Source organism: Chlorocebus sabaeus, chromosome 9 (assembly GCF_047675955.1).
Source record: "Chlorocebus sabaeus isolate Y175 chromosome 9, mChlSab1.0.hap1, whole genome shotgun sequence".
Classification (NCBI taxonomy): Eukaryota; Metazoa; Chordata; class Mammalia; order Primates; family Cercopithecidae; genus Chlorocebus; species Chlorocebus sabaeus.
This window is the reverse complement of record NC_132912.1, coordinates 68,602,099-68,885,734: the sequence shown is the minus strand read 5'-3', so window position 1 is coordinate 68,885,734 and position 283,636 is coordinate 68,602,099. Positions and strand designations below refer to the sequence as shown.

Here is a 283,636-nt window from a genome sequence, read left to right as displayed (position 1 = left end):
AGTACAGGACACAGTGGTGGCCGGGCTGGCAGAGGAGCTCAGAGGAGTCCCACACTGCCGTACTCACTTTGGCTGAATCACACAGCCTCCTGACCACCTCCTCACTGGGAAAGGGGGATAATTGTGCCTGCAGTGGTGCCTCCCTCACCTTAGGGTTTTAATGGTTGAAGATAATGCACATAAAACACATAGCAAGTGCACCAATTAGTGGACATTAAACTACGCTGGGCAGTGACCTGGTCAGTCAATTACAGTAGCCAGGTTGGGTTGGGGCTCCCAGCTTCAGCTTCCTTTCAGAGTTGTAATAGTTGGCAAGATGTGTGTTCCTGGTGTGAGTGTCCCCTGAGACCCCCTAAGTTGTCTTTTTCTAGTATCGTTTTTAGTATTTCGTACAATGCTCAGTGTGCGTGTTTTTACTTCAGACCTGCAGATTTCGGAGCTGTCCATCCATTCAGTCTGCACTTCATCCTTTTATGCACCCATCAAACATTGATGAGGCTGTCCCATGTGCAGGCCCCATGCTAAGCCATGCCCTCTGCTGTCCAGGTGATCCCACAGGCTCCTGCGAGGGCAACCCCGTCAGTCTCAGCAAACCAGATCCTTGCCCTCCTTAGCTCCCGGTCTCCTGATGCTCCATTTCTTGGCATATGCTATGATTCTTCTCTCTCGGGGACAGGGATCTTGATGTCTCTTTGCCTCGCCAGTATTGCTCCTTTGTCTCCACAAGGGCACTAAGGCCCATGCCCAGGGATCTGCTAGACCCCCAATCTGGGTGGTGCAGGCTTGAACCCTGTAGCTTGGCTTATGGCTGGGCTGGGGGAGCCAGAAAAGGCAGTGCATTGAGGGTTTCAGGCCCTCCAGCCTTGCCCGGCTCCCCTGGTGCCCACAGAATCCGCCTCTGTGTCCACACACCTCTGCCCTTCCTCTGGTCTCCACACGTGAGGAGTTCTCCAGTTCCCTTGCCTTTTGCAGAGCCTCTGCCCTGCAGGCTGATTCCCCTGCACTCCCAGCCTGATCTTTCCTGGCTGCTAATTGGTTTCTGTGCCTTGATCTGGGCCCGCCATGTCCCTTTACAGTGTAGAACCCTGATTTAATGCAGCAATTCCCCGGCCGGGCCCAGGCTGAGATGCACCCTGGCCTGCTCTGCCTCCCAGGCCAGAGGACCCCAGCACCCCCCTTCCCAGCCTTGCCTCTGCTGTCCCAGGGCCCCAACCGGACCTTTCCCCATTCTCCCCAACTCCCCCTCTTTATCTGCGGCTCGCAGCATGTATGCCTCCCCCTATCAGCGTATCGGGCTAGCATGCCTCATCTAAAGTGTATATATTACCTAATAAAATCCTTCTTATTTGGGATTATTGCATCAGATTTTAATTTCCTCACTCGAGCAGCAGCATGTCGGCCTGCCCGTCAGTGAAGGGCCGATAGAAGGTGAAAAGAGCGGATAAACTGCACAAATTACTGCCAGCCGATGCCTATCAGCCCTTCGACTGGAATTGACTGGAATTAAGGACTGAGAAATAGGATTTGCTACCTCAGAATCTGCTGTGGCAGCTCTCATCGGAAGTCCCTTTCAGCCCCCACCAGCCTGCCCCCTCCAAGGACACCTCCTATTCCCGAAGCAAGCTGCACATTCACCTTTCAAGTCCTTAATCCCGTCATGGAAATGGGGGTAGGGGGTGTCCCGGCTGAGCTTGCTGAGAAGAAGGAGGACTTGGACCCCTGAGGCCACGCACAGCCCAGCTGGGCTCCTGTGTCCACGGTTTTCCTGACAAGGGCATCTTTGGAAGGGGACAAGCCACAGAGGGAAGAGACTCGCTCCCTTCTGGAGAAGTCCAGCTTCTCTCCACTGTGTCCCCACTGCCCGGGCCTCAGAGGCTGGGGCTGCCTCTCACACCTCACCCACATCTCAGCTTGGCACACCCACTGGGTGCAGAGCCCTGAGCCCTTGCCTCCTCCAGAGAGCAATGGGGTCCCCCGGGCCCACCCCACATGGCCCTCCATTCCCCAGTCATCCCCGCCCCTTTCCCCTCCCCACTGCACCTTGTGACCCTCAGCAAATCCCTGAGCACTCTGAGCTTCAGTTTGCTCACACGTACCCGCATGTGAGGAAAGAGAGAGGGGGATCCTTGCTGGGTGCCCCACACAGTGGCACATCGTGGGCACTCCACTCATGCCAGTTCTGCCCTGGAGGCTGCTAGCTGTCCTCATAATGCACAGAAAGCCCCTTGCCGCTAGGTAGAGATGATTAATGTGGGGTGTTGGGGAGTCTGAATTTGCTGAAATTCTTTGGAAAAACCCACGTGGATGTGCATTTTCTGGGAAGAGGCCCCTGAGTTGTCCTCAGATGCACACAGCGATTCTAGGCCCAAATAAATAGTAACAATCACGTTTATAGCATTTGCCATACGTCAGGTGCTGTTCTGAGTGCTTCACGTTTATCGGCTGCTGAGGGGGGGATTGTGATTTCTACCCATTTTATAGATGGGGAAAACAAGGCAGCAAGAGGTTACAGGTCACTTACTCAAAAGATTCGAGCGCATGCAGTCTGGCAGCAGAGTCAAACCCTTAACCAGCTTGTGGTGCTTGTCCGCTCCTCCCATCACAAACAGCTGGGCCCCTGCAGGCCTGCACGCTATAGCCTCTCTCTCAGGAGGCTTCCTACTCCCTGAAATGTGGATTCCTGTGAAGGGCAGATGCCCTTGGCAGGTCGCACCCTGGTACACACCGCAGCTGGACTGGCTCCCTGGAGAAGCACAGCAGGCAGCGTGCCCTTGGGAGCGGGGCCGGCTCTGGGCCGAGCACAGCCGCACTTCTCCATCCCCTGTCTTTGGAAATAAGTTTCAGTATATTGAAAATATAATCACTGAGCCTCTGAAACAAGAGCTGTGGGCTCCCAGGAGCCCCCATTCCTCCCTGTTAATTCCTTCTCATAACATTTCCAGTCTTTCTGGCTGCACTTGTATTAAAAGCTCAGGGTTTTATTAAAAGTGGATTTATTTACCCAAAAAGAGATGAAACCCCAGACTTTGCCAGGAGCCTGTCAGACCTTGCTTCGTGGAAGCTCGGGTATGACTCTTGTGGGAAGAGTCCCCATTGTCCTCCTGTCCTGGTGAACCAACTGCCCTCCACAGAGCCCTGCCCGCCCAGGAGGCCTCTGGGCAACCCCATGCAGGAGCCCAGCACGGGCTCTGAGGACTGAGGGCACTTTGGTCGCCAGGTCTCCTCTACACAGGCCTACACCAGCCCCCTCGTGCCTCCTCCTGAGGATCACTGTCCCGGGCCTGGCCTAGCCCTGCCCTGCATGTGTGCCTGGGTTGTGCAGTTGCCCCTGAGTACTGCTTAGTGACTCTCTGGGGTGGTGCTCCGGTGGGCCTCAGGCCTAGTTATCCTAGCAGGCCAGGAGAGCATGGAGCAACTGCTGTGAAGGAATACCAGTGCCTGGGGAGGGTGAGGTAGGGAGGTGCCCCTGCTGTGTCATGGCAGCAAGACTGGGTGGAGTTAGAGGAGGAGCAGCTTGTCCCACAAGAGCGCAGGGTGTGCCTGTCAGGGAACAAGCCTCTCTGCACAGGTGAGGGGGTGGGGGTGCAGCGCAGGCTTCAGCCTCCTGCTGATAGACAGTGAGTGTAGAGAAGTGGCCAAGGCCACAAGAGCCCCTCATTAGCCATGCAGATGCCAGAGTTGACATTTCCCTAGGGGGTGGGGACAGGCTTGTCTTGCTCTCTATCACCCAGGGGAACACTGTGGCCTGGAACCAGAGCCTCAGGCAAGCAAGGTGGGCAGGCATGGCTGGCACTGGCCATGGTGCGATAGGACCTGGGGAGCCAGGTAAAGGCTGCCCCGGGCAAGGGGTGACTCAGCGAGTGGTGGCGGTGACCTTAAACCCTAAGGTTTAAGGGCTCCGTGAAGGTTTAAACAAACTCTTGTTTGTTCATTTGTTTATTCAGTCAATCAACCAACCCATTAATTGATATTTGAATGTGCCAGTTGTATGCCAGGATCTCTTCCTAGAACAGCCTCCAAGCACTTGCCTGAGCTCTGCCTTCTACCCAGAGCACCTTCCTCTTCATGTTCTCTCCCTGGCAAACTGCTACTCATGCTTCATGACCCATGCTGAATGTTGCCATCTGTACAACAGTTTACCAATTCCTCCAGGTGGACTTCTCCCCTTTTTGGTACATACACATGGCTCCATCTGAGCCACATGTGTATTCACACTCCTCATATGTGTATAGCAGCTGTCTGCTCAGATATCCTTGACTTCATGCCATAGGCCGTGCTCCCCAAGAACGCATTCCCCTGGCTCCCCATCCTGTTAGTTCCAGCTCCTGGACCCTTCTCCACCAGTGCTGCAGAGAGAATGAATTGGGGTGTGGGCAGAGCCATTCCAAGCAGGAATTGCTAGGCACAGCACTGTGTGGGCCATGGTTCCTAGGGCCATGGCAGCCTCTGGAGTTGCCATGGTCATCCCCCAAGATACATGCTTTCACGATTTATGCTTTCATCCCTAAGGTAATTGATCCATCATGTTTTCCTTTATTCAGACCCCAGTGAAAACAAGGTCCCAGGCTTTTTGCTGTTATTCTTATTAAGGTGGGGGGAAAGTGAGGCCAGAGAGGTGCAGCAACCTTCCTAAGGTCACACAGCAATGTGATGGGTGGTTGAGCTAGAGAGCAGATCTCTTGTCTCTTCGCTGGATGCTCCTCATCGGTTCTTCTTCCATGGTGGTCCATCTGAACAAGGGATATGGGAAGGGGAAAGGGGAATGATAGCATCGATAAGGTTGGGCCTCCCCATGGACCACAAGGCGTTTGCCTGGGAACTGCAGTGTGTGCCCAGGGCAGCTGAGGCCTGAGCCCTTGGCACCTACTTCCTGGGTTGCCCTTGCAGCCAGGATCAGCCTGGGGAGGGAAGCTGTGGGTGCCATGACAGCTGCAAAGAAAGACAGCAGCCAGGGGACCCAAACTCAAGTCCCTCCTCTCTTCTGCCCAGGGCACGACGGTGCGCATCATCACCGCCATAGACCAGGATAAAGGACGTCCCCGGGGCATTGGCTACACCATTGTTTCAGGTAAGGCAGAGGCTGCCCCCTCTCCTCTCACCCTTCTGTCCTCCACCCAAGGAGAGCCAGTAGGTGTCTCAGGCTCTGAGGGCTAAGGAGAAGTCTGTGGGCACGTGGGACAGGGTAGGAGACTTGCCTACAGGGACAGTCCTCGCCAAAGGGCCAGGAAGGGGACCCAGTGAAGGCAGTAGGAACGGGGAGAAGAGATGCTGGGAAGCTGACAGAGGCTAAAATGTCTGGGGGCTACTTGGCTGGCACTGGGGGGCGGGAGCGTGTGCTGCTGTCCAAGGTCTGAGACACTTGGGCACTTTGGGGCTCTGGGCCTGGGACTTGGGTGACTCCCATCTAACCTCCTCCAGCCCTCTGGGTTTGTCTTTTTCTTTTCGTATTTGATGAAAAGGTGGCAGTTCTAACATCATTTTAGAACAAACGGAGCTGCAACTACAGCTGATTTCATGTTCTTTTCACATTTCCAACCCTTAGGAATTCATGTCGCATCTGGAATGCTGCAGGGGGGAATATCGGCCCCCTTGCCACCAGATGCCTGGGTTGAGCAGAATAGTGACTGATGGCAGAGATGGTTCTGGGTGACAGGATCCCTGACCCACGCCCCACCCAAAGACTGACAAATGGCAGCTCTGTTCGGCTTTCCCAGGGCTGGTTGGTTTTAGAGCAAGGATGCCTTGAGGATGCAGCGAGAGGCTGCTCGCCCACAGAATTCTGGCTCTGCCTACCCCCCATACATGCCACTCACCGCCTCCCTGCCCAGCCCCTGAGTCGGGGAAGGGTCAGCCTGGTGTGTCTGGGCAGGCCAGGCTGATGGCCGAGAGGACGTCTGGCCAGTTTCCACCCACTGCCTCTCCCTACCATACCCCCACACCCCCAGAACCGGGACTGGCATTGCTGGAGTAGCATCCTGCCCCTGAAGCTCAGAGGACAGCAAGGCATAGTGGTCAAGAACATGGAGGAGGAGGGAGTCTACTGTGTCATGTCATTTTGGGTGGGTCCCTATCCCTCAATTTGCCTGTACTTGCACAAAATGGGAGCAGTAAGAGTACCTACCTCGAGGTGACGTAAGAGTCAGATGATTTAACATATAAAGGGCTTAGTTAATGCATGTAAAGTACTTCATAAGTGTTAGCTATGGTTATTACTAGAGTTAGCAGCTAATGCTACCTTGGGAGGCTAGGGGTTAACTAGTAGGAGGGAGACGTCTCATGTCCTTGGCAATGCAGGAAACCAGGGGTGTCCCCCTGGGACCTGCAGCTGGTGACATGACTATTGTTTTGTCTCCAAGCCCAGGGTACTCCAGGACCCAGAGCCACTCCCAACCCAGCGCAGGTGGTGACCGGCAGCAGGAGCATGGATTTGGGCCTCTGCCCCACCCCCTCCCCCCATTTCATCATTCTGGTGTCCAGCACAGGACCTGGTTAGCATAAACCCTGATACGTACTTGCAAAATGAGTGAATGTCACTCTAGGGGAGTGAGTGTTCAAACTCCAGCTTGCCCAAGAATCTCCTGGGACTCCTACCCAAAATACAAAGTCCTTGGGCCCCACGGAGATTCTCCTGGAGGTCTGGGATGGGTCCAAGAATGGTCCTTTCTCACAGCACCCCAGGCAGTTCAGGTTCAGGCAGTCCTCTGACGGGGATGTGAGGAAGCCAGGCCCAGGAAGGAAACTATTCTGCAGGAAGGCAGGACCCGCTTGGGAATCAAGGCCCTTTCTAGGTGGGCAGAGGAGAAGAGGAGGCCTGTCTTGGTGCTGATCTTCTTCATGAATTTTGCAAATTGAGACACAGTGTAAGAGCCTCCCAGTGACCAGAGGCTTGTGCTGGAGAACTGAGGGAACACCGGTGAGCCCTGGGTGATGGAGTTGGGGAGCCAGGACAGAGTGGCAGCAGGAAGGGAGTGCTCAGCTGGGCGGAGGCCTGTCTCTCATGTGCTGACAGCCTCTGGGCTGGTTTCAGATATACCCCAGCCTGGATGGAGGTGGGGAGCAGAGAGCCAGGACTTGGTTCAAGGTCATGCTTAGAATGGGAACTTCTGCAGAGACTCTGAGTCCATCCTCCAGGGCGCTGGTCCATTCCAGGTTCATGCTGGGTGCCAGGCTGCCAGTCCAGACCCTTGGGTCCTCTCCAGTCTTCAAATAAACCCTGATGGCTCCAGTCAGAACCATCTCTCTACTCTCTCCCTCTGCGGAAGGAGGCTGGAGGGCTGAGCTGCTGAGCCTTTGGTGTCTGGGCTGGACTCTGGAGCTTGCAGTCCAGGCACAACTGGGGCAAAATCTCTTGGGGCAGGCTCCCAAGTACACATATCAGGGTGAGAAGGGAGACCCAAGATTTGAAACCACAGAGAAGGGATGTGTGTGGAGGTGAGGGCAGGAGGCAGAAACTTCTGGAAGGCCTGAGGCATTCAGCATAGCTTTATAGGATTCCCACTGCCAGCACAGATGTGTCGTAAGGGCTTTTAGAAAGGATGACAAATGAGTTACTGCTCACATGCCAGTTATGATTGATTGGTAATGGCTGCCTGCAGAGGATCATGGAACCAAACAGGCTCATGAGCGCAGTATTCAATTGGCAGAGTCTGCTATGGATGTGGCAAGGGAGAGGGCCACTATATGACAAATATTTGCCATCCTTGGTATGTTACCACTTGAGCAACACTTGCTGGGTGGCCTTAGATCTTCCTCTACCTATTTTGTGGATGTTTGTCACCACCTTGCGTCGCCCAAACCCCTGTTGGGTAATGAGCAGCTTGAGCAAAGGGCAGTCCTTCTCTTTCTTCCCTACCCATCCTGACTGGCTCAACGGGGCTGCCCCTACCCGCCATTCCTGCCCCCTTCTCCCTGGCCCTGGGCTGGCACAGTCTCCCTGAGAGCCATCCTCAGCATGAACCTAAAGCAGGTTGATGGGCAGGAGGGCACTGTCCCCAGGAGAGCAGGTGGACCGCGGGCTAGGATTTTGGCCTCATCTCTACTTCCTTCCACCAGGGTAGATGCGGCTGAAAAGAACATTGTCTGCCAAGGGTCTGTGTCACACACCTGCCTCTCTGGTGACATTTGGTCGCAGCCCTCTCCCGGGTGGCCTGGCCAGTGCCTGTTTATTGGGAAGCAGGCAGAAGGGATGGTTCATGTCACCCTGAGGGCATCTTCACAGCTGACTGCCCCAAGCTTGCCCTGAGTGCCCAGTAGGGGCCTGCCCCAGCCCTAGCAGCTCAGGAACCATTTTCCTTTGAAAGAAAGAACTAAGGCTTTGTAGCGGGTGGGCAGAGCCAAGTGGAGAGTCCTGAGTGTGGTGATGTGGGTGACTCGAGTCTCTGGGACACCCCCAGAAGCCTGGGCTGGTGGTGGCTCTGTCTGCAGTGGGTGAGGCCTGTCTGCCCCACGTGGCTGGAGACAGGCCTGAGCCCGCAACGGATCCATGGCCCAAAGTTAACCTGCCCAGTCCCCTGAGGCCCTGTCCCCTCCAGGCTGTTTATCAGCCCTGCAGCTGTGGGGATTTATGTCTGCACACCAGTGCTTTCCCCATTACTAATGACCCCTCTGTTTTGCCAAGAACAAAGAGGCCTTCAGCGCTAAGTTATGGCTCCACTGCCATCAATTTGTTCTTAGCTCCTCGTGGCCAAACTGAGACTGAGGAATGACAAGTTCTTTCCCATAGATGACCTGGCATGGGTCCCATCTTCTCCCTCAGCCTGTACCTACCCTGCCACCCACAAGTGGCATCATTTTCTTGGGGCCTGACCGAAACAGAGTTCTGCAGGCTCCTGTCCCCAAAGGACAGCCCAGCCTGTGGTCTCAACAGACACCCCCTCTGGCCTCATCCTTCCTCTGCCGGACAGACACAACCCTCCTTCAAGGGGCAGCTGCACTCGCCCCCCTCCCTCCAACCAACAGAGCACTGAACTTGGAGTCAGAAGTTGTGGGTTCGAGGCCCAGCTGTGCCACCTGCCAGCAATGTATCTTAGCAAGGGGTTCGACCTCTCGACCCCGTGGTCCTCGCCCACGGAACTGGGTTAATAATCCCCACATGGGTGAGAAGGTGCTGGAGAGACTCGAAAGGGCCATAAAATATTAAGGATTATTGATTGTCAAGGAACAAGCAGGACCCAGGAGTCCTTGGGACTCATTCATTCATTTCCTCCTTTATTTGTTTGAGCACAGGGCAGTGGTTGAGAGTACAGGCTCTGGAGCCATTGTCCATAGTGGTGACCTCTAGCTGTGCCAGTCAATGCATTTGCCCGTTAGCCCATGTAGCTATTGGGCACTTGAAGTGTGGCTAGTCTGAATTGAGATATGCTGTCAATAAAACACATAGGATTTTGAAGACCTAGTGTGCAAAAGAAGGTGATAAAATATCTCACTGGTAATGTTTTATATTGATGACATGTTGAAATGATAATATTTTGGATATACTGGGTGAAATACAACATATTATTAAAATTAATGTCACCTATTTCTTTTTTGTGACTACTAGAGAATTTTAAATCACCCATGTGCCCATATTCCAATTATGTTGGCATCTCTGTGTTCTAGAGTTAGGTGGCCTCGGCTTAGCTTCTGCCACTGACCAGCTGCATAACCTTCTAAGCGTCCATTTTCCAATCTGTAAAATGGAGATGATAACAGCCCCTGCCTCACAGGCCTATGGGGGTTTAGTGAGCTGAGCCGAGTCCGCACACAGAAGAGCACCTGATCTTGTAGCTAAGGCACTGAGCAGAGTGGACTCTTCATTCCCACCCACAGTTGACTGAGGGCTTTCTCTGGGCCAGGAGCTATGCTGATGTCCTGAGAGGTGGTGGAGACCAGGGCACCATCTTCGCCCTGGGAACCTGCAGTTTGGTCAGCAGACAGACCTATGCAGAGGCAGCTTTGTTCCCCGGGTGGAACTCTGGGAAGAGGAGGCACAAGATATGCTGATGTTGACATGGAGTGATGGCTCCCTGGGGGCCCGTTAGACTGTTTTATCTACTTCTGTGTGTGTTCAAAAATATCCATGATAAGAAGAGAGAGAGGATCCTTGGGAGGGGGTGCCTCAGCCACTCAGCGCAGGCTGGAGAGACTCCTTGAGGAAAGATCACAGAAGCCAGGCACTGCAGGAGGAGTAAGAATTCGCTGGAAAGAGGGGCGGACAGGCAGAAAGAACAGTGTGTACAGAGACTCTGCAGTAGGAGAGGAGCCACATTCATGCATCTGCAGTAGCTCAGCGTGACTGGGCGCAGCGCACAGGGGAGGCAGTGGCGGGGGGGTGGGGGAGTCGGGTGCTGAGGCTGCAGAGGGAGGCCAGGCTGGCCATGCAGCATGTGGGGTGCCCGGCTCAGGAGAATGCCAGCCCTGGTCCTGAGAGCAGCAGGGGGCCACCTGGGGGGTCTTGGGGGTGGGGTGCATGGTCAGGAGTGCTTTTGGGCAGCTCATTGTGGTCAAGGTGGAGCAGACAGGTTGGGGGACAGTAGGTAGGAGCAAGTAAGGAAGAGGTTGGGGTGTCCAGCTGAGAGTTGCAGCCCCGACTGCTCAGCCACAGGCCACACTGGGGGACAGAGCCAGACAGAGGCCAAGGGGGGGCGTGGAGGCCTTGGAGGAGGTGCTGACGAGACAAGTGCCATGGGTGAGGGCAGAGCTCTGTCCTCTTTTCATGCTGAAAAGGCCTCTAATCTCTTCTTGCTGCCCACATCCATTTCCCCATCTGCTGTCGTCCATAGCTCAGGACCATCCCCCAGAGTGAGGGGAGGAGAACCCTGTTTATTGGGTGCCTGCCATGTACCAGGCCCAGCCTGGACACAAGTTATCCCTCAAAACAGTCTATGAGAGAGATGTAGACAAGGAAAGCAAGGCTCAGAGAGTTTACATATATTGGCCAATAGTCACAGCTACTAAGAGGCAGAGCAGGGATTCGAACCCAAGTCCCTCAGGTTCCAGAACCTCCCAGTTTCCATGACAACCCACTAGTTCTCAAAGTGTGGTCCCCAGAGCAGCAACATCAGCATCGTCTGGGAATTATTAGAAATGCAAGGTTTTGCATCCTCACTAAACCTAAAGAATCAGAAACTCTGGGTGCGCCCAGGCAATGCTGATGCTGCTGGCCTGGGGACCACACTTTGAGAAGCTCTGGTCTAAAGGAGCGTGTGTTCTCAATGGTGGCAAAATTTTGTACTGGGGAAGATCTTACTCTTTTAATGTATAAAGCAGATTTACATTACATCCGTGGTGTTGACATTTCATGTCAGGGGAGGAAAGTAATTACGTAAAAATGTCTAAAGTGGCTCCTGGGGCAAGGGATTGAGTGGGGTGGGTGATGATGAAGAGAAGGTTGAGAAACACAGGGCTAGAATCAAGGGTAAGTGAGAAGTATCAGGCCAAAACCCCTCACTTTCAATTTGAAAGGCATGGCCTCACTTCCAGGTCACACTGGGGTACTATGTTAGTGAAGAACAGAGCTTTCCCTTGCTTGTCTCTGAATTTTATTTTAATGCTATCAAGTGAGGAGGTACATTGGGTGCTTTAAAATACATTGAAATACATGAAAACACATTGATTGCTTTGAAGGGAAGTGTGTGTGTGTGTGTGTGTGTGTATACACAGGGAGAATAATCAGATACAGTCACACTTGCACAAGCTCACACCCCCGACATATGCCAATAACTGAATTGGGCCCCTCGCCGTGGCCTGGTGGGGGACAGCTATCATAGGAGACCATCGTGCGAAACACTTCAAAGCCCTTGTGATTAAGCTGCTTGGCATTTTCTCCCCCTGAGAAGTAAAAACTCAGGAAAAGCAGAATTGCTTTAGAACTCTGAATCGCACACCACAGCTCCTGGCTTGGGGTAGCACAATGGGTGCCTGGAAGCCCCAAACATCTCGGGGCATCTTGGGGAATGGCTCACCTGGCTGGAGCCAGAGGTCACCAGGAAGGAGTCCAGGGCAGGTAAGAGAGGGGTGGCAGGGCAGTTGCTAGAAGACATAGAAAGCAAAAAGAAGTAGGTTCTTGAGTGCAGCTGGGGTGGGGGAAGTGAACACGGGGTCACTGGGAGATTCATCTCACACAGTTCTGGGTGGATTGAAGCAGGAGGCACTCGAATGAGGGTGCTCTGCTAACAGGCTGTGACTCTAATCTATCCTTGCTGAGGGGAGGTCTGGGGGTCATTGTGGAGATGTATAGGAGCCGAGTCAGCAGGCTCTGGTGATGTACTGAAAATAGATGATGCAGGAAAAGGAGGAGACAAATAAACTACTAACGTCTGAGTCTAGGTTTCTCGGGTCATGGTGGTGGCCTAGGCAGAAAGGGACATATTCATAAGAAAAGCCTGTTAACATCTGTGAATGCCACCCTAGACCCACATGTACCAAAACACCCCATTCTTCACCCATGGCAGACATCACTAATTGATCCCAGCACAAGGATGGGCCTCCAAGCCTTTCTTACCTGCCCTCTTGCAGCCACTAGCAATTGAGAAGCATTCTCTCTCAAGCTAGAACAAACCTACCGTCCAAAGTGTAGGTTTAGCCCATTTGCATCCTGTAGCTCTCTTCTTTCAAGAATATCTAGGGACAGAGCCTCTGGAGGGTTTTTAATTTAATTATACAAACACGCTGGCCTATTATTTACAGTTCTCTCCCATCATCATGCCGAAACAGCAACAATGTATCACACCAACACTCATTTTCTCCTGATGAGCCACAGGAAAGTCTGCACTTCTTCCTTCCCCCGATCTTTCTCCCTCTTCTCTCCAGGCTGCGCTTCCTGCCACCGGCCTCTCCTGGTGCTCTCATGAGCCCGCCTTTGTGATAAACCAGTCTTTACAGCCGTGCTCATGATTCCCTGTTCTTCCTCTCTCCTTTAATGAGGTCCTGTATGCTCTTTGTCAGTAACAGTGGCTTGCCCCTTGCTTCCTTCCCATAAAAAACACTGGTGGGTGGACTTTTAAGAGGTTTCACTGCCGCACAGTGAAACTCTCCCTTTCTGCGTTTCGTCTTCCCCATACCCTCCTCATGGGCAGGAGTCTGTCTCTGTCCCTTGCTCGGAACATAGAGTGCTGTGGAAACACTCTCAAGGCTTCCCCCTTCTGCTAGACCTGAGTCCACTTCCCCAGCTGGGCAAAGCATGGACTGCATGGGCCCTTTTTATTAGTCCACGCAGCTTAGGGAACCATGTCTCTGAGCCAGAGCCATGGCTGAGGCAGCTCTGCGAGGTTCGGGGGGTTCTTGCTCATGGTTGGAGGTTGTTTGAGTGGGAGATTCTGGTTCCCCCATGTCAACGGGAGCTTGTCTTTTTTTCTTTTTTGATTCTTTTCTGCTTTTTCCTCAATCTTTAAGATAACTGCTTTTTATTGACTTTCAAGAGCTTTGAGATCTTTGGAGGAATATGAAATTAGCCACCATTTAGTTTGCATTCTCTTTCTCTTTTAACTTGGTCTACCTCTGGTACACAGAATTGATTTAAATGTAATTCTTGGCTCACGATTAACACTGGTCCATGTGTAGCTCTCTTTTGTTTCATTCTTAGCCTTAATAATATTGTGGATGCCTGTGAAACTCACCAGCCCACCTAGAGCAAGACCATCACCTATGCCTTATGTCGCCTTACCCACACCTCATTCACACCTTACTCACACCTTACCCTCACCTTACCCACACCTTCCCCTCACTTTACCCTCACCTTACCCACACCTTACCCTCATCTTACCCACACCTTACCCACACCTTACCCTCACCTTACCCACACCTTACCCACACCTTACCCTCACCTTACCCACACCTTACCCTCACCTTACCCTCACCTTACCCTCACCTTACCCACACCTTACCCTCACCTTACCCTCACCTTACCCTCACCTTACCCACACCTTACCCACACCTTACCCTCACCTTACCCTCACCTTACCCACACCTTACCCACACCTTACCCACACCTTACCCTCACCTTACCCTCACCTTACCCACACCTTACCCTCACCTTACCCTCACCTTACCCTCACCTTACCCACACCTTACCCACACCTTACCCTCACCTTACCCACACCTTACCCACACCTTACCCTCACCTTAGCCTCACCTTACCCTCACCTTACCCTCACCTTACCCACTCCTTACCCTCACCTTACCCATACCTTCCCCTCACTTTACCCTCACCTTACCCACACCTTACCCTCACCTTACCCTCACCTTACCCACACCTTCCCCTCACTTTACCCTCACCTTACCCTCACCTTACCCACACCTTACCCACACCTTATCCTCACCTTAGCCTCACCTTACCCACACCTTACCCTCACCTTAGCCTTACCTTCCCCACACCTTACCACCTGTGTGTTCCTCCTCCACCCCATTCCCTGCCTCCCATCCCCCAGAACCACATATTTGAATCCTGTATTCTCTTATTCTCTTCCTTGTGGGAAATATCTTATCGCATGTGTGTGGATGACATATTGCTTGGATTTAGTTGTCTTTGAACTTTATTTTACAAGTATCATGTTATACATAGGCTCCTGGGACTCATATTTTCTCCTCAATAGTATATATCCAAGACTCATCCATGCTGTCAGGCGAGTATCATTTTTCATGTTTACTATGCATATTACTCCATCATGGGAAAATACTGCAGTTTACTTATCCATTTCCCTGTTGATGGGTTGATTACAAACTGTGCTGCTATGAGCATCCATGTATCTCTCTCTGGATGTGTTCAAGAGTTTGCCTTCAGCTACATACGTCATCTCTCACCCCCATCATAACCCCCAAATGTGGCTGGCTAGAGCTGTTTAACAGATGAGGAAGCCTAGACGCAAAGAGCTTATGAAACATGCTTAGGGCCACATGGCAAATGAGCGGCAGACCCAGGATTCAAACCAAGACCTTCCTGCTTCTAAAACTCACATTATTTTCTGCTATTGTTTGCTATTCTGCCTGAAAAGCCAAGGGATTTATGTCAGCCTGGTGGTCTGTGTGTAGGAGTGGAATATTAAGATTCATTCAATCATTCGTTTATTCATTAATGCATTTGTTCATTCATTCATTCAGCTAACCAGTGAGTACTTATTCAGTGGCTACTGTGTGCCAAGCTCCATGCTAGACCCCGGGACCATCTGTGAACCGAAAGCCCCCATCACCACCCTCATGGAGTTCACATGTTAGTGGAGGAAAGGGATCATAAATAAATCAGCAAAGACAGTGTTTCCCCGGTGTGTTAAAAACATCAGGAAGAAAACGCCAGGGTGAGGAGAGGGTACCTAGGATGAGGAGGCATCTAGGAAGGGGATTTAGGAAGGCTGGACCAGGGAAATGTCAGCTGCCTGCCTCCACCTTTCCAGGCTACGGGCATGGGAAGAGATCCTCATTGCTCCCGCCTCAGAAAAGGTCTCCAATATCTTCTGGGGGCTTTGAACCTGAGACGAGCCCCTCTAAGCAGCTCAGATTCCCAGCTCCCTTTTTCATCTGACTCCCTGGATGACTGCTCAGCTTTCAAGGCAGCCCCCAGCCAAGGCTAATCTGAAATAAAAGTTTTTATTTATCTAGCTTGATACCTGGTGCAAGGTTAAATCATACAAAAGAAAAAGCAATAAGAGAGAAAGATTAAGCATAAGGCGCTGTCTTAGGCATGCCCTTTTGCAATATGGTTACAAAGATATTAAACCTGAAGACACCCGCAAGTCCACATTGCTATTTCCTTGTCTCTCTGGGCTCAGCTTAGCCGCTGCTGGAGCAGGAAGGATGACAGAACTCGATGGGGGCCGTAGGAGGGAGACCCCCTGGGGTACCCTGCAGAGAGGGTGAGCAGCCAGATGGAGTTCTAGTTACTCAGCCCATCAGCCACCTCCCACCTCACACAGCTCTGATTCATGGCTTCCCTGGGGAACAAAAACATTGACATCTGCACCTACGTTTCTATCAGCGTGTCCGTGTCATCAGTATTTATTATGTGCCTGCCACGGGCAAGGCACCCTGGGAAGAGAGAGCAGGGAAGAAACCTTCATCACAATCCCTTCCCACAGTCAGCCTGGGCTTAAATCTCAGGTGACCTTGAGCAGGTTACATCCACCTGTGCCTCAGTTTCCTCATCTGTGAAATGGGAATATTCATAGGGTTATTTTAAGCATCAGATGAATTAATACAAGCAAAGCTGTCAAAACAGTGCCTAACACATAGTAGGCATACTTTATTGTTATTATTAGCATTGAAAAAACTATAGTTGATGACAAACGCAAACAAGAAACACCAGGCCTGGATTCCTCAGCCTGTAGGTATTAATGGGGTCTCTAAAAATCCAGATTTCACTGACTTGTGGCCTTCCTCCATGACTGTATAACCCTCAGACTTCAGCTCTCTGTAAAATCCCCACCAAATGTTGCAGGGGCACCTACAGGGTGGGGAGGAGGCAGTTTTCCTGTGCTTTCTAACTGCCCTGCCAGCTCTCCTGCCCTCATCCCTCTCGGTGTCCCCTGCACAAAGCTGCTGGAGGTGGGTAACTCACCAGGCCCCTGCTGTAGGCACCCTCTCTAGCCCCTGAAATGGCCCAGCATCCCCTGGGTGCCCCATGACCCTGGAGCCAGATGGATTGTGGGCTCCTCCCCTGCTGCAGGCTGCACTTAGGATCTGGGTCCCACAGCCCCGCTGCCTGAGCCCTGTGCACTGCATGCCCCTCTCCACTCACACGCAAACAGCTCCCCCAGCTCCAGTCTGCAGCCCTTCCCTCTGTAGGGCCAGGAAGGGCCATGAGGACACCATGCCACCCTCCTCACCCATCTTTCCTACAGAGCCCATTGTTTAAAGCAATTTTTTTCTTTTTGAGACAGAGTCTCACTCTGTCACTCAGGCTGGAGTGCAGTGGCGGCATCTCAGCCCACTTGCAACCTCCACCTCCAGGGTTCAAGCCATTCTCCTGCCTCAGCCTCCCTAGTAGCTGGGACTACAGGCGCCCACCACAACACCCAGCTAGTTTTTAGTAGAGACAGGGTTTCACCATATTGGCCAGGGTGGTCTTGAACTCCTGACCTTGTGATCCACCTGCCTCAGCCTCCCAAAGTGCTGGGATTACAAGTGTGAGCCACCACGCCCGGCCTAAAGCAATTTTTTTAAAAGAAGGGAAGGAAGGAAAGGAGGTGGACAAAAGAAAGAAATAAGAAGAAAAGAAAGCTTTATTTTAGCCAAAATATCAGCTTACTGAAAGCCCACCCACCCATTCCCCAGACATATCCAGTACGGACCCTAGGGAAAACCAACTACACAAGTAATTCATCATGGGTGCCTGAAGCCTGGCATATGTAACACACATAGGGTTTGTTCCCCCAGGAAAGGCAGTCCTTGAAGGAGGGTTTGGGGAGATGGTGAGGAAGAAGCATTGCCACCCGCAGGGTAGGTTGTGAGCACACACTCATAGGACTTTCCCCCCACCCCCGCCCTAACATTCTCCTGCAGGTTGGAACTCACATTGGGAAAGGTTTGGATGCCAGACTATGGAGTAATAATGACATCGTAATAATAGCTACCACTTATTGGATGTGTGCTAATGGATCTAAATGTTTTACCTACATCAACTCTTTTAATCCTCTCAATAACCCCATGAGACTGTCCTATTATTGTTATCCCCATTTTACAGAGGAGGAAACTGAGGCCCGGTTGCCCAAGGATTCATGTCTGGTAGGTGATAGAACCGGATACTGAACCCAGCAGCCTGGCTCTAAGCCCATTTTTCTCCACCGCTCCCTGCCCTGAGCACTGGAGCGGGCTGCTGCAGGCTGAGAATCACTGGGTCTACCTCTGTACTTGGCTAAACTTCCTGTGCTTTCTGCCACCTCTCTCTCTGCCTCTCTGTCAAAAGCTCTGAGTCAATTAACTGGCTGCCCCCATTCAAATATTTGACCAATATCCTGGAAACAGAGATTTCAGAGCAGATATTTTCAGACAATCATTGAAGTGAACAAACATTCTGGCACAGAATGAAATTATTGCTCAACATCTGATTCTGTCGGGCTGTTCTCCCATCCCAGCCTTACCCCTACCCACCACTTGAAGGCGTTTCTTTATGGGGGTGAGGTGGGTGGAATTGGGCTGCTTCTGCTTTCTAGCTCACTGCCCCTCCTACCCCCTTCCACTGCTAGTGCATGAGGATTCCCCCGCCCTCACTTGTGGGATCACATCATTGAAGCACTTTTGAATCTGTAAAGGCAGATGCTGAAGGGCACCTCACAACGATGACCGGCAGACCAAGAGTTATTTTAAAGGGGCTGGTGACTAGTTTTTCTTCATAATGACAGTGGTAGTCCCAAATGTCAGCAAAAGCAATTTAGTTGAGATTGAAAGGAGCACTTTGCAAATGAGGATTTGAGTCCCTGGGATGCTTTCAGTCCTCTGTAGAAGTCTGTAGGAGCTGGGTGTGGTGGCTTGTGCCTGTAGTCCTAGCTACTCCAGAGGCTGAGCCCAGGGGTTTGAGGCTGCAGTGAACTAAGATGGCCCCACAGCACTCTGGCCTGGGCAACAGAGTGAGACCCTGTCTCCAAAACAAAAAGTCTCTAGAGACTGGGGAATTGATCATTCATGACTCAGCGTATGGTTGGCAAGGTCTTAATGTGCCAGCTTTCACATGGGGTGGTCTTGAGGAGACAGACAAGACTGTATAATGGAAACTGAAAATGTAAAACCAAGCCACCCAGAAGCTTGAGGATTTGCTGCAGAGGTAAACATATGAGAAATCGCTCCTCCATCACAGCATTTGCTGAGTGGCTGGTGCTGTTGGTGAGTTCCTGGGGGAGATCAGAGGAGGCCGAAAGGGCTGAGAGCTGGGGCAGAGGCGAGGATAACAGCTTCAGCCGAATGCTGGTTCCCCAAATGTAAGAAGATACTCCCAAGGGATGATTTTAAGGGATGCACGGGTGAGGCGTGAAATAACATTGAATCACACAAAGAGACAGTTATTCCCTTCTTGATTCTCTTACAGAATTTCCATTTCTGTCAGTTCTATCCAGGAAAGGGTTCAGTTGGGTGCTCATGTCTTTAGCACCTCTTCAACTGGGCTCATGTCCCCACTGGACACAAGGAGAGCTGCTGGAGCCTTCAGAGGTTGAGCTGATGCAGCTAACCATGCAGGCAAACCACACAGGCTCATTTCCCCGTGTTACAGCCACCTCTACACATGGCTGATGAACTGGTTCTCCATGTGTGATACCCTTCAAGAGTTTTTTTTAGGATGATGTTTTAAAAAATTAAAGAAAACTACTAAACAAATAACAATAGAAGTTTCATACAAACATAGCAGAAATTGGGAGGCTGGTATCCACATGACTGATGATCAGGCAATGCTGATGGACGAGTCATCTTGACCTGGGCCTTTCCTTGAGTGACTTTTCTTCTGAGAGTCACCTCAATGCATGTGAAGGGCTCAGAACAGCTCCTGGCCCAGGGCAGACGCTCAGGAAATGCCAGCCCTCTGTTGGATGGAATGGCCCTTGGAAATGGGGTGCACTAGCACCCACACGGCAATGTTATTGGCGCTGCTGCTGGGACTGAGGGGTGGGTTGGTTAGGTGGCGAGGAAAGCATCCCAAGCAGGAGAGGCTGAGATGAGCAGAGGCTTAGAGGGAGGACCAAGGGACATTTAAAGGACAGTGGACAGACAAACCAGACTGCAGAAAGGGAAACATGGAAGATGATTTGAAGGGTCTTGGGCCAAGCTAAGGAGTGTGGATTGTTCCTTTCAGGGCATCTGTGTTTACAAGGACCCAAGAGCTCTCAGGAGCCCAGGAAAAGGGGCTTGCTGTGAGGCTCGGGGTTCCCATTGATATCCTGAGCTGATGCTCCTCAGCATCGGGTCTTCTGGCTCAGGAACTAGGAACAAAGCTCAGATGTTTTCTCCTTTCCTATAGCATCTGTACTCATTTCCTATAGTTGCCATAATAAAATGCCACTTACTTAGTGGCTTAAAACAACAGAAGTTTATTCTCTTACAGTTCTAGAGGCCAGAAGTCTGAAATGAGGCTTATGGGGTTAAAATCAAGGTGTCAACAGGTCCAGTTCCTTCTAGAAACTCCAGGAGATAATCCCATCCTTGCCTCTTCCACCTCTTCTCGTGGCTGCCAACATCCCTTAGCTTGTGGCTGCATCATTCTGATCCCCTCTTCCCTGTTGCCATTGCCTTCTCCTCTCCTATAGTCAAATTTCCCCCTGCCTCCCTCTAATGAGGATCCTTGTGATTATATTTAGGGTCCACCCAGACAATCCATGCTGATCTCCAATTGCAAGATCTTTAACCAAACCATATCTGCAAAGTCCCCTTTGCCATGCAAGTAACATGCAGAGGTTGCAAGGTTTTTGACCTGGGTGCCTTTGATGGCCATTCTTCAGCCCACCACAGCATCCGTGCCCTCTCTGAGCATCTGCCTCTCTCTACTGGCTCCCTCACAGTCTCACCTGGGCCACTGCCTCTTTTTTGCACTGCTCTTGAAATGCCCTTTCAGCTGCTGTCTCAGCTGCCAAGCACCTCTATACTATAGTTACCCCATTCTGAGTTTCCTAGAGGGGTCAGATTGTCCAGCTCAGCACCACAGCAGTGTCCGCAAGCCATAGGGAGCTGGCAGCCTGAAATGCTGTCCCCTGGGCAGCTGGTACAGAAGAGGGTAGTGGGGCCATGCGTGGGGCAGGCCCCAAATACATCTAGTACACTTTCAAAGATAGACAGACCTATGGGACAGAATAGAGCTTTTAGAACCAGACCCAGATATAAATATGGGAACTTGTTGTATGATAAAGGTGGCACACAAATCACCGAGGAAATGATGACTTGTTTAGTAGCTGGTGTTGGGAAAACTAGCTCACCATGTGAAAGAAAAAAAGCAAGATCCCTACCATACGCCGTATACCAAGGTAGACTCCAGATGGATTCAAGACCTAAATGTGAAAGGTAGAATATAAAGCTCGTAAAAGGAAATGTAGGGGTATATCTTCATGACCTTGTAGTAGGAAAGGACTTCTCAGCATCCCTGGAGCACATGCCATAGAAGAAAAGTTGTTCTACATCAAAGGAGTTCCAATTAAGTCAGAATATGTAGACTGTTAACAGCAAATGATATATAGGGAAATTTTTGCAACAATTAAAACCAAAGAACTAATAGCATATATAAGGAATTCCTGCAGATCAAGAGGAAAAAGTTGGAAAATCCAACAGAAAAATAAGCGAAGGATATTCATGGAGTGGGAAACCCGGATGACAGGTGGATACACGTAGAGATGCTGAAACTGACTAAAAATCAGGGAAACGCAAATGGTAACTGCAGTGACCGACCTCTTCACACCCCACATCGACACAGGAGCCACATCCTCCCTGTTTTTGTGTAGCCTGCGAGCTGAGAATGGGTTTTAAAGATAACTATCTTTAGGCCTGGTGCGGTGGCTCACACCTGTAATCCCAAAGCTCTGGGAGGCCAAAGCAGGTGGATCACGGAGGCCAGGAGTTTAGACCAGCCTGGGCTACGGAGTAAGGCCCCATCTCCATGGGTGGGGTAGTGCAGGCCTGTAGGCCTAGCTACCTGGGAGGTTGGGAGGATTGCTTGACCCCAGGAGTTTGAGGTTACAGTGAGCTCTGATCATGCCATTGCACTCCAACCTGGGCAATAGAGTGAGACTTTTTCTCTAAAAGAGATAAAAGAAAGAAAGATAAGTATTTTTGCAGTTGATCTGAGGGTAGTAAACATGATCTGTGAACTCCAGTTAAAAAAAATGTTATCCCCCACCACAAAAGTTCCACTCTTCTCATTAGCAGTACTGTAGTGTAACAAATTCTGCTCAATTATTATGTTTTGAATTCCTCAAAAATGTTTGTGGAAACTTGTTTTCTTTCTTTCTTTCTTTCTTTCTTTCTTTCTTTTTTTGGTTTTTTTGGTTTTTTTGATAGAATTTCACTCTTGTTGCCCAGGCAGGATTGCAACAGCGCGATCTCAGCTCACCACAACTTCTGCCTCCCGGGTTCATGCAATTCTCCTGCCTCAGCCTCCCGAGTAGCTGGGATTACAGGCATGTGCCACCACGCCCAGCTAATTTTTGTATTTTTTTTTTTTAGTAGAGATGGGGTTTCCCATGTTGCTCAGGCTGGCTCAAACTCCTGACCTCAGGTGATCCACCCGCCTTGGCCTCCCAAAGTGCTGGGATTATAGGTGTGAGCCACCGAGCCACGCCTGTTTTCCTTCTAGTATCAACATAGTGTCCTCAATTTGGCCTCTTGACCTGCAAAGTTCGAAATATTCACTATGACCTTTTGAAAGAAAGTTTGCTGACCCCCACACACTCTGCATCAGTTAAAAGCCACATGCTATCAGGTTGAACCACATAAAATCACCATTTTTATACATCAAAATGGTTCAATGTCAGCAATTTCTTATGGTTCAAATTCATAGATATATATACAGCAAAATAGATTAATATTTAAAACCTACCATTGAGAATTTATAAAAGAAATAGAATTTATAAAAGATATAGAAAGGTATCACATAATAGCATTTCTGTAAGATAAAATAAGAAAGCAAACATCAGTAAGAGTAGATACTGAACAAGAATACAGGCTTGACCAGGCGCGGTGGCTCACGCCTGTAATCCCAGCACTTTGGGAGGCCAAGGCGGGCGGATCACGAGGTCAGGAGATCAAGACCATCCTGGCTAACACGGTGAAAACCCGTCTCTACTAAAAGTACAAAAAATTAGCCAGGCATGGTGGCAGGCGCCTGTGGTCCCAGCTACTCAGGAGGCTGAGGCAGGGGAATGGTGCAAACCCAGGAGGTGGTGCTTGCAGTGAGCAGAGATCGCGCCACTGCACTTCAGCCTGGGCGACAGAGCCAGACTCCGTCCCCCCCCCGCCAAAAAAAAAGAGAGAAAAAAAGAATACAGACTTAAAGAATACAGGCTTATGCAGAGACATGTTGCAAAGTACTTGTTTTGGAGAAGAGAAAAGGTGGGAGAAGGGTGAAGAGGAAGCCCAACTGTAACATTTGCTAATATTTATTGAATAATTGCCTGGTCCTGCTTTAAGCAACTCACAGGTGTTAACTCATTTACTCCTCACAGCTCCCTGATGAGGAATGTGATATCATCGTGCCCACTCTACACATGAGGAGACCCAGCTCAGTGGGGTTAGGCAACTTGCCAGCCAAGGCCTCTCAGCTTGTAATTGTCAGAGCCAGGATTTGAACACAGGCAGTTTGGGCTCCAGTTTGGGGAATCAGATCTGAAGTCCAGTGATGTGGGTATAGGTCAGAGGTGTGAAGCTGCACCCAACATGTCTGAAAAAGCAAACTCCCCTTTTAACTAAATCCTGCACCCACCCCTGCCCACTCCATGCTCAGGAAATCCCTAGTGCTCCTTTTTCACTTGCTTCTCAAGGATCCAGAACATTTACCTCAGCTCTGACCACACTATGAGAGTGAGGAATATGGACCCTGGCCCTGCCTTGGCCCAGCCTGGAGTGATGGGCCATCTTACCCATAGGGCAAAATTACTGACAGAATGTGCCCTGAGAAAGGGCTCTGGCATTAATATACTGAGATACAGCCAAGGGCTTGGGATCACATAGGTCCAAGTTTAAATCCTGGCTCTGAGTCCAACTGCCTGTGGGGCCTTGACAAATCAGTTTTATAAACAGAGTTCAAAATACCTACCTCGATGAGGCATTGCACAGCACAGTGCCTGGCATATAGTAAGTGCAGGGTAAATTACTATCGATCATGAGTTCATTGACATCACCTAGGGAAAATGACTGCCTTTCATTATACCATCTGGAAAGAAGGCCACTTGGGGAAAGCAGGGAGGAGCCTCTGCCATCCTATTTCTCTAATTAGTCTGCCTGTTCCCCTCTTTTCCATCCTATCTATCTTTCTGTATCTCCCCCCTCTTAAAAACTTATCTTCACACTCACCTCCCCCAGGAAGCCTTCCCTGACCACCTGCTTGCATCATCTACTTAACTGACGGTAGCAGGTTCGTCGCCCCCTTTCTATTTCTAATGTGGAGGTTCATGCTCACTCCACCATCCCCGGACCCCATGCCCAGGACAGTGTCTTGACCTGGGGTTCACAGGCATTTGTCTCTTTGCTGTTCTTTCCCTTTCCCCCTTGGTAACCACTGAATCCCTGGGAATCTGCAGGTCCCAAACACACGGCCCCCACAACCCAGAAAGGAGCCATCCTTTCCCGAGGGGCATCCCAAGCACCTGCCTTCCCCTGTTACCCGCCGAGACAATGCTCTGCGGGAGGCATTGCCTCCTACTGTACCCTGAGAACAGGTAGGCCCAGCCTCAATGTGGCCTGCCTGGGTCTGCCCAGGTTGTGCGTGGCACTGCCAGCAATTGGCACCAAACCGCCCACATTCACATCCAAGGCCTTTCTCTCATATCCCAGCCACTTCAAGCCCAGAGGTGACCATGTGACTCCAATGTCCCTCCTATGAAATCCTCTCTTACCTTTCCAGGGAAGCTGAAGCCCACACCAACCGACTTTCCTCCATGGTCCGTGTAACTCAGAACTGCTAATTGGGGCTTGGCTCTGGTCAGCCCCCTCTGTGATTAGTACTGATTTTCCCTGGCACCAAGGGTGGTGCCTTCTGCCTGGTTCTGCTCAGGGGTGGTGGGAGGCACACACCTCAGCAGTGGGGAGAGACTGGCCTGCAGTACGAGAGAAAGCAAGCCCCTTGGACCCCACTTTTTTGCAGCCATTATTAGGATGTCGGTGGGATCCCACACAAGGATGTCATGCAAGGCCCTCTCTGGAGGTTGCATCTTACACTTACAACAAGAACTATCAATATCCCCATTTCACAGATGAGGAAACTGAGGCTCAGAAAGGTAACATAACATGTAGGGTCATGCTAGGCCAAGAAGTGGCAGAGCCAGGATTCAAACCCAGGTCTGCATGAGTCTGAAGTCCGCAGGGACCACCCTCCTCATTGGATGGTCGTGACAACCCTGTCATGTGCAGACCCTGCCTTTACTATTTCCACCATACAGATGGGTAAACTGAGGCTCAGGGAGCTCAGGAAACTCAAGGCCATATGATTGGTGAAGTGATAGATATTGGCTGGCCCCTGATCCAGCCTTTATTCAGTCCACTGTACACTGACCCTTCCCTTCCACGTCAGCACCCCTCTCCCTCCAGTGTGGCACATGAGGGGTAACCAGGAGAGGAGTTGAGGGTCGTGACGAGTTGGATGGGCGTGAGAAGCAGATGGGAATTGTCACAAAGTTGTTGGATGGGTTACAAAGGGCCAAGTTGCAGAAAGTGCTGGAAGCCAGGTGGACTTGCTGTGTTGGGCAGGAGGGAGCATGTTGGATCTTACAGGGGGAGTGAAGTGCTGAACTGGCATTCCTCAATGCCCCTTGCCCAGCCCACCCCAGGGCCTGCCTCCCAGCCCCGGTCCCCACCTCCCCGCCGCCCGGTGCTACCTTCCTCCCTCCCTCCTTCTCTCCCTCCCTCCCTCCCTCCCAGGTTGGGGACATTGGGCCGCTGAGGTCAGGCCTTTGTTTGAAGGACAGATAATTAATCCCACAAAGTAATCCCCAGCACACTCTGGCAGATTTATGGAGATCGCCTCTGTCCTGGGAACTCTGCCTCATCATCTTTCATTTGCCAGGCAAAGCGAGTGACTTGTTATATCATAGGCCCCACGCCAATAGGAATTTCATTTAGGGGAGTTCTCCAGGTGGAAGGAGATTGATAACCCAGGCCTGGGCAGGAACCGATGGCAGTCCTGGGGCCAGGAGGGTGGGAAGCAGAGCAGGCTTTGCCACCTCCTCTGTCCCCTTGCTGGTTTCCCGTCTTTCTCCCAACATGGGGCTGGTTTCATGGACTTCACCTGTCACAGGCCACAGGGACCTGGATATCATCCAGTCGAGTCTTTCCAAGCCCCAGATGAGAAAGCAGAAGCCCGGAGCATGAAAGAGGGACTGTTTCCCACCCGGCTCTTGGGGCTACTCTGCCCCAGCTGTCCTCATCGTTACTTCTCCCTCCCCACTCGCCACCTCACAGGGCTGCCACAGGTACAGGGCTGTCAAGGGCAGGGGCAGGGGCTCCTCAGAGCCTGCCATGGTGGCCCTTGGAGCCTGCCTCCCAAGGAGGCTCCTTTCGGTGCAGGAGGGCAGTAGGGGTTGGCAGGACCTGGCAGCTCATCCACCAAACAGTGAGGAAGGAGAGGCGTGGCCCTGGGGTCAGGGTAGTTGCTTCTGGTCCATTGGCTCTGCCTTTAGCTTGCTAGGCAGTTTAATGGCTACCACTGTCCACCTTTGCAATACAGGTGTTTGGGCTCATTTGATAATTCATAAATATTTATCAGGCACCTCTCGTACTCACTGCTGGAGATATAGCCATGAACAAGACAGACAAAACTGTCACCCTCAGAGCCTGTCTTCCAACACACTCTGCTGTATCCACACTCCCGCCCCACCCCCACCCTCAAAGGCGGGGTGGGCCCAGGCTATGGGCAACTGGGAAGGGAGGGGAGGGCCTGGGCACAGCTCAGAGAGCAGGGGTTGGCGTGGCAATGTGTAGGCAGGCACCAGCACCAGCTTTGCCAACTTGGCAACTCCATGTCAATAGAGACCAAGCATGGTGGGGCTGGCTCCTTCCTGAGGCTCCACCCGGCCCTCAGTAATTAAAGCCATAAGTCATCTTCCAAGGGGAGTCTGTAGGCTGGGGAGGCCACAGCTGGCCTTGCTTGGGGTTTAGTGCTGAGAGGGAGAGTGAGTACATCTGGGCAGAGGTTTGCAGAGGGAGCTGAAGATCAAAGGCTGCCCTCCATTCTGGCCTAGGCTGGGGACAGTGTTTGGGCTCTGAGGCTCTGCTTGGTGCTAGGGGCAGTGCCAGGAGTTTCCTCCACAAGCAAAGAGTTTACTTCGTCTTTTCTATGAGTGCTGAGTCTCAAGCTTGCAAATAACCCAAGTGATGCCATCTGTCTCCAGTGGTACCGTTTGTCCTGGTCCCCCTCCAGGAGGGCCTATACCCAGAGCTTGGAGTGGGGGTGCTATAGGGTGTCCACTGCTTTGGGGTGCTTCCCAGAGAGCCTGCATTCCGTCCTGCCAAGAGACTAGGGGTCTGTAGCCCAGACGAGCTGATGGGGAAGGAGGCAGGGCCAGGAACCCGTGTAACTGAGAAGGACACCAGGCCATGCGTCTGTAGGGTGGCCCAGTGGGAAAGACCCAAAAGTCGCTCCTGTGACTTCTCTTTTTCTAAAAAGCAGTCAGAGACTTTGGAAAGATTTGGGTTGTGGAGCCTCCTCCCTGGTCGAAAAGGCAAGGACGTTTCTCTTTTTCTTGTTTCTCGCTTGCTCAGCAAAAGTTTCTGCCTGTGTGAGCCAAGGGATGGGAGCGTCTTGGGACATCCCTCCCTATCTGGCTGGGCTCATTCATCAAGCATTCTCTGAACGCCTATTCGGTGTGGGGCACTTGGCCAAGGGCTTGGGACATAATGTGACATCTGGGGCTGAGCCTCTAGCTGGGAGGATGAGGGCATTCTGGAGGCAGACTGCTGGGATGAAATGGCCAACCACCCACCCCACCCCACACTCCACCCCGCATCCCAGCCCAGGACCCCTGGCCTTTGTCAGAGAAGCAGGGCCAAGTTCACTGGCAAATGCGAAATACTAAATATTTAGAAAAGTACAGAAACCAACACAGCACACCGCCATGTATTCACCACCCTGATAACATTTGTTGACATTTTGCCATAATTGCTTTGGATCTTTTTTGCTCTTCTTTTTGTTCTCGTTTAAGAAATGAAACATTGCAGCTATTGTTGAAGGCACATTTTCTTTGATTTCAATCATCTCAGAGGCCTGTTCTTAGAACACTGAGTAGAAAAGGTAAAAACCTCTGATCCTGACGTTGGCTTCAAAAATGGCGTCCCTGACTTGAATGTGAACTGTGTCTTAGGTGACATTGAGGAATCATTTATTTTGCTTAGGGTGAAAATAGCATGTTTTGTTGCATTTTTGAAAGTCCTCATGAGAGATGCATGCAGTATTTAAAGATGAACTGGAATTTGCTCTGATAACACCATGAAAAATTGGTAGTGTTGGGGGGGGCAGTGATTTTAAGATAAGATTGGCAAAATTTTGATGATTGTTGCATCTGGGTGACGGTACCGAGAGCTTCATTGTGCTCTTGTCTCTACATTTGTGTTTGTTTGAAATTTTCCATAGTAAAACTTTTATGTGTGGTCCCCAAAGCTCAAAGCAGACCAGAGAGCCACATCTGACCTGTGGCCTGGACAGGAGCCCAGACTTGAGCCAGACTTCTGGTCCACCCATCTGGTGCCAGTTCTGCTTCTAACTTGCTGTGTGTTGTTGACCAAGTTACTTCTCGTCTCTGATTGTCAATTCTCCAGGGGTTGAAGGAAAAGTTGGAACCTATTAGGCTTTAAGCATCTTTCCATTTTCCACCTCTGACACTTGACACATCTAACTTGTATGCTCAGACTCCATTGGAGGGAAACTGTGGGAACAGCCCCATTTACACCTTCAATTTCTTTTTTTTTTTTTTTTTTTTTTTGGTGAGACAAAGTTTCACTCTTGTTGCCCAGTCTGGAGTGCAATGGTGCAATCTCGGCTCACTGCAACCTCCGCCTCCCAGGTTCAAGCGAACCTACTGCCTCAGCCTCCCAAGTAGCTGAAATTACAGGTGTGTGCCACCATGCCCAGCTAATTCTGTACTTTTAGTAGAGACAGGGTTTTACCATGTTGGCCAGGCTCGTCTCAAACTCCTGACCTCAGGTGATCCACCGCCTTGGCCTCCCAAAGTGCTGGGATTACAGGCATGAACCACCGTACCCGGCCATACCTTCAATTTCTTCAGTGGGTTGGCCCACTGGCACTTCAGGAGATAAGCTTTGCAAAAAGGGCTCTGTGGTCAAATAAGTTAGAAAGACACCACATCACAATATCCTTGTGCTGGCAGGTCATAACGCCCATGAACACATTAAAGGCTCTGATAAGTCCTGCAGTGAAGATGTCTCTTGAGCATTTCCCAGATTTATTTGACGACAGAATTTTTTTTTTTTTTTTTTTTTTTTTTTTTTTTTTTTTTTTTTTGAGACAGAGTGTTGCTCTGTCACCAGGCTGGAGTGCAGTGGCATGATCTAGGCTCATTGCAACCTCTGCCTCCCAGGTTCAAGCGATTCTCCTGCCTCAGCCTCCCGAGTAGCTGGGACTACGGATGTGCGCCACCACACCTGGCTAATTTTTTGTATTTTTAGTAGAGACGGGATTTCACCGTGTTAGCCACAATAGTCTGGATCTCCTGACCTTGTGATCCACACACCTTGGCCTCCCAAAGTGCTGGGGTTACAGGTATGAGCCACCACACCCAGCAGACCACAGAACTTTTAAAAGTTGGCCTTACCTATACCCTATGGTATCAGAGTTCCTGGGGAAACCCTTTCTGTTTCAGACTGGGGGCTCTGACTCTGTAGGACAAATTTGCCATCTTTTCTCATAAACATGATGACTCTGACTCATACTCTGTACAACCCAAGATGTTTGATGTTTTCCACATTGCTGAGTGGGTTTGTGCTTAACCAAATTTGTAGTTTTTTTCCTTCAGTCATGCCCTCACCAGAAACATCTGCTTTGATGTTACACTCTGAGTCACTGACCAAATGCCGGAAAACCCTCCAACGTTAGGAAACTGGGCCTGGCACAGTCTGCAGCCTTTCTGATAGAGCCTTCTAGAAGCATTGTTTCTAGGGAGGAGTAGGAGAAAGAATATAGGCATTGGCATTAAAGGCCATGGGTTCAAATCTCGGTGTGACCACTTACAAGTCTTACGACTTTTTCACCTCTATCCTCAGTTTACTATCAATGAGATCTAACATTTGTTGAGCATTTGTGATGTGCTGGACACTGTGCTGAACTAAGTAGGCTTATTACCTGCTTTTATCCTCACATCAGTCCTATAAGATAAGAATTACTTCTCCCCTTTTTATGGTTAAAGAAATGAAAGCCCAGAGAGGGTAGATAACTTGCCCACAGTCACACAGCTAGTGAGAAGTAATGCTGAGATTTGAACCCTGGTCCTAGCCACTGCAATATCTGCCCCTTTCAAAAAGATCAGATCTCCCATGGCATCTTAAAACTGAAAACGTCCTGGGAATCTCCAAATTCCCTGAATCACCAGACTCTGAACCCCATCCCTCAGAACCCCTTGGAGGGTAAGGGGGTGCTGGGGGTGCTGGACTCCACACCCCGTCATCTGCTTCTGCCAGGGCGGCTAGCTCTGTTTTGGGCTGTTTTCTATACTGGAGCTCTGTGTGAAATTTTGTCTGATAAAAGAATCTGCTACGGAAACAAAGCCATTTGAAAAACCACTGCCATAGAAAAATTCCCTCTTTTTTAAACAGGGGAGAACTCTGAGGCCCAGAGAAGTGAAGTGACTGGCCCAGGGTCACAGCTGTCTTCTCAGCCCCAGGCAGATCTCTGTTCTCTCTTCAGGCATTGGAGCAGGGCATGGGCTGAGGGGGAGCTCTGCAGCCCCTAGGGGACCCCTCAAGGTCGGTCATCGGGGCTGGTTCTGCCAGCTGGTGACCAGTTTCTATGAAGATAACTATGTCTGAGGCTGGCTCCCTGAACCTCGTCCGACCACATCTATTTCTGGGCTGCAGAGTCCTGACGGAGCACAATTTGATTCATAAATTACCCGGCTCAAGGTGTGTGTGATGGGTTCTCCTTCCACAGATTTGAAAGTCATTCACTATGGAACTTGCAGCACTTGGGGCGGGAGGGTGGGGGCAGCCGTGGCACTGTCGGGATTAGCGTTCATGGAGGAAAGGTGGCAGGGAAGATGGAGAGGACTCGGAGAATCAGTGAGAGCCACTCTGTGCCAGCTCTGTTCTCCCAGCAGCCCCAAGAGGCAGAGTCTGTCAGTGTCCCTATTTGGCAAGTGAGGAAACTGAAGCTCAAAGGTGAAGTCACTTGCCCAAGGCCATGTAGCTAGAAATATTGGAGCTAGGATTTGAACTCAGTACCATCTGAGGCCCACACTGCTTCCACATGATCTCAGTGATGTGAGATAAAGGACTGAACAGATGGAAGTTGGAGGGGGAGGCTGGACCCTGGGCAGTAGGATTTGAAGGGAAGGTTCAGGGGCACCAAGCTTCTTTGTCCCACAAACCTCAGGGTGCACCTGTCACTGCCATTGCACTCCACCCTGCCCTGCTCTGCCGGTGTTTCCTGCTTAACGTCATCCAGTCTGTGATACTGCACAGCTCCACCTGCCCCAGGCACCCAGTTCACCATCTTTGATGCATCCTGACATGGGCTCAGCACTTTACAGTTTGTAAAGCATCTTCAGATTCCTTATCTCACTGAACCTCTAAACAGCCCTGTGAGCCGGGGAGGTATTCTCACCTCCAAAGAGGAAACTGAATCTCAGAATGTCCACAAGCCCAAAATGATGAAACCAGTCTCTTAAATTCACATCCACTCCTTTATTAGCTCCTCAGTTGGCTTCTTCATACATGTGCCTTATCCTTCCCCGAAGGTGACCAATCTTCCCCATTAGACGGTGGGCTCCCTGGGGTTATGACCCACCCCATGCCTGGTATGGACAGGCCCAGTGGTACATAGGTGGTCTCTGGTGTCCCCACTTCCCGAGAAGCTCCATCCCTGGGCCCGTCTTTCCCATGTCCTGTTGCTGGATTGGAGCCAGAGAAGGGGGTGACAACATGACCGGGATGATAGACAGCGTGTGCCCCCTCCTCCTGCCATGAGCCTTCTTCTCCTTGGGCATCTGATCACCGTCCTCTTTGTTTTCTTAAGTGTCTCCCCCACTCCTTCCCCCTTCGCCCTCCCTCCCCAGGACAAGGCCTTTCAGATCATCAAATATCAAATGCTGGTTAGGCGCAGACTGAGATGGCTTTATCGGGGTTGTAAATCTCCCAGAGCCCTGACCTCTCTTGAGTGCCAAGCCTCGGGTGAGTTATATGGGCCCTGCCCAGTGACAGGCAGAACAGACAGCCCTCTGGGAGGCACAGGCTGGGGGACCTGGGGCACCTTGGCTCCCACTCTTGGCCCAAGGAGAGACCCCAGTTGAGGGGAAGCACGGGTGTTTGGGCCCACCTACCCAGGCCCCGGAGGTAACCAGGTGCCAAGCAGTCAGCAGCAGGGGACTCCTTTTCCTGCTCTCCTTTTCCTCACCTTGCTCTCCTCCTGGCCAGACTCTGGGCCCCAGGGCTGAGGGAGCACCAGTCCCACATAGGAGACACTAGGCCCATGGCAGCCGTGAGGGCTCTGTGAGACCCTAAGCGCCCAGGTTCTAGTCCCAGCATGGTCACTCAGTAACCATGTATCCTTGGACATGTCACTTCACCTGACAGTGCCTCAGTTTCCTCATCTGATAAATAGGTAGCAGTACTGGCTTCACAGGTTATTTTGAGGGTCCAGTGAGACTGTGCATGTGAACAAACATGTAAAGCGCTTGGTCGACAGGCAGAAGCACGCATCTTCCCCATCTCTCAGGGGCAGGCAGCCATGTGGACTAAGCCTGTAGTCTCCAGAGGCAGACAGGCTGGCCTGGATTCCTGGCTCTGCCACTGACCAGTGGTGTGACTTCAGGCAAATCATTTAATCTCTCTGTGCCTCTGTTTTCTCACCTGTAAAATGGGAATAACAATAATAATGGGAGACCAGGCATGGTGGCTCATACCTGTAATCTAAGCAACATGGGAGGCTGAGGCAGGAGGATCCCTTGAGCCCAGAAGTTTGAGACTGCAATGAGCTGATTGTGCCACTGCACTCCAGGCTGGGTGACAGAGTGACACTCTGTCTCTAAAAGTACAAAAAAATAAAAATTAAAATTAAAAAAAAAGAATTGTAAAAGCTAAGAGTGGAATAATAATGATGATGCTCTTACAGAAGGAGGCCTTGAGGAGTAACTGACCAACGCACATGAAGTACTGAGCACCTCGCCTGCCATGCAGCGGGTCCACAAGAAATGTCAGCCCTTGTCATTGTCCCTTTTCTCACTACCATCACCCAGTCCATGCCCTCGTCACCAGCAGGCTTTCCTGCTTCCAGCCCACCTGCTGCAGGAACTCTTCAAAGCCAGACAAAAATCCAAACTGCTTCCTCCTCTGGGCATCAGCCTCTCCTGACGGCCTCCTGTGAACTCTCTGCTCCTCCTGCTGGCTCCCCACCTGGGAAGCCGTGGTCCCACCTCCACCCTTTTGCTTAGGCCAGTCTCCCCAGCAGGAATGCCCTCTTCCTCCATACTGACCCCAGCACTGCCCTCCAAGGCCCAGCTGAAGGAGTTCCTCCTCCTCCAGCCTCCTGCAGAATCTTCCAGGGCCTGGCAAGCCGCCTCAGCAGGACTGGGCCCCTTTTTGGCATAGGTCCTGTTTCCTCATCCAGACTAGATGCCGCTTGGAAGCAGAGACCTCACCTTTCAGTGCCTCGCAGCTTGTCTGTGAGCAGACTCCTTCCTTCATCCCGGCTCCTGTGGCTAGACCAAGGCGGGAAAGGCTGCTGCCCTCAGGGAGATTAAATCTGGTGAATTGTTGTTAGTAATGGTGTAACCCAGGGAGAGGAAGAATTGCACATTAAAATGAATCAGTTCACAAAGCAGCCTGCATCTAGCACCAAGTTGGAACACAAAGACACACACCATCAAACGCTGGGTGTTTTTTTGTTTTGTTTTGTTTTGTTTGGTGCAGTAAAATATAAATAACATAAAATTTACCGTTTTAAAGTGTGCAATTCCGCGGCATTAATTACATTCACAGTGCTGTGCAACTGTCACCGCTAGGAAGTTGTAGAACTTTGGGGATTAATTTCAAAGGAACTTGTATTGACCTTTTTTTTAAAAAAAGAAAGACAACAAATGTAATGCAGATCAATCAAAAGAGAAAGTTGAAATGACTGGAGCAATGGTTCTTCATTGGGGTGACTTTGCCTCTCAGGAGACATTTGGCAATGTCTGGAGATGCTTTTGGTTGTCACATCTCGGGGAAAGTGCTACCAGCATCTAGTGCGTAGAGGCCAGGGGTGCTGCTGAACAACTCACAATGCACAGGACTGTCTCCCACAACAAAGAATTATCCAGCCCCAAATGCCACAGTGCTGAGTCTGAAAACCTCTGTCCTAGCACTATCACTCAGACAATCTGTGTTCACATTTTGCTAACATTTCATTCCTTTTTTCTATGCACACATTTTTTAAGCCAAAAAAATTATCTTACAGAACTGTGCTGATCACTGTCCCTTTTTCAAACACGTCATAAATACATCTATTTTTTCAAGTTAAAGCATCTCTTCTGCAACGTTTTAGTGGCTTGCTGCATTTCATATCATAACTTATTTAACGAATCCCCTATTGTTGGACATGTAGGTTATCTCCAGTTTTTCTTACTAAACAGCACTATGGTGAACATCCTGGTGGCTGCATTTATGGACACATCCATGACTATTCCCTTTGAAGAAATTCTCTCCATGGTAGTGTAAAGGTTTTTCAGGAAATAGGTTCTTATTTCAACCATAGTCCCTGGTGATGTCTTTCTGGTCCCCATCAAAACATCCTCAGAGGACAAGGGGCCGCCTCTCTGAGGCTTTCCATTTTACAGGGAGCCATGCACAGAGCATTGCTGTGGGTGGAAGAGTGTGGCTTGACCCTTAGCAAACTGGCATGATAGATTTCACTATCTTTGGCCACTCGAGTTAATGCTTCATAAATTGGAGCCAGTTATTAGCAAATTATCAGGGTCCAGTGTGTAGCCTTATTAGGAGAGGTATCATTTGTTGGTTTAAGTGAGCTTGATAAAAACTGTTGTTGTGTAAAATGCCTGTAAGACAAGCAGACTGCAGTTCACACCTATTTGAGGGACTGGAAGGTTGTCTCGCCCTGACTGGACAGTAATAACTGTAATTAATTGAGACGGCTCAGCTGAAACAAACATATCACTATGGCTGCATCAGGAGGGTACTACAGCCCCAACTGGAATTGCTAATTGGCTCGTCCCTCCTCATGAGCGCTAGTGCAGCTGTGGCGTCTTTAGGATGTGTGACATCAGGAGTCACCCCAGGATTGCTCTGCTCCGTAGCCTTTTGGACCAGCCTCAGAGTGACCCTCAGACATTCCTGCTGTGGCCCATTCATCCATTCAGAAAACATTGATTGGTCACCTGCTAGGCATCTGCTGGGCACTTGGGGAAACCAGTCCTGCCCTCCTGGGGCTTACATTCCAGTAGGGAGAAACAGACAATAAGAAACACATAAACAGATGGAAGAGAGGTTCAGAAAGTAGAAGTGCTTTGAAATAAATAAAAGAGGATAATGGAGAGAGAGGGACAGGGGTGAGGGTGGGAAGGTAGGGGTAACTGGAGAGGAATCCGAGGAATGACATTTGAGTGGAGGCCTGAATGCACACAGAGCAGATCTGCAGGAAGAGGCTCCAGTCAGCTTGGGAAGCTTTGGGGAGGGGCAGTCTTCCCCCACCCCACCTGACCCAGAATCCTTATGCAGCGGCAGACTCTCAGCTGGTCCCCTTTCCTGGTTGGAAGCCGAGGTAACCCACACCGCTGGTTGCCATATGTTGATCGTGCGGCTATTGAATGCAGCCCAGCCCAGATGCCAACCAGGATGCAGGCCCCTTTTGTCATCAGGCAGCTAAGTAACAATTTTTAATTCATAAGATGTCTTGCTCAAAGCCCGTATCTCATACTGGCTCCCAGTTTTCATTATACAGTGATACAACTGTATACCAGTCAAAATGATATGGCCCCACTGGACAGCGATGGGCCTGCAGGCCAGCCTGCGTCAGGGGCCCAGGGGCTTAGGCTGCCCACATGCAACTGCTTAATGGGCTACATGTGGCAGGGGAGACAGGAAGGGCCAGGGCCTCTGAATGGGACATGAACTATTTAGCTTCCTGGAAGCTGAGTTTAATTCCTTGCTCCACCTCTCACTGCCTGGATGATCGAGTGCAGGTTATTTTTAACCTCTCTGTGCCTCAGTTTCCTCCTCTGTGAGATGGGGATAGTGTGTCTGTCCCAGGGGTTTTGTGAGACTGAATGAGACATGCATACAAAACACTTTGCACAGTGCCCCGCACAAGGTAAGAACTCAGAACTCAGTCCATGCTGGCCATTGTAGGACCTGCCCCTCACAACTGGGTGAGAGGGGCCACAGCTGGGACCAGCTTGCTCTGATTCTACTATTCCAAAAACAGGCATGGCCAGGTGTGGTGGCTCACACCTGTAATCCCAGCACTTTGGGAGGCTGAGGTCAGAGGATTGCTTGAGCCCAGGGGTTCAAGACCAGCCTGGGCAACATGGTGAAATCCTGTCTCTACAAAAAATACAAAAATTAGCTGAGCGCAGTGGTGTGCACCTGCAGTCCCAGCTACTAGGGAGGCTGAGGTGAGAGGATCGCTTGAGCTGGAGAGGTTAAGGCTGCAGTGAACTATGATCAAGCCACTACACTCCAGCCTGGGTGACAGAACAAGACTCTGTCTCAAAACAAAAGGAAAGAAAGAAAAGAAAAGAAAAGAAAAGAGAGGAAAAAGGCATGGCAGGAAAGAAGAAACCAAAGTGTCCACCTACTACGTGTCAGGCACCACAATAAGTGCCTTATGTACATGATCTCACCTGATGCTCACAAAGCCTGGTGAGGTGGGAGCTGTTATCCACACTTTACAGATGGGGAATTTGGCCCAAAGGAATGAGTGGTTTGCAGGAGGTCTCACAACTGGTAAGTGGTGGAGCTGTTGTTGGAACCTAGGTCTTTTTCACATCCTGCAAGTTCATGCTCAGTAGGCGGTCTTCACCAGGGTGTTGACGTAATAGACTCCAGGCACAGACCATGACTAGAAGAGAGACCATTGGAAGGAATGGAAGCAAATGCCAGTTCTGCTCCCTTGCCCGGGTAAGGTCCCTGACGCTGGACCTGGGCAGGACCAGGTGACCAAGACAGAGGCCACAGTGGGGATGAGGGCCGCACAGGTCAATCTCATCCAGCCTCCCACCTCCATTCAGACACTGCCATTTAAAGAGATGGCTGCTTATGCCCAGCTCCTAAGATCCCGGGCTCCTCATAAGCCATGGCTTTTTCTTCTCTTCTCTCCCCTGCAGCCCCAGGACAGGACTAGGCCCCAAGTATGCCACTGCCTCTTACATACTGGTTGACCCTTTGGAATTGCTGCAGAGGGAGGAAGAGAAACTTCAGGCCATCCAACAAATACATAATGAGCGCTGTTCTGGGGACTGCCAGACATAGCAGCATGAGACCCCGGCCCTTATCCTCAAGGCCACACTGGTCTCCAGGCATGAGAATTAAAGAGGCCCCACCGCACAAGGCAGCTGCCTCATGAGTTCTGAGCCCGGCACTCAAGGGCTCAGAGGAGCCAGAGGTGGCAGAGCCTCCAGGCGAGGCATGCGGGCGGGCTTCCTAGAGCAGGTGATACTGGACCTTCAGAAAGGGCAGTTCCCAGGCCGAGTAGGAAGCCTTGGGTTTTCCTTTAACTCTGAGTGCAGGAGAGCAGAGGCAGGACGCAGGGGCTGTTAGCCCAGCGGAGCAGACAAAGCAATTGAAAGTCATCAGCCTGTGTTCCCGCACGCACCACCGGCCACTCGCTAAACTGCTTTTCGCCCAGACCCAGCTCCGCTGTGGGTCAAGATGCTGCCGATGAGATAACAAGGGGACAAGATGTGGGAATGATGAGATTTGGCAGCAGGCAGGAGGGGCGATGCTGCAGGTGGAGCAGGGTGCGTGAAGGGGGGTAGCCTTCCAGCCTGGAAGAAGAAAGAGATAGGGGGATGAGCCTAAGCTCCACCTGCCCCACATGGCTCCCGCCCACACACACATCGGACCTTCTACCCCCTGCTGCAACCCCTCCCAGTCCACTTCCCTCTCCCTCTCCCACTCCCTTTGACCAGCTGGAAAACAGCAGAAGCCTTTTGCTTGACTCTGCGGCGCCCTCTAGCTGCCACTCAGCCTCTTGCCTTGTTTTTTACACCAAACTCTGGGCAGCAGCACCTGAGCACCTGCACTCACTGTCCTCACATCCCTGCCCCACCGTCCCTCAGTATCTTAAAGTCTGACTCTGGGGACATCTGAAGACCCAGTCAGTGGCCTTTGCCAGACCTTCCTCTTCCTGAGCTCTCTGCTGTATCTGACCCTGCTGACCGTCTCTTTCTCGGGACTGCCTCTTTCCCTGACTCTGGGCACCCGACGCTAGGCTGGTTTCCCATCTACCTCTCTGGCCATTGCCTCTCTGTCTCCTTCACTGCCTTCTAGATATTCCTGCTTATACTCGTCCAATTATACATCTGCCATAAAGGCCAGCCTCGCCTGGTGTTCTTTTCCCCAGTGTCTGACAAACGTCGCCGGCCCATTGTGCTGACAGCTCTTGTCTCTAGCCTTACCTTCCCCCACCAGTCCCCATGGTAGGCCACCTCCCCAGCTACCTGGAAGACATCACAACATGGGCATTCTGCTGCCGTGTACAACTCTACCATGGAGGAATTTATTTAGAACTTTCCAGAATGTGTAAGGACTCCCTCGTGTGTGTGTGTGTGTGTGTGTGTGTGTGTGTGTGTGTGTGTGTGAGAGAGAGAGAGAGAGAGATGGAGTCTCACTTTGTCACCCAGGCTGGAGTGAACAATGGCATGATCTTGGCTCACTGCAACCTCGGCCTCCCGGGTTAAAACAATTCTCCTGCCTCAGCCTCCCGAGTGCTTGGATTATAGGCACCTGCCACCACACCTGGCTAATTTTTGTATTTGTAGTAGAGATGGGGTTTCACTGTGTTGGCCACACTGTTCTTGAACTCCTGACCTCAAGTAATGCGTCCACTTCGGCCTCCCAATGTGCTGGGATTACAGGTATGAGCCACTGTGCCCAGCCCTAGGACTCCCTCTTGAGGAAGAAGTCACTTTGTTGACACTCCACTCTATGAAGGATGATGATCTCTTATTTGCCTCATCCTGTTTCCTTGCCCGATAGCACAGGGCCGGGCACAGAATGTGCACAAATGTGTGGAAAGCGAATGCTTGCAGGTAGAAAAAGAGAAATGTAAATCTAAGTCCAAGCTGGTCACTTGCTGGCCATGTGACCTTAGGCAAGTTATTGAACATCTCTGAGCCTGCTTCCTCACACAAAAGATGGGATATCTTCTTATAAGGTGGTTGCAACGAATAGGTGATGTGATTGTGCAAACAGCTTAGCTCAGTGCCTGGTACATGGTGTTTGATAAGTAGTGGCTACTACTTTTTAATAAATAGGAGAATGAAGGCTGCAATCCCCACCCCCACCCCCTCACCCCCGCCCAGCACCCTTTCACACATGATTCATTCCTCCCAGCCTCTCTCTTGCAAATCTGAAAAGGTCTTGATTCCTGGAGCTCCTAGAGGAGGTGGTTGCCCTCAGGAAAACCAACAGGGCCAGTAATGACCTGCTTTTTTCTTTTGTGATCACTTTGAATCACCAGTTCCCAGAATCCTTACAGTGGTAAAAGTGCAACCCCCACCCCACCTCCAAAACCCCTCCCCTACCAGATACACCCCCACCCCAGAACTCAGGACAGCACCTGTCTGCCCAGGGAAAGCAGCTGCCCTTCTGCTCAGCAGTGGGGCTGAACAGATGAAAGGCATCCCTGGTGAGTGCCCCCAGCCCCCGAGTCCCCCATGGGACTTGGATAAAGAATGTCTGGGAGACCAGAAGGTGGACACGGAGGTATTAGTTTCCAGGAGAGCAGAGAAACTTGCATGTGTGGCTGCCAAGCCCACAGCGCCTGTGGAGGGGAGGATGTGGAAGTGGGGGAAGAAGGGAGGGCAGTGAGGCAGGGAAGTGGAGTTCTCCTCTGCACCCACCATCCTGAATGAGCGGGCAGCAGAGGCCAGAGCTCTGAGTTCAGGGCCCTGTGGGCCTGAGGGTTTTGTTCTCGGCCTCAGGCCAGGGCAGCCTGTAAACACTAGCCCTCTGTGGTGAGGTTGTCCTGGTAAAAGTGTGGGGTTGGCTCAGTGTCGCTGCGGGGAAAACAGCTGTAGGCACAGGCTGCTGGGGTGGTGGGAGAGACCACAGTGGTACCATCTTGGTAAAGCACAGGCAGCCAACATTTGTTCGGAGCTTCCTATGTCCCCAGCACTGTATTAACTTATTTAATCCTTGAAGCGACAGCCTGGGGTGGGTTCTATTATTACCCCCATTTTACAGACCAAGAAACTGAGGCCCACATATAAGTCACTTGATCAAGGTCACACAGCCATTGAGTAGCAGAACCATGATATGAACCCATGCAGTCTGTTTCCAGAGGGTGTAATCTTAATCATTTCTGTTTTCCAAATTGCTTCTCTTCAGGGGCCTTAGCTCAGCAAGTACTTACACTTTCAATTGTGTGGTTATATCATGAATGTCTGTCTTCACAGACAATTCATATGAGACTGAAGGCATGAACTTTGCCTGCTTTTCTTTCCTGATTCTCCAACACCTTGCACACAGTAGGTGCTCAATATGAACTTGAAGGAATGCGTGAATAAAAAATCAATGAATCTTTGAATGAGACACGCCCTCGGCCTTTCTAGCTTAGGGTGCAGGGCTCATCTCCTGCCCCTGCTCAAGCCTAGCAGCATCCCAGCAAGCGCCAGCGTTGCTATGGTGACAGTAAGAGCATCTTACCAAGCATCTCACTGAGTCAGTCCTCACTCAGGTGGCCTTGTCGGCTCCCTAGGTGTGGCTCTTTCTGGCTGTTGATCCGGGGAGTTAGTCACCGGTGCTTGGCAGGAGGTGGGAAGGTGTACTCCATGCAAACAGATGTGTGAAAAAGAAGAGTGTGTGTGTGTGTGTGTGTGTGTGTGTGTGTCTTGAGTTTGGTTGAATGTGGACCATGTGGGGGGTACTTGCCTGCAGGTTTGTTGGAGAAGGTTGCCTAGGTTGGGGCATGGGGTGTCTTATGTTCTGGGGACAGATGCTGGGTTTGGGGTGGACAGTGTGGACATGAACGGGGCATAAAAGCTGAGTGAAGAAATGCAAGTGAGTGTTCCAGGGTTGAAACCCCTATTTTTCAAACCAAAAGCGAAAGCACATCATTCAACAAGGGGCTTCAGGTTTGTGAATGATTTATAAGAAAAATCTCACAAAGATAAAAATTGAATCACATTTAGTTAAACATTTGATAGCTTCCTTTATTGAAAAAAGGAAATTTATATGAAAATCTGGAATGCCGGGATGCTGTCTGTGGGGGCTGGGGAGGGGACCCCTGCCTGTGAGCATATTGGGGCAGGGGTGGGAGGCTGGAGGCTCTGAGGTCTTGCCTCAGGGCAGCCCTTCAGCTCGGCCTTAGGGGCTCAGAGGACCTCGGCCCCTACACGGGCCTGCACAGCCTCTGCTTCACCCAACCACAGCACTGATCACCCTGGACTGTGAGTACCTGGTTGAGCACTGTGACCCCAATTAAAATGTATCACCAGTATATATATACATATTTTTATATATATATATATATCTCATATAATATATGTTTTTTGAGACAGAGTCTTGCTCTGTCACCCACGCTAGAGTGCAGTGGCGTGATCTTGGCTCACTGCAACCTCTGCCTCCCAGCTTCAAGCGATTCTTATGCCTCAGCCTCCTGAGTAGCTGGAATTACAGACATGCGCCACCACACCCAGCTAATTTTTTGTATTTTTAGTAGAGATGTTAGCCAGGCTGGTCTTGAACTCCCAACCTCAAGTGATCTGCCCGCCTCCACCTCCCTAAGTGCTGGGATTACAGGCGTGAGCCACCGTGCCCTGCCTGTATGCTCATTAGAGAAGCACAATAACTGTTTGTTGAATGAATGAACAGATGAAAGCACACATACCGTTTCTCTAGCAGCAAAATTCTCAGCTAAAGGAACTCCCTTCTATCACACATTTGTATGCCTCCTTGCAATCCTGTCCCCACAACTCCCCACTATGCAAACACAGCCATACAAAACCCAGCAGGAAGGCACCTAGGTCTCTCTATGGCTGGGAAAGGAAGCCTTAGGCAAGGGGATAGCTGCAGTGACACCCTCTCCTGGGCTGGCCCCATGTTAGAGATTCTGAAGCCATAGACTGATAGACTGAGTTCTAAACAGGCCCCACTGTCTGCATCTTCTCCCTAGCCTTGCCAAGCCCATGCAGTGGGCTGGGAGGACAGGTGAGAGCGGCCGCTAGCCACCAACCTGAGTAGAAGTAAGCTGCCGTGCTGACTAGCACAGGCAGGTGACTCAGCATGGGTTGACTGAGAATAGCTTCTGTCCCGAAGTCTAAAGTTAGAAGAGGAAATTGCCCCGACCCTTGACTTTTTCCCTAGTTAATCCAAGAGATGCTATGAGCCTCTGGTACATGCAGATCCCTTTAGAGATGGGGAAGGGGAAGACCTGGGAGCTACAGCTGCTTCCACAGTGATTCTGGTGTTCACCTGCAGGTGTTGAAGACTTGGGTATTAATTCTTGGGTATTAATGGAATCAGTGCCCATCCGTCGTCTTCCCCAGTCCTGCTCGTTCTCCAGGAACCACCTCAAACGATAACAATGACAACACTTATTTTGTGCCAGGAATGGTCCCAAAGCAATATATCTATACTTTCACACTTATTTAATCCTCATAACCTTATGAGGCAGATGCCATTATTATCTGTATTTCACAAGTGAGGAAACCAGGGCACAGAGGGGTTAGGTAAGTTGCCCAAGGTCACACAGCCAGTCAGTGTTCCAGGGAATTAATGACATCTCCTCTATGGAGTTTTCCTTCTTTGAGATTTCCCATCTGTAAACAGCCTCTCCCTGCTGTGAACTCAGAGATGCTGATTCTGGTGAGTACCAGAGATCAGTTACTAGGCTTCAAGTGCTTTGGCGTCAGAATTCCTGGCACGCTGATATCTGCATGCCCAACAGCGCCCAGCTCAGGGCCTGCTATAGGAAAGCCTACCCCAGAGACTGCTGGGTGGGTGAATGAATGGGAGTGAGTGAGTATGTGAATGAGCCAACAAACAGGTTCATGAAGAGAGAGCCGAATGGAATTGGGATTTTCCCAGGTGAATTCACAGGCTGGTGGGAAGGGCATATGGGCAAGGCAGCAGACCATGCAGGACTAGCCCAGGTGGGGAACATGCTTGTCACTGTGTGCCCAGCATTGGCCAGGTACCTTAAGGGACAGTCATGAAAGGTCCTCATCTTCAGAGGGCCGGGAAAGGAGATCCAATTAACACCCAAGAAGCAACTGAGGAACAGTTAGTTACAAAACAGTGACTACTGCCTGTGGGGACTGGAAGGGGCCAGTTAAAGAAGTCAGGACTGCCTTTCTGGAGGAGGAGGAGAAGAGGCTGGCACTGAGCTAGGCAGAGGGTGAGGACAAGAGAGAAAGACAGACGCTACAAGATAAGGAGGCAGGAAAGAGCATAGTGATCTGGAGAAACGCGAGGATGACAGTGTGAGTTTCTGTGGAGAGGAAGCAGAAATTGAAGCTGGCAGAGGAAGAGGCGTGGGTTTACAGAGACATAGGTTTGAGGCAAGTGTGGCTCATAGATAATTTTTGCGAGGACTTTAAATACGTATCTTAAATTTTAATAAGTACTTAACATAGTACTTATTTTTAAATTATGTCTTTAATTTACATTTGTTGTAAAAGGAAACTTTACATCACTGTCATAAATTGAAAATGAATAGAATAGAATAGAATAGGACCATAAGAATAAGCACAAGAGAAACAAAACCAGGTTACTGCATCCTGGCTGGTATCCACTCCCTTTGGAAGGCTCTGAGCCTGAAGCCTGGCGACGTGGCGAGCGCCTGTAGTCCTAGCTACTCCGGAGGCTGAGGTAGGAGAATGGTGTAAGCTCGGGAGGCGGAGCTTGCAGTGAGCTGAGATCCGGCCACTGCACTCTAGCCTGGGCGACAGAGCCAGACTCTGTCTCAAAAAAAAAAAAAAGAAAAAGAAATCAAGCGAGTCTAGAGAAGTGTTAAAGCATAGTAGCACCAAACCAAGACTTTCTCCATAGCTGGGTCAGCGAGACCAGAAGGAGATGGGAAAGGCCATGCTATTCTCCTTCTGGGACCCGGTGCTGTCTGCCGGCTGCTCCATGGACTCCAGGGCTCTTTCTATTACTCTTGAACCAGCATTCATTTCAGTAACTGATGAGTCTTTAATGCCCAGAGAGGAGCCCTGGCCCCAGCTCCATGCCCCCCCCCTGCCCTGTGCCCGGTCAAACCTGAATGCTTCTCTCTCTTGCAGGGAATACCAACAGCATCTTTGCCCTGGACTACATCAGCGGAGCACTGACCTTGAATGGCCTGCTGGACCGGGAGAACCCCCTATACAGCCACGGCTTCATCCTGACTGTGAAGGTGAGAACTACATGGGCACCTCCACCCCAGCTAGAGGGGATGCCCCCGCTCAGATGCCAGCCTCCAGTGGTGTCCGAGGGCTCCTGCCCCTGGTGGTGGCTCCAGAAGCACATCGCTTCCGTACTCTCACCCTGCACTGCCTCCCAGGGCTGTGCCCAGGGCCCCATTAGGAAGGCACCCAAATTATGAAGTTGTAGGTGTGCTGGGCGTGCCACATCCATTATCAACAACCACATGGGATGGAACTTGTATGCCCTCTCAGTGGGAGGCACACAGTAGGTGCTCATCCTGTGGTCCTTCCTTACTCTTGTCCCAGGATTCCAAGTTCTCTGTTGCAGCCACCTAGAATTCTGGAACTTGCCCCGTTTCTGGGGTTCTGTCCCACTTCCAAGTGCCACGACTTCCTGGGTTAAGAAACAGCAATGCAGCAGGGAGGAAAGGAGGTGCTGGGGTCCCCACCCCAGAATGTGAGGCAGAGCTACAGTCCCACACCCCGTGCAGCCGCCTGCCACTCACAGTCGGTTTTAATTCAAATCAGTGACTTGCAGAGCCATTCCCTGAGAAACCCATTTGGGAGTATGGATCCTGTCTGAGCCACAGGGGCTCTTCCCAGCCCAGGCCATCAGCCATGGACTGAGAGAAATGGGTGGCCCAAAGACTGAGGCCAGGGGCTCTGGGAAGGAGGCCCTTCCATTGCCATGGGGAGGATGGTGCAGCCCAGCCTGGCCCTTAATTGCTGTCCTTGACCTTGAGAGGCCCTGCTGTTCAGGGTGGGTTAGCCATGGGAGGGTGTACTCACACCACTGTCCTTCCCTCCCGTCTGCTCTCCTCCCATGGAGGTGAGGTGGTCAGGTCCACCAGAGAGAGCTGCCCCCTGGTCCCAGCACCCCACTGTGGGACTTGAACTCTTTCTGTCTTTATATAAAATGTGGGGGTGTGTTCTCACAATTAGCTGTGAACCCAAATCCCCTGGGAAGCTATTGAAAGGTATCTGTTCCTGTGTCTCTTACCCAGAGAGATTCAGATTCAGGTTGAAGTCAGAACTGGGAATGGGCACTTTTGGGCCCACGGCTCTGGCCCACAGACTGGACACCAGTTATCTGAATCAGTCCATCTGTGCTGACCCTCAGTACCGAGCACAGGGTTCAGGCCATAGCAGATGCTCAGTTGTCTTGATTAACCACCAGCACAAACATTCTTGGCCTCAGTTTCACCATCTGCCAAAGAGGATGAAGACTTCCCCCTTGTCCCTCAATGAACCCCCAGATCTGTCTTGTCCTCACCCCATCTCATCCATCTGCTGTCAGTCCTAGGCTCCTACTACCTGAGCTAGAAATCTACTCTGGCTGTGAATCCTTGTACAAGTTACTTAATCTCTCTGAGCCTCAGTTTCCTTATCACTAAAATGGGGATGCTAACGATAAAATCTTCCTCCTGGAGTTGGGGTGAGGATTAGATGGGATCATTCACATTGAAGCACAGTGGCTGGTGCTGAGAAAGTCCTTGGTAAGCAAGAGCTGTTGCTGTGATTAGCTGCCTTCACCCCGGGGTGACCGGTCTCTGTCCGCAGGGCACGGAGCTGAACGATGACCGCACCCCATCTGACGCTACAGTCACCACGACCTTCAATATCCTGGTTATTGACATCAATGACAACGCCCCGGAGTTCAACAGCTCCGAGTACAGTGTGGCCATCACTGAGCTGGCACAGGTCGGCTTTGCCCTTCCACTCTTCATCCAGGTGGTGGACAAGGATGAGGTGAGTCCCTGGACACATGGCCCATGCAGACCCACCACCCATCTGGACCACCCCCCATCCGGACCACCCCCCTGCCTGGGCTGTCCAGGTCCTCAGCTATAAAATAGAAACAAACATTGCAGCACCCCACTCCTGGTAGGTTCTGAGGATAAATAAGGCTGAAAAAAAAATCACTAGTCTCTATTTTTGGATTACCCCCTACACCCTGCAGAAAACATGTGAGCACATGTTTCCATATGTGTGGTTATTATTTAGAAGTTATGTACATGATCATCATACTAATCTAGTAGAGACATTGTAAAGCATGCACAAAAATGCAATTTTAAAAGGTGGAAATAAGGCCAGGTTCAGTGGCTCACGCCTGTAATCCCAGCACTTTGGGAGGCCAGCAGATCACGAGGTGAGAAGTTCGAGACCAGCCTGGCCAACATGGCGAAACCCCGTCTCTACTAAAAATACAAAAATTAGCCCAGTGTGGTGGCAGGCACCTGTAATCCCAGCTATGTGAGAGGCTGAGGCAGGAGAATCGCTTGAACCTGGGAGGTGGAGGTTGCAGTGAGCTGAGATAGCACCGTTGTACTCTAGCCCTGGCAACAAGAACAAGACTCCATCTCAAAAAAAAAAAAAAGTAGAAATAAACCATATATGTATTTTCACACACTGATGGATCATCTGCTGCCCTCTCTGGGATGCCTGTGCTCATTTTTGCTCCTGTTCAAATAATGACCTTAGCAGAAAGTCTAATTCCTGTTTTTGGTGTAATAATGACCCCAACTTTTCCATGTGAAGAGCGAAAGGACCTAAGTGCTTTGGAGGGGATCCCACGCCATAAGAAGACCCCTGCATCACCAGGGGTCTGCCCTGGCTGGAACCAGTCTTAAAAGGAAGTAAGGGAGAGCTGCAGAGGAGGAGGGAGGAGGCTCAGGTTGGGGACAGCCCCCTGCACTGCTCCTGCCACACCCTGCATCACAGGGGCAGGGGTGGGGAGGGGCACGGCGGCCAGGCCTCTATGAGTTGGGGCCAGGTCTCCATCCCTTCAGGACCCTCTCAGCCTGCCTCCTCCCCTGCCCTCACCCCTCCTTGTGCCCCATCTCCCTGCCTGTCAGCAGCTGCCATGCTAATAGGACTTCTATTTATTACTGCTGCTCCTCCTGGCCCACTCTGCTCAGGAATTCCATTAGGTTTTCCAGCCTGAGGTGCTTCTCTTCAATTACTCCTTTCGTGGGTCTGCCGTGGTGGCCTTGCTCCAGGCTGGTCTTCCTCCACCGCCCTCGGAGGAGCCGTCTCTACTCTGGCTGCTTAGCAAGCGGCCCTCCCTGTTGACCCAGGAGCCCTTCTGCCCACGTCTCTTGCCCACTTCCATCAGCTCCTCTCAACCAGACACGGTCCCCCCAAGGACTCAGGGCACGTGGGCAGGTCAGTCCCACCATGCGCATGTGTGTGTGCTCAGGTGTGTGTGCACACGTGTGTGTGTGTGTGTACATGTGTGTCTCCACCTCCTGCTAAGGCATTCCATACCTATCTGTCTGAGGTAACTAAAGTATGTATTGATCACCTACTGTTTACAACAGGCTATATTTAGCCTCTTGGGGAGCCAAGTGTAACCCATGGTCCTTGTCCCAAGGAGTCAACAGTGTGTTGATACAAATACAGTATGTACATTTTAAAACATATTTTAAAGCCAGGCACAGTGGCTCACACCTATAGTCCCAGCACTTTGGGAGGCCCAGGCGGGTGGATCGCTTGAGGCCAGGAGTTCAAGACCAGCCTGGGCAATGTGGTGAAACCCCATCTCTACTAAAAATACAAAAATTAGCCAGGCATGATAATGTGCTCCTGTAATCCCAGCTACTCAGGAGGCTGAGGCATGAGAATTGCTTGAACCTGGAAGGCAGAGGTTGCAATGAGCAGAGATCGCGCCACTGCACTCCAACCTAGGTGACCGTCTCAAAAAAAACCCCAAAAAACATATTTTTTAATGTAGCAGTTTTAAAAGGTGGAAAAAACAGGTATTAAAACAAGTTCTAATATGTTCTCACACCCTAATGGATCACTTTGTATTCCCCTTTAGGGCAGGCACCTCCTTTTGGAGATGACTGTATGAATGAGATGCTCAGAAGAAAGTCCCATCTGTGGTTTCAGGAGAACCATAATGCCCAAGAGAAGAGAAATATGGATACCAGTGTGGGGTCCAAGTCCAGTGACCACAGGCAGGGAGGAGTCAGCTGGAGAAGGGGCAGTAGGGGCTGGGAGGATCAGGAGAGGCTCTATGGTGAGAAGGGCCTAGGGCTGCTCCCAGGGACACACAGGAAGGTCGGCTGGCCAGAGCAGGCCATAATCCAGGCAAGCAAGGATGTGTGCAGTGGGGAGGCAGGCCAGGACCCCAGCCAAGGAATTGAGGCTTGATCTTGGAGGCAACCCAGAGGGAAGGCAGCTTGTGTGGGGGCGGCACAAGCTCTGGAGTCAGATAGGGCCGGTGTTTCAGCCTGGCCTTGCCATGTACTAGCTGTGTGACCTCAGGTAAAGTAATGAGCCTCACTTTGTCCATTTGTTTAAAAAGGAATAGAAAAGAAAGAGAATGTATCCATCAGCTTATATTGCAGTAACGAGTTAGCACCACATAAAGGTTGATTTCTCATGCGGATGAGAGGCCAGCACAGGTGGGCAGGGAAAGCCCACCCCGTGTAGTCGCCGACGGGCACGATCTGCAGGTCCCTCGGTCCCTGCAGCACGGAAAAGGCAGCTGGAGGCCTAAGCACCAGCTCTTCTGTGCTTCATCCCAGAAGTGGCTCTGCGACTTCTACCCAACGACTATTGGCCAGAACTAGTTATGTGCCTCCACCTCGCCACCAGCAGACCAGGAAGCATGGGGAAGGTGCCAAGTAGTTGTCTCTGCCACAGAGGAGGAGGCATGTACAGGGCGCAGCACAGCACCTGTCTCACAAACATTAGCTGTTGTCATCATTGAGGAGCTGTAGCTCCTGACCAGGACTGGGTCCAGTGAGCAGCTGTAACACTGGAACCCCCCAGGCCTTCTCACCCCAGCTGGTTGAGGGCAATGTAACCCTGACACCTCCGGTTTTATCTCAGGCTCCCTTTGCTAGAAGCGCTTTCTGAAATGTCTGCAGGAATGCTCAGGGGTATCTGGGTCCAACCCACCTCTAGTGACTGCCCCCCACCCAGGCTCAGCCATTGGCATACCCACTGCGGTCAGGGCACCCAATGCCGCCAGGGACCATTCCCTGCTCTCCATGGCTGTTTTCCCCAGGGAGCTGGTCGGTGTCTCTGACAATGCAAGCCTGGCCTCCTCTTCTCCAGGGCACAGTGAGTTGCAGAGACAGAGCCAATGAGGAGAGGCAGCCCAGGAGCCCAGGCCACCCAACCCTGAGGTCACCTTGGCCATCTTCCAGCCTCCGGGTGGGGTGGCCCCCAAACCATCCCGCATGTGGCACCGGGCCCATTCCTCAATAAGAGGGAGGAATGAGTTGCTTTCAGCCCCTGCCCTGCTCCCGTGTGTCTCACGTCCTTCTCTGGAGGAATCCAGAGCTGGCTGGGTGAATGCTGCGGAGGACCAGTCTCCGTATAGGGAGGCCCCACCATGACGGAGGATCAGGCCCAGGCACCCCGTGGAGCATGTAGCCACATTGTCAACAGGAGCAAAAGAAGAACTGCAAAAGCAGTTGAACATTGCCTGAGTGTCCAGAATCAGAAAAATCAGGGAACCACAAAGAGAAATCAGGCAACTGTTAGAGAAAAGATTTTTAGAAAAGTGTTGTTTCTTGCCAGTCCATTTCTGAGGAAAAAGTACATCTGTTGGGATTTGTGTCTGGGTTGAAGGTGACTCTGGATTTGCTTGGTGTGGCAGGAAAACGTGTTCATTGAGCAAATTCTCTGGAGGGAAGGGAGCCGGCGGAGCAGTCACAACCCTCTGTCCCAGGCTCTGTGGAGCCAAGTGACTCTCGCACTGCCCGTGATTAGGGTGAGGATCCCATTAAATCTAACTCCTGATTGCACTAAATGGTGCACGGGGGCAGGGCATGCCTGGTTTGACTCACCAGTGTAACCCAGGCCCCCATGCTCTGCCTGGAATGTGGGGGGCACTCCAGAAATGAGCAGTGGTTGAGTTGATACACAGTTAAATGCCCAAGTATCAGGGAGATGGCCCAGGGCTTTTTCCAAACCGGGTCTGGCTGAGTTTGTGTAACAAGGATGACCTCAGAAATCCACTGCGGGGCAATGGAGGGAGCTGATGCAAAACAGAAAGGGAAGGAGGAAGCAGTGTAACTTCTCCAGAGGAACTTTGTGGCAGTCGCTCCTAATGAGGACGCTAATCGAATTCACTGTTGCCACCAGATCGAAGATTCTGCTCAGTCTCTCACTGAGTCTCAGGCTCTGCCAGACCATTCACAACAACAAAGGTGCTTGAAAGCAGTCCTTTCTGTCTCCCAAGGACTCCATTCACATTGTCAAGTCTCACTGAGTAATTTCTTCTCCTTTGCCTGGCTATAGAAAACCAGGGAAGGAAAGGACGGGGTGGGCTGAAACCAGCAACAACCCATTTGTACCTTGTGACAGTTGAGATGCAAATAGCTGGTTGTGATGCAAATCAGGGGAAAAAAAAAAAAATCCGAAAGGCAGAAGCACCAGAAGTCAGCCTTGGTGTGGGGAGCTCATCTCTGAGTTTCAAATTAGAGGTTGTGGCAGCCTCATTCCCCTGCACGAAGCAGCTGGGCGTTTTCTCATGTCTTCCTCGGTGTTCTGGGGAGCCACGGTGAATCGGCAACCCACTAACCCACCTGGAGTCCTACGATGTATATCCTTAAACCCCTGTGCCGCCCTTGCCCCCAACATATTCTTCGTATTTTCTGTACTTGGGTCAACTTTTCTTCTCCTGGCCTTGCCTGCAGCCCTCCCCAGCCTCACCTCATTAACGTGCCTGGAAGCTGAGTCAGCCACTGGCAGTACCGCTTTCCCTTCTGCACGGGGACAGTTTGTTGCGCGGGTTGGGATTTTCTGTTCAGTTGTTCCAAAAAACATTCCTCCACTTAGGCGCCAGTGGATTACCTCTGTGTGGCATCCCCCCCACCCCCAAGGGTCAGACTAGCAGAAGGGGGCAGGGGATGAGGCAGGGTGGCTCAGAGACCATCCACACCTCTGGTTGCCTTACAAATCCCAGCAAGGGGTATTGTTCTTAAACAGTTGTTTCATTATGCACGACCCCTCCCTGCTGACCCAGATAGCTAAAAACTGACAGTTCCTCTCATCCACTGTCAGGAGAAATACCATTTGCGGACATCCTGCCTTCCTTCTCCAGAGCTGGGAGCATTTGATTCGCTTTCTTCTGCCTCACTCCTTTCCCGCAGCTTCTCGGAACACATTTGCTGCTGTCCTTGAGAATATATTGTGCAGAGGAGAGGGACTGGGGTAGGGATTGGAACACCACTCTCTTCCCCACCCCAGAGAGGCCTCGGCTGCCAGATTCTGCCTGCTTCTGGGAATTGGAATATTTCAGAAAGGCCTTCAGGCCTCATTAATTTGCGGAACCCCTGACCTTCCTGAGGGACTATGCTGAAACTTATGCAGGTTGGGGGGTTAGTTATTGATTCAAGCAACAAGTGTTGTGTGCACCAACTATGTGCCTGCCACTGTGCTAGGTCCTGGGGGGATTGAGCTGAAGATGTAGCCCCTGCCCTACCAAAGCTTATATTTCTTTCCAGTGGGGAGATGGAATTGCAGTAGAAATCGATGTTCAGAACTCTATAAACAGGGTGAGTGAGTGATGGGACGGGGTAGGGCGATTTCTGACTCTGGTCCCAGAAGGCCTTCAGAAAGGTGCTGTTGGAGCTGAGGTTAAGTGGCATAGAGGGTGCAGCCATGCAGAGCTGTGGAGGCAGAACATTCTGGCAGCAGACATTCCCCTACAAGGGCAGAGATCCCCAAAAGGTAAATGGCCTGGCATTTTCAAGGAGCAGGAAAGAGGCTCTTGTGGATGTCCAGGACAGAGCTCAAGAGGATGGGGGTGTCAGGAGGCCAGGCTGCAGCCTCATCAGGGTCAGGCAGGGCCTTGTCAGGCACAGGAAGGCATTTTTCTGTTACTGGGAGCCCCGGGAAGCCAGGGAGCTCGTGTGGTCTGAGTCGCCTTTCTCAAGGAGCCCTCTGATGGCTGTGTTGAAATGTGCAGGGTGGAAGCAGTAAAATGGAGTGAAGTCTCCTACACGGGAGACACTCCCCACTCCCGTGACCATGCATTCCAGTGTCTGATGGTTTAGCAGTTTAGCCATTTTCCTCTTAAGGTGTTTGCAGAAAGCCGGAGAACCCCCAGTTCCCTGATCATAGAACCCTAAAGGTCCAATAGGAACTGCTCTTTGGAACTCTTCCCAGGATACCGAGTTGGCCCCTTCAACCTTTGTGACTGAGACTCTGTGATTTCAAATCAGCCCAGGATTCTGAACTCTGACCTCAGCCTTCCACTACCAGACCTACCCCGACTGCCGTGAGAAAGTGGCAGAGAGAGCGCCCAAGCCAGGTTCTCAGCGAGTTCTTCTTCCGCACTCAGGTGTGATTCCAGGCAAGCCTCGTCCCCACACCGTGCCTCAGTGTCTGCCTCTGGAAAACCATGAGTTGGGCCAGTCAGTCTTTAAGATTCTACTAATCCTAACGTTCTCTTCATCCAAGAGGACGTGGGTGGGAAGGGGAAGGTGCCGCCCGGGGCTTCCCCCTGTCCACCGACCCTCGCCGCCGGCCCATCCTCCTCTCCCTGAGCCAGCTCCACGGACTTGGCTCCGGCAAACCCAGCTCCCACTTCACGCAGAGGGACTTGGGCGCCTCTCTGGGCCTCCTCTCTGTCCCCAAGCCCGGCCTGCCACGTATTTGTGTATTTGATACCCCCTGCAGCATCCCTTTTCAGGGAAGGACGAGAGGCAGTTGGAGTGGTTAGAAATAAAATGAACCAGCCAGACAGCCTGGGTGCCACTCGGCTTTCCTACTTTTGATCTGTGTGACCTTAGGGGCTTATTTATCCTTTGATGCCATTTTCTTATCTGTAGAGACAATAGCCACTGTACCTCACACAGTGGCTATCAGGATTAAATGGGTTCATATCTGTATTTAGAACAGTGCCTAACCCATAAAAAGTACTCTTGAAGTGGGGTATGGTGGCACACACCTGTAGTCCCAGCTACTTGGGAGGCTGAGGCAGGAGGATTGCTTCAGCCCAGGAGGCTGAGGCTGTAATGAGCTGTGATTGCACCACTGCACTCCAGCCTGGGTGACACAGAGAGAACCTGTCTCCAAAAGAAAAGAAAAAGCATACTTTAGACATTAGCTATAATAATAATAATTAGTATTATTATCCCCTGTCCTTTCCATAGAGGAAGAAGTCAAGGCTCAGAGGACTTAAGCAGCTTGCCCAGGGTCACACAGCTAACTGGTCTCAGAACTTGGTCTTGAACTCTCAGCCTTGCGCTTCTTGCATGTGCTGCAGGGCTCCCCATTTGCAAACATGGCTTCCTGTTCTCTCTCATCTCAGTTTTCCAAACTCTGATAATTTTTACTTCCCAGTGTCCACTGAGGAGATGAGCTTAAACGACAGCATTAGACAAGAGTGGGCACATCCGACTATAGTTATCCAATATGGGGAAAACGACTCTGAGTGGGGCCTTAAAGAAGTGAGAGCCCCCCATGAACGTGGGTAGAAAGCCAGCCTCTGCTGGCATGAGACGCACCCCAGCTGGGGGTCGCTTGGGACCCGAGGGTTGAGAATTCAGTCACAGGGCTCAAATCCACTGGGCGACCTCCTGAAGGTTTGGTCTCACTGAGCGGAGGGGCCTGCACTGCAGAGAGAACGGGGACACATCTGGCAGGAACTGATTCCCGTTTCAGGCAGGAGATGACACGGTTCATTTGTTTGAGGGGCATAGAAAAAAAAACAGAAAGAATTACCCACCTCCCCATGGAGAAGACATCACCAAATAAATTTTAAAAAAAAAACAAAACACAAATGACAAGGAGAAAAGGCCACATTCCTGAATGCTGGGCAGGGGGTGTGGGGGGTGGGGGTGAGAAGGGGAGACTGTTCTGGTTCTCCTGCTCATCTCAGTCTTTATTTTTATCCGTCGCCCTCATTTTCCATTCCACATGTGTTCCAGGCCTGTCAGGCAGCAGCAGCCCACAACCTTGTATTTATTTAAATTTATTTTCACATTTGGTCCTGTTAGGCAGTTTGTCTGGGCTGCAGTGCCTCCCGGCCCTCCCCACGCAGCTCTGCAAAGGTTGCGTTCCTGGCTGCAGGCTTCTCCTGCGGGCCTCTTCGGCTTCCTTTCAGTCCAGGAGTTCTCAGCCCACCCGGGGAAGGGGGACCACAGACCACCTGAGGCATCCATGATCCTGGGTAGAGAAAAATCTGCATCTTTCTTTTCACCAGCTTCTAAGTGAATCGCAGCATTCCTTTAATTACAAATACAGAAAAAAACCACAGTGGTATTAGCTTTACCTGTGGCTTTGACCCCGAGAGACATCTCAGATATTTTCATATCACATTACATGTATCACAGAAATCTCAAAATACTGTTTACGCTCATCACTGCTCTGAAATTACAGCAGGTATGAGACTGGCTGCTAAGTCTCCTTGTTTAATGCATCCTGAAGCACATACAGGATTATAACAACCTTTGAAAATACTTTGATAACTGTATTTCAAAATAATTAGTTGACTTTGTGGTCTCTTGTATTTTAGTTTGTGGAAAATAAAAATTCGGAGAAGGGGTTCCTGGGCTTCGCCAGACTCTCAGAAGGGTCAGGCACAAAAAGATGAACACCTCACCCTTAGTCCCTGTACCGCGCTAACCCTAGCTCCCCACTCGGGCCTTTACTGCAGGGCTGGCGTCTGCTGGTTCTTAGAGCTGGCATCCTTAGCTGCACACAGTGTGGGGGTGGACAGGGTGGGAGCAGGGAGGAGACAAGACCCGTGGCTCCATGTCACGTGTTCAGCTGAGGGTCCCTTTTCCAGCTCTGGACCCTCCAGGCCACTGTTCAACTGAGCCCCAGAAATCTACACCCCAGCATCTGCTCGGTGGGAGAGACCCAGTCAATGCACATTATTGGCACCCCAGAGAGTAGGTGCAGCTGCTCTAAACTCTCCCCACCTGCTGGTGTGACCCAGGGCATAGACCTCTGTTTTTCCATCTCCTAAGCAACTTGAAGTAGAAACCAAACTCTAGAAGCAGTGAAGAGAGGTGAGGGAAAGAAGGGGGCAGGCTGCCAGCATCCCGTGGGGCAGATGCAGGGTTCGCATTCTCGGATGTACAATTGTCCTATTTTCCAGACCTTTCTTTCTCCTCCATGAAGGAGGTAACTGGGTTCTGGCTGGAAAAAGGAAGTGGATGGATTGCCTCCAACATTCTGTACTTTTCACCAGCTTGTGATTTCATCAATGAAGTAAAGCAGAGAGGGGTTAGAGGGCCCTTGTCCAGGGAGCAACCAAGGCAAGACATGCAGAGAAGTGGGGGTCTTCATTGCCTCGCCCCATGCCGGAAGCCAGGAAGCCTATCCTGGCTGCTCTTATTTTGAAAAGGTTGTCTAGTGACTTTGACTTTGTAGCAAGGGTTGAGCATTCACGCAAAGCAATGTCGGCACGGCTGGTACCTGGGATTCCTGTGGCCCCGGTGAGCACCTCTCCACATCTCTGTTCCCCCATCCTCTGCCCTGGCAGCAGGCAGAGGGGTCTGTTTGCAAGGCCTTGGTCGTCTCACAGCTTCAGCTCACATTTCTAGAGTTCCTCCCCCAAGATTTAGTCTCTCCAGGAAAATATCTGTTGACTTCAGAGCAAAGCCATTCTGGAAGAGAAGCTAGAGGGAGCGGACAGTCCAGATTGTGCCTTTTCCCATTAATTTCTCCCCAGTTGCCTTCACTGAGGATCTTATTGTGATGGTGATGATTATTAAGATTTTTCTGTCCATGGCTGCATCCTATGGCGTGCTTCCTCCCAGTGGGCTAAGCTCCAGCCTCCCTGGGGACCAGAGGGTGTCCTTTGCCGTGATTCAGACAGCTCCTAATTTAGTCTCTTCATAAATCTAATTAGCATGCTGTTTACACCAAGCCCCGTACCCCTGGCAGGGGGTGTGAAGCAAGACCTGTGTGGCAGCCGCTGTGCCAGTGCCCACCCCTCACCTCCTCCCCACGCCAGTTCCTGCAGCTCCCAGCCCAGAGTCCCCTCTAACGGCTAGAGTTCATCTTTCATGTTGGATTGGGGGAATTGGTCCCCTCTCACACGCCTCCCTGGCAGGCTCCTTCCCCACACCCACCGCCACCCACACTCCTGAGCAGGGCTGGCACCGTGGGAAATAGTGAGAATCATTTTACGCATGGAGTCACGCTCCCTCAAAGCAGTTGTGGGGCTTCCTGAAGATCCCCATGGGAATCAGAAGCAGAGCTGGCAAACTTTCTTCTCCGTGCCTCTTCCTCTCCCCAGCACCTCTTGGCTGGCTTGTGCCCTCTCTGGTGCCCCTTTGCTGTGGGTGCCAGTGAGCCCAGTTTCACCCTGGAACCTCCCATGCTCCCTCTGCCTGCCCCGCTGGCCACCCCACCTCATACCCCTAACAGTAACAGGTGTGTCCTGTTTTCCCCTGTCTTGAACAAGTCTGCGGTAAGCACAGCTCGGCTGGGAGCTGTGCCTGTGTGTCTCAACCCATCACCATCATGGGCCGTGAAATGTCCTAATCAATAAGTAACAGCAACCGCAGATTCCTGCTGGGCAGCTGTGGCAAGAGTGGGCCACCAGGAGCGCGGGAGCCTCCTCCCCAGCCCACGCTGGGCTCTGCTTGCCTACTAACTCTGTCCCCTGAAAGGGGAGAATGGTGCAGGGATGGGGCTGGGTGCAGGGCAGAGGGGGAGGCAGGGCATTTCATGGCAAGGCAAGATATCACAGCTGTGCTCTCACTCTGTCCATGCAGGCTTAGGGAAGATCCTCCCTTCTTCCTCTCCAGGCCTCAGTTTCTCCATCTGTTAAAAAGGAATTCATTACAAAGGAATTAAGAGTGAGATAATTTTTTTTTTTTTCTTTTTGAGACAGAGTGTCCCTCTGTCACCCATGCTGAAGTGCAGTGGCACAATCTCGGCTCACTCCAATCTCCACCTCCTGGTTCAAGTGACTTTCCTGCCTCAGCCTCCCGAGTAGTTGGGATTACAGGCACCCATCACCACGCCCGGCTCGTTTTTGTATGTTTAGTAGAGATGGGGTTTCACCATGTCCACCAGGCTGGTCTTGAACTCCTGACCTCAAGTGATCCGCCTGCCTCGGCCTCCCAAAGTGTTGAGATTACAGGCGTGAGCCACCGCACCCGGCCTGAGATAAAATGTTCAACATTGAAGTTGTCATAGGTTTACATCCCAGGTTGCAAGGTGCAGAGCACGTTTTCCCCTCCCTGGTTCTGACTAGCGCTAGCATCAACACATGGATGACATATTTGCTCTTTTCACATGGGCAAAACGAGGCTCAGGGAGGAAGTGTCTTAGGGAAGGTCACAGAGCATGGGAAGAGATGCCTGGTGGCTAGCGAAGCATGCAGATAGCAGGCGGCCATGGGCCTCGGGCAGGAACAAGGAAGAGATGCCCTGAGGGATGTACACGTTGAGTGGGAGGCAGGATCAGCTCATTCCTTCATTCATTCAACAAATATTTGTTGAACACCTACTGGATGTTAGATGTGTTCTGGCATCGATTCTTCAGGAATACACCAAATTCAGCCCTTGGGCAGCTAAGCTTCCAAGGATGCAAGACCAAAGAAACAAACAGATGCATATGATGTCAGGTGGTGAGAAGAGCCATGGAGAAAAAGAAAGCCGGGTAAGGGGATTAAGGGAATCCTGGGAGGGGTAGAATGGTCAGAGGAGGCCTTGACAGGCCTGGATGAAGTGAGAGGGCACAGACTCTGGATATCTGGCGGAAGAGTGTTCAGGCAGAGGGAAGGGCAGGTGCAGTGGCTCTGCAGCAGGAGGCCCAGGGGCTGAGAGACGAGGTTGGAGAGGCCCAGGGCTGTGGTCAGGCCTTTGCTCTCACAGGAATGAGATGGGAAGCCACCTGAGGGGAGCAGGCAGGCAGTGATGTGACAGGTGTGAAGTTTCGGGAGGACGCATGGTGGAAGACACCCAACTTCCGTCCATCTGCTGCCAAATGGAAAAACTGAATATGATGCCTCCATGCAGCGGCCATACAAAAGGCCACTCGGTGGATGATTTTGTGTGCAGGAAACGTCCAGAAGAGGCAAATCTAGAGACAGGAAGCAGATTAGTGGTTGCCAAGGGCCGGGGAAGAGAAATGGGATGCTTAATGGGAACAAAGCTTCATTTGTGGGGGAGATGAAAATGTTTTGGAACTAGATAGAGGGAGTAGTGGTTGTACAACCTAGTGAATGTAGTAAAAATGCTGAATTATACACTATCAAATGGCTAAAATGGTGACTTTTATGTTATATGAATTTTATCTCCATTTTTTAAACTTTTTTTTGTTTTATTTTGAGACAGACAGCGTCTCACTCTGTCACCCAGGCTGCAATGCAGTGGTGTAATTATAGCTCACTGCAGTCTCGACCTCCTAGGCTCAAGTGATCCTTCCACCTCAGCCTCCCCAGTAGCTGGGACTACGGCACATGCCACTGTACCCAGCTAATTTTTAAACTTTTTGTAGAGATGGGACCTCACTACATTGGCTAACCTCATGAGACCATCCTGCCTTGGCCACCCAAAGTGCTGGGATTACTGGCATGAGCCATTGCACTGAACCTAAAAAAATTTTTAAAAGGATGCTGTGTCCGCCAGGGGTGGGGGTAGTGAGTAGACCCTGAGGGGCAGGGACCTTTCCTAGGAGTGACTGCCATCATTCAGACGGGGCCTGTGGAGGCTGAGGAGTGGTCAGCTGCTGGATCTGTTTTGAAGGGAGAGTCAGTGAGATTTGCCAATATGGGGAGGGGAGGGAGAGAGTTAAGAGTGACTGCACAAGGTGTTTGGCCTGAGCAGTTAGAAAAGTGAAGTTCTTACTTCCTGATACGGGAAAGTAGTCGATTTGGTGAGGGGATGATAGAATCCATAGGTTAGCTTTCAGCGTGTTACGTTTGACATGCTTGTTAGACATCCAGATGGACATGCCAAGAAGGCGCCTGGGCTGTGCTGGTAGATACCTAGCGAGCAGCTCTGGGGCCTGGGTGTCGGTGAGGGGCCTCATAGCATTTAGTAATCTCTGTGGTGTCAATGCTCCTCGATGGCCAATCTCAAGCTACTGGCATGGTCTCTGTTGGCTCTCCCAGATTCTAGAAATCCAACCATTGGCTCTCAGGAGCCTCTAGATCTCCAGCTACCACCACGTGGATCCAGACTGGAGGTGGGAATGAAAGTGTTGCCAACACCCAGATTGTATTTAAAACCACCGGTGGCCAGCACGGTGGCCCACACCTGTAATCCAAGCACTTTGGGAGGCCAAGGCAGGGGGATCATGTGAGCCCAGGAGTTGGAGACCAGCCTGGGCAACATAGTGAGACCCCCATCTCTACAAAAACAAAAAAAAATTAGCTAGGCATGATGGCGCACACTTGTAATCCTAGCTGCTGGGGAGCTGAGGCAGCAAGACTGCTTGAGCCCAGGAGATTAAGGCTGCAGTGAACTGTGATCATACCACTGCACTCCAGCCTGGCCAACAGAGCAAGACCCCAACTCTACCTAAAACAAATGAATGAATAAATAAATCCACTGGTCTAGCTGGGTTCACTTGGGAAAGGGGTGTGGATAGAGCAGAGAGGAGGGTGGGTGGGGGCTAGGCAGCCCTAGGATACCCTGATGCTTCACTTTAGGGGAGATGAGGATGACTGAGGAGCTACCCCCAAGGGAAGGGGAAGAGGAGCAAGAGGGAGCACTGAGGACAGGAGGAAGATTGAGGCAAAGGAGGGAGTGGAGTGTGCAGGAACAGAGGCAGGACTCAGAAGACTTGGAGGCAGCCCTAATATCTTTCAGTAGTGGCAAATTAGCAAGCGTATCTTAGTCCATTTCTGTTTTTGGCATATTGCCTTGTTGTGATAGCCCTCATTAGGGAGTGTCCAAACCTACTAGCATTTACAGAGCAGGCCTACCAGGATTTTTCTTTTGCTCTTAATCCACTTAGCCCCCTTCTCCCTCCTGCCTCCAAAGCCCTCCTCTTGCACACCAGGTGGCCAACCTTCTTAGAGGGATGCCAGAGGTCTCCTCCCTAGCTCTGCGGATCGCTCAGATATGCTAAATCGTCCTACAGGGACAGACTGTGCTTAAATAAATAGATCACTAAAGGGAATTGAGAATCAGAGGCATCTCAAAGGCATTGTGCTAAAAGAAGCCACTCGCTAAAGCCCTGTGCTGCATAATTCCATGACATTCTCAAAAAGACAAACTTACAGGAACAGAGAACAGGTCAGAGGTGGCTAGGGGTGGGAGAGGGGTCCCTGTAAAGAGATGGGACAAGGAAGTATTGGGAGCGGTGGGACTGTTCTGTGTCCTGGTTGGAGGGGATAGGTAACAAGAATCTATGCATGTGTTAAAATTCATAGAACTATATACCAAAAAAGTCAACTTTACAACATGTTAATTAAGAAAAACTATAAATTATGGAATACCCTCCCACACCCATCCCCCAAAAAGGATGAAGTGAGAGGCAGTAGCATGAGCAGCAGCACTGGTGGGCTTCTAGACTAAGATAGCCCCATCCTTCTCTCCACTGTCATTAAATCAGCAAGTGCATAATTCGCACCCTCCTATACAGCTAGAAAGGCCAGTTAGAGGGCCTTGAATGCTGCTGTGAAATTCAATCTAATTCAGCAGGCAATTGGCAGCCATAGATAGTCCTTGAGCATAAGTGATATACTCAGAGCTGTGCTTTAGGTTGATTAATCTGGACACATGGAGAGTGGGGGTGGTACCAGTGGGCAATGACAGAGAGCACCAGTGGGGGTGGGGACCTGGCAAGCGGTCAGGCCTGCTTAGATGTGGGGTCTGTAGGAAAGGCATGGGTTGAGATGAGGCTTCGGTTTAGAGTTCCAGCAATGGGAGTGACAGAAGCTCAAAAGGGCAGGCTGAGGGAGGGGCTAGATGGATAAAAAGATGGGAGCTGCCACCATCTGCCATCACCCTGCTGTGCAGTGGCCAGGCCATCCTGGTCCCATCTTTACCTCAGTATAGCTCCTCACCTGAACACCCTCCACCACCTTTGCATGCCCTCTCTTTCCCTCTGTTTGTCTGTCTGAATCTGATCCTCTCTCCCTGTCTCTCTGTCTCTCACACTCCTTCCCACGTGTCTTAGTCCATTTTGTGTTGCTTATAACAGAATAACTGAAATTGAGTAACTTAAGAAACAAAATTTATTTCTTGCAGCTATGGAGGCTGAAAAGTCCAAGGTCAGGGGGCTGCATCTGGTGAGGGCCCTCTTGCTGGTGCAGACTCTGCGGAGTCGTGGGGTGGTGCAGGGCATCTCGCACAGTGAGATTGCTGAGCATGCTCTGCGTAGCTCAGGTCTCTCTTCCTCTTATAAAGCCACGAGCCCCCCTCCCGGGATAACCCATTCATCCATTAACTCATTAATCCACTAATCCATGAACAGATTAGTCCATTCATGGGTACAGAGCCCTCATGATCCAATCACCTCTTAAAGGCCCCACCTCTCAATACTGCCACATTGATGATTAAGTTTCAATGTGAATTTTGGGGGGAGACATTCAAACCCTAGCACCATCCTTCCTTCTCTGTGTCTGTCTCTATCTTCTGATTTTTTTTCCTCACACTCACACACCCACAGCAGATAAACAAACACATGCAACTCATTCATTCATGCCTTTATCCCTTCGTCCATTCACCCGTAGCAACAATGTGGCCAATACACATGCACGCCCCACACCCCAAAGATAGGGAGTGTGTCAAGTAGGAAGGGCCCTTTGCAGGCCTGAGCAGCCCTGCCTGAGGGCAGCTGAGTGCCACACAGGACTGTCACCAGGGATGGTCACCCCTCTACCCGGAGCCCAGCACCCTGTCCCAGCCCAGGACCTATTCCTGAAGACATTTGTGATGTCTTTGTTCACTGGGAAGAGGACCCAAGGCTGGGCAGCTCCCTTGGAAGAGGACTAGAAAGGAGAGGGAGATGAAATTACCTGCTCCTTATTGGCTCCCAGGGTTCCAGGACACCAAGTTCATGGCCTCCTGTGACGGTGGGACCCCTGATGTAGAAAGGCAGCCCAGAGAGGGCAAACAGTTTGCATGAGGTCACAAAGCAGGCCAATGCCAGGCCTCTCTCCTCCTCTCCTGTCCCCTCCACTCTTCTCAGCTCCCTCTCTGCCATCCAGACATGAAGGAAAGGTAGACTCACTGTTGGAGGAGAGGTGGTGGAATACAAAGCGGTGTGATTAGCAGCTGTGGCAGTGTACCCTCCTGATTTCCATAAGGCATTTAGATTTCTTGCCCGGCCACACATTTCTCTCTCTGTGGGAAGAGGGAAATCATTTTAGCATGGGAAATAGACAGAGCCAGGCAGCTGCTAAGTGGGAGAGCCAGTTCCCAGCCCTGCACCCTGGCCCTCCCTGCTCCCTGCCTGGAGGCCTCTAGAGGGCCTGGCCAGAAAGCAGAGGGCTGGAGACCCAGGAGGCTGGTGAGGCCAGCAAGTACTCCCTCTCTGCAGCCCTGCCCCTCAGGCCCTGTGATTCTTCCCAGAAGGGGCCCCAGAAGGAGAGGCAGGACAGTCCTGGGCTTGGGACAGACCTGGGTGCACACGTCCCTTTCCCCTGCATTTTGGACTCTTCTTCATGCATCTCTGAGAACACTTGCACCCCGCTTTAGCCTCCTGCCCCAACCCCAGCCAAAACTCGGGTGCAGAGTTTGCCAGTGGAGTGTGGAAAGGGGTTGAGGCCAGGGAGAGCAGTGAGGTTCACATTGGCAGATTCTGATCAGAATGGCAGACCTTGAAGTTGGAAACATGGCCACCGGGGCTGGGAGGCTTGCCCAGGGTTGCAAGACAGGGCCACAAGGAAGGGATTGCTGAGTTTTCCAAGTGGGGCAGGTGCCTTCCAAACAGAGCCCATGCTGGAGCGGGGGAGAAGAGGACATGGCCTGGCTCCCCTGGGATCGTGGGAGGCTGTGGGGTAGAGCATGGTGTCCTTGAGTTAAGAACTCAGGCCACATAAATCCTCTGTGGTTCCCTCTGTCCTTTGCACATGAATTGCCAGTCCAGGTGGCTGTAGCAGCAGCAGCTGCTCCATCTGCAGAACTGGAAAGGACTGTGTGTCCCCCGATTTCCACATAAAGCTTGCCCTTTGGCCATACCCATGGGCACTATTGAGGGGAGCCTCGCTCTCCTGCCTAGCCCCTCTAAGGCCACTTTATTTCAGGGAGTACCCTCTGGGCTGACTGCTCTAGTCCCTAGAGGCCCAGGGCCTGGAATGCAGAAGAGAAAGAGACAGCAAGGCTGAGCTATGAACCATGTGACATGGGCTTGGCTGGGTCCCGGGAGTTGAAAGTCTGTGCCCAGGAACAGGAGTGGGTACAGACAGGTGGTAAAGTGTAGCTAGGCTTTGGAACTATAAGATTCCCATAGTGCACTGGGTCAGCGGGCTGCAAATTAGGAAAATATAAATCAAAAGCACCTGCCCCTCATTTGCCTTAATGCAAGTACCCAACGCACATTATAATTCTTTTCCCAGGAGAATGGAAGCTGGCTTCAGGGCCGATCAGAGGGAGTGGGGGGATGTCTGCACGTGTAGGTGAGGAGGACCTGCCTGCCTCATGCCTTCATCTATAGACAGATAATACACACATCTGTGGTGAAAATGATGGCGCTGTGGTATTCTTCCCCCAAAGTGCCAGCTGCCAATCGGATTGAATTAGATTTCACAAGGGTTTTTGCAATACATGGAATTCACCAGCAAATTACCCTTAAAGAGGGAAAATCAATCATTTGGAGCAGAGATAAGCTGAAGGCAAGGCAGCCTCGGATTGATCCCGTCTGTGCAGGCGTGTGTGGAATTCAGCAGATAACCTGCAGAGAGGAGGGAGGGGAGGCTGTCTGAGAGGGATGGGAAAGGGAGAGAGGCACGGCAAGACGGAGACGGAGGCAGTTGGAGAGGGAGAGATTGGAAAGAGGAAGGTGAGAGGTCAAGAAGGAGGAGGAAAGAGAAAGGAGAAGAGGGATAGAAGAAGGAAAGGAAGAGGAGAGAGAGAAGAGAGGCTGTCTTAGTCTGCACAGGCTGCTGTAACAAACCACCGTTGACGGGTGGCTTGTAAACAACAAACTTATTTGTCTCGGTTCTGGAGGCTGGGAAGTGCAAGATCAAGGGCCCAGTAGATGTGGTGTCTGGTGAGGACCTGCTTCCTAGTTCACAGATGGCCATCTTCCCACTGTGTCCCCACATGGCTGGGGGACAAGAGTTGCTCTGGGGTCCCTTTTATAAGGGCACTAATCTCTTTCATAAGGACTCTGCCCTCATGACCTAATCACCTCCCAAAGGCCCTGTCCTCCTTGGGGGTTAGTATTTCAACATGAATTTTGGGGAGGGGGACACAAGCATTCCATCTCCAGCAGATGAGAAGAAATGAGGGTGAGATAAAGAGAGAAACAAGCAAAGCAGTCACAAGAGAAGGCAAGGAGAGAGGGGAGGAGAGAGAATCAGGGGAGCGGGAGAGACAGCTCAGGCTGGAGGCATGGAAAGCAGTTGGAAGAGCACAGTGGGCTGGGTGCAGTAGCTCACACCTGTAATCCCAGCACTTTGGGAAACTGAGGCGGGAGGATGGCTTGAGCCCAGGAGTTCAAGACTATCCTGGGCAACTTAGGGAGACCCCGTCTCTACAAAAATAAAAAACATCCACTGGGCATAGTGGTACACACATGTGGTCCCAGCTACTTGGGAGGGTTGCTTGAGCCCAGCAGGTTGAGGCTGCAGTGAACAGTTTGTATCAACTGCACTCCAGCCTGGGTGATGGATTGAGACTCTGTCTCAAAGAAAAAAAAACATCACCACATTAATGGGCATTAATGGGCCTTAGAGGATCACCCCATCCAAGCTTCCCATGTAGGAGATCAGAGGCCCATGGTGCTCAAGGGCCAAGCCACAGAGGAGCTTGGGGAGGGGACATAGGCGGGAGGATGAAAGCCTGAAATGAGGGCGACATCCTTCACCTTGATGCAGGCCCAAGAGGTACTCCACTCCCACAGTGGAGAAACGGAGGTCTGGAGCCATGGGTGGCGGGGCAGGCCTGGAGGGCAGAGGGGAAAGAGGCAGCAGGGCAGAGCCGGTGGAGCCACCCACCATGTGACATGGGCTTGTTGGGTGCAGGGGGTTGAGGTGGAGTCAGAAATGGAAACAGTGTCCTCTGCCAGGCTTCCTCCACTGCTCTCTGTATCCTGGCATCTTAGTGGGCAGAGAAACTTGGCATCCCCCTTAGTGTAGGGTTTGGAGGGAGAAGCAGCTGGCTTTGAGTTGAAGGCAGAAGGAGAGGGCTGCCTCCTGCTGAGGTCCACTTTGCCATATCTGATTGGGGTGAATTAAGTGAAAGGATGGACAAAGAAGGATAAAGAATACATATTCTATGGACTTTTATTTTCTGCTGCTCAATGGTATGGATCAGACCAACAGAAGGTACAGCCGAGGAAGGAGGGAGACCTGCAGCCCCACGCCCAGGGTGGGACTGGTGGGTCCCGTCACCCCTGCACACACCCAAACCTTTGCCCTTCTCTGCCTCCTCCTCTCATTTCTGGCCATGGTTTAGAAATCAGCTCCTCCCCGGGGATGCCTCCTCTCCTACCCTCACTACTCCTAGAACAATAATAGTTCTCCCCTATTGAACACTTATTCCATCCCAGATGCTTAACCAAAATTTGGCAGCTCACCCACAGTAACCCTATCAAGTAGGCTGCATTCTTCCCATTTTACAGGTGAGGAAATAGAGGCTCAAGGGTATAAAATCGTGTATGCAAAAATCACGCAGCTGTAAAAGGCAGTGCCTGAGCCTAGGCTCACCTCCAGATGTTGTGGCTTCCAAGGTTCTACACCCTGGAAGCTCAGGTCATGGGGCTCTTCCCTGGCAGACCTGAGTTCGGGACAGGGTTGGTTTCGGTGAGGGAGGCACTGACTCTGGGGGCCCCACTCTGCACTCCAGATTCCCAACCCCAATCCAGCTTAGGCTGAGGGTGTCACACCAGACCACCAACCAGAACTCCCCGGGTGCCTTGTGAGAGCCCTGGCCCTTTATCTTGCCCCAGCATCCCCCTAACCCCCGACCCCAAACATAAAGGTGGCCTTGGTCCTTGCTGTGGCTCCTGAGTCCACCCTGCCTTCACATGACCCTGGTCCTTCCTCTTCCATGAAAAGGAATTAAGGTCTCCTCCAAGGGCACATTGTAGTTTACGGGGTTGGGTGACGGTCCCCTAGCATTTGAGGTACAAAGAAAAGAACATACAAGGTCCCTGCCATAGGGAATTTCCTGACTAGTCAGGAAAACACAATTCACATGCTTATAAAACATGGGGGAGCAGAGGAATGATACTGTTTTCATTCAATTCTGTGAGGTGTGCTTACCCTCCCCACTTCACAGATGAGGACATTGAGGCTTCAGGAGAGGAAGTGAGTTGTCTAAAGTCACACAGCTAGGAAGTGACCCAGCCTGTTCCTCAACATTGAACTGTGCTGTCTTAACACTGCATCATGCCACTGGGTCACTAACCCAGGGGCCACCCTGACTGATGGCAGAGAGAGACAAGCATCCTGGAGAGGCAAGCTGGTGTGAGCAATAGCAGGGCAGTGCCTCAGGATGGGGAGGGCCAGGCAAGAGCCAGAGAAACAAAGGAGGCATCTGCAGGCCTCATGTGCAGGAGGGAGCCTGGAGGCCGGCTCAGGCCTTCCTCTCTTTGGGGGCCCAGGCCACCTGCAGAGGGATGTGCCAGTGCTGTGAGCCCTCAGGCGATGACCAAGGAAAGCCATGCTCAGAAGTCAGGGCACCCAGCCCGACGGCAGGGGCCAGCCTGAAATCTGCCCCTCCGAGCCAGGGAAAGGCCTGCGTGCAGGTGGTTAAGTAGCGGAAATATCATCCCTGACCCTCCCTCCCAGGGGAGTATTTGACGAGCTGATGTCTGTTGAGGGCGCAACATGTAAACTCAACAAACAGCTGGACAACCACGCTGGCTCAGCACACGGAGCTGGGTCCCCTGGGACAGACTCAGGTCGGCCGGCTCTGGGAGCCATAGAGAGACCTGGAGGGTGCAGTGGCTCCTCTGACCCTTCTCGAAGCTATCCCCCACCTCCAAGAGTGGGAGGCAGGGAGGGCAAGGCCTAGGGAAGTTGGGGGGCAGCGCTCCTGGCAGCCGCTGATAAGGCGCTGCCCTCGTTGGGGTAGGAAGGCTGCAGCCTCAGGAACAAAGTGCAGGAGCCACATGGAGAGGAACCGGCAGGGAGCCAGGAGAGATTTCATGTGTCCTTCCCCTCCCAAGAAATAAATAAAGCTAAGCTGTCGCCTCGGCCTCCCCGCGGGCAGCTGCCAGCTCCCCAGCCTGTGGTGGCTCGGCTCCCGGACCCGCAGTGGGCGCTATCAGCCTTCTCATCACCTCTCTCAGCTGGAGGATAATTTAATCCACAGGCTCCTCTCCACACACACTAGGGCTCCTTTTGATGTTTTTCTTTATCTCCCTTCCAACAAAATCGCCCCTTTGCAGCTCCAAGAGCCCCTCCAGCGTCCTCCACACCTCCACCCCATGAAGGCAGTACCCTAGCCCCCTGTGGGACAAGGGCATGGAGAAGGCCTAGCAGGAGCAGGGAGGTGGGTATGCCCTCCTCTAGTCTCAGCTTCGTGCCCTGACCTGAGCTGAGGTGCTTGGGGTCGTCCTTCTGCCACGTGTGGCACAGGGAGGGGTTCACTATGCCAGCTCCTGGCATCGCACTTGGAGCAGTGTTCTGTAGTGGGAGGGCCAGGAGAGCTGGGTGGTTAAGAACTCTGACTGTGGGGAGGGTGGGGGCACACTTGAGTTCCAAGCCTTCCTTGGCTGCTGTGTGGCTTGAACGCTTACCTTTTCTGGCCCCAGTTTCTTTCTCCAAGAAAAGGAGTGGACTGACGCTGTCTATGAGCCATTGTGTGGATTCTGGTTAAGGTGTGTGGCGCCTATATGGTAGCTGGGCTTTGCAAATGGAAGCTGCTGTCATAAACGGCTCAGAAGCACAGGACTGCGATCAGTAGGGGTTTTGCATCAACTTAGCAAACTGGAATATCTCTCTCTCACACACACCCATCCTGAGGGCTCACAGTCACAAATCCAGACCAAGCAGGCATTGGCCAGCTGGTAAAGTTCTGGAAGGAACAGGCTGAGCATTTTAGAGGACTTGGTCAGTAGGTGATCCTGAGGGTCTCAGGACATGTGTCCTGACCACTGCAGTGTCTGGCCTGAGTGAGATTTTCCAGCCCCTGGCAGCAGATCAAGGAGAAGGGAGCAAGTCTCATTCATTGAGACCCCAAGAATTCTCTTAAAGGGGTCAGGAAGCTGTCCCGAGGGCTTGTCCCCTCTGGGTGCTCCTGCCTCACCAGGTAGTTAACCAGAAGCTACACTGAGCTCACACCATCTTCCAGGCATCTTTAAGCTCAGACATCACTGAGCTCACACCATCTTTTCAGTCCCTCACTTTTGACCTCAGCCTGCACACGATTGGTGCCGCCTCAGCCGACACATGGTTCTTCCTAAGCCTTCTCTGCTCATCCACCGTACCTTACAGGCCAGTTCTCTTCAGTTCGGTCTTGCTTCTTCCCAGCATCACTCTATCACAATGGTTCTCAGACATTAGTGAGCATCAGAATGCCTGAGGGGCTTGTTAAAACAGTGCTGGGTCCGGTCTGGGTGCAGTGGCTCCTGCCTGTAATCCCAGCACTTTGGGAGGCTGAGGCAGGCAGATCATGAGGTCAGGAATTCAACACCAGCCTGACCAACATGGTGAAACCCTGTCTCTACTAAAAATACAAAAATTACCCGGGCGTGGTGGCACGCGCCTGTAATCCCAGCTACTCAGTAGACTGAGGCAGGAGAATCGCTTGGACTGAGACCCAGGAGGCGGAGGTTGCAGTGAGCCGAGATCACGCCACTGCACTCCAGCCTGGGCAACCGAGCAAGACTCTGCCTGAAAGAAAAAAAAAAAGAAAGAAAAAAAGAGAGAGAGACAGAAGGAAGGAAGGAAGGAGAGAGGGAGGGAGGGAGGGAGGGAAGGGAAGGAAGGAAGGAAGGAAGGAAGGGAGGGAGGGAGGGAGGGAGGGAGGGAGGGAGGAAGGAAGGAAGGAAAAAGAAACAAAAGAAAAGAAAAGAAAACGGTGCTGGGCCCAATCCCCAGAGTTTCTGACTTAGAAGATCTGGGCATGGCCCCCAATTTTGCATTTCTAACAAGCTCCAGGTGATGCTGATGCTGTGGTCCCAGGACCACACTTGGAGAACCACTGTTTTACCCTTGTAGTTCTCATCCTTGGATACACTTTGGAATGAATAATTGGAGAGCTTTACAGAATGCAGAAGCCTGTGCTTCCACCCCCTCCCCCAATCTGGTCTCCATGGTCTAGGGTGCAGCATAGGCAGGGGGTATTTTAAAGCTCCCCAGATAATTTTGATATGTGGCCGGTGGAGGACTACCCCTCTATGCCTCTCCAACTGCTCACCTCTTTCTCAACTCCTATAGGTGCCTCAGAGCTACTCTCCCTGCCCAGTGATGTCTTCCCAACCCTCGCTGCGCAATGTGGTTCCCTGGGGAGCGTCGGAAAAATGTAGCTTTTCCCAGTCTCCAGAGATGATGACACACTGGCTCTGGGCATCTGCATTTCTTTTCAGAACTCCACTGGTGATTCTGATATGCATCTAGGGTGAGGAGGGCAGCACCAGTATGACCTGCATGTGGCTGCAAGGTCACCTCCCTCTCACCTGCTGCAGAGCTTAGAGTGGCTCCTTCTTGCTCATGGAAATCATGCCATCCTCGGGCGGGCATCTGCCTGGGACTCCAAGCTTCTTGACATAGACTCTCTGCAAATAATAAGTCACTGATGATTCTTCTCCACACTCCATGCCTTTACTTAGGACAGTGCTCCTCAAAGGGTGGCTTCAGATCAGCATCAGCATTGCCTGGAACCTGGTTAGAAATGCAAAGTCACAGGCCCCAACCCAGGCCTACAGAATCAGGAATTCCCGGGGGAGGAAGGAGAATGGGAGAGCAATCTGCAGGTGATTCTGAGACTTGTAAAGATCAAGAACTCTGTGTTTAAAGCTACTTTCTCCACCCGGAATCCCTTTTCTGCCAGTCCAAAAGAGTCCAAAAATAATACCTTCCCACCAGACACAGTGCCTCATGCCTGTAATCCCAGCACTTTGGGAGGCCAAGGTGGGTGGATCATTTGAGGTCAGGAGTTTGAGACCAGCCTGGCCAACAGGTGAAACCCCGTCTCTACCAAAGAAACACTATATATGTATATACACGCACAAAAATTAGCCAGGCATTGTGGCATGCACCTGTAGTCTCAGCTACTCAGGAGGTTGACGTGTGAGAATCGCTTGAACCTGGGAAGTGGAGGTTGCAGTGAACCGAGATCGCACCACTGCACTCCGGCCTGGGCAACAGAGCAAGATTCCATCTAAATAATAATAGTAATAATAATACCTTCCTTCGTTCCTAACAACAGCTCAGAACTCCCCTTCTTGGGGCAACCTCCCCTGCTTGTCCTCCCCTTAGACTGGGCCCTGGAGTGCTCAGATGGTACATCTCAGTTTGCTCTGGTAACTAACATTGCTGACTGCATGGCCAGTACATTTCACACTGTAGACTCAGCCGCCACTGGGGAATGCCCGCATCAGACCTGAGCTCTACTTCCTTGGCTGGGGCAGCAGCGTGGGGTCGTGGGAAGGTCCACTGGCCCAGGAGCTGGCCCAGCCTCTTTGCCTCTTTTTCTCTTTTTCTTTTTTCTTTTCTTTTTCTTTTTTTTTTTTTTTTTTTTGAGATGAAGTCTCACTCTGTCGCCCAGGCTGGAGTGCAATGGCATGATCTCAGCTCACTCCAACCTCCGCCTCCTGGGTTCAAGCGATTCTCCTGTCTCAGCCTCCCGAGTAACTGGGATTACAGGCGTGTGCCACCATGCCCGGCTAATTTTTTTGTATTTTTGTAGAGATGGGGTTTCACCATGTTGGCCAGGCTGGTCTTGAACTCCTGACCTCAAGTCATCCACCCACCTCCACTTCCCGACATGCTGGGATTACAGGTGTGGGCCACCACGCCTGGCCTGGGCCCAGCTTCTTATCCCCCACTCTGCCACCAGCTCCCTATGCAACCATGGGCTGCTCAGTCAACCTCTGTGAACTCAATTCCACTGGAGGGGCCCGTGGGAGGAGCAGCAGTAACACACAAGGAAGAGCTGCTGGAGCCCAGTCACTTCCTGAGCACCCACTGTGTGTTGTGGTCTGCTGGGGAATCTTCACCGCCTGAGGCATGGTCTACAGCCTCAAGGGGCTGCCGACATTCCAGAATAATCACAGAGGGAACTGTAACCCAGTGATGCAAGTGCTCTGCAGCCATTAAGGAAAACAAAGCAAATATTTGGTACTTACGGAAGTGTTTAGAATAGTACCTGACCAAGAGTAGGTGCTATGTTATTAGTGTCCTCATTCGCATCATCATCTATATGCACAGTTATGGACCAATCACCAAGATGTAGTTCTAAGTGAAAATACTGAACACAGAGCAGTGTGCATAGCATGCTGTTAGTGTCACAGCAGGGTGGCATGTACCCCTAATGCTCATATAGGCATGGATTTCCTGGGGAAAGAGACCCAGGAATGGGGTGTGGTGGCTGCCCTGGGAGGTTCATCGGTACCTGGGCTGGGGGGGAGTGGGAGAGGCGTGTGTGCCTCTTACACTTTTAACATCTGGAAAATTTGCCATGCCTCTGCTCATCATGTCTCTGACATTTTTTATGTTAGGAAAATCAAAGCATGGCAGTGTTTGGGGCTGTTTCCTGCAGGGATTTTATCCAGGCTCCGGGGATGTAGGATATAGGGATGGCCCCTCCCATCCCAGCCTACACTGAGGCCTTCTGGATGAGAGTGGGCAGAGATCAGGGAGACAGGAGCCCTTGCCCCCTCCTCTCACCTCATCACCCTTCGTGTCCTTGAGCCTCTTCCTTCTGGGTCCCACGCTTGTCCCTCTTCTCTACTCCCCAGCACACGCGTGTGCACACTCACGCAATACGCCTCCTCCAGACCCCAGAAGCTATAGCCCATCAGAGGCTGGGGACAGTCGCTCCTCTAGGGTGTGGTCCCGGGGTCCCTCCCCTCCCATGACCCAGGGTCTCACCGCCTTTTCTCTCTGGTTTCTTCCTCCTCTCCATACCTCTCCGGCTCCCTCTGTCTGTCTCCATATCCTTTGACTGACCGACTCCCACTGACAGAATTTGGTAAGTGAGCCTCGGAAGGGCAGGGGTTGGGCTTGGGGAGGGCTCATGGTGGGCACAGTGGGGAGGGGGCTTTGAAAAGGGCACAGCTCCGCCCTCCCCCACCCTCTCAGGCCCCCAGCTCTTGTGGTTGAGGGATCGAAGGTTCAGGGGAAGGAGAGGAGTTGGTGTCACCTGTTCAAAGCTGTCACACCCTGCTGGCTTCAGCTATTAGTGCCCCTTCGGGCATTTAATTGGTCCCTTCCATCTGACGGGACGCATTCCACAACAGGGAGTGCTGCAACCTCCACAGCTCGACAGGCCCAGAGGAGTCTTGCCCCCACATCCCCTGGGGAGCCGCTTTGGGCTGAGGTCCTGGAGCCCCGCGGCTTGCCTGGACCCCAGAATTGGCAAGAGAGGGTTCAGGGAGCTCAGCTTCCACCTCTCCATCCAAACCTCTGTGCCAGGAACAGGGCACAGGCCTGTCTCCAGCCTCTTAGAAAAGTCTAAATGCAGCAAGGGTATTTGCCGGTTTGCTAAAATGGGAAAAACCCAGGAGACTGATGGGTAAACATTAGCATGCATTCACTCCACAAGTGCATTTGAGCATCTCGGGGGCAGCCCCAGGGGCCCATGAATCTTGTGAACTCTCAGGCTTCACTGGGCGTATCATTTTCTGATCATTCCCCCTCTGCCCTGAGCGGGATGGGAACCAGCCTTTCAGGGAATATCCCCTTGGACCATGGAGAGTCTTTGGGGCCAGGGTGACCTGGCAGCCCCCTCTCACCAGGAACAGGTTTCCGAGAGGAGTCCCACAACATCCCCTAAGCAACCAAGAAGTGAGGGTAGGCTTCCCTTGCCAGCCACTGGTTCAAGAGAAAAGGGCCCATTGCAGAGGTGCTGAGTTGGCCACTGGGCTAGGGGTGGGCTATGCACCATAAGCCAGAGCTTCTGCCTCTGGACTGACAGCCAAGGTCAATGACCTACTAGGCACCTACAAGAGGGATCAGGAGGAGGCTCTTACACATCACAGGCTACCTGCCCAGTTGGAGGGGAGTTTGGGGATGCAGGTGATCCCCTTGCCCCAGTGCAGGCAGGAAGAGGAAGTAGAATCACTTTCTGAGCAGGCCAGACCTCAGGGGAGTCAGTAAGCTGAATCTCCCACCTTCAGCCATGTGTCCTCCTGCTGACCTGGAGACTTCAGTCACGTCTCATGCTTTGAGTGAGGAGAGTCAGGTGGCATCTGAGGGGCTCTGTGAGCCACAGCCCTGGTTAGAATAATCAGAAACACCTGAACTTGAGTGAGGCACCCACCTCCCTGAAACGACGGGCTTGGACCTCCAGGACACGGGAGAACATGTGATAGGGGTAGCCACCCTGTGCTCAGCCTGGGATCCAGGGCCCCCCTGCAACTGGCCACAGTGTGGGGTCCCTGGCAGTTCACGTTGCCACTCAGTCTCTGGGTTATTCCCATTTCACATGTCAGCAAACCAGTGTTCTCCCTGATGGACACGTTCCAGAGGAGGAGGGGAAGAACAGCATCTGCGTCCCTTGTGTCCTCTCCTGCCCTAGCCTGTTGTGGCCGCTTAACCCCTTCTCTTCCCTCCACTCCCCTCGCATCCTCTCTCCCCCTCCTCCTTCTTTCTCGCTGCTGGGTTGTGCAGCTGGCCGGTCCCTCTGCAGCTGGGGTCACTGGGGCAGAGAAAGGGAGCAGGAGATGGAAAGTGAACCAAACCACCTGGAGGGGACACTGTGGGCATCTGACAGCACAAGGAAGGGGAAGAGAGCCAGAGGAGATTTCCAGAGGGCCTAGACATGGGCAGGTCATGGAGTCTCGGAGCTGCACTGGGAAAGCCCTGCTGTGTCCCAGCACCTCATCCACTGCCCCAACCACAGCAGCTCCGGGCTCATTCTCCAGGGGCCTCTGCTTCTCCATCTGGGTCTGGGCTTCGGCCACTGTGCCCTTCCTGATGGCTTCTTCTGCACTCTTGACGCAGGGCCTGAACAGCATGTTTGAGGTGTATCTGGTGGGGAACAACTCCCACCACTTCATCATCTCCCCAACCTCCGTCCAAGGGAAGGCAGACATTCGTATTCGGGTGGCCATCCCACTGGACTACGAGACCGTGGACCGCTACGACTTTGATGTAAGGCCACACTCACTGGCATTTTGGAGTAGGGTGGGGGTGGATTTCAGGGGAGGCAAGGGTAAGGTAGAAGATTGCCTTAGATCCCACCTTCCACTGCTGCCCATCTTCCCTTGTGGATCTGACTCAGACAAGCCCTCCAAGAGATGGCAGGGGCCGGGCTGAGCCTCCCTTTTCCAAGAAGGACAAGGATATGTCCAGGAATTAAGTGGAATTTTACCAGACTCCCATCAGGAGCTTCTGCAGCCCATATCCTGCCAGATCAGCCCCTGCTAGCTCCTCCTGCCCTAGCAGAATCAGCGGCCATCCCTAGAGCAATGACAGATGGGCTCACAGTAGCACACAGCTGGGATGGGCAGAGACTCTTAACAGGTGATCTGGGCTGGGGCCGGCAAAGGCATGGATAGGACTTATGGGGACAAGGACTCTGGGAGGGGACATGTGGGAGCTTATCTGGGCCCCTGTTCTGCACACCCAGCTCTTTGCCAATGAGAGTGTGCCTGACCATGTGGGCTATGCCAAGGTGAAGATCACTCTCATCAATGAAAATGACAACCGGCCCATCTTCAGCCAGCCACTGTACAACATCAGCCTGTACGAGAACGTCACCGTGGGGACCTCTGTGCTGACAGTCTTGGTGAGTCCCGGCTCTCCCACAGGGCTACTGAGCTCTCCGGGGCCGACTGCGGTAAGGCATCCAGAGGGATTTTGTCCAAGGGACCTGGGCAATCAGGGAAAGAGGCGCCCCCAAATCCCTAAGCTGTGTTTGTTGGTGTATTAAATAAAGTTTCTGGACTCTTCAGGGTGGGGCTCCCTTGGTCTAGGCAGCGATATGGAAAATGAGCCAACCTGGGGGGAGACGAGACTGGACTGAGGACACTGATTTTCTATCTTTCCCCAAGAGAGACTCAGTGAGGGTGGGCCAGGAGACCTGGAAGCCCCCTCCAGTGGGTGGGAAGGTGCCGGCCATCTCTGAGAAGGGCGACCCTCTCCATATGAGCATAGGCACCAGAGAGGGACGGGCTCCTGGGGGATGCCTGGGCATCCCTAGCTGCCCATGGCTGGACTTGTCCTTTGACAAGGGGCCCTCCCAGTGTCATCTGTATCTGTCAGTACTCTTGTTTGCAAGGGACAGAAACCCTTAAGTAGTTCAAGCAAAAAAGGATCGGCTCACGTAACTCAAAAGTACAAGTGATTTCAGGCCAGGCGCGGTGGCTCACGCCTGTAATCCCAACACTTTGGGAAGCCAAGATGGGAGGATTACTTGAGGTCAGGAGTTTGAGACCAGCCTGGCCAACACGACAAAACCCCGTCTCTACTAAAAATACAAAAATTAGCCAGGTGTGGTAGCACATGCCTGTAGTCCCAGCTACTAGGGAGGCTGAGGCAGGAGAATCGCTTGAACCCAGGAGGTGGAGGTTGCAGTGAGTCGAGATTGCATCACTGCACTCCAGACTGGGCGACATAGCAAGACTCTGTCTCAAAAAAAAAAATAAAAAATAAAATAAAAAGTGTAAGTGGGGGCCGGGCGCGGTGGCTCAAGCCTGTAATCCCAGCACTTTGGGAGGCCGAGACGGGCGGATCACGAGGTCAGGAGATCGAGACCATCCTGGCTAACACGGTGAAACCCCATCTCTACTAAAAATACAAAAAACTAGCCGGGCGAGGTGGCGGGCGCCTGTAGTCCCAGCTACTCCGGAGGCTGAGGCAGGAGAATGGCGTAAACCCGGGAGGCGGAGCTTGCAGTGAGCTGAGATCCGGCCACTGCAGTCCAGCCCGGGCTACAGAGCAAGACTCCGTCTCAAAAAAAAAAAAAAAAAAAAAAAAAAAAAAAAAAGTGTAAGTGATTTCAGGCGTGGCTGCATCCAGGCACTCAGTTGAGCAGGGCTCGGTCTTCAACACTAGGTTCTGCTTTTTTGTATTGGCAAAGAGGGGCACCAGCACATCTAGGCTGACTTCTTACCAATTTATCAACCCTAGTGGGAAAAATTCTTTTGCAGTAATTCCAGCAGATTCTCATCGGCCCAGTTGGTTGGGCCATCCTGGAACCAATCGTGATTCTGGTATGCCGGGGAGGGATCACACTCCCCCTAGTGGACCCAGGGGTTGGGGTCAGCCCCACCCGAATCACACTGGCTGAGAATGGGGGAGGGGCTTCTATTCTAAGACAAGGGATTGAATGCTAAGCAGATCCGAGTGGTAGATGTGTGCCACACAGGCTCAGAGTCTTGCCCATAGTCGGTGCTCAATAGATGTCATGGAGTTTAACTCACTGCTTTCTCCTCCTTGCACACCTGGGGCCCCCAGAGTCCTTGCTTCCATTTCTTGCTCCTTCCCCACTCCAAGCAGAGACCCTGCCTGTGATACCAAGACCCCGCTCTGAAGTGTGTTTACTCTACAGACAGATGGTGTGAAACTGCACTGAGCCCCCAGGCCCTTCCCATCTGACAGTTATTAATATTTCAAACAGATGTTTAGCTAGTCAGGTTGTCAGACGAAAACAATAATTCTGCGGCAGCTGTTTCCTCCAACCCCCGCGTCTCTAGCTCATGATTCCTCCAGCTTTCACGAAGGTGCTCCCTGCAATAAATCACTAGGTGCTTGAGGCCCCCTGGACCCTCCTCCAGCCTCTCAGTGCCCAGCCAGAGAGCAAGTGCCAGAGGCTCTGGCCTTCTGGACCCAAAGTGTGTGTCTTTACCTACCACCCACCTTCGAAGGACTGGGTAAAGGGCAGCCAACAGCCTGTGCCTTGGAGGCCTCAGGGAGTGGAGGGGAGGCTCTGTGCCCTGCAGCTCTGGGACCATGCGGCAAAGAATTCCAGTGTCAGATCCAGGCTCAGTGGGTGTTAGGGGATTCCTCCCTGGCGTTCTTGCTTGGGACAGAGTTTCCTCACTGTGTAGTCCCAAGTTCCCATGGTCCTTGGAAAGGGATGGGGAAAACCTATGGAGCAGGGAGGAGATATGAAATGTGAGAAGGGGCATCCCTCGGTCGGTGGTACCAAGGACAGCTGTGTCAGGCCTAGTTCAGTTTGGGGCTGGCACTGGGGAGCAGGCTTTGGTGAATGTGAGCCGAGCCCCTCATGCCAGGTTTTTATCCAGAACTGGGGCAGCTGCTGGGCCTGAGCCCAGCCTTCTCTGTGAGTTGCTTGGAACCAGCAGATCCGGCCAGCCTCCCTGGGTTCCTGGCTTCCTTCATCCAAGCCTCACCCACCACCTTCTCAAGCTCCCAGCCCCAGGGTTTATGAAACCATAAAGGGTGAGGGCCCATCTCATCAGGTAACAGCTCTCACAGCGTGACTGTATGCCTAAAGGAGTTCAGGCCCTGCAGGAGGACAGTGGGGACCCCACGTGCTGGCCTATCCATGCCACTCTTAGCGCCTTCATTTTCTCATCTGCAAAATGGGCCCCAGAGCTAGTAGTGACTAAACTGGAATTCTGTTCCTGTAAAGGGGATATAAAAACATCCTGGGTGACCCACCCAACCCCCTTCCTCTCCCAGTCTCCCCGAGGTATTTCCTGGCCACAACCTCCACACTGCCCTGCCCTGCTCTTGGCCTCCCTCACCTGGCAGCTCTCTGTTCAGACCCGGGTCAGCCCAATCTCTCTACTCCTCTGCCATAAGAGGGGCTGAAGTTATGGTTGCCTGCTCAGGGACTGTGAAATTCCTTCCCCCTGACCTTTTCTGGGATGTTATTAAAATGTTTCATGGGCAGTTGTGTCAGGAAAAAAATTATGAAGAAAAGGAAATGTTTTAATTTGCACTGAAGGCAGGAGTAGAGCGTCCCCAGCCCCCATCCTGGCGTGGCCCTGCTTCAGTGACTAGTCACCTGTCCAGGGGGAAGGTGGTCATTTAACATGACTTGAGGAAGCTGGAATAGGAAGGGCTGTCACCACCAGCCCAGGTGTCCTGGCAGGGGTAGAAGGGCCAGACTTTCTCACCTCCCAGCTCCCTGGACCTTATGGCCCCCAGTTACAGCAAAATGAGCTTCCACTGGTTGCAGGAAAAGAGTGGGGACACCCCCACGCACACAGTCTGTGCTGGCAGAACCCACATGTACAAAAAGCCCACCTTCTGTATGTATACAGGTATTTTGCATATCTGGAATACTGTATTTGCCATCCGAATTTGGTTGAAAAAAATGTTGCATGTAAATGAACCCACACGGTTCAAACACGTGCTGTTCAAGGGCCAACTGTATCTCTAACCTGTTAAGTAGGTGCTGTTATTCTCACTTTACAGATGAGGAAACAGATGAGGCTCGGGGAGTTAAGTAACTTGCTCAGGGCCCCAGGGCTAGTAAGTGACTAAACCAGATTCACACAGTGACTCCATTTCCCAAGCCACAGGCTCTTAACCACGAGGCCGCCCATCCAGAAGGTTCTATGTGGGACCACTGAGCCTAGCCCTTTCAGCAACCTTCAGAGCTGAGGGTAAAGAGAGGAGCTGGAAAGTGCTGTCTGTGGTACCCGTGGGGACAGGTCCCAGGGTCGCTCCAGGCAGTGTGTTCTTCCGTGACACTCAAGACTTTTAGGGCCTGTGGTACCAGCAGGTGAATTTTCACATCTCTGAGCCCTAAGCTGCTCCAGGGACAGAGCTGTGCGTGTTTTCATTGATGGAGAAACCGCTTCAGAGATACTCGAGCACTTTGCTCAGGGAAGCAGGAATACCAAGGCAGCCCAGAGCTGTCTCTACTAGGAAAGGCTTCCTGGAAGGAGGGAGGGTTCAGGATGAATGTGCTCTGAAGGGTGATCACACAGAGGAAGGATGTGCGGGGATGCATATGTGTATATGTGGGCAGGCATGTGAGGTATGCTTGTGGATGTGTATGGGCGTGTGTGTAGGCAGGCATGTTTTTTGTGCCTGTGTACATGTACATGTGTTTGCGGCTGTGTATACTCAGGGGTATGTGTATGTAATATACACATGTGTGTGCATGTGTGCCTTGCACATGCATGTTATAACTACATGCATTTGGGTATGTGCGCACACTATATGCATACATATGTGCACACGTGTGTGTACATGTATGTGCCTGTGCTGATGCATGGATGATGCTGGTGGCTCCCCATCCTCTAGGTTGTGTGGTTTGTTCTCTCTCATATCGCAGGCTGCTCTGTGATTCACACCTTCCAGTCCTGCCTCCTGACCTGGCAATAGAAGTCAGATGAGAAGACCAGGGAGTGTCTTATCCTGGGACCCTGCTAGGCTTGGGGCAGCCCTGCAGCCTGGCCAGTGTCTGGGGCCTGGCAGGGTTTGTGAGTACTACTGGGCAGTACAAGAGGTGCAAGAGTAATCTAATCATTTACTCATTCATTCATTCAATAAATGTTTGTGGAATACCTGCTATGTGCTAGGCACATGGCCCTGAGGACACATGGTGATGTGAGTCTTATAAAGTTCACAGTCGGCCGGGCGTGGTGGCTCACACCTGTAATCCCTGCACTTTGGGAGGCCGAGGCAGGCAGATCACGAGGTCAGGAGATCGAGACCATCCTGGCTAACATGGTGAAACTCTGTCACTACTAAAAATACAAAAAAAAAAAAAAAAATTAACTTGGTGAGGTGGCGGGTGCCTGTAGTCCCAGCTACTCGGGAGGCTGAGGCAGGAGAATGGCGTGAACCTGGGAGGCGGAGCTTGCAGTGAGCCGAGATTGCACCACTGCACTCCAGCCTGGGCGACAGAGTGAGACTCTGTCTCAAAAATAAATAAATAAACAAATATAATGAAGTTTACAGTCTTACAGGAAAGCTGGACTAAGTACGAAATGAATCTTTACATTGAGTATTACTTGCTGTGATGGAGAGATCAGGGAGCTACGAGAACCTCTAACAGGGTACCTGACCTTGCCTGGGGCCCAGGAAGGCTTCCCTAAGGAAGTGGCATTTGAGTAAGCATTAACTGGTGAAGGCAGATAGGGAATAACATTGGAGAAAAAAGGCTAGGAATAGTGGCTCATGCCTGGAATCCCAACACTTTGGGAGACCAAGGCAAGTGGATCACTTGTGCCTAGGAGTTCAAGACCAGCCTGGGCAACATGGCAAAACCCCAACTCTGCACAAAAAGAAAAAAAAAAAATTAGCCAGGTATGGTGGCATACACCTTTAGTTCCAGCTACTGTGGGGGCTTAGTTGAGAGGATCACCTGAGCCCAGGAGGTTGAGACTTCAGTGAGTCGTGATCCACTGCACTCCAGTGAGCCGTGATCCACTGCACTCCAGCCTGGACAACAGAGTGAGACCCTATCTCAAAAACAAAACAAAAAAACCCTGGAGGAGAGAACAGCATGTGCAAAGGCCCTGTGGCTGGAGTGCAGTGAGGGGCATGTGTGATGTGCAGGGAAGTGGGGTCCTGTTCCTTTGAAGCACAAGAGGCTTGGCTATTTCTCTTCTTCCCAGATTGGTACTCCCCGCAGTGTGCCCATTGGGATGCTGTTCTGATAGTGGGAAAGGCCTATATCCAACTCTCCACACCCCTTTGCCTGTTCCACCCTTGTGACGGTGGCAGGTGTTTGGGAAACAGCTGGCAGAGGTTGTACCTGGGATGTGCGAGGAGCCAGCCTGGCCTCCTGCAGCATGGGGCACATGTCCCTGTATTTATTAGCTCCATGTCCTCTGGGCAGTGGAAGAGGTGAAGTGTGCTGAGGAAGGGTGGCAGCGCCCCTGAGCTCCAAGGCCTTCTCTCCCTCCTGCAGGGGGTGGGGAATGGCAGAAATGGGCAGAAGATGGACTTCAGACAAGACAGGCTTCTTCCCCAGTCGGAGGAAGCCAAGAAAGAAGGAGAGGCCCTGAAGAGTCCTGACTGGGCAGGTGTGGGGCCCCAGGACCAGCTTGTGGTTTGTTGAGCCGGTGGCTAGAGCTCCACCTCTCAGCTCCAGACAGACAGGGCTGGCTGGAGGTGGCCAAAAGGCCTCCTCCTCTCTCATCTCTCTGCCCCCTCTTCCCAGCCCATCCTTGGGAGACTGGCAGCATCTTGGGCAGGGCCACAGCCATCCAGAGAGTCCCTGCAATCCTGTCTTACTGTGAACTGGTCACTTCTTCTCTGGGACTTGGCTTTCGTCCTATGAAACAGGAAAGTAGTACCTGCCCAGCCCGCAGTGCTGGTCTGTCGGGAGACCCAGTGCAGTGATGTGGTGTAAATAGGTAAGTCTTACAGATGGCAGGAGTGGGTATTTTCATCATTGGCCTTCAGGGTCTCACCTGGCTGCCCACCACCCCTTCGGCCTGTGGACAAGCCCAGCTCTGCCGCAGTGGACCCTGGACAGGACACTGGGCCTCAGTTTCCTCTTCTGTGAGCTGTGGGAGACAACCTGCTAGGTGCCTACCTTGGAGGATTGTTATGAGAATCAAATGAAAGGATTCATGAAGACACAGCACAGAGGCTGGCTAGGAACACACACTGGAAATGTCCACAAGTCATGCCTGGCCTCCTGGCTGAGCCTCCAGGGAACCTGGGCACTAGGCAGGGACACCACTCTCGGAGCTGTGGCCCTGCCTCAGGCAGCCAGGTGACCTTGGCTAGTCACTGAACCTCTGGGTCCCAGTAAGATGACTGGGCCAGGGGCTGGTTCAGGCCCTTCTGGGTTGGTAAGGCTTTAATTCCAATTTGCACTGTCCAAAGAGAAAGAGGAGCCATTCTTGCTGTTTAGTTTCATGCCCAGCAACATGAACGAGCCACCCACCCTGCAAGGGTCCCCACCCACCCACTGTCCTCTAGAGCCTGTCTCCTGCCCTAGCCCTCCTCTCTCAGCTCCCATCTGGAAGTCTCAGGAAGATTCCCAAAGACTTCACTTCCCCCTGCCAGAGCTAACTGGCGTTTCCTCCTGGTCCAGCCCAGCCTCCCTCCCCTGCCACATCAGCAGACAGCCCTGCTGCATCAATGTCAGCCCCATTGCTGTTTGTCCCCATCTCTCCTTCCCCTCCCACCCACAGCATTGACCCCACAAGGAAAAGGCGGGTGTGATGTCATTGCCCTGGGCTGGCCCTGGTGAAGGCAGGCTTCAATCCTGGAGGACTTCAAATGCAGCAGGCCTGTTCTACTAGCTGTAAGGCTGCAGGGCCTCTCCCCCTGCTCTGTGACTGCCAGGACACCCCCAGCCTTCAGGTTCAGAGATCACCCCTGTCCCTCCATGCTGCTGAACCCAAGAAGTCTCACATGGGCCCTACTCAAGGTGCTGGAAACCTAATGACCCAGCCAGATGATCCAGGAAGGCCAGTTCACTGCCTGTCTTAGTCTTGGTGCTCCCTGGGGCAAACCCCAGCTCCTCCCTGGTCCCTTGGTCCCCAGCAGAAGGACACGTAGCTCTGCAACATCTGTGGAAGCCTCTCAGCTGTATCTACTACTGCAGGAGGGAACCTTGCTATAGGAGCAAGGCTTTGGAACCAGGGACCCAGCTTCAAATTCTGGCTCTGCTGCCTGCTGTCTCTGTGGCCCTGGGCAGGTGCTTAGCTGTGTCCTGACCCTCAGTCTCCAGAGTGTGCTGTGGAGAGAATAACAATAATATTTATCCCACAATGAAAAGAGATGGGGCATTTAAAGCACTTTGTGTATTAGAAGGCACTGGGTAAATGGCAGATTGCTAGAAAAGTTATCGTTACTCTTATCCAGCTTGAAGGTTTGTTCTGTCTTATCTGGGAGTCAGTGGAGCTTCAGAGAGCATTGTTATTGAAGCTTAGCTCTCTCAATTCCTAGATTTTCTGCCTTTGGCTGTGACTTCCTGGACTCTGGGTCCTCTCAGTTGGTGCGTTGGTTGAGTTTTTGTCTGTGCCCAACCCTGGGAAGCCAACACACAGACTCTAGCCTCAAGGGCCAGAACACGGAGAAAGGTTAAACAAGCTTGCAGGTGAGAACCAAGGCTCTTTGAGGGAGGCAGAGAATACATGCTACCAGGTGTGCTACCTGTGCCGTGGTCTGGGGACGTGGACTCAGAAGGGCCCCAAACTTGGTTGAATGCTCTGCTGTCACCATCTTGAAATTCTGATAATTTCTGAACAGCGGGCCCTGCGTGCTCGTGTTGCTCTGGGCCCTGCAGCTTACGTGGCTTGCCCTGGCACAGGAGTTTATCATCCTCTGCCCAAATAAACTCAGTGCCTCTCCGTGGTTTTCATCCATCCCTACATTCAGTTAACAGTCAGCAAAGGCTAAAGTGCTGGGGCCTTCTGTTCCCACAGAGCTCGCTTCTGTTCTTATTGCTGCCTAAGGAACCACCCAAACTTAGTGGCGTAAAGCAACAGTCGTTTTTAATACAAATGGCTCATGGATTTGGTGGGTCAGGAATACAGAAAAGGTGCGGCAGGGAGGCTTTCTCTTTCCTTGGGATCTGAGGTGACTTGACCAGCTGGAGTCTGGAAACAGAGGGCCTGGAGGCTCCATTCTGACGGTGTTCTCACCCTGCCATGCCTGTGCTCTTGGCTCATTCGGCTGAAGGGTGAGTGCGCTGGACTGTGGCCCGAGCACCTACATGTGGCCTCCCCACATGTCCGGGCATCTCCCAGCATGGGAGTTCTGAGCAGGTGCACCCCAGGGGAGGCCTCTGGGGGAGGAGTGTCCCAAGAGAGTCAGACAGAAGCTGCGTGGCCTTTTCGACCCAGCCTCTAAGTCACACTGCATCATTTCTGCTGAATTCTGCTGGTTTTTAAGTCACCAGGGCAAGTCCAGATTCAAGGGGAGAGGACAGATCTCCCCAGCTGTCAATGGGGAGAATGTCCCAGAATTTACACAAATGTAAATGTCACAGAGTCACTCAGAGATCACTTTTCCATACCACTTCTGAGCGGTCACGCATGAGCACAGTGCTGTGATTCCACAGTTTCCCTCGCCTCCTCCTGGAGGGTGCAGAAGGAAGCAGGAGAGCAGAAGGGAAGCCTGCAAATCCCATTTCCAGCCTTGGACAAGCTCTCAGTGACTGGGAAGGGAAAAGACAGTGATCCCTGCTACCCCAGGCACTCCCTGGCCAGTGGAGTTCAAGCCATCTAGACCTGGGTTGGCAATCAAGGCCTCCGCAGCCTGGCCCTGAGCTGCTCTCCAGCCCTTGCTCCCATACCCCTCACACCCTTCTCTCCTGCCCACCCAGATCCTCCACACCCCTGCAACCCTCAGCATTTTCTTGCCACGGCGTTTTTGCTTGCTACTTGCCTGCCTCTCCCTCCTTCCTATTTGAGACCATCAAAACCCACTGACCCTAAGGTCCAATCCCCTTGGCAGCACCGCCTTAAAAAGCCCTCTCTTCCTGGTAACTGGCATGTGTCCCCTCTCTGGAATTCCTCTGCCTCTTCTCTGAGGCCCCAGCATGCTGTGTGTCTTGCTGTCTGCGGCTGTTCCCACCCCTGTACGAGGGCTCTCTGGCAGGTGTTCCTTCTTCCCCACGCCACTGAAAACCTTCCCCAGGCAGGTTCTCTCTATCTTGGGGGCCCCACCCCTGGTGTGTGCAATACAAAGTAGGCTGGACTCCTACTTTGGTGTCTGGGGTGGTCTGGGGTATCTAGGGCAGCTGCTGGAGGAAGGGATGTGGGCAGGAGAAGGTTAGCAGAGGCCTCGGGAGGATACATGAAGCACAGAGAGGAAAAACTACATACACAAAACCACCCAGGCCGTTGGCAACCGAGATGTTTGTCCAAGCCTGAAGCCTCATGATCCCACATTTCACTCTCTGTGCCATGCTCCTCCAACATCCCTTCAGGTGACAAGCATGTCACTGAGAAGACTGCCGGCCAGAGAACCCCAAGGCCTGGCTTCCAGGCCACTGACTTGCCATGTAACCCTGTCCCATTCTCTCCCCTCTCCGGACCTTAATCTCCTGCTGAGTCCAAGGAGAAGATGGGCTGGAGGCCTTCTGAATGCCCTTCATAGATCAGGCATCCCTGGGGATGTAGACCCCAGCCCAGGGACCCAGGCCAAGGGTAAGGAGGTATAATGGCCACCAGCTTCGAGGATCCCCTGGGCCTCCTAGTCCTAATCAGGGCATACAAGTCCAAGGTCAAGACTGAAATCTGCCCTGCCTTTCAGTCTGGCCCTGTAGACAGGTGGGTGGCAGCTGACCCTGCTTCCCTGGCTGCTGCTGGTCAGAGCCAGGTGCCCTGGGCCTTCCTGGCCCTCTGGGAGCCCCTGTGTCTCCTTGGATTGTCTACTCTCCTCCTTCCTCTCCCAGAGCAGAACTATGCACTCTCTGGGACAAAGGGTGCCCTCCAGATGCAAATCCAGTGACTATTTAAGCCTGGAATGACAGTGGTGAGCCAGACAAGTTCCCTCTCTGTTCCAGGGGCAGGAGGCAGATGATGAACAAGGAAAGTCGGAGCCGGTGGGGTGGGGAGGAGCGATGTGGGGAAATACGACTGGGCAGGGGCAGGGGCAGGGAGTGGCAGGGCTGGGGTTGCTACTGCATTGTTATATCAAGTGGTGCAGGAGGACAGGCTTCTCCTGGAAAGTGAGATGAAACAACCTGGAAGGAAGCCAGCAGGGATCCAGGTTGAAAATCCAGGAAAGAGTAAGCCAGGTGAGGGATGCAGGTAAAAGGCTCTGAGCAAGAGCCTGGCTGGTGGATGTGCAGAGAACAGGAGGGGCCTAGAGGCCGGGAGGTGATGAGGCCTGGAAGCCCCTCGTGGGTAGCAAGTCTAGGAGAGCCCCGAGGATGGGTCACCTCGCTGCTCCTCAGTGGAGAATAGGCCTGGGGTAGGGGATGGATGGGGACTGGGGTGGAAGCTGGAGACCCGCCCTGAGGCTACTGCAAGAAGCCAGGGAGGGATGAGGCTCTAACCTGCAGGTGGGGACAGTGGAAGTCCAGATCCCTCCTGCTGCTCCACCCTCCTCTCCCCACCCTTGCTGGAGTTGCTTCTCCTTCCCAGGCCAGCAAAGTGCATGCGTCTCCATCTCCGCCTGACTGACTGCGCCGTCCGGAATATCAAGTGGAAAAGACTGCAAGTAGGCCCAAGGCGGGGTTGGGGTCCTGCCTTAGCTTCCTACCTGCAGGTTGGCCTTGAGCCGGTAACTGAAGGGCTCTGGGTTTCCCTTTTCTCCTCCATAAAATGGGAAGGGTAATTCCTATCTCAGCAATGCTGTGAAATAATGTATGGCCAGGTCATAGGCCAGGTCATAGGCCAGAATCGACTTGATTCTACCATTGTATAAAGCTGATGACAAAAATTGCCAACATGAATTCTTAGTAAGCCTGGGAGATGATAACAGGGCCCAAGGGGCAGGCCCGGTCCGCAGGCTTTAGCAAAACCAAGAGGACAAGCCGGTCAGAGCAGGGAAGACAGCCCTTGCACCTCTGCCCGAGAATCATCAGAAGCTGGACTTCCAGAGCCTGCCCAGCCCTTCCAGCGCGTTCGCCAGCAACCCCTGCCTGGTATTCTCCCTCCCCACCCCCTCCTGACACCCCCACCATTGGCATCTTAATTGATCTCATTGTTCTCAAACCCTTGAGACCTGAGACTCCAGCTGTGTTTAAACAGAACAAAATCTCTTCCAATTTCCCCACCGTTTAAAAGAAAATTGAATTCTTTATCTGCAGCCTGGGGAGGGGAAGAGGGAGTCTAAAGAGAGAGGGACACACACACACACACACACAGAGTAAATAGTAGGTCTTTCTAGCCCTGCCCCCAAGCTGGCCTGGAAGGCCTCTGTGGACACACTCTCCCCGCATTTGGAGGTGTCTACGGATGTACTTCTGGGCCCATTTAACGGGCACTTCTGTTCCTCTCCCTCAGAGGGCCTGGGGTGGGAGCTGGAGGAGGCTGAGCTGGCTGTCGGTGATTGACGGGACTGAAGTTCCTCTGTCTGTCAGGCCTCAGGGCCCCTCGCCTGTGTTTATCTCTTTAATCTAAATATCTGTCTGTGAAACCTAAATGGCATGGAGTGAGAGGTAGGACTGGGGTAGAGAGAGAGAAAGAGGAAGAGAGAGGGAGGGAGGAGAGAGTGAGAGATGGAGAGAGAGGGAAGAGAGAAGAAGAGAGAGAGAGAGAAAGAGAGAGAGACAGAGAGAGAGAGAGCACAGCAGGCGTCGCCTTTCCTCCACTGCGGCTGGGGCGCCCCCGCCTCTGCCTGGGAAGTGAATTATCCTGGACCTTGTGTATTTGTGTGAGGTCTGATGGTTTTCCGCTGATTGGTCATTCAACAAATTGATTTTTGGCAAATTGATTTAAGGCCTCACTGCCTGTTCCACCTTTGAAGCACTCCACAGCCTCTGTCACCAGCACCTCCAGAATCTACCATCCTTGACCGAGCAGCTCTGTCTGCGGCTAACTTGCCCCTTTGCCAAAACAAGAGGATGCTGTGTTCACCCCAGGGCTGATGAAGCAGTGGTGTGAGCTTAGTGAATGCCAGACATTTTACAGGGCGTTCCCTGTCTCTTCTGTACCCATTGTGTAGAAGAAGCCGAGACCCGGAGAGGTGAGTGGCCTGTCCCAGGCCAGCCAGTTAGTAGCAGCCAAGCCAGGATTCAGACCCCAGATGGTCTGACTCCAAAGCCCCTGACTTCCCCTCCATTTGCCAGTCACCCTCAGGGCTCACCTCCCAAGCTGGGCTCCAGCCTTTTGGAGTCGGCTGTCTCCAGAGTCCAGGGAAAGTGGACTTGCAAGGTGGGAGCCGCTCACTCCCTGGGTGACCTTGAGCAGGTCCATGGCTCCAGGGGCCTCAGCGTCCTCATCTGGAAAAGGAAGGGATTCTGCTGGACCACTTTCTAAGGCCCCCTGTTCCAACAACACATGACTGTGCCTGTAGACAGTCACCTCCAGCACAGAGAGCCCGTGACGCCCTGTGCTCTGCGCCTGTCAGAAGTCACCCTTCAGTAGGTTCGCTGCTGATTGTTCCTGCTCAGACAATCGCTCAGAGAACACCAGAGCGAAGAAAATGGACCCCCTGGGCCAGGGGACAATGGGCAGCTGTACCAGTGGCCAGGGCCAGAATGAGTTTGTAAATGCTGCAGACCAAATGCCCGTTCAGAGTCCACCGGTGCCATGAGCTAGGAAGGTTATGAGCCCTGGAACTCAGGTGACAGGGGAGAGAGGGGAGAGAGTGACAGAAGCAGCCACTGGGAACTGGGCATGCGAGTTTGTCCAGGGAACATTTGGGAGAAAGCCTCGAGCAGGGGGGTGGAAGCCCCACAGAGGTTTAGGGAGAGGTTGAGCTGGGCCTGTGGGTTTGAGGTGGCTTAATCTCCCTCTGTAATCTCTGTAGTGGGGATAGTAGCTGTGGCTCCTACCAGCTTGTTTCTGGAGTGGCTCAAAGTTCCATATACCTGTCGTAAAAACAACATTTAACTTCATAACCCAGGACACATACTCACATGGACACTTACCTCCAGCAAAGCAGTACTTCCTGAATACATGTAATAATACACTCTAGTGTTTTCTGATTTAATTCTGCTAGATTTCATTTTCTAAGTGCTAACCATGAACCACTAGATTGATTTCATGACCAACTAATGGATAGATGTTCAATTAAACCAAGTTTGAACTTCTCTAGAAGGAGCCTTCTCTGCTTCACCATCTGATGAGGAGGAGGTAGTATCAACTTTGTTTCAACTTTGTTTCTCCAGTGTTCACTACAGGGAGCAAAGAGATAAAGACCCTGTCCTCCAGACTTAGACCACTCAGGTTTACTCTGACTCAGCCATTTCTTTTCTTTTCTTTCCTTTTTTTTTTTTTGAGATGGAGTCTCACTGTCTTGCCAGGCTGGAGTGCAGTGGCGTGATCATGGCTCACTGCAACTTTCAACTCCCTGGTTCAAGCGATTCTCCTGCCTCAACCTCCTGAGTAGCTGGAATTACAGGTACATGCCACCACACCCAGCTAATTTTTGTATTTTTGGTAGAGGTGGGTTTTCACCATGTTGACCAGGATGATCTCAATCTCCTGACTTCGTGATCTGCCCCCCTTGGCCTCCCAAAGTGCTGGGATTACGGGAGTGAGTCACTGCGTCTGGCCTGACTCAGCCATTTCTGAGCTATGATTTTGAATAGGTTACTTGTATCAACAATGAGCCAGTACAGCCACCAGCAACAGAGACCCCAAAAACAGTTGTGTAAATATGATCAAGGTGTATTTTTCTCCCATGTAAAAGCAGTATACAGGAGAGCAGCCTTGGGGGGCTCCTTTGGCTCTCTTCTCCACCATCCCTAGGGTGTGTCCCTCATCTTCACGGTCCCAGGTGGTTGCCAGAACTCCAGCCATCACATCTGTCTCTCAAGCTACAGGATGGAGGAAGTGAAGAAGGGAACCTCCCCTCTCTTTGGAGGATACTTCCTGGAAGTAGTTTGCAAACTTCTGCTTTCGTCTCACTTCACTGGTCAAAATTTCATTTCATGTGGCTGTGCTTAGCTGCAAAGGAGGCTGGGAAATTTAGCATTTTAGCCAGGTAGCATTGTGTCCACAGTTTCTGTTAATTTGTGAAAGTTAGGGAAGGCATGGCTGTTTAGTCTCTGCCAGATCACCTCTTGTGTGCCTCCATTTCCTCTTTTGGAAGTGGGAGTGATGGTAGTTCATTATAGAATTATGTGGGCTTGAGAGAAATCATACATGTAAAGTGCTTAGCCCAGTGCCTGACACAGACCAGGTACTAATCAAATGATGGGTACTAATATTGAGGGCCTGGTGCCAAGCTGCGCTCCTGTCACGTGTGTTATCAAAGCCTCATGACAACCTGGTGAGGTCAAAATTAGCCTCCCCATTTTATAGATGAGAGCACTGAGTTTCAGAGAAGGTAGCTCTGTGTCAGACCGCACCCCCATGGAAGGGGCAGAATGGAGGCACGAACCCCCTTGTCTCCAAGATGCCAAAATTCTTTCCCTTAACTGTGGGGCAGTGCACCCCCCCTCATGGAGACTGAACTGCTCCCTGACAGCCTGGCAAAACCGAGGGACTGAGATATGATGAGTCAGAAACTGAACTCGATTAGCCGACATCCAAGCTGAACCCAGGCCCAGCGCTCCCTCTGCCGGCCCAGCCTCCTGCAGAAGAATCCCACCCACCCACCTAAAAGGAGAACAAAGCCAGGACAAAAGAACCCTTTAGGCTTCCACTGTATCGCCACCTACAAACTGGCAGTCAGAAGATTCAGGCGTTTGACTCACTGAATGACCTCGGGCCAACCCCTTTTCTCTGAACGCCTCCATTTCTCCATCTGCAAAATGGGGAGAATGTTACTGTGCCCTCTCCACCTTCCGGGGATGTTTTTAAAACACTGAGGCCAGAGTGTTTTGGATTCCTTGGGAAGCAAATAAATGAGATAGGCGGCTCTTCTCTCCGTGGGTTTCTCCAGCCTGCGTTAGGACATTCTGACAACTGAGGCAGGGTGGGCAGAGGAGTCACGAAACCTAAATGTCAGGGGACTGGGAGTGAGGGCTGCTTCTTGGCCGTGGGTGCTCCTAGCGTACCCCTCCTACCCTGCGTGCCTCCTCCCACCCAGTGTGCCCCCTCCCACCCTGCGCGCACACACAGAACCCAGCGGCACCATCGTGGTACGGCCCCGGGCTGCATGGGCCCAGGTGAGTGAGGGGCTGGGCCCGCGGCCCTCTGCTGGTCTCGGAGATCATGGGTGATTTATACTTCCTGCGTGGGACTTTGACCTTAATTTCTTCTGGCAGCGTGGGGCTGTAAAATTCATCAGGGACCTGCGGGTGGAGTGACGGAGATGTCAGGCGGGCAATCGTGTGGGTATTTAATCTATCAGATATGTGGCTTGCCATTTAGGGAGACAACACAAGAATGTGGAATCAATATGGTTCATTAGCGAGCCGCATGTGCCGGCCCAATCAGCACCCGCCAGTGACAGGCGTAGGGGGTGTCCTGCCAGGCACCAAGTCACCTTGGAGTGAGGACATGTCCCTGGAGCATAGGCAGTGACCAGCCCCCACCCAGGTACCTCTCTCCACCTTCCCACTAGACTGGGGGCTGCCTGACACCTTCGTATCCCACAGGGCAGGGGAGAGGAAGGAGAGTGTGAGACTTACGTCTTGTGGTGGGGACATTGGGAAGATGCTGTCATGGTGGGAGGCGTCGTTACCGGCCCAGGTTTCACTGCACCCCGAGGGGGTTGACTGGACTGTCTTTGCCCCCTTCTCTCATTTCCTCAGCTCATAAGGTCCCGCTTAACTGAGCCTCAGACACGGTGTCTGTCCCCACATCTCTCAGGCCCCTCCCCTTTTCCTCTTCTATCACATCATCCCAACTTAATAACTGGCCCCAGAAAGGGCCCAAGTCCCTTCTGATTGTGAGCATCTTGCTCCCCTGCCCCTTCCCTGGGTACCGCCTGTATCTGTTACCTAGGGTGCCACCAGCTGGGTGGCTTAAAACTACAGAAATGTATTCTCCTGCAGCTGTGGAGTCAGAAATCTGAAATGGAGGGGCTGGCAGGGCTGTCCTTCCTCCTCAGGCTGAGCAGGGAATCCTGCCTGGCCTTTCCCAGCTTCTGGAGGCTCCAGGCGTTCAGGGCCTGTGGCTGAGGACTCCAGTCTCTGCATGCGTCTTCTCTGTGCCTCTCCTCTGGATGTCGTTATGAGGACACTTGTCACTGGATTTATGGCCTGCCCAAAGAACCCAGGATGGACTCGTCTCAAAATCTTCCACATAATTCTTTTTTCAAACTCCCCTTTTCCAAATAAGGTCACATTCGTGGGTCCCAGAGGTTAGGACGTGGATCTATCTTTTGGGAGGTCACCATTCAACCCATTACCCTTGAAGATGTCTTAAGTAGTGACAGGGACATGTTGATAAGGACGTGAAGGGCTGGCCATGGGGACCTGACAGTTCTTCCAATGCTGGCTTTCATATTTTCTCTCTGTGCCCCGAGCCGTCTCTGAACCACCCACCCTGGACTGCAGCCTCCTTGGGCTTCTCCCTCAGTTCCCCGCCAGGAATGCTGTCTCCCCTGCATGTCAAGGCCCTGCCTGTCTTTCTGGCTGCAGCTCCGCTCTGCCTCCTCCAGGAAGCCCTGACTGACTCATGGTCCCCGGATTCCTCTCGGCCCTTGCCTCCCTTGCCATTCCCTGTCTACACCATCCTTGAACTTTTAACCTCTGACCTTGCTGGGTCTTTTTTCTTGCACTGTGTGGGAACTGTGACTTCAGGCATGTTGATTAACCTCTCTGAGCCTCGCTTTCCTAGTCCATAAAATGAAGATAGTATTACTACTTGTCTCATAGTGAAGTTAAATGTGTCAATGTGTGTACATATCTTAGAATAATGCCTGGAACCCAGTAAGAATTAAATCAGTAAGCTATTACTACTATTTTTGCAGTTATTGTCGGCCAATTTCTTTGCCTGTAAAATGGAATGTGACCCTTGTGTTTCTGGTTGTTTTAAGGATTAGGAAATTAGCCAAGCATGGTGGTGGGCACCTGTAATCCCAGCTACTCTGGAGGCTAAGGCACGAGAGTTGCTTGAACCCAGGAGGCAGAGGTTGCAGTGAGCCAAGATCGCGCCACTGCACTCCAGCCTGGGCAACAGAGTGAGACTCTGTCTCAAAAAAAAAAAAGGATTAGGGACTGGTTGTGTGAAGTGCCTTGCACAGTGCCAGGTCCACAGACGGCACTCAGCAAGGGAATGACCTTGGTTATCCCTGTGCCTCTGAGGGGAGCCCCACACCCCTCCTCCAGGCATCTCCCCAGCAAGAGGCCCCAGGGACCACCAGGTGGTGCCAGGCACTCGGCGCAGGCAGCCACCGGCCACCCTGACAGCCTGTGACATACCGTAATTGCTTCCCCCACTACGACTCAGTTAAGCACAGAGCTGCTGGCCAGAGCAATTTGCTCCCCATCAATTTTTATTTCCAGGTTTTAAAATAAAATAAAGGGAAATAAAGAAGAAGGTGGGGGAGCCCAAGAACAACACCGCGTCTGTGATAACAAAAGCCGAGGGCCTCATACCTCAAGAGCACCCGTCAGCCTCCACCCCGGGCTGGGCCTGGCTTCCCCTAGAGCACCCCTCCTGCAGGGCTTAGTGCCACTTCCCCTCCACTTCCACGGACCCGCTGCTGGCACAGGACAAGCGGGTGGGAGGGTTGGGCTGGGAGGGTGCTCAGCAGGAGCACGTTTGCAGACAGCTGGACAAAGTGAGCTCTTAGAACTGGAAGTGGAAATAATACTAGCTCCACTTAGAAAGTGGCTCCTGTGTGCCGGGCACAGAGCTGAAGTGCCTATGTGCATGACCTTCCTTAATCCTCACAATAATTCCCTGAGGTAGGTGCTCTCATTACCTCCATTTTACAGATAGGAAAACTGAAGCTCAGAGCAGATGTTCCTGTGGTTACTCCTTCTGTTCTTCCTTTGATCTCCTCCCACTTCCTCCTTCTCCCTCCTCTCCCCTCTTCCTTCTCCTCCTCCCTTAATCGATTCCTTTCTCTCTTCCTCCCTCTCCCCTCCCCATCTTCCTTTATCTCTCCCCCAGCCTCCATCATCATCTTTCTGATGTCCTTTCCTCCCTAGAAGTCCATCTACTCAGGATTAGGATCCTTAGTTTGTCTGCTAAAAAAATATCCTCATAAGTCATCAGATACCTTATTTATTCTTTCATCTGTTTAACTGATATTTGTTGAGGGCATCCTGTGTGTCAGGAACTAGATGGGTGCTGGAGATCCCTGGGGAACAAGATAGACTCAGTTCTTGCCCTCATAAAGCTTACATTCTAGTGGGGGCGGGGGAAGCCCAGTCAATATTCACCCAGGCGCTCTTACCAAAACCATGACCTTCTCTCACCACACCTATCCACTGGCAAGAACCGTCAGCTCCAGATTCCAAACATACCTGGAGTCCAGCCATGTCCAGCTAGACTTCTCTGACCACCCTGGTCCAAGCCCCCACTGCCTCCCACTACCCCTGTGTGACTGCCTTAACTGCCTCATCTCGGAGCCTCTGTTCCTGCCCTGGAGTTGTAGTCAGAGTTTGCTTTTACAAGTGCCAGTGCTTTGCAAACATAGATCGGAGTCTGTCCACTGAGGTCCCAGGGAAGAGAAGGAGCAGAAACCCAGAGATCTAGGGAAGAGTGACCTAGCAGAGGGACCTGTGGGTGCAAAGGGTGTGAGACTGCAGCCACTTGGCCTGTTAGGAACCTAGCGACTGTCTGAGAGGCAGGAGCAGAAGGCAGTGTGTGGGCGAGGTGAGGAGGCTGCTGGAGGATGGACGCTGACGCCAGGACAGCCAGGAGCAGACCTCGTGGAGAAGGAATATACAGCATGCTGGCCAGCCCCAATGTCTTATGCAACGTCCCACGTACACATAGGGCAGAACCCAGGTCCCACCCCCTAGCTCAGTGGGATTTCCATGACTTTGCACCTGGCCACAAATCCCTTTGGAGGCTTTTTGTGCCTGGTCTTGCACTGCACCCCCCAGGGAGAAGCTCATTTCTCACCCTCAAGGAGCAGAGAGTCCAGCAGGATAGCAAAGATGCATTAACACAAGTTCCACCTGCAACTGGTTGTTGGAAAGACTGATTGAGAGATATTCTGAGGCTTCCTCTGCAGTCAATGCCGTGATCCATTAGGAATGTCTACCATTGGCACTGGTGATGGAGTGGTGGCTGTCCAGCCTAGGTCCACAATACAACAAAAGGGAGGGAAGGTCCCCTTCCCTTTCTCTGCAGGCCTCACCACCAGTCAGGTCCCCATCCTGTTCTCACTGCCCTCCTGCTTGGTCCCTCCGCCCAACCAGTGATTTGAGCCTCCAGCCAAGCCCCCCTTCACAGTAGCACCCTCTTGTTCTAAGGCCTCCCACATGCTCAGAAGGCCCAGAGCAGGCATGAGAGCCTTTTCCTATGATCACAGTCCCCCAACATCTCCCCTCCACCCCACCGCTCACTCCCCTGGTGCCATTGCCAACCCAGGACATGTACCCTCTTATGCCTCACACAAAGTGCAGTGGGAGCCGTTTTCCTTAGAGCACCCATCATTTCCTTTTCTCCCGGGTGCATGGCCACCCCCAGGAATGCCCATAAAGGCACTCAGAGAGCAGCTTCCCACCACACTTCCCTCTTGCCCATCTAACACCCACCATGCTCCCATCTGTCCAGCCCTGGCTTCCTTCTCAGATTAAATCACTTCCTTCTCAGATTAAATCACTGAGACGAGAGGGGAAAACCGAGGCACCAAGCATTTTCCTAGAAGTGTGGGGCAGACTGGATGGTATTTCCTGGCCACTGGCTTCTACCTCACACACCAGAGAGAAGCTGGAACCCTTGTCCATAGCACTATGGGAGGGGAGGAAAAAGGGCTTCGGGGGCCCCAGCAGGCATGTGGAGGTCACCCCAGCCTCTGGGCTACCGGGTTCCTGCAGCAGAGTCTTCCTGCCTCCTGCCAGCCACTCCAGCCCCCCAGAGCTTACAAGAGTGCAGTTAATCTCATACAGTTTAAGGACTTATTCAGAGGGGCTCAGTGAATGATGAATGAGGAAAGCATTACCAGCGAAGCACTGGGGCTCCGCAGAGCTGTTTAAAAATGCATTCTCCCATGTAAATTTCTGCTCCATCAATCCTTATGACATGTCAAACATTGCTATTGTTTCCTGAACAAATTGTACCGCGTGCCCTTCTCTGCATATTTGTGCATGGGAGCAGAACTGCTCGCCGGCACCGGCCGCCTGCCTCTGTTGCTGGGACCCAGGGCTGCTGCAGAGGCAGCTGGGCCCGCCTTGCTTCAGAGCAGAAGCCCCGTGCGGGGCATTCCTGTGAGGGTGCATGCATGACAGGAGTGTGGGCGCTGGTGGGGAGTGATTGAGTGCGTGCCTGCCAGCCTGTGGCCTGCAGGGACAGACACCCAGGTGTCTAGGGAGGGGTTGTGGAGGAGACCACAGGGGCTGAGACTGGGCTGGGGACAAGTAGGGGTGCTGCTTGAGGCAGAGAAAGAGAGAGAGAGAGAGAGTGTGTGTGTGTGTATGTGTGTGTGTGTGTGTGTGTGTGTGTGAGGGGTGGTGTGGAAGACCTCTGAGTAGAGTCTACCTGAGCCAGACAGAGAAAAAGAAAGTTTCTAGGAGAGTGTGCGGGGGGTGCAGGATGCAGAAAGCTGTTGGCAACTGCCTGAGACGCAGAGAAAGGAAGAGAAAGGCATTGTGTGTGGTGGTGCGTGTGTTTAAAGAAGCAGGAAGTATGGAGACACAGGAAGAGAGATGACACGAAGACACACAAGGCAGGCACCCTGTAAGGTGTGCCTGTAAGGGACCCTGTTCCAGGGCAAATCAATGGAAGAGGGTGAGAGATGATGACTGTTAATTGCAAAGACAGGCTGAGTAAGAAGGGGTTCTCAGGAAGGGGACAAAGAGACAGGAGAGCCTGAGCGCTGTTGGAATAGTGGGTCCCAGGAGAGTGGGCGTGGGATGTTGCACTGAGCACCAGAGGGCCGGGAGCTGGGCTGGACATAGAGTTCTGAATGCACAAGATGAAGGGGGACTACATGAGAGGGTGCCGTGGGAAAAGCCCCAGTTGGGTCAGGAAGGGCTCCAGCAGCTAGCCAGACTGCCCCATCCTTCCAAGGTGGCCTCAGGTTGGGCCACACAGCTCCCTCCAATCCAAGCCCTGAGTCACCTGCACAGACCAAGACCAAGCCTGGGGCAGGAGTGGGGTCCTTCTTTAAGGGTCTGTGGGAGGCACCTGCTTGGGTATCTGAGGGTCTAGGCTCAGGGGCTACCACAGCCAGAGACCCCTGGGAAACCACAGCCAGAGACCCCTGCCACCTTTGCTGATGGGCATAGCTAGAGTTGCTGGGAGCCTGCTCTTTCCAAGCAGAAGGTAGGGAGCAGAAGCCACCATGGCAAGAAGGGCAAACTGCCTGTGGGGGCACATCGGGCATCAACAAGGTGAGGAGAATGACCCTGGTAGGAGCACCCTGGATCCCATGGCCGAGGTCTCAAGCTCGGACTCAGATTTCTCAGGCTCAGACTTCGCTCCCCCAGCCCCACCAAAGGGAGCAACAAGGGAGGGGAGGTCTTAAGAGCGTACACCTTGGAGTTAACCATGTTGGTTCATGTTCTAGCGCTGTGACTGTGTCACCCTGGCCAAGTCAATTGACCTCTCTGAGTCTCCGTCCCCTCCTTCATCTGTAAAGTGGGGATGCTATGGTGCTGGTCCTATAGGGCTGTTTGGAAGGTGGAATGAAATAAAGTGCAGGAAATGCTTGGTAAATTTGGTGGCACGTAGTTAAGTGCTCAAAATGAAATGTCAGAGGGGCACTCTTGCCCCTTCCCTTTGCTACAGCCAGGAGAAAGACTGGCACTGCTGACTCAGGCCTTGCCAGACCAAGCATGTAGCCATTCCCCCACCATAGGCTCCTCCAATTACCTTGTATTAACCTTGGAATTTCCCCCCCATATGTATTTATTTTTTTCCTTTTTGTCAGCAGAAGAAAATTACACTTCTGCCGGCATTGTCCATCACAGAAATAAGCACTTGCAGATGCAATTATAAAGGCCCAAATGATGGAATTAGTTTTGCTGGTAATGCCAGCATTGGGGAGAATCAGAAGAAATGCCTTATAAATCAGGCGCTAGGCAGAAGCCAGTCTCAGCTGCACCCTCTCCCCCACATGCTGACGGCAGGGCAGGGGCTGACCGCAAGGAGGGTGCTGAGCGCTGAGTGGCCACTGATCTTCACTGCTCTTCCGCTGATGGTTCTGCTGAGGGAGGCTGTTGGGGGAGGCAGAGACTTCCTGAGCCCTCCTCCAGGCCTCGGTGCCAGCAGGTGCCCAGCTCTCTCCGGGAGCTACCTGGACTCCTTGGTGCCCAGGCAATGACTGGCCCATAGACTGACATACATCTGCCCAAAGACAGCTTCTCCAGGATGAATCTAAGCCAGCAGCCTCAGTGACGTTCAAGCCCACTTTCAGCCTTGTTTTCCTCGTAGTTCTTACCACTACCTGGAATTACATTACTTAGTTATTTCTCCCCTTGGTGCTCTGTCTCCCCATTCTGAGTTGTGTGTGTGTGTGTGTGTGAGAGACAAGTCCCACTCTGTCCTAGGCTGAAATGCAATGGTGCCATCTAGGCTCACTACCACCTCCGCCTCCCAGGTTCAAGCGATTCTCCAGCCTCAGCCTCCCGAGTAGCTGGGATTACAGGTGCGTGCCACCATGCCCGGCTAATTTTTGTATTTTTAGGAGAGGCAGGGTTTCACCATGTTGGCCAGGATGGTTTTGATCTCTTGACCTCAGGTTATCTGCCTGCCTTGGCCTCCCAAAGTGCTGGGATTACAGGCATGAGCCACCATGCCTGGCGTCCACATTCTGATTTTAAGTGGCAATCCAGGTTGTCATGCTTAGGATGTGACTTCAGTGTTGGGCACAGCAGCCAGCACATTGGAAAATTCCAAAAAAAAATATTACTGGGCCAGGCGCAGTGGCTCATGCTTGTAATCCTAGCATTTTGGGAGGCCAAGGCAGGCGGATCACAAGGTCAGGAGTTCGAGACCAGCCTGACCAACATGGTGAAACCCCGTCTCTACTAAAAATACAAAAATTAGCCGGGCGTGATGGCACACACCTGTCATCCCAGCTACTCAGGAGGCTGAGGCAGGAGAATTGCTTGAACCCGGGAGGCGGAGGTTGCAGTGAGCCGAGATCATGCCATTGCTCTCTAGCCTGGGTGACAGAGTGAGACTGCATCTCAAAAAAAAATGTACTAAATATGTGACTGAACAAGTGTCTGGTCACTATTTTCATGAAGGTGCCTTCAGCGGTGTGCCGGGCATCTTCAGCTGCCTCTGCACATCCTCTGTGCCTGTCTCCTTCTGGGCGGGGCGGGGGCAATAGGGAGCCTGAGCAGGGGCCAGGGCGTTGGAGGTGCTCTATAAACCCCACCTGGCCCCATGCAATCCGGCAACCCCTCTGTCGCTGCTTGCCGCCCCCGCAGTGTCTGATCAGGTGGTACCAGCCCCACAGAAGGAAGGTAATGCTGACCCTCCATGGCTGGCAATGGAAATCAACCTTCTACTAAACTGGGCAGAGACGTTGAGCCCTGTATCAAAACTGAGTTAGATACAAACTTCTCTCCTTCACAGGGAGGAAAGTGGGGCACACACAGACAGTTTTCAGGAACAGCAGATTCTGCCGGGTGTTCCAAGAGAGGGATGAGCAGGGGCTCCTGGGTCAAGACCAATGAATGGTTAGGGACTCTAGGAGAGGGGCATTTGGGATGGGCCTCGGGGGTGGATCAGAGTTTGGAAGGCAGTTAGAGAATGAAAGGATAGAGGAACTAGCAATGAGAGAACAGTCTGGGGTGCACCAGGGAAGAGGTAGATACAAGAACACTAAGTCCAACCAGACTGTGGACGGCCTTGACACTAGGGTCTGAAATTAATTCAGCAGATCATAGGGAGCCATTGAAGGATTTTGAGCAGAGAAGGACAATAATTTTAGCTACTGGCTTTGACTTTTTGCCCCTGGGCCTCTTATGAGAACCTTGACAAGTAGTAAAATGCACTAGTGTGTACCTCTGAGTACTAGCCAGAACCGGGGGAAGCCATTAGATGGCAATGGAGACACAGAGGCACCAGAGGGAGGAGCCTGGAGCACAGTTGAGGTGCTCACCTGGAGCCTTGGTTTGGCATCTTTTTCTTTTTTTTCTTTTTTTGACAGGGTCTCACTCTGTCACCCAGGCTGGAGTGCAGTGGTGCAATCTCGGTTCACTGCAACCTCTGCTTCCCAGGTTCAAGCGATTCTCCTGCCTCAGCCTCCTGAGTAGCTGGGACTACAGGCAACTGCCACCATGACCGGCTGATTTTTCTATTTTTAATAGAGATGGGGTTTCACCATGTTGACCAGGCTGGTCTTGAACTCCTGACCTCAAGTGACCCATCCGCCTCAGCCTCCCAAACCAAAGTGCTGGGATTACAGGCATGAGCCACCATGCCTGGCCTTTGATTTGGCATTTCTTAGGTACAATATGAAAGTGGCCAGCTGGGCCATCCCCTTCCCCGATCCCTGTCGCCATCTGGCTGGCCTGTGAGACCCTGGAAGTTACTCTGCAGGGAGACAGATGTGCTCATTCCTAGCACATCGCAGGGAAGGGGGTGTTTGTAGCAGGAAGAGGAAATTTTGTTCTCTATACTTAGGCCCTTGGCACTCCTCAAACCCTCCTTCCTAAAATGGGCCCCCAGGGTCACTGTCTGTCTGCCACTTCATTTGTCTGTTGGACTTTTAGTTGGTAAGCCACAAACAAGTCTTGCTTGGGAGGAGGTTGTTTAAAAGGTGCCATGACAAACAGTCACTTAACACCACTGCGCCTCTGTTTCCTCACTTGCAAACGTGGGTGGGAGGTAATAACAGTACTTCCTTGTGGAGATCTGGTCAAAATTAAATTCATACATTGGTATGTGTCATGAGAACGTGGATGTAGTTGTAGTTATAGGTGACAGAGACAGACTTACCTATCCTGAGCTGCCTTTATGTCCGGGCCCTGTGCTAGGCCCTGGGCACAAGTGGACCCCATGACTCCACGCTGCCCTCTGGGAGCCACATCCTAGTTGGGGGAGACACGCGTTAGCCTCAGCTTCGGTGCCTCAGTGTGATCAGGGCTGGGAATGCTGCGTGAGTGCAGAGAGGAGCCCTAACTTTGCCTTGGGGGTCAGGGAGGGCAGAAGGGTGTGAGCCAGGCAGGAGAGGGAGGGGCGCCGTCCAAGTGGAGGGGGCAGAGCTGCACGTGCTCCAGTCTGGGTCAGAGATGAGGCTAGACATTCAGGGCTAGGGGGTTTTCCTTTGAGCTCAGATCTACCGCCTCTTCCCAGGCCCAGGGCCCCTGACAGGCCCTGCTGTAGCCTGGTGCTGGCCCCACACCCGACAAGGCCCAAGGTCAGTGCTGCTGTCTTCACCCTGGCAGGGGCAAGGAGCAGCTTTTCATCTAGTTCAGCTTCCTACACTTGAAAAAATGAAAGCTCTCCCTCTCCGCCTCACCCAGGCACACATATTTCACACGGTCATTAGGCGGTGGCACTGAAGGACTCACAAATCTTCCCTGGTCAGTATCGGCAGCCTGGGCGGGCAGTGAGAGGCCCTGGGGACAAGGGTCACCGTGGGAGCCATGGCTATGCCCAGTCCAATGTGGGCAGGGGAGGGCAAGCCGTGCAAGGGTTGGGGGTGTGAAGCCAGCTTCTGCTCTAAGACAGTCCAGTCCTGTCTCCTGGGGCTCATCACCTAATTTCCCTGGGCCTCAGTTGCTCCAGGCCCCAGGGTGAAGGGGTGGGACGCAGGCACCTCATGCATCCTTCCCGTCCTGACAATCCAGAGCAATTTTGTGGCGCACCCAGATCTGAAGGGTTCATCCCCAGGGCTCAGATGTGACCTTCTCCAGGGGCAGCACGCCCCCCATGACCCAGGCCCCTCCCTTCCTGCACACCCCACTTTCTGCTTCTCAGCTGCTGTCCTCCGCCTCCTAGGCTGCTGTCTCTCCTCTACTTCCCTTTCCCTTTTCCTTCTGCCATTTGCTTCTCTTCTGTCCCCTTTCTTCTGAGTCCTGCCTTCTTTACCTTCACCCCAGTCTCTCTGCCCCTTCCCTATTTTCTCTGCACCACCCCCTTCTGATTCATTTTTCAGGCATTTAAGAAGCATCTACTGCATGCCAGGCACCGTCTGTGCTGCACAGTGAGCACCACAGGTACCTTCTCTGCCCTCGTCCTTCCCCAAACCCTTTTCCTTTGACAAAGGCAAATGATGGGGGCCAAGGAGGTATGGTTTGGTCACACAGTGACCTGGAACTGAGCTCTCCACACCACAGTGACGCCTCGCCAAGGGGCTCAATGGCATGGCAGTCAGATCTTCCCGAGACCAAGCTGCAGTTATAACAGTCCAACAAGACCATGCAGTGATGACCGTGATTGTCAGTGGAACCTGGGAGTGGGAAGGGCTCTGGGATTCCTCCCGCTCCCCTTCTCCTCCATCCCTGTAAAGTGAGGATGAATCTGGGGTTGCTTTGGGTGGTGTGGTCTCCTCTTGCCTGGAATAACCAGGCTCCCTTCCTTCTGAGAACAAGCATCCCTCTTGACTCAGAGGCAATAACTGATGAAGGGCAAGGGCATGGCTAGATGGCACAGGATTCCAATCCAGCACTGTTCTTTCTCTAGCTGTGAAGCCTTGAGTGAACGATGTACTGTCTTGATGCCTCAGTTTCCCCATCTGTAAATTGGAGGTGGTGCTGATAATAGTACCTACCTCACAGGGCTGTTGTGAGGGTGAAGGGGTTGTAGGTAGAAGGTGTGCAGGAGCCAGCAGTGGCTGCTGCCGTCGTGAGGAATGGTGCAGGCAGTGGGAGAGGCCCCGTCTGGGAGCCAGTCCTGGGTTGGAGGGTGGTGACATGGTTCAGTGCCTTCCTTTCACTTGTTCAGCACACACCCCCTGAGAACCTGTGAGGAGCTCTGAGCCTGGGTGTGGTGGTGGTGGGGACAGAGGTCTGCACAGTCTGTAGGAGCATAAGCTGTGGGGATATTGAATGGAAATTCGGCACAAGAGGCAGTCCTATACAAGCTGGCAACCTAGAGCCCCCAGAAATGGCATCTTTCTGTATAGCCAAGTGTTCTGGATAACTAAGATCTTAACCCTTTGGGTATAAACTTTTTTTCATTTCATTAATTTGGGATAGAAATATATTTTTCACTTATCTGCCTTCCTGAACTGAATATACTAAACACAAATTAGCTTTTCCTTGAAAATTCAGGCTTATCATAAAGAACATAGAATTTACTGGATTTCATAGAATCCAGGAACTTTAAAAGGAACCTCAAAAAATATTGAGCACAAAGGGATCAAAACATATTTTTAGCCGTGAGGGCTTTATCCACTTACAATCTTATAGAGATACCTTAAATACAAAACAGATGCAAGTGGACCCCAAAGTCAGTCTGACGCCTTTCCCTACGGGCATCTGGTGGCAGGCAGCAGTTTGCCCTGCTCTAGGGCAGTGGCCTGGGAAGATAGCAGAGGGCACATCTAGAACAGCACCTTGCATGGATTATGTGTTTCATAAGTAACTATTGAATGAACAAATGATGTCATTTAGCCTGCACTGTGGATTAGAACCATGTCAGGGACAATATAGAAGCCAATGTTCCCAGCCACATAAAGCCAAACCCCTACTAGAACTTCAGGTCGGGGGAGATGGAGGAGGCCTCACTGGGATGGCCACAGAGAAGGAACACCAGGTGGGGGTGGAGAAGCCAGTTTCTGTCCCACTCTGCTTCTGACCTGCTCCTAAGCCAGACTGGCAGCAGGCTTTCACCAGGCCTCAGTGAGGTCTGAGCCTCCATTGTGTGACCTGTGAGACAGATGGAAATGTCTGTCTCCCTACCACATGGACAGCTGTGAGGGAAAAACGAAGCCATAGTAAACCTGGATGTTCTTTGAAAATGTAACAGGTATGACAACCATGCAGGCTGCCACCATCATTGTCCTTGTCATCAGCATAAGGCTGGCCCCTCTCCTGTCTATCTCTTTTGACCATAAGTGATGCCAGCCTGGACCAGCCCAGTTAAAAGAGGTCTCAATTAGCCAGGCACAGCAGCTGATCCCTGTAGTCTCAGCTACTCAGGAGGCCACAGTGGGAGGATCCCTTGAGCCCAGCAGTTGGAGGCCAACCTGGGCAACATAGAGAGACCCGTTTCTAAAAAAACAAAAAAAGAGAGAGAGAGAGCGATCTCAGTGAACTCACAAATCGAATCAAGGGTGGGGAAGGGATGTCAGATCAGATTCAGGATTCTAAGACTACCAGAATTTGGCCTTCTCTTCTCCTAGCTTTCCTGAGGTCTGGGTGCATCTTCATCCTCCCCAAACATGCAGCAGCTCTCAGTTCATGTCGCCCCTGCCTAACTCTCTGGAGGAAAGCTTTTATCCCCAGCAACGCAATAGGAAGAGTCCCCAGAGGATTCTGATGGACCCAGCTGTGGTCAAGGGCCATTCCCAGGCCAGTCCCTGTGATCAGGGACAGGCAGGCAGTTCCCAGTCAGGCCTTTTGTGCAAGCAGAGGGAGGAGCCAGTGGAGACGGGTGGAGAGGGTGCAGAGTGTTTCTAAAAGTGAAGGCCACTGGGCAGGTAGGTCTGCCCTATGCATGCAGTGGATTTGCAAGAATTTCCAGGGTCAAAGAAGGGGGGACCAGAGGGCTTCCCCCAGTGGCTAGTACATCTGACTTGGAGGCTTTAAGGACTGTGGGAGAAAAACCAGAAGAACCCACCAGATGGCTGACACCCTCCTTCGTTTGTGATACTCTCACAACCACAGGCCGTGATCCCAGGCCACGGGTCCAGGGTCTCTCTCCCAAGCTCTCGGAGCATCTGCAGAGAAGAAGCTTGCCCAGCCTGGAGTGGGCATGAGCCCCCATGAGCCCAGGAGGGGTGGTTTCATTCAGTTAGAGATGCCTGGTAGACCAGTCCTGTAGAACTGCGCCTTCCAATATAAATTTAAACAGCCAGTAGTGGCCTGTGGCATCCTTACTAAACAGCATGGTTCTAGAAAATTCCACCTGGGCCAAAGGAGACATGCGAGAGGAATATGGATTTCCTGTGAACCTGAAACCTCAGCTGGGCCTGGCAGTAATGACTTCTTGTTCTCACTGTTGCAGGCAACAGACAATGATGCGGGCACCTTTGGGGAAGTCAACTATTTCTTCAGTGATGACCCAGACAGGTGAGACTCTGCCCACAGTCCCTCAGGGCCCTCTGCAGTGGTCCTTGGCCCTCCCCAGGCTCATGAGATCTGGGAACTTTTCAGTGCCCAGGGAGGGAGGTGCTGGGCCCTGTGGCTACAGCACTGGACTGGAAGTTGGAGCCCATGGGCACTGTGGCTGGTTTGACCCTGATCGTGGCACAGCCTTGGTCAAGTCTCCTCAACTCTCTGAGGCACAGCTTATCTGACCCTCAAAAGATAGCCTTTAGCTTTGGGAATGGATCCATTGTGTCTCTGAGAGGCTTTGAAGTACTAGCGACTGCATACCACCACCACCACCACCACCACCACCACCGCCGCCGCCAGCCGCAGCAATTACGTGTCAGGCTCATCATGGCCAAGGGCTTCACACGCATTGTCTCATGTCATCCTCTCAGTGAAATGACAGAGGAATTCAGTCCTAGGCACTTTTATCATCCCCACTTTACAGGTGAGGAAAGTGTAACACAGAGAAGCTAAGTCACTTGTCCAAAGTCACACAGCTATAAGTGCCATGGTCAGACTTCTGCACGTGACCTTCACCACTAGGTTACACAGCCTGCCCCAGGAGGGCTGTCAATGTGCAACAGCCCATAGGCGGGTTACTCGCCTCCCTGCCTGACACATGCCAGCCTTGCCCCATCATTCCTCATGGTAACTTGGTCTAGGCTTGGTTTTGGGCCTTGTCTTCAATTAGTCCAAGCCAAAGGGCAGCCTTCTCACTTTTTTTTTTTTTTTTGGAAACAGAGTCTCGCTCTGTTGCCCAGACTGGAGTTTTATGGCAAGATCTTGGCTCATTGCAACCTCCACCTCCTAGGTTCAAGCAATTCTCCTGCCTCAGCCTCCTGAGTAGTTGGGATTACAGGCACCCACCACCACACCCAGCTAATTTTTGTATTTTTAGTAGAGATGGGATTTCACCATGTTGGACAGGCTGGTCTCGAACTCCTGACCTCAGGTGATCCACCCACCTCGGCCTCCCAAGTGCTGGGATTACAGGCATGAGCCACTGCGCCCAGCCGCCTCTCACCTTTAACATGCTCAAAGGCCACGTGTCTGATGCACTGGGAAGCCCAGTGGAATGAGTGAGGCGGTGGGTGTCAACTTGAATGACTGACCCCGACTATCTGTGAGAAAGATCAAGAAAAGATGGGGAAAGAGCTAGATGCAGTGGCTCATACCTGTAATCCCAGCAGTTTGGGAGGCCGAGGCGGGTGGATTACCTGAGGTCAGGAGTTCAAGACCAGCCTGGCCAACATGATGAAACCCTGTCTCTACTAAAAATACAAAAATTAGCCAGGCGTGGTGGCAGGTGCCTGTAGTCCCAGCTACTTGGGAGGCTGAGGCAGGAGACTGGTTTGAACCTAGGAGGCAGAGGTTGCAATGAGCTGAGATTACGCCACTGCACTCCAGCCTGGGCGACAGAGTGAAACCCTGTCTCAAAAAAGAAGAAGAGACAAGGAGATTGTTAGGGGCATCTGGCCATTCTCTGTCACTCAGTGATGGGGGCCTCAAATGGGAGGAAGGCACCAACATGGCTGAATGCACAGGGAACCCTTTCCCCAGGGGACCCGTGTTCATGTAGCCTTATCTTGGTCATCTTGGATGGTCTCACCTCTTCCCGTCTTCTGGGCCTGAGACTTTCCTCACTCCGAGCCAGAACCTTCCAGGCTTGGTGGTTGGCAGCTGTGGTCAGAGTACACAGATGTCAACTGACGTCTCAGATGAGGCTCCTGAGAGGACATTTAGAGGATGCAGTTGGAGGGGTTGTCTTGCCATACCTTTCTACTACCCAGGAGATGTCTACCAACCTCCCGCTCAAGGCTCATCTCCTCAAAGTCAAGGGGCAGCTCCCAAAAGAGGACCAACCACCCTGCCCTTCACCAGCTGCTTTCTGCCCATTCCTAGCATGCTGGTGCATCTAAATTTCTGCAATAGGTAGGAACTCCTGTTCACAGCAGGAGGGTTGTTCTGCCTGGTTTCCTCTTTGCTTAAATCAGGCGACGACTCCTGCCCACCTCGTGTGATCCTGATCCCTGCCCCCACCCACCGCCTTTAGAAATAGCAGCTCTTCTCAGGGCAAGTGAAAGAGAAGGCAGATTTCAGACTTCATTTATTTCTGTTTGTCACTCTGGGCAAGGACAGGCTGGGAAATGCCGGCCCCATCAAGCCTGTTTTAAACCACGGTGTTCCTTCCCTCCATCCTCCCGGCCTGGCACAGGTTCTCGCTGGACAAGGACACGGGACTCATCATGCTGATTGCCAGGCTGGACTATGAGCTCATCCAGCGCTTTACCCTGACGATCATTGCCCGGGATGGGGGCGGTGAGGAGACCACAGGCCGGGTCAGGATCAATGTGTTGGATGTCAACGACAACGTGCCCACCTTCCAGAAAGATGCTTATGTGGGTGCTCTGCGGGAGAACGAGCCTTCTGTCACACAGCTGGTGCGGCTCCGGGTAAGGTGCCAGGGAGCCCTGCACTCCTGCCATTCATCTTACCCTTCCCCCTGTACTTGCTTGCTTGCTTCTTTTTTGTTTTTTGTTTTTTTGAGACAGTCTCACTCTTTCACCCAGGCTGGAGTGCAGTGGTACAATCAGAGTTCATTGCAGCCCCAAACTCGTGGGCTCAAGCAATCCTCCTGTCTCTGCCTCCTTAGCAGCTGGGACTACAGGCTTGAGCCACCGTGCCTAGCCTGTGCTTTCTTCTTGACCAACCCCTCGGGAAGCCACTGCAAGAGGGGCTGACCTCCCATCCACAAAGAATGCTGCAGATTTGAGAGTCAAATTCTTGGTCTGTGTTGGGCCTTCTCTGAGCAACACCTCATGTCCTTGGTACCAAGTGGGGCTTTATATGTCTCAGCTTAAATATTAGATCAGAATTAGCAAAAGATCCCCCTCTGCACCCATCCGCCGCCATCTCCCTTAGCAAGGGCATTGAGTGGGGAGGACTTCCTTGTGTCAGGACCCCCTTCAAACCTTTTAATGACTGACTAGAATCAGGAAGTGCTACAGCTGGAAGGAGCTACAGAAACCATGGAGTGCAACCCCATTTTACAGAAGGAGAACCCGGAGGGGAGACGCTTGCCCACGAAGACATAGTTAGTAGAGTATCAAAAATCAGAGCCAGGTCTAGTCCTGGAATGCTATTCTCCAAGTGCTTCCTGCAACAAGTCCCCACTAGGCATCAGTGACCTTTAACCAGAGACTTTTAAATGTCCCCCCTTCCCATGCTGCCTACCCAAAGGGATGGGACCCAGAACCTCCATTTGGAACTTGTTTTCTAAGCAGGCAGGGATGAAGGCAAGCCTGGAAGGGTGGGCACAGGGGATACCTAGAAGAACAGACCATGTGCCCGCCCAGCTTGTCCATGGCCCCCCATACAACCCTGTCCTGCCGTGCCCTCCCTGCTCAGCTCCAGGTATACCCCGAGTGATGGGGAGCACTGGAGGCTCTAGAGTGAGGGATGACCTGGAAAGAAGCTCATTAATTCAGTGCCCAGAGAAGACAGCCAAGGGGAAGAGGGATCCCTGGCCCTACTCCAGGTGCCTTCCTTTCTCCTTGCTTTCATGCAATATGCGTGGATTAGACACCCACTGTGGCCAAACACTGGGTTGGCCTGTAGGTATGCAGCAGCAATCAAGAAACAAGGTTCCTGCTCACATGAAACTGATAGTCTAAGCAAGGGAGGCAGAAATTAGATAAGAAATTACCACTCGGCGTAAGGGGACCAGTGGGGTAAGGGGACCCAAGGCCCCTAACCGGGTCCGGGAGTCAGGGAGGGCGTCTGCAGGTGGGGGTGTTCCAGCTGGGGTTGGGGGTGGGAGGTAATTGTGTCTCAGCCTCTGGGAAGGCCAGGCCTCCACATTCTTCCTGGGCATCCTACCTGCCCTCTAGGTTCCCCAGGCTGCCTCCACACGCAGCACATGGAGGGGAGCAGGGAGTCTGCTGGAAGCCAGAGTGCGGCCTCTAGTTGAAGCACAAGGGGTGCCTCCCAGGGTCCTGGGCCAGGACAAGACCCAGGGCTGGATCACCCAATAAAGGAGCTGTCAGCAGGGCCAGCCTTCCCCTCCCTCCCAGCTGCCCGCCCTCTTCTGGTCCTCAGCCTCCTGCAGGCTCACGGCTCTTGTCTGCCCTCTTCCTTCCAGGCAACAGATGAAGATTCCCCTCCCAACAACCAGATCACCTACAGCATTGTCAGTGCATCTGCCTTTGGCAGCTACTTCGACATCAGCCTGTACGAGGGCTATGGAGGTAGGTGTGGGGCAGAACTCGGGGCCCAGCCAGGAGGAGGGCTGGGGGGCTCTCTGTACTCATACCTCCCTTGTGCGGGTGGGGCGGGCACCCCGTGTCTCCCTGACACCCTGGGCTACTCAGGAAGCTGCCCTGAGCACCTGGGGCTGGAGCGGGATGTGGCCTGAGTCGCCGTTCCGTAGGGTCAACGTCTGTGTCTCTCATCAGCGGGATCTCTCTCTGGTTCTCAGGCCATGGCCAGCCCTGCAATCGAGCCAGAAGTGTGATGGTAACAGAATCTCTGGGGCTCTCTGTTTCTTACCAAGGCTACGGGCAGGTCCGTGGGATGGAAGCTCGTTAGCCAAGGCTCCCTACCCTTTGGGCGGCCCTGTGTGGGTCCCCATCCCTGGAGCCCTGGCAGGAAATAGCAGCAGCAACCTCAAACTCCAAGATCCCAAGAGAGACTACTTTGTTTTTCAGACAAGGCAGCTAAGACCCAGAGACGGAGCAACTTGCCTGAGCTCACCCAGCAAAGCTGCTGAGCTTGGCACAAAGTCCCTGTGTGGTCTGGCCCTTGGTTGCCTTGCGAGCCTCAACTCTCAGCAGCCCTTGCCCCACCAGAGTCCAGCCTCTTCTGACACTTTGACACTTGTCTCCCCTTACAGGTGTTCACTCCCATGTCTTTGCGAAGTGTGTTCCTTTTGCCAGGAAAGCGCTGCCTCCTTGCCCCTTGGTCCCGCCTCCCTTTGGCTTTCCAGTGTGTAGCCCCTGGCTAGCTTTAAGGGCTCATTTAACACTTCCTCCTCTGGGAAGCTTCTCTGATTCCTGGAGCCAGGGTTAGGTGCCCCCAGGGCAGAAGGGATCGATGTGCATTGAATGACTCTAGGTCCAGTGCTCACTCCTTCCACTGCCCCACAGTTTGTTCAGAGAAGTGCCATTGTAGAAATTGCAGTTCTGACCAGAGAGGTGGCTCAGGCCTGTAATCCCAGCAGTTTGGGAGGCTGAGGCCAGTAGATCAATTGAGGTCAGGAGTTCGAGACCAGACTGGCCAACATGGCAAAACCCTGTCTCTACTAAAAATACAAAACGGCCAGGCGTGGTGGTGTGCACCTGTAATCCCAGCTACTTGGGAGGCTGAGGCAGGAGAATCACTTGAACCTGGGAGGCAGAGGTTGCAGTGAGCCCAGGTCGCGCCACTGCACTCCAGTCTGGTGACAGAGCGAGACTCCGTCTCAAAAAAAAAAGAAAACAAATTGCATTCTTTATGAAATCTACATCCATCTTTCTTTCTTTCTTTCTTTCTTTCTTTCTTTCTTTCTTTCTTTCTTTCTTTTCTTTCTTTCTTTCTTTCTTTCTTTTCTTTCTTCTCTTTCTTTCTCTTTCTTTTTTTTTTTTTTTGACAGCGTTTTACGCTGTCACCCAGGCTGGAGTGCAGTGGCTCTATCTCGGCTCATTGCAACCTCCACCTCTGCCTCCTGGGCTCGTATGATTCTCCTGCCTCAGCCTCCCAAGTAGCTGGGATTATAGGCGTGCCACCACACCCAGCTAATTTTTGTATTTTTAGTAGAGATGGGATTTTGCTAATGCTGGCCAGGCTGGTCTTGAACTCCTGACCTCAAGCCATCTGGCCGCCTCGGCCTCCCAAAGTGCTGGAATTACAGGTGTGAGCCACCGTGCCCAGCCCATCCCTCTTTCAAAAACTTAAAAGTTCCATGCTTCTGCCTGCCTCCATACCTCATCCTCCTCTCAAGTAGAAGAATCCCCCTTAGATTTTATATTACTAAAGCAATAATCTTGTTTCCCTTTTCCAAATAGAAAGGTGTAATTTAATATTGTTGTAATGCCTTCTAAGACCTCCCATGCCCCCTACTCCCAAGCCAATATGCCTTCCCTCCCCAGTTGAGAATCAATGGCTTAGCATAAACAAGTACTAATGGAGAGACTTCAGGCATGTGCAGTGGTGGGGATATTTCAGGGCAGAGGCATCTATCTTAGCTCCCTGCAAATCCTGCCTCTCAGCCTGGGTCTGCCTTTGGCGTTAGGGTTCTTCACCCACGTCTAAACAGAGTTCTGTTGAAGGTAAGGTCTGCAGCACCTAACCCTGAGTACCTCCCCATGGGGTCTAAACAGTGCCCAGAGTAGGTGACTGGATGGGCATGAAGAGCCCATAGCATAAAGTGAGGAGGAAATGGAGGGAAGAGAAGAGAGAGAGACGCCAGGGGCAGTTGGCTCACGCCTGTAATCGTAATACTTGGGGAGGCCGAGGCGGGAGGATTGCTTGAAGCAGAAGTTCGAGACCAGCCTAGGCAACACAACCAGCTCTGCTTCTGCAAAGAAAACTTTTTAAATAAAAGTAAATAAAGGAGAAGGGAGGGAAGAAGATTAGAGAAATAGGGCTAGAGGAGACCGAGGAGGATCCTGCCTTCTGCACCCCACTGCCTGGTCCTCCCTGGCATCCCCAATGCTGGGCAACAACTGGGGAACTCTGTGCTTACCTGGAGAGAGGAGTAGTGACAGGGAGGGCTACAGGGCCCGAGGCATGACCCTGTCCTCCGAGCAGCTTCCAGACTGATGGGGGGAAATCCATAAAGTGCCGGATGAGTAAGTGAGACAGACAGACAGACAAGCAGGCAGGAGTGCCTACTAAGAAAGAGCCTGGGTTCTGGAGCTCATCTCCCCACTCTACTAAGTTGAGAGCTGTGTGACCTTGGGCAAGTTACTGAACATCTCTGAGCTTGGTTTCTTCATCTGTAAAAGTGGGGCTTACATTACCACCAAACCGGCTGTCACCTCATGGGCTCCGCACAGGGTCCGACACACTTCAGGCAGTCAGGAAACCTCAGTCGAGATGGCGACGCTCCAGGTGTTCAGAAAACAAGCCAGAGCTGGCCCGGGCCATGGCAGCCATACCTTCTTTGCCCAAAGGGGACCCCTGGCTGGACGGGCATCTCAAGTCTGCTTACAGAGGGATCTGGCCTGTTCCTGTCGTTTCAGTGATCAGCGTCAGTCGCCCCCTGGATTATGAACAGATATCCAATGGGCTGATTTATCTGATAGTCATGGCCAAGGATGCTGGAAACCCCCCTCTCAACAGCACCGTCCCTGTCACCATCGAGGTATTTGTAAGTACCCAGGGCCACTGGCCTTGCCCTTCCAGGAGCTAGGAGTCAGGTGAGGAGGAAACGTTGTGGGCTTCCTTCATTTATGGCTGCGTTCTGTGAAGAACGGGAGAGTTACTGGAAGGTCATCTTCTCCCTTCGCTCTCTCTCCCTATCCCGCTCTTTTTTTCTTCCTTTTCCACTCCTCTGAAGATCTAAAGGGGTCTGAAACCAAGCCAGTTTGTCTGACATGAATATCAGGCACACCTTAGTGCTTTCTGTGTCTGAAATTATCAGTTGCTGAATCCATCTCCACGCTGGTTCATTTGCCCCATGCCACACCGGGATGCAGAGTATGGTATGACAGGGGGACCAATGGGCCCCTCCGCATGGAGACCTCCCGGCACACACCTGTGCACGCACTGCCTGCCCCCCTCCCCATCTGTGGGAGATAGCGAATGCGTGTTGATGGAAGAGTTAGTGCATTATCGGCTCCGGGAGGATTAGATCAGATTGTCAGGTTCGGAGATGCGCTGTGATTTGACATAAGCTCAGGAAAATCTGCCCCTGGAGCAGGCATGCTGGAGAGCCTTCCTGTCACAGCCAGCTTTACCAGCAGCCTCTGCCACTGCCCCACACCGGGCCTTAACAAGCTCTTTCTTCTCAACCTGAGGCTAAAGCTTCAGGGCCAGCTCCCAAGTGGAAAGGCCCTTGTCTGGGCCGGGAACCCTATTTGCTTGCTGAATAGGATGGAGCTTGAATGATGGGAAAGTCAATGTGATGTCTGACGGGGGAGCCTTCCAGATGGCCATGTGGGAGCAGAATTTAGGGGCGGCCAGGAGAGTGAGGCTCTGCAGAACCAGGATAGCAAAGGGAAGGGCAGAGAGTTGGGGCCCTGCTTCTGGAGTCCTTATGCCGGGCACCTCAGGCTTCAGGGAGTGTCAGGGGAAGGAGGACAGGGACCAGGAGATCTTCAGAAGCCTTAAAACTGGCCTGGGCCAGGCACAGTGGCTCATGCCTGTAATCCCAGTACTTTGGGAGGCCAAGGTGGTCACAAGGTCAGGAGTTCGAGACTAGCCTGGTCAACATGGTGAAACTGCGTCTCTACTAAAAATACAAAAATTAGACGGGTGTGGTGGCGGGTGCCTGTCATCCCAGTTACTCAGGAGGCTGAGGCAGGAGAATCATTTGAACGCTGGAGGCAGAGGTTGCAGTGAGCCGAGATTGCACTATTGCACTCCAGCCTGGGCAACAAGAGCAAAACCCCATCTCAAGAAAGAAAAAAAAAAAACCACCTGGCTCAAACCTGTAACCTCCCACCTAGAAACACCGAGGGTAGGGAACAAGAATGCATCCCCTGGCAGTCATGACCCTGGGCTGGCACTCTTTACCCCATGGCCCGGCCCGGACCACATCACCCAAACCTGGCCTTAGTTTCCCAGACTTGACCACAGCCCCCAAGCCTCCTCTAATCCTAGCTACACTCACAACCCTGACCAACCCACCCGTCGCTTTCAACCAGCCAGGATGCTGCTCTGCACAAGGAGGCAGTGAATTCTGAATTCTGTGCTGGGCCCCCAGTAGGACAAGAAGGTGAATGTGTATCCTGCTCCACTCCCCAAGAAGACACCAAGTGGAAAGAGGGGTGTGGCTGTGGAGGCATATGGGTCTGAAACCTGGCTCTGCTACCCTCTTGCTGTGTGACCTGGGTCTCTGAAACAACATCCTCATCTGCAAAATGGGGATAATCATGGTACCTGCCTCATGATATTTTTGTGAGGATGAAATGAGATTGTGCAGGTGGCACCTGGCACCTGGAATGTTGGCTGTCATTACAGCCAATAAGACAAGCCATGCATAACAGCAGCCACACCCGTGCCCCAGCCTGTCGCTAGTGCAAATGGGAGTTCCCGTGAGTGGGCTGAGGCAGAGAGGTAGCCGTTCAGGTTTTGGGGAGTGGATGCTGGAGAGGGTAAGAGTAAGGGAGGTCTAGGGAAATAAGTTAAGTGTTCTGGCTAGCCCTGGGCTGGACAGACCTAAATAGCCAAATGGAAATTAAACTGTGCTGAGCTCCAGCAATGTGCCAGGTCCTTTCACATGACCCAGTCCCTTTCAGTCCCACTTTACAGATGGGGAGGCTGAGGCTCCAGGAGGACCCAGGGTCACCAGTGCCTTTCTTCACCTTTCTTCCTTACTGGCAGAGCTGGGACTTGAACCCTGACCTGAATGACTCCCATGTTGATATTCTTTCCACCACAGCCACAGGCCTGGAACCTTGGTCATCCCTATCCACATATGACTGAGACCAGAGCTTCTCAAAGTTCCCTGGGCCCTGGAATTCCCTGGGGATTTCATTAAAAGGCTGATTCCTATTTAGTGGGTCTGAGGCAGGGCTAGGATTCTGTGTGTCCTCCCAGCTCCCAGGTGACGTGGATGCTTCTGGCCAGGGGACCACACTTTGGGGAGCAAGGCCTTCAGAGACCCACCCGCATGAGATTTTGAAACCCGAGCTCTGCCCCAAACCCCAGACCTGTCCCAACCTGTAGCTCAGCTAAGGCAGGGACCAGAGCATCTCGTTGTGCCTCAGCCCCCCTCAAAGGGACCAGAGCACGCAGAGAGAGGAAGGCGAAGGGACTGAACTCCCTTTTTGCCCCTGCAAACAAAAGTGTGATCTGCAGCCTCCCTCCCTGAGACCACAGAGGAGGTGGGTGGGGGTAAGAATCCGCCTCACTTTGCACTTGGCAAGCCAGGGTGTGCCCTGGCATGAAACCACAGTGGCCTAGTAGAAGGGACCCCATTTTCAAATTCCCTCAAAGGCATCCCAGGGACCAGCAGGGGCCCTGCACTTCCCTTTGGAGTCCACCGTAACCCTGGGGCAGCCGGAGAGTCTGGCAACAAAGACAGGTGCCACCTTGCTGTGAGTGAACATTGTCTCTCAAGCAGGGCCTCTGGATGGCACAGTCACTTGTGTCTGAGGACCACACTTGAAAAGGTCACCGCCTTCAGGCTGATTTTGCACGTGGCTGGTTTTTAAGTAGCTGTCACTCGGCTAAGCGGCCTCCTCCCTCCACAAAAAGGATTTTCTCCCAATTGGAATTTAAAAACCCAGCAGCAATGAAGTCGTGGATGGCAGCATTTCCTGCACAGGTTGGGGTGAGGGAGAGGCAGATGGAGACCACGGGGCTCCAGGAGGAGGAGGGGCCGGAGGGGCCAGGTGATTCTTTTTCATCCACTGCTTGTTGGTTTTTAATAAAGAAGTCAAACTCGGTTTGTAGATTTCCCATTAGGGGACAATAAGCTTTTGTAGAGCGAGCCGCTGAATTAGAACTAATAGCAAATGCAGCGCCAAGATCCAGGGAAATATCACCGCTAATAAGTTTCTGCCTCATGCTCTGTCACTGACATTCTCCGCACCGTTTCGTGCAGCCAGGCAGAAGCTTAAATGTAGAAGTATATGGGGCACTCGCACCCGCACCAGGGACGGGGAAGATGCCCAGGCATGCAGCTGGGGCATTGGACATCAGGGGAATCCTGAGACTACTGGGTATCTGGGGAGAGGGGCAGGTCAGCGTGAGCCAGGGTGCCATCCAGAGCCAAGGGGCAGATTGGAGAAAGAGAGGATCACTCCTTTCTGAGCACCCATAATCTTAGCAGGGTGAGATTCTCAGATGTCCCAAGGGGTGTGCAGCCAGATTGCATGCCCCTATCTTTCATGGCTGCTCCGTCAACAGGGACTCCAGCAAAGGGGGCTTCGTACAGGATCCTTTCCCTCTAAGAGCTCTCAGTTCCACGAGAAGCCAGGCCCTGTCATGGAACTCCTATTTGCACTAGCAAACAAACAGGAACTGCCGAAGACTGTAGCATAAAGACTGCCCAGCAGTGCCGGGGCTCAGCCTGACTCCTGAGCTCTGCACTGGACTCTTGGGAAAGGGGAGAAGGTCATGAGTCAAGTGGGCTGGGGAGGCTTCCTCCAAGAAGGAAGCAGGGAGGAATTCTTGTTGGGGGATTGCAATTCTTGTCCAGTGAGGATAAGAGTATTAAAGGGCAGGAAAGCCTCTTCTCATTGAAGAGGAAGGGCCGCGGTGTGGAGGAGTTGGAGGATGCGTAGGAGGAGGCAGAAGCTGCCCACCCCACCCTGCCAGGCTCAGCCCCTCAGCCAAACACCATCCTCTGGCCACTGGCGAAGTCTGGGCTAGAAGAGCTATTGCTTTAGAACTGACAGGGCTGTGGCTCTGGGCCAGGGGTGGCCCAGGGGCTGGAAGAGCCATTGTTCTTGTGTGCAAGGAGGAGTCTAGCTGTACCTGCCAGCAGCCAGCCCAGGGCCAGAGTTTGGGCTCTGGGAACCCCCTGACCCTGACCTGCCCCCGCATACTTCGGTATCTTTGGGGAGAGTCCTAGAAGCTTTTGTCATCATCCTGGTGGACCTACACAGGGGTCCAAGTGGGCATTCTCAGCATGGGAGCTGGGGGTGTGAGTGCTGGAGTGAGCTTGGGGCTCAGCTGGAGGACCAGCGGGAAGGCTGGGGACCTGGCAGCTATTGGCAGTCCCAGCTGCTGCCGGCACACTCCCTCTCCCTGGGCCTCCCCATCCCTTCCTGAGGCCTGCATGTTTCCCCAGGGCTGGTCCTACCTCCTGGAACTGTAGCCTGCCAGAGGGTTACCTGACTGCCTGTGGCACCTCACCTGGCTCTGGTTATATGGAGAGGCCAGAGCTCTTTAGTGCCAGCCTGGCCTAGCCTAACTCCTTGGTGCCTACCTTAGACATCCGGCCAGCCACCTGCCTCCCTGGCTCCTGCAACCTGTCTGTTTTCCTTCCAGGATGAGAATGACAACCCTCCCACCTTCAGCAAGCCCGCCTACTTCGTCTCCGTGGTGGAGAACATCATGGCAGGTACAGGCTTAGGTCGGGGGGTGGGGGGCACATGAAGGTAGGCAGCCAGCAGTCACGGCACCCAGGATGTGCAGACCCCGGCTCTGCACACAAATTCTGAGAGGTCCATGGCCTTCTCTTTCCCCAGCCAAGCTCCTTGACAAATCGGGGAGCCTTTGGAGACATCTAGTTACCTGCAAGCTAACAGCTAGTTACAGAGCACCTACTATGTGCAGGTGCTGTGCTGGGCACTTGGTTCCTGCTCTCCTTTAACGATAGTCTAGTGGAGAAAGAATCATGATCCATGATTAATTAAGCAATCTTGATTAAACAGTCCCAAGTGTGCAGAGGGCTCTGAGACTACAGCACTGAGAGGCAGGTCCCAGGGGCCATGATTTCAGAGAAGTGGCCTTACAGCATGGCATGTGTTCCTATGTGAGGATGCGATTGACAGGCTAATCTCTGGGCCAGGCTCAGGTTGCAGGACTCAGCTTGCAGACCCAGCACCACCAGCTCTACACTCAGGTTCCAAGGGATCTGTTCTGCCCTCAGGGCAGGCTGGCAGCTTTGCCCTTACCCTCAGAGCAAATGATCCCAGCAAGGAAAACACCCATGTCAGGAACTGCTGCAGTGGCTGAAGGAGATGGGAAGGTTGGAGTCAAGGACAATAGAGTCAGAGATGCTGGAGTCATGGATGGTGGAGTCAGGGACACTGGAGTTAGAGACACTGGAGTCAGGGATGGTAGAACCAGGGATGGTGGAGTCAGGGATGGTGGAGCCAGGGGTGGTGGAGCCAGGGGTGGTGGAGCCAGGGGTGGTGGAGCCAGGGATGGTGGAGTCAAGAGTGGTGGTGTCATGGGTGGTGGAGTCAGGGACAGTGGAGTTAGAGACGCTGGAGTCAGGGATGGTAGAGTCAGGGGATGGTGGAGTCAGGGAATGGTGGAGTCAACGGTGGTGGAGCCAGGAGTGGTGGAGTCAGGGATGGTGGAGTCAGGGATGGTAGAGTCAGGGATGGTGGAGTCAGGGGTGGTGGAGTCAGGGGATGGTGGAGCCAGGGATGGTGGAGCCTGTGGTCGTGGAGCCAGTGATGGTGAAGTCAGGGTTGGTGGAGTCAGGGATGGTAGAGCCAGGGATGGTGGAGTCAGAACTAGTCTTCCCTGACACCATAAGCCCTTCTAAAGAAAACCTCTCTGGGTACCACTCTGGCAGCTGACAATGAGCTGGGTGGGTGCTGGGCTGTACCCAGCCTACCCTTCCTGTCCTAGTCAGGCATCACCTGGAGAATGTCACTGCTAAAGAGCCACCCCCAGCACTCCCCGCCATCCCTGGGGACTCTGTCAAGGAGAGGCCTTCACTATGGCACTTAATTGTCTTCAGAGGTATGTTAGGGCTCATGTGCCTGTCCTCCTGCTCAAGGCAGACCTGAGGGTCATATTTGAGGACCCAGGACCACAGGGCCACAATGACCTGCCTGGCCCCTTGCCTCTCGGGACTGCTGATTCATCTGCTGGATGGTCACCACCAGCCCTGCAGCCCAGTGGAACTCCCTGTGGGGCTCAGCCTGTGGCCTCCATGCTTTATCCCTCAGGATCCCAGCAGCAAACCCACAAGTTAGATGGTGTCTTTAGACCCGGTCCCAGGGGAGGAAATGATGCGCAGGCAGGTAAAGGCGCCTGCAGAGGCCCTGCGGGTTCCAGTCTGGGTGTGAAGATTCCAGGAGCCTGTGTACCAGACCTCCTTGCCACTTGGCCAGAGCTGGTAGTTGGGTGGCGGGAGGGGCTGGAGCCAGCAGCCTTGGTGGGCACAGCTGCAGGACAAGCTGCTCTCAGGGTCTGGACAGAGTGGCTGGAAAAGCTGATCCCTTGAGTCAGGATTTCACGGAACTGGAAATAAAGGTGAAGGCCTTAACTGAACCTTAAGGAGAAAATAAAAACCCTTATAAATTCCCCTGTGAATGAGATAAAACTAGAATAAAATTGAATATAGTAAGTATAGAATAATTTAATATGGAGCTTCCTGTCTTTTGACTCCAAGTAAAAGCTGGCCAATCTGAGTGTATTTAATATGGTGTCCAGCCAGGCAGGGGCTGGGGAGACAGGAAGACACCAGAGGGCCCAGTCCATCCCTAAGCATCTCATGGAGCCTCATCCCCACCCAGCCCAGCGATCTGGGCTCCAACAACGGTGACTGAGCCGCCCTCATCCCTGGGGTGTCCCAACAGGCAGGCCTCCCACCTCCCTGAGAGCTGGTCACTGGGAGGGTCCCATGTCCTCCTCTTGGGCCAGCACAAATGCTGCTCCCAGGGCTGGGGCCATGAGCTCAGGGGCCCAGGGTGAGCAGCACCCCCTGCCCCCACCTTTTTCCCCCTGAAGGAGCCACGGTGCTGTTCCTAAATGCCACAGACCTGGACCGCTCTCGGGAGTACGGCCAGGAGTCCATCATCTACTCCTTGGAAGGCTCCGCCCAGTTTCGGATCAACGCCCGCTCAGGTGAGCCCCCGACCCCAAGCACCTTGGTCCTCCACACCCTGAGGCTGACTGTCCATACCCGGCCCCAGAACCAGCCTCTGGGTCCGGGTCTCCTTCCTTTCAGTTTTGAGCAGGCCAACTTTGAGCACCAGTGTAATCCCTGAAATATTAATTTGAGTGTGATTACTGATCTTACCCAAAAAAATCACAACGTGAATTGATCCAGGGAAGGATGTCTTTCAAGGGTGAAGAGTTGTATTATGTTTTAAATGTGTTCCATCTTACAAACAGCTGGTTAACACATCCTTTTTCAGGAACACCTTTATTAAAGCCTCAGTGGCCCCCCTCCCTCAGCTCCTGACCTCATTCTTAAAGCCTGGCTCCTCTTCTTAGACAGATGTGTGCCTCAGTTTCCCCAGCTGTAAGATGAGGAAGATAAGGTTAGGGCTGCTGTGTGGATTAAATGATGTATAACAGGGAACACACTTTGAATAGTCCCTGGCATACAATAAGTGCTAAAAATATTACTATCATTATTCTCTTTTATTTATTCACCTGTGAGCCCCCTGCCCCAAGCTCCCATCCCCTGACTCCACCATCCCCTGGATGTAACTCTCTTCTTTCTTCTTCATCTCTCCATGTGCATTCCTCCGTTTTCTCTCTTCCTTGAAGCTGGGAGAAAACGTGGGCAGAAAGAAGCAGCAAGAGACCCAAGCTTTTCAGCCAGGCCTGGGAAAGAATTGGGGACCTCTGTACATTCGTTCATATGTTCATTCAGAAATTGGGGTGGGGGCTGCTCTGAGCCAGGTGCTGTGCCAGGTGCTGGGGTACAGGAAGGAATAAGACATGGCCCTGACCTCATGACGTTCCCAGTCAGCTCAGTGAGCATGCAAGGCACCCCACTTCCAATACCTATTTCTGTATGAGTTGAAGGAACTGTTGATGCTAAACAGCTACACCTTATCTCAGTGGCTTGAGACAATAGAAATTCTAATTCATATAGTCAACCCAGGCAGATGTTGAGTGACAGCCTTCCACATGATGATTCTGGGGCCCAGGCCCCTTCCATGTTGTGGCTCCAAGGTCACTGCTGAAGGGAAAAGAGAGCATGGGTTATCGGACTAGGAGGAGGTTATGGGCCAGGCCCTGCTTGGCAGTCACATCCAAGTAATAATTATCCCCTGGAAAGGAAGCAGGGATCTTTGATGGACACTGGCCATCCCTGCTGCAGGTGGTCAGTGACCCAGCAGGGCATTAGCTCTTCCTGCTATCCATCCCTCCGCGGTGGAAGTCAGCCTTCAATCCCTTTTTTGTACCCTTTTCCTGGAGGCTTGGGGAGCAGATGGCCGGTTCTGATGGGTACAAAGACTGAGGAAGGGGACCCAGGGGCACTGTGAACCTGTTTTTCTATCTCTGAGAAAGTGAAGGCCTTCCTCTCTGCTCTCAGGAGTGTCCCCCACAGTGAGCCCTCATTCCCAGGGGTCTCAGAGTAATGTCATGAATGAGTATGAACCACATGCCCAGCACTGTTCCCAGGGCTCTGAGCAGCAGCATCTCATTCTGCCCTCCTCACCTGTGAGGCAGGTACTAGCCTTCCCCATTTTCCAGATGAGGAAGCTGAGCCACTGGGGAGGTTAAGTAACCTGACTGAGGACTCACAGAGCATGAACTTTTGATCCGGAATCCAAACATTAAAGTTTCCATTATATGAGTAGCTCCCTGACCTTTCAGCCACCCCTGCCCTTGCCTCCCCATTCAGGGCTCCAGCTCCACCTGGGGCCTTTAATGACACAGGCTTTTTCTTGCTGCCTTAACAAGACTTTGGCTCCAAAGGTGTAAGCATTTTCCTCTGAGCTCCTCGGTCAAATTAGCCAGGCCTGCTCCACAGAGGTGGCCTTAATTGGATCTAATTTCCCAGACAGGAGAGGCCATCTATCATGCCGACAAGTTCATGTTTAAAACTTTTTAGATTAATTTCTTCCTCGCCCTGCCAATTAATCGACACCACCCTGGCAGAGAATGTGGCTTGTTTGGCAGACCTTTGTGAGTCTTCCATTCCTGGCCTTAGCACCTAAGCTGCCCTGTCACCCACTCCCAGCTCCCCGCTCAGCCCTGCACGGACCAGAGGGCAAGCCAGCATGCCACGGAGGGAACTGTCAGGGTAGAAGCAGTCCTAAAGGCAATCTGGCCCAGCTGCCTTGTTTCATGGTGGAAAGAACCAAGCACAGAGAAGTTAAGCGACTTGCCCCAGGTCACACAGCTCAGGCAATGGGGATAAAAAGATGGATAGCACACAGGCCCTGCCCGTGGGGAAAGCTCACAGTCCATTGGAAGGAAACAGTCATTTTCTGAGTGTTGGGAGCCTCCCCTAGAATTACTTTAACCTCACAACAGCTCTGCATGGAAGTCACACTAATCTCCATTTTATAGATGAGAAAACTGAAGCTTCAAAAATTTAAAATTTTCCAAGGCCAAGCATCTGGGAAGGTCCATAATCAGAATTCAAATCCACGTCTCACATCCTACCACGTGGGCGCTCTCCCATGGCTGATGCAAGCTGGTGAATGGCCTGGCTGCAGTGACTGCTGAAGTCTACTGGGACTGGCTCACCCTGCTCCCAGGAGCTAGTGAGGCTCTCAGCTGTGAACTCCATATTCAATACCATCAAGTTGGTAGCTTCAAATGGGCCCTGCTGGGGCTATTAACACCAAGGAAGTTGGAAAATGCCTTTTTTTTTTTTTAATTTTGGGGAGCCAGTTGTCAAACACTTACCAGCACACCACTATCAGGGTGTGCTGGTAAATTTCAGTTACACCAAAATACAAAGAAAGACCAAATACAGGTGAACAAAAAATTTTGTTTAATTGTTCAGATTTAGCATGCTAAAAAAATTTGAGGCCATGTAATTATGCTGTTCGCAATGTAATTAGGAAATTATTTTATAACTATTAATTATCAATGCACGATAAGGCTGGATAGGTTGAACTGTCCAGTAATGAGTCATAAGTTAGAACGCGTGTGAACACCTGGTGTTTTTCTTTCCTGTCATTGTATTTCTGTGACTATATAAATAAACAGCGCCTGGCACTGTTCTAAGATTTCCATGATCTTAATTAAATTAACCCCATGACAGCCCTATGAGGTAGGTCCTATTATGGTTCCCTTTGGACCCTATGAGGAAACTGAGGCACAGAGGATTGAAGTACCTAGCTCCAGGTGATAAAGCCAGTAAGATAATGTCAAAAGTCTAAACAAGAGGTGATCTGTGACTGAGCTCAAGGCCTAATGGCCCTCCTGCCCTGTTCTCCAGCCCCTACCCCGAGAATCAGCCTAGATTTTCCCACATCTGCAAATATTTCCTCCCTGTGGGGTTACATTGCCCAGCTCTGGGGAGCTGGCTCCCAAGGCACGGGAGCTCTCCTGTCTCCCACTGTGATAAGCACCATCTCAGGAACACATCCAGGCTGCCAGATCATGGTAGTCTGCTAACATTTCTCATGCACGTTCTCACTCTCTCTCCTTCCCTCGCTGTCTCCCTAGCCCACCCAAGGCCTCTCACACACCCACTTCTCTCTCTGGCAGGGGAAATCACCACCACGTCTCTGCTTGACCGAGAGACCAAGTCTGAATACATCCTGATTGTTCGCGCAGTGGATGGGGGTGTGGGCCACAACCAGAAAACTGGCATCGCCACCGTGAGTGTGCTCCCCTCCCATGCCCCAGTTCCCCTCGCCAGCCAGGCTGCTGCTCCCCGCTTGTATCTCTGGACCGCCGTGCCCTCAGCCAGTGTGAGGCTTTGTGAGAGTGAGCAAGGGGGTGAAAACGAACTCAGCAGCGGCAGAGGTCAGTCCCCGGGGTCACCACAGCTGTGGGGAAGAAAGGCATCACCACCCGGAATGTAGGGGCCCTTGGGAGGAGCAAAATGAATTACTTTCTCTCCTGCCCCTAAAAATCCAGGAGGGCAGGTGGCAGAAGGCATGAGCCCTGTAGGCCTCTCCGTGCTTGGCACCTGCCAACAGAGCAGAAGCAGGCATTCCTGTGAGGAAGAGCAGCTCAGAGCAGGAAGCAGGGCCCTGGAGGGTTCCTGGGGGCTTGTTCTTCCCCGACTGATATGCCCTGGAGAGTAGAAAGCTAGAGGAAGGAAATGTGGGGGCCTTGAATGAGCTCTCAGCTGCAGAAGTGAAGGGGGAAGTGAGAAGCGCTCTGTGAGAGAGGAAGCGGGAGGACCAGCTCACAGTCACTGCAGCCACCTCCCCGATTTGTTCCCCATTCAGTTTCTTTGGCTCACCCTCAGAACTGTGGCCCTCACCCAGCCTGCAGCAGCCACCACATCCTTACCCAGCCAGAGAGGCTGGAGATGGTATCGCGTGGCCAGGGATTTGGTGTGAAAATCCCCAATGCCCTACTCTGTCAAGGGAGGCCCCTGCTAATAGGAATCAGCCCTATAAATAATGTACCTGGGTGGCAGGTGAGCGAAGAAATTGCTTGGCTTATAGCTGAGATGGGGAAGCTCAAGGGATCCTATTAGATCCCCCACCCTGTCAGTCACCTTCAGCCAAGACTGGAGGCAGGGATGGGAGAAGTCGCAGATCACAGCAAGGATTTCAGGGGTCATCACATCCATTCCACTGCCTCCTGATGGGACAACACTGGAACTCTCTCTCCTGAAGGGGCCTGGCTCCTTCCTGTCCTCCAAAGCCCAGGCCCTGCCCAAGGCTTCCAAAGTTGGTGGAGCTGGCAGAATGAATGCCAAGATTGCCCGTGGGCATCTGAGCATGTTTCCCCTGGCAGGCCCTGCCCTGGCCCATCTCAGCTGGGTGCGTCTCCCAGCGCCCCTTGTGGTTTCACAGGTAAACATCACCCTCCTGGACATCAACGACAACCACCCCACGTGGAAGGACGCACCCTACTACATCAACCTGGTGGAGATGACCCCCCCAGACTCTGACGTGACCACGGTAGGTGGTGGCAGAGCAGCAGAACTGCTAGGCGGCCCTTCCCAGGGGTGTGTGCCCCTCCCACCGCGATCCCAGGAGGCCTGCCCATATGGGGCTGGTGGACTCTGTCCCTCTGAGCTGGCTCTTGCAATAGAGTTCTAGCGGTTCTCCTGCATGGTGAAAGGCAGTCAGAGATCAAGGGAAACCCCTCCAGTGTCAGTAGGCCTCAGGCTTTGTCACAGGGAGCTTCAGGCAGCCCAGGGACAGTGGCAGAGGGGCTCTGGCCGGTTCCACTTGCAAGTCACATGTGCCCTTAGAGCCCAGGACTCTGGCCACCTGCTCTGGAGAGCTCCCACCCCTCCACTGCACAAGCCCCAGCTCCACCCCAGCACCTCTCTTTCACTGCTGTGCCCTGCAGCTCCCCCACAGGCTGGCCCCCAGGGCTGCCCAGCAAGGATTTTGTTCACCTCAGGAATTTTCTGGCACAGGTTTGCCAGGTTTGCACAAGCTCCTGTGTGTGTTGTGCACTCATGTGCAGGAATGTGCACAACTCAGGGTGCAGAGGGGAGACACAGCCAAAGCCAGGGCATCCACGGGGGAGACCAGAATCCTGGGGACACTGAGGAAGCCCAGGTCCCAGTCCCATACCATCTTCTCTGCTGGGAGATCCACGTTTTTCAGCCTTCTCCCCCACACCCTGTACACCACACGGCCTCACTTGGGGAGGCTTGTCCCCACAGGAACAGCCCCACGGCCACCCACCCAGCCCTGTGGGGGACCTGAATCCTGACAACTCACAGTAGCGCCATTGACTGAACAGCTGGGATGTGCCCTGAGCTTCACCTGACGGCTTCTCAGGAACTCTCTCCTCCTCACCATAATCTCACATGGCACAGGGATTCCGCTGCCTCTGTACTGTGGAGGAGACAGACTTAGAGCTTGAAGGCTTGCCCAAGGTCCCAGAGCTTGTAAGGGGTGCAGTCGGGACTCGAACCCTGGTCTGTCTGACTTGGAGACAAGGGATTGGAAACCACCTGGCCCAGTCCTTATTCCTCTGGGAGGGGCATCCACACACCAGCTGGCAGCCAGTCAGTGAACATGCGGAAAGGAAGATAGGCATGACGGCCATCCTTCCCTCCCTCTCTTTGTCCTTCCTTCCAGGTTGACCTCCTCTCCCATCCAGAGCCACTGCCAGGTATGGCTCTGGCACTGGAATAGGTACAATGGAATAGAGCAGAGGTGAGGGATCTGGAATCTGTGATTTTTCAAAGTCCCGTAGAGGAATTCCTTCCAGCCCAGGGCCAGGTTTAGAAACCATCACCCTCGCCCTTTGACACAGCTCTCCAGGCTCTTTGGTGGGTGCTCTCTGCTGCCACCTCGTGGGCACTGCACTGCCCCAAGATAACCTTCTCCCCACCCCAGGCAGGGATTCCAAGAGCTGGGGCTGGATCTCACCTCTGAGCACCTTCTGGTCAACCCTCACCTTCCCTTAGGTTTCTGGGAAATTCCTCCCAAAGGGAACTGAGGGGCAGGTGAGGAAGGTTGCTCTGGGAGAAAGGGGTTGCACGGGACACCAGCCTGGATTGCCATTATCAAACAGTATACCCAGCAGACAAGGAGTGGGTGTGCCAGGTGAGGACTGCACACAGCCTTGGGCATCTGCAAGCTCTGGTCCCCACGCCCTTCACCAGGTCTCCTGCCCTCCGCAAGTCCTTCTGAGCCATGAACAGGCACGAGAATGGACCAGGGGCCTGCTGCCCAGTGCCTCCTCACTTTCCAGGAAACCCACAAGCCATCAGGGAATGCTTACTGCATGCCAGGCCCCACGCTTGTCTGGCTAAGGGTACAGGAAGCAACACCAGGCCGGGTGCAGTGGCTCATGCCTGTAATCCCAACACTTTGAGAGGCCAAGGCAGGCAGTTCGCTTGAGCCCAGGAGTTCGAGACCAACATGGGCAACATAGTTAGACCCCCACTTCCCGTTTATAAAAAAAAAATTTTAAGTAGCCAGATGTGGTCGTGCATCCCTGTGGTCCCAGATACTCAGGAGACTAAGGCAAGAGGATTTTTGAGCCTGGTAGATTGAGGCTGCAGTGAACCAAGATCATACCATTGCACTCCAGCCTGAGTGACAGAGTGAGACCCTGTCTCAAAAAAAAAAAAAAAAAATTAAGCTCCCGCCCTGCCTGCCTTTGGGGAGTGTCATGTCACTCTTCTGTTCAAACCCCAATGGTTCCCATCTCACCCTGTGCAAAAGACAGAATCCTTGCCAGACCTACAAAACCCGCAGGGTCCACCCCATTGTCACCCCTGAGGAGCCAGCCGTGTCATCCCAATCTGTAGTACAGAGCGGGTGTGGTTGTTCCACCGCTGGCGTCTGGTAGGCACAGGCTTGAGCTTTTCAGTGCCCCAGGGTAGTATTTGAGACCTGAAAAATAAATGTGATGGCTTGAAAGTTCAAAGAGAAAAGGACAAAATCAAAATTAAAACTTGTTATATGAAACATCTATCAGATGAAAGACGGCAGTTTCAGTAACTATGAAATTTAGTGTTTGTGAAAATTTCATTACATTTGAGGACAAATTGGAGGTTAGATTTTTCTAGAATTCTTGAAAATTTTCCAGAATTTTCTGGAATTCCCAGTTACGTATGATGATTGCCAGGAAATCAGAAATCAAGAAGCTTCAACGTTAGTCAAGTTTGTCATAGCCAAATATTTTGAAAAGGAAGTTATAAAAATTCTTTCAAATTGTATAGCCATAAAACGTATATATGCATTCGTATGTATATACATGGGTATGCTTCATTACCTTGGAGAGGACCCCCTGGGGCCTTCTAGGGCCTCACAGTGGCCTAGGATGAGGTAGGGTCTGTGGCCAAAGTGTGAGGTGAGGTGGCTACAGAGGGAACGGCTAACCGAGGTTCAGGTGACAGAAGGAGGAGGTGATATTTGAACAGGGGCTGGCCCACCACCTGACTCATCTCCCACCCCACCATTCCCACACATCCACGCCCACAACTACCACCCATCACCAACCCACAGGCCTTTCCTTTCCCTGCACCCACTCAACTCTCCCCAAGCTCAGAGCTTTTGCACAACAAGCCCTTTCCTCCCTGACCCCTGCTCTTTCCATAGGTAACTCATTCTCTTTCATCTGTCCCAGCTGAAAACATCAGCTGTCTTCGAGAGGCCCTCCCTGACTACTGTCGAAAGTAGCTCGGACCGCTCTCCAAATTCTGTTTCCTGCAGAGCTGGGCCCACGATCTGTGCTTATTTGTTTGGTAGGCTATTTGCTTATTAAGAGGCACATGGTTTAGTGATTAAGCAGGCAGCCTCTGGTACCAAAATGCCCAAGTTCTCACCCCAGCTACACCACTTACCAGCTGTGTGACCTTGGGCAAGTTGCTTAACCTCTCTGTGCTCCAGTTATTCTCATCTAAAAAATAGGGCTAATAAGAGTCCCCAGCTGATAGAGCTGTGATCTGCGCTTACTGAGCCGAGATATAGGAAGCACTGGCACATGGGGAGTGGTCAGTAAATGGTAGTTGTCATTATCATCACTATCATTACCATCATCTGCTTCCTTTGATGGAATCGCACCTATCTTGTTCACTGTCAAACCACACTGCCTAGCACAGTTCCAGGCACATTGTAGGTGTTCAAAATATTTCAAAATATGTGTTGTTGAGGACTGACTCAGCTGGTGAATATCTTACCTTTCCTTCCCCCAACCCCCCAGCTCAGCCAGGCGGTGGCTGGGTCTTCCTTGTCGGAGGGAGACTAGGGCGTGTGGCCCAAGACTCTCTCAAGAGCCCACTCTAGGCATGGCATGGGCCACAGCCCCTGGAGTCAGAGGCACAAGGCAACCCCAGTGATTTTCAGAGCTTGCATGCAGACAAGTGTCTTCCCACATGTGGCTTCATTTGGGTGCATTTGGAGTTGGTGCAGTGTGTGCATCTGCATGCACCGGGTGTGGCCTGGCATGCAGGCACTGAGGAGGTCCACCTGCACAGGCGTGCGCTGGCAGAGTGGCCACCTCTGTCTGCAAGGGAGATTTTGGTCCCACTCTCCTTTCTGGCTCCTGCAGCTGCCTTCAAGGACCTGGCTGATGGGCATTGATTTAGAGCCTTTCAGAGCCCTCCAGCAAAATAAAGGAGAGGGGAGAAGCAGAGAATTATTCCCCGTCAGGCCAGGAGAAAAATGACGGGCGTGAAATGGGAAATAAATGAGGGGAAAGTGGTGAGATTCTACAAAATCGCCCAGCAGGGAGCCTGCAGGAGGGCTCACAGCCCTCTGCCCTCTCCTGTACTCCCAACCCACCCTGTGACCAGAGAGTGGCCAAGAGGCCCAAAACCAGTGCCATGCCCCAACCAGGGTCACTTGGAAGCAGCTACCCCTGGCACTCTCTGGCATGGTGGGGGCAGGAAGAGGGAATAGAAGAGGAGAACCACCTCCCATGTGAAATTTGTCTCAGCCTGTTCAGCAACAGGCCTGGCCTGGAACAAGTGATTCAACTGCTCTATTCCTCAGTTTCCCCATCCAGAAAAAATAAAACAGGGAGAAAATCATCTCTCCCCCAGGCTGGGTGTGGTGTAATCCAAGCACTTTGGGAGGCTGAGGCGGGAGGATCACGTGAGGTCAAGAGTTTGAGACCAGCCTGGCCAACATGGTAAAACCATGTCTCTATTAAAAATACAAAAATTAACCAGGCGTGGTGGCTCTTGCCTGTAATCCCAGCTATTTGGGAGGCTAAGGTGGAAGGATCGCTTGAAACCAGGAAGTGGATATTGCAGTGAGCCGAGATTGCACCACTGCATTTCAGTCTGGGCGATGGAGCAAGACTCCGTCTCAAAGAAAAAAAAAAAATCTCCCTTTTCAAACTGTTGAGAGAAGCATTGTAAAAACGCAAGCAATGCTGGTCTTCTATGTCCATCTGTGAAATGACTTGGCCTGTTTTAAATTATGCCTGGAGTACCTAAGAGCCCCGTCTCCTGTTTGCAAAATGGGGGTGTTGGGGTCCCCTTTATGGAGGCTAGGGAAACTGAGGCAATATGCCCACAGCGAGATAAGGACACCTCAGGCCTGGAAGGCAGAGACCTCCCCTCCCCTACCCTTTGATGCTGCAAGGCTGGGCTGAGGAGAGGAGGGCTGAGCAGTCCAGGGTGGGAGTGGGGGCTGCCCCCGCCCCTCTGAAGGGGCAGCTGGCCTAGGGCGCCACAGCGTTCAGCCGTGCATCAGCCTCTGTCTCCCCGGCCTCCCCAGGAGCCATGGACAGGGTAGATGGGAGTACTCAGCCGGGGCAGCTCGTCTGTCTGTTCTGGTCTGGTGGCCCCAGAGACACCTCTGGCTGGGGATTAAGCAGAGGAGGGACAGATTCTGCTGCCAAAGCACAAAAGGCTCCACATCAAGTAAGATGAAGGAGCTGACAAGCCTGGCTGTCACCACCGAGTGTACTGCAGTTAAGAATAATCCTGTCCTGATGTGGCCCCAGGGACTGTGGTCACTTCCCCCGCACTGGTCTTGTCCACCCCTGGTGCCACAGTGGCCTCTGCAATGCAAGGTCAGGGATGAGCGAGGGGTAAGGGCCACCTCAGGAGCCTCCAGGCTGGGAGCTGGGTCAGCTCCATGGCTGGGGCTGTGTGACCCTGAGACTGGCCTGTGCCTCTCTGGGCTCTGCTTTCTCCTTGTGGAAAGCAGGGCGGGTGGAGGATGAGGGAGCTTCCCCACAGAGCAGGGGATCCGTGCACGCAGGGGGCCTTAGCGAAGACAGGGAGCCCTCAAAGGCTGCAGGGGGCCCTTTGCCTTTTGTTTACGACCTGGCTGTGTGGGATCTGGGACACTAAGGGACAGCAGGCTGTGGGGTTCAGCGCCCCTGGGTTAGGGCGGCACTGAGCACTGACCCCCTTCATGACATGGGGGTTATAAGTGGGGAACAAGGCTGTGGGCTGGGGAGTTGAAGGGGCCAGAGTGTCTGAGGCCCAGTCCTGAGACCCTGCCTCTTATCAGGGACTGTGTACCTCCCTTCCAGGGAGCTCCACCCTCTCCTTCCTCAACACTCCCCCAGCCCCACAACTGCCCCAGATAACTGGGTCCCGCCTTCTGAAACTGGGGCCCAGCCACGGCTTCCTCCACATGCCCTGTCATCTCTGGTGTCACAATCTAACGCTTCAAAGAAAGGAAGGAAGGAAAGGAGGGTTTGATGAGGAGGAACCCAGTCTCCAAAATCCAGGGTTTCAAATCCTTTCAAAAATCTCAGCTGGAGTACAGACTCCCCAGCCCTTCCCAGCCCCTCCCCTAGAGAACTCCTGCCTCCCATCCCTCTCAGACCCCGCTACTGGGCCCAGCAGGGAGGCTCACTTCCTGGGCTGGAGCCAGGATGCCCCCTCCCCGGGACCAACGTCTGAGCTCAGATACCCCCAACCAGCCCAGAGACACCCTCCCCAGGCACGGCTCAGCGAAGGGGTCTGCTCCCTCTCTGGCAGGTGGTGGCTGTGGACCCAGACCTGGGGGAGAATGGCACTCTGGTGTACAGCATCCAGCCACCCAACAAGTTCTACAGCCTCAACAGCACCACAGGCAAGATCCGCACCACCCATGCCATGCTGGACCGGGAGAACCCTGACCCCCATGAGGCTGAGCTGATGCGCAAAATCGTCGTCTCTGTCACTGACTGTATGGACCCCTCTCGCCCCTCACAGCCCCCACACCTTAGACTGCGGGCATCCCTGGTGACTGGGTCTCTGGGGAACCTGGGCCCACCCAGGAGGGCTATGTCTGATCACTAAGAGTAGGGTAATACCCACACCCCAGTTGTGACTCCCAGAGCACCCCGAGGGAACGGAGGGGGCGGGGGAGGCTAGCTGTGAGGCCCAGGCTGCTTCCTGGAGGGGCCACTGGGACGGAGGGCTCTGAATCTGCCACCCTCTCGCCACTTGCCTTCTTCTGTCCGTTTTCTCTTGCACTCATCTTACCCCGTCCTCAGCCCCTTCTCGCCTTGGTCTCCCCAGGTGGCAGGCCCCCTCTGAGAGCCACCAGCAGTGCCACAGTGTTTGTGAACCTCTTGGATCTCAATGACAATGACCCCACCTTTCAGAACCTGCCTTTTGTAGCTGAGGTGCTCGAAGGCACCCCTGCAGGGGTCTCCATCTACCAAGTGAGTCTCTCTCATCTCATTCCTACCAGCCCAGAAGTGGGCAGTGGGTGCCCGAGGGGCCTAGCCCAGGCTGAACACTTTGCAGAGCTGGGGCAGGGGAGGAGCTGGATCTTGAAGGACAGAGGCTCTGGAGATGTGGAGGGAAGTGTGGCAGGAAAGGATAGTGAGATGGGCAAAGGCAGAGGGAGAGAGGCAAGATGGAATTCTGGAAGTCAGGTCCAAGTTTCTCAGGGCCTGATTATGGAGGTCTGGCCCAGGAACTTCCATTTCCTAAGCCTGCAGATGGTTCTAGAATACAAAGAAGAATACAAAGAATAAAAAGAATACAAAGAAGGCCAGATGAGTGTAGCCCTGGGCATCCTCCTCTCCCATGGCTTCCCATAAGGAAGCCATGGGAGAGGAGGCTTCCTTATGGAAGCCCCTACTACAGTAGAGGGGCCTCTCCCCACTTTGCAGGGCTCTAAAGAGATTTGCCCAAGACCCTGTGGCCAAGCAAGGCACAGTCTGATCTTGGGCCTGGCTTCTTTGCCTCTTGTTCCATCATCCTCTGGTCAGGGGGATCCTGAAGGTGCTGGTTTAGGGGAGAGGACATCCAGGGTTTCAAGTCCTTTCAAAACCTCAGCCCTCCAAAGGCCGTTTGGAAACAATGGAGACCCTCCTGCTTAAGAGCATGGGCTGTGGAGTCCAAACAATAGGGGTGCGGATCCCATCTCCAGCACCAGGGTGCTGTGTGACTTGGAGCAAACTGCTTAACCTCTCTGAGTCTCAGTTTCTCATCTGTAAAATGGAGATAATAATAGTACCTGCCTGGCTGTGCTGTGGGGACTCAATCACACACATGTATGAAGCACCCTGGAACTTGGACACAGGAAACACGGTAGCTGTGGTGATCACTGTGTATCTGTCACGAGGGCTTATATCTGAGACGCAATGGCCGTATCAGGTTAGCCTGTTCCCATTAGAAGAAGACGGGGTTGTTTCTCAGGATGCCAGAGGGAGTGAGCTTGGTGGTGCCCCATAGGCCCGATGTGCCTCAGTTTCTTCATCTGTAGTAGGAGGTGGTGTTCTTTGGTGGGTCCCCAAACCCCCAGCAGGGGGCGCCACAATCCAGGGAACAGCGGCCGGTCCCCGAGGAAGCCCTCAGACTAGAGGGGAGGCGGGGTGAGAGTGAGTCAACCCCCAAACCCAGTTCTCTGGGGGCTCACGGCCGGCGAAGAAAGATGCCCACCAGTGCAACTTCTGAGTTCATAGAGGAAGGAGCGGGGAGCGTTTAATTTGGAAACTGTCCTCACGTACAGGATGAGGGCCCTCCCTTGAACTGTGGCTCCCTGGTCCCACCTAGGACCTCAGGCGATTCAGATTTCTGCGGGTTGTGCAGAAGAGCCTTCTCCAGGGGAGTAGAGCTGTGTTCAAGTAAAGTAAAAATACTGAGCCCCCTGTCCTGGAAAGCATTCAAGCTGAGTCCAGACACCTCTCGTCCAGTTTGCTGGATGTGAAATAGATCAGACGACCTTGATATTGTCTTCCAATCCTGAGAGTCTTGGCTTAATCCCAAACTCTTATTTTAGCTGTTATTACACATTTCCCCAAATGCCTTGGGTCCACTTCAGTAAAACTTTATTCAGGGAACCGGGGTCTTGAGTTGGGCAATCTGATCAGGGCTGGAGGTGCAAATGAGAACAGTGTAGGAACTGGGAGGAGGCTTGCCTGTACATGGCCGCAAACAGCTTTTTAAAAAAATAGTCATAATGAAATCCTCAAGTGACTTTTTAAAAAGAACGCTTGATGTCATTTTATTTTTGTTGTTGCTGTCTCACAAATCAAAGCAAAGCGGGGGAGGGGAAGCCTGTGGATCCAGCCTTCTATGTGGTTGAACTCCAGATAATGGTGGGGTCCTTAAGCTGGAACAGCTGCTCCAAATCTGGAAGGGCTTCCTAATGGGGAGAGCAGGAGCTGAAGGGGGGAAAGCACTGTAGAGACCTGAGCTCTTATTCTAAAAAGTCCCTCTGCCACCCCATCGCCGGCCTCACTTGGTGCATCCGGACGCCTTTCAGCTGACGTGCGACCCCCTTAGAGAGCATCTGAGAGGGTGCCCTGGGGACAGTGGCCTGGCCTAAGGCTTGGAGGGGAGCAGATGTGTTTGGCTGCAGCCAAGTGTGGCTTGGCAGGGAGGAGGGAGCACTTCTTGGGGGAGAAGCACCCGTCCCAGTGTCCCCTCCCCACCCTCATGCTGCCCCTCCTCGCCCTCAGGTGGTGGCCATCGACCTCGATGAGGGCCCGAATGGCCTGGTGTCCTACCGCATGCCGGTCGGCATGCCCCGCATGGACTTCCTCATCAACAGCAGCAGCGGCGCGGTGGTCACCACCACCGAGCTGGACCGAGAGCGCATCGCTGAGTACCAGCTGCGGGTGGTCGCCAGTGACGCAGGCACGCCCACCAAGAGCTCCACCAGCACGCTCACCATCCACGGTGAGGGGCGCGGGGGCTTCTGCTGTGTGCTGTGTGTGGGCACAGGCCTGGGTCAGGGCCAGGGGGAGAGGGAAGCCCATGTCCCCCACTGCTGTCTGCTGGACTTGTAGGCACAGGCTCCCTTGTTAATGAGGCGCCCTCCTCAGCTGGAGCCATTCAACACAGCAGAGGCTTCTCCGCACCTGGCCACTGCCTTCAGTGCCCCAGAGCTCAGGGGCAGTGGCCTGGACCTGCTGCCAAGGCCCCGTCACCCCCACCCCTCCTGGCCTCTGATCACAGCAACAGCAGAGAGGGCTTGAGTAGGGGCCGGGACCCTCAGGGTCATGAACAGGCAGGGAGGGTGCAGAGCCCTTTGTCTTCTTTGGAAGGCCAGAGTTTTTGTTTGGGAGACATAAAGGAGACCTCCGTCTCCCATGGGTGTGGAACCCCTGGGCTGGCAGTGGCAGGGCATCACCCTGGGAAGAGAGCAGCTGGGACTCCCAGACTCCCTAAGATCGTCATGCCCCTGGGACTGTCGTGCTCATTCCCAGTGTCTCTGCCCTCTATTGGTGAAGGGACGGGGTACTGTTTCCACTCTGGATGAATCATTAATTTTCAGGACAGGATGGGGACGTAAGCTGTTGCCAAGGGGCCAGGAATAACCCCAGGGAAATAAGGGCAGAGTTTAACAGGCAAGACATGGCCTGTTCCCAGGCCTGTTCAGTCCCATGCTAGCTCTGCCGGCCTCCGTGGCTTGGCAGGGGGGCGGGGGAGGGAGTAGTTAGCTCAGCACAGGCGCAGACACTGACCCTCTTCAGTGGAGACCTGAGATGGCAAGGATTTCAGAGAGCACGACATTCTCTCTCCCATCGGTCCAAGACTTGCCTGTGGGTTTCTGGTGCCAGTTTCAGGATCCCCTTCTTGGCCGATGATTGACAGGGAATATGTCCCAGCTTTAAGAGAGGACCCCTGGGGGGCCTTTCTCCAAGCCCCAGCAGAAGTCATAACATCAAACGGGCCCAGCATCTCCCCTGGTGATACCACTTAGAGGAACCCAAGTAGGGTGGGGATCACTTCGCTATGAAGGTTGTCCAAGCCCCATCTGCCGAGGTATAGGGGCCCAGCAAGCAGAGCTGAATAAACAAATCCGTAAGGGAAATTAAACCTTATTTCAGGGGGTGGGATTTTCAAAGTGAGCTCCCTTTGCTGAAACTCCATTGCACACTGAGGGTAGATCTTGAGGCTCCAGCTCTCCACTCTGCCACTGTGTGACTGGACAAGTCACTCAGCTGCTCTGAGCTTCCGCTTCCTCAGCTCCACAGTGTGTGTAATAATGCCTGCCTCCTAGGGTGCTCTGAGGGCTGCCTGTGGTTCTGTATGGGAAGCATTCAGCATGGGCTTGGCATGCTGGACAAGCTCGTAAATGGTCACTGTCATCATCGTTGTCGTGATTGTCCATGTTGTCATGGTCGTTGTTAGGCACATACTGGAGAGAGGTTCTAAGGTTTTCTCTCCTCCCTTAGCTGAGCAGCAATAAGCCCCCAGGGCACAGGGACAGCGGGAGGGTCTGGAGCACTGGTGGGCTTGGTCCTGGCCCCAGTGGGCATGGGCGGCCCTGGGCTCATGGCCAGGAGGTGTTGACACAGATGCCACTTGGAGCCCGTGACTCCCTTGGGAATTCGTTCCCTACTTGGTCTGGGGCTGGAGCTGCTGCTCCGGAGCTGGGTCATCTGCAGCAGAAGCCAGGCCTAGCCCCGGCGCCCATTCTGCCCTGCAGTGCTGGATGTGAACGACGAGATGCCCACCTTCTTCCCGGCCGTGTACAACGTGTCCGTGTCTGAGGACGTGCCGCGCGAGTTCCGAGTGGTCTGGCTGAACTGCACGGACAACGACGTGGGCCTCAATGCCGAGCTCAGCTATTTCATCACAGGTGCTGTCCCCGCCTCCGCCCACCTGTGCAGGCCTCTTGGGGCCCTGCCCCACCCCTCCCAGATGGACCAGGTGGGGGGCAGGTGAGGGTGGAAAAGAGGTCAGGGCTCTACCGTGGGGCTTTAACCCCTGTTGGTGCCTCCCGAGGATTTGCTCCTGGCTCTTCCCCAAGGGCTTTGCAGCCAGATCACTCTGGATTGGCTCCCTGGGGACCTCCTGAACCAGTTGCTTGCAGGGATGGGGAGCATCTACCAAGGTTCATTCTAGAGGGAGGTGAGGCCCCATGATTCCTAGGGAGGAGCCCTGAGCTGCACTCCCTGCCCCAAGTATGGGTGGCAGAGCAGTGACTGGAGGAATGTGGCCTCATCCTTCCTTGGGGACCCGTTACTCAGGAGAATTCCCATCTGTTTAGAGGCAGATGGTTTTGATCTCCCTAAATGAAATGGTTTTAGCTCAAAAATGTTGCCTAGCTGTTGCCTGCAGAGCTATGGCCGCAGATGATGAGGCCATGTCCTGGCTCACAGGGGAAAGTGAACCGCGATGGATTAGTGATGTCTGCCACGGTGATAGGATTGGTAGGTGGTGGCACACGTCCCATGGATTTGCCATTCCTGGATGAGAACACAGCTTCTTAGCCTCCCTGACACACGAGAGGTGCTGGGACACATGGGGGTGCGGTCTTCCCCGTTCCTCAACCCTCCTTGGCCCTTTTACCAACTCAGTCTTCTCTCTGTCCATGACCTGCCTACCAACACACATGTGCCTCTGCATATGTGTGCCTGTACACACAGCAGGGCACACACCAGCCTCCCAATGCCCCCCCGTGAAGCAAGGAAGCCCGGCCCACAGCCCATCTGTGGCTCTGCTGCGGCCAATGTGACCTCCCAGCCCTCAGCCTTCCCTTTCTTCCCTCGACTCCCTGAAGGGGCCCAGCGCCCTCAGGCCTACTTCTCACACTCTGGCCCTCAAGTCGGCCCTAGGGAGGGCTTAGTTGCCAAGACCCCTCACATGGCACCAGCTCCGTGGCTCCACTGCCCGCACTTCTTACGTCCTAGTTCTCCCCTGGGCTCCCTGGGAGCCAGTGTGTGTCCCTTGTCGATGGTACTTCAGACACTGGGGAGCACTGGAGGTCTGGGGGTCAGAATGCTTTCCCCAGGGACAAACCAGCAAGGACAGGGGAGCATCTGGCAGCCAGCATGATGACTCTTCAGCACCCCAAAGTGGTGGGCTCCTGCCGACTGCCCAGAGCCCTCCTGGATTCTCAGTGTGCTTTCTCCAAGGAGCTGAGCCCAGTCCTGCCCAAGCTTACCACAAAGCTGGTGCCATGGCGCCCTCTGCTGCCCAGAACACCACACTGCTCGCCAGCTGGCAGGGGAGGGGTCTCCACACTATTCTGGGAGTTCTTTGCTGACTCCCTTCCACCCCAAGAGGAGACCCTCACACTTCCCACCTGTCCCAGAACTCAAGGAGACTCTAATCCCTGTCTCCTGTATGCCTGCCTTGACTCCTCCCTCTGTGGAGCCTCCATGTCCCCACTCAGGGAGCTTCGATCCTCAGCCCATCTCACCTCCGAGATGAGGGGCCTGGGGGATGCCCAGCCCACCCCAGAGTTCTCAGCCGCATATCCAAGCCCCTACGCAGGTTAGCTGCTCAGACGCTTCTGCAGGACAGGCCGGGAGCAGAGGGGTGAAGGACACGCCCAGGGACCCACACACGGAGAAACCCAAGGTGGCACAGGCACACCGCCGAGCGAGGGGTTCTCCTCTGTGAAGTGGAAGCTAAATGAAGTGGTCTGCATGAAGTACCTGTAAACAGGAGGTGCTTCATGAAGGTTAGGAAACGATTCCAGGCATCTGGCGCCCCCACTGAGCCCATCCAGGCTGCACCCGCATCAGAGCACCTCAGGCAAGGCTGAATCCGCAGCACAGTCTCCCACTCCTGAACTCACCAGGGCAGGTCCCAGCTCAGGAGCAGAGCCCCCGCTTCTCCTGGCCAGGAGCTCTGTTTCCCAGCCGGAAGCTTCCTGTCCTTCACCCACAGGTGGCAACGTGGATGGGAAGTTCAGCGTGGGTTACCGCGATGCCGTTGTGAGAACTGTGGTGAGCCTGGACCGGGAGACCACAGCTGCCTACATGCTCATCCTGGAGGCCATCGGTATGCACCAGCCCCTCACCCACCAACACAGTGATCTGGGCAGAGTTCACACTGAGTGCCTCCCAGGAGCCGGCCTTTTGCTAAAGGCTGAACTCTGCCCAGGTGCCAGTGGAGAAAGGGCCACCAGACATTCACCAAACATTACTGAGCACTTGCCAGGCATGAGGCTCACTGTGTGGTGCTACATGCGAGACTTTAGGATGGTAAGGTGGGAGCTGCATGGGAGACCCACGTGTGGACAAATTATTGCAAATCCAGGCAAGCCAGCAGGAAGGGGAAAGGATGACATAAGAGTATCAGGCAGTGGTGCAGACACAGAGAGGGACAGGTCATGGGAGGCTTCCTGGAGGAATCGACATCTGGGAGTGCCTTTGAGTGAGTTAGGACCCTTTCAGCTGCAAATTTTTAAATAAAACGAACTGACTTCAGCAATATGGGCTCACAAAATCAGTCCACTGGGAGATGGAGCTTCCAGTATGACTGGATTCAGGGCTCAGGTGACACCTCAGGCTTCAGTCTCTGCATTGGCTGGTGCTGCCTCCTGTGTGTTGATGTATTAGTCTGTTTTCACGCTGCTGATAAAGACATACCCGAGACTGGGTAATTTATACAGGAAAAAGGGTTTAGTGGGACTTACGGTTCCACGTGGCTGGAGAGGCCTCACAATCATGGCAGAAGGCAAGGAGGAGCAAGTCCCATCTTACACAGATGGCAGCAGGGAAAGAGAGAATGAGGAAGATGCAAAAGCAGAAACCCCTGACAAAACCATCAGATCTCATGAGACTTATTCACTCCCACGAGTACAGTATAGGGGAAACCGCCCCCATGATTCAGTTATCTCCCACTGGCTCCCTCCCACAACACGTGGAAATTATGGGAATATCGTTTACGTTGAGATCTGGGTGGGGACACAAAGCCGAACCGTATCAGTTGGTGTTATTCTTCAGCTCACATGGTGGCAGGTCATTGCCCCAGCCTCACCTGTACACATTCTCAGGTTCAAGTGCAGCAGCAGGGAAGACAGCACTTGTCTCTTTCCCCTCCCTGGCAGAAGCCCTCAGGTCAGCTCTACATAGATCCATTCTGCCCTAGTGCCCATTCCTGAGCCCCTCACTGTGGCCAGGGAAGTGAGATGTGCTGATTACTTAGGCCTAAGTCACTTGCCCATCCTTGGAGCTGGGGGCAGTCCCATCTACCCAGCATTCCAGGCCTCAGAGCCTGGAAGGGAGGGTCCACGGGGGGACATTCAGGACATGGCCTTCCCAGGGGAGCACCGGGCAGTGCTCATGGACAAAAACAAGAGGTGCCCACTGCAGCCTTGGAGGCCACATAAGGTTTCAGTACATGAAGAAGCAGGGAGGGCATTTCAGACAGAGGCACCAGCCCATGCAAGAGCCTGGAGGTGGGAAAGCGCCCTGTGTGCATCAGCACATGTGCATACACTGCAGCTGGCCATGGAGTGGCCCACACTGGGGAAGGGGAGGCTGTGATCAGGCAGGGCCATGTGTGGAGGCCTAAACATTGGCCAAGAAGTTTAGTCTTCAGTCTCTGGGCAGCAGGGAACCCTTGAGGGCCCCAGAGGGGAAGAGTGGTGGGATGAGGCCTGTGCCGCCAGGTGCCCCTGGTCCTCCCAGGAAGTTTGCAGTAGCTGAGTAAGAAGGGAATGTATTCTCTGGGCCTCACTCTTTCCAACCATCCGTCCCTTCCCAGCCTGCCCATGCCCAGATGCCTCTGCCCTCTGCCCTGCTCTCCTCCCCTCTTGGAATGGCCACCCACCCTCTGGAGACTTGTTATCACCCCTGAGTCCAGCCTTCACGTTGGGCATTGGCTGGCAGGAGGAGAGGGCTTCCGCCAGCCTTCCAGGGAGCCTCCCCCCAACACACCAGTCCCAGCCAGAGCAATAAGCCAGCCCCCAAGGGTGGTGGGAGGCTAGTCTGGAGAGGAGCTTTGGAGGGTGAGAAGACCTACCTCCAGTGAGCGACAGCACAGTCACATATGGTCAGCTGGCCTGGGGAAGAAGCATGGAGTCACCCTAGGCCTCCAGCCTACTCCAGCTGCCTGCACTCCCCGCTGGGGTGACTACTCTTGTCTGGACATGCAACGCTGGTTACAAGCTCCTTCCTCCAGGGAGGACAACTCAAGAGCTGCCCCGGGGCTGAGTGAGTGCCCCATCCTCACCACTTCCCAGCCTTGGGAGGTTTCTGCTGGGAACTGGATGGACAGAGTCTCCGGGTACCTTAGGCTTAGATCCCAAGCAAAACCCGTGTCCCTGAATGCGGAGGGGATGTTTGTTTGACCTATCCAATATTTTATAAAGAATGACCATTAGTTGTGAACATTTAAAGATCAGGAGATTTTATTTAAAAGCTCAGATGTTCAATTTCTCATGAGAAATCAGAAGATCTGGTGTCCCTGGGCCCACACTCTGCCTGTCAGCTGTGGACTGGGGTGGAGGACAGCTGCCCCTCGAGCAGGGGCCCATCCAGGTGTTTGGCCCGGGTGCTGTACCCGCCAGTCCCTGAGAGCAGTTGGTTTTTTGCTCTTAGTGCCTGTATCTGCATCCTAAATTTGCCACGACAAACTACCACAAACTTAAAACAGCAGAAGTGTATTCTCTCCTGGTTGTCGAGGCCAGAAGTTAGAAATTCAGGTGTTGGCAGGGTCATGCGTCCTCCAAAGGCTCTAGGGAGAATCAGTCCTAGACTCTCCCAGTTTCTGGAGTTGCTAGGCATTCGGTGGCTTGTGGTAGCGTCACTCCAACCTCTGCCTCCATCTGCATGTGGCCTCCTCCTCTCTGTCTCAAACCTCCCTCTGCCTTTCTCTTACAAGGACACTTGCCATTGGGTTTATGGGCCACCCAGATCGCCCAGGATGATCGCTTCTCAAGACCCTTAACATAATTACATTTTCAAAGGCCTTTTTTCCCAAATAAATTAACCTTCACAGGTTCCCAGAGATTTAACATGGGTCTGTTTTTTGGGAGCCATTCAATCCACTCGAGTGCCTCGGTTACCGCCTCCGTAAAGTGGGGATGACAGTAAAGTGCCTGCTTCGTGGGTTGCCATGAGGACTAAATGGGTTAGAAGAATGGCTGGCACATGGTGTTATCTAAGTATTCGATACTGTTAGTGTTATTCCTAAGCTAAAAAGAAGTCACCCCTTGCAAAGGCTAGGGCAGATGGGGTGGAACAGGGCACCTCTCTGGCTGGTGCCCAGGAGTGTGCAAAGGCGCAGGCAGCTGCTAACACCTGTCTTCCTTCAACTCCCACAGACAACGGCCCTGTAGGGAAGCGGCACACAGGCACAGCCACCGTGTTCGTCACTGTCCTGGACGTGAATGACAACCGGCCCATCTTTCTGCAGAGCAGCTATGAGGCCAGCGTCCCCGAGGACATCCCCGAAGGCCACAGCATTGTGCAGGCAGGTGGCCTGTGGCTTCTGGGGCAGGTGGTGGGCTGGGGGAGGTGGGGCCACACACAGCCCTGAGGGCACATGCTCAGTGGCACCAGAGGCAGAAGCAAGTAGGGGCCCAGGGTGGATCTGCTGCTCTGGAAGGTGCTGTGGGGAAAGGGGAACCCAAGCCCCCTCCCATCCCAGGGAGTGTGGGCTCCCAGGTTGCAGAGCTGAGGATAGGGCTCTGGCTCCCCACAAACAGAAGGAAGCCTTGGCCTCCCCCTCCATATCTCCTGCCCCACCCAGAAGGGCCTTTCAGTGTAGGGGGGAGAAGGAGATGTCACAATTTCCCGGAAAGGAGTTGAGGAGAGAGCCAGGGCCCAGCAAGGCCCAGAACAGAGCCGCTTTCACAGAGCCCTTGGCCGAGGCTCCCCTCTTGGGAAGTAAACAGGCACAAGAAGAAAGGGCTCCTTTGCCCAGGGAGCAGGCACAACAGCTCCAAGACTCAGAGGGAGAGAGGGGAGGACCCTGAAAACGATTTGGGTGCCCCCCCAACCTCTGCCCAGAGGCCTCAGTTGCTGGGTGGGGAGGGAGGCCCGGAATGAATGAGTCTCTTTACCAGCTATGGGATTTCCGACCCGGAGGCTGAGCCAAACAGCGAATCTGGGCCTGCCCACTGGGGCAGGCTCCTGGGCTTGGGAGGGACAGAAGCGTGGGAGGCTGGCAATGCTCCCCTCCCTGCATCGGGACCAGGAGGAGGGCAGGAAAGGGCTGGGGAGCAGGGAGCTGACTCCCAGAAACACAGAGAGCCCAGAAAGCCCTGGGGATTTGCGAGAGTGTGGTGGCTAGCTCCAGAAGGAGGAAGGAGAGGGTTCTCTCGATCAGAGCCTCAGCTTGTAAGGACTTGGAGCATAACCGCCTGGCCTGGTACCTGAAACCCAATTGAGAGCCCCTCCCCGTCCTGGGCTTTTCCTTCTTCAGGCCTCAGGGCAGCCTCACCCCCTACCCCAACTTCCAGGAAGAGAGTGCCGAGTGGCCAGCAGGGCCTGCTGGTGGGGTGGATGGCTACAAGCTGAATCCAGCCTGGGATGTGCAGGGAGGCCCCAGGGGAAGCAAACCAGGAAGAGGTTACTGAGCCGGAAGGGAGAAAGGAGCAAAACCCTTAGGGAGGAGGCCTGCCCCACTTTCTAAACCCAAAGACTTGATTTCTATTTACACAATACTACTACTACTGAAATCCTAGAGCCAGCGAGTTAATACAGGGCAGCGCTGATTTCTCCCATTTCTCAGGGAGAAATGCAGGGTCTCAGGATGACTTCTCCAAGGTCCTCTAAGTAAGTTTCTTGTGAAGCTGGACTCACTTTTTGAGATCAGATTGACTTGGAAGGGACAGTGGGCTTCTCCAATAGGGCCTGCTTGGAGAGAAATCTTTCTAGGGGCATCTGAGGGAAGATGAGGCTCCGTGTTGTGCCGGCTTCCACCAGGACGCCTGCCTCAGAGGGTGGGGACACCCCCAGGCTGGGCCACTCTTCACTCTGTACACAGAAACCTCATACTTCTGTGCACAGAACTGGGGAGTCAAAGTGAGGGGCTGGACAAGGTCTGGCTCTCTGCAAGCTCCCAAGCTGGTAGGAAAGAGAAGACATAGACAAGAAGGACCCATGCTGCCAAGAGAATGTTCCTTGTCCTCCCCAAGAGAGGTAGGAGACAGTAGGGGCGGCTCCAGACAGGAGGGCTTCACGGAGTGTGTGTGTGTGAAGCATAAGCCACAGTTAGTGGGTGACAAGTTGTTCAGTTTCCTTGGAGTTTTGGATCAAGATGAGGCTAGAAAGGTTCACTGGAGCCAGCTCCCAGGGGGCACTGCACGCTGGGCTGAGGAGCTTTGGCTATGTCCATTTGGCACTAGGGAGCCAGTAAAGGTTTTGGAGCTGGGGAGTGGCAAGCCAGAGTTCACTCCTTGGGAAGACTTGGCTGGCTGCGCTGTGGGTCACAGCAGGATCGGGGTGGGGCAGCTTTGTGATGGGATCCTGGCCAGCTGACTGGGACAGGAGCTGGGCAGCCCAGGTCCTCCCTCTGCCCACCCTTCAAATTTGGGACCTGACCAAAGTGTTTAACCCTGGCGTTGGGGTGAGAGGTCAAGGGTTTGGGATTCTGAGAAGCCTATCCTGGGGTGGGACTGCTTTGACAGGTAGTCAGCAAAGCACTCACCAAAACCATAGATAGCATCCCTAGTGTGGGCCGGACCCGAGACCCCACAGCTGTCCTGGAGAGATCTGGACCATCCCACCCTCAAGGAGGCCACTGCTTTCCCTGGGTGAGGTGTGGAGCTGCTGTGAGCTGTCATCCTCCAAGCCCAGGTGGCATCACCTCCAGCTGCTGGAAGTGCCCTGCCTCTTGCCACTCTGTCACAGCACCTGCTCTGGCCTCTGAAGGGAGCCTCCTTGTTTATCCTCAGTCCCTTCTTGATCAATCCCAACGTGGGTGCCTGAAGAGGGGCCACCAAGATGGCTGCCAAGACCGTGCTTGGAGAGCCCCGCTTGCTCCTCCTCCCAGCCGGCACCCAGGCATCTGATCCACCAGGACGGAGGCAGCTGCTCCCACAGGCAGCGCCAGGCAGATGCTGGCAGCATCCAGGAAACCCAAGGAAGGCAGCCCCGAGGTTTTGCTCCAGCACTGGGCCAGCACAGATGGCAGGACAGTGCCTTGGCCCCGGTGTAGGCTGAGCATTTCACTTGGCTAAAGAAAACCTTTGCCACTTGGCAACTTCTCCAAGCTGGGCTTTGGCACGTGGAGGGCAAGGCTTCTGTGACGAGCGAGGCTGCTGCTTCTAGGAGGTGGTTACAAGCCCCAGATTGTGCCCTGTGGAGCCTCAGGCCAAAGGCCCAGATGACCACGAGCGCTCATCTCTTGACCAGAAGTCTTTCATCAAGCAGCAGCTAGGGGGTCTGCAGAGAGGAAGGTGCTCTTCTGAGGATCATCTTTAGGGAAGGGCACTGGCCTGGGCATGCAAGGAGCTTCAGGGGTGAGTGTGTGGCCCGGGCTGCTTGGGCCACTGTCTTCCTGCAGCCTGCAGCACCGGTCTCTGAAGCAGGAGGATCTACAGGTAGACCTGGGGAGTGTGGGGGCATGTGTGTGGACACCCCGTCACATCTTGGTAGACTCTGTGCAGTCACAGTGGCCGCGGTGGTCTTCGGGGCCCGGCAGGGGCCGTCGAGGGGCAGTGGGCCGGCCACGGCGGAAGCTGTTCAGGGAGAGGCGCAGGGAGCCCAGGCGCTTCCAGAGCCGGAGCTGGGGCTCACTGGGGCTCCCGGGGTGGTGGGGCATGCACTCGCGAGCCCTGCGGCGGCTCGGGTCCAGCGCGGCCGGCTTGCAGAGCATCATGAACAGCAGACAGGTGGCCAGCAGGAGGAAGATGCAGGCCAGGGCAATGAGCATGGGGAGTGGGTCAGTTGCCTCTGCAAGGGTCCCGGGAGTGACGGGGACTGAGAGAAAGGCGAGGGGGCTGATGGCTGGGGAGCTGGCGAGGCTGGGGTCCTCTGTGCTCATGGCTCCTGCAACAGCAACAGGACAGAAGCTAAAAGCCAGATCAGCTGGACCCAGGGCAGCGGGTGCAGGGGAGACTTACCTGGAGAACATGGATAGGGTGAGGCACTGTTAAACTGGACGGCATCATAGCCACATCACAGGTTAGGCCAGTGAGGTCCAGAGACATGACAAGTCTAAGTGCATACACAGCTGACCAGTGATGGAGCTGGGCCCAAGCTCAAGCTCTCGTCCTGCTCCACCCCTGCCCATCTGACATGGAGACAAGAGGGCAGTGCCTGTCCGCATTCTCAAATCAATCCTCGTGAATCATCACAGGGTCTTAGGCCTGGAAACTTGGGACCAACTCCGTCAATAACTTGCTCTGTGGCCAGCAGCGAGTTATGGATGGTAACAGACTGTAGCTGCCAGGGTCCCTAGCAGTTATCTAATGCCCAGGCTGCAAACTGGGGGCCCACAGGTGTGTTTAGTTGGGTCCTTGCCGTGTTTTTATCAATTTAATTGTGAGTATTTTCAAAATAATAACAGATTTCACAAAAATATCTGGGTGCCTGAACTCCCTTGAAATGTCAGAATTTCACCACTGGCACTGGCCCATGTTCCTGCCTCATCCCTGTGTCTGGGGTTGAGCAGCCATTGCCCCCTGTAGACAGGGCACTGACCTCCCACTCCCCACACTCCCCCACAGGCCCACCACACACCTTATTTCACCTGCCTGGCCCCGTAGGGATTCCTGTGGCTGCTTCCCAATGCAGTCCAACTTGCTCCCATGACAGGTGGAAAACTGAGGTCCAAAGAGGGGATTTGGCATTAGGGAGCCAGTGAAGGTTTTAGAGGTGGGGAGTGACAAGCCAGAGCTCACTCCTTGGGAAGGCTTGGCTGGCTGCATTGTGGGTCACAGCAGGGTGGGGTGGGGCAGCTTGGTGGTGGGAAGGCCAAGGTCCTATTGTGAGCCAGTGGCCGAGTAAAGGCCAGAAGCAGGTCTCCTGACTCCTGGCCCCACGGCCTTGCCACCCCTCTGGCCCCTAACCCTTTCTGAGCTCAGTGAACTGCTCTGGGAACAGGTGGGAAATACACCCACAAGGAGTTGACAAGGGGGGCTGGAAACCCCCCAGGGACATTGTACACCTGACAGGGCATTTCCGTTCCCACCGAAGATCATCCCATTAGATGCAGTGCAGCAGATGGTCCTTGTTGATGGAAAACTAGGCTGAGCTTTTGGCTCAATATGTCTAGGGTGATAAAAATGCTCACAGAGCCTGGCCGGCAGATAACGCATGGCCAGAGGGTACAGATGAGCAGCGCCACCTGGAGAACACTGACTGGGCCCTCTCGAGGAAGTGGACGAGCCTCAGCCCAGACCCACGGTGCCAGTGCCGGAGTGCAGGCCCAGTGTGGGCAGCTCTGTCAATTTCCCAAGAGAAGCCAGAAATCTGGATTTTTTTAAGGCAAACATTCTAGACGTTTAAATGTTGGCAGCTAATTCAAACTTGTTGAAGGCAAGAAAGAAGAGAGGTGGGATGGGGGAGAACACAGCAAAAGCCAAATAAACTTGATTTCAAAATAATGTGAAATGAATTTTCAAATATTTGAAACACTCCATAGGCCAAACCAAACACATAAGCAGAGGACGTCCAGCCTGCAGGTCAGCATATGTGATCTTTAAATTCTACTGACGTGGACAAGCAATCCCAGGGGTTCTGATAAAAAGTCATGATTTCCCTTTGACTTTGGGGTCTTTCCTTTTCATGAGGGTGGAGGATAGCAGATTTTCCTCCTTCCCAACTTGCAGCTTAGATAGCAGTTGAGTTTCTAGCACGGAAGCTCAGGAGGAGGAAAGGCGTCAGGTCACGCTCAGAGAAGCCCTGCCACAGGTAGCGGGGAGGGGAGTGGGCCACCTAGTCCCCCACCCGAGGGACTCCTGTCCCTACCCCGGGCACTCACCAGCAGTTGCAGGACCTCACTCCTGGCTCCCCGTGCCCAGTCGACTGAGGGCATGCAGAGCACCCCACCTCCCACCCACTCCCCACCACAACCCCTCCCAGCACTTCCAGGCAGAAAACGACCCCTCCCAGCGCCCGGCTGGAAAGTGTGATGCCCGTCTAGCTGCCCAGGGCCTCCGCCTTTGCAGCTTCAGGCCTAGAGAGCACTCTGGCTGTGCAGCTGTGCATGGGTTGGTCTTTCCTTGAGTCTGAGCAGGGAGGAGGGACAGGGTGTGCTCACTGCCCACTCTCATGGGGAGAAAATCAGCCATCCCTCTCTTCTACCCTGGACGATGCTTGGCCGGGAATAAGAAAACAGCAGCCTGAAATGGGGAATGCCTCAATCCTACTAGTTCTAATGTTATTTCAAGGCCTTCAAAGGAATCTGGAGACCCTATTGGGTTAGCAAAGAGGATCCAAGCTTCAGGCCTTGGGACCTGCTTTAATAAAAAAATAAGTGAGGCCAGGCGTGTTGGCTCACGCCTGTAATCCCAGCACTTTGGGAGGCCGAGGCAGGAGGTTCACTTGAGCCCAGGAGTTTGAGAACAGCCTGGGCAACATAGTGAGACCTCATTTCTAAAAATAAAAAAATTTTTTTAAATTAGCCAGGTGTTGTGGTATGTGCCTGTGGCCCCAGCTACTCAGGAGGCTAAGGCAGAAGGATCATTTGAACCCAAAAGTTTGAGGCTACAGTGAGCTAGATTCATGCCACTGCGCTATAGCCTGAGCGACAGAGCAACACTCTGTCTCAAAAAAAAAAAAAAAAAAAAAGTTAAGTGGAGTTGTAATTAGCATCTGAGTAGTTTCTGTGGCAATGATCCTAACTGCTTGAAAACAACACGACACCCTTCCTGGAGCACGAGGCAAATCCAGATGCCAGGCCCCTTGACACCCTCTACTGACCAACCAGCAAAGGCCAGCTAGTGCTGGGAGCGGACGCTGTGCCCGGATCAAGGCCAGGAATCATCTGGAGGGCAGTTGAGGCCACTCCCTTCCCACTGGGGCCAGGGTACACCAGCAGGCCCTGCTCTGGACATATCTCTGCAAGTTCAGTGTAGAAGCCTCCTCTTCCCTTGGAGTTCCACAGAGCAGGACCTGCTGTGGGCAGAGAAGACTGCTGTGTGGCCTCGGGCTGGTCCCTACCACTTGCTGGGCCTTGTTTCCACTCTCTACAGAACCAGAGGACTGCCTAGGTCTCAACACACCCTCACATTCTCCCAGGAGTCCCTCAGCAAGGGTCTCCACCATACTTCCCTCTCCAAGCCTTCTCCTGCAGTCCCCCAAGCACTGACCTCAGAGCCAGACCTCAGCTGTCCCAAGCTCCGTGGAGACGTCTTCTCAGCTGTGGAAGGGAGGCCCAAAGAGCCCTGGGCAGTGCCTGTGACCCCAGCCCTGCCCAGGCTCTGCTGTGCCCTGTAGCCCTCGGTCAGCCTGGCCAGCAGAGTGGCCTCCCCGTCACTCCCCAGCTGGACCTGGCTTTGTCTGGAAGAGTTTGGGCTCTGCTTTGGGGGAGGGGATAGCTAAGGGAGAAGAGATGGCAACTTGGTTGGGAAGAGGGAGAAGGGAGCTGTCCAGAGACTCTAGGATGCCCCCCTCCCTCGCCTTCCCACCGCCTCGCTCCAGCCTGTCTCCTTGGAGCCTTCTCAGCGCTGGGGGACTCTGGGAAGACACAGAGGGAGGGCTTTACTGCCTCTGTGGCCCCGTGGCGCTCACCTTCCCCTGTTGGAAGTGTGAATGGTATGGTCGGCGGCAGCCAGCGGGTCGCTATTCAGTAGCTGCCAGCCACCAGGTTACCCGGGAGAGAGGTTACCAGCCGTGGCGGGAGGGGAGCAGGCAGAGTGTTGGGCCCTGGCAGCCCCTGAGGCCCCTCTTGCAGCGTCCCTGGGTCTCGCTCCTTCCAGGCTTTTCCCTCGGCTTCTAGAAAAGCACCTTTCCTTTGAAGGTGTCTGGCTACAGAAGCGAGGGGTGAGGGGCATCTTCAAAGGTCAGGGGTATCCCAGGGAAGAAAGCACAAGAGTGAGGGACTGCGAAGGCCATGCTCCCCACAGTGCGAGTGAGCCACAGGAGACCTCCACCGGAGGCTCTTTCCAAACCACACACACACAAACACACACACACAAACACAGACACACACTTCCCTCCCCCAGCCTTCTTTCTCCCCAGAAGCCAGAGCTTCCCTGGCAACCAGCTGCCTGCTTAGGAGCCCAAGTCTTCCGCAGCTTCCCCACCAGGGACCTCCAAGCTCCCAGAAGTGCAACTCAAGACGGGAGTCATGGCTCTGTCCAAGACCTGAGCCTCGGACCCATTCCCTTTTTTGGAGCCCCGGTTTATGGTTTTTAGCTCTTCCCTCCTGCCCTTGCCCACAAAAAGAGGCACTGTCTGCCAACCCCAAGATGGACAGGAGCTTTCCTATGGGCTGTTAGGGCTGGAGAGGTCCTCAAGGGTCATCTAACTCCTCTTCTGAGAGAAGAGCCCCCCTCTTCTCTCAGAGGACCAAACTGAGGCCCAGAGAGGTGTGACCTGCCCAGAGGCACCCAGCAAGGGAGTGGTGGGGGACTTGGTGTGTCCCCTGTGCCGGGTGGGCAGGGGCAGGCAGTAGGCATCCAGTGTAGGCAAAGCATCCAGCCCAAAGGTGTTCCCAATGCCCAGAGCCCCCATTGGGATTCCTGCCCCTCCCATCACAGCCTTCACTGCCCTCATTTTCCTTAACTTCCTCTTCTAAAACCAACTGAACACTTCATCTGTGGCCCCCATTACTCCTGAGATGGCAGAAGGCAAAGCTTCCAGGGTGGTGCAGGCTGCTGGAGCAGGGAGGCATCAAGGAAATCTCACCATGGATAGACACGCAAGGGCGTGCTCTGGGCAACATGGCTGTCTTCCTAGTCCTGAGCCCTTCCAGATCTGGACAATTGAAGCACCCTGTTATATCCCTCCACCTGCCAGCTCCTAAGACTTCTCAGGGAATGGGGAGAGAAAGAACTGCAAGGCAAGGGGCAACCCAGCCATCCCCAGCTCTGGCATAAATCAAGAGGGCTCCCTGGAGAAGGTGGCATCACTCATGTCAACCTTTACCACACATCCCCATGCTAGGCACCAGCCAAGATGCTTTGCAGGATGACTTCTGATCTTCCTCTCAACCCTGCAAGGTTGGTCATCATTGTGCCCAGTCTAAAGATGAGGAAACTGAGGCTCAAGGGGGCCTTATCCATGGTGCCATAGAAAGTAAGTGACAAATCCTAAATTCATGCTTGGGTGTGCCTGACCCAGAGCCCTTGTTCTTTTTGCTCCAGTGTGCCGGTCCTCTTCCCCACCGTCAACATGCTCATCAGAATCCTCAGACATGCTTACAGCAGTGTCCAGGTGTGCATCGAGCCCAACCAGGCCAGTGCCTGCTGCAGGCTCCTTGCTCTCCCTGCATACCACCATGTCTGTGTTCGCCGTCCTGTGGAGGCTCCAGGGCCTCAGTGCTGCTGATTGAGGCTGTCATTCCACTCTTCCAACCACAGCCCTCTGCTGTCCCTGCATGAGCCCTTCACTCCAGACTGGGGTCCCAGTTCCTTCCTCAGCCTCCCCAGCTGCCTCTAGTTCGGCTCACACTGTTTCCCAGCACAAATGTTCCTCCCACCTCTCTCTGCTAAGCCAGGTTTCCACCATCCTTCCAAACCCAGCTCCCTCCTTTGGAAGCCTTCAGCCAATCCCACCCTCACTGTTTTCTTGATCTTTGCTAGCAGGAACCCATCCCCATCTTCTCTGCAGGTTTGTCCAGTGAGCAGAGATAGGAAACCCTGCATTAGGGCTTTGGGTGGCAAGAAAGAAAATCCATTCTGTATCATCTTAAGCAGGGCCAGACATGGTGGCTCACACCTGTAATCCCAGCACTTTGGGAAGCCAAGGCGGGAGGATTGCTTGAGCTCAGGAGTTCAAGACCAGCCTCGGCAATATAGCAAGACCCTGTCTCTACAAAAAATTAATAATAATCTAGGCAGAAGGAGAAGTATACTGGAGCAATACTGGGATACCCCACAGGATCAAAGGAAAAATCAAACAGGGAGTGAGGCACAGAGGGGCTCCTGGAATAGCTGGGCCCAGGGATGCAAACCAGGGCTGAGTGTTGTATGTGTCCTTCATTCGTGCTCACTGAGTGTCAGCCTAGTTCCTCTCCCTGGAGCTCTGCTTCTAAGTCATTCACATGTTTGACCGTACTGTGTGCCAGGATTGTTGTTCCAGAGACCAAGGATATCGCAGTGCACAAATCCCTTCCTTCCTGTGGGGATATAGGCAATAAACAAAGATAGCGTGTATCAGAGGATGACCAGGGGTAGGGAAGGCCAGGACATTGGAGTGGGGGCTATAATTTCACATGCAGTGCTCAGGGAGGGTCTTAGGAGAAGATATTTGAATAAAGACCTGAAGGAGATGAGGGCATGAACATGCAAATATCTGGAGGGAGAGCTTGCCAAGAAACAGCCAGGGCAGAAGCCATGAGGCCAACACACGCTTGGTGTTCAAGAAACAGCCAGGAGACCAGTGTGCTAGGGCAGTTAAGAGGAGAGAGTGGTGGGAGGTGGGGCCCAGGGTGTGCAAGAGAGGGGCTGTTGATATTCCCACATTTTACTGCTAGAAAGACTGACTCAATCTCTCTGGGCCCAAGGTCAACAATCCCAGAGAAGGATGCGATTGGCTGAGCTTTGATCAGGCACCTGGTCCTGGACCAATCCCCTCTGACCATCTTGGCAGGGTCAGGAAGAAAATGGCAGCTCCCGTGCATACCACAGGGCTGAAGTGAGAGGTGGTGAGACAAAGAGGGGCAGACCCAGAAGAAGTGGGAGAGCCCAGGGTCTTACAAAGCAATTCACCACAGATCCGACAGGACGACATGTCATGGGAGGTTCCAGCCTCTTCCTGCACTGCCCTGGGGGAGTGGGGGGTTGTTCTCCACTTGTTTTGGGTGGACAGTGGGTAAAGTAGGTATTCAGTTGTTGGCTTGACAGGACTCATGTTGGGGTCAGCTATGGTTCTGCCAGGAGCCTTGAGGCTGGACTTGTTGTAAAAAGGGCTAAGCACTAGGCAGTGTCTCAGAGTGACAACAATATCCCCTACACACACAAGCCCACCAGAGGCAACACATAAACTCATAAGCCTGAGGTGCAGCCATGCCAGCCGGGCCGATCTGAAGCTAGACTGGAGTGATGGTGCGTGTGAATGAACATGGAGCACTCACGTGGGAGGAGGGCTCCTGGGCTTCTACGAAGTGACCGTTACAGTGTACAGTGCTGGCTGGGACCCAGTGTGGCCAGAATAGCTTCGGGCCAAGGAAATGCGGGCAAGAAGCAACCCTGTTGTCCAGCCACCCTGGGAGAGGTTCCTGGGCTCTGAAAGGCGCCGGGTAGGGATGTGGAGGGATGGGATAACCTGAGAGAGTCTCGACCCAGCGAGCTGCAGTGCCATCTTTCACCTTCTCCCCCATCCTCCCTGTGAACCTGAAGGAGGATCGGGGCAGAGCTGGCCCTGGACAGGGCCACAGGGGCCTTCAGTGGTTGGACATCCTCATGGGGATCAGAAAGACACACCCCCAGCCTCTGTGGGAGACCGCTGGTTTTGGCAGGATGCGGTAGGATGCGTGAAGGGAAGGAAAGGGGGTCTAAAAATCTCTTATCTCCCTGCTGGGTGGCATTCAAGAAGTAATTCGTGTCTCATTCTCCCTCAGCTGAAAGCCACAGACGCGGACGAGGGCGAGTTTGGGCGTGTGTGGTACCGCATCCTCCATGGTAAGTGAGGCTGCCCTAGGATGGGGGCCCACCCTCCTGCCTGGGTGAGGGCAGAGCTTCTCTAGGCTTCCACAGGTCTGGGGGATGAAGCCAAGAAAACCCCCAGGGCTGTACACATGGGGCAAGGCCAGAGGGAGGAGACAGGGACATTCTCCTTATTCACACAAGGTCGATGAGGGGGCAGCTTTTTTGATTATTTGTTTTTAAGACGGAGTCTCCCTCTGTCGCCCAGGCTGGAGTGCAGTGGCGTGATTTCTGCTCACTGCAACCTCCGCCTCCCGGGTTCCAGCAATTCTTGTGCCTCAGCTTCCCAAATAGCTGGGACTACAGGCGCGTGCCTGTAATTTTTTGTATTTTTAGTAGAGACGGGGTTTCACCGTGTTAGCCAGGATGGCCTCAATCTCCTGACCTCGTGATCCACCTGCCTTGGCCTCCCAAAGTGCTGGGATTATAGGCGTGAACCACCACACCCCCGGGTGGCTTTTAATTGCCGTATTCCTGAAGTCTCTGGTGTCCTGCAGAGCTTCCCAAAGCTATGGCCCTGACAGATAGGGCCCAGAGCCCAGGGCAGCCCCCAGCAGCACACTCCCCAGGAACTGGGTCTCAATGGTCCAACCAGAATCTGGTGCCCATCCCTGAACCAATCACTATGGCCAGGGAATAAAACGTGTTAATCCTCCCACTTCTCAAATCAGGGGTAAAGTCACTGCCCACAAATGTTATGGACTGAGAGTAGAGAAGAGTAGATCCCCAAAGGAAAATCAGGGTGCTGTGCCCAAAAGATAGGGGAATGAGTGCTGGACCAGCGCTGAGATGTCCACTAAATCCTGGATTCAACCACCCATGGAGAATTTGGTTTCGGTCCCTGTTTTTGGAGTGCCCCAGCTTCTTCTGAAATGTTAAAAAGGCCTCACACTACCCACATCTGTGGGTGTAGGAGCAGGGCGAGGGGGACCAGCAGGAGCCCCACCTGCTGGGGACCATCAACACCAAGATGAAGGCTTTCAGGAGAGAGCTGCAGGCCTTCCTGGAGCAGGAGAACCACTCTGGGGATGGCCTATCTGCCTTGTGCCACCTCACAGAGTCCTCCAGCTTCCTCTCCACTGTGACTTCCGTGTCCTGGAAGACCCCCATTCTCCTCACAAGGAGGGAGCATGGGAACTTCTGCCCCCAACCATGGCAGGCCGGCACAGCAGGAGACTTCTGGGCAGGGCCGGTATTCCAGGGGGTCTGTCCCTCCACGCAGGTAACCATGGCAGCAACTTCCGAATCCATGTCAGCAATGGGCTCCTGATGCGAGGGCCCCGGCCCCTGGACCGAGAGCGGAACTCATCCCACGTGCTGATAGTGGAGGCCTACAACAACGACCTGGGCCCCATGCGGAGCTCCGTCAGGGTGAGTCTCGGGGCAGGCTGGGGTGCTGACCTCAGGACGGGGCCAAGCCCACCGCTAGAACAGAGAAGGCCATTAGTTGGTGCCTGGTGTGGGCAGGGCCACCACCAGGTTTAGGAGCTGAATGACATCTGGGGCTAAGGGTTCAGTGACAGGTGCCCAGCCTGGGACTTGGACTTGTCATTTTGCTCTGAGTCTGTTCCTCCAGCTGTGGAAAGGAGTCAGTGATAATGACGTCTGTCCTAAGGGATGAAAGAGGTATCCTTACTGTACTAACCCCTGTATCCACAGAGCTCTCTAAGGTAAGTCAAGGAAATCTCACATGGGTGATCTTGGAGGTACAGATGCCAACCTCATTTTACAGATGAGAAAACTGAGGCACAGAGAAGTTGCTAGTGATAGAATCAGGACTGGAGCCCCCATCTTCTGAATCCAAGTTCAGTGCCCTTTCCAATGAAAGTGACCCTAACATATTCCAGTCACCTCTCCCAGCTGCCTCATCAAATGTATTCTTTTCTGCCCAGCCTCACCTGTGCAGCCAAAATCAAATCAGCCTTAGTCCTCCCGAATGGCTAAAAACCTACACACAGATGCTCCCACTGGTTGTGTTATGTGCACTACCGCCAGCAGGGGGATGACTGAGATGACCTCTCAAGGCCACCTCACCCCTACCCCTGCACACTCAGCGGCCCCCAGCCCCTTCCCCTAAACCAGTGAGTCAGACCCCGGACATTAGGAGTAGGAGGGAGATGGGAAGAGTCAGGCGGAGCAAGCAGGGACTTTCACCCAGAACTGAGCGCCCCGCTCCTCTTCTCAGCCCCATCTCCACCCCCTGCTTCCCCCAGGCTGGAAACAATGAGCAGTGGTCACCGGTACTCACGATCACAAACACGATGGGTCTGACTGCGCAGGGACTGTGCTGGGGCGGGTGACTCAGCCCTGACCCAGCTCCTGCTGACACCCCCAAGGCTTTGCCCCAGGAAGTGCTGGGAAGAAACCTGGGTCTTTGCAACTGCCCTGAGTGAGACCTGCCCTGTGGAAATGGCTGAGGGGGTCAGATCCCCTGGTTCTTACAGGGTCCTGATGATGGAGACTCAGACACAGTGACCTGGACATGCACACAGCCATGCTGGCCTGCATAACTGTGAGTCTCATTCGTGGGCTGGTCAGTACGCCCTCATCCGAGCCTGCCTTGTGTGGGGCCCACTTCAGGCCACAGAGTGACGGATGTCAGTGAAGCTGGGGTTGGGTCTTTAAACTTCAGGCTTCCTAACACAGCCCTCCATGTGGCCCTCGCTCCCCACTCCCTCCCCGAGGCAGGGTGGGCGCCTGCCTCCAGGATCTGCTCCCATCAATGCCTCAGCATCGTGGCTGCAAACCTTTTTTAGCCACAAACCTTCTGTTTAAACAAAATGATATGCAGCATCCCAGGGTACGGTGTAAAACAGATCGAAGCCAGGCTGTGACGATCAGTGCAGGGGTGGGGCTCCCAGAGCCACACCCGCTCAGCTACTTACCTCCTGCCCCTGTCCCCGTGAACCCTGAGGAATAATAAACCCTCATATGTGCCAGATATTTTTCTAAATGCCTCGTGTACTTTAACCTCTGTAATCCTCATAATAGCCCTATGAAGTTGGCACTGTTAATACCTCCATTTTACAGATAACATGATTGAGGCAAAGAGGAATTCGCCGACTTGTTCACGGTCACACAGCGGTAAGGGTGGAGCCAGGCTTCATGCCGCGGCAGCCAGCTCAAGCCTGTCCCCTTAACCGCTACACCCCACTGCCTCACACAAGCCTCTTCAGAGCCCAGTCAGAAACCACTGCCTCATCCCCTCAGGGTAATTTTAAGGTGAGAATTTGGGGGCTGGCCCCTGGGTCAGGGACTTGGTGGCACTGTAGCACACAGCCTCCACACCTGTGAGACCCGGGAGAGCTGGGGATGTTCCTGCAGGCAATGTGGGGACTCTGGCTTTCCGCTGGATTCACTTTCCCAGCAGCAGGGGACAGACAGCTTGCAGGAACCATCCACATCCTCCAGTTCCTGCCTCAGAGACCGGGGACAGCCCCAGTGAGGGGCCAGGGAGTGCAGAGTGAGACAGTCCCCACAAAGACTGGGTGTCTCAGGGTGTACACGGCACATACGCACTCAAACACACACACATGCCCACGCACACCTCCTCTTCCTGTCCTCCTAACCACTAACACCCCATTTTACAAATGAGGAAACTGAGGCACAGCACTGCACTGGCACAGCACTGGACAGGCACAGCACTGGACAGAAAGCAGGTCTGGTTCTCCAGGAAGCCCAGTAGCTCCCACTTGCTCAGCAAGAACCTGACAGACCTCTGCTTCCTGTACATCTGTGCCTCTGAAGTTCGCAAACTATCTTGCCTCCTCCTGTCTCTGCTGCTAAAAACAAGGCTGAAACCAACCAGAGGATGGTGGCATGTAGCCAGACTCATGGAGGACAGGCCACACCCCAGCTCCGTGCCACCTCTCTCATCTTGTCATTGTACTGTCAGCCCGGCCCTGTTTTTTCCTCACAACTCTTGGAGTCAAGGTCATTTGGACAAGTAGATTCAGGAAGGGTAAGGCTCACAGTTTTGAAAGAGGAGTGGTTAGTTTCTGTTTACAGAAAGAGTTCCCGAAATTCATCCATGCAAATTCCCCCCGCACCCACCCTACCCAGGATCTTCCCCAGCCAAGTTCTGGGTGAAGCCAAATTTAGAAGTTTCCAGCTTGTGAACAGCTGCGCTCTGGAGTGGACGCGTTAGTTTGCATAGTGGGTTCTGGGTGTCTGTCTGGACATGAAAATTCTAATGACACAGCAGAGCTGTGAGAACCCTAGGAGCAGCGATGCAGAGAAACTTTTACCCGCCTATGCCTCTTCGCCCCCAGCCCTGCCACCCTCCCCACCCTGGAGTCCTCCACTGGTCAGGCTGCTGTTTTTGGCTTCTACCAGCCAGAGGCTGTGTCACTTCTCTCCAGCTGATTCCCAGCTAATCCCCAAAGAGAAAGCAGGGCTGATCCCAGAGGCAGTGACCAGGTGCCAGACACACACGCCTCTGCTGCACATGCCGCCGGCCCCTCCCTTAGTGCTGGTCACCACATGCAAAGTCTGTATGGAGAGTCACAGCCCCTTCCCTATTTGCTCCTCTCTCCACTTTGTTGGCAAGTTCCTACCAGCCCTGGCTCTGTTTGGCTGGGAAGAGGGTGCCTCTCCTGTTCTGGGGCCAGCTCACCACAGCACAGAGCAAAGAGCTAAAAGCTAAGAACTCCTGGGCTCCAGCAATCCTCCTGCCTTAGCCTCCCTAGTAGCTGGGATTACAGATGCATGTCACCACCCCCGGCTAATTTTTTTTTAAAGACAGAGTCTCACTATGTTGCCCAGGCTGGTCTCAAACTCCTGGGCTCAAGCGATCCTCCTGCCTCCACCTCCCTAGTAGTTGGGACTCCAGGTGCGTGCTATCACCCCTAGCTAATATTTTTTGTATTTTTTGCAAAGACAGAGTGTTACTATGTTGCCCAGGCTGGTCTCAAATTCCTGGGCTCAAGAGATCCCCCCACCTCAGCCTCCCACATTTATGGGATTATAGGCAAGAGCCACCATGGGTGACCTCCATAAACACCTTTTAAACTGTATTATGTCCATGATGTACAATGCATACATTCATAAAGAGGACTTAGAAAGTGCTGTTAAGCGGTGAGGAAAATGATGTGTAATTGCACAATTCAGAAACAGCCACTGCCTTGGGTGGGGGCCTCAGAAGCAAACCCTGAGACAAGGATTGGTGTGAAAGTAATGTGTAAGAAGCGCCCACAGGAAAAGGTGGAACAGGGTGCGACCAGAAAGGAAAAACAGCCAGCAAAGTGGCATGGAGGGAGCTAGGCCTCCATCCCCCAGGGAGCCCTAAAGCATCCCCTCACTGCCCCAAACAGGGCCAAGGAAGGTGGAGTCTTTGCTCTCCACGCCCATCAATCATTGGCTCAGGGCTGCCCTAGGGGACGGAAGTTCCCAGGCATTTCTGCTCACTGGGCTGGTTTCCAGCAGCCCGGGTGTGGGTGCAGTGAGGTGGGGTTGGTCCTCCCCAAAGAGCCTGAGGGGCTGGGAGCTGGCTGTGAGAAGGTGCACAAGAATCGTAAAGAGTGCTGAGCACTGACATTCTCTACTGCAACTGCCATTGTATTTTAACCTGTATTCTCCAAGATATATTTTGATATTTGATTATGATCACTTTGAATTTTTTTGAGAACTTTTGCAGGCCCTGGCTCATTTGTCTTCATAACAACCTTAGGAGTGGCATGGAGCGTGAATTATTACCTTAATATTACCACTTCATAGCTGGGAAACTGGTGGCCCCAAAGAGTCACTAATTAGTCAGACGTTCCCACAGCGTTAGTCAAAGAGCCAAGAGCAAGATGAAGTTCATTCCAAAACAAGTAATGTTTGAGCATCTGCCACGCACCAGGTGCTGTGCAAGGTGGTAGGACACAGTGACACACCAGATAGGCCCGGGGTCCCAGAAGGAGCTCATAGCAGGCCCGGGAGAGCAGTGACCACATTAGCTGGCCACAGCGGGCCAAGCCCTGGACTTCCCAGCCTCCACCCCGCCCTGACCTTGCACCCCTGGCCCGGCTCCCGCAGGTGATTGTGTACGTGGAGGATGTCAACGATGAGGCCCCCGTGTTCACACAGCAGCAGTACAGCCGTCTGGGGCTTCGAGAGACCGCAGGCATTGGAACGTCAGTCATCGTGGTCCGAGCCACAGACCGAGACTCTGGTGAGGCTGGCAGGAGGAAGCTGGGGGTCCCATTGCTCAGAGCAAACCTCCCCGGCTCACCCAGCCCCTCCTTCGAAACGGTCATCCCTGATGCTTCAGGCTCCCCATTTAGCCATGTCTGGGCCAGAGAGGGGCTGCTGGGATAGTCTTGATCACTTCCCACCAGATGCCCTGGCCTGAGAGGGTTGGAATCAGGGAGAGTTGTCCTAACCACTGGGTGGACAGAGGAGAGGCCACAAGCTTGAGAAGTCCAGCTCCATCATCCCAGGACCCAGCGGCTCCCACTAGCCTTTGGAGAGGGGCTGAGCAGAGCTGGGAGGGGTAAAGAGGACCCATCAGAAAGCTGGCTGTGGCCTGGCCTGCTCCTCCAGCCCCTCCATGCCCTCCAGGACCAGCTCAGGGCCTAGCACACACAGCCCCCCTGACCCTGTGCAAGGGACAATGCCTTTCTGTGCTACAGGGCAGTAGCCTGAAGGCAGCCTGAACCTTGCGAAGGGCCCAAGCCCCAGAGCCACAGCCGGCAGCGCAAAATGAAGGGGAAGCATACCGGGTCTCTGTGGCCCTCTGTGCGGCCTGGGCTGTCTGAGGCATGGCCTGAGCCTGTGCCTTAGTCAGCGATATGACTGAAAAGGAGCATTTTCTGGGGACCCACCGTCCCCCAGAGAGGCTCCCTGAGCTGCTCATCCTTCATGTCAGCTACTCTGGTGGCCCCTAACCCCCCTCTCAGCATCCTCAGATTATCTGTGGCACACATGGGATGGGGAGGAGGGAGAAATGGCTGCAGATTCTCAGGCGGAGTCTCAGGCACGTTAGTAGAGTTTAGGCTACGGCCCCATGGTTTCTGGCCTTTTCTATGTCAGGGATCCCCTCCCCAGAAAAATGCACATCCAGTCAGAGTCCCCAAGTAATTCCAAGGAAGTCTTGGATTCCCAGAGTGGTTTGATGACCACTCCCTTCCCTGACCTCCCCTTGAGGTCTGTGAACTTCAGTTTTGGAATGCCAGCTCTAGCTCCTGATTGAATGGTTTGTTTCAAGGCACAGGAATTTGGGGTGTAGGGAGTGGGGACGATGGGGGAAGGTGTCCCTGACACTGAGGCCCTCTGTTGAAGGGACCAAACCAAGGCTTGGCCACCTATGAGGATGCTCTCTAGATCAAAGCCTCCACGACAAGAGATCCTTCATTTCCCCAACCCTTGTATGTCCAGATATCAAAGGGAGGTACATGAGCTTGAATTTTGAGGCTCCAGGAGCAGACCCAACTCCCTCTGTCATATCTCTAGTGCCAAGGCCAAGCCCCAGAGGAAGGCTCAACAGTGCATGCTGGATCTTGCCATCCACATTGACCTTAACCCATCCTCTGCCTCATCTCTGGGGATGATCCCTCCCACAGAGGTGGGGCAGCCCATGCTGGGTGAGCCACCCAGAGGGTATGGGTGTGGCAGCTTGAGAAGCCACAGCATAGCCCCACTCAGTTCTATCTGGGACTGCACAGTCTCTGTGTCCTCCTGCAGGGGACGGTGGCCTGGTGAACTACCGCATCCTGTCGGGCGCAGAGGGGAAGTTTGAGATTGACGAGAGCACAGGGCTTATCATCACCGTGGATTACCTGGACTACGAGACCAAGACCAGCTACATGATGAACGTGTCGGCCACTGACCAGGCCCCGCCCTTCAACCAGGGCTTCTGCAGCGTCTACATCACTCTGCTCAACGAGTTGGATGAGGCTGTGCAGTTCTCCAACGCCTCGTACGAGGTTGCCATCTTGGAGAATCTGGCACTGGGTACCGAGATTGTGCGGGTCCAAGCCTACTCCATCGACAACCTCAACCAGATCACGTACCGCTTCGACGCCTATACCAGCACCCAGGCCAAAGCCCTCTTCAAGATAGATGCCATCACGGTGAGGGGCTGGGGCAGGGAGCACCATTTCTTCCAATCTAACCAACATCGGTTGAGCTGCTTCTATGTGAACAGCACTCTCCTCTTTGTCGTAAAGTGTCCTTAAGATGGCCACGTGTGGTGTCATGTACTTGTAGTCCCAGCTGCTTGAGAGGCTGGGCAGGAAGACTGCTTGAGCCCAGGAGATTGGAGGCTGCAGTGAGCTGCGTTTGCCCCACTGCACTCCAACCTGGGCAACAGAGTGAGACCTTGTCTCTCAAAAAGAAACAAAAAAAAGTCCCTGAAATAAATATCCCTGTAACACACCCATTTTCGTATGTAGGGGTAAGATAAAGTTTATACCTATGCAGGCTGGTATCCTTCTTGTTACTAGACAAGGAAAGTCTATAGTAGGAAAAACCAACTGTTTTTCCTTCTGTTTTCACACCCATCACAGATCCCTTCGCCTCTGGTCATCGAAGTGTGTGTGGGGTTTTCCCCCATACCAGCAACCGATTATCTAACTCTCTGGACACCAGCTAGGAATCCTATAGTTTGATTTAATTCTGAATATTTCTACCTGGAGTTAGCATCAGATCCCACAGGCTCACAGCTCAGTCCCTCCCACACACCAAGCAATTACCCAGCAGACACCATAGTGTCAGATCCCACAGGTTGAGGGCTCAGTCTCACAAAACTGCCTCCACTTCAGCTGCCAATCACAACCTCTAGGTTGTTTGACCCATGCTTCTGACCAACCGGCTAAATCAGAGTTCCCACAACCCCCTCCACAAGTTCCATGAATTTGCTAGAGCAGCTTGCAGAACTCAGGGAAACACTTTAATCACTATTACCAAGGTATTGCGAAGGATATTCTAAAGGATATCAACAAACAGCCGAATGAAGAGACACACAGAGCGAGGCATGGGAGAAGGGGCTCAGAGCTTCAGTGCCCTCCCTGGGCATGCCAACCCTCCAGGCACCCCTACATGTTCAGCAGACTGCGAGCTCTCTGAACACTGTAGTTCAGGAATGTCTATGGAGGCTTCATCACATAGGTACGATCAATTATTAACTGAATCTCCAACCCCTCTCCCCTGTCTGGAAAATAAGGGGTGTGGAGGCGGGGCAGAACATTTCAAGCTGCTCATCCTGGCTTGGTCTTTCTGGTGATCAGCCCCAACCCAGGAGCCCACCAAGAGTTGCCTCATTAGAACAAAAGACTTCTATCACCTAGGAAACTCCAGGGGATTAAGAGCTGTGTGCCAGGAACCGGGGACAGAGACCAAATGCATATTTCTTACATCACAATGTCACAGAAAGCTCTACAAGTCTTATTTCCCTTTTCACCTTGGCTGTTAGGAAGCTCAGATATAAATGTTGGGCTTCATTACAATAACTATTCTTAGCTAGTTGTCTGGTGCACCAGTCTCTTATCTACTGCCAGGCTCTTACTCCTCCATCTTTGCTTCAGTGTATCTTTTATCAGAATTCCTTCTTTGAAAGTAGGCAAGGTGTGAATCACTACAACGTGACAGGCCTTGTCCTAGAGGATATTGGGAACACAAATGGACACAAAGATGAACAAGAGCCTTCTCAGCCCTCAAAGAGTTCTCAGGCTAGAAGTGGAAATGAAAATAATCCAGGATGCAAATCAGAGAGAGCACCAAAGGAAGATGTGCAGAGAACTACAACAGAGGGGTAGTGGAGCCCCTCAGGGCCCAGCAGTCATACCTGGCTGGGGAAGCAGGAAGGCTTCATGGAAGAGGTGGCTTCCCAGTGGAAAGTGAGCGAGAAGAAGGCATTCAACAGACAGAGTGTCGTGGGGAAGTTATGCCGGGCAGAGGAAGTGACATGGAGGTGGGAAAGTGGGCAGAATGACCGGGGTTAACAAGGGTGTGATGTTGTTACTCACCCATCTGACCCCTTCCCTGCAGGGTGTGATCACAGTGCAGGGCCTGGTGGACCGTGAGAAGGGCGATTTCTATACCTTGACAGTGGTGGCAGATGACGGCGGCCCCAAGGTGGACTCCACTGTGGTGAGTGGGACCAGGGCGAGAGCCCCTCAGGTGCAGCCCCTCGCCGGCCATGACACTTCCAAACCCCCATCTTCCCCAGCCACCCAATGTATGGGCCAGGCAGTGGGCGAGGGTCTTGATAGCCTGAGACCTCGCCGTGTCCAGCCATGCCACACCTTCCCAGCATGCTGGGCTAGGATGAGACCTCAGGCAGGGGGAGGGTGGCACTTCCAGAGACCACTGCCGGGAGTGGGGTCTGGAAGAGCCACAGACTGCTAACCATCTGCATCTTTGCCTTTTCTCTCGCTCCCCTCCTGCTGCTGCCTCTGCCTACAGAAGGTGAGTAGCCTGTGACTGGAGTTTCCCCTGTGCTGTTGGCTGTGGCCAGGGCTGGCCGGGCTCTGCTTGGCCCTGGACCTTCCCATCTCTCCCAGAGAGAAGGCACGTGGACATGCCTGCAGCAGGCCCCCTTCCAGTGCCTCCACTCTCACACCCAAGTTCAGGCCCCTCTGGGGCATGTCCCCTGCCTCCAACTCTGCCCTCTGTGTCTTGCCTAGCCCCGGTAGGGTCTTGGGTGGGGAGAGCACTAGCAAAGGAGTCACTGGAAGACCACTGAGGCCTTGTCCCAGCTCCACTCCTCGCTGGCTGTGTGACACTGGCAAGCTGCTTAACGTCTCTGTACTTCCCTTCCTCAAGTCCAAAATGAGGGTCGTGCTGGCATCCCTGCCATCCTCAGAGGATGTAATGGAAGCAGCAAGAGACTGCAGGCAGAAAGCCCTTTGTAAGCCAGTCCTGGAGGCAGATGTGACTGCAGTGGGGCTCTGTCCTGATGCCTCAGCTGCTGCATCCATCAAGGGGACCCCCTCCCTCTCTTGGGGGTTGGTGCAAGCGTGTGGGGTGGAATGCACATTGCGGGGCCTGGGAGTGCTTAGGAAGGGGAGCCATGGGCACAGGTTTGTTGCTGCCCTTAGGACAGCCTCTAAGTAAAGGCAGAGAAGACTACGTGCTGGGGCCCCTGGGGGAGGGGAGCCCGCTGAGGTCAGAGGAGCCAGACAACATTCCTAGAAGAGACGGCCCAGCCTGAAGGGAGAGGCAGGCAGGGGAGCTCACGCTGGGGTTGCAATGGGAGTGGGTCCAGGACCAGCTACCTGAGAGAGGTCCATGGGATGGCATCCTGTGGTGATCCCAGAACACTCAGCCATCGATCTGGCCTGGACACTGGCCGGTCAGGTCAGCTACTGTCTGGAGACCACCTGGGGCATCAGGCTCATCATCAGCCTTGGTTATAGCCACGTTGCCATGCCCTGCTGAGTCCCTGTCACATTAACCTAAAAAAGCTAGAAGCCAACTCAGTGTCCAAGCAAAGAGCTGAACACAATTTCTTGGGGTCCTCGGCCCCAAGGCTCCCTTGGAGGTGCCCAGTTCTAGCGGCCCTGGCTGTGGCTGGGCCATACCTAAAGGCCTCCTCCATCCATGGGGCCAGCCTGGGGGTGAGTGAGGCTGTGATGGGCACGGAGCCCCCACAGCTCCCCTCAGCTGTGCTCCCCAAGGGCAGCCGGTGAGCCAAGTGCTCGGGCAGTGGGTGCCGGGTCACCCGCATCCTGCCACTCCCAGCCAAGGGGCAGACACTCAGGGGTAAAGTGGGACCCTCTTACTGAGCCTCACCCTCTTCATTCATACAGTGGGCCCACCTGGCCCTCACACTGCAGGTGTTGCAAGAAGGCTGGGAGGAGAGGCCAGTGGGAGCCCAAGGGTGGCAGGGATGGCGAGGAGGCCCCCCTGCGTGGACCGCCAGCCACTTCCTCGGCACGGCCAGCGAGGGCTTCGGAGCACACAATCCTACCTGTGCCCCCGTATTTCCACAGTGCTTTGCCCTCTTCCGGGTGGCAGGGCCCACCCGCTTTTGCTCTGCCCTGACTTCTTCTGAGAGGCTCCCAGGGCCCGCTGCCCCAGATCCACCAGCCACGGTAGCCCCAAACACTGTTTGAGGTGCTAGGGTGGAGGCAGAGGAAGGGGCCCTTTAAAGGTGGAAACACTTCCTCTGCTAGGCCGGAACCCAAACCACAGCTCACCTCCACCTGGCTCCTCCCCGTCCCCAGCAGCCCTGGCCAGCCCTAGAAGGAGTGGTCAGGCAGACCAGAAGGGGCAAACTGGGTAGGGCATGGCTCTGCTATAAGAGCTCTTGAGTAAGCTCAGACCTTCAGCGCGTATGGGAGGGCAATGTGGACTGTGAGGCCCTGGGTGAAGACACAGACACCCATCTCATTCCCATAGGCCTGGGAACCTGTCCTCCTTCCTCACCCACTGATGCCGACCGCCTTCCACTGGGAGGTCCAGCAGCCTCCTCACCCCTGCATTGCAGCCTCACCATGATCAGAGCAGTAGTCGCTGTGGGAACACCTGCTGTGTGCCAGGCACTAGGCTGGGTTCAGGCCACAGCAAGAAACCAAAATTAGACACACCCCCTGCCTTCCTAAGCGTACGATACAGTGAGGGAACGACATTGATCAAATGATCACAGCAGTAAATGCATGCCCTGAGAGAAAGCCTATAATAAGGTGTCAGGGAACTAGAAGAGGGCTTCCCTGAGGAAGGGGCTCAAGCTGAGAGCGTCAGAATGCATGAGAGTTAATCCAGCCTAAAAAGGAAGAGCATTTCGGGCAGAGGGAACAGCAAGCACAAAGGCCCTGTGGTGTGAGGAACCACGGTGTGTCTAAATGAGGCCTTAGCTAGAGTGAGGGTATTTAGGAGGGATCCAATCACAAGGACCCTTGTCTGTTTTCACTCTGAGAACAGTGTGATAAGTATTGTTTTTCCCATTTCAAATGCGCGAACTGGGGCTCAGGGACCTCAGGGAACTCCATAGCAAAATTCATGACAGATGGGTAGAGTCTTGGCAAGAGAAATCATGAATGTCTGCCAGGCAGGAAGAGGGAACAGGGAAGAGTAGGTGCCACCCCTTCACTTTCTGTTTGCTCAGTTATTCCTCCCAACAGGTGTTCTCATTCTGATTTTCAGCTGAGGAAATGGAAAATCAGAGAGCTTGAATAACTTTTTCCAAAATCGCACAACTCCTAAGTGGTTGGGTTGGCCCAGCTGCGAAGCCTGGGCTCGCTCCCCTATACTTCCGAGAGCTGCCTACAGATAGGGGAGTGTGGCCGGGACTGAGCAGTCAAACCCGTATAGTAGGGAGGATGACATGGAATTTCCTCTGCAGCGTGCACATGCTCAGCCGGCTCCCCATGAGTCCTGTGCAGAGTCAGCAGGGCCTGGGAGCCCCTGAACCCCATACCCAGGGAAGCAGAGAATGGGGTCTGGCCTGGGGCAGGGCAGTGGGAGAAGGCCTGTCCTGGGATACCTAAAACCTGAGCTCTTCCAGCTTCCCTCATGCCCTTATCAGTGAACCCCTGGGTACCTGTGATTCCAGCCACCTGTGGCCATCCATGGACTGGAGGCCTCACCCGCAACAGGCCTCCACTCTCCTGCCTCCCCACAAGAAGCCCGAGCCACAGACACAAAACAATATGCTCTTGCGTGCCATTTTTTGCATGCCTGGTTTTTATTTGACAGTCGGAAATTAACATGCCTTCCCCATCTGCCCTTCTACCCACTGGCACCTAGCCGCCTTGCAGCCCCCTCCTACTCCTGGGCCCATTTCCTTCCCTCTAAGCCCCAGGTTGCAAACAAAGACACCTTCGGGCACTATCTGGCCACCAGATGGGTTTGGACAGCCCATGCATAATTTTCTTCTGTAAATTTTATTACTCATCAGCCAATTTCACTTTAAAATCTAGATTCCTTATTTTTCATGAAAAACAGGAAGCTTTGCTCATGCTAGACCAGCATTCCTAGCCTCTGCCTGCTTTAGCCATGGCCTGGCTCTTCAGTTCTCCTGTCCCCACCACCTCTGACAGTCTCCCCACCAGGCCTCTTCCCTTGCCCTCCTGGCCAAGATTTGAGTGTGTCTATCTGCCACCCCACACCAATCAGACTGCTAGGAGCCATGGGCCCAGGGCTTCCTTTGTAAAGTCAGGATAGGCTTCAGTGGGCTCTGAGAGTTTGCTGATGTTCCAGAACTCATTGGGGATCTGGTCCCCACTGGACCCATGGTGGGACCCAGGTGTTTGGAGCCAGGGAGGGGAAGGAGGCTGTAGGTCTCCAACCGCGTTCACCCTCAGGTCTACATCACTGTGCTGGACGAGAATGACAACAGTCCCCGGTTTGACTTCATCTCCGACTCAGCGATCAGCATACCCGAGGACTGCCCCGTGGGCCAGCGAGTGGCTACTGTCAAGGCCCGGGACCCTGATGCTGGCAGCAATGGGCAGGTGGGCCACCGAGTGAAACAGCCGGGATCCACCATGTCAGCAGGGCTCCCACAGCTCCCACAGCTGGAGGGGCCTTCTGAGCCACCCCCATCACCAAGCACCAGGCTCTTCCAGTCTCTGCCCCTGCACTTACCCAGTTGGTGGTCAGGGAGAAGGGACAGAGCTGCCTCAGAGCTGTGCTGGCCGGTGGCCCTGCCTGGGTCATGTGGACATGGAGCCCAAAGGCCAGCCAAGGCTCAGCCCCGCAGTGAAGTTGTTTTCCGGGTGACTCCTCCCCACGCAGCCCCAGCTCCCTGAGAGGACATGCTCGTCCTTCCTTCTGCTTCCCGGGCCCAGCCCCATGGCAGGAAGTGCTTGCCATCGCTCCAGATTTGGACACCCCAGAGTGCAGAGAAAGAAGTGATGAAACCCACTCGTGTTCACACAGCTTTCATCTTTTCCGTGCACTGGGCCGTGTGTTTGCAGGTGTTAGCATGGCTTACATAGTCTCAGGGGTCGAGGGATGCTGGCTTTGGAGACAAAAGTGTGTGGGTTCAGATCTCTGGCATTTGCAAGCTGTGTGACCTTGGCTGGTTGTTCCATGTTTCTGAGCCTCCTCTCTGTGAACTGAGAACAGCTGCTTTCTGTCAAGGCTGCTCTAAGAACCAAGTAGAGTCCAGGTAACGCTGCGTGTGCCCGCCTCAGCAGCGTGAGCACAACTCCCTCTACCCTGGGAAGACGTCAGCGCCATGGGATTCATGCCCTGCTCTCCCAGGCCAGCATGCTGACATCCCCTAACCCGGGAACCTTCCATGGGTGCTACACTGCCTCCATAGGCCTGCACCCCCATTTTGAGGGAGATTAATCACTTCTGCATAAAACACTCTACTCCCAAATGCCCTTGATGAACAGAAGGCCCATGTGGGCAGGGGAGGACCAGGGAGTCCCCCTTAGCCCGACCTGGCCACCTCTCCTCCACACCTGCTCACCCCTCACCCTCTCTTCTCCCCACAGGTAGTCTTCTCCCTGGCCTCTGGCAACATCGCGGGGGCCTTTGAGATCGTCACCACCAATGACTCCATTGGCGAAGTGTTTGTGGTCAGGCCCCTGGACAGAGAGGAGCTGGACCACTACATCCTCAAGGTGGGGCCTGGCCTCCCTTGGGCCGAGAGACCACTGGCTAAGTGCCTAGACCAGTCACTACTCTCCATCCAGGAGAGAGCCCGTCCATCAGCACACTCTGGTGGTCAGTGCCCCTGCTGTCACCAAGTAACATGGGGCCAGCTGGACCCCTCGGGGCCAAGAGCACAGTGAGGCTGATCCAGGATGGGGAAACCTGGGAGGGACCTTAGATACCCAGGAGGAGGCAGCTGAGGTGTGTTCCCCTGCTGTAAGAGCCAGGAGGACGAGGGAGAGCCTGGTGGAGCTGGGAAGGCCCCAACTCTTCTACAAATACAGTGTGGCCTTGGACTCTGGGCCTATTAACTCTGGGCCTCATTTTCCCCACCTGTGCAATGTACAAAAAGATCCCCATCTGGCCTGCCCTATGGAGGGAAGAAACAAGTGCAGGCGTGAGGAGCCACGAAGGCTATCATTATTGCAGAATGGCCGTGGCTGGGATGTTTGCCGAGGGCTTTCTGGGGACCTCAGAGCTGCACTTCTGCAAGGGGCTGAGCTTCTGCAGCACTTACGACTGCATCAAGGCTCCCAGGAACAGGCTCAGCCTATGGTTAGGGCACCAGCTCATTGCTGATAATATTACTTGAGGCTCTTTTCCTGTTTGCCAGAGATCATGGGACAGAGTGCATGGGACAGAGGCCTTTGAAGCTAAAGGCAGGAGCCCTGGGTCAGGTTGCAGGCCCAGGGTCATGGTCAAAGGCTGGCACAGCCCAGAATACAGTCAGAGGTAGGTCAGGAGGTCAAGGCTTAGGTACATGCTAATCAGATTCCAAATGAGGATCCCAAGTCAGATGACGATTGGGCAAGAATCATTTGCAGCATGGGGCAGAAGGTGAAGGCTTTGGGGAGAGCCCAGGGCTGGCCAGGCCACCTGGGGGTGCTCAGTGAGTCTCTCTGCCCTCCCAAATGCTTCCCACTGATTGCACAGTCCTTTTGGACTCCATATTCCTGATCCTGCCTGCCACCCTTTAGCCCTGACTCCAGTTGCCCTCCTCCTTGCAGGTTGTGGCTTCTGACCGAGGCACCCCTCCACGGAAGAAGGACCACATCCTGCAGGTGACCATCCTAGATGTCAATGACAACCCTCCAGTCATCGAGAGCCCCTTTGGATACAATGTCAGTGTGAATGAGGTGAGAGCAGCCCCAGGGCCCATATAGCTGGACATCTGAGGAGACGTGGGCATGAGCCAACCATGCAGCACCTGTTTAAATGTCTGCCCGTCCCACTGGTCCCTCAGATCTCACGGATGGGAACTGTGGCTCATTCATAATGATATCCCAGATTTCTAGCCCAGATCCTAGAACACAGTATCTTTTTGGAGTAGAGGAGAAGAGAAAAGAGGAAAAGAAGAAAGTTGCCTTTCACCAGACAGGAAACTGAGGTTTACCCCGGGAGCTTGCCTTTTTAAAAAATGTATTTATTATTCAGCCCTAAGACTGAGCCACTCCAATCTGCCCTGGCATTGCTGGGTATCATGCCAGGCTGGATGTTCATGAAGGCAGGATGGCACATGGCCAGAGTCTAGCTCTCAGGCCAGACTCCCTTGCTTCAGCCCACTGATTGGCTGTGTGGACTTGCACACATTCCTTCCCTGCACCTCGGTTTTCTCATCTGTAAATGGGGATGATACCAGTACCTAACTCGCAGGGCTGGAGAGAGGACCCAGTGAGTTAATGTAGGCCCCAGCATATCGGAGGTGCTCACAGAATGTTTGCTGCCATCATCCTTATTATCTCCATCATTGCTCTGGGGTAGATGCAGCAAAACTTTTGGCAGGTACAGGGGGAGCCTTTGGGCTACAGGAGCAGGTGCTAGACTGTGCCCCAATGCCTTGAGTCCAAAATGATCGCTCTCCTGCTCTCCTCCCAGAACGTGGGTGGAGGTACTGCTGTGGTCCAGGTGAGAGCCACTGACCGTGACATCGGGATCAACAGTGTCCTGTCCTACTACATCACCGAGGGCAACAAGGACATGACCTTCCGCATGGACCGTGTCAGCGGTGAGATCGCCACACGGCCTGCCCCACCTGACCGCGAGCGCCAGAGCTTCTACCACCTGGTGGTCACTGTGGAGGACGAGGGCACCCCCACCCTGTCGGTGAGCGAGGGGGGTGGCCAGTGGCCACAGGGAGGAGCACTTGGGCCAGAGCGGCTCCGCCTCCGAGTGAGGGGAACAAGATGGGTGGGAATGGAATTCCACGCGGCAGGCGAATCCTTGACAACTCCTTCATTGTGCGTTTAGTCCATCTGCCCAAGATGGCCTCCCCTTATGGAGGCCTATTGCATGCAAAGCCAGGGTGCTAGTTTGCCCTCCTGAGTCTACAGCTACTCAGAAGCTCTGTTTAGTCTTCTTTTCTCTCCCAGAGCAGCTCTATGGGGTGGCACAGCTTGAGCCTCTGTATTGGGGCCTGGCCCAGGGAGCAAGCTGGTATGAATCTAGCCCCCACTTCACCTGTGCACTGTGAGGCCACACCAATGTGCATGGTGGTGTCTTACGGAAAGGGTGCCTCTCTGGCCCTCTTCCCCTACGTTGTGTGGTGTGGCATGCTGTCACACATCAGGGTGGGAAGGGACTGGTGTCTGTGGTTCACACTGATGCTCGAATGAATGGGGCCACAGCCCAAGGCAATGTTCAAAGTTTGCCAGGTTAGAGAAGGACGTGTGGGCCTCAGAGGCTGGATGGAGATCTCTAGGAGGTGATGAGCTGTATTGGGAGTGGCTTATAAACTGAGAGTAGGAAATTTGGAGTCAGGAGCACTGTGGCTGGCTGCATGATTTTGAGCAAGTCAGAACCTCTCAGCATATTGCTTTTGTCATCTGCAAAAGGGAGATAATATCTACCTCATAGGTGTTGTTTGGGGAATCAAATTAGCTCATGTCTGTGGAAGCACTTGGTAAACCATGAGGAGGAAGAGGACTGTTATTAGTTCTCTATTGCCACAATAATGCTGCCTTACAAACCAAACAAAACAGAGGTGTAAAACAATAACCACATAGTTAGCGCTAATCCCGCAGGCTGGCAATCTGGACATGGCTTTGCCGGGTAGTTCTTCTGGTCTCAGCTGGGCCCCTGCATTTGTGTGTGGGCAGCTGCCTGTCAACAGGGCGCTATGCTTCTGAGGGTCGGCTGGCTAGCAGCTGGGGTGACAGGGACAACTCATCCTCCAGAAGGCTAGCCCGTGCCTGTTCCTATGGGACTGGAAAGTGTCCAGAAGAGACGGCAGAGGCATGCAAGGCCTCTTGAGTCCCTGGCTTGGAATTGCACAAGGTCACTTATACTACAGCCTGTTGGCCAAAGCAAGTCACAAGGCCAGCTCAGACTCAAGCTATGGGTAAACAAACTCTACCTTCTGAAGGAATGAGCTACAAAGTCACACTGCAAAGAGTGTGGTTACAAGGAAGGTAAAGAGTTCAGGGACAGTTTTGTAATCTGTCTCCTGGAAGGACCCTGATTGCAAATGAGGCCTCAGCTCTGTCCCTCTCACAGCAGGTTAGACCTCTCCCCTTTGACAGCAGCACTGTGGGAGGCGAGGTCACACCAGGTCTAGGCAGGGCTCTTTATCTGGAGCTTCTCTCGAGATGTTGGTCCAATAACTCCAGGAACTGGGATTGGGCCAATAATCCCAGGAACCCCCACCCCCACCGCTACATTCTGAGGAGTCCAGGAAATGGGACTGACTCTGGGCACCCCTGTGGGCATCCTTAGACCCACGGCTCCACAGTGTCATCACTAGCTACCTCAGTCATTCACACCCAGTGGGCTAAACAGGGGCACATTTATAGGACACGTGTCACTCACTGGGCAGGGTGGGGCTGCGGCAGAGATGGGTATCATTTACTGTGTTAACGTGGCAGGAGCCAGTGTCGACATAACCCTCCCCACTGCACCTGGCTTCAGGGTGGATCGTCTTGGTCATCCCTTCAATAGCATTTGTGAAGTAACAGAAACTGAACTATGGAGTCACAAAGAATCAAAATGCATTTTCCCACAGAGCAAAAATTCTACAGAGAATGTGGATTTCAGGCTCGGTGGTGTCAGAGCTCATGTTTCTTGGCCTTTCCCTCATGGTGGCAAGATAGCTACTATAACTCCAGGCACCAAGTCAGCATCCAAGGCAGGAAGATGACAAAAAGATGGCAAAGGGCTATGGCAGCTACTTCTGCCCTTTTATCAGGAAAGCAACAGGTTTCCCAGAACGACCCTCCAGAGTGCTGCTTGTGTCTCCTTGGCCAGGAGTGGCTCACGTGGGCACCCTAGCTGTAAGGGAGGTTGGAAAAAATAAGGGACAGGATTATTATGGTCAGCATATTACTTGGGGGCCAGATATATCACTGCCTACACAAAAGCAGGCCTCTGTCAGTGAGGAAGAAGTGGAGAATGGATTTGGGGTGGGTATCTGACAGCATTTGCCACACTGCCCTCCCTAATCCTAATGCAGGCCAGCCAACGCACCACCCACACTCCCCACCCACACTCCCCACCCACACTCCAACCCCCACAGTCCTAGGGTCTCTCAGGGAGGCCATGGGTGGGATCCATAACATTCTAAGACCCTGAAGTTTGTAGGCAAAATCAGACTTCCTTTGGTCCCCAGAATAAATGGGAACTGAAGAAATGGAAAATCACCCTGGCCACAATTAATCACCCAGAATGCATGGGCCACTATCCAAGCAACCCTTTAAAATCTTGGGATTGGTCCCCATGGCTAAAAAGAGTTTCCAACTGCTGGCCAAACCCTCTGCAGGGACCCATCCCAGCCCCTTGGGGACCATAAGCATTCCCTCCTCACATGTCAGCCCCTGACATTCTGGCTCTCATTGAAGCAGGGCTCAGCCCACACCAGCTCCCTGGTGAGAGCATGGGAAGCTGGATGGCATCTGCCCTGCTCATCCTGGTCATCACCAGCTCTGCTCCCTGAGGCCCCAGAAAACTCCCTCAGGATGACTAGGACCAGAGACCCTGAGGCCATCCATCTCCAGGGGAATATATATGGGGCTTCCTGGGCTGAACCATGACGCTTTCTTCCAGGCCATAATATAAACAGCAACAGGTACCAAATTGAAAGATTTATAGGAAAACAATTTTAAGTCGAAAAGAATTCATCCCTCTTCAGTTTTTTTCCCCCTGCTTCTCCAAGTTGGGAAAATATTCCTATCATTTGGTTTTTGCAGGGGACACCTCAGTGAAGAATTGCAGTGACCACAGGGACATAGAGAAACTAGCACTAAACCATATTCATTCATTCACTCATTCATTCAGCCGTTATTCCCTGAATGGCCACTATGTGCCAGGGACTGGAGATACAGAAATGAAGAAGATGTGGTCTGTGGCCTGAAGAAATGAAGTTGAGTAAGGGAGGCAATGAAAACACCGGTGTGCAATGGGGTATTGAGAAGGGCTTGGGGAAGGCTTCCTGGAGGAGGTGACACCTGGACTGAGTCTTGTTGGTCAGTCTTGGTTAGCACAGCCAAGAAAGAAGTACATTCTGGGGTTCAACCTGCACAAAGGCTGAAGAGCAAGCAATAATCAGGGGTGGGTTCTGGGAGCCACAGGTGGTTTAGGCCTGGGGCTGCTTCCAGGGCCAAGGGCAGGACTCCCTATTTCCATATCCTCCCAGGACAGTCTATATGAAGCTTACCACAAGGGCTGCTCCCACTGCTTTCTCAAGAACCCCCACTGCTGCCTCCATGCCTAGCCGAGCCAAGGTGGGGATGGGGCAGAGCTAGCAAGCAGGGGTCCACAGCCCACAGGGCCCACCAGGGTAGCTTGCCTCTAAGGAGCACTGGACCCTTGAAGATTTGTTTCCACTGACCAGACCCTCACCTTTGGGCAGTAAACCCCTCAGGGTTATGAATATCCCCAAGAGCAGGGCCCTTCTCTGCCGCTGGGCAGATTTCACCGGATGCATGTGTGAGGAAGGAGCATTGTCCCAGCCCCTCCTAGAGCAACCAGAGACCTGAGCAGCTTGCAGCCAACCACCCTGAGATTCCAGGAATGGCTGCCACAGTCTAATAGGTGAGAGAGCAGCTGCTACCCTGCATAGATCTGTCCAGAGAAACCCAGCAGGCCCACTTGCCATCCTTTTATTCCCACTGCAGTTATCTGCCTGGCTTCAAGACGGCCCTCACTGGCTCAGGATCATCCTTGCTAGAAGACAAGGGCATGAAATATTCATTCATTTGTTCATCCAACACCAAGTATGTGTGAGGCCTGTACTACAGGCCAGGACACCAGAGATACATCAGACACAGGTCTGCCCTCCAGGAGCCTACAATCTGGCGGGGGAAGACACATGTACCGGAGAGCTGACACTGTGGTATGGTAGAGTGCTAGGAGCCTGGAAACCAGGGCAGGTTTTCTGGAGGAGGCATCATTTGCATCCCTGTCTGGAAAGATGAGGCTCCCTAAGCAGGGGGCCTGGTATTCGGCTGCTAAGACCCTCCCCAGAGCCAAGAGAAATTATCTGAGTCCCTCCAGCTCTACTTTTCTCCCTGGGACCCTTGTCCCCCCAGTTTCCTGAGAGCCAGACATTCCTGCAAACAGCTTAGGCCACCTCCACCCAGCCTCAGGTATCACCCGAACTTGGAACAGCTGTGCTGCAAGGGGTATCCAGGCCAGCCCCAGGCCCGCCACACAATGGTGTGCCACTGGCCAGGGGGAGTCATTGTGCAGCCTCACTCCCTGCCTAGCTCCAGGCCATGGGCAGACAGGCCAGGCTTGGGGGAGGGGTCTAAGTGGTTGTCAGGGAGGCCCCTACAAAGGAAGAGCTGGGCTCAGGGAGGAAGCACGGAAGGTAACTGGGAGGTCAGGAGTTAGCCCAGCCTCAGAGGCACTTGGCAGCGGGGTGGAGACGGAGGGCGGGCTTGACTGTGGCCTCCCTCCCACGTGAATTGTAGCCAGCTGATAATACTATTCCAGATAAGAAGCCCTGGCTTCTCAGGCTGGTGAGGACATGCAGAAGTCACCTATCCAGGCAGGACAGAAATCTCCCACGGCCCCCTTCTGGTATGCAAGTCCCCAGCAGCGGCCCCATGACGGTCTATGAGCTGGGGATACTGCTCTTGGCAGCGCACCTCATGTCTTTAGAGCAGAGGCCCCTTCTGTTTATTAGACTTGGACCCTGCTATTGTGAAGCTGCTTCCCCTGGCTTGAGATCAGAAGGTCCCAGCCTGGCCCTCACCCTCTGTGGCACCAAGGAGGCTGGCCTTCCCTGACCCAGCACAAGTACATCCAGACCCCTTGGCCTGGCTTCTTGAGGGATGTTCCGCGGCTGCCCACATGCTCCACATACAACTGGCTAAGTTCCTCCGAGAGACCCTGGGGCTCAGCTGCTGAGGGTCTCTCCCTTCCCCATCCCCTAATGCAAGCAAGAGGGGCGCATGGGCCACTGTGCCTGTCAGGAGTCCTCTAGCTCCACAGTTGGCAGGCAGAAAAGGGGGTGGCAGGAGCCGATGTGGAAGGAGCCTGCCCATCAACAGCAGCGTCTTCTGGACCCAGAGAAGGCCCGGCCAGGGCAGGCAGAGCACAGATAGGAATGTTTCTGGTGTGCAGTACAGTGGAGCCCTGGACCTGTGGGCACAAGTTCATCTCCCAGAGCCCTGGTATGTACTCTAAGCAAGTCCAAGATGAAGGCCAAGCCAGGTCCTGGCCCATAACACCACTCCATTCAGTGAGGAGAAAGCAGGAGACCCAGGGTTTAGTCGTAGTCCCACCATTTACTTGTTTTGACAAGACACAGACCTTTCAGAACCTCTATTACCCTATGTGTTAAATGGCAGCAATAAAATCTCCCAGGGTTTTCAGGGAAGGGGGTGGATCAAACAAGTAATAACACATGTGAAAGTGTGTTGGAAAGCACCAAGGATTATAACAGAAAAGGCCAAGAGACAGCATGCATGCCGCCACTTCCCTCTCCTGTGCCCCAGGCGGACATGGCTATCTATCTCGGCACTTTCTCACCAAGCTATATTGATCATTCAGAATCCCTCTCAACACATTCCAGGAAGCAGTACCAATAGATCAGAATTACAAAACAAAAGAAAAAGAAAAAGAAACGCCTGCCCCGAGGCTTGCACAAGATGAGGGCGTTATTGCCATTGAGGAGTTCCCACTAGCCCTAGACAAAGCTGCTGGGAGGCAGAGCTGATGGAAAGTCAGAGGGGGCCCCACCCACTGTGAGAGGTTCTGAGAACAGAGCCTGGCGTCTGGGGCAGCCCATCACCCAGAAGCAATGTGTCAATTGTCAGCTTTGCAGCAAGGTCCAAAGCCCAGGCTATTGCTGGACCCTGCTCTCCCGGAACTCACAGGGTAGTTAGGGCGACGTAGCATCCACGGGTGAAGAGAAGCAGTAATGCAAAGCAGGGAATGCCCAGGGAATGGGCCAGGTGGCCTGTGCTGTCTGTGGGCTGGGGTCCATGCTCAGCTGGGCTGTGGCTGGGCTTCAAGAGGCCTTTGTTCCCAGCATCCTGGTTAGCAACCCCAGTTCCTCTTTTGAGCATTGCAGCTCCCTGAGCAAACGTTAACCCCGCCCCCAGCACAGTCAGGCCAGCCTTGGGGAAGGCCTCATTCTTGAGGCAGGACCCCAGGGGCCAAGTTGGTGCAGGGTGGTGGCGGGACCCTTGCAACCCCCCGTCCCACCACATACTCCCAAGTCCACCCTGCGAGGAGCAGCCCCTCGGCCCAGGCCCTGGGCATGTAGTGGGAGCTCTGGTCAGGCAGGAGTCTTTTGAAAAGCAGGTCCCGGGGTTCCTGCACCTCCACCCCAGCGCCCAGCGCCCAGCGCCACGGACTCCCCCAGGCAGGGCTAGCCTGCCCACCAAAAGTCACCAGTGGCCTCCAGGGTGTGTTTTTAGGGAGTGCCGAGCAGTCCCCACTGCGTCAGTAAAACCCTCTGAATGGTGCTTTCAATTCCATTCCCTCAGCCTCTCCCTGGGAGGGAATAAAGGCAGGAAGTCTCTATTAAAATGTGAATATCAGGAGATAGGTAAGATGGCCCCTAATTCCTGATTGATCTCCTAACAATGAATTAGTTCTTAAAAGCACGGATTTCCCTCTCAGGGCCTCAGACTGTGCCAGGAATCCAGCGCTCCAGGAGCCTCCTGCCCCAGCCCCACCCTGCCCCAGCCCCTAGTGCTCCTCCTGCCCCTTGGAGGTGCCATGTTCTCCCACCCAGCTCTCCCATGCACCCCAGCCCACAGCCATCAGGGCTGGCATCAGAGGCATGACCATCCCGGGCAACTCAGAGGGCGGCTCCAGCAATCTGCCCCTCCCCAGCAGCAGCAGGGTGGGCCTGTGGCCATGGATGAAGATGGAACTGGGAGCTCAGAGTAAATTTCGCTGAAAACAGGAAACCACGAAGCCCAGATGCGTTCAGCTGTAAAAGGGTCCAGAGAAGAGAGGGCAGGGCCGCGCCGGAGGAAGCTGGGGAGGAAGTGCGGCAGCTGCTCTGCTGCGGGCCGCCTCCCTCTCCACACAGCAGCAGCCAGGCCTGGGGTCTGGCAGCCTAATTCTTAGAAGTTGTCTCTGCCTCGAGGTCAGAAGCTGAGGGCTGGGGCCAGGCCAGCCTCCCCAGAGGGCAGGGCACGCTCTTCCTGAGTTGGGACGTGGGCTGGAATCTGGGCTGTGGGCTTGTCCTTCGACTCCAGGGACAGCAGGTGTCCTGTCCCCACTCCTGCCCTGCAGGCCCCCATGAATTGTGAAAAACACACCCTCATTCCTTCATTCTTTCTTTTTAAAATCTGCTTTGAGGCAAAGTCTTGCTCCGTCCCCCAGGCTGGAGTGTAGTGGCTTGAACATAGCTCACAGCAGCCTTGAACACCTGGGCTTAAGTGGTCCTCCCACCTCAGCCCTGCAAAGTGCTGGGATGACAGGTGTGTGCCACCGTGCCCAGCCAGCACCCCTTCCTATGGCAGCTGGCATCAAGCATTGTGGTGACCAGAGGGAATAAAAGAAGGGACCCCCCTCTACCCAGGTACAAAGGAGAAGCCGGGTTTTGGGCATTCTGGCCACTTGAGGTGTCAGCCCCACCTCCGGGCCTATGTTTGCCCTCTCCTCAAGGCCCCCAGCCCAGCCCAGGCCGAGCAGAGGTGCTCAGTGGACCATTCCTTTGGGCCGAACTGGGGGACTTGGAAGCAGGGCCATGTGTCCAGGTGGGGTTCCTGGCTGTAGCTGCAGGCTCAGGGCTCACTGCTGCCAGGCAGCCTAGAGTTGCTCCCCTTTTCCATCGCCCCAACCCCCCCAAGCAATTGGGTGAACATCTGCCTGCCTAGCCTCAAATCCTGGCTTTCAGCACCCAGGCCCAGCTCAGCAGAGCCAGTGTAGGCTGCTAGGAGACAAATGCCCAGGCTGGACTACGCCCTCCACAGTTCCTGGGGTCCCCATCCTGCTAAACGCTACAGGAAGTCTGCCCAGCCCCACCTCACCTGTCCCCATGCTCAGGTACTGCCTTTCCTGTTTTACCCCCAGAGTGTACAGAGATGCCCCCCACTCTCCTCCCCAGCTTTCAAATCCTTCCATCACAATTCCACAAAGGACTGCCTTTGCCTACGTGTATAAAATCAAATCCAGGGCATGCCCACAAGCAGGAGATGGGAACATCACCCCCACCTGGCTGAGTCGCCCTGCGGTGAAGACTCCGCCAGGCACAGATTGTATGGAGTGGAAGGTGGGGGCGGGGAGGAGCAGCACAGTGCTGATTTAAACTGGTTCTTACAATCCATCCACAGGGTTTGCACCTGTTTCCCCACGTAGTTTTTAATAGCATCCCGCTTCACACTCAGAAGTGGCCCAGAGTGGACAAGACATTGTGTGGCACCCTTGCAATGGCCCAGGCTGAGCAGTGGGAGTAGAGGATGGGGAGGGTGGGGGGCCCCACTTACCTTCCCAGAAGGCCCCACCCACCTCCCTCACCACCATCTCAGTGGGTGGTGCAACATCTGGCCTGGCCTCAGATTGCCCAAGACACCATTTGCTCACAGTGGCCACTAGGCCCCAGTACGTACTTCCCGTTTCGGGACCACCAGGCTCTGGGGACTGGAATGCAGGCACTGGAAGCCCCAGATTGACTGAACCTGTTGACAGATCATCAGAGAAACTGCTGGTAGGAGGCAGCTGGGGAAGGTGGCGATGGCCAGTGGGCAGGCAGGCCTGGCCCCAGAGCCACTGTGGTACAAAGAGGAAGTCTGACAGAAGAGCAGCCTCAGGCGAGATGGGGGAGCCCAGGCAGCCATGGGGGAGAAGTCTCTCCACAGTGCCGTGTGTCTCATGTCTGGGAGGGTGGCCCAGTGTCCATCTTGTCCCACTGATGCTGCCACATCCCAAGGCTCATGTCTCAGAATTAGAACTGCTGACGGGCTGGACATTCTGAGACTTCTTAACATTAAGTCATTTGAATCTGTGGCTGGTGAAGTTCAGGTCTCTAGGGGAGAATCTCAGCACCCCAAAATCCTTGGAACAGGGGCTTAGCCATCCAGCGTCCCCATGTAGCATCCAGAGGGGTTGAGGGTCTGGGCTTCTGGGATGTCGCAGCATCTGAACCCAGAGCAGGAGGGAGGGAACCAGGGCCGAGGCCAAGGAGGCCACTCACAGAGCCAGCCCTGGCTCAAATGCACCTGCCCCAAACCCAGCCACAACGGCCCACTGTCCCCCAGCTGGTCTAGATGACCTCAAAGTTTGGAGAGTCAGGAACAGGGTCTGCAAAAAAAGGAGAAGCAAAGTGAATGGGGGCTCCTCTGTCCCTCACCCCTCAACCCCACTCCATGAGGCTGTGGAACTCTTCAGGGAGGGTAGGGAGCGAGGCCGACGCCCTGCAGGCCATGAGGTCATGACCTTACAGGTCATGGTGCTGTGAAGGTCAGGAAACACTTACCCAGGGATGGGAAGAAGACGTCTCCGGGGCCTGGAGGAGATAGGGGGGTGCCGGGCTCCGAAAGCAGATGCCGCCCAGACTCAGAAGGCTGCCGCTGGGCCACATAGGACAGGGGGTGCCTGACTTTGGCCTCCAGTATCCCCTGGGCAGGTGATGAGGCCTCAAAGCCAGGGTTTTCAATCCCTTGAGTGTTGCTGCCACAGAATCAGAATGGAAGGTCACCTGTGCTGTCTGGAGCATGAACTCTACCCTCCCTGCCCCCGGCTTTTCTCTCCTCCCTTCCTCTCACCTACATCCCCATCCCCAGGCCTCAGCAGCATCTCCAAGCAAGAAGGCAGGAGCCAGGCCCACAGAGCAAAGGCCATGGGCTGCACCTGCCCACCTGTCCTGAGCTGAGGGCATCAGGGCCCACCAGAACAGACCCCAACTCCTCCCTGACCATCAACCCTGGGCACAGCCAGGAAGCCGAAAATCACAGACACTTCCAGGACTTCAGCCTCAGGAATTTGGGGACAAGTTTCTCTTTGGTCAATAGAGTTGATGGCATTAGGATCAAACATCCCCAAAGCCTGTCTTGAGCTGAGGGGAGGGGTTCTCTTCTCTTCCCAGTTGGGAGTAGGATAACTTCTGAAGACCCCTGCAACTCTTAGATTCTAGGTGGGTTGCAAGCAGGACTTCCTTCAACCTGCCTTGAAGATCATCCCTTTCAAACACCTAGAGGAGCTTTGTGTTTGGTGTTGCAGGTACCAGGGCAGAAACTCGGGTTCCCTGAGCACATCCTCCAGGCCACGCTGCATGCCAGTTTCCTGCCCAGAGCACACCAATACACAGTCCCCATCCCCTCTGCCCCTAGACCCGGCCCGCTGCACCACTCTAGGACCCTTCAGCCTCCGCCCTTGTGGCCTGCAGCAGTCCGACAGCTTTCTCCTTGGAGTTCTCTGCAGGCAGGAGGCACAGCTCAAGGGGTGTGGCTGGGGCTGGGCCCGCAGGCGTCCTTTGCATGTTTCACTGTCTGCGCCAGATCAGCTGCTTCCTCCCTGTCCCCATCCTGGCCCAGGCTGACCACTGAGACCCGAAGGTGGGTGCACGACACATCTGAGCAGAATCAGAGCTCAGCCTGCTGAGTGGGGGTGGCAGGAGAGTAGCCAATGCGCACAGATGTGCAGCCTTCAGCAGCAGATGGCAGAGGCTCTTCTGATCAGCTGCTCTAGGTGGCTAAACAGGGCCCCTACTGCACAGAAGTATCTCTTCCTGGATAGCCAGCCTAGGAAGTTTTCTCAAGCAGGTCTCCATGGGCCTTACCTGTCCATCCGCACCAGCTCCTGGGCACCTAGGGACAGACAGACAGAGAAGCTGGTCATGGAAGGGAAGGCTTCCCCATACAGCATGCCTGCCTCTGCTGGCAGATGCCCTGCAGGGAACAGGAGCGAGCCCAGGAGGGCCCTGCCCAGCTCCAGACTCCATTTCTGCTCACATGGGTGCTGTCCAGCAGTGATCTGCGTGTCTGTCCAGCAGATGGGGCCTCCACGAGGGGCCCATTTTGACGACTGATAAATGAAACTCTATCTGCATTTTCCAAGCGTGTAAGAACACTATTTGCCATCAAAAGGCCAAAGGCAGCCAGCACTTTCTCCTATGGCTTGACTTACACAGCGTCAGACCTTCGGATTTAAGTACTGACCAAAGGTCAACTCCTGAATTTGCTAACTGATGTCTCTTGTTTGAACATTTGCCAGGTTCCGGTCTTTAGCCATGACTTACTGTTTAAAGTCAGTGCCTAATTAGAGGGCTCCTGGTCCTCTCTGTCCCATCCCCTACATTGCCTAATAGGGTGGCATTCTAGGGGACATCTCTCAGGGAAACCTTACAAGGTGCGAGTCCCCGATCACTTCCCAGCCACTTCACTTACTTTCTGCTTCTCATCCAAGTTGCTGCCGCTTGCCTCAGCCTTGGGACACCCCACCCCCTAAACTGGCCACCAATTAGATGCAGTGACCCCAACTTCCCTCTTTCATGCAGCACCCCACGTCCTCCCACAGATGCTTCTCGTTTTAAGGAGCTTTACTGCTGATTACGATGGGGAAACGGATGGTGGGGGAGGGGCACAACAACAGAACAAACACAGGGAAGTTACCCAAAAGTTCCTGAAATCTATTCGAATCATGGCTATTGTTTACGGCCGACTCATGGGTCAGGCTTCGTGCAGGTGCACACGGGTATTCCCTCATCTCATCCTCTGCACCACCCTTTGGGGTGAGGGTTGTTGGCTCCATTTTAGAGCTGGGGAAACTGAGGCTCAATCCAAAGCAGGATGGAAATCCACACCTGTTGGCCTCTCCAGCAAACTGCCCTCCTCAAGGCTCCAAGCCCTTTCCTTTTCTTCCTGAGAGTGCTTCATTCCTGAGCAGGCTCTGCAGGCCAGCCTTCCACCAGGGAGCAATGCTGCTCCCCCTGCCCTGCTGCCCGGGGCTGCTCTTCTGTTCCAAGCCCTTTACCTGCCCCCACCCACCCCCAGCCATGGGTATTCCTGCAGGTAGGTTGTGGTGGGTTCTAGGAGAGGAATAGGGGAGTTCTGAGAGCAAGGGTGAGGTGGCCATAGCCCCCGAGTGACCCACTGTGGGGCTCCATGTGGGACCCCCCAGGAATGAGGGGAGGGAGGGATGACAAGTTGTTAAGGGCCGGCCACAGGAAATAAGTTGTGAGCCAAAAGCCACCTGGCGCCAGAGCGATCCTTTCTCCGTTACTTCTGTAGCCAGGCAGAGGGGAAGAGGCCAGGGAGGGGAAGCAAGGACGAAAATCTCCCTAGCCTCTTCTTGGAGGACTCAGACTAACCAAGACTCATGCGCAGGGTCAGGAACCAGGCAAGGGGCACTGTCACCTGGCCAGGGTGGGAGGTGAAAGATGTTTGTGCCATGACTTAAAGCCCAGCCCCACCACTTATTTGCTGTGTGGTTCTTTAGGCAAGTTATTTAACCCCTCTGTGCCTCCGTTTGCCCATCAGTAAAATGGGGACAATGGTAGGACCAAATTCTTGGAGTTGCAATGAGAGTAAGTGAGAGCATTTTTATTATGTGGTGGACTTCTATTCCCTGGAAACAGCATGCGTTGAAAGCTCTGAGATCGAGTCCTGGCTCTGCCACTTACTAAGTTATGTAACATTCAGCCAGTTATGTAACCCCGCTGATCTTAGCCTTCTCATCTGGAAAAAGAAAGGGTTGAGCTAAGTTATCTGTAAGACCCCTTCCAAGTTATCTGTAAGACCCCTTCCACCTCTGATATTCCAAAGGTCATTTTTTGTCCCAACAATTGCTACTAATTACAAAACAAGCATGCCTATACCTTAAACAGGTCCCCCAAGGATATCTGAGTGGCAGCATTTTTATAAAGCAACTTGAGCTACTCCATATGATCATTCATTCAGAAGACATGTATTGAGTGCTGGGCCAGCACTGCCTGGGAGCCAAAGGGGCTGGTGGGCACTTGGTCCCCAGAAATGGCATGCCTCCTTTCTCTCGGCCATTTTGCCCAGCTCCTGGCCGGAAGTGCAGCAGCTCCCAACTCTCAAATGGAAAGGAATCGTGCCTGCATCGTGTCTTGCTAATCCCAGGCGCTGAGCTGGGGGTTGGAGCAGGTCACTTGCACCGTCCACCCACCCCAGGCAGGCAGGAGTACTCACGACGGTTGGAGGCCGCCTGCCTTTGCTTGTAGACCAGGAGCAGGATGAGGGGGAGGCAGAGGATTCCTACGATGCAGGCACCGGTAGCCAGGGCTGCAGCCGTGATGTCTGAAAGGGCAGAGAGGTAGCCAAAGTGAAGCCCCATTCCCATTGCTCCTCCCAAGTGGAAACTGAGGCCCAAAGAGGGAAGACCAGGCAGCAGGGAGACCCGCCTTTCCCCAGAGTCCTACAGCTAGACCCCCAGCGACTTGCAGAGGCATGGAAGATAAGGGGTTCTCCTTTCAAAGAGAGCCCTGTGCCTGCCGCCATATGCACCTGGAGCATACAGAAATAAGACTAGTCACCTACAGCTCAGGCGGCTCCAGGCAAGAGAGGGAACAGAGTCCTCATCCCAGCCCACAAGGGACAGCTGGAACACCCTTGGCTACAGGTTATTCCCTGAAAAGGGAGAGCAGGGCCTTCGCAGACCCCATGCCACAGAGCTCAAGGTCAAAAGAAGCCTAAGTGATGAAAAAGTTTTGAAAATAGATAGCGGTGACGGTTGCACATTGTGAATGTAATTAATGCCACTGAACTGTAGGCTTAAAATGGTTGAAATGGCAAATAAATTTTACATTATATGTGTTTTATCATAATAGATTAAAAGCCCCAACTCATCCCAGAGACTCCTTAGCTCTGGGACGGGGCCTCTGGAACCCCTTGATCTTGCCACACAAGTCACAGGAGAAACACCCGAGGTGAGAACTAGGAAAATGTGAATCCTTGTCCAATGTTTTTCAATTTTAAACTTATTAAATTACCAAAAAAAAGTATAAGTTTAAAAAAATATTCAAATATTCTCCTCCCTTTGTACCAAGAGCCCCTCTGAAGAGATCATCCCTGTGTGCCGGTTTCTGTGTTGTGGTCCTAGTCATATTCCCTGCAAATACAACAGATGCAGGATCATATGACAATGCTTTTCCCACTGAGCACAGCGTGGACATCTCTCTGTCTCATCTACCTCATTCTGCTTAGGGTTTTATCACATTGCTCCCACTAAATTTATTGAAGCAGTCCCCTGTTGGTAAACATGTTGTTTCCATTTTCAGCATAACTAATAATGTAGCAATCAACTTGTGCACGCAGCCTGGCTCACTCAGGAAGGAAATCTGTAGTAAATTCCTAGCGGTCAAAGTGCTGAGCCAAAGAGTATGTGCATTTTCTTTTAGGCTATTGCTAAATTGCCCTCCAAAAAGGTTGTACCGCTTTGCTGTCCCAACAGCACGGGGAGGTTTGATTTATTTCAGGCCATCTGCTGACTGCAGGAGTTTAGCTGGGAACAGACGTGCCCTCGGAACCACAACCAACATAAACGCATTTCCTTCCCAATTTTAGCCTTTCCCAGAGCCAAACGATGGGCTGGGATACCTTGTCACAGTGTCAACTTCGCCCCTAAGAGGTAGATGGGCTATGGTCTACATGTTGCCTTTGCGCTATTTGTTTGGGAATAAAGGTTGTTTTTGTTTTGCTCTACAATTCAACAGTGTAAACAAGTTTTCAGGAGGTTTGTTCATACCGCAAATGAGAACAAACTGTTTTCAGGCACTTTAGAAGTACCCACCGGTAGAGGAACAGTTGCTATGCTAATTACAAAGCAAGCTCCGCTCCACATTACAGCAGGTTCCCTGCAGATCTCAGCAAGACTGCATTTTGACGTGGAATATTGAAAGTAAAGACATTCTATAACCTAGACACCTCAGTATTTCAAAACCCCCATCAAAGGACCTTATTGTGGGCAATATTTGAGAAGCCAGTTGCAAAGCACTCTCTTCTAGTGATCAAAGCAGGTCTCCTCTGGACGGCTACTAAGCAACATTTTGTGAGCTTTGCCAGGTGCCACTGATGCCTGTTCCCTGTCTGCCTTTGGAGGGTGAGCTCTCCAAAGACAAAGATATTCCTGCCTAACTTCTGTCCCCACATAGAGATTTCCCCTCTGTGGCCCCTCTATCAGATCAGGACTTAATGTCTCTTCAAGAGCCTGAGGCTTCCTTGCAACCTGGGCTGAGTTGAGTCTGGGGCAGAGGGGCGCAGAGGTTTGGGGACAGGTCTGTGGATCCAGCTGCTCTCTGAAGCCGCAGGCATCTCTGCAGAGCTCAGCCTCGCCACAGTTCCCCACCCCTTCCCCCAAGCGTGGCCAGTGCCTGGGCTGGCACTCACAGGGGAGGGCAGGCATGCTTGCTCACCATCCAGAACCAGGCTTATCCTGGGAAGGTGATCAGGCGCTGGCAGAGGTAGCTGCCGACACCGCACTAAGGAATGTGCCAGGCCCTGACACAGCAGGGTGGGATGGGAGGGGCCTGGCCTGCTCAGGCAGCCTTTGTCCAGGGCCTGCCTGGTAGCCCACGGGGATATGTGGAGGAGGGAGTTTGGCTGCTGAGGGTTGGGCTGCCTGGTTTCCCAGGGAGGAAGCTGGGTGAAAGCAGACAGTACATTCTGCTGCACTGGGGAGGCGGGAAGAAGTTCACAGGGAGATGAGCTGCCTGGCCCCCTTCTCTGAGCTCACTGAGAAACCACAGCCCCTCAGCAATGCAGGAGCTCCTTGGGCACCAGCTTCTCTAGTCTCATTCCCCTACCTCAGGCCAACTTGTACTTCCGTGTTATTTCACAGTCAAGCTACACTCTTACTTTCAAGGATAACATTAAGAGGCTGGGACTGGGGCTGGGCACAATGGCTCAATCCTGTAATCCCAGCACTTTGGGGAGCCCAGGCGGGTAGATTGAGCCCAGGAGCTCGAGACCAGCCTGACCAACATGGCTCCGACCAAAATGCATGTTCTAATTTTGCTCTTGGCCTGTTTGTTGGTTGGAAAAAAGGGTAGCTGAGTAAAAAGTCAATGTAGCCTTTGAGTTGGGTTTGGTTTAGCTGATCCCCATTCCAGCTTAGGTTCTCGTGCATGTCCTCCTGGATGCCTTTGTATCTACAGGGCCTAGCAGGGGTGGCCCCACTGAATGCCTGACACATACAGGGTGTAGAGGGATGTGGAAGCCAAGACCTGTACTCAGAAGAGGGAAGTGCCCTTGCATTTTGTCTCCGAGCTGCTGAGTATTTTCACCCAACCTCTCAGTGCCAGGTACCCTTAGAGCAGTGCCCCTTACCCTGTAGGGCACCTCTCTGAGCAAGCACCAGGGGCTAACTGCTACCCACTGCACAGCCCCAAGCTGAGAAGGTGAGTAAGCAGAGCTAAGCAGGCCTGCAACCAGATCCCAGCTATGCTGCCCTGAGCTATGTGAGTTTAGGCAAGTTAACATACATCTCTGGGCCTCTGTTCCCATGGATACAGATAAGATGGTGACGCCTGCTTCATAGAGTTCTTATAAGAATTCCCTGAGGCTAGGCGTGGTGGCTCACGCCTGTAATCCCAGCACTTTGGAAGTCAAGGTGGGAAGATCAATTGAGCCCAGGAGTTCAAGACCAGCCTGGGCAACATAGCAAGAGTCCATTTCTACCAAAAGTGATTTTTTTGTTTTTTGAGACAGAGTCTCGCTCTGTCACCCAGGCTGGAGTGCAGTGGTGTGATCTCGGCTCACTACAACTTCTGCCTCCCAGGTTCAAGCACCTCATATGTCTCAGCTTCCTGAGTAGCTGGGATTACAGTTGCCCACCACCATAAAAGGCAAATTTTTTTTTTTTTTTTTTTTTTTTTGAGATGGAGTCTCGCTCTGTCACCCAGGCTAGAGTGCAGTGGTGTGATCTCGGCTCACTACAACTTCTGCCTCCCAGGTTCAAGCAGCTCTCATGTCTCAGCCTCCTGAGTAGCTGGGATTACAGATGCCCACCACCATGCCAGGCAAATTTTTTGTTTTGTTTTGTTTTTTTGAGATGGAGTCTCACTCTGTCACCAGGCTGGAGTGCAGTGGCACGATCTCAGCTCAGTGTAACCTCCGTCTCCTGGGTTCAAGCGATTCTTCTGCCTCAGTCTCTTGAGTAGCTGGGACTACAGGCGCACACCACCATGCCTGGCTAATTTTTGTATTTTTGGTAGAGACGGGGTTTCACCATGTTGACTAGGCTGGTCTCGAACTCCTGGCCTCAAGTGATCTGCCTGCTTTGACCTCCTAAAGTGCTGGGATTGCAGGTATGAGCCACCACACCTAATCCCAAAAATAATTTTTAGAAATTCACCAGGCATGGTGATGCATGCCTATAGTCCCAGCTACTTGGGAGAACGAACCAGGAAGATCACTTGCATCCAGAAGTTTGAGGCTGCAGTGAGCTGTGATTGTACCACTGCACACTAGCCTGAGTGACAGAGTGAGATTCTTTCTCAAAAAAAAAAAAAATTCCTGAGGCCAGGCGTGGTGGCTCACGCCTGTAATCCCAGCACTTTGGGAGGCCAAGGCAGTTGGATCATTTGTCAGTAGTTTGAGACCAGCCCGGCCAACATAGTGAAACCCCATCTCCACTAAAAATACAAAAATTAGTCAGGCGTTGTGGTGCATGCCTATAATCTCATCCTAGCTACTCGAGAGGCTGAGGCAGGAGAATCGCTTGAACCCAGGAGTCGGAGGTTGCAGTGAGCCCAGATCACACCACTGCACTCCAGCCTGGGTGACAGAGTGAAACTGTGTCTCAAAAATATATATACTATATATGTAATATATATGTAATATATTATATATTATCTATAATATTACATTATATATATAACATATAATATATATCTATAATATATTATATATTACATATATATATATATATATATCCCTGAAGTAGTAATACTTAAAAGGACTTAGTCCAGTGCCCAGCACAGAGTGGGAACTCAGGAAAGGTAGTTCTGTTCCTCTTCCTGAGCCTCTTCCTCCTCCCTCCCCTACAACAGAGAACATCTGAGGAACACAGAAACACAGAACACAGAAACCTGAAGTAGTTGAATTCTAGACCCTCAGCCTTCTGAAGTCATAGGGGGCTGGTGGGAAGGGCAGCACTTAGCTGCCTGGGGCACCCAGTACCTGTCATGAGGCACTTTCCCTAGCCAAAGGTGACTGCCAAGGCACAGCCACTCCAGAGAGGCAAGAGGAGCAGAGACTCCAGAGCAGATGGAAGGGGAGTGGGCTTCTGGGGACTGCACCAAGGAGGAAGCAGAAGGGATGTGCAGCAGCAGAGGAGGAGGAGGACCGGGGTTTCTGTGGGCTTGGGGTGACAAGGCCAGAGTTCCAAACAGGGTCTGGGTGCAGGATGAGGACAGAAGAGAACAGATAACCCAAAAGGGGCAAGAGGATGGTCCCTTACTTTCACTCTCCTGGGAGGAGGATGGGTATGCCACGCAGTTGGATGGTGCATCTTTGCCTGTGGGAACAAACAGAAGGGCCATTAGGTGGGTGTCAGGCCCAGGAGGCCGGGGAGGCTTGTCCAGGCCAGTGTCCCTCTCCCGCCCCAGGTTCTCACGCTAGTGCCTACTCAGCAGTATTGGCCCAGTGGCAGCCTGCACACATGTGCACCCACACACACACCCTGGCATGTTCTCACCCAGCCCATTCTCATGCCACTCCCAGTGGCATGTGGATACCCGCCAGCGCCCACACCTCTATCCGAACCACGGGCCCTTGCACTCTCACCTGAACAGAGAGACAGACACACACACATATTCCCCAACAGCCATTCAGCCATCCACTGAGTCATGCCCCAGGGCACCAATCCATCCCGCTGATGCCTATACCCACGGTAGCCACAATGTCACCACGAGCAGTCACACTCCCAGCCCAGGTACCTACAGCCTCACACATTAAAAAATCTCAGTGTCACAAACGGAGCCAGGTACACCCTCCCTCTCCATCACTCCAGCTAACAACACACCCACACTCTACACACCCTTGACCACCCCATCTCACCCACACACTCCCTGGAGTCCCAGTGCTACCCATGCAGCCTCACACTCTGCCCAGCACAGTGTCATGCATGGTCACACCATCAGACAGGCAGCCCTCCACACACGCCGGGCTGTCACGTGCAGGATGCCCTCACCTGTCTGCACCTGCAGCTCCATGGCACCATGGACCCTGTGCTCCGAGTGGTGGTGCTTGATCTCCACCACAAGGCAGCAGTAGAGGCCGCTGTCCAGCAGGGTCAGGTTGCGCATGGTGATGGAGAAGTTGCCATGGTGGTCGGAGGCCGACTCCAGCCCGTGGCGCTGGGCCAGGTCGTGGCTGGTGTTGGCAGCCTGGTGGCCTCCATGGTGCAGGTGAAGGTCCTGGAACGTGAGGTTGCGGATGGGCCGGCGCTCTGAGCAGGTCTGCACCTCGCCCCTCGAGCTGCGGTACCACGTCTTGTAGAAGGTCACATCATGCCCTTTGTCGACAGGGCCGAAGAGCCTGCAGGTGAGGGTGACGTTCTGCCCCTCGGGACAGACGTACAGGGAATACAGCGTGGCGACCTTGAAGGCTGCCACTGGACCTGCTCAGAGAGAGGAGAGCCCTGTCACCTGACTGATCCAGCACTACTCCTGGCACCCCCAGAGCAGGGAAGAACCTTGGCCTCAGCTACTTCCCAGCCTCAGGTCCCGGGCATGTCAGCTGACCTCCCTAAGACTGCCTTCTGCATTTGTTCACGAACCCCACTCCATCCTAGGCTGTTGCGGGGGGAGCCACAGAAGCTTCCCCAACTAGGGGTGCTCTTGGATGCTAGACAGGGCAGGGAGAGACTCGGAGGGCAGCAATGCAGTCGGGTGTGTCCCTCTTCCCAGTAGAGTGTATGCACAGCCCGTTGGGTGGGAGGCAGGTTGGGGAGCAGAAAGGCTGTTTGGAACAACAGCTCCTTGTCCTTGGCCGCTCTGTGGGGGCCATCAACACCTCTGCCCCTTCCTACTCCTAGGACTGAACATGCCTTCCCATCCTCACCAGGGAGCACTGAGAGCACCTGCTTGTGCAAGGCCTGGGCCAGGTGCTGCATCTCACCTGCATGCTGAATGCATGGCCCCCGCTTGAGCAGACGAGGCCTGCATTCTCAAGAGTAGAACCCCATGGCAAAGGCAATCCAGTGCCAGCCCTCAGGTCACTTGGAGGAGGGAGGAAACTGCCTTCTGGGGACAGTCAGGGACTTCCTGAAGGAGGGAGGGTCTTTGGACTTGGTGCATAGATAGGATTTCAGCCAGTAGAAAGGGTGTCCTAAGCAAGGTAGTGTGAAAATGGGAAAACCCAGTGTCTGAGGGACCGGGATAGAGAATATGTGAAAGGTCATCTCATCCGTGCACTTCCTCCCAGCCAATGTTGGAAAATTGTCTAGTTCTGTTTGTTTTTTTTTTTCACCAAGCAAATGAAGCAATTCCCTGGTCCACTTTGCCTTATCCCAATCCTCCGGCATTTAATCGGGTTGACCCTCAAAAGCATGAGCTTTTGAAAACAGAATATGGGCCAGAGGCCGTGTTTCTAACTGTATGAGCCTCAGTTTCCTCATCTGTGCAGTGAGAAAACTATTGGCTACAATGCAGGGTTGTGAGAGGACTAGATGAGGGAAAGACGAGAACACAAGATGTGAGCTCTAATGCCCTCTGCAGATCTCTGAGGGATACCTACAATTATTACACGTTAGTGTTATTTTTATTTTTAATTTATTTGTTTTGGAGACGGGGTCTCCCTCTGTTGCCCAGGCTAGCCTTGAACTCCTGGGTTCAAGCAATTCTCCTGCCTCGGCCTCTCAAAGTCTTGGGATTACAAGTGTGACCCACCACGCCTGGCCAGTGGTATTTTTATTTTAAATGGCATGTCAGGCTGTTGTGGGTCTAATAGAGAGGAAAGGAGGGTTAGAACTATGTACAGAATCCAAACTGATACATCCTTTTCATTGCCCCAGCCAGGGGCATTGCCCAGAGCCAAGATAGCACCACATCCTCCTTCAGATGCCCCTTCCCTGCCCTTAGAGCCCAGGACCCTCGGCGGCAGGCTGAGACCCACTGGAAGAGCTGAAAGCCTTGTCCAGTCAAGAGAGAGGCAGCCTAGTGGGGCTTCTGGAGCTGACCAGCCTGCATTGGACCAGTAGCTGTGAGCCACTTAGACTCTGAGCCCCGACTCCTCACTCACAGATGTTTTACCCAGAAATGAACACATTTCCCTGGCAGAGTTGAGCCTAGGGTTAGTAATAATTCACATGAAGTGTTCTGCAAGTGCCATGCGAGTAGTCGGTGCTTGGTACTTGGGAGTTAGACAGGTCTCTAATTCATTCAGCAAGTCAAGAAGCGCCTCCTAGGAGTGAGAAGCACAGTGGGATGGAGAAGCCAGCTTTAAAGTCTTTCCTGCTAAGGTGTGAATGACTGATAACAACTTGTGATCCGATCCTGGGTGGCTTGTGTTTAAAGGAGAGTCTCCAAAGGCAGCAAAGCCCCAAACGGCATGTCTGGAGTGGCATTTTAGGCAGAGAGCCAAGTCTGGGAGCCCCAGATTTTTAGAGTCATTGTCAGGGTGATCAGAGATTTCAGAACTTCTTTGACAAGACACAGGTCTCCTTTTCAGGCAGAAACAGAGAGACCCAGAAAGGGAAAGTGGTTGGAATGAAGCTCCAGAGTTCCAGAAGGTATGAACTCAAAGCCGGGAGCATGGGGGACCTCAGGTGGTGCAGGATCTAGGTAGAACCATAATACGAAGACATAGCATGTGTTGTGCACTATGCTGGGGGTTTCATGGGCTTATCTAACAATGATATAAGGCATTGCTTTTATTCCCATTTCACTGATGAAGAAACTAAGGCACAGAGAACTTATGTAACTCACTGATGATCACACAGCAAGCAAGTGCTAGAGCCAGAATTAAACTCAGGCATGTAGACACTACACTGATGAAAAAAGTCCAGAAACTGGAAGCCCACAGGCCACATCCAGCTTTCCCACAGGGCAACTGTCAGCTGGAGCTCAGTAGCAGCTTTAGGGGGGCACCGGCACTCCAGTTCTCCACAGTCCGTACTACTCCCTAATAATCCCACCTGGCCTGCTTCACTCTGTCACCGTGGTTTCTTGGCCCTATGGACATTTGAGTTTGTGATGAATGAGTGTGGCTCCTTGGGCTAGCTGGCATGGGACTCTACTGCCCAAACCCATTATGCTACAAATCTGACCCACAGACTCAAGAGAGGAGATGATCCACCCAGGGTCCCCAGGGGAAGCCTGGCAGTGCAGGGACTAACCAACTCTCCTCTGACTGCTAACCCACTGCCCTTACCCCTGCAGCAGGCTCAGTGGAAAAGGAGCCCCAAGAAGCTTGGCTGTGCCCCTGGTTTTGTCTGTGCTGGCCTGGACTTCCCCTTCACACCTGAGTGGGGTGGGTAGAGCTGCAAAACCATGGCCCTGCCGGGAAACAGAAGTGAGGAGGACCTAGGGAAAGGGCTCTCCCACATGCTCCCAGGAAGAACCAAAACCCGCCCCAAGAGTGGGTCTTGTGCTGCCCCCTTCCCCAGCAGGCCATGTGGCAGGTCTGACCAGCACCTCTCCCAGCTTCTGCCCCTTTCTCCCTTTGTCTGGCAATGCCTCCTACCCCAGAGCCACCCCAGGGCTGGGAGCCGAATTCAGCTCCAGCTTTAGTTACGGTAGTATTTACCACCAGGACACACACCTTGGGGGCTGGCTGAAGGGCTGGCTCAGCAGACACAGGGCTGTAGGCCAGGGGTGGGTAGGGCAGGGCAGGTAGAGTAGACCTGGCGGCCAAAGCTGAGCTGGGTGGGGTTGAGGGCCCTCAGGTGGACAGAGGTGTGGACAAGGGGGGCTAGCGTGGTTGTTGGCCTGAGTATCCCTGTGAACAAGGTGGGGCAGGGCACCAGGCTGAGAGCCCTCAGGGTCTAAGCAATGGGGTTAATGACCCCAGGATTGTACCCATAGCACCCGCAGCAGTGGGGAAGGTATGTTCTCCCCTGGAGGCAACTTCCTTGAGATGCACGGAAGATGGGGGTGGGTGCATCAGAGAGAAAGCAGGGTTCAGGGAGTGCTGTAGAGGGGGCATTGCTCAATCCCCCACACTGCCTCACCCCTCACACACTGGGACCCATCCCACAGGTCCCAAAGGAGTCGCTCCCCTTTTAGAAAAACGGAGAAGCTGCCCTAGGATTCAAGTTTGGGGAGCAGGGGAGGATGCCCAGTTTCAAGGAAGAGGGCCAGACAGGAGAGAGTCCAGGACAAACCAGAGGGACAGGACAAAACAAGGATCCACGGGGGTTTGTCCTGGGGAGGGAGGGAAGGCCAGAAAACACCCCATTTACTGTGTCTGAAACTCCAGCTGGGACAAGGCGCACGGCAGCCTGTCCTCAGGACACTCGAAGGCATGGTATTGGGGAGAGGGGCAGTGCACAGTGTGCAGAGGGGCCTGCACGCGCCCTGCGGCCTCCACGTCTGCGCACATGCACATGTGTTGTCAGGGGAGCTGTTCAGCCTGGCTAAAATTACAATTCTTTGGCAAGAGGATGTTGCTTATTGTCAGGAACAGATCCTTTCGGACACCTGGGTCATTGTCGGAGACCGGGGAAAGTGGGTGGGGAGGAAGGCCCCTGGCTCCAGGGTGGCCAAAGAGCATGTGGGACAGGAAAACGACCTTGGGCCTGGGCCTGAGAGCATGTGCCAGGCGGGAACCGTCTGGTTGCCATGCTGCTGTCAAGACCCAGTGCCCCCGGACCCCCACCGGCCACCTGCCACTAGGTAAAGAGGCAGGGCCACCTAGAGGAAGAGTGCCGTGAAACTGGGAAAGCCTGAGTCTCGAGAGTAAAACTCTCGCTTGGATTGCAAGGTCCTGGGGCCTCAGTGTCCGCTTAGTTGTGCCCTCATTGTGTGCCCCTGGGCAGGTCCCACCCTTCTCTGAGCTTCCCTTTCTTCATCTTAACCTGAGGGCTGTCCCATGTTCCGAGGCCCCCTCCAGCTCTAAAATCCTGTGGCCAGGAGGGAAGAGCTGTCTTATGACCATGTGTTATGTGTAGGCACTTGCTGAGCATCTTATACCTGTCACATTTAATTCTCATAACACCCCCGACATGGGTGGTATCATCCCCACTTTAAAGACGAGGAAACAGACTCAGAGAAGTGACTTGCCCAAGGCCACACAGCCCTACGTGACTGAGCTGAGATTCACACCTTGGACGGGCCAGCACTGCAGACAGGAAGAGCCCCCACCTCTCCAGAACCCTCCAGTGGGCAGGCAGGGTTGATACCTCATCCTTCAGCTATTTAGAAAGAATGAACTGACCGTGCATTGACCTCCACGCCCTCCGTGCAACATTCCTGCTCTGCCTCAGACCCAAGCTGAAAACATCATTCTTTCATTCCGCAAATATTTACCAAGGTCCTAACATGGGCCAGGCCCAGGCAGGGAGGCTGTGGGGATGCAGAGTTCCATCAGGGGCATCTGCTCAGCACTTGGGCCTGGGCCTGTGCCTGTGATTTCTAGCTGTGGCACCCTCAGATGTTTCTGTCCTAGTACAAGGGAAAGGAGTTCTTGTTGGCATCTTCTCAGAACACCAGTTTTTGTGACCTTCACCTCTCTCCACCCAGCAGGCCCCGGGTGACCCCTGTGAGTGTGCACGGGATGGGTGTGTGTGGGTGTGGACAGGCCTGTGTGTTTTTCATGACAGGGCGTGAGCTTAGACCACAGTCGCCAAGGCAACGCCCCAGCCTTTGGAGGTGGGACCCAAGCGCCTAGGAGGCCCCACCCAAACAGCTGAACTCTGACCAGCTGCTAGGGGTTGTCAAGTAAACAGTTATTAATTGACTGCTGTGGCTGGCCCCACACTAGATGCAAAAGGTCCCGTCCTTGGTCTCACAGGACATCCCAAAGAGAATGGGACCTGGTTCCAGCTCCCTGCAAGGCCCCATCCCTCAGGATGGTCCACAGGCTGGGGCTGGGGCTGTAGGAAAAGACTATGTTCTGTCTTTATCAAGATGCAGAGGGAAACAGAGGCATGGATCAATCAGGCTGGGTCTGCCAAGGCTAAGAAAGGAAGCGTGGCAAGGAAAAGGCTGAGGGCCTGAAGCCAGCAAGTCTGCCCTGGGGCTTTCTGGCCAGTGAGGACAAAGGGCATCTCAGATGTGTTTATTGATACCTGCCCCCGCAGGAAGTGTCCATTCACATCAGACCGAGGGAGCTGGGAAGGGGAAGCCAGGCTCTATTGAAGGAAGCAGCACTTCCAGCACCTTGGGAAAGCGTCCTGCATCCGGGGCTGGGGCTGGAGGCTAGCATGCCTCCCCGGGGAGGGCCTAGACAGCTGGCCAGAGGTCCTGGCCCGTGGATGCTTTTGTGGATGAACCCCTCCCAGACTCCCCAGGCCCTTTTGGAGGAGGACTGTGTGCAGGCCAGGCTCCCAGCTCCAGCCAGCCACCCTCATGCTCCTATGCCATGAAGACGTCCTCAGGGTCCATCTCAAGTCTTTTTGCCCCCTACTATTCTGTGCCAGGCATCATTCTAAGTACTTGTTTGTTTGGTTGGGTTTATTGTTGTTGTCTGAGACAGAGTCTCACTCTGTTGCCCAGGCTGGAGTGCAGTGGTGCCATCTCGGCTCACTGCAACCTCCGCCTCCCAGGTTGAAGCAACTCTCCTGCCTCAGTCTCCCGAGTAGCTGGGACTACAGGCGCCGCCACCACGCCCAGCTAATTTTTGTATTTTTAATAGAGACGGGGTTTCACCATGTCGGCCAGGCTGGTCTTGAACTCCTGACCTCATGTGATCCACCCACCTCGTCCTCCCTACGTGCTGGGATTATAGGCGTGAGCCACTGTGCCTGGCTGTTTGGTAGGTTTTCTTTAGAGAGCTAGGGTCTTGCTCGTCACTCAGGCTGGAATGCAGTGACAACGAGATCATAGCCCACGGTAACCTCAAACTTGTGGGCTCAAGCTATCCTCCCACCCCTGCCTCCCAAGTAGCTAGGACTACAGCCACATGCCACTATGCCCAGCTAATTTTTAAATTTTTCGTAGCAATGGGGTCTAGTTATGTTGTCCAGGCTGGTCTCCTGGCTTCAAGTGATCCTCCCACCTCAGCCTCCCAAAGTGCTGGGATTACAGGCATGAGCCACCGTGCCCTGCCTCATTCTAAACACTTTTACATGGATTAGTTTATGTAATCCTTCCACCCCATGAGGTAAGTACTAGTATCATCTCCATTCTACAGATGAGAAAACGGAAGCACAGAGAGATTAGTATCTTGCCCACAGCCTTACAACTAATAAGTGATGGTGCCGGGATCTGAACCCAGGTAGTCAACCTCTGGAGGTCTGGTGCCATCTGACTACTCTCTAAAGACTAGAGGTAGCTGGGGACTGACTGGAGGCCCCACCTCCTTCCTGAAGACGGACAAATGTCATGACCAATGAAAGCCCAGCTTGCCTTGCCACGTCTACCACATAGTTTTACTTTTGGTTTTACATTAAATAACATTGAATCATATATAGAAGAGGTTATTCCCTTTTCAATTATTTCAGTCCTGATTACATCAAAGAGAAAGGCCCAGTTTGATGCTAATATGTCTCTAAAACATCTCTCTCTCACTTGCTAATCTCCTTTTCTTTTAAAATTTTATTTTATTTTAATTTTTCGCAAGGGAAAACAGCAGTTTTCAGAATCAGAGCCTTCCCAGGCTAAAGTTTCCAACTAGAATTTAATACCCTTATATGGTTTTCCTGTTACGTACTTTTATGGTTTTGTTCTATTTATGACAAGTGATACTGGCTTTCCACTAATGACAGCGATAAAAAGTTTCCTTTTAAAAATCTACATACGCAAATAAAAGAATGAGTAGATTTAAAGAAAAAATAACTAAATATTATGAAAGGGCAGACACTGCAGAGATCATAAAGGTGATAAGCAAATGACTGCAGCTAGGGAAACACCGGTGTGGAATTACCCTTCAGAGAAGGGTGGTCAGCCTCACTGAGACCATGTCACCCAACCTGTCCATTGCACAAAGGGGAAGTGTGTGTTTGTGTTCCCATGATGAGTGAACAGCAAAGGCAGGGTTTGACCCCAGGTCCCCATGGGAAATAAGATCCTATGCAGAAAGGCTAAAGGAATGGGCTTGCTTGGCTTGGTAAGTAACAGAGCAACCTCATTATTGGATTACTCATTGATGAGCAAGATGGTGGCCACTGTCTTTGTCTTTGGGGATAGCCAGCCAAAGTGAATGGACTGAATGTAAAAGAATCAAATGTAAGAAAGATCCTACCAAGATAGGCAAACCCAGGACCAGGCTTGCCTTCAATATCCCCATCTCCAGATAACTTTAAGAGGAGAACCTGCAGGCACCTCCGTGGGCATTTCAGACTGTGAGGACCCATCGGGGCTCACAGGTAACTGGATGCAGCCCATGCACCCTTCACACTCCAGGTTTTGGAGAATCTAGTCCCAGTGAAGCTCACCAATGCGTTCCCAGGCCCTGGGCACTCCATAAGGCCCTGTAGAGAGCAAGGACCTTAGATGGAAAACCAGTGGCATGTGGCCTGCAGAAGCCAAGAAATCCCATAACATTACACAGTATTCACGAGCAGCCGGGTGCTGTGTTAAGTGTTCGTTCATTGGCTCTTCACAGTAGCCCTCCAAGGGAAGTGTTATCATCATCCCCGTTTTAGAGGTAGGGGAACCTGCTCAGGGATACTGAATAACTTGTCCAATATCACAGAGCAGTAAATGGCCATCTTGGGATTTGAGCCTAGGTCTGAGTGACTCGCAAAGCCCAAGAGTTAAGCAAGGGGTTGTACGGAAGCCCTGGCATGCAAGTCCCTGGCTTTGCCATACACAGGCGTGCCGGGACTGCTGCTAAGGGCATCATCTATGGGGCCACTGGAAGCCACAGTGCTGATCCCTGGCCCACCCTCCCCTGGGAGACCGGACTGACCCTGGGTCATTGGTTGGCTAAAGCCTGGGGCCTCAAGCTTGGTATGTGGGGCTCGATACCTCAATACTTAGTATGCCAATGGGTCGTCATTGAGAATCTCTTTCTTCCTTTCATCTGCTCAGGCCTAAGACCCCAAACACTGTGTGCGGATAGGGAGGTGGCCCCTTTAGCATCTCAGCAGCACACTCCTGCCTGGATCACCCTCTCCCAGGAAGGTCAGACCTCAGCAGAACCTTTGCCCTGCTTGGGAGGAAACATGACCAACCAGTATAGCTCAGCAAGGGGCTCCCAGTATTGCTGGCCCTTGGGTGTCCCTGGCATTGGGTAGATGCCCCCTCATGCAAGGGACTGGCCTCAAGGCTGTTCCTCTCTACTCCAGAGCCTCTGGGCAGTGGGTTGTGGATTTCCTAAGAGCTGACCATTGCTGCGTCAGAGGCTTGCAGCACTGGGTTACTCAACAAGGCCCTGCAGCCTGGTTTGCTGTGAAGGGGAAGATGGGGTCTCTCATCCCTAACCCCAGTGCACTTCTATGAACTTAAATGTGCTCGTCCCAGAGGTTGGGGCTCCTGAGTCAACCCATGAGGACAGGGCAAGGACAGTAACTGCCTCAGGTCCTGGGAATGTCTGTGGGGAAGAAGAGGCTCTGCCACCCTTGAGATCTGCTGGGTCCTGGTCCCAAGTGTACCCCTCCACCCATCTCACCCTGAGTCAGGCCCAGGAAAGGAATATCTCTGATGTTTGCTGGGCTTCTGAACACCACATTCATTACTACCATTCTCCTCAGTGCTGGCCCAAACCCAAGAGCTGCAGAACAAGCTGGTGCCGGACACTCTATCTCACCTTCCCTGGCATAAAGGCTTTGACCTTGGGCAACATACCCAGGGCAACCCAGCACCTTGGCAGGCTGGTGATCAATCTTCTCAACTTACAGATCCTGCTGACCACGCCTGCAACCAGGCCTCCCATCTGCTAGCCCCTCGGTGCACACTGTCCTGGGGAGTTGGGTGAATATCTATTATAGTGTGTCCATGTCACAGTTCAGAATACTGAGGTCCCAGAGCAATTCAAATGCTTCTGACTCCTTTCAGTGGAAAGCTGCAACCAGCCTAAATCATCTCCCTGTGCTGGGCCCAGGAAGAGATGGCTCTTTGGTGTACCATGTTGTTTGAGTAGCCAAGACCTCTGGGAGTAAAGGCCCCATGGCCATATAAGCAATACAGGGGAAGGCGTCCCAAGCTCCTCTTGGGGCCTCTCTGCTACTGGGTACTCTGCAAGCTGGGTCCCTGTGCCCTGGATCTCTAGAACTGTTTCTCAAATTGGGGCTGCTGAACAGAGGGCAGCCCAGCCAAGTGAGGGCAGGAAGTGGGCAAGAAAGCAGGAAGGGTCTCACAGGGTCACCTGGGAGGACAGGGCAGGGCAGGGCAGGTGGCCCATGACAGGTGGGATGCTGACTTGCCTGCCTGCCACCGTCCCCTGTTCCTTCTGGAAGCCATGCCCTGCCGTAAGCCGTGGTCTTGGTGCTGAGACTGTCCACTCCACCTCCCGTTCTCCTCTTCCCTCTGACTGTCACCTTGAGGAGCATCCACCCTGGGGCTTAGGCAGCTGTGTCGCCCTCCTCCTCCTCAGAGGCCCAGGCCACCCTCCAAGTGCTGAGATAGCCAGCAGCCTGTGGGCACCCAGGTTGCTGAGGTATCTTCCAGGTTCAGCCTCCTCCTCTCCCTCTTATCCTGTCACCCTCTCCTTCTGTTCCATCCCGCCCATTGGGTCCCTCTGCCAAGCCCTCCACCTCCCTCCTGCCTCCCTCCGAGTCCCTGCATGACTCATACTTTCCCTGGGCCCTCCCCATAAAGTTTGGTTCCACAGACTCTTTGAAGAGATCCAGCCTCTTCAGCTCTGGGCAGGCAAGAACCAGGCAACCAGGCCATGGGTACCAGGGCCTCTGTCCCCAGCCCAGGAACCCCTGTGTTCAGGCTAGGATACTGTCTGAACATGCTGACAGTCTGGACTTTGGAAGGGGAAAGTGGTGTTTCCCTGTGTGGGCTTCTGTGTTTGAGCTGAGACCAGAGATGCCGTAAGTTATCCAGAGACCTAGAAGGGGCTCGTGGCTGAGCTGGAGAGTGTCCCACATCCTCCCCAGTACCCCACACTGGTCCCTGAGTGGCAGCCTTGCTAGGATGGCAGGAATCAGCTGACCACTTATTCCTGGGCTATCAGACCCTTAGAATCGGGACCAGGTGGGCAGTGTTGCCTCTGTGTCTGAAAGTGGGCCCACCGTGACCAGTGCCCACCAAGGCTCAGCCAGGGGTTTCACCAGGGCTGAGCATACCACGCCCTCTGTGTCCTCTGCAGCACTAGAGCCCTGAGACTAGAGGGGCAAAAAGATGCCAGCTGTCAAAAGCCGGTGACATCCACCAGAACACACTGACCACCCCCACCCTGTGCCTCTCCTTCTCTGCAGAAGCTACCTGTGCCTGGGGCTCTCTGGGCAGCCCTCAGGGGACAGCCCTGCCTGCCACTTGGGCAGCTATCAGAGCATGCAGATGTGCCTGATGCCTATCTGGGACACTTGGCACAGTCGCCACTGCACCCTGCCCAGTGGTCCCAGCAGCCTCCGGGCGGTGGGTGGAGTGGGGTGCACGGTCACACAGGCTGAGAGGGCTCCCAGGACGCCCCCATCCCACAGTTCCCACTCCAGTCTGCTGTCTTCTCCCAGCTCTTCCCCAGCGCCCCGCCTCCCCCGACCTTACCTAGGGACGCAGCCAGGAAGAGGGCGAAGAGCAGGGATCCCCAGCGCCAGCAGCCGGCCTCCGGGGCCGTGCGGACGCCCATGTCGCCTTTAGACGCGCAGAGGAACTTCTGGTGCCGGGGAGCGGGAGGAACGCCGCCGGCGCGGGGAAGCCTCCCGCGAGTGAGTGCGAGCGAGTGCGAGCGAGTGAGCGCAGCGGGCGGCCCCAGCGCCGCGCTCCAGGCACCCGCCCCCGTCGCGCAGCGCCCCCGGCGGGGCGTGTGGGGGAACTGCCTCTCAGAGGAGGGACTTCCCGGAGACCGGCCCCGTGGGTGGGGAGCCAGTGTGCGTCCCAGCGAGTCAACTCTACTTGATCGGCAGTTTAAAGCCCGTTCTACAGTCCCCCAGTCCTTTGGAGAGAAGATTATTATTGCTGCGCAGCCTAAGAAGTAGATCTACCTCTAACAGCGTGACAGACGTTACCATGGCTTGCTTCTGCCCTCAGCCACCAGCCTTTGAGTGGTCTGGGGACAGAGACTTGTACCTTACATTATCCAGCCAGACCAGGGCTTGGTATGTGGTAGGCACTCCCAGTTGTGAATGAGTGAGTGAATGAGTGAATGAATGAAATCTAACATTGTGAAGAGCTAGGCAAGCTGGAACCAGTTTAACTGTAGATTCAGAGCCTAAGGCACCCTGAGTGCATGCGCGCACACACACACACACACACACACACACACACAGAACAGATGCAGGACTGCACGCCAGGATCAGCACATCCCTACCCCGAGACACAGACAGGTATGCAGGCAACACCTGTTGGCGTGCCCCACAGCATATGCTGCAAGCCCCCTCCGGCAGAGGCCTCAGCTGTCAGCCCGGCTGTGCACCGGCCCTCCCTCCCTGGTGCCTGGATATCTGCAGGACACTCTGATGCACCCTAACTTCTAGTGCCTCTGCTCTTGCACCCACACCCAGCACTGCTGGCACCACTGGAATGTCTCTCCTCTCCTCTCCAAATGGTTCTCATCCCTCAGGGCTCAGCTCAAGTCCTCCCGCTTCACAAAATGTCCTGACCCTTCCTTTTTCCCCCGCAAATCCTTACTGTCCACACTCCCTTCAGCTACCACCTCCAGCCTGAGATAACCAAGCAGTTGGTTCTTCTTCCAGCTCTTCTGCCCTCCGGAGCTAAACCACAAACCTCTCCCTGATGTTTCTGAGTCCCTAACACAAAGCTGGGCATGGAGAAGGTGTTTATTGCACTTTTATCTGAATGGACAAACCGATGAATGAGTGAGTGATTATGTGATGGAGGAGCTGAGGTGATCGTGGCCAGGACCAGGGATCGAAGGAGTGGAAGAGCACAGCCGTTTTAATCAGTTTACCCCAGTCTAGCTGAAGCTTCCAGGGGTTTTTCTGGCCCTTTAGGGATCTTGGGGTCATAGGTGACTCCTAGGCTGAGGGGCAGAGGACACCCAAAGTCTGACTGGGTGAGGAACCAGGATAACAGGACTGAATGGGAGCCAGGAGTTCTGGGGGCCTTGTGGGTGACCTGATCCAAGTCATGGGCTCTCTGGAGGCCCTTAGCCCTTGCTCTCAGGGCAGGAAAGGCTACAACAGACGAAGGCTGAGGCATCATGCTATTACTAAGTGACCTTGTGCAGGCCCAGTCCCCATGGAGCCAGGGAACTCCCCCAGGAGGGGAGCTTCAGAGGCTGCCAGGACATAACCCAGGTCCTTGGGCATGCTCCTGGCCTTGTGACCCCACTTCGGGAGGCAGCCTAGGGCCCTTCCTGCTGGCACAGCGTGAGCTTCCTTCCACCAGGGGAGGTACAAAGCCAACTGAGATCAGGTGTACACTGGGCCATTCTCACCCTGACATCCTCTGGCAAAAGTGAGGGTGGTCCCTTAAGGGCAAGACCCTAGAGCACCACCCCATCTCAACCCTTCCTGGACTGGCCTTGCTCAGGACACCCTTGAAACCAGACTCCCTCTGCCCCCGGGGCCTAGCAGCTGGGGAGAGCCTGGAATTAGAGAAAGGGGAGCAATTGCCCTGCCAAACCCTTCCGCAGGGGGCTAGAGCCTCTGAGCTGGGCCCGGTTCCCTCCCCCTTTTCACTTCCTTTCTCCCGGCCACACTGCCCACCACTGAGCCTCCTGGGGTTGCATCAGGGTGAGACAGGCATTGCCCAAGGACCATGGTCCAGAAACCTCAAGCACTGTTTCCTCAACACCAGGACAGGACAGGAAGGGCTCAGCTTAGAGGGCCTTTGGAGCACTGACTTTCTCCTCCCTCCAGAGACCAGAGGAAGTCAAGCCCACCTTCCCTTCTCAAGCCCAGACCTGGTCTCAGAGCAGGAGGGGCTCCAAGGCACAACTCTGTTCAAACTCTTCACTCCCCGCCCCTGCAGCCTACACAATGGTTAGACCCACTTCCAGGGAGTTTGGGAGGTGAGTTTGGGAAAGTGGGAAATGTCAGCATTCCCTACCCAACAGGGAGGCTGGAATTCAGCCCCTTTCCTGCAAGGTGGTGCTCTTGCACTCTTGCCGGCAGGTAAGGGGACTCAGGAGGGCTCGAGGCTGGGCCCCTCAGCCCCTCACCAGTAGTGAGTACTCACAGCTGCCTCCAGGTCCTGCAGAGCCACAAGATGGACATGGTGGCTTTCCTTGACAGTCATCTTTATTTGAATATTTGGGGCCTCCACCACTATTTTTAAGGAAAACAAGCAGGAACAATGATGGAGAAACATGTAAAATCCACATGAGCTTTCGAAGAGAACATGAGAGATTGCAAAGATATTTCATTCTGGAGACAAATCGTTTAGGCCAGTCCTCAGACTGTGCAAGTTCCCTCTCCACTCCGGTGGAAAAGTTTGAGAAATGTTAAAACAATGCATTTTCCCCCATTGCATGCTTGTTATTTTAAGATTCGTTGAGACCCTGCAACCCAAAGGAATGCCTCCCTAATGGTGGACTTTAGTCCACTTAGCTGATGGCAGCAGACCAGAAACCCAGAACATCTGAGCTAGAAACAACTTTAGAAATCAAGCTGGATCCTTTATTAAACAGACAGAAAAGGTCCAGAGAGGGGATGTGACCTGCCCAAGGCCACACAGCTCCTTTTCAAGTCTGCCAACCCTACCTGCTTTGGAAACCGTTTCGACAAACACCCAATACCCTCCACCCCCAAGATCCAGAGCTGCATCTCAGAGGAATCATTGCCTCCTCAGGGACAGTGACAGCCTTCTTGGGTCCAGATCCCCTGCCCATCTGTCCATCCTTCCATTGGTAGCTCCAGAGCCAGCCAGTCCCAAGGAAAAAACCATATGCAAATTGCCTACACTGAGTTGTCTGTACCTACCTGCTTTCTGTTCTCTGGACTGGCAATGGCCTGGCAATGGCCTAGTAACAGTCTCTTTACCCAGACACCTTTGCAGTGATTAACACCTTATTGTTTTATTTTAGTCACTCATTATGGTTTGTATTAGTTAGGGTCCTTGCAGGAAACAGATGGCACACTCAGAAAGGGTTCAACTGAAGAGACTGTAATACAGGAACTGTTTAGGAAGGCTGGTGAAGCACCCAGAGACTATCACCAGCCACAGGAAGCCACTACCACTCATGAGTCCAAAGGGAAAGAAGAGGAAGTGATGTTCTAGAGCCCAGTGAAAACTGGTGCTATAAAAGGGGGACCCCTGTCTCCAAGCAGGAGAAACACAGCCATGGGCAGAACGGCAGTGAGGAATGGAGGGAGTGTGGAAGAAACACCCCCGCCTCTTTCTCCCTGTTGCTTTCATCCTCTGCCAGGGCCTCCCATTGGCCACGCCCAGCAGGAAGCTGGATAGCAAGAGAGCCAGGGTAAGGCAGTCAGTCCACAAGGGACATCTTCCCAGGTGGAGAAAGGCAGGCAGCAGGAGCAAGAACCATTTCTAGTTGATTCTTGAGTGCTGATTGCTGAGTTCTGATTAGCTGAATATTATTTGTGGTCCAGTTGACCCAAGCATTGGCAGAGATGGTAGATCACAGGAAAGTATGTTGTAGAAGCTGTTCTTGTAATGAAGTTATGTTCTGTGAGTCTTATTTTTCACAGGTCAAAAAATTCTGCCCCCGAAATTGCCACAAACCCAATGTCCTCCTTCTGAAAATGCTGAAAATATGTATCTCTTTCACTTACATGAGATGAAGCTTAAATAGGGCATTGGGTCGGGTGTCTCACATTCTTGCCTCTTGTAATCTGGCAGGACACCTAGGCTCAATAAGACACAGGCCCTGGTAAAGCTCTGAGCTGGGTTGACTACCAGGGTTCATCCCATATGCCAGTCTTAATCACTAGAGCACTGTGCTGACAAGGATCCCAAGTTTACATCTGGCCTCAGCAGTTCTGTGATTGATTAATGATGTCTGCTGGGGGAGTCGCAGACGTAGGAGTGGTGGTGCAAGTGCCATCTAGGATAGAGCAGTTACCTTGCTTTGGCTTTTGGTGGAGCTTTTGAGCTTTCTTTCTCCGTCAGCCTGTGACTTCCCCCCTGCTTTCTTCTCCCTTGCCCAATCTGTGTGAGTCACATCGAGTTCAGCCCAGCCATCTGGATCCACCTCAGTCCCTCTGGCCACCTGACCAAGGACCTGACCCATTCTTTTCCACAGGCCACCACGCACGTGTATGTGACCATTGTGGATGAGAATGATAACGCGCCCATGTTCCAGCAGCCCCACTATGAGGTGCTGCTGGATGAGGGCCCAGACACGCTCAACACCAGCCTCATCACCATCCAGGCACTGGACCTGGATGAGGGTCCCAACGGCACAGTCACCTATGCCATCGTCGCAGGCAACATCATCAACACCTTCCGCATCGACAGACACATGGTCAGCAGCTGATGGCAGGATCAGGACAAGGGGCAAAACCTCTCCAGGGACTGGCAAGGAGTTCAGTGACACTGTAGGGGGATGGAGCAAAAATGCAGTCTAGGGGAAAGTGTGGGGGCACTCAGTGTGGGAGGATGAAAAGTTTGGTGGGGTGCACCCTGGGCTAGGGGGTAGCAGTGGTTCCTCATCATGGCTCCAATGTCAGGGCCTACTTCCCAAATTGGTCAGAGGGTGCCCCGGATCTACCACCCTTAGATCCATCCTTGTCCCTTCCATGTGTCCCCTAGGGTGTCATCAGTACTGCCAAAGAGCTAGACTACGAGATCAGCCACGGCCGCTACACCCTGATCGTCACTGCCACAGACCAGTGCCCCATCTTATCCCGCCGCCTCACCTCTACCACCACGGTGGGTGTGTGGGACACAGACCCAACTTGGGCTTGGAGGTGGGGGAAGGACAGGACCCAGAAAGCTGCAATGTGGGAACAGGTTAGGGGAAGATTGTCCTAGGGAAATGCCTAAGTCCAAGACCCCTGTCCTAATCTCAGCAACTCACTCAAACTTGCTGTGTGACTTTAAGGAGGTCACTGAACTTCCCTGTGCGGCTATATCTGTCAGACAGTTGACAATCCTGCCCTCCTCTCCTTCATGGGAAAACCATGAACTCTGGGTTTCAAGTCCCTGCTCTTCCACTTTCCAGCTGTGTGACCCTGGGCAAATTGCTTAACCTCCCTGCTTCCATTTCCTCATCTGTGAAAGGAGGACAATACAAACTATGTTTTAAGGAGTGAGAGGAGCAAATGAAACCTCGTAAGACAACCACAGTGCAGCAACAAATAGAAGTCTATAACAGTACTATTATACTATTATTGTTATTTTTTAAGACAGATTTTCACTCTATCATCCAGGCTGGAGTGTAGTGGCTTGATCACAGCTCACTGCAGACTCGACCTCTTAGACTCAGAAGCAATCCTCCCACCTCAGCCTCCGAAGTAGCTGGGGCTACAAGCATGCACCACCATGCCCAGCTAATGTATTACTATTTTATTTTTTGTAGAGGCGGGGTCTTGCTATATTGCCCAGGCTGGCTCTGCCTCAGCCTCCCACAGTGCTGAGATTACGAGTGTGAACCACTGTGTCTGGCCAATAGCATTTTTATTGATATGATTATTATGCCCATAAAAGGCTTTAGCAATAATGATAACTCATCCACATGCATGGCTTAAAAGGCCCACCCATATCCGACATCCCATGTGATTCCTCCATGGGCCTCATGAGGCAGAATTGTCAGGTCCATTTCACAAAGGAAGGAACTGAGGCCAGGTGAGTGGTAGGCCCAGCACAAAGCTGGCTGGGGTGAGGCCCTGGCTAAGCTTTTCCACCATCTCAGGTGCTTGTGAATGTGAATGACATCAACGACAACGTGCCTACCTTCCCCCGGCACTATGAGGGACCATTTGAAGTCACCGAGGGCCAGCCGGGGCCCAGAGTGTGGACCTTCCTGGCCCATGACCGAGACTCGGGCCCCAATGGGCAGGTGGAGTACAGCATCGTGGACGGAGACCCTCGGGGTGAGTGGGGCTTGTGCTGGGCAGTGGGGGGCATGTCACCCACAGGGTCTCACCTGCGCACCCACTCAGGGGAAGATAAGAAGGGAGGTCTCAAGGCATTTGGCCCTACCACTGTGTGAATTTGTCCTCTCTGGGCCTCAGTTTCCCCATCTATGACAATGATGAAAATAATCTTCTCCCACCCCTTCTTCCCAGAGATGTGGTGAGAACACCCTATAATCCGGGAACAAGGGCTGGTGGTCTTGGAGGGACACAGACCCCTTTAAGAACATGATTTAAAAATGCCCTGTTTTATACCCAGAGGAAGGGCCCCAGGGCAGATGAGGGAAGCACATCCTTACAGTGTGTGCAGAACACAGCCCCCACCCTCAGGACCCCAAACCCGCACACCAAGGGAGCACCTGGCTTGCTCTGCACATCTCGTGGTCACCCATTCACAGCCCTCTCCTTAGATGAAGAGCAGAGTTTGCCCTGGCCTTGAGGGCAACTTCTCAAGTCCATTTTCACTCATTACTGTAGAGTGGGAATCCCAGACCCAAAGAGGCCAGCTAGGGTCAGGCAAGGAGGCTTTGTGGGAGACAGTGTAGGAAAGAATCAGGAGCGGTGGGGACTGCGCAGCCACAACTCAGCTCCTGTCAGTTGTAGCTGTGTCCAGATCCCAGCCTGGGAGTGCCTGGGCCCATTTTGAAAAGAAAAGCAGAAATCCAAATCTTCATGATATATCCTGATTTTTTAATTGATCATGTAGTAAATATTTATTGAGTACCTCCAGTGTGCCAGCCATGTTCCAAGAGCTGGTGATACCAAACAGATGCAAATCCCTGTGCCATAGAACATACATTCCAATTGGAGGACATGGGCAATGAACCAACTGACTAAGTAGATAACTTAGTACGCTGGGAGGTGCTAAGGGCTATGGAGAAAAATAAAATCAAGCCGGAGGATGGGGAGTGTCAGGGTGAAGGCAGCAATTGTAGGTTGGCAAACACCTGAAGGAGGGCAAAGGTGGGTCAAGTGACATCTGGGGAAGAGCATTCCAGGCAGAGGAAACAGCAAGTGGAAAGGCCCTGAGATCGGAGCATGCCTGGGAGGTTCACAGAGAAGCAAAAAGGCCTGTGGCTGGGGGAAAGTTGAGCAAAGGGAAGTGTAGGAAGAACTGAGAACGGAGAGGTAATGGGGCCAGATGTTGTTGGGCCTTGAGGGGCATCATGAGGGCATGGCTTTTGCTCTGAGGTGGGAGCCCTAAGAGGGTTTTGAGCAGAGGAGAGACGTTATTTGACTTAGGTTTCAGCAGGACTACTCTGGTTCCTGCGCTCAGAACAGACTGGAGGGGTGTAGGAACAGGAGCAGGGAGGCCAGGTGGGAGCCTGCTGCAATCACTCAGGCTAGAAGGAGGTAGCTGGGACAGGGTGGTGGCATCAGAGGTGGAAAGAGATGGCCACCTCTGGTGTAATTCAGAGGTGGAGTCAGTAGGATGTGCTAACTGATTGGCTGTGGGATGTGAGAGAAAGTCAAAGGTTCTGGTGTGAGCAGCCTGAAAGATGATGGCGTTGCCATTGACAGATGGAGGGCAGCTGCAGGAGGTCGTGGAGGGAAAGAAGGGTTGGTTCGAGATGTCAAGTAGGGGTTGTATATACAAGCCAGAAGTTCAGGAGAGGGGTCTGGGCTGGAGACGGGTATTTGGGAGTTGTCAGCATAGAGGTATTTAAATCCAGGAAACAAAGAGCATTGTGAAGATCCAACAGTGAACCCAAGGCTCGCTTGCAATTAAGAGGCTGGCAGAAAAAGCAACATCCTATTTGTGGAGGGCCCAAATGAGAGAATGAGAGCCCCTGCTTGCCAGAGCTTGTGGTGGGTAACTCTGTTCGGACGTGCTACCCTTTCGGGTCCCAAAATCTCCTCTCTGGCCAACCACTAGGCCTTCCCATTTGGAAACCAGCAAGGCCCTTTCTCTTCTGCTGTTTTCACAAACACAGAGATTTTGTGATTTTATGGGAGTCCCTGGAGCACAGGAGGATGCCAGCACCTGGTGGAGAGGCAGGTGCTGGGCAGAAGGCTGAAGCCCACCCCATGAGGGGCCCGCTCTGCACCCCAGCCTCAAGGCACAGAGCACAATGCAGACCTCCATGCCGTGGCCTTTAAGTCACAAGCAAAACTTCCCGGGTTCAATCCACATGTAATTGGGATGAGCTTTAGGAATCTGGGACCTTGTCGGGGAGTCCCGGCAGATTAAGAGACAGACCCCCAAAGGAGTAAGAGGCATCTAGGAGTTTCCTAAGGCGGACCTGGGTGGGAGGCTTCCTCCCCTAAGGAAGGAAGGGTAGACATTTAGAGCCCAAAGATAACTTTGGGGTCACTGAGCGCCACCCGCATCTCACAAATGATCAATGAAGGCCGAGAGAGGTGAAGAAGGCCTGATGGTGCTGTCGACATGGGTCATGACATCCATTTCCCACATCTCCTCCCACCTGGGGGTTCGTGTTGGTCACTGAAAGGTTGACAGATGCTACAGTCAGCGCCACTGTCTGGGGAGAGCTGGTTTCACAGTGCACCACTGCATGGAGGGACGTGCCTGGGACCCCAGCTTAAAGGTCGCCTTCCCAACACTGCAGCCTGAGGCTGGAAGGCTGCTTTCTATAGGGAGACAGATGCCAGATTTCTGGGCACTTACCAGCCCCTCTGAGCCCTGAGGAGGAACTGTGTGCTCAAAGAAGAGCTTGGAGACAGGCCACGTGCACTTGAGCCTTTCCATCGAGCCCCAGCCTTCTCAGTTGCCCTTTCTGGTCATGCCCATTCCTTGGACCCCTTTCCTACATCCTTATCCTCCCTAAAAGCTCCCCATTCCTTCAGAGGCCTGCCTGGGCTCCCTTTTGGGATCAGCACACACAAGGTGGGCCAGGCTTTGTCCAGTACCAGCACAACCCCACGGTGGCATCTCTCTATTAGCCCATTTTTCAGATGAGAACATCAAGGCAAGGCTCAGTAACATGCCCAAGGGCACACAGGCATGAAGTCCAGATGCAGACCTAGATATGATTGGATCAAAAGCCTATGCTTTTAACCTCCTGTCTCCAGAAGTTGTGGAGGGATGGGGAAGTCTGGCCCCGGAGCAAGCTGCCGAGGAGGAGAATTTGCACAGGGGAACTAGGCTGGCCCTGCCCCTGGTCCCTTGGGCCTGCCTCCCTGAGCCTTCAAGGGAGTGGTGATGGTGTCTCCTCCTGGCTTTGGAAGGAGAGCAGGAGGCCCTCTGCCTGCATATGACCAGGGCTTGAGACAGGGCTGGGAAACCCCTAGAAAGGGAATCCCCAATTCTTTGGAGACCTTGGGGTGTTAGGCTCAGGAAATCCTGCTTTAAGCAGCTTCTGCCCCCCAGGCAGGGTGAAGCCCACTGGACGGGAAGAGCCTGGGAGCGGAAGGCCTGGTGGGAAATCCCAGCTGCAGGTGGGACTGGTAGGGGCTGTTTTTGTAAATCAGAGTATTAGGAGCTGGGGACAAGGAATTGTGAGTAGGGTGTGAAGAGGCAGGCAGAGAAAACTGTGGGGGAGCCTGGGCCCCTGTCCTTGCCTTGTCCTGTGTGCTGTGTGTCCTGGAGCAAGTCAGTGCCCACTCTGGGCCCTTTCCACCAAGTGTTCAAAGGGAAAGTGAACTAACCTTCTCTCCCTTCCACTTCCTGGGGGAATGCCGAGAGGTGGCCTCTCTTCTGCAGGCTCTCCCAGCTCCCTAGCTCACGTCCCCCCAACTTTCTTCCTGTCAGAGCCACAGCCCCCACCATTCTTGCCTCTCCAACTGGGCTTGCGCTTGCTCACTGGTTTCCTTCCCTCTGCCTCTTCCCTCCACCCTCCTTGTTCTCACCCCTCCCCGGTCAGCTCTGAGTGGTGCTGTCTGGAAAGAACACAAGTCCTGTACGAGGCAATGGGTTAAGACCCAGAGCACTGGGTTTGAATCCTGGTCTGTCATTCACTTGCTGTAGGAGTGCAGGCAAGTGGCAACCCTTCCCTGGACTCCTGGTTCATTTTCCAAAGGACACAAGGGACTGGACAGTCTCTGGGCTGCCTTCCAGGTCAGCGTCTGAGAATCTCAGGTTCTTGCTCTGGACTCTCAGACATCGGGCCCTGCAACCCGGTCAAGAAAAGGGCTCTGGGGTCACAGGGCCAGTGAGGCTCTTCAGAAATGTCAAGGAAAGGAAATCAGGGTCACCACAGGCATAGGGAACACACTCTGCACTCCAACTATAGCTCAATATGGGGACTGAATAGAGGACATTGTGGGCTTCCCTGCCCCTCATCCATCCCCTTCTGCCTGCCCAGTGTCTGCACATTCACCATTAGCAAAGCATTGCTTTGTGATCAGCTCTGCCCTTCCCAATATCCTTTTTCACAAGCCATGGCTTGTGGGACGGATCATACATTGCAAAGCACCTGATGCTTTTATTGATCGAGTGTGCTTAGACAGGGGGATCCAGTGTAGCAAGGAGCCCCCACTTTTTCAACATAACCTTCTTACTCAGGTCAGTCTCTGGCCTGCCTGTGGCCCAGGGAAGGAGGCTGCTTGGTCTGGCACCTGGGGGGCATGAGTGGCCCACATCCATCTTCACCTCTGGTGGTGATCTGTTACCATCCACCTGCACATCTCAGTCCTTGCAGTTCCCATGAGGATCTGAAGTTGGGGTCACTGGAGGACCCAGGCCCCAGCTGTCCCCCATCTCTGATGAATGAGGCTTGCTAGAGGAAGCAGGAGGAGTCCTGGGGTCTCTGCAGTTCCTGCCAATGCCTGACTAACTCGGGCCTCTCCTGGGTGGCACCCAGGGGAGTTTGTGATCTCTCCTGTGGAGGGGGTGCTGAGGGTCCGGAAGGACGTGGAGCTGGACCGGGAGACCATCGCCTTCTACAACCTGACCATCTGTGCCCGTGACCGGGGGGTGCCCCCACTCAGCTCCACAGTGAGTCTTGGGGCCCCACCCACTGGCTTCACCTTGCTGCCCCTGTACTCGCCACAGAGATTCTTGTAAACATTGTTATCCTTGTGCCAAGAGAGGCCACAGGCTGCCCTGGAGCCAGGCCAGGCCTGCCCCTGGTGCCCTTAACAGACCTCTCACCGCACCCAGCACCTCTCTGGGGATGCTGCCTTTCAGCGCTCCCTCTGCACCCACCCCTGCCCCATCACTCCCTTCCTCACTGCCCCTCCTCTGCCTCTGCCTTTCCTGCTTCCCTCATCATCCTCTTTTCATCTTCTTGCCTTTTTAATGTTCTTTTTCTTCTTTCTTCCTCTCCCCATTTCTCTTTCTTCTCCATGACCAACTGCGCCCTCCCTCCCTCCATGCCGCCCTTGGCGAACCTCCTCCTCGGTTGCCGTGCGCAATATCCCTCGCTCTTCCTCCCCTCCCTCCTCCTCCTCTGACTGGCCCAGATGCTGGTGGGGATCCGGGTGCTAGACATCAACGACAACGACCCTGTGCTGCTGAACCTGCCCATGAACATCACCATCAGTGAGAACAGCCCTGTCTCCAGCTTTGTCGCCCACGTCCTGGCCAGCGACGCTGACAGTGGCTGCAATGCACGCCTCACCTTCAACATCACTGCAGGCAACCGCGAGCGGGCCTTCTTCATCAATGCCACGGTAGGGCCAAGACTGACCCCAGGGAGCTTCCCAGGGTTTCCAGTGAAAAAGAGGACCCTGCCCTAGAGGCTTTTCTGCTGCCACCGTCTGGGCTCCACCAGGCTCCCGTTCCTCCACTGGGATGAGGACATCTCTGTGGGAAACATGGAATCTTGGATTCCCCAGTGAACCATCTCTGGAGTCCACCTAGAGCCAGCCCTGAGGCTTGTCATGTGCAGAGATGGGGCCAGAGCCTGTGGGACCACTTGGTTTAATCAAGACGCACCAAAGTTCTCACTTAACCTCTTGAGGTGTCTGTAGCTGGCCAACAACACCATGGGGTCTTCAGAGGGCCATCCCTTAGAAGTAGCAAGGCCTGGGCATCAGTGGGTCACTCTCGCCCTCGTGAGACCCTGCCAGCCCACATTTTTGATCTTCTAGACCATCTCTTAGGCAATGTAGGGAGGCCAGGCAGAGCAGTTGGCATCTGTGGGCCAAAGCAGAAAGCAGGGAACAGGTCTCCATGCAGCTCACCACCCTCCACATCCCAGACAGGGATCGTCACTGTGAACCGGCCCCTGGACCGTGAGCGGATTCCAGAGTACAAGCTGACCATTTCTGTGAAGGACAACCCAGAGAACCCACGCATAGCCAGGAGGGTGAGACTGGAGAGCACTGGTGGGAGTGGGGCTGGGAGCTGGCAGTGCGTGGAGAGAGAACACATTACCCCTCCTGCAGGCAGCATGGCCAGGTTTAGATGCGCAGGCTTTGGAGTGAGCACCTGCTGGGTTCAAATCCCAGTTCTCCCCTTCAGTAGGTGCATGGCTTTGGCGAGTTAAGTCCTCTTGGCCTCCATTTCTCTTCTGCAAAATGAAGATCACACCTACCCCAAAGTTGTGGAAAGGATGAAGGAGCCAATATACGTGAAAGCCTCAGCACAGTGCCTGGCACGTGACAAACACTCAGTGAACATCAACTATCATTGTTTCCGCCCCAAACCACTGATACCTGGACACACACTGCATTTGTGCATGGAGCACATGTGCCTGCGTGCACCCACAAGCATGCTCTGAGGTCCTCGAAGGGCTGCGTTTTCCAGGTTGCTCTCCCCTCAAAAGCCAAAGAAATGAGCTCTTGATTAAAGGGAGGTGGATGTTACAAAGCAAACAGTCCCTTTGGGTTGGGGATCAGCTCTGTCCTTCCAGCTCATGAATCTGTAGTAGATCCCTAGCCAGGAGCTTTCGGGCCCAGTTCATCTCAGCTCTGCCCCTGACTAGCTGTGTGGCTCAGCCAAGGTACCACTCTTTCTGGGCCTCAGTTTCCCTATCTGTGTAGCCAGAGGAGACATCAGGCTGGAGAAATTCATAAGCTATATGCGCCTCCCATGTAGTGCTCCTCTGCTTTCTACTCCCTTTTTTTTTTTTTTGAGACGGAGTCTCGCTCTGTCACCCAGGCTGAGTGCAGTGGAGTGATCTCGGCTCACTGCAAGCTCTGCCTCCTGGGTTCACGCCATTCTCCCGCTTCGGTCTCCCGAGTAGCTGAGACTGCAGGCGCCCGCCACCACACCCAGCTAACTTTTTGTATTTTCAGTAGAGACGGGGTTTCACCATGTTAGCCAGGATGGTCTCGATCTCCTGACCCTGTGATCTGCCCGCCTTGGCCTCCCAAAATGCTGGGATTACAGGCGTGAACCACTGCGCCCGGCCGCATTTTTTCATGTTTCTTGCCCCCTTGTATGTCTTCTTTTGAAAAATGTGAGTTCATGTTGGTGTGGGCTTTTCTGATCATCCACCTCTGTGCCCTGATCCCCCACCTCCCAATCCTCCTCCCACCTGGGTGGGGGGTACTTTGCTGAGCATGGCCTACAACCTGCCCCATTCTGCCCCTTGCAGGATTATGACTTGCTTCTGATCTTCCTTTCTGATGAGAATGACAACCACCCCCTCTTCACTAAAAGCACCTACCAGGCAGAGGTGATGGAAAACTCTCCCGCTGGTAGGTGCTGGGCCCGCCTGGGAGCTCCTGCTGTTGCCAGGCACCACTGGGGCCTGTGGTGCCTGAGGACCTCCCTTAAGTCTGATGGAGTAGCTGAACATAGGCCCTAGTGGATGCGGGAGGGGAAGAATGGTCTCAACTCCAGGGGATGATGGGCTGGGGCTGCCGGGCCTCCTACGAGCACCAAAGAGACTACAGGTCTGGTTGGAAGAGACAGTCATGGTCATTGTTCCCCAGGGTGATCTGAGAGCTACCCCACCATCCCTCAAGAAGGGCATTTAAGGTGTGAGGACTACCTAGGAGGGGAGTGGGCCCACCCCTCACTGCTCCCTCCACCCCAGAAGTGCTGGGCATCCCAGGGGCTTCTGGAAGTCCTGGGGAGCATCTATAATCAGAAGTGGGAGGTCAGGGGGTCCTGGGCAGGCCAGTGTAGCCCTCTCCCGCATGCACTGACCAGCCTCACCTCCCTTCAGAGGGACAGAATCTCCTCTTTGATGTCCCCTGAGGTGGCACCTGCACTCCTCCAGTCTCCCCAGCCCCTGCTCATCTCTGGCTGGGCGTCCCCCACTAGGTGAATTTCATTCTCAAACCTGTCTGTGTGTATGCTCACACATGTGCCCGTGTGTGTCCATACCAAGGCATGTGCGTGGGGTTACACGTGTGCACAGACACACATAGGCACATGGGTGCCCACCGATACTCTCGTATGCAGACATGCCCACCTGCAGAGGCACACGAGCGCACAACCAGGGATTCCCAGGCTTGTGCGTGCTTCTGGGCAAGTGCCTGTGGCCACGTGAACACAGAACTTGATGCACACTTTTGGATTTTTCTAGTCATGTATGGCCAGACCCCCAAAGGTAGAGCATTGTGTGCACACATGTGTGGACAGGCGAGACCCACACACTGGGAGGGGATGTCAGAGAGCCCCAGACCCTCCCGAGGAGCGGCCAGCCTCAAAGGCTGCTGGGAAGGCAGGTGTGGTTCTGGGCAGCTGGGGCCTTGCTCACCACTCTCATGTTTTCTCCCCAGCAGGGCTTTGAGGCCGCTCCCCAGGCATCTGCGTTCAGTCTGCCAAGGCTGCCGCAGGCCCGCCCCCAGGGCCTCCCCACCCTGTCCACCTCACCTCCCTCCCGTCTCATCCATCGTCAGCCATGGCTCACCGGGACAGGGCAGGGGAGGTGGGAGGGCAGGGGGCTGGGTTGGTCTTGTGGTGACCCCTCTCCTTCTGGCCCAGGGACCCCTCTCACCATGCTCAATGGGCCCATCCTGGCCCTGGATGCAGACCAAGACATCTATGCCGTGGTGACCTACCAACTGCTGGGCGCCCAGAGTGGCCTCTTTGACATCAACAGCAGCACCGGTGAGGCCTCTGTGCCACCCAGCACTCCCAGCCTGACTCTGGGGTGGGGATGGCCCCACTGCTGGATTGAGGGCCTCCGTTCTCAGTGCTGGACCCAGGCTGTCCGTGGAGACCCCATTTTTCGCAGCCCAGAGTCCCCATCTTGCAGCTGGGTTATATCACCCAGTGGCCTGGCAGGGGGACCTGGGAAGAGGCTTGGAGACGATACACAGGACCTGTTGGTGCACAAACTCTCAGCCTAGACCGGGAGCCCCCCAGCCCCCTCCGTCATCTCCCCATGTGCAGGCCAGAGGCTCAGGCCCCTAGTCCAGCAGAAGTAGCCAGAGCACCTTTTCTGTCCTCCAACCAGACCATATCACATCAGTCTGGTCCTGGACAGGAGGCCGCTTTGGTGACAAGTGCCAACAGAAAAGCAACAGAGAAGGCCAACCCTGTGCCCTGGGTCACTCTTCCCAGGCCGGAGTCTTGAAGACAGCAGAGGGCACCTGTAGAGGGGACAACCACAGGAGATGCAGGGGGCCCTCCCTAAGCACGGGTGGTTGAGCCTGTGGGGAAGAAAGTCATTTTGTTACTGCCTCTGCTCCTCTTTCATCTCTGTCCCCATGGTGCCCCTGTCTTTCTCTGCTCTCTCCCTGTTGGTTCTTGCCCTATCTCCCCCACTGCACCCCTTTTCTGTGTGTTTCCCTGGCTGGCGGCACCGGGTGCCAGGTGTGGTGACCGTGAGGTCAGGTGTCATAATTGACCGGGAAGCATTCTTGCCACCCATCCTGGAGCTGCTGCTGCTGGCTGAGGACATCGGGCTGCTCAACAGCACGGCCCACCTGCTCATCACCATCCTGGATGACAATGACAACTGCCCCACCTTTAGCCCTGCCACCCTCACTGTCCACCTGCTAGAGAACTGCCCACCTGGTAAGCAGGGGACAGGCCCCAGTACCCCACAACCAGGGGCCAGTTGGTGGTCACAGGGAACTGGAGCCTCAGGTTGGACATGGAGTTTGCCTCTAGTGGGGAGAAAGATGGGCAGCAGGGTGAGTAGAGAGCACACTGGAGAGGGAGTCAGGAGACCTGGGCCCCTGCTTCTCTCCTCTGAGCTTCCATATCTTGTCTGCAAAACAAGATTCTTTTTTTCTTTATTTTATTATTTTTTTTTGAGATGGAGTTTCACTCTTGTTGCCCAGGCTGGAGTGCAGTGGCACAATCTCGGCTCACTGCAACCTCCACCTCCCAGGTTCAAGTGATTCCCCTGCATCAGCCACCTGAGTAGCTGGGATTACAGGGGCCCACCACCACACCCGGCTAATTTTTGTGTTTTTAGTAGAGATGGGATTTCACCCTGTTGGTCAGGTTCATTGTAAACTCCTGACCTCAGGTGATCCACCTGCCTCGGCCTCCGAAAGTGCTGGGATTACAGGCGTGAGCCACCACGCCGGCCTACAAGATTCTTAAGTATTCTCCATCTGAATTCCCAAATGGAAAGTCTGACTATTTTAAAGCCAACATAGGATCAACATGATTCCCATCAAAATCAAAATATAACTTCTGGAAGAATAAGAAAATTTTGAAAAACATAAGTATAATAAGTCAGATTTGGCTTACCAGATTTTATAACACATTACAAAGCTACAGTATTTAAAGCCATGCAATATGGGCCCAAGACTCCAGGACGAAGTAGCCCAGAAACGGATACTGGTAAATTAAAGAATAAAATATGATGTGATAAAGGAAGCAATGAAGCCAATGGGGAGGCTACTTATTCAGTGTGCAAAACACCTATTTAATCTGATCTAATCAATTAGATCCAATTATTATAATCTGCATGTAATCTAACATAATAATAATCTAATATTTAGTGTAGATTCTCCCCCATATCAGATACCAAAATAAAAACCAAAAGAAAATATTAAAAAGTAGAAAACACTAAACAATAAATGAAGAAAATTTGGTGAATAACATTTCTGGATAAGAAGGTTCTAAGCATAGAAGAAACAAAAGAACTCAAAAGGAAAAATACTAAATTTCTATGCATGCTAATTTAAACCTTGTTACATCAAATAGTTATAGCCAATATTGAAAGGCAAACAACAAACAGAAAAGTATACTTGTCTTAGTCCAGGCAAGGTGGCTCATGCCTGTAATCCCAGAACTTTGGAAGGCTGAGGCAGGTGGATCACTTGAGATCTGGAGTTCCAGACCAGCCTGACCAACATGGCAAAACCCTGTCTCTACTAAAAATACAAAAAAATTAGCCAGGCATGGTGGTGGGTGCCTGTAATCCCAGCTACTTAGGAGTCTGCTGCATGAGAATTGCTTGAACCTGGGAGGCGGAGGTTGCAGTAAGCCGAAATCACACCACTGCACTCCAGCCTAGGTGACAGCGTGAGAATCCATCTCAAAAAAAAAAAAATATATATATATATATATATATATATATATATATGTCTCAAGTTGTCATAATTATGTGACTTGTATAATTGACAGAAAAATGGGCAAAAGACAAAAGCAGACCATTTGCAGAAGATACAACTAATTATTACATTATAAAATATTGTTTAATCCAAGAATATAAAATAATATTCCATTTTCCTTAAAATTGCACGTATGAAAAAGGTATAAAAGAAAATGCTGTCAAGGCTGTCATGAGAAGGGGCCTCTTGTACATCACCAACAAATATGTCTTGGTAGCTCTTTCTGGAAGAGGCCACTGTGCGCAGCTACTCCCTGTTCCCTCCCCAACAGGATTCTCAGTCCTTCAAGTCACAGCCACAGATGAGGACAGTGGGCTCAATGGAGAGCTGGTCTACCGAATAGAAGCTGGGGCTCAGGACCGCTTCTTCATTCACCCAGTCACTGGGGTCATCCGTGTTGGCAATGCCACCATCGACAGAGAGGAGCAGGAGTCCTACAGGCTAACGGTGGTGGCCACCGACCGGGGCACCGTTCCTCTCTCGGGCACAGCCATCATCACCATCCTGATCGAGGACATCAATGACTCCCGCCCTGAGTTCCTCAACCCCATCCAGACAGTGAGCGTACTGGAGTCGGCCGAGCCAGGCACTGTCATTGCCAATGTCACAGCCATTGACCGCGACCTCAACCCAAAGCTAGAGTACCACATCGTCGGCATTGTGGCCAAGGATGACACTGATCTCCTGGTGCCCGGCCAAGAGGATGCCTTTGCTGTGAATATCAACACAGGTACAAGGGCCTGCACCCCTCCCACCTCCCTCCCGGCTCCCAGTCCTGTCTCCTTACTCCCTGCTTCCCCCTTCTTTCTCCTTCTTTCTCTTTCTTTGCTGCTCCGTTGCTACTCTCTTCTCTCCCCTTCCCCTCTTTTTTCCATCTCTCCCCTTGCTCCTTCTTTCTCTGCTTTCTCTTCCTCCTCCTCCCTTGAGCAGCTCCTCTGGCCTTCCTGATTCCCTCACCCTACCAGTGTATGAGAGCACCTGTCTCACCACACTCATGCCAGCATTAAATACGATAACATTTTCATGTTGGCAATTTTAAAGGAAAGTAATACCTTGTTTGTCCTTTTGTTTTTGGTTTTGGTTTTGGTTTTTTTTGAGATGGAATTTCTCTCCTGTCGCCTAGGCTGGAGTGCAATGGTGCGATCTTGGCTCACTGCAACCCCTGCCTCCCAGGTTCAAGCGATTCTACTGCCTCAGCCTCCTGAGTAACTGAGATTACAGGCATGCACCACCACACCCAACTTATTTTTGTATTTTTAGTAGAGACAGGGTTTCACCATGTTGGCCAGGCTGGTCTTGATCATGCTGACCTCAGATGATCCACCTGCCTCAGCCTCCCAAAGTGCTGCGATTACAGGCGTGAGTCACTGCATCCAGCCGTGATACCTTGTTTAACATGCATTTCTTTACTAACGAGGTGGCTGAATACTTTCTTCATATGTATGCTGGCCATTTAAATCCTCTGCAAGTTGCATGCAGATCAATGATTTTCTTATGCTGTCACGAAACCAACAGAACCGTGGCTTATCTTTCACAATGTATGCGGCTTATTGTAATGCTGATGGTTTTATCATTTTCCCCAAAGTTCAGTGTTTTCTCCTTTGGGGAGTTAGGAAAGGGACATGGATCTGATTGGTGTACCTCTTGGAAGGCCCAGAGGAGTGATAGAAAAATCAACATGGCTGTGACAAAGCACTAAAACAGCAGTAAGGTATCAGTTTTTCACACGTGATTAGCAGACATTAGGATACTGGACAATGTTGATATGGATGACAGTGTGGGGACATTGAAACCCTCATGCACTGCTGTAGGAGTTGTGACTGATTCCACTGTCCGGATAGCAATCCATAGCATAAGGTACACTTGTACCATCATTACCCAGTATATGTTCCAGAGAAAGTCTCAGGGCATTAATGAAACTGTCTGAGGATGCTCACTGCAGTGTTATTGTTGACGGTGGAGTTGGGGCCATGCAGGTGTCCATTTCTGGGAGACTGAAGAGTAAAATATCGTGGGTGCACATCATGGGTTTACCAGCCAGCAGTGCCAGCAGTGAGAAGCAATAAATTAGACACACACAAAGCAATGTAGATGGATCTTAATAATAAGTATTATTAGAAAAGCATAAGAAATGGGATGAGATATATGTCACTGCACCATTTCCATAAATGTAAAATACATACAAAACAATGCATGATTTTCAGGAATACTTTTATTAACAAAAAATATACTTCAATACATGACAATGACTGCCTGAAGGGAGAAGGAAAGGAGAGCGGGGTATGGGGATGAAAGGGAGTAGACGCACACATAAAACAAGAGAAGTGCCAGTGGTCATAGTGTGCAGCCAGCCAAAGAACAGGATAACCTCAATCTGCTCTTGAGGCCCAAAGGGAAACAGAAGAAGAAAAACACACGAGCACTAGGAGAAGTTAGATAGAACCAGCTACATCCCAGGTTAGCAAAATTCCTGACTGCATGGGTTGGTCAGGACCATGGAGAGCTGCTCCACGTCCCTGCTCAACTTGAGGCTCTCTGCTCAATGCCCTACTGCTTTTCTCTTTCCTGTTCCCCCTTCCTCCAACTGACTCTCTTCTCTATTTTTCTTTCCAGTGTCTTCTCTGCCCCCTCCTCCTCAGCCCCCCATTCCTCCCTTGCCCACTTTGCTCCCTTTTCTTCTTGCCAGAGCCTCAGCCCCTGAGCTCTCCACTCCAAATGGGCTTCCGCTTGCTCCCCTGGTTTCCTTCCCAGTGTCTCTTCCCCTCCCCACTCCCTGTTTCCACCCCTCCCTCCCCCCACCCTGTCAGCTCTTAGTCCCCACCGTCCTCCCTGCCCTGCTCTGCTCCTTCCCCGCTGCACCCTGAACTAACTGATGTTAACCCTCTTCTCTCTTCCTCACGGCTGGCAGGCCCACAGGTTTGAGCTCTGTTTCTCTGTCACTTCCCACCTCATCTCTTCTCTGCCTCACCCCACTGCCTTCCTCCATGCCCACCGCACCCCCATCACCCTTCCTGTCCTGTGGGGCCTGGGCCAAGGCCGTGGCCCAGCCTTTGCAGACTGAATGCAGCCGCCCTCTCCCCATCCTCGCTCCCCAGCCTGGGGGACAGGGAGCGAGAGTAGGAAGAGGAGGAGGAGGAGGAGGCGGCCCAGGGTAAGTGACTACCCCATGGCTGGGGACCCACGGAGGACAGAAGCCCAGCAGGGGGATCGGCCAAGGGGGAAGGGAATCTCAGAGACCCCTGTACCTGAGAGGGAGAGGAAGTCTCACTCTGGGATGAAGCCAGTGGGAGGAGAAGCCACCAGGCCCTCTAACAGTCAGGAACAAGAAAGGTCCCAAGAAAGCCAGCACTGAGGTCAGCCAAACTAGGTCTGTCCAGTCCCAGCCCATGCTTCTGGGGGGTTCCTCTCTGATTTGGGGAGCAGGCAGGAACTCTGGGAGGCAGTGCATAGAACAGAAGGAAACCCCTTGCTAGGACTGCCATGGAACCAATGCTCCTGTCCCACAATCAGTCCATGTCACTCCCTATTTAATCAAGACAAAAGGATGGACCTGAAGTATCCAGATGGTCCCACCACTGTCCCCTCCAGGGAACCCCTCAGGGCTTTTCAGCTACCATGACTTTCTTTTAAACGTGATCTCCCTAGAATCTAAGCATTTTTAAAATTGTGATAAAATACACATAACGAAATTTACCATTTTAGCCACTTTTTAAGTGTAGAGTCCAGTAGTGTTAAGTACATTTGCATTGTTAGGGAATACAGCAGTTTTTAAACAAGCAATTACATAGCTTCTGTGTGCCAGGTACTGTTCTAAGTACTTTACAAATGGAAGCTCATTTTGTTTTTCTAATCCTCAAAATAGTAGGGGATTGAGAAAAGGATGGGTTGACAGTCAGTAGTGTAATTATCTTGTTTTACAAATGACACAGAGGTGCAGAGAGGTGACATAACTTCCCCAACATCACCTGGCTACTAAGCATCATAGGAGGGGCAGAACCACGTGCCCTCAGCTTATGAGGAGTCTGTGGGCCCACCCCAGCCACAAGTCCCATAATCCACTGGGGACCATCATCCTCTGTGAGGAGTGGGAGGGTTTGGCTAGGAGCACCCCTGGGAAGGGCAGATTTTAGGGGGTTCTTCTCAGGCTGAACCTGGCCTGGTCTGGTCCACAGGATCTGTAATGGTGAAGTCCCCCCTGAACCGGGAGCTGGTTGCCACCTATGAGGTCACTCTGTCAGTGATTGACAATGCCAGCGACCTACCAGAGCGCTCTGTCAGTGTGCCAAATGGTAAGGTTCCCTGCAGACATCTCTCATTGGTCACTCAGAACCAATTAGGGCAGGGGGCAGGTGGGGAATAGGCACTGGTCTGTCCCCACGGAGGGAGCAACACGACCCGGTTGCTCCAGGAGTCAGTCAACACAAGAGGCATGGAAGGTGGCAGCCACTGTGAGGCCCAGGGTGGTGATAGCTACATAGAGCTCAGCAGTGGAGGATCCAGAAGCTCAGAATTGTGTGTGATCTGAACCCCCAGGCTCAGAGTAGGAAGGAGGCTTGGTAGAGACTGGAAAGGATTGAGAAAAAATGGTTTGACAGAGGCTTAGGTTCAGCCAGCAGAACTGGTAATCAGGGTGTGGCTAGGATGTGAGATGGGAAACCCATGATCTTATAGGAAGCCACAGGGTTAGCACAGAGGAAGCAAAGAGCGAGGGGAGGTGATCTTAGGCCACAGACACTGCTTTGAGGATGCAGGCACTTACAGTGGAGAATGGAGGGGCCTAGTGTTACCTTCTGCCAGTCAGGCCCAGGCCACCCTGCCTGCAGCCTTGAGGCATGGGCTGGGAGGGGGAGGCAGAGGGGTGGATTTTGTGTGGGCAGAGCGAGAGTTGAGAGGGGGAAGTGGGATGGGTGGCCTCAAGTTGCCTCGGACATGAGGCAGAGACAGCTGCTGTGGGGGAAGCCAGGCCTGGCAGATGTTGACTGCTTATCTTCACAGCCCAGAAGGCCACATTTTCCGGAAGGAAGGGTAGACTTGGTCATCTCTTCCGTGTCAGAGGCTCAGATGGTTAAGGGCCCAGGCCGGTTACATAGAGGGGACAGCTCAGACAGGATCTAGGATCTTAAAGATTATCTTACCCTACCTCATTAAGCAGGTTAGGAAACCAGGGCACAGAAAGGGCCAAGGGTTCCACCAGGGTCACCTAGCCCTTCCTCTTATGGAACAGCAAGTTAGCAGACCACTGGAAAGGCTCCTGTTCTGCAGCCTGAGGGTCAGGTCAATCCTCAGGGGGCCTCTGGGGGGCTGTGGGATGCTGCCATGCTGTCCCAGCTTGGCTGAGACTAAGGAAGGCCTGGTCCAGCCACACTGGTATCCTTCCCCTCTCCCTCACTCCCGGCCTCCACCTCAGCCAAGCTGACTGTCAACGTCCTGGATGTCAATGACAATACGCCCCAGTTCAAGCCCTTTGGGATCACCTACTACACGGAACGGATCCTGGAGGGGGCCACCCCCGGGACAACGCTCATTGCTGTGGCAGCTGTGGACCCTGACAAGGGCCTCAATGGGCTGGTCACCTACACCCTGCTGGACCTGGTGCCCCCAGGCTACGTCCAGCTGGAGGACTCCTCAGCAGGTAGGTCAGAAATCTGTCAGAGGAGGGCTGGGGGGCATATATCTGTACTTGCTTAGCCCCCAGGAGGGACCATAGCCTCTCCGTGGCCCCTCAGTGGACTGGGCCAGATCCAAGATGGCCAACATTCCATGCCAGATTCCAGATGCCCAAACCAGGGGAAGGGACAGAGTGCTTACTCCTGGGTTGGGATGGAAGCCTCTTGATGTCTGCCGGAAACCTGGGATATCCTACCAGCCAAGCTCCTATTAGTACCACTGAGGGAGCAGGAAGGCCAAGAAGGAGGTGTCTCCGGTCTGGGCTAGTTGATGTTCATCCCTGTGACTGGGAGAAGCTTTTTCACCCTCCATAAGAAAAACTGGACACTAGTCCCTCCTTGCTGTGTGCCCTGCCGCTGGGCAGTGCTGCCCAACCACCCTCCTTCAAGTGACCACACCTGCCCCTCGGAGTCCAGGTCCTTCCCCTCATACTTTGGAGAGCTGCCATGAATGAACCATGGCCAAAATGACCATGGGAGCCTCTGTGTCTTAGGGAAGGTCATTGCCAACCAGACAGTGGACTACGAGGAGGTGCACTGGCTCAACTTTACTGTGAGGGCCTCAGACAACGGGTCCCCACCCCGGGCAGCTGAGATCCCTGTCTACCTGGAGATTGTGGACATCAATGACAACAACCCCATCTTTGACCAGCCCTCCTACCAGGTGAGTGGCCAGGCCACAGGCTGGGTCCAGGACCTGTGGCCATTCTTTGGGGCCTTTGGGCATCTTCCTCTCCCACCCTGCCAGCCTCTAACCCCCCTGGGAGTGCTCAGCCCACGAGCAACTTGATGCCTGCATCAGTGAATTCTAGGGCTGTGCTCGGGCTCTGGGACTGACCTTGGCCTACTCTTTCTCCCTGCACACTGGGCTCCAGGAGGCGGTCTTTGAGGATGTGCCTGTGGGCACAGTCATCCTGACAGTTACTGCCACTGATGCTGACTCAGGCAACTTTGCACTCATTGAGTACAGCCTTGGAGATGGAGAGAGCAAGTTTGCCATCAACCCCACCACGGTGAGCAGTGATGGAGGGCCTGGAATCTAGAAGTGAGAAGGACCCAGGGTCAGAGACTGAGCAGCCACCAAAAGTATTGCAGTGATCCCTCTGGGTCTTGTCACCTGGACATCTGCAGCCCCAGAGGTTCTTTAGCCAAATCAGCAAACCCTGTTCTCAGAGTCCCAGACATTTGTCAGACTGCAGCCTTTCTGTCCCAACAGATGTTGAAGGAAGTGGCCAAGTCTTTTGGAATGAGCTCTTTGTGGGACTTCTGAGATGTGTCCTCTGCACACTAAAAATGCATGATTGAAGTCCATGGGGCTACTTTTTGAGATAGTCAGAAAAGAGGCATGGGAAGCACTGCAGAAAGCGGGCACAGTGTCTGAGCACCTACTGTATACATGGCCCTATACTCTGTGCTGGGGAAGGGAGGATGCCCCAAAGGGTGCCTCCCACATGCTTCCTTGAATCTCAGACCTGTGGAAGAGCCGAAATTCAGGAGAAAAGATGGGTGATGATTTCAAATGTCTGCTAATTGGTTCAAAGCTGTTATTTTCAGTATAGAGAGAGAGCCCCGTGGCCTAGGGCTGGTTGGTCAGGCAGGGCCTTCCCCAGTTGCTGGGGCTGCAACTGGACTTTCCCTTCCACTGCCCTGCTCTGCCTACATCATCTGGCACTCTGCCCTTTCAGCAGGGTTCACTCCTTCCTGCTTGGTATGAGCCATCAGACATGGCTCCAAGCCTGGCATTAAGACAATTGAACATTTATGGGGTACCTACTATATGCTATTTCCTGGTCAGGCAGGTAGCAGCAGGCTGGGCTGGTCACCCCATCCCCAGGTAGGTTGGGGTAGTGAGAGCAAGAAGAGCCGCTAGAATGGGAGCTTCCTGGGGGCAGGAGTTATTGTCTCTTTTGTTCAGTGTCAAATCTCCAGACCCCATAACAGCATCTGGCCATACTAGGGGCTCAATAAATATCTTTTGAATGATTGAAGGACCTAAAGCCACCCTCCCCCTACTAGGGTGACATCTATGTGCTGTCTTCTCTGGACCGGGAGAAGAAGGACCACTATATCCTGACTGCCTTGGCCAAAGACAACCCTGGGGATGTAGCCAGCAACCGTCGTGAAAATTCAGTGCAGGTGAGGGGAGCTAACCTGGGCCAGGGACAACAGGGACTGGGGTTGTGGAGGCAACAAGTAAAGCCTCTAGCGAGTGGACTGCTACAGATTGGGAGCAGAGCCACCCAGTCCCCTTTGAGACACGGTGACAGAAAGGAGAAGGCAAGAGGGTGACTGGATGGGTTGTAACCCATGACTGTGGCCTAGGAAGACAGGGACCCTCTGGGAGAAATCTTTGCCAAACTGCTATTTGGCAAAATATTTTGGCAAATAGGCAGCTAAACATACCTGGGTGTAACCCAAATAATGCTTGGGGCTCCACATGGCCCAGTATCACCATCGTGTCCCATTGAAAGAAACACAGTCCAGAAACCAAACATAATTATGAAGGAATCATGTTTGTTTATGTCTCTCTCTCTCTCTTCTTTTTTTTTTTTTTTTTTTTGGAGATGGAGTTTCACTCTTGTTGCCCAGGGTGGAGTGCAATGGTGCGATCTGGCTCACCGCAACCTCCACCTCCCGGTTCAAGCAATTCTCCTGCCTCAGCCTCCTGAGTAGCTGAGATTACAGGCATGCGCCACCACGCCTGGCTAATTTTGTATTTTTAGTAGAGACAGGGTTTCTCCATGTTGGTCAGACTGGTCTCAAACTCCCGACCTCAGGTGATTCACCCGCCTCAGCCTCCCAAAGTGCTGGGATTATAGACTTGAGCCACCGAGCCTGGCCTAGTTATGTCTCTTAAAGAATACTAATGAGGGCTCCAGGTCACAACCCCATTCCCATTCCAGTGTCCACACAGCTGTTCTGAGGCCAGCATCTCACCCTCTCGGCTCTCAATCCCCTTTTCTATGCAAAGTCCAGGCCTCAAGGTTTTGCTTCCTCTTTCTCTCTCCTCCCTTCTTCTGCCTTTGGCAGACCTATCTTTCTGTACGTAGTACTCACTTCTCCCTCATAATAAACTCATCATCTGAAGGAAACTCTCTTGAAAGGTCGAGGGTGTGAACAGCTGACTGGGCCAAGACCACTTCTTTTTGGCAGGTAGAGAGGGCTGGGAACACACGCACACATCCGAACCTCATCCCTGTCACATATGCATGTGCTGTGTTGGGAAAAGCACAGTATTTGGGGTCAGAAGACTCAAGTTCCATGAGCTGAGCACACTGCCTTTGTCAGTTAACCTCTCTGAGCCTGTGTTGTCAAATCTGCAAAGGAGGGTACAGATGTGCAATTGGGGACATGAGGTGGTTTGAAACTGCTTTGTGCACTGAAGGGATCTTTAAAGTCACTGCTGTTGGCCGGAGCATGGTGGCTCATGCCTGTAATCCCAGCATTTTGGGAGGGCGAGGCGAGGGGATCACCTGAGGTTAGGAGTTCAAGACCAGCCTGGCCAACATGGTGAAAACCCATCTCTACTAGAAATACAAAAATTAGCCGGGCGTGGTGGTGCGTGCCTGTAATTCCAGCTACTTGGGAGGCTGAGGCAGGAGAATCGCTTGAACCCAGGAGGTGGAGGTTGCAGTGAGCTGAGATTGCACCATTGTGCTCCAGCCTGGGTGACAAGATCAAAACTCCACTGAAAAAAAAAAAAAAATGAAGTCACTGCTATGAAGGGCTCTGATAAGGATGCAGTTCAGGCAGGTCCCAGCAACCAGGGAACAAAGGCCCCATGGTTTGCTGTGTCCATAAGACCTGCCCTAGACTGGGAGATCAGCTAGGGAAGCCAAGTCTCAGGCCAGACACAAATCCCAGTCAAGAGAAGCCTTGGGGAGTGGAGGAATGCCACCAAACCAGCACTAAGGGACAGAGATTAGAGCCAGATTTATAGGGCCACTGTGGGGAGTAGCAAGGAACAAAAGTAGGAGGTGTGAGGGGATAAGGGGTTTCTGCTTCAGGGCCCAGGTGCAGATTACCTGTTAACCACTGTTCTAGTTGTTGAGTGTTTATTGAGCTAGGCACTGTGCCAAGGATCTAGGATTGTGCAGCCAAGGAAACTGAGGCTCAGGGGGTTAAATAAGTTGCTTCAAATCAGACTCCAACACATTAGAAGACATTACCTCCCTCCCAGGCTGGTGCCTGTCCTTCCTGTATCCGGGCTTACTCCTGCATGACCAGGTCCCCTGTGGCAGCCCCATCCTGCTCCTCACCTTTAGCTTTGACCTCCCTCCACCCAGGTGGTGATCCAAGTGCTGGATGTCAATGACTGCCGGCCACAGTTCTCCAAGCCCCAGTTCAGCACAAGTGTGTATGAGAATGAGCCGGCGGGCACCTCGGTCATCACCATGATGGCCACTGACCAGGATGAAGGTCCCAATGGAGAGTTGACCTACTCACTCGAGGGCCCTGGCGTGGGTATGTGGCCTTCCTTGGACACCTGTGATGCCTTGGGGGATGGGAGGGGCAGGCCTGCCACCCCAGGCCAGGAGTAGAGGGAAGGGTGGGAAGGACGTCTCAACCAGAGCTACTCTCCTGCCCCCACTGCCAGAGGCCTTCCATGTGGACATGGACTCGGGCCTGGTGACCACACAGCGGCCACTGCAGTCCTACGAGAGGTTCAATCTGACCGTGGTGGCCACAGATGGCGGAGAGCCCCCACTCTGGGGCACCACCATGCTCCTGGTGGAGGTCATCGACGTCAATGACAACCGCCCTGTCTTTGTGCGCCCACCCAACGGCACCATCCTCCACATCAGAGAGGTACTCCTGCCCCCAGGGCCTCCTGCCCACCAGTATTTCCTTCTTCCAGCTGTGGCCTAGAAGAGTGGAAGCACCCCACTCTAAAGGTGGGGAAACTTGGCTTCAGGAAAGTAGCTCCGGGAAAAAAAAAAAAAACCTTTTTTAATTAAAAAAAGTTTATTAAGGTGGGGAAACTGAGGCCAGAGAAGGAAGCAGACCTGTCCAGTGCCACACAGAGTGGTATTGAACAGTGGTTAGTATATGGGCTGTGCTAGTAAAAGATCTTTGGTTCGGCCGGGCGCAGTGGCTCATGCCTGTAATCCCAGCACTTTGGGAGGCCGAGGCAGGTGGATCATTTGAGGTCAGGAGTTCGAGACCAGCCTGGCCAACATAACGAAACCCCATCTCTACTAAAAATGCAAATAAATAAATAAATAAATAAATAAATAAATAAATAAATGCTGGGCATGGTGGTGCATGCCTATAATCTCAACTGCTCAGGAGGCTGAGGCAGCAGAATCGCTTGAACCCAGGAAATGGAGGTTGCAGTGAGCCGAGATTGCACCACTGCATTCCAGCCTGGGCAACAGAGTGAGACGCTATCCAAAAAATAAAATTTAGTTGAAGTCTAACTGTATCGCTTATCAGCCCAATGACTTTGAGCAAGTGACTTCTGTAAGTCTATTTTCTGTAAGTCTATTTTTTCCTCTGCAAAACAGGACTAATAATAAGTAAGTACCCCATCTCTTGCTCCTAGATGTCTACCAAAAAGGACAGGCTCCTCCACAACCCACTTCCCCCATACTTGTCTCAGAATAAACACACACGCCCCTTCCGTCTGTCAGTTGTTCCTGCTGATACAGTGTGGAGACAGCCTAGGGGCTGAGAATAAGAATCAAAATAAGAAACAAGGGGAAGTGGCGAGGTTCTGGAATCTCTCCAGTTCTTCCACTTCTCAGTCTAAATTGCCACATAAAGATAGGGGAAGTACTCCTTTGTCTTCTGCTCTCCCCGTTTCTTCTAAGTACACAGGCCCAAAGTGCTCCTTAGTGGCACCATCAGAGTATCTCCCACTTGTTCTTTGTCCCCCAAACTCCACCCAGGCTCCACATCTCAGAATGTCCGTGCTAAGTCCATCGTGTCACTCTGTCTCCTCTTTGAGGTCCTGCGGGATAAAAGTCTCCCAGGGCTAAGCTCAAAGAAGCATTGTGCCTTTTACCATGTGCTTTGCTTTTTTACCTTGTGTCTAGTATCTCATCAGCAGTGATTGAGCAGTCCGTCCTCTTTGGTGTGCCCACTAGGGAGCTCAGAGTGGTCAGCTCATCTCGAGTGACCCTGCAGGGACTTAGGGCTTATACCTTGCTTCCCACCCCTCAGCTTTCATCTTCCTGCCAACCAATTTTTTTCTTTACCCTAGTTTTTTAACTTGATCAGTCTTGTTATAATTTATGTATTTTTGTCCCCTGCATCAAATCTCTTTTGTGGAATGAGGCAGGGTATAAATTAATAATAATCTAGTCCTTTTTCACACCAAAGGCCCCATTTATGAAGACTCCCTTCAAGGGCTTTGCATTTGGAAAGACTTATGTCTCCTGAACAATCAGCATGTATTAATTATGTGTATGTCGTCCTACTTTTTATTAGACGTAACTGCCATTTAGAACTTCCAGTTGTCATGATCTGTGAGATAAACAACGAAACCACGCTGAGCTGATCATTTTTCAACTAAAAGCAAAGAAACATGCCCTTTCTTTTGCCCTGGGCAGCCTTGTCATGGGTCAATGTATGATTTCAATGATGTTTTCAAGATCTTGGACTTAGCTCAAAGGCGTTCAGGAGACTGAGGCTCAGGGGAGTGAGGTGGCATGTCCAGGTTCCGGGCAGGTTAGTTACAAACCAGACCCTGGTGGCCAACCCCTATCCTATCCACCATGTCACCCTGCCTGTGTCCCCCCCCCATTTTCAGGTACCCCATTGGATGGATGTTGTTGTTTGGGGACACCCAGAATTCCTGTGTTTGGGGTAGCAGAGAGAGCAAGACTGATACAGGACAAAGGGTGGCTGCGGCCTCAGTGCTTGGATCCCCTTTGTCCCCTAAACCTCAGCATGCAATGAATGGGACTGGAAGGGCGGAGTCAGCTCCTGGGAAGATGGTCACCCTGGGAAGGCTTGAAGCATGTGGTTCTCAGGCTGGACTGTCAGTGCACAGTGGCCTTAGCTTGGGTTGGGGAGGGGAGAAGAGGGACAACAGCTAGCAGAAGCCCAGAATCCAGGAGAATCCAGCCGAGCAGGAAGGTGCTCCTGGCGGGTGCTATAAGCTGTTGAGGACATTCTGCTACCGTAGGAGAAAGAGCGAGGTCTCTCCCTCAGGGCCTGGGAGCTGAGATTCTCTCAGGGGTCCAGGAGCCTTCCTCCACACTTCCCACAGGAGATCCCGCTGCGCTCCAACGTGTACGAGGTCTACGCCACGGACAAGGATGAGGGCCTCAACGGGGCCGTGCGCTACAGCTTCCTGAAGACGGCGGGCAACCGGGACTGGGAGTTCTTCACCATCGACCCAATCAGCGGCCTCATCCAGACTGCGCAGCGCCTGGACCGCGAGACGCAGGCGGTGTACAGCGTAAGGGCGGGGCCCGGTGCGAGGGGCGTGGCCTGGGGCGGGGCTTTCTTCTGGGCGTCAGTCCTGCTCCTCGCCTCCTAGAAAGTCTCTAGGGGACCTGGCCACCGGGAAGTCCCCAAGCCAACCCCCTCTCCCAGTCTTTTCCTCTGACTGCACTCTTCCGCTCCTAGCTCATCTTGGTGGCCAGCGACCTGGGCCAGCCGGTGCCATACGAGACTATGCAGCCGCTGCAGGTGGCCCTGGAGGACATTGATGACAACGAACCCCTCTTCGTGAGGCCTCCAGTGAGCTCGCCCACCTCCTGCGCTGGTCACACCTACACAGGGACTCACCTGCCTGCAAGCACACACACGCACACACTTTCCTATATACACTGTGCCAGAATACACATTTGGCTAGACACGGAAACATCTGTCTACATGCACTTCATGCAAGAACAACTATTTATTGAGCAGCTGTGTTACACTATATTGAGCTATATTGAGCGATGGAAAAAAAAAAAAAAAAGGCAGACCAAAATGCCTGACTCATGGAGCTGATAGCCTTGTCTTTGCCTGCACACACACACACACACACACACACACACACACACACAAAGCATGAAAATCAGCTCTGATTTTGTTTTGTTTGTTTTGTTTTTGAGACAGAATCTCGCTTTGTTGCCCAGGCTGGAGTGCAGTGGCATGATCTTGACTCACTGCAACCTCCACCTCCCGGGTTCAAGTGATTCTTCTGCCTCGGCCTCCCAAGTAGCTAGGATTACAGGTGCCCGCCACCATGCCCAGCTAATTTTTGTATTTTTAGTAGAGACAGGTTTTTGCCATGTTGGCCAAACCGTCTGGTCTCGAACTCCTGACCTCAAGTGATCCACCTGCCTCGGCCTCCCAAAATGCTGGGATAACAGGCGTGAGCCACTACGCCCCGCCCAGCTCTGATTTATTGATATGGGGCTGACATGAAATCTGACAGCAGGGCTGAGAGCCCCTCCTGTGGACTCCAACTCTCTGACATGGTTGTTTTTTCTTCTTATGTGTACATGGGATGTGATGTTGCTTGGAGACTGTTGAGTGTGAGTGCATACACACGCATGTGCATATAAGAGTAACGTGTGTGCTCCTCTCATTTAAGCACTCATTTGGGTTCTGGGCAACACTCCGTGAGGGCAGAGCTCAGGTCCCCAGGCCATGCTTTACTCCCTTGAGGTTACAATGGTTCTACTCACCCCATAAGGCCTGGACAGTAAATTCCCTCAGGACATACATAGTCACTGCCCAGGGCCCTGAAACAGGGACTGGAAGCTTAGGCCTTCCCTTGGCACCCTGTGAGGACATCCCCCTCCCTCCGCAGAAAGGCAGCCCCCAGTACCAGCTGCTGACAGTGCCTGAGCACTCACCACGCGGCACCCTCGTGGGCAATGTGACGGGCGCAGTGGATGCAGATGAGGGCCCCAACGCGATCGTGTACTACTTCATCGCAGGTGGGGCCGGACAGAGCTAGTGCCCTGATTATCCTGGGGCTAGAGATGACCCACATATGCCCCGCCCCTGGCCCTACCCCCTCACCCTGTGCCATGGTCCCACCCTCAGTCGGCAACGAAGAGAAGAACTTCCATCTGCAGCCCGAAGGGCGTCTGCTGGTGCTACGGGACCTGGACCGGGAGCGAGAAGCCATCTTCTCCTTCATAGTCAAGGCTTCCAGCAATCGCAGCTGGACACCTCCCCGTGGACCCTCCCCAACCCTCGACCTGGTCGCTGACCTCACACTGCAGGAGGTGCGCGTTGTGCTAGAGGACATCAACGACCAGCCGCCACGCTTCACCAAGGCTGAGTACACTGCAGGTGCAGGGACTGGAGCCTGGGCATGAGGTGTGGGGTGGCCCCTGCTCTGCAACTTACACCACTTGCCTGTTCCTGCAGGGGTGGCCACCGACGCCAAGGTGGGCTCAGAGTTGATCCAGGTTCTGGCCCTGGATGCAGACATTGGCAACAACAGCCTTGTCTTCTACAGCATTCTGGCCATCCACTACTTCCGGGCCCTTGCCAACGACTCTGAAGATGTGGGCCAGGTCTTCACCATGGGTAGGGGCCTGGCAGCACATGAGTGGCCTCTAGCCACGACCTCTCAGTCACTGCATGGACTGTCATCTGGGGGGAGATGGGGTCTGGGGGAGCACCACAGGATATGGGTGACCCCCCAGCCAGCCACGCCAATCCTGTTCATCCATCTATTCAGCAGTCCTTTCTCCAGTGTATCCGCCTATCCACCTCTTCATCTACCCCCCAGTCGTTTCTTTTCATTCTCTCTTCTTTTCAACTCATCCGTCCATTACTTATCCATCCATCCATGTATCCACACTTCTGTCTGTCCATCTATCCTTCCATCCATCTGTCCATCCCTCCTTTTATCCTTCCATCCATCTCTCCGTCTGTCCTTCCATCCATCTTTTCTTCCTTCCATCTGTCAATCCATCCTGCTTTCATTCATCTCTCCATCTACCCATCTTCCCATTCTCCTTCCCATAATATTTGCCTGTTTTTCCAGTTGTGCACCTCGCCCTCCCCTATGTCAGGCATTGTGTTAGGACTGGGGCTCCAGGATTCAAAGCACACACTTATACCTATGGATGTGCATGTTTGTTTGTTTGTATATTGACCTGTGTAGATGGCTGAGACTCTCTGGGTCAGGCTCTAGGAGATGCCCCTCTGGGTGTCCCATTACCTTACTCCCAGTCCCAACCCCTTCCCCCTTCTTCTCCATCTAAAGACTCCTCCTCTGTATGCCTCATCTGTGGCCTGGCATTCAAGGCTCACTAGATCTTCCTCCTAATCCCTCTTTCTGTTCCACAGTCACCTGCTATCCTTAAAGGCCCTGTGCCCAGCCTAGCTAAGTTGCTTAGCATCCCCTCAGCCTGCTCTCTTCCATCCTCCCCTGGCCTTTGACCCCTCTGCCTTCATTGCCTGGAATGCCATTTTGGCCCCTTTGCCTTCAGATGTCCATCCCCCACCCTTCAAGGTCTAGTTCATGTGCCACCTCATCCAGTTACACAAGCAGACACCATCCCTTTGTCCTCTGAGCTCTCACTGCTCTTATTTTATAAATCAAGGCACAGAGAGGCTCAGTAGTTTGCTTGAGGTCACACAGCTAGAAAGTGACACATTTTGAGCCCAATCTCTTGTCTTTTAAGAGAAGACTATGCTGTACCACCTGATGATCTCTCTTCTATGGGTTTTGTTGTTGTTTTCTTTTTTTTTTTTTTTTTTTTCAGCGATAGAGTCTCACTCTGTTGTCCAGGCTGGAGTGCAGTGGCGTAATCTCAGCTCACTGCAGCCTCTGCCTCCTGGGTTCAAGTGATTCTCCTGCCTCAGCCTAACAAGTAGCTGGGATTACGTGCACACACCACCATGCCTGGCTAGATTTTGTATTTTTAGTAGAGATGGGGTTTCATCATGTTGGCCAAGCTGGTCTCAAACTCCTGGCCTCAAGTGATCCGCCCGCCTCAGCCTCCCACAGGCATGAGCCACCACACCCAGGCTTGTTTGTGGAATTCTGAGGTACATGTGTTCGAAAGAGAGAGGAGAGACAGACAGACACTAAGGGGGCTCAGAAATGGTCCTTTGCACCCTAGCATGGGACAACAGAGTCACAAACTTGTCATCTGCCCTCCCCCATGCTGATAACCTGCTGAGACCTGAGCCACTGCCACTTCAGATGGGCATCGTTCCCACTTGCCTGTCACCTTTGCTTCCAGCTGCACCCTGTGGGCACTTGTGCTGTCTCCCCTAGATGTGCCCACCTACCCCAGGGCTCATGCCCCTTCCTGGGGATTCAAGGGCACTGAGTCTCTGAGCTGTGCCCCACCTTCGGGCTTCCTGCAGGGAGCGTGGATGGCATTCTGCGAACCTTCGACCTCTTCATGGCCTATAGCCCCGGCTACTTTGTGGTGGACATTGTGGCCCGAGACCTGGCAGGCCACAACGACACGGCCATCATCGGCATCTACATCCTGAGGGATGACCAGCGCGTCAAGATCGTCATTAACGAGATCCCCGACCGTGTGCGCAGCTTCGAGGAGGAGTTCATTCACCTGCTTTCCAACATCACTGGTGCCATTGTCAATACTGACGATGTACAGGTGCCTCATGGACCCACCTGGGGCCGGGCCAGTGGAGGGAGACGGGGAGGCCAGCCACAAGGAGAGACAGGGCATTGTGCAAAGGCCAGGGTGTGAAAGGCAGTATAGGCCCCACTCAGTCATTTCCTAGCAGTGCGGCTTTTATAAAGTTCTCCCAGGTCTCTGGGCCTCACTTTCCTCCTCCATAAAATGGGGTCAATAATAAATAGTACCTGGCCAAGTGTGGGTGAAGTGATTGGCCCATGCCTGGCCCTCAGCAAACATTCAGAGGGCTCTATTCACAGGGAAGGGCAGAAGGGGCTCCTAGAAGAGGCCTGCCCGTCCCTGTGGCCCCCTGCTGTGGTGGCCACACCCTACAATACCCCTTCCCATCCAGTTCCATGTGGACAAGAAGGGCCGGGTGAACTTTGCGCAGACAGAGCTGCTCATCCACGTGGTGAACCGTGATACCAACCGTATCCTGGATGTGGACCGGTGAGTGGCGCCCTGTGTTTGGACTGTCGGCCTGTCTGTCAGCATGCCTCCCTGCCCTGGAGTAGGGGAGAGGACCCACCAAAGGAGACACAGACCACACCATCAGGCCCACTGTGTGGGGCCACCTCCCAGAGGGGGCAGGGCTAGGAGACAGAGCAGAGTTTGGGAGTACGAGCAACTCTGTCCCTCGGAGCCTCCCTCTCCCCATCTGTAACATGGGAGTATTCAGGCTGGGCGCGGTGGCTCACACCTGTAACCCCAGCCCTTTGGGAGGCCAAGCCAGGTGGGTCACCTGAGGTCAGGAGCTCAAGACCAGCCTGACCAACATGGGGAAACCCCATCTCTACTAAAAATACAAGTATTAGCCAGAGTGGTGGCGCACACCTGTAATCCCAGCTACTCAGGAGGCTGAGGCAGGAAAATCACTTGAACCTGGGAGGCGGAGTTTGCAGTGAGCCGAGATCATGCCACTGCACTCCAGCCTGGGCAACAGAGCAAGACTCCAATCTCAAAATAAATAAATAAATATGGGAGTATTCATCCACTGTGAAGATGGAACAGGATCCTACATGAAGGTTCGAGGAACCTTGTAAAACACAAAGCTATTCCAGCCAGTAGTCCTCAATCTTGCAAGGCTTGGCGTTGATGAACTTTGGGGGCTTGAGGCAGGAGCAGAGCAGACTGTCGTGAGGGGAATGGCTGAGGAGGAGAGCTGAGACCCCTGCCCCTCACCCAGGGTGATCCAGATGATCGATGAGAACAAGGAACAGCTGCGGAATCTTTTCCGGAACTACAATGTCCTGGACGTGCAGCCCGCCATCTCTGTCCGGCTGCCGGATGACATGTCTGCCCTGCAGGTACCCAGCGACCCCACCCCACAGCCCTAGCCGCCCTCCCCACTGCCCAGGCTCACCCTGGTCCTGCTCCCGCAGATGGCGATCATTGTCCTGGCCATCCTTCTGTTCCTGGCTGCCATGCTCTTCGTCCTCATGAACTGGTACTACAGGACTGTGTGAGTGTCCCCCACCCCTGCCCTCAGGGGGCCAGCCACCTGCTCCCAGATGGCCATGAGGCAGGCAGGGCCTGAGACGTCAGCTTGGCCCCAGCCCGCCTCACCGCCCCTCTCTGCTTCTCTCCAGACACAAGAGGAAACTCAAGGCCATTGTGGCTGGCTCAGCTGGTAAGTGAGGGCCGTGGTGGGGGCACAGGTGAGAAGGCAGCAGGCTGGGGGCCTGGAGTGTCCACCAGGGCCTCACAGGGCTGGCTCAGGCCCTTCACTGGGCCCAGGACCACACCCCCACCCCACCCTCCCTCACCCCGCAACACCACCCCTAACCCTGGCTATGCCCCTCCCCTCCATGCCCCAACCCTTCTCCCTGCAGGGAATCGCGGCTTCATTGATATCATGGACATGCCTAACACCAACAAGTACTCCTTTGATGGGTGAGTGGGGTAGTGGCCCTGCCCAGTCCCCTGCGGGGAGTCCTGCTAGGACCCAGCTGGGGAGAGCTGCAGTCTCCCAGCACTGGGGCTACTGAAACCCAGGCTGTGGGCGCCCCCTGGTGGGTGGGCCACCCTCCCTCCATCCTCAGAAACCGTGTGGCTGAGAGGGGCTCTCTACCCCAGTGGGCCTCAAGTTCCAGGGGGTTCAGACTTTGGGCAGTGGGTGCAGGGTGAAGCCTCTGCACCAAAGGCAATCCAGACTGACATGCAGTCCTGGTTCTAGCAGGATCCCAGGGTGGGAGCATGCACCACAGGTGCCAGGGCCTCACACCCCCAAGTCAGTGAAAGGCACTACATGGCCAGGGAAATGGGCAGGATGTGGGGCGAGGCTGGAAGGGCACCTGTCTACTCGAGTCTTCCCTCCCTCCCCACTCTTTTCCCTCCCCAACTGCAGAGCCAACCCTGTGTGGCTGGATCCCTTCTGTCGGAACCTAGAACTGGCCACCCAGGCAGAGCATGAGGATGACCTACCGGAGAACCTGAGTGAGATCGCCGACCTGTGGAACAGCCCCACGCGCACCCACGTGAGCCAGAGGCGGTCAGGCATCACAAGGGGCAGGAGTGGAGGGGCTGGGTCTTTGTGATCTCTGGCCTAGGAGCTGAGTTCTTTAAGCGGTAGCCCCCTCCCTTGTGCATGTGTGTGGGGTCTGCCTCTGCTCCAGCTAAAGTCCCCTCTCCCCAGGGAACTTTTGGGCGTGAGCCAGCAGCCGTCAAGCCTGATGATGACCGATACCTGCGGGCTGCCATCCAGGAGTATGACAACATTGCCAAGCTGGGCCAGATCATTCGTGAGGGGCCTATCAAGGTGAGCCCTCTCCACAGGCTCCATACCCAGTTCCCTGGCTGAGGTTGGACCCCACCCCAGAGAACACAGGGTGTTGGAGACCTCCAGGCTCAGCTAGACCCACCCTCCACTGGGGCAAGAACACCAGGGCTGATGGGGGGCTGCTCCAGCCTGCAGTGGCCTTAAGGGCAGGGCTCGGGAATGAGTCCATGTGTGTCCGGGCTGGCCACCGTTTCCAGGCTCTGCTGCTCATCCTCTGCCCTAGGATCACCAGGATCAGATTTCTGTGTACCCTTGACTCCCAGAGGGAGTGGGCGAGGGGCGGGGCAGGCAGAGAAGGGCCTTGGTGGGGGGTTAACCCTTTCCCTCCCCCAGGGCTCGCTGCTGAAGGTGGTCCTGGAGGATTACCTGCGGCTCAAAAAGCTCTTTGCACAGCGGATGGTACAAAAAGCCTCCTCCTGCCACTCCTCCATCTCTGAGGTAGCCAGCTGGGTGGCCGGGAGCTGTGTGCTGTGCCCCAGCCTGGGGATGCTCTCTCTTGCTGTCCTGCTGTCCTTCTCTATGTCCCTGGAGCTCTGCAGCCCGGACCAAAGACAGGAAAGGGTGGGGGCCAGGATGTCAGACAGCAGGCTCTGCTTTCCGGGCTCTTGGGGGCTTTCACAGGAATGGGGTAGGCTCTAAGGCAGTCTTTCTCAGATTAGAGAAAGACCTCAAGAACATACCTTTGGGAGTGATGTCACTTTAAGAAACTCGGCCAGGTGCGATGGCTCATGCCTATGATCCCAGCACTTTGGGAGGCTGAGGTGGGCAGATCATGAGGTCAAGAGTTCGAGACCAGCCTGGCCAACATGGCGAAACCCCATCTCTACTAAAAATACAAAAAATTAGCCAGGCGTGGTGGTGGACGCCTGTAATCCCGGCTACTCAGGAGGTGGAGGCAGGAGAATTGCTGGAACCCAGGATGCCAAGGTTACAGTGAAGCAAGACCATGCCACTGTACTCCACTGGGTGACAGAGTGAGACTCTGTCTCAAAAAAAAAGGAAAGAAAAGAAACTGGCCATCGGGCTCAAATAGGCCTACATATGTTTGCCTGTAGTGATTATGTCAACACTTATAAAAGTCAGGCTTTACCTAAAAATGAATTTCCAGCTGGGCCCACATTCTCAACAGGAATAAGCTAGTCGAATAGCCTCATGCAGGACAAGAGTGACAGTTTCAAGTCTCTACCCACCTATTTATCCTCTGTAGCTTGTCCTGTTGACATTTTCTGCCTGGACACAATTAGAGGTGATCTGCTTGAGGCCAATTTGGCAACAAACCCAGACACCACAGTTGCATCCCAGGATTTTTATAGAGCACCAAAGTTAATATATAAAATTAAAGATTCTCGGCCGGGCACGGTGGCTCACGCCTGTAATCCCAGCACCTTAGGAGGCCAAGGCGGGCAGATTACGAGGTCAGGAGATCGAGACCATTCTGGCTAACACAGTGAAACCTCATCTCTACTAAAGAATACAAAAAATTAGCCGGGCGTAGTGGCGAGCGCCTATAGTCCCAGCTACTCGGGAGGCTGAGGCAGGAGAATTGCGTGAACCCAGGAGGCGGAGGTTGCAGTGAGCCGAGATTGTACCACTGCACTCCAGCCTTGGCGACAGAGCAAGACTCTGTCTCAAAAAAAAAAAAAAAAAAAAAAAAAAAAATTAAAGATTCTCATCCAGGTGTGGTGGCACACGCCCGTAGTCCAGCTACTCAAGAAACTGAAATGGGAGGATCACTTGAGCCCATGAGTTCGAGGCTGCAGTGAGCTTTATGTTGCTGCATTAGCATGGGCAACAGAGAGAAACACTGTCTCTAAAGAAAGACCAGGTGCGGTGGCTCACACCTGTAATCCCAGCACTTTGGGAGGCCGAGGCAGGTGGATCATCTGAGATCAGGAGTTCCAGACCAGCCTGGCCAACATGGCGTGCCTGTAATCCCACCTACTCGGGAGGCCGAGGCAGGAGAATTACTTGAAGTCAGCAGATGGAGGTTAGAGTGAGCCGAAATCACACCACTGCACTCCAGCCTAGGTGGCAGAGCGAGACTCCGTCTCCACACACACACACACAGACACACACACACACACAGATTTTCACAAGAAGCCGATCCTCCTGAGAACCACTCTGCAGCACCTTAAGCATTCATTGTTCCCCTTCGCACGCAGTTTGAGAAACAGAGTCTGACAGGCCTGCTGAGGTAGGAGCCCAGGTTCAGCCACATAGCCGGTAGGTCTCTGGGGCCATCCACCTGCTCACCCTTTTGGCATGGCCCTGAGCATATGGGGGTCCTGGCCTCTTGCAGCTGATCCAGACTGAGCTGGACGAGGAGCCACGGGATCACAGCCCAGGGCAGGGTAGCCTGCGCTTCCGCCACAAGCCACCAGTGGAGCTCAAGGGGCCCGATGGGATCCACGTGGTGCACGGCAGCACAGGCACGCTGCTGGCCACCGACCTCAACAGCCTGCCCGAGGATGACCAGAAGGGCCTGGGCCGCTCGCTGGAGACGCTGACCGCTGCTGAGGCCACTGCCTTCGAGCGCAACGCCCGCACAGAATCCGCCAAATCCACACCCCTGCACAAACTTCGTGATGTGATTATGGAGAGCCCCCTGGAGATCACAGAGCTGTGACTAGACAGGGAAGCCTCATGGGTGTAAGCAGCACCTGTCCACTGCCCCCTCCCAGGGAGCAAGGGCAGGGACAGGGCCGGTCGGGGAGCTCCTCCCAAGGCCAGGCCTGGGGGACAACCTTGGCTTGGCCCTGGCAGCCTGCATCAGCTGCTCAGATCCCACTTTTGCCAGATGCTCATTCAGCATCTGACCTCTACCTTCATAAGATCTGTTATTTTTATAAGAAAACCAAACAAAAATGCTAAGCGTCTAAGGACCAGGTAAGGAGGGTCACTGGGGCCCAGAAGTCTGGGGACCAGCTCGGCTCAAGCTGAGCTGAAAGAGGCCGAACAGGCCCTCCTCCCTCCGGGCTCCACCCTGCAAGCACTATCCCCTCTGGCTGAGCAGGCGCAAGGGAGGCCCGGCGTGGGCATCCCCTGCTGGCCGGACACCTGACTCCAGTCCAAGTCCTGCTACATTTCTGCTACATTCCTGCTGGATGTCCAGGTGGAGGTGGCATCCCCACATGGACAAGGTCAATGTCAATGAACAAGCATTCTCTCCATTTCACTGGCTTCCCAAATGTGCCCAGCTTATAAAGAGAAGTGACTGATGTTCCCTTGGGTTTTGAATGTGGCGTGTTCGTGTGTATTCCTTTTTTAAATTAAGTTATTCCCTCAATAGTTTCCCCTTGGTTTTGTTTAACTGGCACTCACTACAAGTTTCTGGAATGGTTTGTTTAAAAAGCAAGGCAACTCTCAAGGAACTGGCAACGTGCTCTGACTCTGGCCTCTAGGGAGCAGGGACAGGGGCGGATGAAGGGCAGAGCCGACCTTCAGGTGCGCCTGACCTACCGCTCGCCCTGAGTCTTGGGGAGGACCAGGTGGGATTTTTCCTTTATTCACTTTGCTTTCATTCTCTGGCCAAGAGGGGTCATGGGAGTGCTGGGCCCCAAAGGTGTCATGGGCTCAGAACTCATGAGAGAGGAACACACTCTTCCAGCTGCAGAGTCACAGAAACTCAGGCCCAGATTTGGCTAACAGAATTTTATTGTTAAATCACAGAAACTTTAGTGCAAAACAAAACTCACAAAGTCCATTTAATAGCAACTGCGTATCCTGCTGGCTTTGCTTGCTGTCTCCTGGCAACCAGAAGTGGACAGAAGCGTGGGTGCCAGCGGGCTGCAGACAGCATCCAACCCACAGCCAGCAGACCCCTCAGCATGCCGCCCTCTAACAGCAGCCACAGGCCTAGGAGCTCGCCGTCCACATTTACTTGAAAAGAAAGGTCAAAAGGAGCCTCTATGAGACGGGGGAGGGGTGCAGGCTGCAGCAGCGCCTCAGCAGCCAGGGACACGTAGCCAACACGAGCAGGCACAGCGCGGCCACCACTGTCCACACGCTCACACAAGCCAGGCCCGTGGGGCCTTTGGAGAGCTAGCAGGTTACATTCAGGCAGATGGCCCCCTTCCCACCCAAACCCACAGAACCCCAAACAAGGCATCACCAGGAAAGACAAGGGAAAGCCAAATCACAGTTGAACCAGGGACAGAGAACCCGTGGCCCCACTGGGGTCCCAAGCCACCAGCAGCTGCTTCCAAAATTCCTGTGCTATTACAGCAGGAATTAAATCATTTAAAAAGCCTGATTATTCTGGGCTTCTAATCTTTCATATAAAACTGCCTTTGTTTTGCTGCTTTGTACAGCTGAGAGGCCCAGGAAAGGGGAGAGGGTCCCTGACCAGGGCAGGAGACCACCTCAGAAGCCCAGGCCCACCAGTGCCTGAGCACATGTCAGGGCTCAGAACAAGGCCCCAACCAAGAGGGTTGATGGCCTCCAGTCAAGAAGCTGTGGCTCATGCCAGCAGAGCTCTCTCCTCCTCCAGCAGGTACCATGCGAGGGCAGGCTAAAAGACCTCCAGTGCATCAACATCCATCTAGCAGAGAGAAAAGGGCCACTGAAGCAGCTATGTCTGCCAGGGGCTAGGGGCTCCCTTGCAGACAGCAATGCTACAATAAAGGACACAGAAATGGGGGAGGTGAGGGAGCCCTATTTTTATAACAAAGTCAAATAGATATGTGCGTTCATTCTCCCAGACACACAAGTAGAAAAAAACGAATGCTGCGGTTTCTCCAAGCTGGAATATTCCTCCTCCTAATTCCACACATGGCGTTTGCAATGCTCGACAGCCTGGTAGGAGAGAGGAAGCTGAGTTTAGTCTTCAGATGACAAACTCCATTCCCGGCCCATCGGTGTATCAGGTATCACCCCCAAATGGGACCTGTTCTCTTGTCCTAGGTCAGTTAGACGGCACCAAATGCTGAAGACCCAGGACAGGATCTCACTTAAAAACAGGGAACACATGGCCATCAGAGTTTTGGGAACTTCTAAGACACGAGTCCAGAGCAGCAGATGCCTGCAGTAGTCTGCAGATAAGTACCCATGCAGGCAGGGCTCAGGACCCTTCGTCTGCCTACACCCGGCACCCAGCGTCCTGCTAGCAGCCTGCAAGCTAATTCCCAGGCAGAACCTCCTCGCCTGAGTTAGGCTACACACCAGCTCGGGCCTTGAGAAGCGGGCCCACATTTCCCCAGGACAGCAACAGAACCAGCCGTGGGGTGGGGCTGGTGGTGGAGATGGGCTGGAGCCTAGCTGGAGGAAAGAGCTGGACATGGCCAGAATGGGGCCCCCCTGCCCCTCCCTGCAGTGGTCCAAGATGACACAACTGCCACTGACATGGTCACAAGGAAGTCCGGTGAGGTAGGAAAAGTTGCGCAAAGCAACATTAAGTAACGGACCGGACCAAACATCCCCACCCAGGGAAGCAGCACAAGTCATCCAACTGGTGGCTGCCAGGCCAGGCCAGGGCCACAGTGCCCTAGGGCTGCTGGGTGGGGCCAGCTCTCACGGCTTTGAGTGAAGAGACTCAGGCCTGGCTTCAGCAAGGGCAAACATGTTCCGGGGGACAGGACCTGGGCAAAGGTCTGGGCAATGAATCCCACAGACCTGTGCAATCCCTGGAGTGACCTTGTACAAGTCTGACACTGTCACAAGGGAAATGAAGACAAGAGCAACAAAGCAGAAGCAAAAAAATCCCCCCCCCCCCCCCTTCACTACAAGAGTAGAGTTCACCCTGTCTTTTCTGGGGGACCATGAGTAAGCCTAACCACCTCTCTGAGCCTCTGTTTTCTGACAACGTAAAAGCAGGGTGGAGAGTTGATCACTGGGTTCCCGTTAAAGCAGGATTCTCCCTCAGGCTACCCCAGGGCAAGACAGGCTGGTGGCGCTGGCTGCTGGGCTACTCACATTGCACTGGGCTGCCGTCTCTGTGTTCTGGCACCAGTAGCTTGGGCCCCATACACACTTCTCAGTTCCCAACAAAGGTTTATGGGCTGACGGGCAGGCTCCAATTTTCTATATGGTGAGAAAAGGAAAAAAGAAAGGGGGAGAATGAGAGCTGCCCAATGTATCCCTTTCAAACTAAGAAAACAGTTTCCAGAACGAGCTAGAATCAGAGCTCCACCACGCTCTTTTAGAACATCAGGGTTGCTGAGGAAAGTGATGGGGCTTGGGGGACTGGCTCCCTACCTTCTTGGCTTTCCCACAGCGGAACCCAGAGACTCCACCCCACAGCCAAGTCTCGGAGCAACCCTCCCGGGTCTCTGCAGTCCCTCAGGTTACAGCTGCCCGAGAGGACCCACACCACCCAGTGAGGCTCACCAAGCACACGAAGGAAGGATCCATCACCTCCACCAGGATCTCGATCAGCACAGGCTCGTACTCTGCCACAAACTGATCACACTGTAAAGGAAAGTGGGGACACAGGTCCAGCTCTGGGGGTGTCCGAGCACGGTGGGGCACAAAAGGCCAGGCAGCCCTGGATATACTCTTCCCTGAGAGCCCCTGGCATTCCCAGCCCACTGGGTCCTGGGGCCTCCCTTCCCAGACACCCTATCTGGCCTCTCTACTTCAGGGTGCTTCCCCCAGTGGCTCATCTTAAGCCAACAAATCACCTCCAAGTAAAACTTCATTGGACTCCATGCCCGGAGGCAGAAACAGCTGGTTTTCCATCAAAATGTACCCCAGCCTTGGCATACTTCATCAGGTTCTGTCATGCCGGCCTACCGCAGCCCAGCCCGAGGCATACCTGCTTCTGGTAAGGGTCGGGCAGGAAGCTGCAGCCTTTCTCAAGAGCAGCCAGGATCTCCTGCTTGGTGCTGTTTTTCTCCAGGTTACGATCCAAATAACCCACCAGCTTCTTGCACACTTCGCAGAAGCCACCGTCCTTTGGCTGAGTCACATGAACTACACAAGAGGGCAGCGGGCTCAATGCTGGCAGGGCCCTCCCAGACCCAAGAGGGGCACCACCCTCTCCCGCACCACACCCAGTGCTCACCGGTCAGCGCAGGCAGCCGCGTGCCAGAGCAGAGGCGCAGCATGCTGCACACCAGCTCAGGGCTGACCTCCTGCAGCAGGATGGACAGGATTGAGCTGCCGTACGTGTCCACCACCTCCTGGCACTCTTCCGACAGGGACTTCGGCAGCTTCGAGCACATTTTGTCAAAAGTGTCGAGTATTTCTTTCTGAAACACAGGAGAGGATCGTGTGAGAAGACGGGAGGCTGGGCAAGGGTTGGGGAGATTCTGAAAATACTAACACGACCAGGAAACGAGTCAGTGGTGGGTGCCGTTTCCAACCCCAGAAAACTACCAAACCACAAAGCAGGGCAACGGTGTCTACCTCCCCTGAACCCTGCCAGCCTAGAGGTCCCACTGGTGAGGACTGCCTTCCATGAGATGGGGACATGGCTGTACACATGCCAAGGCTGGGCCAAGCCCTCTCTCCTATGGGACTTTCCCACTGGGACATTCAGGCTCAGGGGGCAGAAGAGGGCCTCTCTCTGCCAGGAGGACAGCATACCTCAGTCTTGTTGTTGTCAATCAGCTTGGTCACCTCCTTCACCAGGAATTCACACACCTCACAGTAAACATCAGACTTTGCTGGGACTTCGTGCTTCTGTGGGAAGAGTAGAAGGAGAGTACTTTAATGCTGGGACTCACAGCCCTTGGTCTTGCTCCCCTAAAGGAAAGGGGCTGCAGAGACCAGGGTGGGTTAGCACATCAAGGGCCACTGCCTACTGAATTCCAAATGATGTGTGGCTTCTAATATCCAAGTTAATTCCCTATTTTTATACGGTGGGAGACCCACCTGCCTCCTTCCCCAATCTTCTACCACCACCACCTCCCCCTAACCCCACCAAAACAAAACCCAGGAATTCACGGTTCAGGAGCTAGAAAGTCCCTTGTCCACCCCAAAGAGCTGTCCTGATGATGTTGTAGTTACAATCATTTCATCACTCAGGGTTCATTCTGGGGAGGATGAAGGACCAAAAGCAAAGGGAGGGGCTCACTATCGGTCCACTATCTAGAAGGCAGCATGGTGAACACATTTCAGGTCTGCTCGTGTGTCTGCCATGTCTCATTAGCACTTGAGAATGCTCTTCTAGAACCCACCTTTAAAAAGGCAATACTGTCACAGAAGATGTTCTATGGCAGTGGAAATGTTCTCTATCCCTGCTGCCCACTACAGGCTCCAGCTACCTGTGCACTGAGCACCTGCAATGTGGTTGGTGGAGCCAAGGGACTGAATTTCTCATTTTGCTCCATGGTATTTCATTGAAATGTAAGTAGTCACATGTGGTTGGAATGTGAGCTATAACTCTTCAGTTTCTCTGGCTGCACCTTGGTCAGTGGGCTGGAGCCGAGGAGCAGCCCGTGGAGAAGGCAGGAAGCAGTGCTTCCTGGATTCCAGCTGACACTTCGGCCTGGCCCCTGGGCCACACACTCTGCACACGCAGAGAGAAGACGGCAGAGAGAGACAAACAGCTGGCAGTCAAGTGCCGTGGGATGTTCTAGAACAAGAAGCATGTACATGTGCCATGTGTTAAGGCATCACACAGCCCGGGCCTTGAAGAACCAGGATGTAAGCCCCATGGGCACAATGACATCATCTGTTCAGCACAGCCCCTAATACGCTGCCTGGCCCATAATAAATGCCAAATACAAATGTATTATGGGAGGAAGTCCTCTGACCTTCACCAAGTGAGGTGTTCTAGTTAAACAAAACAGACACCCACACGGATTTAGTATACAGGCTGCAGGCCCAGTGAGGCTTCCACATACTCTGAGGGGTGTGCTGGGATCATCCAGTCTGTCAGGGCCACAGGATGGGGAAGGACCCAGACAGTGCATGTGAGAAGGTGAGGCTGGAGCCAGGCACCGCAAAGTCACCTTTGAATGGCATGCTGAAAATACTCAGGCTAATGATCCCACGACCATTAGGGTTTACTACCAAGGCAATAAAATGTTTTCAAAAGAACTCAGAGGCGGGGGCTGCATTAGTTTAGGGGATAGCATAAACCAGTGATCACAAACTCAAAGACCTTCAGGAGCCAGGCAGGGAACCGAAAGAAGTGACTTGTAGGATGCAATGTGACACAGCAGGGAGTGGTGTGGCATTGCACAGCCCTGGCCAGTACACACAGTGACACCAGGTACCTTAATGGGCTCCACCAGTTCCAGGGCAGGGATGACATTCTTGGAGGCCACTTTGGCGGGGACCAGAGTCTGCATGGGCATCTCTTTCACCTCATCACAGAACCCAACCAGCGCACAGATCTCCTTCGGTTGCTGAAGAGAGCACAGAACAACCAGTCAGCGGCAAGCCTGCGCCCACCGCCCCTTAGTCCCAGTCCAGCCGGAGGACAGGGAGCTGGACAGCACCCTGGGCCCAGGTCGAGGCTGCCTCCCTCTCCCCCTCCCGCAAGGGGGCAGATTCCAGATTCCATGTTAAAGGGCTTGTGTCTGAAGCAGTGCATATGTGCCAGTAACATCTCAGGGAGGAGACCACACAAAGCTCCTAAGGGACATCGAACACAGCCTCCATCCAGGGCCACCACGAGGAAGGGAGACTCCCCAGCACTTTCCACATCTCCAAGGACACCTGGTCTGCTCTAGAATGTGTCTTTTCAGGTCACTCTAGGTAGGAACTAAGCTATGCTTTTTTCTAGAGGGGAAACTACCATGCCCGTAAACTAACAGAAAGCCAAATGTGTTAGAAATAAAACCACACCGGATCTTTCAGCGGCAGGACCATTTAAAATGATGCATTAAGGGGAAATGCTGGCTTTTTTAAAAACCACATTCTATGTTCACAACTGCACACAGTGCGCATGAAAACCCAATCCCCCAAATGGATGAATCATTTTAAGCCACAAGGTCTCCAGATTGATCCCCTTTCACCATTTAGACACCAAACACAGAGCACTAGACAGTCTAGAATCCTGACCATGACGCTCTGACGGCCAAGAGCGAGACAAGTGTATACACTCTGTATACTGTGGAAATAAATGCAACCAGTAACTAGCTCTGAGCCTGAGTGCATTTGCCTCCCAGCACCAAACCCTAAAGCAGCAGGAACAAAGGTGCTAAAAACGGGACCTGTTAAGGGAAAAGAGCTAGACCACGACCATGGCTCATCTTGTTTTAATATCAAGAAGGCTCGAGAATTAATAAGACTGGGGGAGTCTGGAAAGCAAATCCCAAATACCCTGTCTTTGGCACACCTTAAGAATGAAAAATAAATAAATAATAAGAACGCAGAAGATACAGCAAGCTTTTTAGAAAAAAGTAGATGCCAATATTCAGGAGGTATAGGGCTGCTTCGGCCTCGATCCGCTTTGTTCCAACTCTCTGAGGAGGCCTAGGTAAAAATTCAAGCATTTCAACCAAAGTCCTCTCCCATTAAACTTCAAAATACCTTCAAAAAAAGCTCCAATGCTAATCCCAGTGGATGGATGCCAATGCTCAGAGGTGGCAGTGTTCAGGATGGCCCCAAAGGACACTGACTCAGAGCAAGTATGGACTGGGCACTTGGTTCCTGTAGCATGCCATCTGATGTGGCTCTAGATCCCAAAGGACCCTGTTACCCAGAGGGGCAGAAGCCACAATCAAGAGATTGTTTCCAATTCTCTGGATCCAACAGCCAGGAACAGTCTGCTGGCTGTCTGCAAATGTTTGCTCATGCAGCTGAAGCATTTCTGTGGTTATGAAAGACAGCACTAAAGACATGCAATGCCTACTTGCATTGTGACAGACACAAGGTGCCCTGGGGAAGCCAGACCTACACTGGACTTCCTAACCAGCCTATGCTGAAGGAGGCTGAGGCACCTCCTGGGCCACCCATGGTTCCCCATCGTCACACTGGTGGCCTGCATGTACATATGCTGTACATGGATCATGACCAGAGCGCAAGGCTCTGTTGGCTTCATTTTTCTGGCCCCCTGAAGGGGAGATGAGATTCCCCAACACCTCAAGGGCTGAATTACAGGGGAGAAATGCAGAAGCCCTCCCCAGCCTATTAACAGACAGGCACCCTGCCTCTCATAACCATTCCTTGTATCTGTCAGAGCTAATCACGCCATACCCCCCCGCCAAAAAAAAAGCAAGGTAACTAGAGGAAGCAGCAGACCACTACTACAAGCAGATTCCCCGACACATACCTGATCCTGCTGTTGAACAAAAAAACAGGATATCGGAGGTGAAAATAAGAGAAAGGAAAGGACACAACAGTTAAGAAAAATTAAAACAACAATCAAGCAGTTAACCAGGTGTAAGGATGTCCTAAGAAGTTCAGGGGAAATGCTCCTGCAGTCAGATCTTAGCAACCTACCGTGTTCCTGCTATCTTGTAGACAAGGGGGCCCTGAAAGCTTTCCTGGCCCTGCAGGGATAGACCATTTGGGGGCTGTCCTGCTCATGTGTGCACCATCTCCAGGTCTTAACACACTAAATCACACTCAAAACACTGTGCAGCAAGAGCCCCAGAAAATGCCACTTGATGAAGGGTCTCCATCCTCAGGAGCCCACGCCAGCCCCAGGCCTGCAAGGCCTTCCCACAGGATAGTGACCAGCAGCACCACGGAACAAGACACAGGGCTGCCCCAGTAAGGGGGGTGTGTTATAAACACCCTGAGGGGTCAGGGATCCTAGGGCAATCTACCGCAGGTGGCCAAATGCCAGCTGGAAGGCCAATTTAACAACGTATGCAAAGCCTCATGCTTCCATTCAGCAGTTCCAGCTTTAGTTCTCCATAATAAGGGGAAAGGCAGGGATATGCATATATGTATGCGTTTGGCTATAAGGAGATTTATCTTCCCAAAGGCAAACCTGAAAACCTAGACACATTCAGCCACCAGGGACCGGTTATGTAAATTCTCTATGTACACAGGTGATTATTATGCAAGCACTTAATCATTTGTACAAGAATATTCAATGGCCAGAAGTATTCAATGGACAGAAAAGTATTGTCCACATTTCTACACAGTATAACTTTTATAATGAGAAAAATATTTTAAGTTAACTATAAGGAAGTAATTCACGAGGTTAAGTCCCGTCAATGCTTATGTTTACCTACTTCAGGTGCATGTCTTTGTAAGCTGCCTTTAACTGTTTTTAGAACATGGTAGGGTGTGAGTAATAATCCCAAATAAACTTCTCCTCCTCTTTGGCTTGAGTGGTTAGAGCAGGTCAGAGAGTCAATCTTTCAGGCTACTTGGCCATAAGCTCTAGCTGCAACTACTCAACTGTGCTGCTGTAGCACAAAACAGGCATCACTGTGTTCCTCCAAAAAAAAATACCCTTTATGTACAAAACATGATGGGCCAGTCTGCTGACCCCTGGATCAGAGAACAAACTCAAACGATGGTATGTCAATCTCAAGTAGTCAGAAAGTCAGTATGACAGACAGGGAAAAGGTGCTCCCCCCTCAGCCCCGCGAATCAGATCTAAGGAGGCAGTGCCTGTTCCCAACGTGAGCAGGCCACCCTGCTCTGCGTGGACTAGCGAGCTCATTTCCGGAATGGGTATTCTTGATTCTAATGAAGGAACACCCGCTACCACCTGAATGCCTCCAAAGCCAGCTCAGGAGTTACCAGCTCAAGCAGCAGCTTCAGCAGACACTGCTGCCATGCATGGGACCAACTCTGGGAGGTAGTATTCCCCCCACTCAGGCTGCAACACAGCCATTCTTACACCTGGCTTAGTTAGAGAGCACTTGACTTCTATAGATCCCAGGGCTAACGCCAGACCTGGAAACCTGATGGCCGGCCTGAATGGGCAGAGGCAAACAAACTGCCAGGAAGCCACCAGGGCAGTCCTGGGGATCAAGATGCTTCAGCCTCTTCTGTGACAGGGGAGGTACTGAGATTGCAAGTGGAGAGTCTCCTAGCCAGAGGGTTCGATTTAGCCCAATTCAGTACTCTAAGGTAAAAAAGGGAAACTAAACCATTTAATTTTCAAAATTGCTAGAAATAACGAAACCTGAAAAACAAAGAAAAATGCTAACAAGGGGTCTCCGTGCCACCTACCATGTGCATCATCATCTGGATAGCAATTTCAGAATACTGGCTGATATAGTTCTTGCACTGGAGAGAGAGAGACACAGATTCCTTAACAAATCACTGCAACAGTGCAACAAAAACCAACCAACTTTTCCCCCAGCATTTCCAACAGTGTCAACTGGTGACTATCAAGCAAGTTTCTAAAGTAGAATTTTATAAATGTCTGCTCTGGGTCAGTTTTCATAAGATGAAAATAACCATTTGGTTATTCTATCATTCATAGGAAATGTGTGCAAAAGATGTTTTGAAAATGTTTTGTAAGGGACCTTAAAGATTCCATCCTCCTGTCTCCTTTATCTTACAACCTCACTTGCCCCAGGATCATACAGCAACTATTCAGTGGCAATTTGGAGAGAAGGCAGCTAGGAGATACACTGTTTAGGAACTGCAGCTTACTTTTCAAAGCCATTTACACAATCTCAGATGGCATTATAAAGCTTAAATCCAGTAGAGTCAAGTTACAATGATTTTTAACTGCCTATTTTCAGACTATCTAGATACTTCCAGTAGACTCCACAGACTTGCTCCTTGTATTTGGGGAGCTTCTACAGAGACAGGACCAAAGGTAACATGATATAGCCCCTCAGAGAGGGTTCCATTGGGAAACTGTTGAAACGGTGTTATGCAAAGACATTTAAAACGAGGCTACAGGATTCCAAGACTTTCAACATCAGTGAGTGTTCACCTGATTGACATTCCTAACGGAAAGTCAGAGAGAAACCCTCAGCTGGACATGGTGGCTCACTCCTGTAATCCCAGCTACCTGGGAGGTTGAGGAGAGGATTGCTTGAGCCCAGGAGGTAAAGGCTGCAGTGAGCTATGATTGTGCCACTGCACTCCAGCCTGGATGACAGAGCTAAACCCTGTCTCAAGAAAAAAAAAAAAAAAAATGGAGAAGGCCTCATCTCCTAGAGCCAGCCACTCCACCCAAAAAGCCTCTCTAGATCCCAAAGGACCGAGAGATTACAACCAGCTTCTCAGCTGTCAGTCTAGCAGATTTCTTGTCAGGTACTAAAACTGGCATTTTGGTTTTACACATCCACCTGAGTGTGATTAATAATCTTGGAATAGGGTCCCAGAATGAAACCATCTAAGTTAGGGGCCAACAAAATGAGTTTCTGAGCCCACAGGACTAAGGGAGGCTTCCAGGTGAACCATGGTCAGCAACCATGCTTGCTGCAGGAGCACAGTTAGAATTCTGAGTGTCACATACATTAGCCAAGCTTTCAAAAATAGGGTAAAGGCCGGGCATGGAGGCTCACGCCTGTAACCCCAGCACTTTGGGAGGCCAAGTGGGCGGATTACTTGAGGTCAGAAGTTCTAGACCAGCCTGGCCAACACGGTGAAACCCCATCTCTACTAAAAATACAAAAATTAGCTGGGTGTGGTTGCATGCGCCTGTAATCCCAGAGGTTAAGGCAGGAGAATCGCTTGAACCCAGGAGGTGAAGGCTGCAGTGAGCTGAGATCACACCACCGCACTCCAGCCTGGGCAACAGAGTGAGACTCAAAAAAAAAAAAAAAGGGAGGGGTAAAAAGTGTTTCTACAGTGTTCTAATATACACGGTGCCTGGCAGGAAACAAAATCTTCCCAGAAACGGTCTCCTACTTTTTGTCCCCAGTTTTATTACATATCCAGATGCCATTAACCGAAACAGATTCAAGTCTATACTACCTATTCAAGCTGCTTTCTGGTTAAAAAAGAAAACTATGTTGTCTGAACGCCCTACTCCAGCCTCCAGAGCCCAAATCCCAGACCCAGACCATCCTCAATGCACAAGGACACAAGGCTCACCATGTCGGCCATGCCAGGGCCCAGGCGGTCACACTCCTCCTTGACATGTTCCACCAAGGCCTGGACAAAGGTGGAGTTGGTCCGTACAGCAGTCTGGATGTCGGTCACCATCTGAATGCAGTCCTGGCAAACATCCCCATTATCCTACGGAAGAGGCAGTTAGGTTGGCAACTTAAGAGGATTCAAATTCCTAGGAAAACGTCCTTCTATACTCAGGGCTACAGCATTAGTGGGCACTTACTGGCCAGTTCCTAAGGTGCTTTACAGGCTCTCAAATTACTGATAGGCTTAAAATCGATTGAGTGTTCATTATAGTAACAGTATGGTATAAAAAGGGGGTTTAGTATAAATAAAAAGGATGGCCAGGCACAGTGGCTCACACCTGTAATCCCAGCACTTTGGGAGGCCACGGCAGGCAGATCGCTTGAACCCAGGAGTTTGAGACCAGCCTGAGCAACACGGCAAAACAAAAAATACAAAAATGTAGCCAGATGTGGTGGTGTGCATCTGTAGTCTCAGCTACTTAGGAGGCTAAGGTGGGAGGATCACTTAAGCCTCAGAGGTTGAGGCTGCAGTGAACCATGATCACAGCACTGCACTCCAGCTTGGGTGATAGAACGAGACCCTGCTCAAAAATAAAAGAAGTAAAAATTTTTTAAAGGGGGTTAACCTTTGCATATTTTAAATATCCCATTCTTTAGAAACTTCATGGTACAACCATTTAAAGGCTGGTTCATGTAACTACAGAGTTATGCACAGAGATAAGCCCCTGTTTAGGAGCCACACGTGCACTCTCTGGCCCTTTTGTCTCTCATCTCCAGTGCAACCAAAAATGGGGTCCTCAGTGGCCAGCCCATTGTCTTACCTTTGGCTGGGGCTTGCTGCGGGGGCCATCCTGAGGGTAGAGGAGGAGAGGGATGTTGGCCATGAAGGGGGCCACCACCTCAGTCATGTCCAGCTCTGGGATCTTATTGGACTCCAGCTGCTTCTGGTGATTCAGCTCTGCCAGGTGCTTCTGGAGAGACTCGCAGAGGTTGAGAGCAGAGCACACCTCCCCAGGACGGCTCTGGTGGGAAGGAAAGATGTCCTGCTGAAAATCCTCTCTCCGGGGGGAAAATAAGACAGGCCATCTGGTGCCTCTGAATTAGTCCCTCTCTTTAAATCCCTTAAAAGCAGCGCAAACCTATTGTCTAAATTAAAACCCAAGAATGTCAAAATTACCCAATCCAAGTGCCTAACCACACAGCAGCCCCTAAGCTTCCTCAATTCTCCTACTAGGCAATGATGCAGTTTGGCTGTGTCCCCACCCAAATCTCATCTGGAATTGTAGCTCCCATAATCCCACGTATCATGGGAGGGACCCAGTGGGAGGTAACTGCATCACGGGGCGGGTTTTCCTGTGCTGTTTAGTAAGAGTAAGTCTCATGATCTGATGGTTTTATAAAGGGCAGCTCCCCTGCACATGCTCTCTTGCCTGCTGATATGTAAGATGTGACTTTGCTCCTCCTTCACCTTCCACCATGATTGTGAGGCCTCCCCAGTCATGTGGAACTGTGAGTCCATTAAATCTTTTTTTTCTTTTTATAAGGTATGTCTTTATTAGTAGCATGAAAACAGACTAAATATAGGCTTCCGAAATGTTACCTCTGCTCCCCTCAGCTCTTCTTTAAAGGAATAGGAAGCCAGGCGCAGTGGTTCACACCTGTAATCCCAGCACTTTGTGAGGCCGAGGCAGGTGGACCACCTGAGGTCAGGAGTTCAAGACCAGCCTGGCCAACGTGATGAAACCCTGTCTCTACAAAAATACAAAAATTAGCCGGGCATGATGGTGGGTGCCTATGATACCAGCTACTTGGGAGGCTGAGACGGGAGAATCGCTTGAACCCAAGAGGCAGAGGTGCTGTCAGCCAAGATCGCGCCATTGCACTCCAGCCTGGGCAACAGAGTGAGACTCAGTCTCAAATAAATAAATAAATAAATAAATAAATAAAGGAATAGGAGCTTCTTGTTGGAGGAGAAGAGTCAGCAATTCTAAGCCACTTCTCCGCAAAATGAGCTAACACAATGGCTTTCAACACCTTCCATATGCTGACGGCTCCCAACTGTTTAACTTTTGTAATCATGCCCACCCCGCAGACATCTCAAACTTACCCCTCATTCTATCCTGTCCAACGAGCTCCATTTTAGCAAGTAACTCCACCTTCATCTTCTCAGAAACCAGGGAGACATTTATAGCTCTTCCTCTCCTATACATCCCCCTCATGAGCAAGTCCAGTCCATTTAATCCTCCAAAAGAGAATCTGCATCTGCCGTTTCCACTGTCCGCATCCCATCTCACTCACAAGGCCATGACCTCCTGAGGGTCCTGTCGGCTTCCCCACTTGCAGCTTCCCTCAATGGGACCTAGACCTAGATCAAACCCTTTGACAAATGCCCTTACAATCATGACACTCCAAGGCTGTACCTGCAATCCTTGAAGATGGCCTAGAAGGCTGTGCGTGACACAACCCCTGCCTTCCTCACCAGAACCTTGGTCAACTTTGGTCCTGTCTTGAGACAGTCCTGCCCCACTGGCCCTCGTCAGTTACTTAAACACCTCTTCTTTGTCAAGGCCTTTCCAAATTCCACAAAGCTAGTTCCGTGTTCTTTGCTAAAGACCCAGTCTGTGACAGGGTCTGCGGATGATACATACTTGATGAATGAAAGATGAGCATCTTTGTAGCTGAACACCCAAGTACATTCCCTGAATTATTCCTTAATTATAAGTTCACAGAAATAAATTCACGGAAGTGAAGTTTTGTGCTTGCTCAAAGGGGTCAAAGATTGGACATCATCTATCCAACTCACATCTCTGAAGGTTATGCCGGTTTACATTCCTTCAGTAGTCCGACCAGTCCCCAGCAGCCGCACCCTTGCTATCCCCAGGGCAAGTTACATACAGAGTGGCCTGCTGTGCCAAAGGAGCTATTCGGGATGTGAAATTGTAGCAAAATGCTGTTGAGGAATTCCAGAGCTATGAACAGACTTTCCATTTTAATCAATCTACTTGGGGCCACTGCCTCTCCTGGGCCCCAGAAGCACCTTCAAGGAAAAGCCTATTCCCCATCACTTACCATTTCTCCTTTAATGATGTCCAGGATGACAGGGAGATAGGAGTCCACTATCTCCTTGCACGAAGCAGACATGTTCGGTTTCGGAAGCCAGTCACAGGTCTTCTCCAAGTAAACAAGGATCTCCTCCTACGAGAGGACACCAGGGTCAGAATCAGGACAGGCTTTCCTCCCTGGAAATAAATGGGCTGAAGGAAAGAGGCCCTCAATAGCTCCCAGAAAAACCAAGCCTGGAAAACAGCCAGCCCTCAGGGAAAAGGACTTGGCCATGTTACCATTACCTATGGCTCTATCAGGTCAATCAGGCAAAAGCAGACATGAACATTCAAAACGAAGATCCTCGGACCTGCAGTCTCGCAGGCACAGGGAATTCTAAGCAGAGATGGCCAAACTGGACCTAGGTATTAGTGGCATGCAACATAACATCTCAATTAACTTCGGGCATTTAGTCCCAGGGACAGGAAAGGAGGCCCTTCAGCTTATTTTTGTACAAACCAGAACTCAGGATGGTTTTTACATTCTTTTTACATTTTTAAAAAGACACTGTGTGACAGGGACAGTATATGGCTCATATAGCCTAAAATCTTTTCTCCTTGGTCCTTTGTGGAAGACATTTGCCCCCCTCAGGCCTACACCATTCCTCTTTAGACACTCGGAATCACAGCTCTCTTAGGAACCAGTGCACGTGCCCATGGCTCAGGCACCATCCCCACTCACAGCTGCTCACCTCGGTGGCATTGTCCTTCAGCATATCACCAGCTGCGGTGACAACGTCTTTGCATATGTCACAGGGAAGGGATTTCTAAGAGAAAGAATACGAGAAATTTGTATTTGTAGGACACAAATTCACACCCCACACTACTGGAACTCCCCATGGCCTTTTCCCTATTCTCTCTAACCAGGGATATGATCATGACCACACTCCCGTCACATCCTGGTTCTCCACTCTGCATGAGCAGTGCTGGGGCACTGCAGGGAGGGAAGAGGTGTGACTCACTAGAACACACTGTGATTTACAGGACACAGAACCTTTGCTCATACCCATGCAGCACCCCATGTGGCACAGGTCAATTTCACATCAATGCTCACAACACTTCTGAGGAAACTGAGGCTCAGGTGAAATCACAGAGTCACATCAGTACATCAGGGAGGGGGGTGGGACAGAGAAACGAATGCCCCACCCACTTCTGAAGGCACATCCACACTGAACCGTTCACCTGCGCTTCCTCTGCCTCCCAGGCATGTTAACGAGGTACCACCATGCCAAAGCCAATCTTCTGATTGGCTCTAAGGCCCCCACCTGGACTAGAGGCCACGGAAATTCTAGTTGGTTCCTGCAGCCGTTGGGGAAGAATGCCCAGGCTGCCTTCTTGATGTCAACCAACTTTTCACCCATGGAGAAGAAACATGTCTGCGTGAGACTGAGGAACACCTATGAACTTAGCTGCATTTAGAGAAACCGATTTGAACCTAGTCAGGCTAATACAGTCATCTTTTGGTATCTGAGGGAGTATCAATTCCAGGACCCCCGTGGACACCCAAACCCCAGGATGCTCAAGTTCCACAGACAGCCCTCAACATCTGTGGAAACAGAGGGTCAAGGGTACCATGCATGAAACCATAACAAGAGAGGGCCAGACCGGGTGCGGTGGCTCACGCCTGTAACCCCAACACTTTGTGAGGCCAAGGCGGGTAGATCATGAGGTCAGGAGTTTGAGACCAGCCTGACCAATATGGTGAAAACCCTGTCTCTACTAAAAATACAAAAATCAGCCGGGCGTGGTGGTGTGCACCTGTAGTCCCAGCTACTCTGGAGGCTGAGGCAGAATTGCTTGAACCCAGGAGGCGGAGCTTGCAGTTTGCCAAGATCACGCCACTACACTCCAGCCTGGGCGACAAAGTGAGACTCCGTCTCCAAAAAAAAAAAAAAAAAAAAAAAAAAAAACAACAGAAGGTCGGGCCATGACAAGACCAGCCAATGAAGGAAGTTTAAAAGTCCTTACTGGACACACATTACACCTGGAAACAGGAAGTAGTATTAAAAAACAAGATTGAAAGCAAATTAGAAATCAAATCTGAAAAGAGTTCCAGACCAGTCGTGGTAGCCCACGCCTGTCATCACAGCACTATGGGAGGTCGGAGGATGACCTTAGCCCAGGAGTTCAAGACCAGCCTGGGTAGCATGGTAAAAACCTTATCTCTACAAAAAATACAAAAATTAGCCGGGCATGCTGGTGTACATCTGTGGTTCCAGTACTCAGGAGGCTGAGGTGGGAGGATCACTTGAGCCTAGAAGGTTGAGGCTGCAGTGAGCCATGATTGTGCCACTGTGCTCTGGCCTAGGTGACAGAGCCAGACCCTGTCTCCAAAAAAAAGGGCAAGTATGGCCACAGAAGGCAGTTTTCCAGTGAATAATTCACAAACTGCTTCTAAAACAATGGTGCTAAGTTTTCTTCTCTCACTGAAGGAGCACTAGGGGCTCCCTGAAGTCCACTCAGTCAAACATAGCCCATACCATATGATGGCCGGCATAGCCCCAAGTGAGCCCAGGGCAGCAGCTCTGCGTTCAGCTGGCACGGTCAGCAGAGCATCTCCTGAGAGGGCTTGGGACCGTGAGGAACGCACCCGTGGCTTGTCGCCTTAGACTATGCCCCACATTAATATGCTATATTTAGCATCGGTTAGATGAAAAATCAGTGCTAGCTTCCTCAGTGTGGTTACAGCTGGAAATCAATTTTAAATTGCAACTGCGCTCCAGGATCTCAATCAGCAGTTTGCCTGTTTGAGAGGAATGAGGAGAAAACAAAATACGAAACAGGTAGAAAGTACCTGAAAAGCTCAGCGTGTACTTTGTGGAGTGAGTGACCAAGGATAGAGCTGTGCCCATGTGCCCAGTGGTGGGAATGGGCACTGCCAATCCACTGGCCTCTTATCTAAGGTGAGAAGTGGGATCTGCACAGAGGTCCAGGAGGCAGTGTGGGGCACCTGGAGCCGCAGGCATGAAGACCTCATCCTGTCTGCCACAAGAGACCAGGCAGCCTCAGGGGAAGGAAACCTTAACCTCTCTGAGCCTCCATCGCCTTTGCTGTAAAACAGGTACATTCACCAATAGGTCCTGCCTCCCACACAGGGTCACAGTGAGAAGCAAACAAAACCAGGCAAGAGAAAGCGCTCTGTCAATATGGTGGTGAGTTACAGCTGCTCTAAGGGGACCCCAGGAGTGCTGGGGCTGGGACTAGAGGGTAGCGGCACTCACCACTGTCGGCTTGTTCCAAACGGTCTGCAGGCAGTGCTTCACTGCCCCGCAGTCGGATGCCGTCTTCACATTCTGGCACCACACTGCCGAGCCTCTGGTGCATTCTTTCAGTCCGAGGACTGGGCTGGCTAGAGCTAAAATGAAAACCAGTGTGAGGAGGTGGCCTGTTTTGCAGCAAACCAGGTCGACCTGACTTATTTCCCTAGGGCTGACGGCGAGCCCTGTCCTTGAGCTGGACGCCCCTACTCGGCCCCTCACCCAGCTGTATGGGACACCAGCCACACAGATGCACCCCTGTCCCAGTCAAGAAGCTGCCTTGTCAGTCACAGGGCTGGAAGGGACTCATTTATCTGGTTCACTTTCATTGGTTCCAACTACCTTTAAACAGTATCAGGGAGTATCAGACTTTAAATCCTCATAACCTTAAAATGTTTCCATAAGTAGCAAAAGAAACCATAGGAGAAAAGACTGACAAATTCAAATACAGGGAAGATTTGTGACTTCTGTAGAATGAATAACAGCAGTAGAATGAGGGGTTTTTTTAAAAAAGAAAAACAGGCTAGACGCGGTGGCTCACGCCTATAGTCCCAGCACTTTGGGAGGCCAAGGTGGATCGCGACGTCAGGAGATCGAGACCATCCTGGCTAACACGGTGAAACCCCGTCTCTGCTAAAAATACAAAAAAACAATTAGCCGGGCGTGGTGGTGGGCACCTGTAGTCCCAGCTACTCAGGAGGCTGAGGCAGGAGAATGGCGTGAACCCAGGAGGCGCAGCTTGCAGTGAGCCGAGACTGCGCCACTGTACTCCAGCCCAGGTGACAGAGTAAGACGCCGTCCCAAAAAATAATAATAAATAAAATAAAAATAAAAATAAATCATATCCTTATAACATAAAACAATTGCCAGCTGCAGCAGCTCACGCCTATAATCCCAGCACTTTGAGAGGCCAAGGTGGGGGATCACTTGAGTCCAGGAGTTGAAGATCAGCCTGGGCAACATGGCAAAACCTCATCTCTACAAAAAATTAGCCAGGCATGGTGGCACACACCCGTGATCCCAACTACTCGAGAGGCTGAGGTGGGAGGACAGCTTAAGCCCAGGAGGCGGAGGATAGCTTAAGCCCAGGAGGCAGAGGCTGTAGTGAGCCAAGATCTCACCACTGCACTCCAGTTGTGAGCTACCATACCCAGCTCTAAAAATGTTTTATCAACTGCCTTGAGAGTGCCTATGTTTCTTAAAACAAGTCCTTGATTTTAGAACCAAAAAATGGCGAAAAAAAATCCTCAGATTCACATCTCACTTCTAGGCCAACTATTCAGCTAGGAAACAAGATTACATCAGACTACACATAGAGGATGGTGGTGTGAGGGTCAAACTCCAACAGGCATCTCAGTAGGGTTGAACCAACTTTTGCTGCAATAGATACTTGGCCCAAGTCTGAGAGAAAAAAACAACAACCCACAATCACCTGAGAAACATACTTAGAACCTCAGGAGTCTCGCTGTATGCTGCTTCCCTCTGTAAGCCAATTCTACGTATGTGTGTAACACACATAGGAAACACGTGTTATATAGGTCAGCACCCGTTCTTCCTCCAGGAGAGGGAAAGGAATGAAGTGCTTTCTTTCATTACTACCTCCACAAGCTACTCACACAAAGACTGAGTCCCCCAAAGCTCGAGCCAGATCACCTCTACCCCTTCAGACACAAGAAAAATGAATTATTCATCTGCTGTCCAGGTTATAGCCTTCCCTGTCCCCAGAAGCAAAATCACAAACACGTCCAGTTCGCAATCTCAACCAAGCTGGCCACATTCCAGAGAATGCTGGTTTGGACTCTAGTTTCCAGGGGAAAACATGTGCCAGATGGGAATCAGTACCGAGCTCCCCAGATGGCTCACAAAAGCTTAGTTAGCGCACAGTGTAGCCAAGCATGGCTGGCGTCAGCCTCAGTTATAAATCTCAGGGGAGCGGTGGAGGGGAGAAATTGAGTCATGAGGGTAAGGGCTCTGAGGACTGTGCGGTCACAGAAACAGCTCAAATAGGAGCCCCAGACCTGATGGCTCCCACCACACCCTAGCAGGCCCTGGGCCCCTAGGACTTTGAAAAGGACCCATGATGACACCATGATACACACTGCCTAGCCCTACCTCCAAATCAAGAGAGGGCCCGAGTGATGAACAGGTGGCTACCACCAAAATGAGTCTCTAGGCAGAGGAAGGCAGAGTGATACACAGGGAAGCCACAAGAGGATGGGCTCAGACCTCAGGAGACCAGAGCCAAGTGGAAGAATCACCACCAAAAGCAGGGGCAAGTGACCGGCACTCCCCATTCTTAAAAATGCCCATCCAGTGTAACATCCACCCAGCTACTTTCTCCAGCCTTCTCAGCAGGGAACTAGCTACAGCTGACCAATATCTAGAGTGTTTCTGGAACACAACTCACTCCCACAGGCCCATACAAGAATACTTTGTAGGTTGCCTACTTCCTCTAGGAATGTGAAACAATAAGTTTTCCATGATGACTTTGTTACTTATTTTGGTCTGGCCAACCTGGACTGAAAATAATCTCGGGCAGCCCCTTGTATCTGAAACTGGCCCAGCTAATACAAACTGTCACTTCCCAATCCATGACCTACTGAATGGCAGCAGACCTCTTCCTCAGACCTGGAGGCAAAAAGGTACGCATGGTGGAGAATTCGGTACGCCTATAAAGTCATCAAATTCCAGCGTAAAACAGATTTCCGTGGACACAGGAAGTAACACATAAATTCCAACCCCTAGAAACTCCCTTCTTAGCGAGACAGCCTCTTCTACCTCCAACCACAAGCCAAACATAAAGGTGAGTATTACAAAAATGGCCTGTGGTATGCAATGGATTCCATCTCCCAGGATGAGCGACATGATGACACATGTTCACAGAGACTGCGTGTCCTCAGGGCAGGCACTGCTGGGTGGTGCTGGGGAGCTCCCGGCTGCCGAGAGGTGCAAAGCCCATTCTCAGAGCCTATCTCCTAGGAGGGGATCAAACAGTGGGTCAGAACCTTTTGGGGACATGGATCCCTTTCCCAGAAACTTTATTACACATAAAATCCTCCTAGCACTGGAGGAACTTCTCAGGCCCCAGCTGTGGATTAATCACAAAGCTCTACAGGCGAGGGTGGCTCCTCTCCACACAAGCAGGTCAACAACCCAGATGGTCACCAGCTCCACCGACTGTGCAGAGCCCGAGGCCCTCATGGCAGAGACCAAATGGTCACAACTTTCTTTACCCCCAAGAGCGGGAGGAACAGACATCTAAGTAACGGTGTGTGATCCCACACATCTGTGGGAATGGGAGCGGCGAGGCAATGCTAACGGAGCCTTCCTCAAAACGAAATTGGAATTGGCACCTGCAAAATGGTGACAGAAAGGGCTGGCTACGTGGAGAGGGGATGGGAAATTCAAGAACATTCCAAAGGAGTCCAGTTATCTGTGGGGAAGGGAAGAAACTGTCCTGTCTTTTCAGGAGCGAAGCCAAGGAAGTAGTGGCAGCCAGGCTGCAAAGGCAGACAGTCTCAGGTGCGCGAGGAATGGTCTCACCTGCCACACACACCCCAAGGTGAGGGCTCAACCCCATGGGTGATGCTGCAGGAAGCTCCAGGGATTTCTGGGTGGGACAGGACAGGTACGCTCATGTGTGGGTCTCAACCACCCAGGCACGAGGTGGCAGAACTGAAGAGGAGGCAGGAGATACCAACGCCAGGCACCTAACTGGAAGGCGAATTCAAAAACGTCCACATGAGAAATGGAGGCAGCAAGAGCCGAGAGACGCTAACACAGACTCCAAGAGAACAAGATGGGCAAATGGCACTAACTGGGTTCCATGAGAAGTCGGGAGGCTCAAAGGGAAAGCAGAACAGCAAGGGCCAACAGCACCAGGAGAGACACCCCCATGAGCACCGTGAGCTGCTCAGCAGAGGCCAGGGAGGGGAGGGCCTGGGGCCCCACCCAGAGAGTCCCCTGGAGGACTGGGGATGAGTGACGGGAGAAGGAATGTTTCAGAGACATGCATGGTCATCTCCAAGTAGGGGGAGAATCCCTTGCACCTTCCACCCGGGTGTGGAACTGGTATGAGTGGCTCCAGCCCACAGACCTCTGAACAATGAGCGGAGAACTGCAGCTCCAGGTAAAGAACGCATTTAACATCCACCCAGGGTCATAAAAAGAGAACGGATTAGCCGGGCTTGGTGGTGTACACCTCCATAGTCCCAGCTACTGGGGAGGCTAAGGTGGGAGGATCACTTATGCCCGGGGACGGAGGTTGCACTCCAGGGCCCCAGCGTCACTGCACTCCAGCCTGGGCAATAAAGCCAGAACCTGTCTCAGAAAAAAAAAGAGAGAATGAGTGGCATCATCAGGTGATGACCTCATCAACAGTGGAAGCAACCAAGCAGAAACAACGCATAACCTATGAGCAATTCTACGTAAGATGGATCCTTTCAGTGGTGGGCTGAACTAAAAGAGCTCCCAGGACCTCCAAGTCTTCTTTCCAACAAGGCAGATGACATTTTCAGCATTTATAACTAATAAATAAAAACTACTCAAAACTGCTTTCTGGTGAGTTACTTCTCAAAACATGTTGCCAGCAAAGCCTTTCATCTCTATTCTCATCCTCCCACACCCTACCCCCAAATACCAATTTCCTTCTCTGAGGCAGTATGCTGAACTCCAAGAAAGTTCTTAGAACGTGTGAGCTCCTGGAGATTTCTGATTAAACGTGTCATAAAGACATGAACAGCACTCGGAGCAAATCGAGCGCTTCACTTCTTAGTTCAAGGGCCTGGCAAGAGAGCTGGGAACAATGGGCCCTTTTTATTTTTATTTATTTCTTTTTTTTGAGGCAGAGTCTTGCTCTTGCCACCCAGGCTGGAGTGCAGTGGCACAATCTCAGCTCACTGCAGCCTCCGCCTCCTGGGTTCAAGTGATTCTCCTGCCTCAGCCTCCCGAGTAGCTGGGATTATAGGCGCCCACCACCACACCCAGCTAATTTTTGTATTTTTAGTAGAGACGGGGTTTTGCCACTTTGGCCAGGCTGGTCTCAAACTCCTGACCTCGTGATACGCCCGCCTCGGCCTCCCAAAGTGCTGGGATTACAAGTGTGAGCCACCATGCTCGGCCCCACAATGGGACTTTTTTAAAGACATAGATTTCAGGACCATGTGTGGTGGCTCATGCCTGTAATCCCAGCACTTTGGGAAGCTGAGGCGGGAGAATCACTTTGAGCTCAAGAATCAAGACCAGCCTGGCAACATGGCAAAGCCCCATCTCTACAAAAAATACAAAAATAGCTAGGCGTGGTGGCAGGTGCCTGTAATCCCAGCTACTCGGGAGGCTGAGGCAGGAGAATCACTTGAACCTGGGAGGCGGAGGTTGCAGTGAGCCGAGATCGTGCCACTGCACTCCTGCTGGGCGACAGAGCGAGACTCCAACCAAAAAAAAAAAAAAAAGAAAAAGAAAAAGAAAAAGAAATAAGTCATTATTATTCTATGTCTCTGTTGTTTACAGTCAAACCTCAGCCCAACTAATATACACATTTAATCAACGACCTCACTTACAAGAAAGGTCTCCCAACAACGAGTGTTTCCGGGGATACTCCAGTGAGGACACTGAAAAGCCCAGTACACAACAGAACCAAAGATTTTCTGAAGCAATCTCAGAATGACAGGATAACCCTTCCTAGAAGGTGATAAAACAATCAGTCTCATTATTTTAGCCATACAACATATGCTTTGCCTTTTAAATATTTTAGTAACATGCTAAAATACAATTTGAGTCTAGCTACCAAAAAAAAAAAAGTCACAGAAAATGCATGCAGCCTCCCAGTGCTGACAATCAGAGCCTACATTCCACAGGGCAGCAGATCTGCTGCCTGGGTAAGGCGGCACCATGGCAACAGGCAGGTTGCTAGGAAACCAAGAGAGGATAACCCCAGGAGGGGCAGCTTCTGCCGCAGGTCCCCCGCATTCAGGCATTTCTCAGAGGAATTCATGTACTTCCATCCCCTAGAAGCAGGAGATAACGTAATGCACTCAACACTAACTACTCAAACAGCGAGTGCCACAAATATCTTCTATGGCAAAGAGCACTTGTCTCTTCTTCATAGATAATCCTGCCTTTGGAAAACAGTCTGCAGAGCAGAATAACACAGCTCACTGAATCATTCAGAATAGTATACGCTCAGAGGTAGTCTCCCTTGATTTGGAGGAAGTAAGGTCCGAGAGTCCTCTTATCACATAAGAAATCAGTGGCAATAAAGCTCTTAAGCTTGCTAGGCTGACATCCCATCACCTCTGGCCTCAAAGTATTAAGACAAAGGTCCTTTCTTCCCTGCTTCTCCTCTGCTGCTACAGCCTGGCTTCTTAATTTTCCTCCCAAGCCAGATCATTCCACGGCAGGACATTATCTACACAGAGAAAGCGATAAAGTCCTCAGGGAAATTACCTTGTGCAATAATGGCTGAGGCTGGGGACAAGAATGCAATCTACTCAGACCGTATAAGAGTGATGGAATGGAGGCTTAACTAATTTGGGGACAATTCCTAACTAGTTCATTCAAGGGCACTGTAGTCCAATAAAAACTCCTAACAAAGCTTTTCTTCCAAAGCATTAACATATCAGGTGATGATCAAAGAAGAACTTAGATCACTTCAGATAAGATTACAAGGCAATCCATGACTGAAAAACAAGCCCTTGGAAGGACTACCCAGATTCCAGCCAAGTGAGCAAGTGGAGGCAGGGGTCAGAGGGGGGCTCTGCATGGCTCCCCATCCTCAAGAAAGCTCCACTGCAGATCCAGCATGCTGCAGTGCACTCAGTGCAGGCACCCACACCGAGCCTTGCTAACCAGCTGCGTGGTCTCTGCACATTTGCAGAAGATAATAATATGCTAAAAAAGGTTTCACGCAAACCTCATTAAAGAAATTCAGTATTCTGAACTTGTCTCATATACCGTTTACTAACTAAAAAGTTCCAGATATATGTGAGTCCACTATAAATGTCACTTTTGGCTTACTTCAGTTAATACTTTATAGGAATATTGCCTTCATTTGAAATCTAAAATGCTCAGACCACAGTATGCATCACGGCAGGATATCAGACTGGCCCAGAATTCCGAATTAGTTGCTTTCACCACAGAGGGCTGTTATGAGAATTAAATGAACTAATGTTCAATAAAAAGCAGAATGGGCCAGACGCAGTGGCTCACATCTGTAATCCCAGCACTGTGGGAGGCAGAGGCGGGCAGATCACCTGAGCTCAGGAGGTCAAGACCAGCCTGCGCAACATGGTGAAACCCCATCTCTACTAAAAATACAAAAAATGGCTGGTTGTGGTGGCTCACGCCTGTAACTCCAGCACTTTGGGAGGCCAAGGGGAGTGGATTACTTGAGGTCAGGAGTTTGAGACCAGCCTGGTCAACATAGTGAAACCTGGTCTCTACTATATACATATAAATAAAATAGCCAGGCATGGTGGCGCACACCTGTGGTCCCAGCTACTCAAGAGGCTGAGACAGGAGAATCACTTCAACCCGTAAGGCAGAGGATGCAGTGAGCCGAGATCATGCCATTGCACTCTGGCCTAGGTGACAGTGTGAGACTCCATCTTTTAAAAAAAAAAAAAAAGCAGAATGTCTCCTTGGGTTAGCTCTTAAATATCTGTAGGTTCTGCAAATCAGCTAAACCAGTGGTTCTCAAAGTGTGGTCCAAAACCCTAAAGGTCCCAAGGACTCTTTCAGGGGGTTTGTGAGGGAAAAAATCCTCATAATAAAAACAAGACATCAGTTGCCATTTTGCTCACTCACAAATGTTAAGTTTCTGTAGAGGCATGTGACATGACATTGCAACAGACTGAATGCCCAAGCAGCTAAGAATCCAGCCAGGTGTTAAAAGGATTGCAAAAATGTAAAACAGGCTGCTCACTAAATATTTGTGCTTTGGAAAATATTTTTTCATTAAAAATATAATACATACAATAAATATATATATGTTAACATGTAATAGGTTTATCAATATTTCAAAGCATTACTTTTTAAACACTGACAGTTTAACTTATAAGATGTTAAATACTGATAGATACAGCCCACATAAGCAAAAGCTCTTTGGGGTCCTCAAAAACTAAGGAGTATATAGGGATCCTGCAACCAAAAGTTTGAGAACCTCCAAGCTAAACATCTAGAGAACCAACTTCTGAAACCAAAAGTGGTGGGGATAATTTCCTCAACTTATAGTTGCTTTCTTTTTCAGATTTACCTCAAATCAGAGCCACCATTAACATCTAAATTATATTAGGCTCCCCTGTCCCTACCCCCTACATAGAACCCTCCCCAAAAGGTTTGGGAGGGGCGGGTCCCAAACTATCCTCAACTATTATAAAGGTCAACACTTCATTTGTGCTCAAAGTCACTCTTAATTTCGTAACCCTAAAAACAATTTCTTAACATTAATTTCAGAAGAATAGAAGATAATATTCTATCTAATCATGATAAAGACTCAGCACTATGAAGTAATGAAGTTTCAAGCACACTAGCCTACACTTCCCCAGCTGAAGTCTACCTGGCTACACCTCACGGCACTCATCAATGCTGAGCACCTGTTATGTGCCCAAACTGCTCCACATGCTGCAGACACAGCAAGTGATCAAGACAACACACACACCACAACGCCAGGTAGCGGTGAGTGCTACAAATAAAGCAAGGTGGGGTGGGGCAGCTATTTCAGACAGATCCGTGGGGAACACTGATAAGGCAACATCAAGCAGGGACCTGAATGCATATAGAGAGGAAGCCCCATGGGTTACCCAGGGAGGAAGATGTTTCAGAGAGGTGCAATTCAAAATGGAAAATCTATGAACACCAACAAGGAAGGGGCCAGGAGCCTGGACAGCAGGCCAGACAGAAGACAGGGGGAGGAACTGAGAGGTGGTCAATCACCAGGTGACAGGCGACCTTGCCAACACACTCTGAGTTTTATTCCTAGTGCTATAGGAAGCCACGTGGCCCTCTGGTATCAATGCCTGAAGAACAGACTTACTCGTACAGAACGGCATCCCATCACAGCTACTGAAAGAGTCGTAAGCAACGTGACAAATACTGGCCAAGAAAACTTTCGCTGCGTCTTCTTCAATCTTAGTCATGTTGTTTCCTCTCATGTAAATAATTTTCCAAAGGCAGTATCTGTCCAAATGTGGCCAGAATTTACAATTTTTACATTTACAAGTCTCATTAGAATTCACCTCACATTTTATTAGATGTCATGTCCATCAATAGGCGTTAAATAGACACATCCATACAATGAAACACTCAGCTGGGAAGTGGGAAGAGATTAAGGAGACCTGACAGCCTGAGGGCAATGTGGCACAGCCGGTTGGACCCAGGAACCAAAAAATGAGATTAGTGGGAAAACTGGTAAAAATCCAAATGAAGTTTGCAGTCTAGATAGTGACAGTGTCCTGATATTAATTCCTTGCTTTCAGCAGACATATCGTGGTTATACAACACATTGACAGTATGGGAAGCTAGGTGAAGGGTATACAGGAACTCAGTATACTACCTTTGTAACTTCTCTGTAAATCCAACATTATCTCAAATTTTAAAATTTAAGTACATCTATCTGTGTTAGCATGAAGTGACCTCTAGGATATACTGTTTAAGAAAACAAAAGGAGAAATGCAAATGAAACCACTAAGTCATTTTACTCCTATCAAATTAGCAAAATTTAAAGTTTTAACAATATCAAATGTTAACAAGGTCATGCAGTAACTGGAAATTGAATATGTTATGGAATGGCAACTGCCAAGATCATCTGAGAGTACTTCTACAATTGTCAGTTACTCCACAACTCAGCAATTCTGCTCTTAGACATATTCCCTAGAGAAATGTTTTCCATGTGCACAAGGAGACATGTACAAGAATTTTTACAGAAGCAGGCTGTAACAGAAAAAAACTAGAAATTATCTAAATGTCTATCACTAGAATAGAAATGATATAGACCGGGCTCAGTGGCTCACACCTGTAATCCCAGCACTTTGGGGTGCTGAGGTGGGCAGATCACCTGAGGTCAGGAGTGCGAGACCAGCCTGGCCAGTGTGGTGAAACCCTGTGTGTACTAAAAATACAATCACTAGCCAGGCGTGGTGGCATGCACCCGTAATCCCAGCTACTCGGGAGGATGAGACAGGAGAATCACTTGAACCCAAGAGGTGGAAGCTGCAGTGAGCCAAGATCATGCCACTGCACTCCAGCCTGGGTGACAGAGCAAGACTCTGTCTCAAAAAAAAAAAAAAAAAAAAAAAAAAGGAAATTCTATAATTTGAATACTATATATTGTAGTGAAAATGAAATAGATCTACGCATTTTCTTTTTTGTGGAGGGCTTTCCAGTAAAAACCAGAAAGCCTTCTAGACAAATTCTAAAAGGTATAACAGTAATCTACACATTTTCAACGTAGATAAACCTTCCTAGCAAAACAAAAAACTAACCCAACAATATAGAGTGGTCCCTCTTTAACCACAGCTTCCTTGTCTACCATTTCAGTTACCCACGGTCAAATGTGGTCTGAAAATGTATTCTGAGAGACAAAGACCACATTCACATAATTTTGATTACATATTGTTTTAATTGTTCTGTATTACTAGTTGTTGTTAATCCCTTACTGTGCCTAATTTATAAACTAAACTTTATCACAGGTATGTATGCATAAGAAAAAACATACTATATATAAATAAAGTTTGGTCCCATCCACAGCTTCCGGCATCCCCTGGGGGTCTTGGGACACATCCCCCAAGGATAAAGGGAAAGACTGTTGGATACAATATTTGCAAAATGTTTAAAATATCCAAAACAATACTCTATACACACTGCTGAAGCTTCCAGTCACATGTAGGGGAGGAAAAAGACCTAAGGGGGAGGAAAAACAAGTCCAGGAAGGTGGCTGTCTATGGCGGCAGCTGGGTTGTCAGCTTCCATTTCTTAACCTGGGTGTTGTATACACATGTGTTCATGATAATCTTCCACTTTTAAAATGTTTCACAATTTAAGGAGCAACAAGCAAAACAGTCAGTAGAATATACTATTATGTGTGTTAAAAAGAAAAAAGGCAGAAGGAACTCACACATGGGGTGTACCTCTGCAAGCTCCTAAGGGAGCTGCTACCAGGCTATCTGAGGAGGGCCTGGGGCCAGCAGTGGCGGGGACAAACCTTGTACTCTACACTCCATTCTACTGACTGACCTGGCTTCCCACGTCCATCTATTATCTACTCTAAACAGCTCGCCTCCATTTATGAATGGGGACACTGGACTAGGGGGCTGGAACAGACTACCTCAGGTCCAGGGTTAGTGACAACAGGTCCAGACCCAAGCATTCAGGTTACCAGGAACCAGTTCCGATCTGCTGGGCTGCTCTGACGTCAAGATCACCTAGCAGCTAAACCTAGTTTGGCAAACTGCCTACCAACTCCCTCCTAACTGCTGTGTACCTACCCTGGCTTGTTTTCCTGACTCACTAATTATACCCAGCATGTATGTTTTTAATAAGTCAATTTAATTTTGTTAAAGTCACAACGTCCTTTGAAACGAAGATGCCAAAGGAAATCACAAAATCAAGGGCAGAAAATAGGTCGCTGTGCTAGGGGGACAAAGATATTGACAATACATTATTTGTATTAGTGGTACAGCAACAAACAATACTAACTAAGCCCTTTTCTGTATTCACCTAATTTATTTAAGCTAAACAGCAGCCCAGTGAAATAGGAATGATTAATGCCACTTTACAAATGATGAAATACGGGAGACTTTAAGCAACTTGCCCAAGGTTGTATGGCTACTGTCAGCAATGAGATAATGTGAAACTTCCATTCCACATTGTCATCTTCTCCCAACATACAATATTACAAATGCCATAAAGTTATTTTTTGGAACTTCATGTAATAAAAAAATAAAGCAATTAGTACTTTTGCAACAGCCAAAATCTTCATCCCAATCACTGTATTTATCATCACTGTTTTAAAGCCTTAAAAAAAAAAAAAAAAAAAAAAAAAAAAAAGGCCAGGTGCAGTGACTCACGCCTGTAATCCCAACACTTTGGGAGGCCGAGGCGGGCAGATCACTTGAGGTCAGGAGTTCGAGACCAGCCTGGCTAACATGGCGAAACCCCATCTCTACTAAAAATACAAAAATTAGCCAGGCGTGGTGGCACACCCCTGTAATCTCAGCTATCAGCTACCTGGGAAGCTGAGGTATGAGAATCACTTAAACCCGGAAGCAGAGGTTGCAGTGAGCCGAGATCACGCCACTGCACTCCAGCCTGGGCAACAGAGTAAGACCCTGTCTCAAAAAAATAAATAAATAATTTTTTAAAAAAGGCAAGCAGGGCAATGTAATTCTAATTAGTACTCTCTTTCATTTATCTGAAGAATATCCAGACTCTCCTTCCTGGTGGCAGAACCAAAAAGGAGCCAGAAAGCAAGTCTTACAGCCTGGCAGCCAGTAATCTAGAATCCCTGCTAGAAGCTGCCTCCAAAGCTACCATGCATACCTGTCTAAGTGGCTTTGGTCTTGGCCTCGAGAACTTCCTAAGCATGCCTCATTAGGTGCTGTCCCCAGCCAGCAACACCCCGCCCCACCCTTCCACTTCCCAACAGCTGTCTGGACATTCCATAGTTTCACTCACCGAGAAAATGGAAGACCAAGTTCTCCTTTCCCTCATCTAGAAAATGCCACATCAATCAATCCAACACACTTCAACTCTCAGAGTTCCTTCTCCAAACAACCTGTCAGGGCCGGGCGCGGTGGCTCACACCTGTAATCCCAGCACTTTGGGAGGCTGAGGCAGGCAGATCACTTGAGGTCATGAGTTCAAGACCAGTCTGGCCAACATGGCAAAACCCCATCTCTACTAAAAATACAAAAATTAGCCGGCATGGTGGTGGGCGCCTATAATCCTAGCTACTCAGGAGGCAGAGGCGGGAAAATCGCTTGAACCCAGGAAGCGGAAGTGGCAGTGAGCCAAGATCGCACCACTGCACTCCAGCCTGGGGACAGAGCAAGACTCCATCTCAAAAACAACCTGTCAGGTTTTTCCCTTTCGGACGCCTCTCTTTCACAAGAGAGAGCTGCTCTCCTCTCTCCTTTCTTCTGCCTATTAAACTTTCTGCTCCAAAAAAAAAAGAAAGAAAAAAACAAAACAACCTGTCAAATGTACTTCAAGGACGTGACAAATCACTGATTTGTTAAAACAAATAAACCCTTCTTTCTTCAGGAATTATACTCTTATTTTCACAGAATAAAACTGATTTACTATTGATAAACAGGAGATTTATCCAAAATCCCTGACAGGCCAAGACCTGAAGTTCCTACTGATATTCAGCAGGCCAGGCTATAAATTCATATGTTATTGAAAGAAAATATATAATACCTTCTAGCATGCCCAGAAAACACACCTGTCTTAGTGTGGGGTAGACAACATTCAGCTGGCTAGCCACCACACAGCTGACAACTATCAGAGCATCTAAGCTTCAGGGAGCACCTGCCACATCCAGGCACCATCCCTCATGCCTTACACCTAGCTCATGAACACGCTCCTTTTTCCACCAGAGGACTCACCCAACAGCAACAGCCTCCATGATCCCATTTGTAAAAGTTCGAAACTGCAGCTTTTACATCTATGGCGTTCAAAGGTTAACAAAAATGTTTCCTTTGGGGCAAGTGGGACAGGGCAGTGAATGGGTGAACAGGGGCCTCTGGATGCCTGGATGCCACCGCTCTGCTCCCCAACCTCGGGGGCTGCTTACACAGGCGGGCTCACTTTGTGATAATTCATCAAGTTGTCTACTTAATCTTCCATGTATGTAACTTACACTAAGTTTTTAAAAGTTAAGAGGTCCATGTTGACAGAGGGATACGGAAAAAGCGAGCACTGTAGAGTCTTGGGTTCTGGTCCTGGCATCCCCAGTAAATGGTCTGTGATTTGGGAGAATCACCTCTGGGCACCTCCAGGTCTTCATTTCTTACAAAGGGGTTAGATTAGATGCTCTCCAATTCTCCCACGGTGCCATGGCTTTGCTTTGGCTTTTAGGTGGGTAAAAAGGAGAGGCAGCTGGATGGGCAAAGTAACTCAAAAGCAAGTGTCTCTACCATCAGGACATCACTGAAACACAAAATACAAAGCCCGCCCCGATTCAGGGTGGCACTCTGTACTATAACAGTGTCACGAAGAAAGTTCTAAATGCCTCCCAGGCAGTAGACAATAGCTGCAGTCACCAGGCATTTTCACTAACAAAACTCATTATCATGTCTAGAAATTTTAGGAGTAACAATTCCAAAAAAATCACAAAGGGGCCACAGCTGTGAAGGCCAGGCAGCATTCAAACACTGTTATCAGCACTGACTTTGGCCTAATCCTAAAGGTAGGACAGCAAAGTTTGACCAAGGCCATAACAATACCTCCCATTTACCAGAGTTTTCAGGGAAAAGGGTCCCTTGGTTAACAAAATACTGTGGTTAACCACAAGCCCATATATACCCGAGGTGGATTTTACATTTCCCAAGACACAATTAAGTCCCTTTTGGGTGATGTGAGTGAATCAGAACTCTTAAGGGTCTTGTGAAGAGTGACTCAACGTCAACAAGAACAATGGATGATGTAAAAAGTAAGAAAAAAATTGCTCTGAATCAGTATAAAAAATTTAGAGACCAGCATTAGTTTATTATACAGACCATAGAATAACAGCAGTATAAGCTTGAATATAAAACCAAAATGATTTTTTTAGTAAGCAGATCGCCTTTCACTGTGCACAGGTAAAACAAATTTAAGAGCTTGGTATAGGGTCAAGAGACATTCTTGAGAGCTGCTGAAAGCTAACGCATTTCTTTGGTTTTGCATCAACCCTGTCATCCACTTTGTCACTGTTTATTAAAATCTGGGTAGCTGTATGGTGGCTAAAATGGCAGCCAGCCCTTAAATTACATATAGTTACTAAGAAACAGAAATTGTGGTGGGGACTGGGTGCGGTGTCTCACGCCTGTAATCCCAGCACTTTGGGAAGCTGAGGTGGGAGAATGGCTTGAACTCGGAAGGCGAAGGTTGCAGTGAGCCAAGACTGCGCCATTGCACTCCGGCCTGGGCAACAAGAGCAAAACTCCGTTTCAAAAACGAACAAATAAAACACAAACGGCCAATAGTGTGCAAGACTTTCTTTTCTCTCTCTCTCTCTCTTTTTTTTTTTTTTTTTAATAGGCGGGGTCTTGCTATGTTGCCCAGGCTGGTCTCCAACTCCTAGGCTCAAGCGATCCTCCCACCTCGGTCTCCCAAAGTGCTGGGATTACGGGCATGAGCCACCGCGCCCAGATGCAAGACATTTCAAAGCAAGTGAAATGAGGACTCCATTGCAAAATAACTGGACCAAAAAACACTATATCGCCTTCAATATCTATGAGAATTAAGCTCTGATATTTTTTTTTTTTTAGCTTGGCCAAATTCCTATCTAAGGAGTCTAGGGAGTCATACCTACAAATCACAAATTCTCATCAGATAGGTTTTATTTGACCCTATATATCGTGACTTACTTTCCAATCTGACTCTGGCATAACATTATGAGACAAGGAAAAATAAAATCAAAATATCTAAGCCCAAAATATATTTCCTTGCCATACCTTGAACTTGCCCTGCAAAGTCTCTTGTGGGAAAAATCCACATTCTATAGAGAATCCCCTTCCCCCCATGTTTTCCTTCCCAGATCCAGGAGATAATCAACTAAGAGCCAGACACCCTTTCGGGTCCATAGAAACATTTTACAACGTGCTCGCTCTCTTAAGTTGGCTACCTGAGAGCTTCCTCTGCACAATAAAACTTGGTCTCCACAATCCTTTATCTTTACTTGAATATTTTCTTTTTATTGATCCCAGGTCTTCAGATAAACTCAGCCAACTGTCAACTAGAAAATGTTTAAATTTACCTATGGCCTGGAAGCCCCCTGCCGCTTTGAGTTGTCCCGCCTTTCTGAACCAAACCAAAGTATTTCTTAAATGTATGTGATTGATGTGTCATACCTCCCTAAAATACGTAAAATCAAGCTGTACCCAGACCACCTTGGGCATATGTTCTCAGGATCTCCTGAGGGCTGTGTCACGGGCCATGGTCACTCATATTTGGCTCAGAATAAATCTCAAAATATTTTAGAGTCTGACTCGTTTTGTCAACACCTAGAATCCGGAGTAAATACATACACAAACGTCAACACAGATGATATACATGTGCTTCCTGCAGCTTCGCTACCCTGACAGGCAATGAAGCCAACGGCCAAAGTGTCCTGCGGGACTGGGCTCCAGCCCACCTCCATCACGTGCGCCCAGCACAGGCACAACACAGCTGCCCAAGGGGTCACCCTACAAGACCCAACCCACAGTGGAAAGCGCAGTCTGAAGGAAGGCCTCGGGGCCCCCACGGCGCAGGAACCCACTCCAGCCCCGAGGGAGATGCTGCCTAGGGCCTGGGCCGCCCTCCCGGGGGCATTTTCGCAGCCCGCCCCCCGGAGCCCCTGGTCGCCCAGGGAAAGCCGGCGAACGCGCCTGCGCAGTGCGCGCCCCCTCGCCAACCCGGGCAGGGGGAGCAGAGAAACCAGGCCCAGCACAGCCCGCGCTGGAGCCGATGGACGCTGCGAGGCACCTCCTCCCCAGACTGAGGGTCCCAGAGCTTACCCGCGCCCAGGAGGCTGGCCAGGAGGAAGAGAGCGTACATAGCGCCGCCTGACTCCGCAGTCTGCAATGCGGAGCGTCAGCTGATCCCCGCAGATATAAATCTGCCCTGCCCCGAAGCCGTCCAGTGCGCAGGCGCTAACCCCGCCCAGTCCGGGCCTGCCCGGGCTCATCAGCACCCTGACTCAGCGCCTCTGAGGGCGCCTGCGCGAAGGGCAGGCCAATTGGGGGACAATGGGAGGAGCGAAGGGAAGGGCTATGGGGAGGAGTGAGGAAGAACTTCGAGAAAAGGAAGGGAAAAGTCATAAAAGAAAAACCCTATTAATAGGTCAGAGATTATATATGTAACAATACCTTTTAAATCTCCACATTGTTGGCCGCCGCGGTGGCTGACACTTGTAATCTCAACACTTGGGAGGCCGAGGCGGGGGGAGAGTTCAAGACCAGCCTGGGCAACGTGGCGAAACCCCATCTCTACAAAAAAAATACAAAAAAAATCAGCCCGTTGTAGTAGCGGGTTTCGCACAGAATAGCTTGAGGTTTCACAGAGAATGAGTAGTCGTGTAACGGTGAGGGTACAGGACTTAGTCCTGGCCAGGAGCACGTGGGGGCAGGTGGTGGCACCTGGTCCAAAGCAAGTCTGGGCTGGGCGTAGTGGCTCACGCCTGTAATCCCAACACTTTAGGAGGCCGAGGCGGGCGGATCATGAGGTCAGGGGTTCGAGACCAGCCTGACCAATATGGTGAAACCCTGTCTCTACTAAAAATACAAAAATTAGCCAGGCATGGTGGTGCACACCTGTGGTCCCAGGTACTCAGGAGGCTGAGGCAGGAGAATCGCTTAAACCTGGGAGGCGGAGGTTGTGGTGAGTCGAGATCACGCTATTGCACTCCAGCCTGGATGACAGAGCAAGACTCCATCACAAAAAAAAAAAACAAAAAACTGTAAGCCTCACATTGTGGTACCGTTAAAGATGTACTACCATTCCTCACCCAACGTAAGAGATCATAAGAGTCACAACCAACACTCCTGTAGCAAGAGACAGCTTAAGAGAAAAGCATAACAAATTTATGTAATCAACGTTTTATGTGACATGGAAGCCTTCAGAAATTAAGACCCAAAGACCTAGGGAAAACTTAATTTTTATGCCAAGGTTCGATGAAAACCGAACGTGTAAAAACATGCTCAGCCAAGGGTGTGATTTCATGGTGATAGACTGAGAGGAAACCCAGCAAGGCCTGTCAGTTCAGATTCTCCTAGGCCTTTGTGTTCCTTCCTCCCGGGTATGGGGAGGGTCTTCAAAGGAGAAAGGAGAAGAAAGGAGATTGACCTTTCTAGGTTTTATGGATGGCTTTGGGGCACAGGCATTCTAGATTCTATGCCTTGGGGAAGAGGAATTTGAGTTTCTGTGACTCCTTTTTAGGGAGAAAGAGAGGCGAGAGACAGGAGGGCAGAAGGCGGCCAAGGTCTTTGTTGTGACCTTCTAATCTCCATTAGTTCAAAGTAATCAGCATGTCAAAGTGCCATATTTTGGGGTATGTTTTCTGAGCCCCAACAAGTCAAAAAGGTTAACAATGTATACAAGTTCTTACAGTTAGGATTCAGACTTACCACTGGACCCACACTGTCTCCTAAATCATGTTTCTAGTACTTAGAAGCAGCTTTATTCTGTGCCCTCCTTTCCCTCTTAACATGTCACGTGTGCAATCCCTTTCACGAGACTGTGGGTCTCCCCATGAGTCACAGACAGGCTTTTCAGTATTAAAAACATCCCCTCCCAAGGCTCCGCCATGGTTTGTCTGTGGAGTTAGAGGCAGTGGAGGAAAGGGACTGAGGAGAAAAACAAGAGAGAGGAGGAAGTGCCTCAGCCTCTGGAGAAGGGAACGAGAAGCAAAGCCAGAATCTGAGAACCCAGCTAAAAATCCACCTTGCTGGAAATGGGAGCAGTGCCACCATGTCCAGCCGCCACCTGAATCCAAAATAAGAAAGGAAGGCCTGGGTGGCCCACACAAAGCCAGTCACCCTCTGCCTGTGGTTGCTCCTGCCAGCTCCTGAACAGAGAATGATGGCCCCCTCCAGAAGGACAAGAACCTGCCAACCCCAAGGCAGGGAAAGGAGGGGAATCTTAGCCCCTTAGGGCAGGCACTTAGAGGTCATTTAGTCCCGTTCCATCATTATACCTGTAGGGAAACTGAGCCCAGGAGAGGGCAGGACATTTATCCAAGGTCACACAACAGATAGAGACAGAACCTGGCCTGAAGCCTAGTTTCCTGACCTAGGAAGGGTAGACCTACAGTTGTCCCACTTCCTCCAATCTGCAATCCCCTCTGGAGAACAGCCCCAGGGACTAAGGCCTCAGAACCTTCAGTTCTGCTCCCCTGCAATCTCCCTAAGCTCCCCCCACCTCCGGCCCCCACCACAGCTCTGACTTCCTCTGGGGAGCCAGATGGGGAAGTGTGCCCCATGCACCACCGTGGGCCATGTGAGGCAGCCAAGATGTGGTCTCAACTGGATGCCTCACAGGTTGGCCTCAGTGGCCAGATGGAGACTTCGTGGCTGCTCCACCTTTGGGCTTCCCAGGCCAGGCAGAAGCATGAGGCAGACCACACAACAGCTGGTTAAAAGCAAGGGAGCTGGGGCTCTAGGACAAATCCCCACTCCTTCAGCTCCTTGCAGATGGAGGAGCAAAGCATCCCAGTGTTCCATGCAGAGGTTACAGGACTCCAAGCCAAAAGGAAGCTCAGAGACCTCAGATCATCCCCTGTCATCTGGTAGAGCTACTGATATCTCAGGGCTGGTTAACAACAGAGCCTGAACCAGGACTTGTGGTTTTTCTTGTTTGTTTTTCTGTTTTTTTGGAGATGGAGGCTCACTCTATCGGCCAGGCTGGAGCGCAATGGTGCGATCTCGGCTCACTGCCACTTCCACCTCCCAGGTTCAAGTGATTCTCCTGCCTCAGCCTCCCGAGTAGCTGGGATAACAGGTGCATGCCACCATACCTGGCTAGTTTTTTGTATTTTTTGGTAGAGACAGGATTTCACCATGTTGGCCAGGCTGTTCTCAAACTCTGACCTGAAGGGATCCTCCTGCCTTGGCCTCCCAAAGTGCTGGGATTACAGGTGTGAGCCACCACACCTGGCCTTTTATTTATTTTTTATTTTTTGAAATATTCCTCCTTCATACCTAGAGGAATATGTCAGTGTTTTTGAGAGAAACTTTCTGCCTTTTATCTCCTCACCTGTAACTCAACAGTAATATGCTACTTCATCCACCTCGTCCAGAACTCCATGAGGACAGAATTTTAATAAATAATATAAAAGCAATAAGTAGATTATTATTAATTTTTTTACCTAGTTAGTAGATGCTTAAATCCTCTAAAAAAAAAAAAAAACCTTCTGAACCATCTGCGTGTAGGCATAGGCAACAAGAACTGTGAAGCTCCTCAAACCCTCTGGCTCCCTTATGCCGTTGCTAGCTATGCACCCTCAGGGAAATACTCCAGAAGTGAAGGAATATTTTGTCCGAAGTGTTCACAGAAGGGTCCTTTAGAACCATGGAAGTTGGAAAGATCCCAAGTGCTGAAAAATGAAGAGATGACGCGGAAACTGGCTGGATAGAGCAACGGTTCTGAAGCAGCGTTGAAACAGGAGGAGGAGGGAGCAAGGGCCAGGCTGCAGCAAGTCTTCCAGGAATCTGGGTCCCAAGAAACATGGGCAGAGTGAGAGGCCAAACCCTATCTGCTAGTAAGCCCTGCTACTGACTTCCCAGAGAGGGTGGCAGAACTGGTGGAGAGCTTCCAGATCCTGGATCCCACCGGGCGCGGTGGCTCACGCCTGTAATCCCAGCACTTTGGGAGGCCAAGGCGGGCAGACCACTTGAGGTCAGGAGATCGAGACCAGCCCGGCCAACATGGTAAAACCCCGTCTCTACTAAAAATAAAAAAATTAGCCGGGCCTAGTGGCATGCACTTGTAATCCCAGCTACCTGGGAGGCTAAGGTATGAGAATCGCTGGAACCCAGGAGGCAGAGGCTGCAGTGAGCTGAGATCCTGCCATTGCACTATAGCCTGGGTGACAGAGCGAGACTGTCTCAAAAAAAAAAAAAAAAAAAAAAAAAAAAACCTGAAAACAAACGAACAAAAAGATCCTGCAGCCTGCAGCACCCCAAAGAGAGGATGCACAGGCAGCCATAGCCCTCCACCCTGTCCCTCTCCCTCCCACAAGTGCAGGATTTCAGCCAGGAGGGGAACAGAGAATTGGAAGTAGGGGGGAAATTCTGACTTTGGATGAACTCATCTTGCATTATTTCACTCATGGAAATGTCCACATTGTAATTTTTAAAAAACAAAATTAATATGGGAAAATTTAAAAGAGAAAAGAAAATCCCTTCCACCACCACCCTCTGGGAGCTCAAGTCTTCAAGGAACTGAAAAGATATTTTTCCTTAGAAATGTGAGCCATGCTTAAGGTTTCTCAATGGCCTTCCAGTTCTGGATCTCAGTTCTGCATGAGGTCCCAATTTTTGTGTCTGAGATCTCTTGAAATCCCCACCTGCCAGACCCTTTTAATAATTTTCCAGCTGGGCACGGTGGCTCATGCCTATAATCCCAGCACTTTCGGAGGCCAAGGTGAGAGGATCACTTGAGCCCAGGAGTTGGAGACCATCCTGGGCAACCTGACAAAACCCTGTCTTTACAAAAAAAATGCAAAAATTAGCCAGGTGTGGTGATACAGGTCTGTGATCCCAGCTACTCCGGAGGTTATGGGATGAGAGGATGGCTTGAACCCAAGAGAGTGAGGCTGCAGTTGCACACCTCTGCATGTCAGCCTGGGCAACAGAGCAGGATCCCATCTCAAATAATAATAATGATGTTCCCTGTGGCCCCAGATGGCCTCCATCTGTTACTTTTTCTACAACTGAAAGTTCCTGGCCAAGATAGCCGAGGAGACAAGACGTATCTACCAATGAGGCCCAGCCCACCTGCTTGACCCCAAGGCTCCACTCCAACGTCCTAAACAGCCACCCTGGAGCCCCCTAATGCCCTGGAAACCTCCCTTGACCCCTCACCCTGTCTCAAACAATGACAGGTTCTCTCCCTCCAGCATCTTCCTCCTTGAGCCCTCTGGCCTTCAGGCCCTCCAGCCTGCACTTGTCCTTGTGCCTCGAATGAGACTTCAGGCATCACTCAGGGCAGGTTCAGGCTGTCCCAGGGACACCTCTCCCATCACCCACCAATTCCCAGCCTCTGACTTCTCCTCCTATACCCCTACCTCCCCTGGGCTGCTGAAGCACTCAACAGTGCAGCCAAGCTCACCAAGCCCTCTATGCTTCTCAGCACCTATTCACTCTCCCCTGTGGCACAGTCTGCTACACCCTCTAATATCCTTCACCCCCTTCTCCTTGATTTGATAGTTACTAATCAGACCCCTTATTTCTAGCAGGGCACGTGGCCACCTACAATAAAAACTACACATCCCAACCTCCCTTGCAGCCACGGGACTTCATTGTGGCCAATGAGATAAAAAAAAAAACAAGTACCCAATTTGTGATTTCTAGGTACTGTTTTTTAAAGGAAGGCATATATCCAGTGCAAATATTCAAATATTTAACAACCGGTACTGCCAGGACACTGTCCATAGTGCTGGGGGAATGTCCTAGAAGGCCCCAACTGAGCCAGGCTGCTGTCTTGGAGGGGTGGATGGTTCCTGGGGATGAGCCGGCAGCGGGGGTGGGCAGGAGGGGGCTAGTAGGTGTTGCCAACTGGTACAGAAGTCCTTCATAATTTACTTATTTTTATTTAATTTTACATTTATTTATTTATTTATTTATTTTGAGATGGAGACTTGCTCTGTCGCCCCGGCTGGAGCGCAGTGGCGCCATCTTGGCTCACTGCAACCTCTGCCTCCTGGGTTC

At 52.6% G+C, this 283,636-nt stretch overlaps 4 protein-coding genes and 1 non-coding gene across 8 annotated transcripts; 1 reads left to right on the top strand and 4 right to left on the bottom strand.

Annotated features, from left to right (window-relative positions):
* Positions 1-74,545: 74,545 nt before the first annotated feature.
* CDH23 (cadherin related 23) lies at positions 74,546-243,060 on the top strand. 4 transcript variants are annotated; one of them, XM_073019067.1, is made up of 57 exons: positions 74,546-74,691; positions 75,170-75,328; positions 105,201-105,265; positions 107,505-107,742; positions 109,431-109,536; positions 112,510-112,637; positions 117,431-117,503; positions 119,855-119,971; positions 123,533-123,645; positions 124,801-124,908; positions 131,370-131,559; positions 131,895-132,040; positions 134,291-134,510; positions 136,267-136,419; positions 138,459-138,572; positions 141,844-141,992; positions 153,198-153,258; positions 154,505-154,653; positions 159,301-159,436; positions 160,948-161,336; positions 163,252-163,353; positions 167,511-167,660; positions 168,654-168,782; positions 169,821-169,949; positions 170,689-170,916; positions 206,553-206,774; positions 207,062-207,181; positions 208,164-208,344; positions 213,150-213,283; positions 213,751-213,960; positions 214,491-214,598; positions 215,832-215,934; positions 217,172-217,297; positions 218,006-218,209; positions 220,037-220,495; positions 223,938-224,054; positions 225,173-225,397; positions 225,926-226,095; positions 226,307-226,444; positions 227,448-227,567; positions 229,718-229,895; positions 230,029-230,240; positions 232,648-232,839; positions 233,010-233,123; positions 234,187-234,316; positions 234,426-234,677; positions 234,756-234,917; positions 236,715-236,971; positions 237,348-237,445; positions 238,182-238,302; positions 238,378-238,457; positions 238,585-238,625; positions 238,828-238,888; positions 239,343-239,472; positions 239,631-239,753; positions 240,108-240,212; positions 242,074-243,060. In XM_073019067.1, exons 1-57 carry the CDS (start codon positions 74,554-74,556, stop codon positions 242,398-242,400), a joined length of 8,910 nt encoding a protein of 2,969 aa, XP_072875168.1. In that variant the 5' UTR covers positions 74,546-74,553; the 3' UTR covers positions 242,401-243,060. The 4 variants fall into 4 exon arrangements, with proteins under 4 accessions (XP_072875168.1, XP_037865017.2, XP_072875169.1 ...); XM_038009089.2 differs by lacking the exon at positions 240,108-240,212; XM_073019068.1 differs by lacking the exons at positions 74,546-74,691; positions 75,170-75,328; positions 105,201-105,265; ... (30 more) ...; positions 218,006-218,209; positions 220,037-220,495 and adding an exon at positions 220,747-222,916.
* C9H10orf105 (chromosome 9 C10orf105 homolog) lies at positions 141,989-147,468 on the bottom strand. The gene has a single exon (XM_038009094.2). It carries the CDS (start codon positions 145,509-145,511, stop codon positions 145,110-145,112), a length of 402 nt encoding a protein of 133 aa, XP_037865022.1. The 5' UTR covers positions 145,512-147,468; the 3' UTR covers positions 141,989-145,109.
* On the bottom strand, positions 179,546-202,164 carry VSIR (V-set immunoregulatory receptor). The gene is made up of 7 exons (XM_007963136.3): positions 201,932-202,164; positions 190,363-190,791; positions 189,631-189,687; positions 184,362-184,469; positions 181,988-182,015; positions 180,686-180,879; positions 179,546-180,510 (listed from the first exon to the last, which is right to left on the bottom strand). The coding sequence occupies exons 1-7, from the start codon at positions 202,011-202,013 to the stop codon at positions 180,473-180,475; spliced, it is 936 nt and encodes a 311-aa protein (XP_007961327.1). The 5' UTR covers positions 202,014-202,164; the 3' UTR covers positions 179,546-180,472.
* Positions 243,061-243,410: 350 nt separating the features above from the next.
* On the bottom strand, positions 243,411-277,864 carry PSAP (prosaposin). Its single transcript, XM_007963128.3, has 14 exons — positions 277,727-277,864; positions 260,997-261,130; positions 258,468-258,542; positions 257,744-257,869; positions 255,496-255,696; positions 254,631-254,774; positions 252,804-252,860; positions 248,936-249,067; positions 247,299-247,394; positions 246,775-246,961; positions 246,526-246,683; positions 246,099-246,179; positions 245,685-245,792; positions 243,411-244,568 (listed from the first exon to the last, which is right to left on the bottom strand). The coding sequence occupies exons 1-14, from the start codon at positions 277,764-277,766 to the stop codon at positions 244,533-244,535; spliced, it is 1,575 nt and encodes a 524-aa protein (XP_007961319.1). The 5' UTR covers positions 277,767-277,864; the 3' UTR covers positions 243,411-244,532.
* On the bottom strand, positions 271,399-271,458 carry LOC119628180 (U7 small nuclear RNA). The gene has a single exon (XR_005244485.1). It is a non-coding gene; the product is annotated as a U7 small nuclear RNA (small nuclear RNA).
* Positions 277,865-283,636: the final 5,772 nt, after the last annotated feature.

Excerpts from the sequence above, each read along its gene's own strand:
- CDH23 (XM_073019067.1), top strand. The coding sequence starts at position 74,554 with ATGTTTGAGGTGTATCTGGTGGGGAACAACTCCCACCACTTCATCATC. Across the intron at positions 224,055-225,172 it reads CTCTGTCAGTGTGCCAAATG|CCAAGCTGACTGTCAACGTC; the intron begins GTAAGGTTCCCT and ends CCTCCACCTCAG. Across the intron at positions 239,754-240,107 it reads TTCGTGAGGGGCCTATCAAG|GGCTCGCTGCTGAAGGTGGT; the intron begins GTGAGCCCTCTC and ends TCCCTCCCCCAG.
- C9H10orf105 (XM_038009094.2), bottom strand. The coding sequence starts at position 145,511 with ATGAGCACAGAGGACCCCAGCCTCGCCAGCTCCCCAGCCATCAGCCCC.
- VSIR (XM_007963136.3), bottom strand. The coding sequence starts at position 202,013 with ATGGGCGTCCGCACGGCCCCGGAGGCCGGCTGCTGGCGCTGGGGATCC. Across the intron at positions 184,470-189,630 it reads CTCCTCCCAGGAGAGTGAAA|ACATCACGGCTGCAGCCCTG; the intron begins GTAAGGGACCAT and ends CTGCCCTTTCAG. Across the intron at positions 180,511-180,685 it reads CGTCTTCTTCCCATCCCTGG|ACCCTGTTCCTGACTCTCCA; the intron begins GTAAGTGTTTCC and ends CTTTTTTTGCAG.
- PSAP (XM_007963128.3), bottom strand. The coding sequence starts at position 277,766 with ATGTACGCTCTCTTCCTCCTGGCCAGCCTCCTGGGCGCGG. Across the intron at positions 261,131-277,726 it reads GGCCAGCCTCCTGGGCGCGG|CTCTAGCCAGCCCAGTCCTC; the intron begins GTAAGCTCTGGG and ends TTTTCATTTTAG. Across the intron at positions 254,775-255,495 it reads GCAGCAAGCCCCAGCCAAAG|GATAATGGGGATGTTTGCCA; the intron begins GTAAGACAATGG and ends CCTCTTCCGTAG.